The 283,956-nt window shown below is 49.0% G+C and overlaps 7 protein-coding genes and 2 long non-coding RNA genes across 43 annotated transcripts in view; 4 read left to right on the plus strand and 5 right to left on the minus strand.

Moving 5' to 3' along the window:
• Positions 1–6,162: 6,162 nt before the first annotated feature.
• PFKFB3 (6-phosphofructo-2-kinase/fructose-2,6-biphosphatase 3) lies at positions 6,163–68,665 on the minus strand. 3 transcript variants are annotated; one of them, XM_045530787.1, is made up of 16 exons: positions 56,720–56,755; positions 56,180–56,288; positions 23,027–23,152; positions 22,117–22,213; positions 21,418–21,484; positions 20,893–20,967; positions 20,549–20,605; positions 18,401–18,525; positions 17,747–17,954; positions 17,237–17,383; positions 17,002–17,106; positions 15,913–16,042; positions 15,406–15,468; positions 15,249–15,313; positions 13,349–13,522; positions 6,163–8,579 (listed from the first exon to the last, which is right to left on the minus strand). In XM_045530787.1, the coding sequence occupies exons 2-16, from the start codon at positions 56,223–56,225 to the stop codon at positions 8,517–8,519; spliced, it is 1,548 nt and encodes a 515-aa protein (XP_045386743.1). In that variant the 5' UTR covers positions 56,226–56,288; positions 56,720–56,755; the 3' UTR covers positions 6,163–8,516. The 3 variants fall into 3 exon arrangements, with proteins under 3 accessions (XP_045386743.1, XP_045386744.1, XP_045386741.1); XM_045530788.1 differs by lacking the exons at positions 56,180–56,288; positions 56,720–56,755 and adding an exon at positions 68,452–68,665; XM_045530785.1 differs by lacking the exons at positions 56,180–56,288; positions 56,720–56,755 and adding an exon at positions 29,204–29,408.
• On the minus strand, positions 49,356–52,741 carry LOC123623572. Its single transcript, XR_006729908.1, has 2 exons — positions 50,922–52,741; positions 49,356–49,625 (listed from the first exon to the last, which is right to left on the minus strand). It is a non-coding gene; the product is annotated as an uncharacterized LOC123623572 (long non-coding RNA).
• A 10,706-nt stretch (positions 68,666–79,371) lies between the features above and the next one.
• Positions 79,372–99,876, minus strand: RBM17 (RNA binding motif protein 17). 2 transcript variants are annotated; one of them, XM_045530790.1, is made up of 12 exons: positions 99,757–99,876; positions 93,041–93,181; positions 90,937–91,053; positions 89,649–89,815; positions 88,475–88,572; positions 87,068–87,124; positions 85,784–85,925; positions 83,797–83,948; positions 82,604–82,677; positions 82,034–82,132; positions 80,861–80,933; positions 79,372–80,738 (listed from the first exon to the last, which is right to left on the minus strand). In XM_045530790.1, exons 2-12 carry the CDS (start codon positions 93,161–93,163, stop codon positions 80,635–80,637), a joined length of 1,206 nt encoding a protein of 401 aa, XP_045386746.1. In that variant the 5' UTR covers positions 93,164–93,181; positions 99,757–99,876; the 3' UTR covers positions 79,372–80,634. The 2 variants fall into 2 exon arrangements, with proteins under 2 accessions (XP_045386746.1, XP_045386745.1); XM_045530789.1 differs by having other exon boundaries at positions 83,785–83,948.
• Positions 99,877–118,225: 18,349 nt separating this feature from the next.
• On the plus strand, positions 118,226–149,526 carry IL2RA (interleukin 2 receptor subunit alpha). 5 transcript variants are annotated; one of them, XR_006729736.1, is made up of 9 exons: positions 118,226–118,511; positions 136,687–136,878; positions 138,167–138,274; positions 140,357–140,572; positions 141,705–141,776; positions 142,091–142,162; positions 142,840–142,906; positions 143,315–143,718; positions 143,877–144,011. XR_006729736.1 is itself a non-coding variant. In XM_045529676.1 (8 exons), the coding sequence occupies exons 1-8, from the start codon at positions 118,448–118,450 to the stop codon at positions 147,642–147,644; spliced, it is 816 nt and encodes a 271-aa protein (XP_045385632.1). In that variant the 5' UTR covers positions 118,226–118,447; the 3' UTR covers positions 147,645–149,526. The 5 variants fall into 5 exon arrangements, 4 of the variants coding, with proteins under 4 accessions (XP_045385632.1, XP_045385633.1, XP_045385635.1 ...); XM_045529676.1 differs by lacking the exons at positions 143,315–143,718; positions 143,877–144,011 and adding an exon at positions 147,620–149,526; XM_045529677.1 differs by lacking the exons at positions 143,315–143,718; positions 143,877–144,011 and adding an exon at positions 144,027–145,533.
• Positions 118,482–143,061, minus strand: LOC123623029. Of its 16 annotated transcripts, XR_006729749.1 has the most exons (7): positions 139,652–143,061; positions 138,986–139,467; positions 133,085–134,072; positions 127,860–131,326; positions 127,448–127,524; positions 126,997–127,309; positions 125,825–126,429 (listed from the first exon to the last, which is right to left on the minus strand). It is a non-coding gene; the product is annotated as an uncharacterized LOC123623029 (long non-coding RNA). The 16 variants fall into 16 exon arrangements; XR_006729746.1 differs by adding an exon at positions 118,482–118,856 and having other exon boundaries at positions 125,511–126,429; positions 126,997–131,326; XR_006729752.1 differs by adding an exon at positions 125,410–125,656 and having other exon boundaries at positions 126,162–126,429; positions 126,997–131,326.
• Positions 149,527–161,293: 11,767 nt separating the features above from the next.
• Positions 161,294–182,097, plus strand: IL15RA (interleukin 15 receptor subunit alpha). Of its 3 annotated transcripts, XM_045529680.1 has the most exons (7): positions 161,300–161,424; positions 171,931–172,125; positions 173,775–173,873; positions 175,843–176,022; positions 176,853–176,885; positions 180,029–180,101; positions 181,279–182,097. In XM_045529680.1, the coding sequence occupies exons 1-7, from the start codon at positions 161,337–161,339 to the stop codon at positions 181,379–181,381; spliced, it is 771 nt and encodes a 256-aa protein (XP_045385636.1). In that variant the 5' UTR covers positions 161,300–161,336; the 3' UTR covers positions 181,382–182,097. The 3 variants fall into 3 exon arrangements, with proteins under 3 accessions (XP_045385637.1, XP_045385638.1, XP_045385636.1); XM_045529681.1 differs by lacking the exon at positions 173,775–173,873 and having other exon boundaries at positions 161,294–161,424; XM_045529682.1 differs by lacking the exons at positions 173,775–173,873; positions 175,843–176,022 and having other exon boundaries at positions 161,294–161,424.
• A 4,255-nt stretch (positions 182,098–186,352) lies between these two features.
• On the minus strand, positions 186,353–222,316 carry FBH1 (F-box DNA helicase 1). Of its 3 annotated transcripts, none has more exons than XM_045529674.1 (22): positions 222,292–222,316; positions 214,024–214,078; positions 209,901–210,056; positions 208,389–209,008; positions 205,527–205,657; positions 205,290–205,425; positions 203,807–203,997; positions 201,800–201,892; positions 201,361–201,452; positions 200,215–200,383; positions 199,349–199,571; positions 198,542–198,629; positions 198,374–198,460; positions 197,586–197,722; positions 194,393–194,492; positions 194,177–194,298; positions 192,453–192,528; positions 191,844–192,041; positions 191,183–191,308; positions 189,605–189,711; positions 187,262–187,423; positions 186,353–186,814 (listed from the first exon to the last, which is right to left on the minus strand). In XM_045529674.1, the coding sequence occupies exons 4-22, from the start codon at positions 208,941–208,943 to the stop codon at positions 186,644–186,646; spliced, it is 2,964 nt and encodes a 987-aa protein (XP_045385630.1). In that variant the 5' UTR covers positions 208,944–209,008; positions 209,901–210,056; positions 214,024–214,078; positions 222,292–222,316; the 3' UTR covers positions 186,353–186,643. The 3 variants fall into 3 exon arrangements, with proteins under 3 accessions (XP_045385630.1, XP_045385628.1, XP_045385629.1); XM_045529672.1 differs by having other exon boundaries at positions 213,901–214,078; positions 222,292–222,306; XM_045529673.1 differs by lacking the exon at positions 222,292–222,316 and having other exon boundaries at positions 187,292–187,423; positions 213,901–214,078.
• An 869-nt stretch (positions 222,317–223,185) lies between these two features.
• Positions 223,186–237,212, plus strand: ANKRD16 (ankyrin repeat domain 16). Of its 9 annotated transcripts, none has more exons than XM_045529684.1 (8): positions 223,186–223,246; positions 223,512–224,080; positions 225,322–225,542; positions 227,027–227,069; positions 230,033–230,141; positions 230,596–230,757; positions 231,611–231,689; positions 236,721–237,212. In XM_045529684.1, the coding sequence occupies exons 2-8, from the start codon at positions 223,767–223,769 to the stop codon at positions 237,137–237,139; spliced, it is 1,347 nt and encodes a 448-aa protein (XP_045385640.1). In that variant the 5' UTR covers positions 223,186–223,246; positions 223,512–223,766; the 3' UTR covers positions 237,140–237,212. The 9 variants fall into 9 exon arrangements, with proteins under 9 accessions (XP_045385640.1, XP_045385641.1, XP_045385649.1 ...); XM_045529685.1 differs by having other exon boundaries at positions 223,242–223,262; XM_045529688.1 differs by lacking the exon at positions 223,186–223,246 and adding an exon at positions 233,084–233,261 and having other exon boundaries at positions 223,346–224,080; positions 236,721–236,756.
• A 22,171-nt stretch (positions 237,213–259,383) lies between these two features.
• Positions 259,384–283,956, plus strand: part of GDI2 (GDP dissociation inhibitor 2) — a 26,515-nt gene continuing 1,942 nt past the window's right edge. The window contains exons 1-8 of the mRNA XM_045529698.1: positions 259,384–259,695; positions 268,051–268,158; positions 271,165–271,264; positions 272,114–272,248; positions 275,341–275,539; positions 277,065–277,196; positions 281,051–281,150; positions 283,021–283,192. Of these exons, the coding sequence (XP_045385654.1) occupies positions 259,651–259,695; positions 268,051–268,158; positions 271,165–271,264; positions 272,114–272,248; positions 275,341–275,539; positions 277,065–277,196; positions 281,051–281,150; positions 283,021–283,192 (991 nt within the window). The 5' untranslated portion in view covers positions 259,384–259,650. The remainder of the gene's footprint in view (positions 259,696–268,050; positions 268,159–271,164; positions 271,265–272,113; positions 272,249–275,340; positions 275,540–277,064; positions 277,197–281,050; positions 281,151–283,020; positions 283,193–283,956) is intronic.

Below are 283,956 nucleotides of genomic sequence, written 5' to 3' on the forward strand. Positions count from 1 at the left end.
ACCTCGGATAACAGGAACTCTGTAAATTACGATTGAATGAACAAACCTGATTGCACCCGGCTCTTCTCACGTCTGCATCACACCCTCTCTGAGTGACACGGGCAGCTCTAGTGTCCCCGTGTCTGTCCTCAGCTGCCCTGTTCCCCTTCTCGTCCCACCCTAATCCTTCTGAGCTGCGGATTTAAAAGACCCAGAATTACTTGTCCAGATTATAATCTGCTTGCAGGAGAACTAATTTATTCCTGTGTAACTAAGGCCACGTTCTTAACTGGGCTCAGGTGTGTCTTGTGGTCCACCCTGACCCTGAGCACCTGCTGAATCTGGGTCTTCCTGGGTCCTGTGCACTCACACTCTAAGTTCTGGCCAGAAGTGGAGTACGGTGAGTGTTTTTCTAAGAAGGAGTGAGCAGAAAATTGGTCCAGAAAGAGCATGGTCTCTCCAGAAATTCCACGAGGATCACACTCATATTCCTGCAGCCTGTGGTGGCTAAGCCACCTTGTAGACAGAGCTGGGTCTCCACGCCATTCGATGCCCAAACTGCTGAGCCGAGGCCACCCTCTCCCCTCAGCGGGCTGAGGAAAGACGCAGCTGACACGCTTAACCCCAAGCCCTGGAGGTTATAAAATGACAGAATAATAGTTTCCCTCAGACCTTCTTAGTCGAATTGGAAAAAGAGAACCGGCCCTAGTAGGAAACCGTCTCAGCCCCGGGGGGAGCATCGTAGCAAGTGGCTGCCTCCGCTGGCGGGATTCGGGGGACGGCACCCAGAGGCCAGCCTGCTCAGGGCCATGTCCCTGTTCCCTCCCAGAGGGAAGAAAGGGCGTCTCTGGGTGGTCACAGTGGGTTCCCTTTTCCTTTCTCATCCCTCCCTCTATACTTGTCATTCCTAACTTCTTCCAACAGTGCATTCTGGGATTTAATAACTAAGTCAAGAAAGTCTCGGGTTAAGTTTCCCTCAAATCTTGGAGCTGAACAAAAGGTTCTAAATTTGTTGTCCCGGGATGAGCTGCCTGGAACCAGCAGCGGCTGGAACCAGCAGACATCTGGTCTCAAGGTCACGGGCGCGTTCTGAGCCACGATCCACCCCAGAAAATCTGCTGCTAATTTGGATGCTGACAGATGTCTCCATGGCCCCAGGGACACACAAAAGCCTGTTTGCTAATTAATACTCCACTCAACTCCCGTTCCTGCGGTCTGGCACGACATCGGGTAGCGCCATCGTAGCTGCCATGTGGCTGAAAGCTCGGGCGGGCGGTCTGTGCCCCGGGAGTCGCCCCCCATCACGGCTGCGCTAAACCCAGCGGGGCCTTGAGTCCTCCCAGCACCGAGCACACGTGGTCAGATGAGTAACTACCCATCCAGCGCCCTCTGTGCCAGGAACTGCCAAGAGCGTTTCATTCATGAGATTTAGCCCTCGCCACAAGCCCGAAAAGCAATGACGGCGTTCCTTCACTTCCAAGGGGAATTTTTGTCTCCATTTAATACATCTGAAATAGGATTTTGTCTTGCATCGGATGTGCGTATGGCTTGTTTTGTTTTGCATGAATCTTAAAATAAAATGGTATGAACGTCCCCATTTTGTGAATGAGGGAACAAGTTAAAAACAAGTGAAATAGCTTGTTTCCGTCCACACATGTGGAACGTGGTGGGGCAGAGGGGTGAGCACGTCAATGGCGGAGTTACTCCGATGGCCCCAAGGAACTCAAAAGGGACAGCTTACCTGTGCCCCCTGCCAGCCCCGGGGTCGAGCATTTATGGACAATGCAACAGCACGAAATATTTTATATATAGGGGACACTTCACTGTGCCCACCCCCAGATTAGGTTTCTTTTCTAACCGTCCCCACCCAGCCTGCACCTAACTTTTCTCTCACCTTATACTTTGAATCCTACGAGGCTGATGATCCCTGGGTGAGAAAGGGGACGAGGCTTCTGCCAACTGCACCCGCGACATTAAATACATCCAAAGATGTCTCTCAGGGAACGTGCCAAGGGTCCTCTTTAGCCCCAAGCGGTGGACGGCGGGCTCAGGCAGGGGCAGTTTGGGGGCAGAGGTTGGCAGTGGGCGCAGCACTAGGCTGAATCTGCAGCCGGATCTGCCGACGGGCTGGATGGAGGATTTAAAAGTGAGACGTCCAAGAATATTCCTAAATTTCCAGCCACTTACTGAAATGGGGCTGACGGATTTGCATTGGGACTTGATTAATTTGTGTAGGAGACACACAAAACTCAGCTCAAAAAAAATGTAAGCATATATATATATATATTTAAAAAATACATTCTGGTGCTATTTTCTTCAAGCCCACTTAATTCTGAGTCTCCTTAATAGCAGTGTTTAGGCTTCCATAAAAGACAGGGGGTTTCTGCTCAATTTTTTTGCACACCCAAAACTGCTCAAAAAATAAAGACTATTCATTAAAAATACAAAAGGACAAAGAGAAGGAGTGTGTGCTTTAAGGTGGTCCAGATTGCTACACTAGAAACCTCCAAGGCAAGAAAGCAGCGTCTGACCCCCTGATGCAAGTGTGTGTGTGTCGTGCAGGCAGGGGTCTCTGGGAAAGAGAGACGAGATAGTAATCGGGTATAAATATAATTCATCTACAGTAATTATACACTCATGATGCCACCACCACAACCCAGGTGCTAAACATATCCATCACCTCCGGAAACGTCCTCTGTTCTTCTGTGTTGTGTCGTTTTGTGGTAAGAACAGTTACCTTGAGGTCTAACCTCTTAACATACTTTAGAGTGCACAATCCCGTGTTGTTAAACTAGGTGGGTGCTGTGTCAACAGCAAATCTCTAGGACTTTTTCATCCTGCATAACTGGAACTTTATATCCATTGAGCAAAAACTCCTGCATGTCCCCCTCCCGAGCCCCTGGCAGCCACTGTGCTGTCCTGAGACTGAGCATCTTAGATAACTCACACGCATGGGCACACTCCACCCCTTCTCTACTTACAACGGTCCGTCCGGGCCAGTGGTTCTGCACTGGGGTCTCGCAGAATCACACAGGGCCCTGCCACCCCACCCCCCAAAAGTATAGATGCCTCGAACGCCTGAATGATCGATCACAGCCTCCCGGACAGAGACCAGGATGTGCGCGTTTTGGAAAATCTCCCCAGGCAACCGTGATGAGCAGCCCTGATTAAGAACCGCTGAATCCGAACTGATGGGCTCTGATTTCTAACTGCTCACGCGTAATCCCACACGGCTGGGGCCCCAGCTAGGGGGGCAAAAGGCTGATGGGCCAGAACTGACACACCAGGCCCGTCCCCAAGCAAGGCCTGACCCACTGCGGGGTGAAGGCCAGTGTTCAAAAGGACAAAGCACGCCTCTCCGGGGCCAGATGATCCCCAGGGGCAGAAGTCGGGTGCCCTGTTGCCTGCGTGTTAAGCTTGGAAGGCTCTGAAGGAACAGCTGGGGAAAGCAGGGAGACCCCCATGTGGCAGTGGAGGGGTCCCCAGTGGAAACCGGCTGCCCCCACCCCAAACTGACTCAGCTGAGCGTCTCAGAAAGACCAGGCAGCGGGGAGGGGGGGGAGTGGCCACTGCACATACCCTTGTCTTTCCATGGCCCTCCTTTTGGTTTCAGAAACTCAATTAAAAATTGATGGCCGGGCGCGGTGGCTCACGCCTGTAATCCTAGCTCTGGGAGGCCGAGGCGGGTGGATCGCTCGAGGTCAGGAGTTCGAGACCAGCCTGAGCAAGAGTGAGACCCCGTCTCTACTAAAAAAAAAATAGAAAGAAATTATCTGGCCAACTAAAAATATATATACAAAAAATTAGCCGGGCATGGTGGCTCATGCCTGTAGTCCCAGCTACTCGGGAGGCTGAGGCAGTAGGATAGCTTAAGCCCAGGAGTCTGAGGTTGCTGTGAGCCAGGCTGATGCCACGGCACTCACTCTAGCCCGGGCAACAGAGCGAGACTCTGTCTCAAAAAAAAAAAAAAAAAAAAAAAAAAAAAAATTGATAACAGCAGACAATAAATGTATGGCTAATCAACGAACAACACATGGATACAGCGGACCCTTGAACAACACAGGCGAAGAGTTGATTAACACATATTTTGTATGTTATGTGTATCTTATTCTACTCTTACAAAAGGAAGCAAAAGAAAATGTTAAGCAAATCATAAGGAGGAGAAGACGAATTTGCTATTCATCGAGCGGAAGTGGATCCTAACAGAGGTCTCCATCCTTGTCATTGTCACGTTGAGGAGGAGGAGCAAGGGCAGGGGCGGGTCCTGCCATCTCCGGGGTGGCAGAGGAAAATCCACCTGCGAATGGACTCGTGCAATTCAAACCTGTGTTGTTCACGGGTCGACTGAACACAAATAATCCGAGTTTTACCTGAATTTGGGCCTCTCTCACGCCGCTCTGCAAACGCACTGGCGTCTACGCAGGAGCCCGCGTCTGCACTTTGCCAATCACTGTTTGCAGCTGGAGACTTTTATTCCGGTGCAGGTTTGGACCAGATGGAGCCGGCATCCAGCCTGGCCACCTCTTGGCACCTGCAGGCCTCAGGTGAGACCCGTAATCCCACACACCCGTCTTTAGTCTTGCAAAGGTTGCAAACTTCATCCAGGTGCCTACGAGAGTCTCAGTGTTTTTCTTATCACTCTAGGTGTGTTTTAAATTTATATTGTAATATAAATTTGGAAGGGTCAAATTTATTGCAAATGTTTTCGTAGCATAATGATTTCCTTTTGCTCATGGTGGTTTTTGATGGCCTTGAACATAAACATTTACATTGTGGAATCATGATAATTCCTTTGCATTTTTTTTTATTGCTTTTAAGCTTGGTCTTTTCCCATCTAAAAACTAGCTATCTGCCAATATCTTTCTCCTTTTTAACAGTCTGTTTTTTAAACACGTAGGTCTATGTGTGCGGTGGGATGCTATGATCTAATTAGCTTTTCCCCACCTAAACAGCTCACCAATCTCCCAGTTCTATTTATTAACTCGTTCTAAGTAAAAACAACCTCAGTGGTGCTGGTGGGAAGGTGGGAACCAGGCCGAGCGCAGAGTGAGCTGAGACCAAGCTGGGCTGACAGCTCCTGCCGGGCCCAGCCCTGGCCTAGACGGGAGCCCCTGGGGCCATGTCCCATTTTCCTGTGCAGTTAGCCTGCAAGCCTGCGTGTTCTGTCCCCTGCACCCAGCACGTAACACACAGTCACATGCAGCTCGGGGTGCACATTCACCAACACGCTCTGCCCTGTCCCGCCACGTCCCGGTCACAGCCCCGGAAGCCACCTCCAAAGGCAGGTGCCAAGTCGCCGACGCCAGTTCTCTTCCCAGTTGGGTTGGAAAAGGGAGGAAGACAGACGAACCTGGGAGCCAAGGCTGTTTCTGGAACACAGCCATGGGCTCTGCAGGACACCGCAGGACTGCTTTGGGCCCCCCGCAACGCCACGTCCCCGGCCTCGCCCTGCCCGATCTGCAGCCACAAAGACACCGAAGCTCCCACGTGACGTGACTGGCTCGACCCTTGACAACCCCTGAGTGGCAAAGAAGCCACAGCAGTTCAATCGGGTTTGTCCCCTGGGGAAGCTCGGAAGGGGACAGAAGAGGAAGGGGAGTGTGGGAAGCGATAGGAACCCAAAGGGAAGGATGCCACCGGGCAGCGGTGCCCGGGCTGTGAGGCTGCCACGTGCCACGCTGGTGTGAGAACTGCTGCTGTCCCCGAGGCCTGGGGAGGGGACGGACGGACGAGAACAAGGGGCCTGGCGTGCTGCACTGACCACCAGCAGACACGGCACGGTGCGTGTGTCAGACCCACAGAACGTACACCGCAAAGCGTGAGCCCCAGTGTAAACCGTGGACCCTCCTTCCTAACCCTGTGCCAGCAGGGGCCCAGCGGCCGTGACCCACGTGCCACACCCGTGGAGACTGACAGGAGAGACTGGCGTGTGCGGGGCCGGAGGGTGTGCAGCTCCCTGCCCTGCCTGCTGTCAGCCCGACCCACTCTGGGGAACGAAGTTTACGAACTAAACAAAACTCGAGGCAGCTCACACTTTCCCAAAGGCAGCGCCAGGCAGTCTGTGCTCGCAGGGCCTGTTTGAAGGAGGTGACACGGCGGCAGGTGGGCGGCGTGGCGGGTCCCTGACCGCAGGCGTCAGTTGAAGACCCGCCCCCGGAAAGGACGACAGGTGCGTGGCACTGGTGTATTTCAACCAGGCATTTTATTGGTCTGGCAACTGCAAAATATACAGATTTCCGAAAGGCGTCCCCTGTCTGACAGCTGACGTAGCTTCGTCCCAGGTCACTCAGACAAGTGTACGGAACACAGAGAAGAGGCAGGTCACACAGAGAAGGCCCCCAAAACCAAGGAACAACTAGGCCCGCCCTGTGCAGCTTTCTAGGTTTCAGGCTCCCTTATACATATTAAATAAATAAATAGCACATCTGCTATCAAAATAATAAAAAAATAAATTTCAAGTATTACAAATGAAAATGTCATTGGTGTGGTTCCAACAGTTTTTCTTCTCCCTCAGAACGAAGAGCTTTGCCCGCAGCCTCAGATAGGGATGAGGAGGGGTAAACCCACGCAAAAACAAATGGGCAAAGTCTGAAATATTGGTCCCAGTTTTTGGTTTTTTTTGGGGTGGGGAAGAACCTGCAGAAGCAAAAGTCCCGTGACTGCCGCCCATGCTCCCCTCAACCCGAGGCCACCCCCAAAGGCAGGTCACCGGCTTGCACGAGCAGCAGGGCTGTCCCTTCTCCAAGGTCTCCCCTCGATCTCACGTATCGAGTTTGCGCAGTCGGAGGGGCAGGACAGGCCTTCACCGAGCCCCCGCCTGTGCCGATGTTCAAAGAACAAGGCCGGAACGCGGGATGTGAGAAACCATCCTCACGCACAAAGCCGTAGGCCCCTCGCGTTGGGAAATATGACCAAGGTACACACACCCGTGCACACACCCGCCACACAGTCTGACGAGGCTAAGGACACGGCGGGAGGGGACGGATACACAAGCGTCCCCCAGGACAAGGCTGCCAATGAGAGGGGCTGGGCAGGGAGGGCTCCAGTGGTTCCCCATGGAAACCCCAAACGTGGCGTACAGTGTCTGCAGCACAACCTCTTCTCCTACCTAATCCCAACCAGGGAAATGTGTCCTTTCGAAGCTCCCCGACCCGCCCAGGACCCACCTCCTGCGCTGGGAGAAGGGGCTGGGGGCTCCCCAGCAGAAGGCAGGAAAGGAGAGTGACCTTTGGCACCAGCTTTGAGACATCCTGAAAAAGGGTCATTTGGACAAACTCTACTGTGAGTCTCCAAACTGTTTCCTCCGGGCACAAGACGCCCCCTCCTGCCCCAGGATCCGAGGCAGCGAGGAGAAATCAACAGGCAGAAACGACAGGTGATCAGAACCCACGTCCTGTAAGCTCCACTTTCAGCCGCCGCAAAAACGTCACAGATGCTGTGCAGGCGAGGCCAGGCCGACATTCCACTCTCCTGACCTCCCGGGGCACCCGGCACTGCGCCAGGCATGCGGCAGGCAGCCCCGGGACTGTCCTTGCTTGGGCGATTGTCCCCACCAGGAACACCCGGGCGACAAAGCCAGTCCTGCAGGAGGGAAGCCAGGCGTTCTCCTCCCTGTCGTCTGGCGGGGTCAGTCCTGCAAGGATCCGAGGATCGAGTGCTCCAAAACTCCCCCACGCGGGCACTCGGAGGCTCCGAGCCTCCAGGGCACGACACCCCCGACACCACTTCTGCTGTGACAAAGTGCAAACGCAGCAGCTCCAGGACAGCAAGACTCTCGGGCACCTCCAAGTCCAGGGAGAACAGAGCGGACCCCGGAGCTCCCTGGCAGAGGGAGGGAGGCCCCAGTTCCTGTATTTCAGCAAAACAGCTTCCTTCCGCCCCCGAAGCCAGCCCGTCCGTGAAACATCTTCTTTAGAGGCAGAACACAGGCCGGGACGGGCCGTGCATGTCCCGGAGGGCACGTTTCCGCTCAGCCCACGGACGGGGGAGTCTCAGCTCAGGGGCGTCTTGCAGAAGAGGCACCCACCCTGCGCCCGTCCAGGTCTGCTCCCCGCAAGGCATCTTCCCAGGCCAAGACGCCCACGAGCGCCATGTGAAAGCTCTTAGATGTCCCTTGCCCTGCGGTGGCTACCATCCGGCCGCTTTCAATTTTAGGATTCTGCTGCCAATGTCACCTCCCAGCTTGGACTGTGCCAGTCCACGATCATACACACAAAACAGCACAGCAGACGGGGCCCCTCCTCGGCCCGGAGTCTTCCCAAGCACCTCGGAGGGTCCCCAAGGCCAGACACCCCTGGGAGGACGAGGAGAGCAGAGGGCGAGGGGCCTGTGGCTCAAGGCAGGGAGCCAGGGACCCACGTGGCTTTCTGGGGTCTCAGCCGACCCGAGCCAGGCACGTTCTCTTCAGCCGCAGATCCCTCCCCCTCTCCTCCGCCCCACCCCGTTCCAGAAGTCCTTGGGGTCGTTCGGCCTGGGGTGGCTGGCAGGGCACAAGCTAAGCTGCAGAAACGGAGACAGAAGGCCGCGACGCGTCTGCGTCAGTGCTTCCTGGAGGAGTCGGTGCTGCTCCGGGAGCCTTTCACGTTCTGTCCTTTCACGTTCTGCGTTGGGGAGAAAAGAGGGAGGGGAGGGGTTAGGACCGGCAGCCGACTCCATCCCCAAAGCCAGACGCGCAGTCATGCAACGGACACTCCGTCCCTCCCTCCGCCCCAGACAAGAACACAACCGAGACAAGTGTCACCAGCCCTACAGGTGGGACAGTGGCCGGATGGGGCCCAGCACACGATGGAAGATGACCTCAGAGCCACAGAGAGGAGGGTCGGGCAGGGGACTGGAGCCCCCGTAGAGGACCCGGCAGCTCTGGTGGCATCAGAGCTGCTCAGGGGGGACGGTGGGCCGCTCGGTGCCCCCTGGGACTCAGGCATCCAGATTCCAGCAACACGGCTCAACAGGTGATGCGTGGGATGGCCGGACGCGGTGGGGAGACCGAGGCGGGAGCCAGGCAGAGGGGCTGTCACTAAGGCTCTGTCCCAGCTCTGATCGCAGCGGCCATAGGAGGAAGCCCCAGCCCTAAGGCACCGGCTGGTATCAAAACTCCCTTAAAAAAAAATTCTTAAATCAGCAGGGGACACAAGATTGCTGCCACCCCACAGCAGGGGTCTCTTTCCCCAAGCTCTTTACTCTATCTCTCAATTAAAAAACTGGACAATTTTTAAAAGTGTTCTCTACAGCCCTGCGTGTCTCCAAGACTGAAAGGGGCGGGGGGAGAGCACGGAGCCCACTCCCACCCTGCTTGGACCCCAGGGTCCTCGGCCAGCGCCCAGGTGGGGCGGGGCCCGGGAACCAGGTGATGGGCACCCACTGTGTGACGGGGGGGTCTCCCAGGAGCACCCTGGACCCTCACGCCTAGAGACAGCTGCAGCCAGGTCGCCGGGGCGGAGTGGGCTGCCCGTTCCCTCTCCAGCTGCCAGCTACAACTGCCGGCCACGCCGGGAGCCCACGGCTTCCGGTGCCCACAGACGATAGCGATGCAATGACACTGGAGGACCTCGAGGCCGGGTCCCGTCCCCGTCGTTCACACAGCTCAGGACACGTGGCGGTGAGAGGAGACAGACCAGCAAGCAGCTCACGCAGATGGCCCTGCACTGACACCCTCCACACCAAGACAACGAGCCACACACTGCACGACGGCGGTCGGCACATGGACCACGATGCCACGACCCGAGAGGCGCGGGAGGGGGCGGGCACATGCACTCGGGCATTTACCTTTCCAAGGTCAGTAGGGAGAAAACTTTGAGAAAATGTGACAGACAGTTCGTCTTTCAACCATAGTGGGGAGGAGGAAGAAACAGGTTGCAAAAGGAAAAAAAAAAATCTTTACTAGGATTTTCTTGCTCGTGTGCATTGGAAATTTAAAAATCAAGGCTGCACCATGAATGCCAGCTGGTCTCTCGACCTCAAGCAGCCGGCACAGCCCCCGGGAGGACGCCGCAAAGGACAGAGTCTGGGCTGACGTCCCTGTCCTACCAGGAAACCAAGATGGCCGGCATCACACCCCAGGGCGTCCCCCTCCCAGGTCTGAGAGCTCCAGCAACCAGGTGGCCGTGGTGTGGAAGGAGCAGGAGAGCCACATGCAGACCTGGCCCCAGGGAGCCCCGGAGTCCCCACCCCGGCCCAGGGCGCCGAGTCCCTCCCAGTGGTGACAGCAGCTGCTGTCTACCAGGCACTTACTGGGAGCGGCTATTTTGCTAAGTGATACATCATAGTCTCATTCATCAAACACCTTATCAAGTCATCATCTCCACTTTACAGATGACGAAGTTAAGGTCCTGGAATGGCTTAAACGTGCCCAGAGTTCCAAAGACGGAGGCCAACCCAAGACCCAACATTCGACCCCAGCTCAGTCTGACCTGAGTCATAAATTTTGGTCACGGCCCAGGCCAGCTCCTAGAATCAGACGTAGCTACACTCTCAGCCGCAGCCACACTCCCCGGCTGGCCGGGGCGCTGGGGCTCCGGGTGTGCTGGGTGGGTGGGACGTGCGTTTGCGGGGCTGGGGGTCTCGGGCCACAGGCGCCACTACAGGAGCCTCGGCGCCAGGCAAGCTCACCCGCAGCAGGGCAGGGGCACGTCCCCAGAGGGACCCTCCCAGCAGGGAGATGTCTTTCCTGGCAACGTCAGGCCGTGGGTCGGAAGGAACAGGATTCGCACGGCGGCAAAACCCGCGGGCTCCAAACCCAAAGGCTAGTTTCACACAGAAGAACCCTACCCCGGAAGCAGTCCAAGCTCTGGTTCAGGGGATGACGGACACCGGCCTGGCAGAGTGTGAGTCTCACTCTTTGAGGGGGGACGTTGATGGCCAGACCACCACTGAGTGAGCAAAGCCCTGGGAGGAGCCCTGCGAAGCCACCAGCACCTAAGCACAACGCAAACGCTCACTCCAGGCACCAGCCTCACTTGCCGGCTTCGCAGGGGTAACCTGGTGAGCGAACAATGACTAACAGGCAGCTGTGGCTTGACCAGTGGGGGGGGGTGACATTTTGGGGTGCTGTCATCAAAGCTCTGTGACAGCAGGCCTCGGCTCCTGCGGGTGGGGGCTCTAGGGCAACAGCCGGGGGCTGTGAGAGCCAATGCCAGACCGAGGCTTCCTGCAGAGGGCTTGGCCCAGGGAAGGGGAGACCACACAAGACTGACACGGAAGCCACACCAGCTCAGACACGGGACGGCCAGATCCACAGGACGGTCCCCACGTGGCACTCTCCAGAGCGCTCCGGCCTGGCCACCCTCCCACCAGGGCACTACGTCCTCAGACGTGGCTTTGCAGATGAGGCTCCGGGGAGCTTTCCTGCCCACGTGCATGGAAGCTCCCGGGAGAGGGTCTCCGAGGAATGGCAGCAGGCACGTCCCAGCCCGACACCCAGATCTGATGCCGAGAGGGCAGATGGGGACCCATGCCGAGCCCCAGCCCACGGCTGCTGCAAACGACTCCCCGGAGCCCCAAGCGGGACAGCTATGGGGTGACGGCGTTAGAACACGCTGAACATCAGCGGGGCCACTGTGACCTCCTGAGTCCTTTTCTAAAAAAGTCAAGTCCCTCTTCCTTCCTCCTCCTTCCCCCTGAGGACCTGAGACTTTACAAAAACCGTCCCTATCCCCAGTGTCTGAACAGGGGGAGACAAACGGGCAAGCGAGAAGCGGGGCGGGCAGCGGCCGCGTGCCGAGAGATACTTACAGGCAGGCCCGCCCTAGCAACGGCTGCGGGGAGGAAGCAGAGAGAAGTCAGTGGCAGGAGCCCGCCACGCCCCACGCCGGCCAGACAACGAGAGGACGGGGCCCTGCTGCCACACCCTCCACAGCGGAGCCCCGTGCGCTCCGGACGTCACCCTCCCCACCCCCGGCCCACGCTGCTCCCAGGAGCACAGCAGCAGCCTCTGAACTTCCAACTATGACCCACGTTGACACCAGGACAGAATGTCACAGAGACACCATTTCAGTCCTGCTCCATTTTCATAAAAAACCACCTCGGGTTGTTAGGCCTGAGAGGAGTATTTTCTGGAGGCCTCTGGGCCCTTCCGTCGTGGTGACACTAAGGGGCCGGGGCCGGGAGGTGAAGGACCCTGGCCATTGCGACATGGCTCAAGCTACACGCAAACCCGGCTAAGCGGTGACCTCTCACCTCATCTGCACGCCCTCCCACGCGCCCGACACGGACCTGCCCTGTGGGGGGGGGCGTCCCACAGGTGCAAACGCTGGGCCACCGTGCCCTCCCCACGTCACACTCCGGACACCTCCCAGTCCAGGCAGGCTCCGGGCAGAGGCAGGAAGGTGGGCGGTCGCGGAGGAAGGCCCGAGCTGGCACTGGCGTCGAGCGGCGAACAAACCCCAGGGAAGCTTGGCTGGGAGTGATTCGGGGGCCCAGGCCTGGGGCGGAGGTGGGGACACCTTGATGCTACTCGAATTTGGGCCCCGAAATTGCTACGCCTCACATGTTTGTGAGGGTTCCCGGCCGTCTCTGGGGAAAGACTGGTTTCCTGAAAACAATCCTAACGCCCGACGGCCGAAACCTCCCGGCCTTTGCCTCGGCGCTAAGGGGGTGCCGGAGCCTGAAACCACCTGCTGGGACCACGCGGCGTGTGACAGAGTGGCCGCCTTCTCTGTTCTAGAAATAGCAGTTCACGGCCCTGAGCGGGACCTGGACGTCTCACTAACTCTTCAGCTCTGCCCGGTTCTGCCCAGGGAAGCCTCGTCCCCGGAGAGGGGGTGAGCGCGGTCACAGCCGGCCCAGCCAGGAGAGACCCTGGTGACGTCCCTGCAGAGGGTGCTCCCTTCTCGTGCTCTCCCCCAACACATGCACACACGCACACACATGCACACACACCACAGACACACACATGTGCACAGACACACGGACACCCATGCATGCACGCTTACATACTACACGGACGCCACACATGCTCCCTCGCACACTGGATGCCCACACATGCTCACTCAGACACGCGGATGCCCACACATGCTCACTCAGACACGCGGACGCCCACACATGCACACTCAGACACGCGGACGCCCACGCGTGCTCACTCAGACACGTGGACGCCCACGTGTGCTCACTCAGACACGTGGACGCCCACACATGCACACTCAGACACGCGGACGCCCACGTGTGCTCACTCAGACACGCGGACGCCCACGCGTGCTCACTCAGACACGTGGACGCCCACGTGTGCTCACTCAGACATGTGGACGCCCACACATGCACACTCAGACACGCGGACGCCCACGCGTGCTCACTCAGACACGCATGCACACGCAGCCCCGGGCCTGAGGCCGTCGCCCCCGCCACCCCTGGCAGGAAGGAAAGGGGAGTCACTGACTTGTCCGGGCAGCTGGGTGGGCACCTCCGGGGGCAGGCAGCTGGGCAGGGCGGCCGAGGTGGAGGCCACGTGCTCCTCAAAGCTGTTGATGCGAGGCTTTTTGGTGGGCTCGGGGCTGGCTAGCGGGGTGACACTATTACGCCTCATGAGCGGGTTAGGTCCCTTCTTTGCATCCTAAGCGAGACAAAGACAAAAGAGAGAAGGCAACAGTTACCAGGAAGGGGAGGAAAATAAGCCAAAAAAAGGTCCTCTGCTCCTGGGTTTTAGGGATTCATCAAGATTGACCCAAGGTGAGCGGCCGGGACCAGGGCTGCCGCGGGTGCAGTGTGGCTGCCGCGGGTGTGATGTGGCTGCCGCGGGTATGATGTGGCTGCCGCGGGTATGATGTGGCTGCCGCGGGTGCAGTGTGGCTGCCGCGGGTATGATGTGGCTGCCGCGGGTGCAGTGTGGCTGCCGCGGGTATGATGTGGCTGCCGCGGGTGCAGTGTGGCTGCCGCGGGTGTGATGTGGCTGCCGCACATGCCATACAGCTGAGCGTGCAGTGACTCCCACTCAGCCAGAACGGGGGCGCATCCCTCCCGTGCCCCTTCCCCAGAGGACACCCACGTGGACGGACAAACGCAACGTGTGCAAGGCAGGGCGGGAAGTGACGGATGCTCATGGCAGAGAACGAGATCAGAGACGAGAGCCCTGCCTCCCGCCGCTGAGGGGGGCGTCGAGGGCGAGGCCTGGGTCTGAGGCTCTCGGACAGGGGGTGGGGGCAGGCCGGCGCCGACTCCCTTCCGCAGACGCCAAGCCAGGATCTGCAGTGCACGGACCCGTCCGTGCTCACGTAACGACACCCTGGCTGAGGATGGGACACGGAGCCTGCAAAACCTTCGTGGAGACCAAAGACACCGGGAAGCTGCAGGGGCAGAGTCTGCCAGCCAGGACCAGACGGACGCCAGCCTCCCGTGAGTGACGACGTCACGCGGTGCCAGCAGGGACGCTCTCCGGGCCCAAGCCCTGCGGGAGCAGCGGCTCCCTGGCCAAAGCTGTCCTCATATAGCTACAGGGAGCACGGCAGCCAGTGGCCCACGTGGAGAGCGGGCGTGACGGGTGGACAAGGAGGCTGGGACATCCTCCTCTTTCAGGTCAGCCCGCCAGCCAGGCTACTGCCCGCCAGACAACGCATGCCCGTTAACACCAAGATCCGATGGCCAAGTTCCTTGGGGACAGGGGAGTCACCTCTCTCGGGAACTCCATGGACAGAAAGTCACGCTCGGGGTACCAGCAAGGAAAGTGTGACTAGCACTGGCAAAGTGTCATGCTTTCATGGCCTGGACACAGTAATTCAAACCCACTTCACTCCACGCAGAAATCCAGTCTGCTACCACGGTAAAGGTCGGCCGGACCGAGCCCCAAATCTCAGGCCTCCCCAAGATGCAAAACAGCTATCGCCAGGCCTTGGGGCCCCCTGAGAACTCCCCACCCGCCAGCCCCGGCCTCGCTCTCCAGTCCGCTGCCTGGCTCCACGCCGCCGTGTGCCTGGTGATTCTGTACCTAAGTGCGTGCAGGTGGCGGGGCTGCTCTGCCGATCCCGTCTGAGCCAGTAACTCGGGACCTGGACAGCCGGACTTAGCTGCCTGGAAGGGAAGGCACAAGGACCGTGCTCCGGTTACGGCTGGAGGAAGGAAACGCAGCTTCCTCTTTCCCACTCACTTCTCGGGCCAAGCGGATGGGGCCAGGGGGAAGAGAGCACAGGAAGGGGAAAAAAAGCTTTATCCTAAGAAGCCACAGAAAGACGGCAGCCAGCCGGGCGCATCGTGACACACGGGTCGGCCCCTGCAGCCAACCAGCTGCGAGATGTCCCCGAGGGACAGACACCGGGATGGGACAGGGTGTCGGGGGCGGCACTCACCTCCGACCGCTCCCGGTGTGTGTTGACCGACTCCACGTTCAGGTAGATGGACTCCACGCGGCAACCTGGGGGCGCAGGTTGGGGGGGCTCCTGTTACAGGCTGACCCCGCCTGCAGCCACGGCCAGCGGGAGCTGCTGTCTGGGGGCCGCTACTCACCGTAGGCGACAGGCGTCAGCTTCAGGACGGTGTGAAGGGGGCACTTCAGGTAGGGCATCTCCTCTGAAAGAGACGCGGCCACGGTCACGCAGGGGCTTGAGCGGGGCAGGTGGGGAGGGACATCCGGGCCCACCGCAAGAGCTCCGGACGCCCGAGGGCCCGCGGGAGCCCTGCCTGGCAGGGGCGCCTGGCCCGGCACACGGGGGTCCCGCGTGGCAGGTGGTCCTGGGAAAAGACCCGAGCCACCGGGGCACCCACCCTCCCACAGCACGTTAGAGCAGAAACGGAACAGCTGTTCCCCAACAATCTCGGATTCGGCTGAGCCTCGGGCAGTCACAGGCCTCCCGTCCAATGGGACAGCTGGAGTTTTCCAGGCCGCTTGTTCCTTAGAGAGCTGAGGGGCAGGGCTGCCCCCACTGCAGGGACCCCACGGCGGGTCTGCAGCTGCCCCCTCAAGGGCCGTCGCCTTCCTCCCTCTTCCCTGCGGCCGCGGCCCGCCCCACGCACCTGCGCTCTTGTCCAGGAAGTAGGCCAGCAGGCAGCGCAGCACGGCCTGGTGGCAGATGACCAGCACGTTCTCCTGCCGCTCCAGCTCCATGATCACGGGCTCCAGGCGCTGGACCAGGTCCTGGTAGGACTGAGCACAGGGTGGGCCGCTGTGTGAGCGCAGGGGGGTCAGGGTAGGGGGCTCTGCCCGGGCCACAGCCCCCCAGGGGGCAGGCGGGAGAGCCCACCCGGAACCAGCCCATCGTCAGTCATCAAACACCAGGAGGTCTACAAGGGACACCGCCCAGCAGGAAGGACTGAGCCCTGGCGCCCCCTGCGACACGGACGAGCCCTGACATCTTTGTGCTGCGTGAAAGAAGCCGACACAAAAGGCCTCACAGGGCGTCTGGCCCCATTTACATGGAATGCCCAGAATAGGCAAATTCGCAGATGCAGGAAGCACATTCCCGGTCGCCGGGGCTGGGGCGGGAGTGGTGCCGGCCGGCAGGTGTGGGGTTCTCTCTGGAGTCGGGGAGACACCCTGGAGTCAGTGGTGATGGTTGCCCGGCACATTGCAAATACCCAAAACCACTGAACCATGTGCTTTAACACAGATGAAATGGTGACTAGTACGTTATGTGAGTTTCGTATCTATCATTGTGAAGGAGCAGGGCTTCCGCTTCTGCTCACGCCAGGCCCTTGGCCCCCTACACTGGGTCCCGGTGGGTGAGGCCAGAGGACAGCGGGCAGCCCACAGGGGGCCGGGGCTTCGAGGACACAGGCAGGGAGGACCCGCCAGTGACAACACACCCGGCCTGGCCACACCGCAGGCCCACGTGCCTGCCCACACTCTGCCCGTGGTCCGAGGCAGCTGCCCACTCGGCCCCCCACCAGGACTCTAGGCCCCCTCCCTGCAGCCTGGGGGGGCCCTCGCCTGCCGTGCGTCACTGTGCCCTGTCTCCTCTCTGCCCTGTGTCCTTCTACATGTCCCCTGACACGCCCACCTCTCCCTTTTGCTGGTGGGGAAACACGACCGGGCTTCCCGGGGGCTGTGCCCAGGTTCAGCGCAGGGAGAGCCCCCCGACCCGCCCGCAGGCGCCCCCCACTCACCTCCCCGGTGGGGTAGCGGTAGTAGTACTTGTCCTGCTCGCGCAGCGCGTACTCCTCGGGGTAGGTGTCCTTGATCTCCTCGTAGGTCAGCTCCTCGCAGACGCCCTGCGGGGACCCCGCCGGTCACTCGAGGGCATATGCACCACGGGGGCCGGTCCGAGGACTCTCAGGACAGGCCTGTGATGCCCGAGGGCGAGGCCGCCCCGCACGCCCGCCCCGGCCCCGCGGGACTCACGGCGTCGATCTCGTTGAGCGCCTTCCACTGCTCGTAGGGCAGCCGCAGGGCCTCCGCGGTCTGGATGGTGCTCTTCAGCTGGCTGGTCCACACCCGGAGCCCCTTCAGGTTCTGCTCCTCCACGAACTGGCTCAGGGCGCTGGCAAACTGGGAGCGCGGGACAGGCCTGACCCAGGGTCCCGGGGAGGACGGGGCCCAACCGCAGGCTCCCTCACCTCCTCCTGGAGGCCGGGGCAGGACCCACGCAGCCCACGAGGGACTGTGCTCTGTCCCGGGTAGTGGTGGGGTACCCGACAGCCACCCAGGACGGCTGGCCCACGGGACACACCCTCCCCACAGCCCGGGGGACTCGGCTCTTGTCTCAGCCCCTGCCGCAGCGCACACTCGCGCTCTCTCTCACACACACACACACACACACACACGTGAGTGCGCACACACACACCCCCTGCCCACCCCACGACTGCCCCACACACGGCGCGGCCTCCTCCCCCGCCCCTGCCCCTCGCCCACCTTCTTGCCCCTGCTGGACAGGCCCGAGTCGCCCCCGATCCTGCCCTGCAGGTTGTACTCGTTCTCGCCGTGCCGGCACAGGTAGATGGTGCGCGGCTGCACGTGGATGTTCATCAGGTAGTACACGATGCGGCTCTGGATGTGGTCCTGCACCCTGTTCACCAGGAACCTCCGGCCCACGTCGATCACCTTGATCAGCGACAGGTCCCTGCAGAGAAACGCCCCCGAGGACCCCCGATCAGACCTCCCCCAACGGCACGAGAACGGGACGATGAGAGAACCACGCAGCCGGACCACACGCGCCCCTGGGGCCCCACCGCGAGAGGCGAAGGGTGAGCGTGCCACGCTCCCCCAGCACGCGGCTGCTCTCGAAGCCAGCTGGTCTCCCAGAAGAGAAGAAGAAATGAAAATAAAGGAACTATCAACACATTGGTAGCAAGACTGGGCGCCACGGGACATCAGCTTCTGTCCTTCTGCAGAGCGTCAGAAATACTCGCACCGACTGTGGCTTGTCAACGAGGACTTTTGTTGAGTTAAAAGACATTTCCAAAGAGGAAACCATAAAGGTTTCCAGGAGCAAATGCTTCGTGGGAACATCAGGAAAATGTTAAAGGCCCCGACAGGTCACTCAGAGGGGGTGGCCCTGGGAGGTACCTGTCCCACTTGTCGGGGTCGAGGGGCTGGTAGCTGGCCTCGTAGCAGCCGATCCTCCTCATGAAGTCGTCCATGGCTTCTGCCGAGTTGCAGTCTTTGTAATCCGGGCTGGAGATTTTAACTTCCTGCAAAGCCACAAAGAGGCAGCTGATGAATCACGCTGGAAGGCTTTCTGCTTAGATTAAGCAGGATTTGGGGCTTTCAAAACGGGAAAGCACGAGGGCTCAGGATAAAGATTATCCTGCCCGGCATTTAAGGGAATAAAGAGACAGACCCTGGGGGAGGGGTCGTGGCCTGAGGTTACTCGGGGAGGATGCCCCGGGGGGGACAGAGGGTGGCCGACCAGAAGGGCAGAGACGGGGACCCACAAGGATTCCGGACAAACACCTCTGCATGGACCAGAGAGGCGGGACCAGTCTGGCGCCTGAGTCACCACCGGAGAACCTGACCCCTGACTCAGCCGAGCACTTGCAATGTCCCCGCACGGAGAGGACCTGCCTGTCAACTGCAGGGTGCACTTGGCAGCTGCTGGTGATGCCCCATCTCGCCTGGAGTCTCCTCCAGCCGCCCAGACGGCGGCAGCCCGGGCGCAACTGGTCTGTGGTTATCTCTCTAACTAGAGCCCTGCCCGCTCCTCCCGGGGCTCGTCCTCCTAGGTGGAGCCGAGCAGAAACCGCACTGGGGTCCGCAACACCCCGCAGACGTGCGGGAGTTCAGCAGGTTTTAACACCTGTTGCTCTTTCTCTCATCAGCAACCGCCACTACCTGGAAGCAGCCACTCTTCAAAGATCTGAGTCAGTGCGTCACGGGCACCGAGTTCCCGGAGGGGAAGATGACAAAGTACTGGGGACGGATGGTGGCGATGTCTGCCCAACCATGGCAACGTAACCCATGCCACCAAACCGCACACTTACAAATGCTGAAGATGGTCAGTTATGTATATTTTACTACAATAAAACAAAGTATCTAAGTTCACAAATTCCGGGGCCTAACCTGTAAAACTGCGTTGAGGTTTAACCAGAGAAAGAGATTTCTGGACGTGAGGGGTTGGGGCAAACGACTCTCTGTGTCAGTGGACTCCCAGACACGACAAACTCCTAGCTAAGCACATCGGTGACTCCTCACTGGGGCAAAACCTTCTCACAGCTACGCTCTGCTACCCACCAAGGGGAGCAAGGACGGCCACGCCAAGGAAACAGGGCAAAACCTTCTGTTTTGATGGCTGCAACTCTGTTTCCCCACACTCTGGGGCTCTTCCTTTGGACCCACTGAACAAATGTGAACTGACTTTTCACGGTTCAAACAGCCCTTCCTGAAACATGAATGTGTTTCTTAGAAATACTTGTCACTATTTCCACTGCCTTAGAGAAAATACGAGACGCCAGTGCACCCTTAGCGCCCCCTTTAAAGATGAGCGTCAGTGTGCAGGAGCACCACGGCGCTCGCCGAACAGGTGTTCAGAACCACGCTTCCTTGTGGACACATTGTATTCTCATCTGTTTAAGCTGGAGAGAAACTTATCTGCAACAGGAGAAGGTGATCTGTGGTTCAGTCTGCAGAACAACCGTCCCTGTTTATGACACGTTGCTATCAGGTGCTAACATGCAAGAATTAATCAAAGTTCACGGGCCAAGTTCCCTCGATTTACCCAGGCAAGCTGCCCACCCTGGCGCAGCCGTTCACTAGATGCACCAGCAGGAAGAGAGTTTCACGTCCCTCCTTCCTCCCACACTTGGGAACTTTGCAATCAGGTTGCCAAGTCCTGTAGACTCTCGCCAACACGCAAGCATCCTCACCCACCGGGCGTGACGGCAAGAGACCAGCCTGCTGTCCCGTCTGAGGGCGGGGGTGAGCGGCCCTGTGTCCAGACAGCTCCAACAACACCCGGCTGCCAAGTTCATGCCACCAGTGGATACTGCTCTGGGCCCAGCCAAGCCTGAGCACTGTTCCCAGAGACCCCAGGTAGAGCCAAGCCTGTCCCAGGACAAGCCTCAGGTTAAACACTGCCGTGCATGTCCCACCTCTGGACACTATCGACAGCCAGCTGGGGGCAGCTCGTTCTAACGGTTTAGTTACTTCTCTGAACCTGGCCTGGCCCCCACTTCCCGAGAAGCTGCCGCAGGAGCGTGGGGTTCCTGGCTGTCTTACCATGATGTTGGAGGCCACAACTGTGGGGTCGTCACACACAGACTCAATGAAAAAGGCCTGGAGGAAGCAAGACAGGAAAGTTAGAAAAGAACGAACCCCACAAAGGGCCAACTATGCCACGGGCCTGCTGTCCTTATCACGTGCAGGGAGGAAGGACGCCATCTGTCACCAACCCCCAGGGATGTTAAAGACCCACCTCCCCAGACCCACGAGTCCTGGTGCAAGGCCCTAATTTTAGGCCTCAAAACTCGGAGGTGAAGGACCAAGCAGGAATCAGGGAATCAGCTGGTCCCCCAGTGTCCTCTGTCCTGAGTTCTCTGGGGCAGGTGACAAGTGGGGCTCACCTTGAAGTCGTTTTCTTTGGCAAAATGAAGAATCATGTGTCTCCTCTCTCGAGTAGTATTGGTGGCATCGAAAACCTGACAGGGAGAGGGGAGAGCCAGAGAGAAGAAGCTAAGTTTGCATTTAACGATATTTACCAAAACCACCAGGGAAGCCAGACCTGTCATTTCCAGGAAGAAGCCCCAGAATGAGCTTTCGGGGGCGAGTGTGCTCACCCACGGGCGTCTCCAGGGGTGTGCCCACTGCCTACAGGACTCGGGGACGGCCCCGAAGACAGTACGGGGTAGCGGGGGCACATACAGAGGGCCCTGCCCGCCTTGGATGGGGGAGGGTCCCGAGTCCACCCTCAACAGCCGTCCTGAGTCACTGCCCAGCTCTGGCCCCTGCTTCCCTCCACCCTCAGGGCCAGAGGCACGTGTCCCTGTTCCAGGGCCCCTCGATGGCTCTTGGCACTGCCCAGGCCAGCAAGGCCACCACCCTCCTGCTATGGGACTGGAGACCGAGCTGGCTGCATCCCCCACACTTACCGCGATTTGTCCCCCTTCCTTTGCCAGGTAACTTTTGACATCTCTCAGGGCAGCTAAGGCACACTGCCTGAAGCACACAGAAAGAGAAACCGCACGTCAGCGGGGGCCCGTCCTCCGGGACACCCAAGCACCCCCGTCACGCGGTGCGACAGAGCCACTGGCCACGCTGTGTCCAAAGTGCTCCATGCCAGGCCGGGCTGGCCAGGCCTCCCCAGGCCCAGAGGCCCAGCATAGGTGGCTGCAGGCGCTACAGGAGATGGTGCTGGTACTGGGGAGCCCTCAGGGAGCCCAAAGCCACCTGCAAAGTCTCCCCACCCTGGCCTGGGGGTGGGGGCGCTGGCATCGGGGGCTTTGCCAGCCCCCCGGGTGACCAGAACGTGCAGCTGGGTCTAAACACTATCGCACAAGGGTTTCATGACCACCTTGTGCTCAACACCAAGCCCTTTTCAAACGTAAACAGACGCTTCTGAGGAAAAGGCCTTCGCCCACTCTCACTGAGAGGTGGTCACTGTAGAGCTGTCACCAGCTGAGCTGGACCATCGGGGGACAGGGCAAAGCAGCGAGTCTCAGGCCGAGAGACCCCTCCCCACGCTGGCCGGCTGTGACAGCCACCCCACGGCCCAGTGTTCTCCTGCTCTCGCGGAACTGGCGTGAACAAAGTCCACCCAGCCCAGAGGCCTCCGCGTGACTCGGCCTTACTTTCGCACTTTCATGGCCTCTTCGTTGTCGGGGCGAAAGAAGTTGTAGGAACTGTACTGCTTCACGGCCTCCCGGCGGTACTCACCCACATTGAACACTGCGGACGGGAAGAGGAGGGGGACAGCTGTGGATGGCCCGGCGGGGGACAGGGCCAACTCACAGTCCCAACCAAAGGAAGAGCCACCCGGCCAACCGACGCCGATTCCAGTAAGGTGAGGATGCCACAGGGAAGCCACAGTGTGGACTCTGGGGCGGCATCACCACCACCCCCGGATGCCGCAGAAGGGGACAGCCCAGCTCCCCCCAGGCCGAGCCACACGGCCCAACCAGTCTCCAACCCCAGTCTCACGGCATCCTAGACCAGAGACCGAGACTGTAGGAACGGGGTGGCCAGGGGTGTGTGGAAAACAGGGACAACCATCTCCACCAACAGCATCCGACAGTGAGTGGGGTCCCACGCCCTCTGCCTGCTCTACGGCAGGGGTCCTCCCGCAGTGGCCGGGGACCATGTGTCATAGTTCCTGGCTCTGCTCTGGGCACGGTGGGTGACAGCAAATATAAAATCTAGTTCCCATACTCAAGACGCGTCCCCCACGGTCAGGAAGACCAGGCAGAGATGCACAAGCGTGTCACCTGCCGGCACACCGAGGTCACCCCTGAGTGCGATGGGAATTTAAAGGAAAAGACTCCCACCGCGTGAGGTGGCCAGAGAAAGGATGTCACGGAGGAGGTGACATCTGAGTCGGGCAGGATTTAGGGGCATGAGGAGAATGGCCACTGGGGAAAACAAGAGAAAAGGCAGGGTGTGGAGAGTGTGGCAGGGACCTGGCTGGGTGGGAGGTGGCTGGTACGGACCCGCCCAGGAACGGTCACTAGGCATGGGCTGCCCCGGCCCTGGGACTCCCCTCACCCTTCGTGGGGACGCCGATCCAGTTGAGGTAGCGGGTCAGCTTCTTAGAGATGTAGGTCTTGCCGCGGGCGGGGAGCCCCACCATGACGATCACCGTGGGGGAGTTGGTCAGCTTCGGCCCACAGGCTGGGAAGAGCAACAGAGAAGAGCGTCACTCACCGCACGCCGAAGTCACCGGACAGTCCCACGCCCACAACAAACCCTGAAGGATTTCACCAAAGTTTTTATTTCATCCCCATCCCAAAGCCCTTGGCATTTGATCATCCCATGGACCACGGCCCCCTAGGGCCAGAGCCCCCCGTCACGCCTCGCCGTCAGGTTAACCCTGGCAAAGAAGTCCCAGCCCCAAATTCCCAACCTGACACCAGGGCCCTAAACCAGCAGGGACCCTGGTTGCCAACACCACAGTGGAAGGGGCTCGCCCCTGGGTGTGGGGAAGGGACTCCCGGCATGGGGGTGGGCGGCTGGCGGGGGAGAGGGGGGAGGTTAGACAGGGGCTGGGGGCCAAACTCCACACACAGGCCGGGGGCGCATGGGGGGGGACGTGGGAGCCGAGCCCAGCAGGCAAGACACAGAGAGAGACAGACGACCGTCACTTCCGAACCTCTGCACAGGGGTCTGGGTGGCCTTTTTTAAAAAAAAAAAAAATTGCTCCTACATCCTAGTGACAAGCCAGCTCCCCCGCATCCCAGTGACAACATCCTAGTGACAAGCCAGCTCGTGAGCCAGAGGCCACCTGCCCGCTCCAGCCCAGGCAGTGTCGCCCACACCCACTGGCCGCCACGGTCAGCACCATCCTCACTTCCAGGACACTGCGACCCTCTCAGCGGGCACAGGGAGGAGGCCAGAAAGGCCAGCAGGGGGTCAAAGTCCCCGGCTGGCATGCCATCGGCTTCCAGTAGCCCTGGGACAAACAGGTTCCTCGAAAACAGAAGCTTCTCGCTGCCCAGGGTGAGCCGGGGGCAAGGAGCACCCCAGTGGCCCCAATAAAGCACCAAGGGGCCTCTGTATGTCCCCAGCGCGTGCAGAGACAGCCTCCCATGTGTCCAGGGTCATCCTGGCAGCTGCGGTTGCCACATCAGGCAAGTGGCAGCGCCTGCTGACAGCTCCTCACTCGAGCTAGGAAACAACCCACCCACAGACCCTCCCCCAGGCCAGTTCCCCCACCCAACCCCAGCCCACCGTACTAGGCATCCCCCGCCACGGCGCACCCAGCCACGCAGAGCGGGGCGCACACGCACAGCTGCGCACGTGCACCCGGCACTGCTGCTGGCGCCGCGCCAAGGAGGCGGAGGCAGAAGCCGATTGATTTATCAAAGCGGGGATTATGTCCCTCCACTAACCGTAGGCACAAATCTGCTCTGGCAGGAGACGCTTTGGGAGGGAAAAAACAAAACAGCATAGACACAGCAGGGTAAACAGCCTGGGGCAAAAGTTCAAGCTGAATTTCAAACCCAAATAAACCACCGCGCGCCTTCCCCGCGCGCCTTCCCGCGCGCCTTCCCCCGCACACCGGAGCCTCTGCCTACACCCAGGTTTCTGGGCCCTGCGGTTCCGTCCCCCCACCCTGCGGTCCGTCCCCCCACCCTGCGGTTCCGTCCCCCTACCCTGCGGTCCGTTCCCCCACCCTGCGGTTCCGTCCCCCCACCCTGCGGGTCCGTCCCCCCACCCTGCGGTTCCGTCCCCCCACCCTGCGGGTCCGTCCCTCCACCCTGCGGTCCGTCCCCCCACCCTGCGGTCCGTCCCCCCACCCTGCGGTTCCGTCCCCCTACCCTGCGGTCCGTTCCCCCACCCTGCGGTTCTGTCCCCCCACCCTGCGGGTCCGTCCCCCCACCCTGCGGTTCCGTCCCTCCACCCTACGGTTCCGTCCCCCCACCCTGCGGGTCCGTCCCCCTACCCTGCGGTTCCGTCCCCCCACCCTGCGGTATGTCCCGCACCCTGCGGTTCCGTCCCCCCACCCTGCGGGTCCGTTCCCCCACCCTGCGGTTCCGTCCCCCCACCCTGCGGGTCCGTCCCCCTACCCTGCGGTTCCGTCCCCCCACCCTGCGGTATGTCCCCCACCCTGCGGTATGTCCCCCACCCTGCGGGTCCGTCCCTCCACCCTGCAGGTCTGTCCCCCCACCCTGCGGTTCCGTCCCCCCACCCTGCGGTCCGTCCCGCACCCTGCGGGTCTCGGGCAGATGAGGAAACCACAAACGCTTCTGACCAAATCCTGGAGTCTCATTCTCTTTCACCCTCCGCCCCTTTTCCAACCTGACAGCGCACCTCAAGTTTCTTCTTCTGGGACCCTCGGTCGTGCGCAGGAGGCCACAGGGAAGCCGGAAGGCCGCCTGGAGAGCACGCCAGCCTCCTCCCCGTCACAGCAGCCAAGACTGGCACCCCAGGTTCCACCTCCCGTTCCCATCCCTAGATTAAGTGCTAACCTCTCTGATAATGTGTGCCACATGGACAGATGCAGGCGCTCGGCGGCGGCCCGCGGCCCCCCACTGATGCCCAGAACCCGTCCCTGGGAAATAAACCACTGGGAAGACGCTTTGCCGTGGGTCCCGCGCCCCCTGCAAGTTTCTTCCTACCCGGAGGCTCTGCGAGATGCTAACCTCAGAGGAAGATGCTACATCATTTCTGTTCTTTTCTACAAGCCGGCGAGTCATGCTTCAATTACAAGTTCAAGAGGGAAAAATGGAAGGAGCTGTTTATAACGGACAGAGTGCTGTGGACCAAGAAGGGGCCGGCTCCGACTGCCTAAGGGAACAGAGGTTGTGCCCATCCACCTACAGTAACCACCCGGACCCACTCCCACCAGGCCAGGGCAAAATCAAAGCCGCACAGAACGCCTGCTCTGACCCTGCAATGCCACACAGCCACCCGAAGGAGGTCTCTGCGGAGAACAGGCTTCACGTGCCTGGCCCTGGGGAGACCGGGACCCAGCACAGAAGGCGATTCGGGACACGAGGCCGTCTACTGGGCACAAACTCTCTCCTGGCATCACAGACCGGCCCTCCCTCAAAGCCTGCTTAGGCAAGGTGGAGCACCAACATCTCAGCGAGCCTGCCTCTGTGGGGTGTGGAGAACGCGGGTGACCACACCTCTTTCAAAAGCGCCTCTGCACTACTCCCCGGTCACCATACACATGGTCACCACGTAGGTGCGTCACTTTGCATGACCATCTTAACTGATGTCCAAGTAATCTCACCTCTGAGTAATCCCACGCCTAAGAACAGCCCTCGCAACCCCGTGTGGTCTCAGCCAGCAACACCGAGGGACTAGGAGTTGCAGTGACCCAGTGACAATCTTGGGAGGCAATACGACAGCTCCATGGTGACGAGGAAGGGCCCAGAGCCATGCAAACAGCTCGAAGCCTGGCCTCACCACTTCCTGGGGCAATTCTGACTTGGTTCACCGTTCCCATATAGGTTTTTTGTTTTGGGGTTTTTTTTTTTTCCACAAAATCTCTCCTAAGTGATTCTAATGTGCAGCTGGGGCTGCAAATCGCTGCTGTAAACTGTAGGGGCCACCAAGGATATATTAGGGATTTCTCTAGAACATCCACCCACTGTCTTGTTTACATGAGAATACTACCAGTGGGTGCAACCCCTACCCAGATGAAAATCTTCCTGTCAGTATTTGAGTATCTAAACCCGGAGCAAAGACCAACTGGTAGTTTGTCTCATTCCACCATATTTAAGGGGAAAAAAAGTCTGGTGCTTTAAGAAGCCCTCTTTCTCCTTCCTGCTGTTCACAACAACCCCGGCACTGATCACTAGCAATGTCCCCTTCGCCCCCCTGACGACAACTATTTATTTAACACCTACCAAGTCCCAAGCACTGTCTTTGGGACTCACCAGTGCCATGGAGCAGACGGGACAGTAACCTACTTTACAGACAAAGAAACAGAGGTTCTGAGTGGACACATAACTCACTCAACTAAGCAGGGACTCGGACACAGAGGCTCTCGATTTTTAGTAATGACAAGGACAAAGGACAGGCAGCTCCTGAATGCCAAGAACTCACTTCCTGCCGATTCTGATGACAATTTCAGTAAGTCTCCCTGAATTATGGGTTGCATTTGAAGGAAGCTGCAGGTTCTGCAAGAAACATTTACATGTTGGTGCAGCAACAGGGCATCCACTCACGTGCTTGAGGGGCAGAAGGTATGCAACTGATTCTTGCTGCGGTTTCACTGTCTTGTCTATGAACAATAATGCCCACCGCCCGTGAGACCACTTGTAACGACGGTGACAGGTCTAGGAGAAAGAAAACCCATCCAGCGTTCCAAATGCCTTTAGAGAAGGGAGGGCAGGGTCTCAGGAAAGATGCCAAGAAATACCCTGTTTCCCCCATTCCAGTAAGAGACACATGTGACCACATAAACTGAGAAAGACACCGCCACTTGAAACAAGGACGCGTAATCCCAGGCTGCAGTTATTTTTACAAGAAGGAATGTGTCTGAGACTACACCCCGAGCCGCACACAGGGATTCCAAGAGTGGGCGGGATGAAAGACTTAATCCATCAGCTTCAGCCAGCAGCTCCCCCTTCCCCAACTCTGAATGGGTCTGACAGGGACTCCTGGGCAAATCTCTCCTCTGCGTGTGAGACATGCGGGCTGCCAGAGTCTAGGGGATCGGTATCTGACGCCTGGAGGAAGGACGTCTGGCTGCACGCTGGTGTCTCTCACAATTACTACTGAGCTCATGCCAACCAATCTCCATGCCATCAGACACTCGGGACACTTGCCAGCTGTCCCTGGGGGGACAAGTGTATGTAGATGCATGCAGTCACATGTACTTATGTCTATATATTATAGAACCAACCTGAATTTGTGTGACCAATTGCAGTTTACAAGGTGCTCTGTAGATAACATTTGTTTTATGCAAAACTCAAAAGCGGGGGTGGGTTGTTTGTGCATCTGGCCTTGGGCAAACCTCCCCAGGGGGGTAAAGGGCTGCGTTTCACACCACCCACAGGTTTTACACAAAGACAAGCAGTGGGTGCGTTTAGTAAGCACCTCAGGAAGGGCCAGGGAACAAGCAGCACACCTGCCAAGCCCCCAGCCCTGGGCTACCTTGCCAAGAAGGGGTCTCCCGAGAGCTTCCCCAGAACCCGCAGGCTCAGCAGAGTGGACCTGCAGACGTCCCGCCCAGGGCGCACGGCGGGAGGCCTCTGCCGCCTGCGGGGCAGGTCTGGGCGAGGCGAGTGATTCAGACCCGGCAAGGATCCAGGGAGCTGTCACGTCCCGAGGGGGCTGTCCTGAGAAACGTGGCAGCAGGAAGTCTTGCCAGCCGCCTGGCGCTCAAGTGCCCTCAGATGACCTGATGCCACGAGGTTTGCACTTGGATCCACGGTTATCTCTCGAGCTAGGTCCTGGCCAGGGCGAAATCCCACCAGGTAGCTGGCCCCTGTGCAGCCCATGGGCGCCCGGACCGTTACCTGGAGGGGCAGCGTCGCCTTCCTGCACTTTCACCTGGGTGGGGGCCGGGAGGGGCACTGCGCGCAAATTCCGAGCACCGGGAGTGTGTGCGCCCTGGGCGCGTGAGACGCCGCCAACCGTGCAGTCTCCAACCCACCGACCCTCCCCCAAACCCGGGGCAAAGATGTAGCTCCAGGTCGCTCTCCCGGCGCCCCCAGCGCGAGCACCCCGATGTCGCTGGGGGTCGGAGAGATGGGAGAGGGGAGATGGGACTAGGGAAAAGTTAAAAGAGAGCGGATAGAAATGGAGAGGAGAAACAGGAGAGAGAAATAGAAGAAAATATAACTACGTATCTAGAGAGAAGAGAGAGAAATGCGGAGGGAGGAAGAGGGGAGTACACGGGGGGCGAGAGAGGAGAAACACGCAGGAAGCAGGCAGGACCCTACCGAGGTGGGGAGAGGAAACGCGAGTACAGAGGGGGACGCAGGGACCGGGCGAACGCAAAGGGGGCCCGGGCCGCAGTCGGCCGCGGGGGCGGGACGGGGGCGGGGGTCGGGGGGCCCTCCTCCTCCCCACTCCCCCTCCCCGAGCGCGCGGTTTCCGGGCCGGCGGGCAGCGACAGCAGCCGGGTCACAGCGCCCCTGTCGCCCGTCCTGGGAGGCGCAGCCCGCGCCCCCGCCCGCCGGCCCGACCCGCACGGGCGCCTCCCGCAGCGGGGCGCGGCACAAAGGGCCCCACACAATGGCCCGGCCCGCGCGGCGCACTCACATCTGGGCAGCGAGGGCCGGTGGTCGACCGGCAGCCAGATCTTCTGCACCCGGCTCTGGGTCAGCTCCAGGGGCATCTTCGGGTCCCGGCGCGGGGCGGAGGGCGGCCCCGGAACAAAGGCGCGGAGGGGTGCGAGCGCCGGCGCGGCTCGGGGAGACGGGCGGGGCAGGGGTGTCGGTGCGCGCGGCCGGTGCGGGGTGCGCTGTGCGGGACGCGGGGCGCGGGGGGCGCTCGTGCACGGCGGGCACCCGGGATGCTCGGGCGCAGTGACAGCCGGCCCCGCCGCCGGCTCGCGCGTCTCCTCTCCAGCTCTGCTGGGCCGCCCGGCGCGGCGCCCGGCCTTTTAAGAGTGGCGGCGGCAGCCGGCGCGCGTCAGCCCGGGGCGGGCCGCATTCCCGGCCCCAGCCCCCTCCACGTGGGGCGGCGGCGCGCGGGCCTGCTGCTGGCGCCGTCTGCGGGCCACGGGCGGAAGCGCAGCCCTGGCCTCCGAGACGCCCAGCGCCGGGGCCACGGGTCCTAGCTCCGCTCCTCGCCCGGCTCGTGCCCTAAGGGCGCCGGCGCAGCTTCCCCGGATCGTCCCACTCCTCCATCCCAACTGCGCCGGAGGAGAGCGGCGGCGCGGCACCGTCCCGCGTAGTCCGCGGATCCCCGGCCAAACCCCCCGGGACGCTGGTTAAGATGCGCACGACGGTTCGCCCTTCCGGCAATGGGGCCCAGGCCTTGCGTTCCTGCCACGCGCTCCGGGGCAGCCAGAGGTGCTCCCCTACACCTGTGAGCCGGCGCGACACGACCCCCGCCCCCCGCCAGGAGGGGGCTTCCCTGGTCCTTCGACCTCACCCCACCCACGTTCCCGAATCCCTTAGCCCCCCGGGCTGTGCTGAGCGCTGCTCCCTTCGCCCACCCCTAGGCTGGACCGTGGGAGGCCCGTGGGGCTGGGCACGAGCAGGGGCCGGAAATCGGGGGCGGGGGGGGCAGCTGGCATCTCGGTTTTGCCACTCACGTGGACACCATTCAATAAGCCTCTTGTCTCTCCGGGTAGAAAAGTGAATAAAACTAGACCCCGTTCCGACCTGCAGTTCATTTCCTGACTATAAGCCCGGAATAACTACTGGGGGGCGGCACCCTGATCCTGCAAACCCCTAAGATTCATGCCATTCACCCTGTGCACCCCGCAGCCTCCCTAGTCCTTGTGTGCGCGCGCCCTCGCTCCTGCCCGGTGCCCAGCGTTGCAGCGGCCGCGGCCCGTGACCCGCGTTTTCGGGGAAGGTGTGGGGTGCTCCGGGGGCACGGGGACCCGACACCCGCGAGCTCGCAGCCGGCGAAGCCGCGGCCCGGCCTGGCACGGGCGCATGCTCGGCCCAGGCTGCGCTGCGACCGGAGGCACTAAGGCGGCGCTCGCGGAACCCACAGCGCGGCGAGCCCTGCGCCGAGGCAGCCACACGTCGCTCACGTCCCGCATGTTCGCCCAGGCGGCGGCCACGGCTGCTCCCGCCCCGCCCAGGGGCCGGGCGCCGAGCAGCGCCCACCTGGCCGGGCCCCCGAGGCCGCCCCGCCCCGGCGCTCCCTCCGGCAGCTTTGCTGACAGTCCGGTTTCTGCGCTCGGGCAGCCGTCCGGAAACCCGATGCGTTGCATTTGGACTTGTTTTTCTGCAGCGGGAGTGTATGTCAGAGGCGATACCCTAGCTCGCCCAAGGGAGAGTCCCAGTCCACTCCTGAAATAAGAGTGGGCTGGCCCCGAGAGGAAAACAGCAGCGCCCGCCCCACCACCGGGAGAGTTCCCGCCGGGGGGCTTGCGGGGTCGGGGCGTGGAGGCTGCGGGCCATGCGCGCAGAGAGCGGCTGCACCCCTGCAACGAGTGACGGTGCACCCGCGCGCCTGCTGCTTGCCCACCGGAGATTTTGCACACACCTGCAGGCCAGGCAAGGGGACCAGGTGGCATTCTTCTGCACCCCCCCACCCCAAGCTTGCAAACACGCGGTTGGTTTCAGCTCAGGGGGAGTCGGGGCGGGGGCTGCACCAGCAGAGCCCCATCTTTAATCTCTTGACCTAAGTAACGCGTCTGACCACGGCCAGCTCTCAGGGCACCAGGCAGTTGACCGGGCCCTTTTCCTGGGACTGGAGCGCAGAGACTGAGTTCTTTCTTCCTGGGTCTCCTGCACCGGATAGGCCGCAGGTGCAGGGAAGTTAATTCAATCCCCCTCCCGCTTCTGTGTCTAAGCGCAAAGTGGCAGTGCATAGGGGACAAGGACGAATTCGCACTGGACTTTTGTTTTAATGGCCAGCTAGAAATCTTGCGGCGTTTATAGCCCCAGGTAAACTCGGGTAGAATCCTCATGGGAGATAAAATTGCTTCATCACAAAATTGCTCAAGAACGACCCCACTGCAACTGTATTCCAAGAACGTGAGGTTCAGGGTTGACTGGTGCAGACGTGCTCTGAACTTTCCCCTAGTTCTGCTAATGGCCCGATCTTCACCCCAAATGTCCCCCACCAGGTCTTCACCAATTCCCCTGTCCCCAACCTGGATATCACGAACGCAGTCCTGAGAAAACGCTGCCAGGACGGTGAATATTGCCCTCCAACAGCGCCATTCTCACAGCGGGAAGGACGCCAAGCCTAGGGCACGTGCATGATTTGTCTCGGTTGAGTTGGACCGAGATCCTATTAAAGACAGGAGGCAACGTCAAGAGACTCTCTTGTTTTATGGGAAGGAGTAAAGGGAGTCGAGATGAGAGCGTCACTGGACCAGGTCAGAGGTCAAGAAAGAAAGCCAATTAGGAACAGGGTTTGCCTCCGTGGGGCTTTTTCCTCTACTTGGCACAGACAGCAGGTCCCCTCGGGGGTCTCATTACAGGCCCCCCACCCCCAGGGTGCTGAGTGGGGCCCTAACTAGAACAAGCAGGTAGCCATTCAGACCGTCTCACCCAGAACAACCGAGCGGTTTGGAAGGAGGGAGCTTGGAGAGAAAGACCTTCGCTGTGTACAATGAGATGATAATAGCAGGAAAGTTGTTAAGTTATTTAAACGGATCCTCTAACATTTATGAAGATCCTGCCAAGTGCCTGGTGGGAGCTCACAGGGGTGAATCACTGAGCTCGGTCCAGCCTCAGAGACAGGGCGGTGGGAGTGGTTTTTCCTGGGACCTTATTTCTTCCCCCTCCCCTGCACCCGCCAATGTCACGGAACCCTTACTAGTGCCCCCAAAGCAAGCCCCCTCCATGCTCCTGTGCCAGCCATAGCCAGGTTTAAACCTCAAACCACACTTGGACCCACCTCCTCCGGGAGGGAGAGAGAGAGCGAGGCGACAAGCTGGGGCAGGCTGTGAGCACTCAGAAGTCGCTAATTAGACTCCAAGTGTCATTATTTGCACCTGTGAAAAGTCGCATGTGTGCAAGGGAGAAATGAGACACCAAGTAAAACATGGAACCAAGTAAAACCCTCCCATCGCCACCCACCAAAGACAGGGCAGAGGGGAATATTTTGTTACATAGAACATGTGTAGCTCACGTATGAATGGGAACAGAAACTGAAGTTCACACGACGGGACATCAGGGACTTGAAAAACCAATGCATGACACGCACGGAGATGTTTATAGCAGCTTTATTCGTAATTATCAGAATATGGAAGCCATCAAGAGGCCTCTGGTAGGCGAAGGATAAACCGCGGTGCATCCAGACAACGGGATATATTAATAACTCGGCACTAAAAAGAAATGAGCTATGAAGCCATGAAAAGACATGGAAGAAACTTAACGCATATGACTAAATGAAAGATGCCGATCTGAAAAGGATTCCAACTATATGACATTCTGGAAATAGTGAAAAAAAAATCAGGGGTTGGGGGAGGGAGGGAGGGACAGGCAGAGCAGAGGGTTGCGGGGCTGTGAGGCTGCTGTGTGATGCTGGGGTGGTGGCTGCATGTCTTTATACACCTGTCCAAACCCACGGAATGCGCAACGCCAGGAATGCACCCTAGAGTGCCCTGTGGGCTCGGGGTGATGGTACCACATCAGTGTAGGTCCCTCTGTCACCATCTGATGGGTATGTGGATGGGGGAGGAGGCAGAGGGGGACTCTCTGTACTTTCCCCACAATTTTGCTGTGAACCTAAAATTGCTCTACAAAATAAGGCTTTTGAAAAACAATTCATTATTTTCTACAAATATCATATACTTTTTTTTGCCAGTCTAGTGGACTTAAACATCTCACTTAAGGGGGGGGTCAGGAGGGTCCCCTGCAGCCACAGCCTGGCTCTGGCTGTACCACTCAAAGTCCCAGCAAACCCTCCAGCGAGTTTCCCTTTCCTTCTGCCCAGTCCCGTCACTCCACCTCCGGGGGCCTTTCCTTTCTTGCAGGACACCCCTGAGCTCGAGGCCAGGTTCCCGAAGCTGCCTGGAGTAGCTCCACATCTAGCATCCCACAGGTGACAGCTTTGAGGGGACTTCACACTCCCTGTCAGCCTCCTCTCCCAACAGCAGGACAGAGAGTTGGGTTACAGAAGTTTTATATTATGGCTTCAAAATAGTCTGTGCATGCTAAAAATCAGGCACACTGTACTCTAGTTAACCCGTCTTGTACCCACTGCAATGTCCTGCTTTTCATATTTCAGTACAGCCACATAAGATGTAGCCATTGGAGGAAGCTGGGTGAAAGGTTCATGGGACTCCATGTACTATTTTGCAACTTCTTGTGAGTCCATAGTTATTTCAAAATAAAACGTTTTTTAAAAATCACTGATAGCTTGCTAAAGTGCTGGGGGAAATGCACAGATTGTGCAGACTCGGGCATGGAGCGGGGAGGGGCTGGGCAGAAAGGCAGTTGGGAGCTCTGTGGCGATTCGCGTGTGTCTTGCCAATGACACACGTAGACAAACAGAATTTGCACTAATCCTGCACCAGTGAGAAAACATAATCCAGCTCAGGCTGTATTTTCACTTGGGATGGCATACCGTTTCTTGGCTTTTCGTGGATTTGGGGGAGAATATCAATGAGTTTGTAAGTCGTTGTCACCAGTTTGCATGCTTAGAACAACACAAAGAGACAGTCACACAGAGTGCAGTCGGACTCGGAGAGGTTCATGCTGAGCCTGTCTTTCCCTGAGGTGGAAGGTGGCTGGAAGCGGGGTAACTACTTGGGCAGTGCACTGTCCTGCTACAGGAGCCAGCCTGCCCATCTTCCTGTGGTGCCCAGAGGCTACGAGATGTCACAGGCGATGGCTGTGTCTCAGCCACTGCAGGGAAGAAGCTGCAGGTGGAATCTTAATTATCTCGTGTCCCACCAGGGAAGGGAAGGAGACGATGGAATAGCTGTCATCGTGGCCTCATGCCAAGCCCCGTGCTATTACAAAGAAATAGCTCCCGTGCCCAAGGGCTTGTCGTTGAAGAGCACAGGAGAAAATGTCCACGTGTTAGAATAAAACCAGGGACCTAAGAGAGAGGTGTTAGGTGAGGTAAGAATATGCCAAGTGCAGGCTAAGGGCAAGCCTGTGTTAGGATGTTGCTTGCACGTAACTGGGAGCAGATCAACGGGGAATTTCACGTCCATACTGTTCTTCAGTTTTTTCCTACTGAGTCCGAGGACACACAGAACCAAAAGCCAAGATCCTCATTTCTTTCTATGTGCAGCAAGTATTCACTGACAGCCGGCTGTACCAGGGGCTAGAAAGCCAAGCAAGATAGGGTCCTTGCAGAATTAAGAATTCACTTTGGAATTTCATCGTGTCTCCCCAACACACACACACGCACACACTCACATGCATACATACACCGGCCTTTTTCCATAGAGTTGATAAAACTGAGGCCCAAAAATAGTAAATAAACTGCCCGTAATCACGTAGCTGATAAGCCTAGGAATAAAAAGCAACATCTTCAGAAAGTCTGGTATTCTCTCGTGTTTCTCCCAATTAAATCATTTTCCAACTATTAGTGCAATGTTCAATGTCCCTCCCAATGACAATGCTAACCACAACATTTGAGGTCCAGGTGTCTTAGGTGATGTTCTCTGAGTTACACAGTCTTCATTTATAACGTGCAAGTGAGAATCCTCTTAAGAAACTATCACAACATTCATAACTAAAACCTTACAAATGGCCCTACGATGTCAAGTGCTTCCGAACACAGGACGACAACGAACAGCCTCTCGAAGACACTCACGCACCTGCAAGCTTCAGCAGTCACCCCTGAGAGCCTCCCAGGTGTCTCCAACTACCGTGAGGTCAGTTTAACCCAAAATACTAATGACAGTTTTATAAAATGAAACTGAATTAGCATTTAAAAAGAAAAAAAAATGTGGAGGCAGCCTTGGGCTTTTTGTGTACTTTTCAAAGGTTTTAAGATGTCCTAATTTATTGGTCAAGCAAAGAGGAAGAAAAGAAATATAGTCATGAGTCACTTAACCATGTGTTCTGAGAAGTGCATCGTTAGGTGATTTTGTAATTGTGTGGCCACCAGAGTGCATTTGCACAACCTAGATGGCACAGTCTACTACGGTCCTAGGCTATATGGCGTCACTCCCGGGCCACAAAACCTGTAACCTGTACAGCATGTCACTGCACTGAACACGCTAGGCAACTGTCACACGGTGGCGAGTATCTGTGTGTCTAAACATATCTGAACTTAGAAAAGGCACAGTAAAAACGTGGCATAAAAGATTTAAAAAATGGTGCACCTGCACAGGGCACGTACCGTGAATGGCGCTTGCAGGACTGGAAGTCGCTCTGGGTAAGCCAGAGAGTGAGTGAATGTGAAGGCCTAGAACATTCCTGTACGCTACTGCAGACTTTATAAACACTGCACACCGAAGCTACTCTAAATTGATTCTTAAAATACAATAATTGCGCTATGACACCATGACGGCTCCATCACTAGGCAATAAGAATTCTTCAGCTCCATTATAATCTCTTGGGACCCCTCATTATATATGTGGTCTGTTGTTGACTAAAATGTCATTATGTGACGCACGACTGTACTCCTGTGTCTCCATCTTCGCTCAAATTATTAGATAAATCTCACACGTCTATTGTTAAGAAATGCATTTTTACAGAATGGCTGCCTCCTGCAGGTGTCTGCCAGAATGACATTTCCATTAGCTCAAGAGCAGCTCTGTCCTCGAAGAGCCACCAGAGAGAATGTACTATTTCCTAGTTGTGAAAAGAAACAGGTGAAACTAATTTCAGGCATAGATTTCGTTGAACCCAATATATCCCAGATATTACCACGTCAACACGCTGGGATGTAAAATATTATCCAGAGGTCTGACACTCCACTGTTGGTGCCACACCCCTGGAGGACGTGAGGGAGCCGGCCTCCCAGGGAGGCATCTGGGGGGAGGGCGCTCCCTGGCAGAGGACACAGGGGCGGAGGGCTGAGGTGGCACCCCGTGGCGCTCTGCAGACACTCAGGAGGGGACCAGTGGAAAGACAGGCTCGATCTCTGACAGAGTCAGGAAGTGCCGGCGGGCACAGAGGAGAATGCACAATGGAACAGAGAGTGTGGCTGCTGTTGAGAGCAGGCTATAGGCAGGCGATGATTTGGGGACCCTGATGTAGCCACAAGGTCAGGAACCGCCGGTCCCAGGGCATGAGGAAGAGGAGGGAAGCAGAGCTCCCGAGGCAGCACCCTGCCCAACTACCAGCTTTCAACTTCCCTTCTGCCCTCTCCCCCAAATGGCATTTATCCATCCTTACAAAACGAAAAGAGGAGGGTGAGCCAGAAGGCTTTGTTCTGGAAAATTCCTCTCAGAGGCTTGAAAACAAGAGGTGGAGCTAGGGTAGAAAAAGGGCAGGATGTCGGAAGCTGTGACCGTGCTGCCAAAGTGGGGAGGCCTCCCGGCCTGCAGGAAAATCATCCTCTGCCGTGAGAGTGAACGAGTGGAAAATTCACGGAGAAACTGATGTGTCCCACTGCCTTGGCTCTGCCAGAGCGGCCAGTGCAGTGACCCAGATTCCCCCTCCTCTGCTCCACCGAGCACCGCGGCCTCGAATCACCACCCGCCTCCTCCTGCAGAGGGAACTCTCTGGCGAGCCCACCTGAACGTCATGCTCTGACCCGCAGCTGGGGTCCCTGGAAGTACATCGCGTGTACGCACCACTCTCTTACCAGTTTGGCTGGTGACTCAGTCTCCCCAAGCTTGGCTCTCTGGGTGCATTGCCTATATCCAGCTTCTAAAGAGGAAGGCCTGAGGACGAGACACTGGGCCACAGTGGCCCCGTGCAGGTATGTAGAGTCAGTGCCCAGGAGGCGTGGCGAGGGGCCTGCCTTCTCTCTCACACACCCCGGTCTTGCTTCTTTTCATGGGAAGCCGTGGAAATACACCGTAGAACACAAGTGGCTTTGTTTCTTGCCAGACAGCATCTCAGTAATAGTGTCCTGTAGACCCATGAACAACGAGAGACTGAAGAAAAACTGAGACGTGTGGTGAGGCCCAGATAAACTGATGGACGCATGAGCCAGGCTGTCTGGTCTCCAAAGCTTATCCCGTGGGACCGGGAAGGCAGCAGAGAAGCAGTGTGGTGTGTGGATGGGGACGTGGCCTGGGTGTCAGGGGCCCCGACCCGGTCCGACCCTCTCCACACCTGTCCCTTATCTGCTGATGAGTGGCTGGGTGGTCTCTAAGCATCTCTTCATACTTCCCCAATCGGCCCCGTTGGTCTCAGTGAAATACAAATAGAAACTTGACAGTCATTACTAGACTACAGAACTTAGCAACAGGGACAGCTGTCCCTCTTTGAATCACCAGGGCCTACCACAGTGTCGGACACAGAGGAGGTGTTCAATGTGTGCTTGTTTGATGAATGGATGTTTGCATTTGCAGCAAGTCAGCTAAGCAACATGCAGTCCTGAGTAGAACAAGTCTTGACTCACACCATGGCCGGAAGCAGCTTCCATGAACCCCTCAGGGACTGCAGGGCTCCGAGGTGGACAGACAGCCAGCCCCTCGCTGGAAGGTGCTCTGCAAACGAGGGGGCTGGCAGGCCCGTCTACCCCGAAAGGGCCTTAGGAGGACTGAATTGGATGTAAAAGTGCTCTTGGAAAAACTGTGAACTATTCAACCAACCCATAGATGGGCATTTTTTCTAACTGTCCAGGCCCCTGGTGGGTGACTCAGATGTCTGAATAGAGTCCCGCTGACCGTGGCTGGCCTGTGATTTGGTCTCCACCCCTTGGCTTCCTCAGCAGGTCAGTGACGTCCCGCAACACACACACACAGGCACACACACAGACATGCACACACACACAGAGGCACACACACAGACATGTACAAACATGTGTGCACCCACAGACATGCATGCACACACAGTACAAGGCACACACACATGCACAGATGTGTGCACACACAGACATGCACACGGAGAGACATATGTGCACACACACATACACACACACACACACTCGAGGGTGGGGGGAAGAGTCAACCTCAAAACAACCGAGGCTCCTAACGCAGGACTGGGGAGAAGAGAAACTAGAACCAGGTCACGCTCTGCTGGGCCAGGAGGGGACAGGCTGTGTCGCAAGTCCAGCCGGTGCCCACAGTGGAGCAACGCTGGGGTGACAAACACCAGCCCCCTCCCTGCTCTGCTCCCCTCATACTTCTTCCTTCTCCCAGTGGAAAACATTCTAAAAATAGAGCCAAATCAAGCCAAAAAAAAAAAAAAAATGCTGGTTTTGGACGGCGGTGCCGACTACGTGTTGAGAAACCTGCCCCAGCCGTCTCAGTCGTGGTGTTCCAACTAGAGGATAGGACGGTCCGTGATGGCCGGCGGTGAGACCCGAGCAGGTTCAGTTCTGTGACTCCTTCTGAGGAGGACATTAACAAGCACATTCGCCTCCAGAGAAAGGCGACCAGGGTGTGGAGCCATGCGGAAGCCACCCTCGTGGGGACAGATAAAGAGCTGGACTGAGAAGAAGAACAAGAGCCGAGAGAGCAGTGACAGCCACCGGCTCATCCCGGGGAGCTCGCGCATCCTGTCATTCCAGGAACAGAAACCACAGGCTGGTCTGGACGTACGAGGAGACCGCTTCCTCGTACAGTGGACAAGTGGCACCAGAGAGACAGCAAAGGTCTGCCCCATCACGATTCCCGGCAACAGCCGGACGCCCACCTGTCCAGAACGTTCCAGAGGGGTTCTCACAACAGCTGCAAATCAAACTAGCTGGCCTCTGACTGGCCCCGCCCCTCGCACAGGCAAGACCCTATGATTCTGTAGGCCTAGGCCCCGTCCCGGCTCTGCCTCTCAGCAACTCTGTGACTGTGCACAAGACACTTGTCTGCACTTCAAGTTCAGGATGATCTCAGGGCCTCTCTTCTGTTTTAAAGTCTCCGAGTCAAGAACTGCTGTATGAAGAATCTGGGTATAAATCTGCTGACCTAGCATTTAGTCATACATTTGACCAATGTGCTTAGTCCAGTGGCAGGAGCTGTAGACTGGGCGAGACATTCATTCCTTGGTCTCACTCTGTTGCCCAGGCTGGAGCGCAGTGGTGTCATTATAGCTCACTGCAGCCTCGAACTCCTGGGCTCAAGCGATCCTCCTGCCTTGGCCTCCCCAAGTGCTGGGATTACAGGTGTCTTTATACAGTGATTAATTATGGGTATACATGAAAGTACTAAATAAGATTAAATAAATTTCAAGCATGTAGTGGCCAGACACCAAAGGCTACCACAGGAAAAATGTTTAAAGATACATTTGCTAAAAATACATTTATTGATCAAAAAATTGGAAATTGAAACAGACGTAATTTCTAGTTGGAGTGTGAACCCCATATCACGTACTTTGTGAATCCCTGCCACGGGGACTGCTCAAGTGAGACCCCATCTCTAAAATAAATAAATAAAATAAAGACAGGAATCACAGCAAACAGTGATGCTGCAATACAGGTTAATGAGAAGATGATGCGGATATGTCAAAAAAGACACAAGAGCCTGCTTTCATGGGTTCCCACTGGCCAAATCTGGTACAATCTGAGCAAGAAAATAAAGATAATCATGGCTTATAACCCAGAGAAACATCAGACCCCAGGGATCCATCCACATGTAGATAAAATGAATGAATGAATGAATGAATGAATGGGTGCGGGAGATGGGAAAGCTTTTCCTGAGAGTACAATGCCAACACACAGATGCAGGAGTGATATAATTTGTAAGTAACCATTGGGCAATCACCATAGGAATAATTGTTTCACACAAGAATCATCAAGTGGTGAATGTCTGATGAGAAACAAGATACCTGCTGAGTCTCGAAGTACCTCCCCCCCCCAAATACTTATCAATCAGAAAAGGAACAACTGTGATCTCACGGTAGAGCAACCTGGCAGATTCCATCCTTCAGCAGGTGGTCCAAGTTAACCTCCCCGGGCTCAAGGGCCCAGGACCACTTCTCAGGTGTTCCTGCCAGGCATCCAGAACCTGCATCTAACCACGAAGGGGCCACACACAGACCCACGCTGAGGGATATTCTAAAACACAAGTGGCCTGGGTCTCACACTTGCTCACCTGCGTCCACGGCAGCATATTCACAATAGCAGACAGGTGGGAGCAGCCCGGTGACCATCGACAGATCACCGGATAGGCAAAGTGTGGAATATAAAGACAATGAAGTAGCAGCCTAAAAAGGAACAAAGCCCTCCACGTGGTGCACGAGAGTCATCCTTGAGGATAATGTGGTAAGTGAAGGAGGCCAGACACAGCAAGACAGACACTGTGTGTTCCCCTTACACGAGGTCCCTAGAGTAGTTGGTCATAAAGACAGAAAGCGGAACCACGGCTGCCAGGGCTGGGGCAGGGGCAAATGAGGACTGGTTTAATGGGCTCAGAGTTTCAGTTTTACAAGATGAGAAAGTTCTGACATTGCACAACAACATGAACGTACTTCACACTTCTGAACTGTACACTTAAAAATGATCAAGGTGATAAATGTTCTGTTAGGCGTTCTTACCACAATTAAAAAAAAATTGATTGTTTTTAAAACATCAGTGCCAATAAATAAATAAATAATCAATCAGTGCCTATAACTTTTCAAAAACACCAAGGCCAGGAGAGGCAGGAGAGTGAGGACTAGTCTATATGAAGGGATCTGACCTCCCTGCAACCTGGGAGCCTGGATTAAACCCCGGGTCAGTCAAAACGTTGTTCTTGCTTTTGCTGTCAATAATTAACACTAATGGGAAAAGTGCTGAGACTTAAATAAGGTCTGCATATTAGATAATAGAACCGGATCAATGCCGATCTCCTGATTTTGTGGTCATTATACAGTCCTTGTTTTGAGGACAGCGTCTAACTCTCAAAAGTTCAGAAAAAATTTTGTATTTCTCTCTCTCTCTACACAAAGACACACACATATATCCATATGTAAATATATTCTCTCTCACTCTTTCTCTCTCTATGTAGATGACACAGAGACGTATGGGCAGGTGGGTGGATGGATGCGTAGACAGATAAAGAGACAGCTAGCTACACCGGGAGTGAGCCAGGGAAAGAGGGAAGAGAGAAAGGATGATGAAACTAATAGCGTAAAACGTTGGCACTTGCAGAATCGGGGTGAAGGTGCAACGGGAATGCTTTGCACTATTTTTGCAACTTTTCTTCAAGTCTGAAATTATTTCAAAACGAAAAGTTAAACCTCAAAAATGTTAAAGTTCATGCGGAGCATAAAATGGTCATAATTCTGCACATTCCCCTCAAAATTACCTCCTTCAGAGGTGCAAGTTGCATACATACATCTGATCAAAACATTTATGAATCTTGAATGAATGATGAATCAAGATGTTGCTGGTATTTCAAAAACCAATGCTTCAAGGTAAGGACAAACACATCTAATCTGACTTTCCATGTGCTGGCAACAGAAGGCCTGCCAGAGGTGAAACTGGTGTAATTGGTAGAGAAGTCGCCTAGAATAGCTGCCTGAAACTTCTCCCATCTCATCACTCACTATGGATTACACGGCATGCTATCAGTTATGCAGTTCACGTTACACTATTCAAACACCGAGATGCTGCTGGCAGTAGAGAAAGCAAGACCGGACAAAAAAGTGCTCCCTTTTCACTTTGACGCAACTTTCCGGAAGCCCGTGCAACACTTCCACATTCGTCTCACTCACCAGATTTAGTCGCGGCGCACCCCCCTCGCTGCAAACGGGGTAGCAAATGCCCAGGAATCTGCTACTACGGGGAGAACGCTAGCAGTCTGCCATAGCAGCCTTTGCCTGTAACACACTTTTCAACAAACGCCTTCTAAAGATAGTCTTTTATCATAAAAAGCGTGAGAAAAGACAAGCTCAAGTTGCTCTGAGCAGTATGGTCAAGGATACGCTTCCGACAGAACCAACGATATTTACACATTCACTGTCCAACCCACACGTACCATGCCATTCTTGAAATTATCTGTCAAAAATTCCCATTTCCCTACATAACTCAAGTAACCCAAATAGCACGTGTTAATTACAAAGCACAGACAGGTGAAGACGTGTTTCCCTTTACACAGAGCTGCTGTTCACCGCCCGGCCTGCAGCCTCTCCGTGCCGCTTCTGGGCTGACTGAACTTTGATTTAGCAGATGGGGGGAGGCGGAGACCCCCGATTTCGGAGGAAGGTGCTTTCCGTCCCATCCACAGGGATGAGTCGTGGCCGGACTCTCCCACTCCCCTTCGCTGGGCACGTGCCCGGACGTGGTCGTGGGCTCAGTTCCGTTCAGTGAAGGCACCATTGGTTTTGTATCCTGGTACAGCCAAAAATATTCTCTAACTGATGACTATATTATGGATATACAGATTTACAATTCCAATATGAACTTTAGAATATAAACAATATAATCAAAACCAAAATAGTTTTACTTCAAATCGGACACTACCCAAAACACCACCATTGAACCCCTTTATATCCTGGCCTCGATGCACCCCTGAAGCCAGAGGGGCGCCCGCAGCTCTCCTGGAGCCCCCGAGAAAACCGGGCAGGGCTCCCATTCTGCCCAACCAGCAAGACTTTACATGGCTGGGAGAGGGTCCTGAGTCCTTTAAAACTGGGAGCGGGGAGGAATATTGATCTAGAGCAAGCGGGTGGGGGTCTGAGCCCCACAGAGTGGCTTGTCTGGGCCTCTGGGTGGACCATGGGCACAGCACCCCAGATGGTAGGTGGCTGAGACCCCAGCGGAACCATCTGGAGACCCGGCCTCCCTGTGCCGCCACCCTCCCCTCGATGGCCTGTTTTTATGGCCTGCCCCCTCCATCCTCGTCAAACTTGTTTTCAGGAGAGGATCCGACCCTCACTCACTAGGCTCAGAGTGTCGCCCTGGTGGCACCTTAGGAGCAGGGTGGGGGAGGGGAGCTACCTGCAGAGGCCCAGCCCAAGGGGCCTGGAAGATGGATTACGGAGGACGCTCCAGTTCCTTCCGTAATCCTGCCCAAGCAAAGGAAGGATCAAAGGAGAGAACTAGAGTCCTTGTGGGCTGAGAGGGACGTGTCTCAAGGTCACAGGAAACCATCCATGCTCCAGCCACCTGAGTGCTGCTTCCCCCAGCACCCCCATGGAAGCAAGAACGTGGCCTCCTGGCTATTTATTTCAGGGTTTTTTGTGTCTGGGTTTCAGTGGATTGGGATCCAGGCTGGTTTGCTGAGTAGTCTGGGCGGAGAGAAGGAATGAATGAAGCCGACTACTAGACCCTACCACGGTCAAGGCCAGCGGTCTCAGAGACCAGCACCACGTAAGACTCACCCATCGCTAAACCGCCCCCCAGACCAGGAAATCAGAAAGGCTGGGACGGGGCTCAGGCTGTGACGTTCTAGAAGCTTCTCCAGTGACGCTCATGTCCGTGCCAGCCACGCTCCGGGCCGCCGCTGGGCCCGTGCTGCCTGACGGCAAGGATGTCACCCCTCATTGAGAAGCGAGGGACAGATGCACAGGAAGCAACCAGTGACCAAAACCCCTGTGGAGTGTGGAAACGTCCCGGAGAGAATTTGCGAGTGAAAAACAGAGTCTAGAGTAAGCCCAGGCCTGGAGCTGTCCTTCCTACGCGGCTTCTGACGCGATTCAGCAGCTTTGGGAGGTTTTTGTGTTTGTTTTGTCTTTGAGAAATGAAGAACTGAGTTGACTTTCTAAAAGAAAGCTGGATAAATTCTTAGGATACTAAACTACTAGGTAGTTTCCAGAGAAAATTCCCTGCAGCCAGACCCCCGGGAAGTCCCCCCAGGGGGCACAGAGGATGTGGCACTGAGGACTCCATCTCCTCGGGAGGGGGCTGGGGGAGTGTGTGTGTGTCTGTGTGTGCATGTGTGTACGTGTGAGTGTGCATGTGTGTGCGTGTCCGTGTGCTGTGCTCTGCAAGTCCAAGCCCTGCTGCACTTGGCCATGGCCACTTTCTGAACCTGAGGCAACAGGTGGGTCCGTGTGACTGACAGCCACCGTCCCCCCAGGCACCGCAGGGGAGCTGGGAGAGGCACTGCACCGTCTGGCCAAGGCTCAGCCCTCTGCCCTCCTGGCCTTGGCCGCAGGTGCTGGGACCAGACAGCAAACTTGACCCGCACTTGGGTGCTGTCCAGCTGAGACAGCGAGGCACAGGCGGTCCCACGTCCCTCCTCCACTGGCCCCCTGGCCCCACAATCCAGGCTCAGCCTGCTGTGGCAGAAACCTAGAGCAGGGACAGTGCCCAAGGGGCCCCTGCATGGCCCGGCCAACGCCCTGGCTCTAGCCCAGCTCTGCGCCATTGCTATGCTAGTCACTCTGCACTTGCAAGCAAAACCGGAGTGCTGGTGTGGAGACCTGGCCCGGGAGACCCTGGGGAAGAAAAGGGTCCCCCTGCGACTTGGGAAGCTCGTGCTTCTCCCAGCCACACAGCCGGGGAGTGAAAGGCTGCCCCACGCACTGGGCCTCTTCCCTCCCGGTCCTCACGCGGGCCAGCCTTAGCTGCCAGCGACTCGGTCACGATCACAGGCGATTCTGGCTCTGCTCTTCCCCACCTGCCCCCACTGCCACCCTCCCCGCACACGTAGCATAAATGTCATCATTTTGACCATTTTTAAGTGTACAGCTCAGTGGCATTAAGTACACTCACACTGTTGTGCAACCATCACCACCATCGTCACCAGAATGTGTCATCTTCCCCAAACGAAACTCTGTCCCTGTGAAACAAACTCTCCTGATCCCCCACCCCAGCCCCTGGCAACGCCCATTCTACTTTCTGTCCTGTGGGCTTGACTCTGGGGACCTCACAGGAGTGGAATCATCCAGCGTGTGTCCTTTTATGTCTGGCTTATTTCACTCAGCGTAATGTCCTCGAGGCTCATCCACGTTGCACCAGGTGTCAGAACTGACATCCTTCGTAAGGCTGAGTAACAGCCCGTGGTGTGGGCAGACCACGTTTGCTCATCCGTTCATCCCTCCACGGACACGTGGGTTGGCTGCCTCCTCCTTGTGGCTGTTGTGACTACAGCCGCGGTGACCATGAGTGTGCAAATATCTCTTCCAGCCTCTGTCTTCACTTCCCAACTCTACTCGTTTAAGGAATGCCAGCATCAGCCTCTGTCATGTGATCAGGACAGCCTCAGTTTTAGGGACACATTCTGCAATTCTGTTATTCCCCAGAGAAGTAATGCCCAGAGGAGAACATCTTAGTTAAGATCGTTAAAAGCAAAGCAAGCAGAATGCAAAATTGTACACATTGTATGTATGGTCAGCTCATATATTGGAAACAAACTAGAAGGAAACCAAAATGTTAACAATGGCCACTTCTGTTGTGGAATGACGGGTCATTTCTTTCTTTATATTTTCGTGTCCTACCTACCCTGAGCCTGTACTACCGTTACTGTTAGGAAAAAAAACAGTACTTTTTCCCTGTCAGTCTGATTGCTTCGGGCCTGTCTGTGGGACGTGGGGTTCGTGCTGACTTGCTAAGCAATTTCATTCATTCATGCATCCGTTCATTCATTCAAAATCATGCTAATTACGGACATTTTTAGAGCTGATTCCTCTGAATGGTTGAGTCGGCCACGACTATCACAGAGATCGATCTCGGTTTAAGGGATGCTCCCGGTCTCGAGCTAGTCACATGCTCGGGTGTCACTCAGGTGGCTCAGGGGTCATCTCGCCACTTATCACCCTGGAGCAAACACTGGGCTGAACCACCCCACCCTCCGCAGCCTCTGACGGAGTCGGGCTCGCAGGCGGGTCTGTCGTGCCTGCCTGCAGGTCCTGTCATCCTGGCATCTGCACGCCCCGGCAAGAGGTTCCCTGCCCACCTGGGCCCCTGTGGCCACAGTGCCTCGGCTCCCAGTGGAAAGCATGGCCCAGGACTCCGGTCGAGGGGAGGAGGGTTCTTTCTCCTCGGCCCCCGTTGCCTGCTGCACTCCTGGGCTCCACCCATCCTTGGACGACGCCATGGACGGCAACATCCCACAGTGGGGGAAAAGCCCTGCTGCTCCTCCCCGGAGAGAAACCAGACTGCCAGCGTTCAAATTCCAGCCTCCCCACTCCCTAGCTGTGTGACCTGGGACCAATAACCTAACCTCTCTCTGCCCCACTTTCTCCACCAGTAAAACAGGGAAGATAACAGAACTCGACAAGTTTTAGCTATTTTTATTTTCAGCCGATAAATGAATAACAGTTAGGTTTTATGGAATGTGCCAGGCATTGTGTTGAGCACTTTCAACAGACGGTCTCTGCTCTTTAGAACTCTGGGACCAGGTGGACGGCGTGCCACTCGAGAGATCAGAACGCAGTCTCAGAGAGATTAAATGACCTGCCCAAGGACGCTGCTGGTGGAGAGCTGCCGTGGTGATGAGGAGGAAACGGGCTGGGGTCTGGCTCCCAAGGCAGTTAGCGTCACAGGCAGTGACCGATCCCCCCACCCAAGCCCGTCACTGCTCAGCTGATTCACTTTCCAGAGCAGAAGGACGGGGGGACACGCTGGGGCAGAGGGGGCAGGCGGAAGCAGGACACGCCAAGGGCCCTTCTGCCCTCAAACCTTCCCCCCAGGCTGCACCTGGGACGGGGTGGCTCCAACAGCAACAAACCCTTCACCCCCCAGACAGGTGGACCGCAGGCACGGCACCACCCCTGCCCCAGGAGACAGTGACACCTGGCTGCATTCCGGAGTGATCTCCACACGCTGACCTGCGGGGCAGGAAGGGGACCCGCAGGGCAAGCCCTGTCCCCTCACCGTGGCCTGAGCTTCCCCAGCTCCAGGCTGGTTCCCTCCCTCCCCTGTCGTCACCTGAGTCCCCTCTCAGCCAGGCCTCCCGGGTCCCCAAGAGTTAAGGTGCACGTCCCTGCCGCTCTGCAACACCCCCCGCCCGGCCTTTTCTCCTGAGCACTTTCCACTATCGCACGTCCTCGTGTTTGGCTCATTACCTCGTTTATGGTCTTGTCTCCCCCGAGAGATGTTTCTGTGGGTGTCTGTCACTGGGGGTGTCCTGACACCCAGAGCCAGCCTGGCACACAGCAGGTGTGGCACAGACAGTGGACGAGTGAATGACGCCGTACACATCCGCACAGACCCACAGAGTCACACGCAGGCACAAAACAATCAGACATTAGACACACAGGGATCTGACCACATTCGGCTACCCCCATGACCTGGGAATCACTGGAGTTTAGATTCCTGAAGTTCCCTGTCGTCACCAAGGCTGGGACCAGGCCCACACGTGCAGCCACAGAGCTTCCGTGGGTGCCTTGGCCCTCCTGTGTCAGAGCTTCACACCAGCCCTGAGCCAGCACCCAGCCTTGCCATGTCCACACTCCCAATCCCCCTCACACACCCACGCCCACGTGTCCGCCCCCACGTGCCAACCACCCTATGTCCACCTCCATGAGCCAACCATACATCCGCCCTCACATACCACGTGTCCACCCCCACATGCCAACCGCCATATGTCCATCCTCACATGCCAACAATCCTATGTCCACCCCCACGTGCCCACCCCCACGTGCCCACTCTCCCAGGTGCCCACAGCTCTCAGCTGTAAACCCACTCCCGACAGTTCTCCATGCTCCAAAACTACCCCCACCCCATCCCTGCACCAAAAACCTCCCGTCAGCTCATGTCATCGAGCTCTGGCAAGCATGGGGACAGCGATCTGACAAGAGGAGACCACATGGAGACGTGAGCGGCTGTTCAGTCACCACGTAGCTTCTGAACCTCCATCCTGCCCACTATGAGGAAAATGAAAGCAGCCAGCCAAGCCCTACCCTGCCTGAGTTTACTGTAAAGCTAAGAAATGTGTCACACAGGAAACCGCTAGGGAACGATTAAGTGGCAAAACAGGGCATTGCGCCATCAGGAGAACCCAGCACCACGAGACCCGAGCGCCTGCCGGGCCTGGGAGGTCACCACCCTCCGCAGGGGCAGGCGTGTGCAGGCCTCGTCCGCGCCGGCCGTCCTCCGGAAAAGTGGATTCGGGAGGGGTAACCTGCTTGGGTCACTCACAAGTTGGTGGCAGCTAGGACTGGAACCCAGCGTTCTTGTCACTCGATTCATTTTTAATTCAACATAATATTGAAATGTACATACAACATGCACAGCTCCATAGTTCTCACAGGTGAGCACACCCGTGCGGCCCTCACCCGACTCAAGAGCTGGGGCCGCTACAGAAGCCACCAAGGGAACCAGTGTCCTGACTCCGGCCGTGGTCTCGTTTGTGACTTTGTGTCAGTGCTGCGGGGGCCGGCTGCACTCACTGCACACTCGGCCTGCCATGTTCCCCAGCGCTGCCTCTGTCGTGTTCTGTCGTGTTCCGCTGAGGCAACACTCCACCCTCTACTGACCCAGCTGACGGGACAGTGGGTTGTTTCCACTGTGGGGCTCCCACGAGCAGCGCTGCCGTGACCATTCTTCCACGTGCCTTCCGTGGACATGCTGGGTTCTCGTGTGTGCCCCCGTTTGGCTTTGGTAAATGCCCCCAAGCGGTTTCCCAGAGTGACGGAGGGTTCCCGTCACTCCGTGGCCTCACCAGCACGTGGTCTTTTCCTCGTCAGCCATTCTGGCTGCAACCGCTGTACGCTAGTATCTCACCGTGGCTCTCAGTTTTTATTTCTCAGTTGACTCAGGAGGCCGAATGTGCCATTGCCACTTGCGTATCCTTGTCTAGGAACATCATCAAATGCGGAGCAGTGTTTCCACGCTGAGCTGTTTTGGGTTCGCTGGGTTTGGGTTTTGTTTTGCTTTTTTCTTTCTCCACTGTGTCCCTTGGTGAGCTAGACAAACAGGAACAAAACAGTTTCCTGGACGAGAGCCCGGGTTCCTGTCGCTGTCATAGCATCTGCCAGCTGGGATTCGGGGCCAGGGAGTGACCAGCTGTGCCATCCATCAAACGGGATGACGATGATGACAGCAGCCGCGGTCCCTAAGCTGGCGTGAGTTCCTGCACACACACACATGCTGGGGTCTGTCCTCCGCACACCCTCAGTGCTCCGTAGGTCAGGATTTTCACCAACACCCTGCGTACCTGAAAGTGCCCCAAATCGCCATGATGGACAGGAGGGAAAGAGAGAGGGGATAGAGCAAGACTGAAAGACGAAATCTCACAATTTTCTGGTCATTGTCACCATTTAACTGCAACCTGGTATTTCTCCCTACTCCTGTGCACAGGAACCAAAGAGGTGGCAAAACTGGGGCTGGAGGGGGAAGCTGGGGACACCTTAATCTCCAGGGAAATGAAACAAAACAGAGCTACTCATGAGGCCCACGGTTCTCACACTAAAGGAACCCACCCAGAGCAGGGGCCCTGCGGCTCCTTGCCCCAAGGCTGGAACGCACCAGAAAGCCAATAGCCCAAGCCCTGAGCACCCACTCTCCTCTGGTGGGATGTGACAAGGACAGGCCTCATCCCGGGCCACCCAGACCCGGCCTGGCTTTCACTCCACTCTGCTGCGTCTCTGCGGTCAGGGGGTGTAAACACGCCAGCCTGGGAGCCTCAGGTCCCCCACCCCAGACCTCGAGCTGGACGCCGGTGTCCCCTGCCTGCCAGGCGTGACGTGGCCAGACAGGTGCAGAACGGAGCTTGTTGACTGTTTACTGAAGACTAAGAACTCCTACCCTGGATTAGGAAACTGGGTTATGTGGCTAGACAGGGAAAGGTCAGCGAGCTCTCAGCCCTGCTAGTAAACAGGCCGGGCGCACTGACTAGAGGGAACCAGCCCGTCTGTGTCAGGAGACCAGGGTGAGCCCCAGAGATCAGCTCCCTCACTCTGCAGATGGGGAAACTGAGGCTCGGAGAGGCTAACAGAGGAAGTGCAGGTTTTGGAGTAAGGTCCGCCTGGTAAGGGCAAATTACCCCTTTACTGGAACTTGCTTCTTCAAGCCTCTCCCATCCCCACATCTGGTTAGTCACCAAATCTGCACATAACCCCGTTACTGGAACTTGCTTCTTCGAGCCTCTCCCATCCCCACATCTGGTTAGTCACCAAATCTGCACATAACGTTTCGCACGGACGTAATCTCCGTGCTTTCGTGCCTGCTCTCTCCGTGCGGATTTAAACTCTGAGGGCCTCACCTGCCCAAGGTCACTGCTCCCCACCCCTTGCCCCAGCCTCCCCAGTTCCGGCCACTGTGCCGGCCACCAACACTCGTCTTCCTAAAACACCACGTTGGTTCTATTTGTCTCCTGTTCAGAAACTACCACTGGCTCCCTACTGCCTCTGAGACCAAGTTCAACCTCCCTGGTCTTCACTGAAGGTCCGCTGCCCCGACTGCCTCTCCACTTGATCTGCTTCTCCCCGAAACGTGCCTTCCTGCCACCCACCTCTGCAAGTCCGGAACACTCCGCCAGAAATCCTCTTCCTCTGTCTGCTCCCACCGTCCGCTGTGTCTACTAACGTCCCTCCCCTGCTGCTCCCGTAGCTTTATTTCCTGCACTACCTCCAGACTGTTGTCTGTGCCCTTTCCTGTGAGTGTATACAGGTGGTGCTTGTGTGTGTGCACATGCTTACGTGCGTGCATGTGCGTGTTCCCACCCACTCTCCCAGCCTCTTCAGAGCTCGAATCTCACTGCCTGCACCCAGCACAGCCCTAGCACCCCTCCTATAGGGAAGCGGGGCTATAAATACACGGCGGTGGGGGGGGTACACAAGGGCAGCGAACAGCGTGGACAGCGTCTCCGTGAGCGCTCGCTCCCTCCGGGCGGAAGTACAGCCTGTGCTCGGCACCGGGGGTGGGAGGACTCCAGATGCCACCTCGGCCCTTCATGTGCCGGACACAGGAACACAAGCAACGGTGGCACTGGGCTAGTTCCTGCCGTGGAAGCGTGTAAGGGCCGACAGAAGCACCAAGCGTGACGCTCCGACTCTGCCCATGAAGTCGGGGGAGGCTCCCGGAGGGCAGGGTGTGGGCTGAGTTGTGGGGCACAGTGAGGACGGGATGGAGAGAGGACACCCCAGGTCGGGGGACGTGCGGTAAGGCGTTAGACGCAAACGCGGATCTTGTGTAAGGGCCGCCGGGAAGACCTGCACCGCTGCGGCGGACGCCAGCTAGTGGGTGGCACTAAGAGGCTCAATGCGGATTTACAGTGGTGAAGACACAGATTAGTACAGAGTGGCCTGCTTTCAGAGACGGGACAGATGTTCCTAGCATTTGTCACAGGTGGAAGAGCTAGTTCTGCTCCCATTCTCAGAACCTCGGTCTTTAAGACCGACGCTTTTATCCTCTTCCCCCTGCCCACAAGGCAGACTCTGAAAGAACCCACCTGTGTCTCCCGGGCATGAAGGAGCCTGTTCCCACTGATGCCGGGGCTCGACACAGATCTGCGAACCTAGTGGTGGAACCGCGAGGCCTGCCCGGTGACAAGGCCACCAACAGGGCATTCAGATGTTCACCTGGGAGAAGACCTTCCACCTGGATGGCGGCGACACAGAAGCAGACGCCCACCGTCCCAGGTGGACGGCCAAGCCCTTCTACAGGATGTGTCAAACCAGGCCCGGCCAGTACACTTTAGGGTGAGGTGGGGGTTAGAAATTCTCTGGTGTTCTGGTACTTTCCCACGGCTGCCTCCCACTCCCATTCCACCGCAATGCCCCCATGGACATGATGTGCCCAACAAGAGCAAAGCCCGTGTGAGCTGACACGGACCCCATCATCACATGGGATAACGAGTAAGTCAGTGCACTTCTTTAGCCCAGGAAGGGATCAGAAGGGAAAAACCAAGGCCCTAAATGCTAGGACGCAGCGTGAGGGACGGGGAGGGTGGAACAACCACCTCAGCTGAGTCCACACCCAGAAGGTCGTGGACTCTGGAACCTGCTAGCCAAGAAATCTCTAGAAAGAACAGGCCCAACTTAAACCCAGAGGCTCTTGGCTCAAAACAGATGGGAAGGACAAGCCTTTCCCTCTCACTTCTCCCCCCACCTCTTTTGCCCTCACTGTGAAGACAGTTAATAATGACATTAAACATAAGTGGCCTAAACACTCTAATTAAAAGATATAGTCACCCTGGTCAAAAAGAAAAAGCCAGCCTGACTGTAAAAAATCCACTGTAAACATAAAAACACAGATAGGTTAGAAGTAAAAGGGCCAATCGTGGTGGCTCACGCCTGTAATCTTAGCACTTGGGGGAGGCCGATGAGGGCGGATCGTTTGAGCTCAGGAATTCAAGACCAGCCTGAGCAAGAGTGAAACGCCCGTCTCTACTAAAAAAAATAGAAAGAAATTAACTGGACAACTAAAAATATATAGAAAAAATTAGCCGGGCATGGTGGCACACACCTGTAGTCCCAGCTACTCGGGAGGCTGAGGCAAAAGGATTGCTTGAGCCCAGGAGTTGGAGGTTGCTGTGAGCTAGGCTGATGCCACGGCACTCTAGCCAGGGCAAAAGAGCGAGACTCTGTCTCAAAAAAAAAAAAAAAAGGAAGTAAAAGGATAGAAAAAACATACCTCACAAACACTAACCAACAGCACAATGAGAAACTGTATTAACAGGAAAGTAAACTATGGGACAAAGAACTCTTCCTGGGATAAAAAGGGACATTCCATAATGATGAATGGTCAATCCATCAAAAGATATAACACTTAATAAGCACAAGTAATTGAAATTATCTTTGTTACATTTCAGATTTATTATCATCATTTCTACTTGGGTTTTATTGAGGAAATGGTCCTGATGTTTATGTACTGATTCTCCCACGAGTGACGCTCCTCAGTCTTTATCTAGCTGGGACTACTGCCCCGTCGGGGTTGAGCTTGGATGCTCCTTCCGTTAACATTCTCAGACCCCCCGTGGGTAATAGGACCTCACCCTCACAGCACTTATCAGCCTGGTAAATGCACCTTTACTTATCTGTCTCCTCCACAGCCCAGGAACTCCCTAAGGCCAACAACTGTGCCACGTCCATCTCTGAATTCTTAGGCAGAACTGGACACACTGTAGATACTTATTTGAAGAATGAGAATTTAAGTCTCAAAAACTCAAACCCAGTAACTCTCATTGACTCTCAGAGCACAGGCAGCTATTATTCAAGGAGAAGAAACGGTGAGCACGAAGTCAGAGTTTGCCCCCATTTACCACTTACAGGCCCCATGATCTCAGACACACCACTTAACCACTCAGTGCCTCAGTTTCCTCATTTGGAACGCGATAAAAAATAGCCTCGTGGAGTTGCAGTTTTAAGTAACTGTGTTTAAATGCGCTTTCCCAAGGTTAGTTCATGCTGGAAGCAGTGGGCAGTCTATGACCCGGGTGACAGACTGCCCAGTCTGAGGCCAGGAAAGGCAGGCAGAGCACAAGTCTGCCCCGCACCGGCTCCTGACTCCCCACTTCCACTGCAGTGGCTGCAGAAGCCATCTGGACCAAGCAGCAAACCATCATGAGGAAGCTGACGCAGCCCTGATGGGAACAGCGCCTGGGACTTTCTCAGTCTCCAGGACAGCACTAGGGTGTTCCAGGAGACGTCAGAGCATCTGTCCCTGACACCCGGTGGTTTTCAGGTTTCCCTCGATGACTAAGAGTCCAAATGGAGTATTGTGGCAAAAGAGGGAAATCACCAACTGAGGCTTTCTGAGTCAGCCCTCCGACAACAGAACTGTGGGCTCCAGCCCAGACCTGTGGAACAAGAATTTGCACTTGAACTCGATCTCCAAACCATGCTCAGCATCCAAGCTCAAGAGGTGCTGGCTCCTCTCCCCACGGCCTGGAGCTGAGGTATCCAAACTTTTCGAATCACAAACTACTACCTTCAATAAGGTATCTATTTGTAAATTACATACATGTGCTACTGCACTGGTATACTACATACATGATAAACCTTACATAAAAATAGACCTTTTAAAAGAGGGGTTAAAAATAAAGAACAAAAACTATAATTTCCTCCAGGTACCCAAAGTGATCCCATAGGGTCTAGGGAGGACCCAAGGCACATACTGCCTTCCCAGCTGCCAGATTAGAGGAGTTCACTGGGATCTGGGATCTCCCTGGGTTTAGCCGAGAGCTCTCCTTTCTTCCCCCGGCCCAACCCAGCTCCTTGTGGTTCAGCTCAGCCAGGTCTCTCGTGGACCCACCTCCTACACCTCTCCACCCTCCACTTTTGCTCCTGGTCTTCCCATTTGCAACTCAATGGCCCCAAGGATTTTTGTGGCTAGAAGTTTCTAGTCCACTTTATTTAAATTTATGCATTCTATATTTCATTTGTTAGAGGAACAAGAAAGCATCAAGAAGGGGTGGGGGAAGGAGTGAGTCTGCAAGGTGATTTCTTCAATGTTCCAGCAGTAAGTAGTCTAATTTCCAGATTAGCAAACAATCCGATAAGTCACTCAAGATAAGGTGACTAGTCAAGCTAGAGGTTTTTAAATTGCTTCTAGGCACACCACCCTGACCTGAACCCTGCCATTTTGGGATTAAACATCTATTTTTGGGCCTCTGGTAAAGGGTCAACAAGGTTCTTTTGCTTAAAAGTAAAACCCTGGTCTCCTCATTAAAGAACCAGAGGGTGGGCCCCAGGCGTGCCCTCTCATCCCCACCTCCCACTCCACATGCAAAAAAGGGGCACAAAATGTTACTAATTTAAAGTAACTAGAAATACGGAATAGAAGTAAAGTCTTTCCAGAAAGCGAGTTCCACATACTCCCAGTCAATCCTCTCAGTATCCTAGACCCAGAACCTAAAAGAGATTGGGAAAGGTTTAAGGAAATGCACATCCAAGAAATAAAAACTTTATAAAAATGTAAAACTTGGGAGTCAGGCAGGAGCCAGCCCTTCCTCAGGCTTCTGATCCTCCCGGGATTTCACCCTGGGGCATAAACATTTGGAGGGTGCCAAATTTTTAGTGCCATAGACTCTGCCCATTTGTAAGCCTTCTACAGACGCCAGCAAACAGTACCCCTGAATTCTCAGACAGTACTGGGCAGGTTCTCCTCTTCCTCCCCGCCACCTCCACCAGTCCCCAGTGGCAAGTTCATCCCATCTCACCTGAGGATCACCCCCAGGGCCCAAGATCACAATCAAATATCCTGGGAAAACAGGTCTACTCTGCATTTATTGGTAATGCCCACCTCTTGCCCCTCCCCACAATTTCACAGTGGCCCAGTTCTGAGCGCCAGTATCCCTTTGCTCACTAAAATTAAGATCCCACCCTGCTTGCAGCCAGCAGAGACCCCATTACAATTCAAAAAAATAGAAAATATGCTCCCCCAAGATGCACTTGCCCCCGGAGCAGATCCACTGTGGCAAGGAAGTATGGGGGGGGGACCATGTTCAAGGACTTTTAGGGAGACACTAGGGACCACTTTGGGAGGCTGTCTTGGTGGACGGATGATGTGGAAGTTTCTTGGACAACAAGTCAGACCATGGAGACTGCCTAACCCCACCCCCACGGCCCCAGGCTGAAGCACACCTGCAAGAACAGTGAGCACATGGTGCTGCCCAGACCATCCTTGTATTTCTGGCCCGTTAAACTCATACACAAGTGAATGGTGGTAGTAACTGCACCACCTCACTACAGACTTGGCATCTGAAATATGACACTGGGGGCCACAGAGCTGAATCCGACCAGCACTGACACTTCCCTTCTGACTTACCAGGGCACTGTATCTGGTGCTGCCTGGAGGGCTGAAATGTACTCATCAAGGTCAAAGTTACTCCTCCAGTCCTCAATCCTTCCTGTGTGGGCCCCACTTGTAGCCTGGTCTAGACATAAGGGGTGGAAGGGGAAGGACTGTCAGATTTGAAAAAAAGGGCTAGGAGGAAGTGGCAAAGATGGGTGGCAGTGAGATACTATGACCACATGTGATAAACCCAAAGTCACAATTGTTCTTTTAACAAGTCCAAGGGCACCTGTAGGGACAATGGGTCAGACATATGCACTACTGAAGACCTGACTTGCTGGTGAGATGGGGGGGCCTCCTCCATCCCAGAGTAGTCCTGGTATCCTCCTCTGGCCAGGGGCAATGTCCCTCTTCACCTGAGGTAGACAGTCAGTGACAAAGCCAAACAGGGCTGGACACACCCTCTAGTCCAAAGCAAATGATCAACGCAGAAACCCTATATTACTTTGTGAATAATGATACTGTCATTATTCACAAAGTAACCCATTCCATTAAAATAGATGCACTGCCCACCTGTAATCCCAGTGCTTTGGGAGGCCAAGGTGGGAGGATTCCTTGAAGTCAGGAGTTTGAGACCAGCCTGGGCAACATGGCAAGATCCCTTTCCTACAAAAAAGCAGTATTTAAAAAAATTAGCTGGGCATGGGAGCTTGTACCTGTAGTTTCAGCTACTCAGGAGGCTGAGGCAGGAGTATTACTTGAGCCAAGGAATTCGAGATTACAGTGAGCTATTGATCCAGCCACTGCACACCATCCTGGGAAAGAATGATCAACTGCCTCTTTAAAAAAAAAAAAAAAAGGCATCAAAAAAAGGGAAGGGCTTTGGAGTCTGCTGGCAGGTGAGAATTTGCATCTTAGCTCCACCACTCTCTCACTAACATACGTAAACACTTAGCTGTACCTGACTTCTGGAGAGAACTCCATACACCTTACACGTTCACCTCTACCCCTTCTCCGTAATTAACCTGACTCTGCCTCCTGTGAAAGTCCCTTTTGTCCTGAGGCAGCAGGAGACCAGTTAACTTCTTGTTCACATGAGACAGACTCTGCAACACTTGCAGGTCAAGTGCCCTGTCAGTGCTTTGTTTGGATTAAACATCCCCAGTTCTCCAGCCATGCGTCCTGACTTATTTCACCAGCTAAGTCACTCTCCTCAAACTAACTCAGGCCCACTTAGGGAACAGTGGGACGTCGCCACAGACCCAGTGCTTTCTAGGACCTTGGGGAGGTCCGGACCACAAAGCAGGGCCAGCAGGGTCCCGAGTTCTCAGACGGCTCGTACTGGGGAGGCAGCTGTGCTTCGTCACCTGGGCGCCACCGCGGATTCGGGGCGCTGTTTACGTGGATGCCACGTAGAACACCGCGTCCAGGAGCCGCGGGGTTGGCACGCCGTTCTGCTTACTCCCAAAGCAAAGACAAAAACACGGCGTGCTCTTATGCAATCTCCCAAGTGCAACATATATTTTTGAAAGCGCTGCCCGTGTGTTTCCCCTTCTGCGGCTTGCGCGCCCGCCCGGCCCCACCCAACTCCGGTATCCGCCAAACACCTTCCCGCCTCATTTCCTCTGGCGTATTTACAAGGCACAGCCGCTCCCAGGCGTTCTCGGAAAACACCCTCGGCCAGGAAGGCGGCGGCGGCCCACGGGGGGCGGGCGGGGAAGGCTCGGGGGCCGAGCGCCGGGTCCACGCCGCGCGCACGAGCCGGGCAGGCCGCGCGGGGCAGGCTGGGGCAGCGCTGGGCACGCCGGGAGGGCGCGCGGCGGCACGTGAACGCGGCGTGCCCGGCGGCCTGGGCGGGGCGGGGTGCACGCTGACCGGCTCGTGCGCAGCGCGCCGCAGCCAATCCGCGTGGGTCTCCCCCCGGCCCCGCCCCCCCGGCCCCGCCCCCAAGTCCCGGGCTGACCTCTCCAGGATGCTCCGCGCCCGCAGAGTCAGGGAGCGGCCGCCGCTGGGCGGGTTGGGACGCCGGGGTTTGGGGGTGCGAGGGCGGGGCGCACCGTCCCCAGAGCTGGGCTCCCCGGAGCCCGTGTCCCTCCGGGCGCCTCCCTGAGCTCCCGGCTCCAGGAGGGACGGTCTGCAGAGGGTGGGCGGCCTGCCTTAAAACAATAATAACTTATCATTGTTATTCTTGTCATTAAAAAGGCACTGTGCACTCCTGTGCGGTGACTGGAAAGATGTCACATAAAACATTCCCGGCGGTATTTCCGTTCAGACCCTCCTGCCCGTGCAGATGTTCCCAAAGCCCCAGGAGCTCCCTCCGCGCTGTGCCCGCACGCACGGGGGCAGACGTTATCGTGAGGAGGTTTATTTTTATAATTAATACGGCCAGGAGCAAAGGAGATTCAAGATAAAGACGACATTCCTGGGGAAACACAGAGTAAACGGAAGCTAGGAATGTGGAATGGGGGAAGGAGAGGACAGGTGTTGGACTGGAATAAGAGCGATCAGGGTGAATTTATAATTTAAAAAATAACTGCTTCCTATCTCTGCACCGAAAAGGCCCTAGGAACAACGATATCCCGCTAGCAAGATGCACGCTCAAGCCCACATCCTGGCTTCTCACTACTGGTCCCCACTAAAAGGCACAAGGCTCCTTGGAGGAATGGCTAATGCCAAGCCTGGAACATCTGGGATGCCAGGAAGTAAGGAAGAGCTCAAAATGTATGGGGACCAGGCACAGTGGCTCACGCCTACAATCCCAGCACTTTCAGAGGCCAAGGAGGGAGGATCGCTTGAGGCCAGGGGTTTGAGACCACCCTTGGCAACATACCAAGACACTGTCTCTACAAAAAATTTTAAAAAATTAAAAATTGGCTGGGCCTAGTGGTGGGAGCCTATGATCCCAGCTTCTCAGAAGGCTCAGGCAGGCAGATCACTTGAGCCCAGAAGTTCTAGGCTGCAGTGAACTATGATCACATCACTGCACCCCAGTCTGAGTGACAGAGCAATTCCCCCTCTCTAAAATTAAAAAAGCAGTAGGGGTGTGTCGAAAGTACTCAGCAGCCTGCCTGAAAGGGCTGTCAGCCAAATTTGGAACAATTTGAGCATCAAATGCATAATGTCAGGAATAGATGATAACACATGCAATAATAGTTTTAAAAATCCCTGAGTCCATAATGATACTATTACTACTACTAACAATAATAATGAAATTAAAACAAGTAAAGGAGAGGAGGAGCAGGAAAGTGCTCCTTTACAAAAGAACGCCAACTAATAAATGTTGAAAGAATGACAAACGGCAAATTACCATTTCATAACCACTGCAGTAATTAGTGTTTCCGTCAAGCATCATCAACAGATGCTAAAACTATTGCATAAAAGATTATTCTGGGTATTTATCCAAAAGAATTGAAGGTCTGAAAAAGATACCTGCACATCCATGTTCATAGCTGCCAAGAGGTAAAGCAAGGTAAAGATGCTCTCTTACATTCATAACCACAGCACAACCATCACAATCAGCAAGTTAACTCCAATACTGTAGAGACTCCAAATGAACTTCGCCATTTGTCCCTGAAACCTCCAGTTTGCAATATGGGGTCACACCTTGCATTTATAGTCCTATCTCGTTAATCAGGGTATCTGCCTTTAAGGATCTATTAATTAATATGCCTTACTTGGTTTTTTGGAAAATAGACTCTCCAAATAATTTCATTTCTTGGTTAAGACTTAAATATAATTGGTAATAATAGAAACAAGAATTTAAAATCAAAAAGGGGATTTTCTTATGTTTTGATGAAGTGTGACAATCTATTTGCATTAAAGCTATTTTATAAGCCATGAAAATGTGTAGGTTTGGGAACTGCTGTGTTTTTTAACAAGTAGGTGGGGAAACTCCTCTTCATTCTAGCTTCCCGGACCTCAGGTGTAGAAAGTTTCAGTAACCATAATTCTTGGTTCATCTCATTCTCTCATCAGGGAGCCTTGCATGGGCCTCTTTTGTGTTTGTTTGTTTCAATAATATAACAGACAACTATGACTCCATCACCCAATTGGAATCTGACTTTCTGACACTAAGTTACTGTTCTCCCATCCTCTGTTCCTGCCCTCCTCCAAAGAGAAGTAACCATTACCCTGAATCTTGCAAAAAGTACATAGTTTTATTATATAGGTATCCCTAACAAGCATATTGTTTCATTTCAGTTCTTTTAATTTTATAAAAAAGTATCTTACTGTATCTATTGTTTTGGGATTTTTTTAGTCATCAACAATATTGAGAGTAGGTATCTGAGTGTAGCTATTTTTGACTGCTGTATAAATATTCCCCTGTGTGAAGATACCAAGAATTATTTATTCTCCTGTCCAAGTGCATTTGGGTTGCTTAAAGGTTTTTCTATGAGAGTGCCACAGTAAACATGACTGTGTGAACATCAGTTCCTCTCTGTGCCACAGCTAGGAGTGGCATTGCTGGTTTAGGATATGCGAATTTCAGCTTTACAAGGTCATGCCAAACTGTCTCCAAGGCAGTTGTTCGGATCTACACGCCCCCCAGCCATGTGTAAGGGACCTTTGTCATCCACGTTCTGTCTGACACTTAAAACTATGAGACTTCTTCATCTGTGCCAGCCACACAGGGGTGAAATGTGTCCCCCACTGTGGTCTCGATTTGCATATTCCTGATCACTAAAGAGGTCAAATTTCTTCATTTCCTTTTGTTACACACTGCCTGATTTTTAAAAGTTTTTACCAGTCCTTCAGTTATTTCTAATTGAAGCCAGAGAAAAGAACATAGCCAAGGAGAAACAAAGGACTGTTCACATGCACGGTAAAGTAGGTTCTTCCATAATATGGATTAGGATTCACTGTTATGCCATGTATTACTTATTATTCTTTCCAAAATGAATTCTTTAAAGTTTTACAAGGTTAAGAAATCAATTTCCTATAAAGCAGTAGTGACCTTTTGCTTCATTTGAGTGACTTTAAATGAAAAGGCTTTTCCAGAATCCAGGATGTGAACAAAACATGATTTTAGCTTGAAGTAGGTTCCCGTGTTCTCCATGTACATCCAGGGCACGGGAAACAATGTAACAATGGCAAATGTGGTTCTTGGTAGAGTGTGCGCTGACTCATTATTACAAAGGGATGACATTGGAGTTTAGATTGTTCACTAGAGAAACAAGCTATGTGCAGGTTGAGATTCCTTTGCAGTGACTATGGCAGCAAGTTGATAGTAAAATTCTGGTTTTGATTATCTATTAAGTCTGTTTGGCAAAACTGCTTTGAAAAACATCTTCTGTAGTTTCAAGCCAGTAGCCCAGGGCCATAAAATTAACTTTCTCCTTTCTTTTTATGTTCAAACACGAATGAGATTTTTAAACCCATTTCTCTAAGATGCGGCCGTCCAGCTGTCATCAAGCCTGGGGCACAAGGGTTGGCTGGAGATAGCGGTGACCTGACTTTTGAGGTTGAAACCAGGGGAGTGTGGGCAGAGCAGGAAGAGCTGGTCACCTGACTGGAGACTGACTGGGACAGCCGGTGGCTGGGCCGGGTCTATTCAGGAAGGCTTCCTGGAGGGGGTTTTATCCTTCCCCTCACAACGGAACACTTCACTCTTTGTGGAAACCGAGGAAAGGACAGAAATTTAGTTGGTAATTAGACCTGACTTACATGGAAATACTGGGAACGTGGCAAACCTTGTAAATGCTCCCGTCTAGCTTGGAGGATGTCATGCTCAGGGGCCACACGTAAGCCACACGGAAACGTTAGGAGTCCCTGGACATCAGCCGTGATCTGGAAAGCCCGATACTTCTTAACAGAGGTCTATCTGGTGGTTGACCCAGAGCACAGTGGACCATTCTGGAAGGCTGTCTGCTGAGTCCCCATCCTTTTGAACCATGGACAGACACAAAACTGCTCAGAGAAGTCACCCTGACCTCGTGGCTGCTCAGGTGTGCACAAAAGACGGACCCTGGAGGAAGCGGCTGCTGCTCTTGCAGCCCGGGCTCCGCCTGGCTCGCTGCCCCCAACCTGGGCCGTTCGGTGGGGCTCGCAGCATCCCCAGCTCAGAGAGAAGGCAGCTGTAGGAGGCACCGGTGATTCACTCTTTCTGCCACCCCACATCAAATCCATCAGCAGATCCTGCCTTCTCTGTCTCCTAAATATATTCAGATCCAGCCTCCTCCAACATCCCCCAATCTCAGCCTCTGTCACCACCCACCTGCACAAGGCCCAGAGACTCCCGCCCCGGCCTGCCTGCTTCACCTGGCACCCCCCAGTCTACTCTCAGGAGAGCAGCTGCCTACCGTGTAGATGTTTTATAACATCAAGTTAATTCAGGCTACACCTCCACTAAAACCCTCCAAGGGATTCCTGTGGCCAGTGGGGACCTGCACCGCCCTCACCTAGCCCACACTGACACCCACCACCCTCCGCTCCCAGGCTCCCTGCTGCAGCTTTGCAGGGCCCCACAAGTCCCCCCAGTGCTTGGCCCCAGCCACAGGGACTTTGCCGTGCACTTCCTCACCTGGAACGCTTGCCTGAGCTGTCAGCACGGTTCACTCCCTCCCTCCTGTGCGTTTCTGTCCAAATGTCCCCTGGCAGTGACCATCCTACATGCAGCAACAGCAGCCCTCCGCACCCCTGGCACCTTCCTCCTCCCTGCTTCCCCCTCTCCCGGCCCCCAGCACTCTGCCTGTCACTTGCTCAGCTGCTCGCCCTCTGTCCTCCGGGCAGAACGCAAGCTCCATGCCTGGGCCACTGGGCATGCGGTGAGTATTTGCAGGTGACTGCCCGGCTTGTGGAAGTGACTCAGGTGACATCACAGACAAGGGTCGGCTCCAGCAGGCAGGGCAGCCCATCTGGCTTCCAACTATGTCTCTTGCTTGTCTGCTAAATTTCCTCAGCTACCACCTCTATAGCCTCTGTTTATTAGTGTGCCCCAAATGTTCCTTTTGTGAATGTCCCAGAGAAATTTGGCCCTTGCGGGTGGCTGGTTACTGTGGTGCCCCTCGACTCTGACCCAGGCTCTTCTTGCCCCATGCCTGGCTCAGAGCCCCGCGGAGGGCCGTTGCCCCGCAGCAGTGCGCGAGAGGCCCCTGAGCAGAGCCTTGGCCTCGCTTGGGACCTAAATCTCACCCAGAGCCCTCCCTGGGGCAGCCTGGGAGGCGAGGTGTCCAGTCCCAGCCTCTGCAGTACGAGCCGTGCCCAGAACAGCAGGCTCAAAAATGTGGGTCGCCACCCATTAGTGGCCTTGAAATCAGTCTACTGGAACAGGACCAGAATCTTTTTCAATGAAATAGAATAGACTAGAAAACAAGAGTGTGCTGTGTCGCCTAAGGATAAGTATTGTGTCATGACACTTTTTGTCCGGGCATCAAGCCAGAATATTAAATAGAGTTCTGGGGCGTCAGTGAGTCCAATGTGCAGCCAGAAACAAAAGCCGCAGGGGGCTGGTTCTGTCCTTCCGAGAAACGAGGCTTCTCTGCCGCTGCTCTGAGCCAGCATCTGCCCGACAGCCCCAGGACCACGGCGCTGAGGGCCAGCCTTGCCTAGAGCGACTGCAGCAAACGAGTGTCACTCACACCCGGGCCACTCCTTCCTCACACTTCCCCCGGGTACCTTCCCCTCTTCCTGCTCGTCAAGCCACTGAGGGATTAAATCTTTCTCCACTCCTGTGACTGGACGAGCCTCTAACAGGACTTCCAGGATCCGATCACCAGGGGTCAGTATCCCGAGCAGACGGTCAAAACGCCAGTCCAGTTCCACTCTAAGAAAGAGCACACAGTTGTCACCTTCACAAGCACAGGTGGCACCTCAGCATCCCCCCATATCAGGGGACAGGTGCAAAAGCAAGGGGCCACTCCCTGTAGACAATGTGCTTAGTGTCCACCTGGCCGAGGACAGGGGCACGAGGAGGCCCTTTCCGACAAGTGAGTGTTGAAAGCCAGGCCCGGGGGAAGCGTGTTTGCAGAACTGCAATGTCAGAGCGCCTTCCGGAGTGTACGCGGGGGGGGGGGGGGGGGGGGGGGGGGGGGGGTGGCTGCTCGAGGAAGCCCCTTTGCTCCTCAGACGCCCTCGGCTGCCCCAGCTAGGACCTCCGACGCCCCCAGGGCCACGCCCCTGTGCACAGAGCCTGGACACAAGGTGCCACCAGGAGCCGAACAGACAGTGTGGGGGCCGCAGGGAGAGGGATGGTGTCCACAGATAGAGGCTGTCTCCTTCTGTCCCCTCTCCCTGTCCGACGCCCAGCAGGACAGCCTGGATCTACTCCCCTGCAGGTCATGAGATGATAAGCAAGTGTTGTGTTCTTTTATCATTTTCTGCATTTTGCAAGTTGCCTCCAATTAAACCTACAAAGAAAACACTGGGTCTTTTAACTTTTGCAATAAATTAACTAAATTGCTTCCTCTGGCCTTCTACAAGGTTCAGAGTCATTCTGCCCCGAAGTACGGCAGGAAGGATGTGCCACTAGGCAACTTGAAAGATTCTTTGCCCAGGAGCCACCTGAAGGAGCCGCAGACTGGTGATGAGGGTGGCTGACAGCAGAGACGGAGGGTGCCGGGCGGTCTCAGCAGGAGAGAAGGTACGAGGTGCAACCAGGAGCTTGGATCCCAGCACGGCCACTCTTTGGACGTAAACTCCAGTCCCTGAATCAAAGCCAAAGGAGCACATAGGCTGGAGAATTCAGGGTCGTGGCCTCTGCATTTGCTACTGGCCTGAAAACCTAGAGATTTGGGATGCACCAGGCGGACAAAGGTGTGGATGGAATCCCTTTTGCCGCCTGCAGCCAACTGAGCCAGGGAGCTTGGGAGGTGTGTGTGACAAGCATCGGAGCGATTAGGAAGCACCATTCTCAGAATTAGAGCTGGAGGGAATCTTCTTTGACAGATGGGTAAACTGAGGCCAAGTGATCTCCAGTGGCTTCCCAACTCTGCCCAACGCTTCCTCCAACCACCCCTGCGCTTACCTGCCTGAGCAGCTTCCAGAACTGTCTACAAACTGTCTTCAAGCACAACCACAGTGCTGTAGAATGTGGATGGTTGTCCACACCCCGTCTCCTGGAAGCCGTGGTGCTGGGGGCTGGGGAAGCGGCAGGTGGTATAAGGAGCCCTGAGACTCTGGCATTAGCCCTGGCACATCCCCAGGCAGAACATAGGGTGGAGTCGCGTCCTCACTGCAATGCCCCTCCCCCACCATTCCCAGGCTTCCCCAGTGACTTTGTGACTCCTTTCCCCCCTCCGCCCCCTTCATTGTATCCATGTCCACTGCATACAGGTATCTACGAGGACAGGCAGATACTGAGGCAGAGGCAGCGGGAAGGCCACTGTGTCTGTGCTGCCACTAAGCTGAAGGTGCAGACTCCATCCTGGGAAACTCCAGTGGCCTGGAAGGTTAAAGGACCCATTTGCAGGTCGCCGCAGGGGGCAGCGGAATGTGCTGTGTGCTTGGGAACTTGAGAGATCTCCAGCTCCCGGGGACACAGGAGCAGTTGGTGTTTTTAGCTCCGTTCAAGAAGAAACCAACTGAATGAGCCCCCGAGGGCGGAACGAACTGCAAGCAGACTGTGCTCATGCTTGCAGCGCCAGGTGCTGTTGTCCTTGACAATCTGACATTTGGTATTTCCAAAAAAATAAAGCACCAAAATTCTGGCCATAGTAAAAATCAGAAATGTGTTCATCTTCCTCACATGTACGGCTTGGTATTGTCTTTTTTGAAAAAATTACAGGTGGGGGGATGACGGTCATCTTTCAGTGTTTAGGGTTTATAATGATCTTTTTTTTTTTCAAAATATTAAGGGGGTACAAATGTTTTTGCTACATGGATTCATTGCATAATGCGGAAGTCAAGGCGTTTAGTGTGCCTGTCACCAGGACGGTGTTCACTGTATTAATATAACGATCTTATTTGAGCCCTGCAACTACCCGTGCCAGAAGAAAATGTGAGCTTGAGAAGGGCTTTAAAGAATGATCAGAAGCTTGCATGCGTGAGTGTGCGCGTGTGCACACCTGTGCGTGTGCGAGTGTAGCAGGCAGCACGGACGGCCCTCGGGTGGTCCGAGGAGGGAAGCCACAGGTGGAACCGCACACACAGGGGAGGTCCTAGGTGGCCACGGTGGGACACTGAGGAATACACCCGGCCACAGGGGAAAATGCACTTGCAGAAGTGATGGGGAAACGTCACAAGGGTGCAGCTCAATGACAAAAGGCTTGGAAAGACGCTTTCAGCAGAGAATTTGAGTGACAAGCTGCAGAGGGAAAATCTTGGGACCAAAGGGTCCGTGGTCTGACATGGGGCTGGCTCAGTCTGGTTGGCAGGTGCCCTCCCAAAGTAGACGTCCCCTGGGTCCCCTGTCCTGAGGGAGCATGCCACAGTGGAGGTCAGAGGCAGGCTCCAAAGTGGCCAGGGAGCCCAGTTCATGTCCCATCCTGTCCTGTCCTGTCCTGTCCTAGGGTGGTTCTGTTGGAAAGGCAGAGCACAGAGATCGGAGCCCTAGCTCTGGATAGCTCATGATTTGCTGAGACATGGAACCTCTGTAAGCCTCACTCTGTTTGTCTTTAAAATGGAACTATTGCTACCAGGCTCTTCAGAGGGCTGTCGTGAGGATAAACGGACACATGGGAAGCACTGTGCACGGTTCCTGGCACTCAGAGGGTGCCCAGGAAATGTTAATTTTGTTTCCTATTGTTATTATTAATACTAGTACTTTCAGCTGCTATTCTTGTCCCTTCTGAAGGTGGACGTGTAAGAATACTTGGAATGCCGTTGTCTGGAGACATTTTATAAGATTCTAGACCTGAAAGCGACCTCAAAATTACAGTCAAGACCCCAGTCTCGGAGCAGAGCCACACCTGGTCACCTGGAACCTTCAGGAAGTAGCATCTACAGAATGGGAGGATAGTATTTTCCTCTTCGTGCAGATTAAAAGACAACAAACAAGCCCAAAGCTTCACGTGGTTGGCAGTTTGCAAAGGTTTTGTCCTGTGTGGTCTAATAATTCACTAAAATGCCCTGTCATAAAGCAACATCTTCATACCCAAAAAGTACTCCAGCAGCCCAGTTATTTAATGCCTGGGTGCACGAGGTCACCCCCTGGGTGCTGGGACAAGTGAACAGATGTCTGTGCCTTCTAGGAGTTTGCCAACCAGAGACCACAGGCCCAGAAGTGGGCAGGAGCGATGAACTCCAGAGATAAATGACCGTTCGCACTGCAGTTAGTGGGGAGAGACCCTGAGAGGCTCCAGACACCCGAGAGAGATGAGGCGGCCACTTACACAGAAATGATGGCGACCCTGAGGACAGTGGCAGTGGGTCGGAACGCCACCAGCTGATGAGGGGGACAGAACTCATCACCCTGCTCTCTGACATCACCTTCCCCCAGGCCTCCCCGCGCCCTTCCCCGCCAGGCACCCACGCGGGCACCTTGGCACCCGCTGTTGGAGGGAGGAGGCCAGGACATCCTCCCGCGGCGGCGTCACCCTGACAACTCCTGCGAGCGGCGAGGCGGGTGGCGGGTGGGGAGGGCTGGGGCGCAGCGGGACGGCGGGCCGGGCTTCCTCTCTCGGCCGCAAGTGCCTGTGCACAGCCCGCGCCCCTCCCCAGCCAAACACAAAGTGCAGGAGTCGCCCAGGCCGGTGCGAAGTGAAATCGCGTCCCCACCCTCTGCGGCTCCCGCTCTGTCCCCGGCTCTGCGCCGAGGGTGGTCCCCGCTCCGGCCGCGGGGCGTCCCCCACCCGCCTGTGAGACGGGGCCTCCCTGGGCACCTGGGCCTCGCCGGCAGACCCCGCGCAGGGCAAAGGACAGGCCGGGGCGGGGGTCGCGCGCGGGGCTGCGCCTGCGGGGGGCCGGCGCCCTCCCCAGCTCGCTCCGCTTTCCTGGGCGCCCGCTCCGAACCCCGCACGGCCGTCGCCCCCCACGAGCTCGGCCCCTGAGCAAGAAGCCCAGGCCGGTGGTCGAACGACCTCCGGGGCTGGCGCACCAGCTGCGTCCTGCCCCGCGCCCGCCGGGACGGCCACGGGGACGGCCACCTGGCGCCTCCGGTTCCCGCCCCTGCTCGGGACTGGCCGGCAGCGGGATGCGAGGATTCGCCGAAAGTGCCGGACTCGCTCCCGCCGCCCTCCGCTGCCCGGGCTCCGGCACGAGTGGCGGCCGTGCGGTCGCCCGAGGGGACAGTGCGGGCCGGAGGGGACAGTGCGGGCCGAGGGGACAGTGCGGGCCGGAGGGGACAGTGCGGGCCGAGGGGACCGGCAGCGCGCGTCTCTCGGCCGCAGCCCGGGCGCGCGGGCGGGCGCGGGTCGTGACGGGGACCCTACCTTTCCTGAAGGGCATCGCGCCGGTGGCATCCCCGCGGGGCCGGCCCGCGACTCCCAGGCAGGCGACGTCCCAGCGACAGCCCGGCGGCTCGGGGCGCCTGCGGGCGGCGGGGCGGGCGAGGGAGGGAGAGCGACCGATTTGGCCGGAGCCCGGCGCGTCACCGCGCGGAGGAGGACCCGCGGCCAGGCAGGAAGCGCGGCCCGCGCGGTGCGCCCGGCGCCCTCGGGCCGTGGGGACGTCTGGGCGCAGCCGCCGCCCCGCCCGCCCCGCCCGCCCCGCAGGGGTGGCACAAAGTCCCCGAGTCCCGGGCGCCTCCTGCGCTTGCAGACGCCGCGGGGCGCAGGGAAGAAAACCACCTCCTTCTCTGCTCCTTCGGGCTGCCGGGGCCACCACCTCGGGAAGGGACCGGGGGATTCCAGCCCACTTTCGCCTTCATGTCCCCGGCGCGCTCACACGGCTGGTTGACGCGAATTGAAACTAAACGAGGGCTGGGGGAGCAACGCAGAAAGACGCGTCTCTAACGGCCGCCCGCCCGCCGCGCTGGCCAGACCGCGTCCCGTCCCGCCTGCTGCACCTGCCGCCAGGCGCTGTCACCGCCGACAAACTGCATTTGTTCACGAGAACTAGGAAGGCAGATATTTTTTTCAATTTTGGCCACTGCTGTTTATCCAGAGTCCAGAGCAGTCCCTCACACACAGCCCCCCAGAAAAACATCAAGGGAAATAGTAGTGTGACTTAAGCAACTGCGACCTAGGGAGGGAGCGGGAGGGTCCCCTCCTCATTATATTGCCTTGGCCAACGCCAACACCTGAGAAGACGCCTTTTATCTGGCGGGGCCCAGTGTCTCAGAGGCAGATCCTCTTTGGGTCTGTTAACAGTTAACTCCTGTGAAAAGTGCTGTTTGATTCTGCACTTTGCAAAAGATGATGTTAGCAACCATCTGGGAATCTCCTGGTATTTAACACACCAGTGCAAACAGCAACTGTAGCACTTTCTAGGTGGTGGGAAAAGGCATCCAGGTGAGCTGAAAAGTTGCAGCCGGTAGGTGTGGGGATTCTTATTTCTTGTCTTAATCGGAAACCGTTTCTTAGCCTGCTGTCATTTCTGAGTAATAGTCCAAACTGCTTCCCCCTCCTTGAAGGGAGAGGATGTGGGGGAGGAGGAAGTGGCTGCAGGGTCCCAAGGGCTGGCTTGGGAACCGGTGCTGGTGGAGCCTTCAGAACAGCCCTGCTCAGGGGCCCCGAGACCTCAGGGGAGCTGTGTCAGAAGAGCAGGAAGCTGGGGGACGGGGGTGGGGCGGGGTGGAGTGTGTGTGTGACCCAGACTCCATGTTGCCTGAGTGTCAGCACTCTCTGCCCTTCCCCTGCCATAACTATGTCAGGTGGCCGTGGATTTAGCTCCAGGGACTTTGTTGCTGCAGAGGGCACATTTTATCTCAAGCCAGCCGGTCCAGATAAAGAGGGCATCAGGCTGCCAGTGTCAGACGTGCCACTGGCACATGTGCCCTCGGAGGTGGAAGGGTCTTAGTCCTTCTGGTTGGCACCTTTGCTCCCGTGGACTTGTGTGTTCGCAGGGATAGTGGCTGTATGTTTGGTCTTTGATCCTGGCTTCTGGCCCAGAGGTTGTAAAACCCTTAGAATGTCCAGGGTGGTAAGAGTGTCATTCTAATGCTAACGAGAGGACTGGGGGCCCAGACAGCGTCAGGGTGGGGGCCAGTGGTGGTCGGAAGACCAAGGCAGAACTAGAGGGCAGGACCTAGAGCTCAAGCCCTGGCCTCCCAGAAGGCTAGAGGTTGAGTTAATCGCAGGTGGTGAGTGCTTACTCAGCTGTGCCTGTGTCTTCAAGCCTCCAGAAAAGCCCCAAATGACAAGGTTCCGAGAGCTTCCGGGCTGGTGAGCACCTGGAGGTGCTGGGAGGGTGGTGGTGCTCCTCGACCCCAGCCCTCACCTGTGCTACGCATCCTGCCAGCTGGCTGTTCTGAGCTGTACGATAAACCGGCACCAGTGAGCAAAGTGCCTTCCGGAGTTCTGAGCTGTTCTAGCAAATTGGTGAATGTGAAACTGGGGGTCCGGGGTTAGGGGAGTAGGAAGCCTCAACGTTGCAGCCAAGTGTGGGTACCCTCGGCACCCAACACTTTTGACTGGCATCAGAAGTCAGGGCAGTCCGGGGGGACTGACCGCTTGAACCCGGCCACTTAGTGTCAGAACTGAATTGCATTGTGGGCCACGCAGTTGTTGTGTGCAGAGCTGGAGAACGGGTTGTGAGTGTGGGAAAGCCCCACTCGCTTGGTGTCAGCAGCGCTGCAAGTGAAAGCAGGGCAGACTGATGTATGCTGATCTCTCTGCATTGAATCTGTTCAAATCCTGTGTAGAAAAAAGAGAACTTTGGAACTTGTTACTGTCCTGTTTCCTTTCTGTGTTCAGATAACAGCCCGGTCAGTTTTGCTGTTGCTTAATAATCCCTGGGAACATTTGGATTTGCTGAGCATCGGGGGCTGAAGGAGGAACGCGTCATAGCCGTGCTGGTTGGGAGAAATGGACAGGGATCGTGGACAGGGTCCCTCTGGTTTTCAGACCTGGAGAAAAGATTTGAAGCCATTTTAAGTTGAGAATATATTCCCAGGCCTGTCGACGACAGGAGTCACAGAACCAAGCATTTCTGTTCTGTCTGCCGGACTATTGATTTGAATATCGCTCTGCTCCTGAGGAGCTCTTGGCACATCAAAGTGTGTTTTAAAACTCGAACCTGATTGCTAGGATTCACGTGGAAACTACAAGGACTGCCTGGTCAGGCTCAATCTTCCTCATCCTCCTTCCTTCTGTCATCAATTTTACAATGTCATCAGCGTAATCTGAGAACCTGCTGTCCTTAGGACAAAGGTCTCAAGCCTGAGCAGAGGTCAGAACCCCCTCCTGGGTAAGCAGGTAGCTGGGCCTCCCCCAAGTCTCTGACTCAGTAAGTCAGGGGTGGGGGTGGGGGTGGTGGCTAAGCGTTTGCGTTTCTAGCATTCTCCAAGGCTCCCAGGTGACAACTGTGCTGCTCCATCTGCTACTTCTGGACCACACCTGAGAACCAAAGAGGAAAAGTGCAATTTACACCTGGAGTTGATGCAGGGTGGGGACTCCGCTGTGAGGTGGGGGCCCCTGCTAGGGAGTAGTGCCGGCTGCCTCTCTCCCTCTTACCCGGAAATAAGCAAAAGCTTTCCCAAGAGACTCCAGACGTTTCTTTCTACTTTCCTCTTACCAGACAGAATCACAGCGCTGAGGTGCCAGGGAAGTGGGAAATTCACGTTTTCTAGAGGAGGGGTGTGGAGGACAGGACGGGGCTGGGGGTGGCTGCCACCAGCTCAGGGAGGGCCACGGCACAGCTGGGGGTTTGGGGGGCTCACTTGGCCTTTCAGGACCCATCCAACGTGACCCATGGGTGGTGTATTTAAGGCGCTTCATATCCCCCCCTTCAAAACTTCCTCAAAGCCAATGTTTTAGATGAGCACCTAAGGGTTTTAAAACACTTTACTAAAATGAACTATTGCAGATCCCTGAGACTGACTGACGTTGGGAACTGTCATGCTGTCTTGCAGCCAGTCCAATGTCACAGCTTTGTGGTCTGACCGAGATGGCTCGGGGGTCGTCCCTGGCTGGGTGGATGGAGACGTGAGAACCGTAGAGTCACGGTGTGTGGCTGGACAGGACGAGTCTACGCACATTTCAAGGATCAGGAAAACTCTGAGCCAGTTAACCACTGAAGTTCTGTGTGGATGAGAGTGTTCGGTGGCTTCGTTAAAGGGTTCAAGATTTGAAATCTTTTGTTTCATTAATAATAAGGCTGTGAAGGCCAGAAAAAGGGGGGCAAAGTATCTTTTCTCTAAGCTCTGAATGTGTTTTTCACCTTAATCAGTTCACTAGCACCACTGTTTACATATTTGAGAACCATACTTATGTCCTTTTGAACAAGATTTTGGGATATCTAACACTTTTTTTAAAAAATTCTCATAGTGCCTAACAGTAAGCACTGAATGAATCCCTCTTCAATGGTTAACTGGTACAAAAATATATGATTTCCCTGCATATTTCTTACTCTGTGTAGGTAAGTAGAGAGATGGTATCTTTTAACAGTGGAAAAAGCAAGGTATATCACTATTCCTGCCTCACTCAATGTTTCCAAATTCACTTGTTTCGGAAGGAAGTTGGACAGCTCACTCGAGCCTCCTCTCCGCGTCACGCCCTGGGCAGATGAGAGTCCAACACAAACAGGCCCAACACGGGCCATCCAGGAGGGCAGCAGGGGTGGTGGCCGCGTGCACTTGGACACGTTATTTCCGTCTTTGGAAGCAAGCCCTGGGTCTGCCCGCGTGGCTGTCCCCAGCGGGAGGGGACACGCTCTGCAGAACCAGAGGCTGAGTGGGTGAGCAGTGGGAGGCCGGAGAGGACAAGTCAGCAGGCGGATTTATTTTTGTCAGGAAATATGCTTTGTCCAAACGCCTAGAGGAGAATGTGTTGCCTTCATTCCTGCACAGTCATTGTTATAAAATAATACAATTGGTGAGGTGGGCGAAGTGTGGAAATTATGCCCCGTGCTCCTTGCATTTGAGAGCTACAGGCAGCTATCAACCGTGAAGTCTAGAGGGGACCTGAGACTCTCTATTAAGGTGAATATTATTTATTTTCAGTTGCTTGGATGTTTTCTCAAGGTCAAGGATGGGACGCTCTGGTGAGAGGCCACCACGTGCTGCCTCTCGGAGCGTCTTACACTCGGGTAGGGAACACATGGTGGGGCAGAGACACAGAAGGGCAGGCTCAGGCCAAGGAGAATAGCCGTCTGGGGCCCTACCTGTCCTTTGCACAGTTCCGCCCCCCATGTCCCCAGATCTGCACCTGAGCTGACAGATCACAAAGCCTTTCCTCCCGAGAAGTCTCCAGGCCAAGGCGAGCTGAGTGAGATGCATTCCCTGTTCATCCCAGCAAGGGGAAGACAGAAATGTGGGGAACAGAGGAGGAGACCGTGGTCTTAGTGGCCAGGACACTCGTCTCTGCAAGAGCATCAGGAGTTTAACAGAGAAATGACCAAAGCGAGTCAGAGAACATGAGTCAGGGTGAAAGATGCTGACTCACAGACCAGGGTGCGATGAGAGCGACACGAAAGTGAGGAAATATTCCTCCTCCACTTCTTTTTTTAATCTCCTCAAATTCCTTTTTACCTTTTTTTTTTTTTTTTTTTTGGTGAATATGATGCCTTCACTAAAAAAGTCTTCCCTTTTGTTTTCTCTGTTAACGTCCAGGAATTATTAGATTGTTACTGAAGTACCAGCTCTTTTCGCAACTTTGGATGCTCAATAAATACCTCGCAGGAAGGGGCCGGGGAGAGAAGGCACCTGGAGGGGCCACACACGGGAGCCTGGGCCACCCCGTGTGCGGGTGTGTGGACGGGGGACTCTGGGCGGGACGGGGGGGCTGGGACCTGCCGTGCAGCTCTGCCCGACGGCAGCGTCACAGCATCAAAGCCGCCCGGGCTTCTAAAGTAGTGCAGAATTTCTTTCTTTCTTTTTTTTTTAAAGTCTGTTCAGGAATTCTTTAGCCATCTCTTATTCCTACACACACAGATCCCTTTTATAGAGAAAATAGGATCTAGACATTTAGAAAAATCATTTAACCAGCACAACTGCTTTTGGAGAGATTAAGAAACTACTTTCTATAAATGTCGTAGGAAAGTAAAAAAGGCCACACGCCTGTAGAAGGCAGTTGTATGAATCCAACTCGTTCTACATGTAGAATAGTTCTCGAATCTTCCCCTTCCTTATGCTTAAAAAAAAACAGGTTTAGGTTACTTTTTAAAAAGTTACACCTATTTTGTGAATGTCTAGCTGGTAACCAAAACAAAGGGGACCTAAGCAGAGCTTCACAGACGAGGGCCAGGTGGTGCTCTTCACTTAGTAAATCACATCGCTATCGAGGTAGCTGAGCACCGAGGAACGTGCTTTAGAAGGAACTTACTGATTTCCTCATATTGTCAATATATTCGTCGTTCTTCAAAAGATCTTAAAATATTTAAAATATATGGCTTTAAAAAAATAAAATAACATATGTAGCTCCTTCATTTAGATACATCTCTGAAGACCCTCAAGTCTCCGGTCCAGGACTCCGCCACCTCTGGGCTTTAGATGAGGGGCCAGCCCATGAGAGAGAAAAGACAGACCAATCTAGAAAGACATGGACTAATAAAAGCTCCAGAAAGAGAAACTGTCAAGGAAACATTACAAGAACAATTTCCAGAATCAGAGGATACGAATTTCTGGACTGCAAGTCCACCCCAAATGCCTGGCATGCTGGGCGAAAAGAGATTTACATCAAGACACATAATTGTGAGACTGCAGGACAGTGGTTCCAAAACCTTCCGGAAGGAGGGACAACAAGTCATAAAGGACACGGATTTTATCCACAGCGATGCAGGAAAATGATGATGTAGCAAGGCCTTCAAAATCCTGAGGGAAAATGGGTTTCGATCAAGAATTCCACACTTCCATCAATTAAGTATGATGACAGAATTGAGATATTTTCAGTCATGCGAGGCCTGAAAAAACATCATATCCCTCTCGTGCATGTATCTCAGGAAGCCATGGGAGGATAAGCTCCACCAAAACTAGAGAGGAAATCAAGTGATGAAGACATCGATTCAGCACAAAGGACAGAACATGGGGAGACAGAATTTTCACAATCCACCGACTTCCCAGAAGATGGAAGAGTTCAGCCTCCCAACACCTCTTCCTGCCCCTTTTTGTTCATTCAGCTTAGTCATAAGGCAACACTAAAGAACAAATCTCTGGTCAGTATTTACATGATTATGACATTAGGCATGTTGTTTTCAGCTGAGCCAGTTGTATACCATGATTAATTTTCATCATCATACAACCTCATGTGTTCCCTGGAATCGAGTCAGACAAGGTACGAATACCCAATTCCACCTTCCCGCTTGCACACAGGCTTCGAGAACCCTTCATCTCCCTGCTCCCGTACGGACCGAGGGTTCTCTGGGTCTGCACGGCGGCTGGACCAAGGCCTCCTTTCCTCCTCGTCCCGGGAATTACCTTCCTCTCCCCGGCGCTGGGTTCCTTGTTTCCCCGAGTCCCTGTCATCTTGTTCTAGATTCACTCCTTGAGTTTGTAGTGGGTGAATGAGTAAATGGGAATTAGGGAGGTGGAAACTAAGTACAGACTATTCTCTGAGACATCTGCTTAGGAGAAGGAAGAAGCCTTATAAGGATGTATTTAGGAATCCGGGGGCCGAGACCAGCAGCAATCCAAATAAAAAAGTTAAAAGCGGGTACTGCGGGGGCGGAACAGGGCAGGGGATGGCTGTTCCTCACCACAGGGCTGGCACGGCCACTCACCAGGCACAGACAACTGCGGGGAGAGAGACAGGAAGGGGACCATTCCCCAGGCCGAGGGGGAGAACAGGAGCGGAAACTACTGCCAGTGTTTCCACCTGCTGGAGCCTAAGGTGAAGGTGTGGCAGGAAAGATTTTTACACCCCAGAGAGGCTGGAACAGCCGAGGCGTTACCCTGGCAGACCAGAGTGCAGGGTGGCGGCAGGGAGACCCCCGGGCCTATTCCAGGGGGTCTGAAGTAAAAGAACCCCACTGGGTTAACACGAAAGAGGGAAAGGAGACAGAACCAACAGGTGCCATTACTGACTGGATCAGAACAGAAGGGAGGGATTGAGGATGATTCGTGGGTATCTGACTCAGATGACTGAACAACAGATGATGCTTTTCCTCCAAATGAGAGAATTTAGCCGGAGGGTTTGGAAGGGGAAAAAAAGAGTTAAGTTTGGGACATGTGTTTAAGGTACGAAGGGGACAGCCAGGTGGTGTCCAACAGGCAGTTGGATATAGAGCTGTGGTTTTGCAGTGAAGGCCAGCTGAGATTAAAGCATGTGCTGGTCATAGAAGAAACTCGAGGCCAGGAGAGTAGATAAAAATCACCTAGGGAGAGGGCTGAAGGGGAACGTTAGCAGGAACACATTCATCGGGTGTGGGCCTGTGTGATGGAGGGGGCCTGGTGGAAGTCAGTCTGATCCGCAGGCAAGGGCAGGCCTCGCTCCGTGAGCGTGGGCTGCAGGGAAAGGGGTGGGAAGGGAGGAGGTGGAGGCGGGTTTTTGTGGGGTTCTCTGGGGAGCCCGGCTGTGACAAGAAGAATCAGAGCACTGGGGAGTCGGGGAGTGAGCTAAAAATTCAAGGGTTTGACCCTTCTCCCCGCTCAAGGTGGGAGAGATTTGAGGGCATTTATATGCCAGCACAGGGAGAGTTTGAAAACATGGGACAGACAAAAGCAAAGTCTTATCCTGCAAGCCAGCAATCACACGCTTAAATATTTGCCCAGCACATGTGAAAACTTAGGTCCACAGAAAACCTGCACATGGGTGTTTATAGCAGCTTTGTTTGTAATTGCCAAGAACTGAAGTAGCCAACGTGTTCTTCAACGGGTGAATGAATAAACAAACGGTGGTGCATCCACACATGGAATACGAAGAACTGAGCTATCAGGCCACAGAAAGAAATGATGAATCTGAAATGCACATGCTCAGGTAAACACAAAGGTCTTACCTGGATGGTCCTCAGACTGCAAGTTGTTGCCCTGCAGCAGCGGGTGTCTGGGGCTTGGCCCGGGTCCCTTTCCTTTACCTTAATGGTGTTTGGTTGTTGTCTTAAAGCAAACCAGAATCGTTTAAGTAGAAGAGCAACACCTTAATTCCTTTCTTGCAAAACCACAACCTCCAGTCTCAACTCTTGCTAAGGCTGCAGCTGGGCCCTTTGGCTTTGATTTAATTAGGGCAAGTTTTCCCAAACCTGCAGAACTGTCAGTCTTGGGACTCTAATTCAACTTCGATTCCAAGTTGCAAGCAGAAAAAGCTTCTCTTAGCAAGGCTGTATTTTCTTCTTCACTGTGCTGGGAATGGCAGAGGGGGAAACCAGCTTCCTTAAGTCTCAGTATATTGTTCTTTTGCAGGACTTTGTAGCTGGCATTTACTGAACACTCGTGTGTCATTGCTTTCCACATAGGCTATGGTCTGTCCCCGCCGTCCCCACCAAATTCATGTTGCAATCCTAACCCCCAAGATGATGGTGTTAGGAGGTGGGGCCTTTGGGGAGGTGATGAGGTCATGAGGGTGGAGCCCTCATGAATTGGATTAGTGCCCTTATAAAAGAAGCCCAGAAACATTCCTCACCCTTCCCTCCATGTGAGGATGCAGGGGGAGAGGGCTGTCCATGAACCAGAAAGCAGGCCCCACCAGACACCAAATCTACCAGTGCCTTGACCTTGGACTTCCAGACTTCAGAACTGTTTCTTATGAGCCACCCACTTTACGGTTATCATGTTATGGCAACCTGAATGGACTAAGATATGATTTATTCAATCCTCCTCACAATCCTAAGCAGGTCTGATCACATTTCCATTTTCAGACGAGGCAACTGGCCAGATGGGAAGCAGCAGAGCCAGGGTCTGGATCCTCCCAGTGCGGGCTCAAGCCTACAGCCACCTGTTCTCTGTCCTTCAGCTCCACGTGGTCTGTATCCAAACCACAGCCACGGTTTGGTGAAACGTTTCACCACCAAATAACTAGGTTCCCCAATTTTTCAGCCTCGGGAAGCTGGTCCTTGTTAATCCTGTCCTACCTCCTCCATCTTTTAGGGTTTGTCATTTGCAGTTCCAGATAGCAATCTGTTTATCAGTCAGGGTTCTTCGTACAAATGAAAGAACTCACTCTGGGTTGCTTAAGCAGAAAAGGAATCTATCAAAAAAAAAAAAAAAAGACTGGGTAGGGAACAGAATTTCCAGACAGGTAGGGGCAAGCTTGGAGGTTTTATGTAAAGCAAGAAAGCTCCCAAACCACACCCCAACTGCCCCGCAGACGGTCCTGCCAGACACTACACACCAGCAGGGACAATGAGCTCTGTGCCACTGCTGCCCCCGATGCAGGACATCGTGCAGCCGGACCCTGACCAAAGAGGGAGGGCAGATTCTCCACAGAGCTTTCTCCCAAGCTGAAGTCCTGGTGTGATCAGAAGATCCCAGTGCAGGCCCCTGCCTGACCTACGAGACAGGCTGGGAAAGTAATAGTCTCTAACTCGGGGGGCAGGGCGGGGGCAGTGGGGAAAGCAGAAAATTCCCCGCACACAGGAAGGGTTTTCAAACAGATTGGCCACCAAGAAGGAAAATAGCTACTACATTGAACCTTGGCAGTGACACTGTAGCTTAAGCAATTTTTAATTTATACTGAAGTTAATTTTAATTTTAGTTAATATTGAAAATTATTTTCTCTCAAGCACTAACTTGCAGGAGATTTAGAACTTACTCCAATCTCAGAAATTCACTATAAATACAGCACTAAATGATTGGTATAGTTATGGATAACTTAAAAAATAATAAAGAGACTGGGGAGAAAGATATTCACTAAGTTGTGTCCATGCTAATGAAAATCAAAGTAGTATGAATGAACCACTTGCATTTCTCTGGTTCTTGATCATGAGAATGCCAGGAATAGCTACCTACATACAAATGAATAATAATGTTATTACAAACAGTAACAACAATAAATACAAGCATTAAGGGTGGGTTGCAGCAACACATGCCTTATTCACGTTAGAGTTTATACAAACTGAACCAGCCGTCATAATATTTAGCACAGCACATCTGGGTACCTGTCAGCTAAAATGTGTATCCACAGTAATAGTCATAAACCCAATTCCACAGGTAAAACTGTTTAAGTTTCAGAGCTGCTCTTAATTCTTACTGTCTTGTAAAATGTTAAGTAATTCTTTTACCTTATATTCTTTAACTGAAAATTATTTTATAGAACGTGCACTTTTATCACAAAACTCCAGTCTTAATTCAATTTTATTCAGTAAAATAATTCCACAAAAGATAAAATGTTATTCTTTTATTTATGTTAAATAAAAACATGAGAAAATCCTTTTTTAAAAAGGGTCAGAATATTCCTTATGTCTCCAAACTAAGTCCATGGATGCAAAGAAATGCTGAATTCTTCATATGCTTTCTGTTGTAATAACCAAAAGACACAACACAGGCTCGTGTTGCCACTTCAGAAAAGTCAAAACACGCGATATTCGGGAAAGCAAGGAACAGAACACAGGCATGAGTATTTTCTTGAAATACCTCCCGCCCTGGCAATGAACCTCAGTACCAAATATTTTTATGGTTTCTTTTTTGTGGTCCTGCTAAATTTTAAGTCGCATGTACTACTGCACTTCAATGGTACAATTTCTCACAGTTCCAGAATTATATTGGCAGTACAGTTTAAGAGGCTGACATGGTTGAATCTTATAAATTTTAAAATTACATACAGCAGAACTAACACTATCACAAATTTTGCCCGTAGCAACATGGCCCTAAGGAACTGCCATTTCCAAAACATAATTGGCCACACGTTACAATGCACCTGCTAGGTTCTGAATTAACTTGTCATTTCTGATCTACCATAAAGACTATGCTTGAGTCTCTGAAAACAAATGCTAGATTCATGATTTCTATTCCCACATACTCCATAAATCCATCACAGCCCATCTGCCGTCTGGCTTCATGGCAAATGATTCACCTGAACAGGTCACGTACGCTCACAGTTCTCCAACCTCAGGTCAGGTGGTGAGGAGTATTTTCTATGACTGGAGTCACTAAGAAAAATTTCTCTGTTAGAGAAAGCAGACGTGCTCACCTCTGGCACACTGCCAAGATGATTCTTTATTACAGAATTTATGAAACTACAGCTTCATGACTCGCAGGCTTTATTAAAGGGGGGGGAACAAAGGATAATTTAAGACAACCCCATGTCCCAAAACTCCCTAGACTTTTTTTTTAGTGCAAGAAATGCTGCATCATTGAAGCACTTGAGAATTACCATGAAATTCTAGCAAAAAGACAACCGAGTGGTAATAAAACAGAGAAAACAACCAGAGGCACACAGATTGTTGTTTGTTTTTTTTTTTAAGGATTTTTATACTATATTAAAAAACCACAAAATAAAAAAGGGTCCAATCAACATATATCTTAGAAGCCCCTCCAAGAGTCTCAGTACCCAGCGGCCACGGAGGCTGTGGCCTTTCTCCGCCTTCCCTCAGCCTGCAGCTCATTTAAGGATCACTGGAGATGACTCGTGCTCTAGTTCTCAAAATCAAACTTGTTCCGCCAAATCCAAGACCCTGAATTTATCCAAATTGTAGAAACATGCTTTTACCACCCGTCCACCAAAATACCTCCCATTCAGATCAACAACAGCTGAAAGGCAAACAAAAAGACAGCCAGTTAATACAGCATCCTAAGTACACAGTAACTTTAATGATGAAGAGTAGGTCGCAAATTCAGCTTTTTATCAGTTAGTACTTCGCGGTCCAACTTACCTTTAATCGCTGACTCCACTCTCTCAAATTCTAAAAATATCCGCACAGCTTCATCGTCTGGGGCCCCGGGAATCTGAACAGAAATCAGAAATAAAAGCATGATGAGCAAGGTCACCGTCTGAGACATCCTGAAAGTGAGTTTTCTCTTTTAAACGATCGGTGCCAGAGTGAATATTCTAATTACCATCACATAGTAGTCAAAAGAAGCAAGTATAATCTGTTCACCATCAAAAACGTACTAAGCGCCCACTGATGACAGGCACTGCATTAGGTGGGGGGCACACGGAGCTGAGTGAGGCAACTCTGACCTCGTGAAGGCCCCGCGCCAGTGGGCACGTAAACAGCTCCGCAGCTGACTGTCATCACCCAGCAACGTGACAGACAGGAGCAGAAACGGGAGAACTCTGAGACAAAGGACGGGCACTCTCATTGCCTTCCACATCAGGTCTGAACTGCGCCCAGCCTCGCCCAGTCTCTCAGCCCTCACAGTAAAGCCCCACCCACGCCAGCGCAACTGCTGACCCGCCCCCCGCCCGCCATTCCATCTGGGCAGCCCTGGTCCTGTCTCCCAGAAGCTGTCACCCCAATCCCAACACCCTTCCCTGCCCGCTCAACCCCACCTATTCATTTCAAAGTGCAGCTCACATCTGCTGTTACTCACAAAGCCTTCTCTGTTTTGTGCTGACCTAGTTCTTCTCTCAACTCCTGAACTTATAGTCAATACTACCAAGCCTAGCATTGAATATCCTCTAGTTATTTCACGTGTTCCTTTTGTGTTTTTTCAGCGGAACATGTCACTGAGAGCAAAGAACATGTTTCTGGTCTCCCCAGTGCTCTCAGCACATGCGAGACACTAGATAAACACCTGAAAATGACTGAAACCAAAAGTGTGTCTAAGTGACTAAACCACTGGCCACACTGTAATCAATGTCTTCAACGACCACACCAATCTTCATTCATAAAACATTTACATTTCTTCACCAAATAAAGCTTTAAGTCATTTTTATGTTTAAAACTATTATAATCGAGCAAGAGAAGTATAACTAACCAATATGCCACCTTCTGCAGTAAGACAATATATTACTTGAAGCACACCCTGAGTCCCAGCTGTAGAAAATGTTTTGTAATCTGCCAGTTACAACTTGGGTTACAAATACCAAAGAAAACTCTTACTTCAAATATCACACATTTTCCAACTTTGCCGTATTTTTCACATTCTTCCTTGGTTTCAACTTCCAAGTCTTCATCCACCTCTCCTGCACCAACCATGTTCTATAAACAAACAAACAAACAAACAAAAATAAATTCTGGTACCAAGTATAATTTACAGACGGATATAAGACTTTCTTTCATAATAGCAAATGTTCTCAATCCCAAGTGATACAATGGGAAATTTCATCCCTAAATATCCAAAAGTTGGTATTTCTTAAAACACTGAAACATACAATAAGCTTTGTAAAGAGTTAGAAAAGCATCTATGGAAACACCAGAATGTATAAACTAAGCCGAAGTTCTAGCAGTTTGAAATATTTTAAAGTAACTACTCACTGCATGTAGCAAAGAAACTTATACAGTAGTGAAAAAGGAATCTAAAATCAGGTTTATATGGGATCTGCCAAAAGGTATTAGTTGCAAGAGTATCCTTCTCAGTATGTGTAGGGGAAGGCATGCAGGGGTAGGGTAGGTTGGGGTGACACACAAACATCAAGACAAGCAGACAGGCTGTCTCCTGTTGCTTCTTACCCTCAATAGGACCACTTTAGTAGGACACTTCAGTATTTCAGTTAATGGATTTGAATCCGACTTCTTAGTTGCATCTGTATAAAAATATGCCATCATATGTGTTAAAGAACAAATCCTACTTAATAACTGATTTAATTTCAATAGCAATCTCCATGTACATCCTAGAGTCATCTATAAGCATCTACACAATCAGTCTCTGAGCAAAAATGCAGCCTTATGTGCAATGAAAGCATCTGACAGCTCTGGTGTATGTTTTCACAATAATATTGGCAAGTCTTCAGCTTCTGCCATTACTTGCAATTTCTGCTCATTTCACTTCATAAAGACTCTTACAGGTGAGTCTTGACTTGGAACTACAGTCCAAGGTCACTAGCCCAGAGTACTAAGCAGTCCATTACCTAGCCACTGGCTAAGTTCTTGGGGATGACCACTGGATTTTGGTAGTAACCTGTCAAGCTAACTGGCTGCTTACTAAGCTGGGCACCAATAGAGCTGCCAGAAAAAGTTTCTTCTTTCTCTAGGAAAGGGAGCTCAGCTAAGCTGACTCAAAATCAATGCAATTTTCCTGCTTAAAATGCTAATATAGGTTTGTCTCAGTCCTATATACCCTCAGTACAGCACAGATTCTAAAAATTAAATGGAAATAAAACACCAACTAGGCATCATCCACCACTAGACTGCAAAATAACACTAGATCTCAAAGAGCAATCTGTAAGACAATTAGAAACCACACCTATAATGAAAGGGCAGAGGAGAGGGGAAAAGGCAGGGAAGACCCCTAGGATGGAGACACAGCAGGTATAACCATTGATACGCTGTACAGGGCTCTGTCCTTCATGCTATAAAAACACAACCATTGTTTTATCAGGTTAACAACGTTCTCTGCATAGCCAAAGTAGGCATGCAATTATTTTCCTGAGGACTGTTCATTTTCTGCCCAAGTCTCATCATTTTTTCCTCCCATGGGCCTTCATCTTTGTACTCTGTTCTGAAAAAACAGAGACAAGTCCTGGGATTCTTGGTATCACAAAACAGAAGTGGCAGAGCGCTGTGACCAGGAAGGACCATGTTCTAGCAAAAAGGGGGCCAGCAATACCCTCCCCACCCCCACCCCCTCCCAGCCCCACAAACCCTCCCCCCTCCCCCCACCCCCCACCGTCCCCACGCCGCACCGCACTTCCCTGGGGAGTCACCTTTCTCCGTCGCATCACCCACGATGATCTTGCCGCCGCGCTTGCTGGTCTTCTCCACCGACAGGGCAGTGCTCAGGCCCTGCTCGTGCTTCCCCAGGCCCTGGCCCTCCCGGAAGCCATACTTCTGCATGATCTTATGTGCCACAGTGCCCCTGGGTGGGAGGAAAGGACTCTAAGCCTTGACAGCATCACGAGAGAGGGGCTGGAGTTGACCCACAACACTCTCCCACGAGGGCTCCGGAAGTCACACGTAACTAACAGTGGGCCACTAGGTGGAAGAAGTACACAAAGCTAACGAATGAAACCCATAGGCTGTTACCTTCGAGGGGAAATGCTAGTTTCCCCAGCACCCCGTCAGAAAACCCTGTACTTCCTGTGTGCTGCGGGCCCACACAGCTACGTAGCTGATGACCTCAGTCTACTATAAAGTTGCCTGTCAAAAACAAGCAGGAAGTTTCCCATAATGAAGATGATGCTACTATATTTTCCTAAATCACACAGTAGCATTTCCAGTGACAGACCGTAGGAAAGGACCTTAGAGATCATCTATTTGACAGATGGGACATAATGAAACCGAGGCCAGGTTAGCTGACGAGCTTCAGGCTGACTAGACGCAAAGCAGGACTCACACTTGGAAACTATCCTCACAGGTGCTGATGGCAGAACTGACACCAAGCCGACTGCCCTCCGCCCACTGCCCGCTCTGGGCCAGCCCGGGCCTCCCCGCTGCACTGTGACGCCCCAGCGACCACCGCGACCCAGGGCTTCGACCAGAACTGCGCCTGCATTACTTCATGTAATGAATTCCCTTAAAATTTTCTCTTGAACAAGTTATTCTAGGGCTAAAAAGACTGAAAACTGATTAACCGTACTACCTTGCATCTTTTTCAAACTTGAGTTAAAGATTTAATTCCTGTTTAAAAGGAAATTCAGCCAAGAAGTCAATTTTTATCCTAAGCAGGGGAAAAAACAAAACAAAAAGCCAGCTTCACGTCCTTCCAACCCTCCAGCTCACATTCTAAGGCGGCAACGCCCAATAAAACGCTCTGCAACAATGGAGATATCCTGTATCTGCACTGTCCCATGCCGTCACCGTTTACATGTGGTTACTGAGCCCTTGAAGGAGACTAGTGTGACTGAGGAAGCAGACTTTAAGTTTTATTCTAAATTAACTTACCATCCAACTGTAGGGAAGGAAGCAGTTACCACATAGAACCACCCAGGTCTGGGAGCCAGTCTAGGAACACCAGGGGAGTCAGAAACTCAGAATCCTACCGTTGTGCTCAAGCCCAGCCACTCGCTCCCACTCTGACCAGCCACCACCCCGAGGGCTGCGAGAACCGAAGCAGACGCACACGGGCCAGGGGCACAGCGTGACCCCGCACTGGACTGTCTCTGGCCCCTTCACGGTGTCCAAGCAAGCACCACGGAACATTCCCCTAACCAAAATGCATGCTGAATTCAGTAGGGTTTAAAAAAATCCACAAGCCCCACCTCAACATCAACCTTAATCTTGACTTTATGTGTTAGCAAACAAATCTCTAATTATAGTTAAACGACCAAGAGTGTGTAGACCAAAGGTATAGAGCCATGACCTTAAAGCAAATGACCCATTTTATCAGGAAAAAAAGATATCACTTACCCTTTGTAGATAGCCTAAGTCAACTCTAATTCATGTGAGCTATTTTCAAATTTATTGAAAATAAATATAAATAATTATCAGATTCTGTTCCTATCTAGAGAAATAACACTCAACATCACAATCAGTCAAAACTTACATTAGAAGACTTTCTGTTTGTACAAACCACACCTTCATGTTGCAACACACTCCACTTGACTTGCAGTGGGCGTTGTGTGACCGCACATACCAAGTGTCCCCCTATAAACCCGGATGTCCTCATGTTCAAACAAGCTGCATCTACAGAAAGGGCTACCAACACCTCACACTGTTCCTCAGGCTCTCAGACAAGAACACCTAAATCGTTACCCCATGTTAGCAAGGAAGGAGTTGCTAGGCCCGGTTGGAGATCTCGGTCTGTCCTGCTCCTCGTACGCTGGGGGAGGAATAGCAGCTTTGGAAGACTGTGATCGAGGTCTTGAGTCCTCTTCATAAGGGAAATCTCGAGGTACTGTTGGAGAAAATAAAGTAGGCTCACCAAAATGCTGCAGAAAACATTTTGAACCTGCACTTGTATCAATTACTTATCTTGAACTAATTTAACCCATACTTTTGGCTTACTGCAAGGAGTGAGAAAAAAATATAACAATTTTACAGCCATAGAGGTAGAAAACTACTTTCCTGATTCTAACTTTGTTATTTATATCTCCTCCAATGTCCTTTTTACATCTTACTAAAATGTTATTTACCCTTTAAAATCCTCTTAAATGATAATTGTTGCTGGAACCCTTAAGATTTTCTGTATGTTCCAAGGAGATATAATCTCTCTTTTGATTCCCACAGCATCTTGGGTACATGTGACAAGACTCTGACGTCACCGTCTCAGTAACCTCACAAACCATAAAGGTCTTTGAGGTTAGGGGCCACATACCAGAGCAGTGGCTTCAACCGTCACTACACATGAGACTCAACAGGCAGCTTTAAAACTACCCAGGTGCCGGGCCCCACTCCCAGAGACTGCTTTCAATTAGGGTCTACTGTTTGCCAGTTCTTTTCACACAATAGGTATTTAACAATATTTTAAACATTACCTTCTTTAAAAAGATAACATGAACAATGCAACAGGTATTGAAAAGTGCTATAAATGATTAAACGTTCTGGGGATGGTTTAGGTATGGCCCAGCCCAGAGCACGGGATCTCAACGGGAGAAGGAACAGGGCAGGCGGACGTACTGAAATGGACACATGCACTGTAACAGAAACGAAGGGAAGAAAAACCTAAGGAAGGTACTGCCACCTTGGGGAAGGTCAGGAATACAACAGCCTCTAAACCTGAGTAAAAAAATTACAAATGACCTACTGCTGTTTTAACTTAACTGTAAACAAATACAAAACATTGAAGAAACAAAACAAACTGCATGAAAAAGAGACGGGTCCACTGTGCAGAAAGACAAGCTCAGATCCTGGCACAGGAAGGTCCCAGCAGGAGAGCAGAGGGGCAGCAGCCTGCTCCTGGCAGTGCCGGGAGTGGCAGCCAGAGGACAGACTTCCAGGCCACGTCCCTCTAAACTCAGGAGACCTGGGGCGCCAGCTAGGATTCCCCACTACTCGGTTAAAGCCTCTCAGTTAAAGCCTCCTAACAGCTCTACTTACACTCTTTGTCTTTCTCCACCAGAGAAGTAGGTGGGGCGATAGCAGCTCCGCCCATACCTGCAAAAACATGAAGCAGGGAAAGGTTTCGATGCCAGACTCCCACGGCCTGCCACACGCACCATTCGTCACATCACCCACCCCCCGAGAAAAACTGAAACAGGGAAGACCTGCTACTTCATCCCTCCTGCTAACACATAAACAATTACATATCTGAAGCTGGGTTTAAAAATGTAGAAAACTGGCAACACCCAGACAAAATTGTTTTTTTCATAAAAGTCATTCAAGAGCCCCAGAATACAGTTAACAAATACATTTTAACAAACCCAAAGGACTGGCAGTTACTTCAAACTATTTACTGAGAGCATGTTAGCCCTCAGGCACTTTCACATGCGTGATGAGGGGAACAGGGCCAGCTCCGGGCTGCAAGCCCCCAGCACACAGCAGGTGCCTTTGCCAGGGCACAGGCCACTGGAACTAACACCCATTTGGCAGTGTGGGTCCCTCTGGCTGCTGAAGAACCTGCCATGGGTTGCCACTATTCCGGTTAGTGTTTCCTACCCAGAAAACGGCGACCACCACCCAAAACCATGAGCGAGATCGTTTCTATTTGCTATCAGACAATCGGAAGGAGAACTCGAGTGGAGACTGTAAGGAATTTTTCATTAGGTATGAACCCTAACGTGTGTATTATAGCTTAATCACCAAAGAAATAATAAAAAAATAATAAAACGTAAATTTAAAGAATTGATTATAAAATGTTTCTTTACAAAAGAAATTGTTCTAAAGCCAGTGTCCCTGCATTATTATGAACAAGACCAGACAACATGAAATATTAAGGACAAATATGAACCTGAGTAAAACCTTCATATATTTCTTTTGAAATATCTCCTTGATCATTTTATTAACATTGTAACTAAGACCTAGAGTGATTACTGAGTCTGAAACATAGAATAATTCTAATTAGCATAAAAAATTCAGGATGATTACTGGAAATCTACTACCAATCAGGTTAAAATAGGAACATCAACCTGTTAACTGCGGTATAAACAATGGATATACTGCCGCTACTTCCTAATGTTACCTACAAGGTCAGTCAAACAGAAAGTCTTTTCATTAGAGGCCACACAGCCCTCAGAAAAGCTGCAGGTAAGGCAAAGTGCCAGAATAGATTTTAAGCTATTCTGAAAAGTATCTAATAAATAAATGCTAGAAAGTGGTTGTGAAGCTCAAAGGAGAGTGAAGACGGGTGAAAACAACATATATTAAAACTGTTATGCAAATGTGGATTGTTGGGATTCAGAGAGAAAATTACCCAAATCAACACCAAATGACATATTTATCAAACTGAAATGACAAGCCAATAGCAGCGGTGACCATGTTGGAAACGTATTCACGTTCCTGCCTTACTTCTTTTCCTTCTCTCTCGCTCATAATCTTCATCTTCGTCAGAATCTGGATCTGGTCGTCTTGAAAACCCGCTGCCTTCGTGTCTGTCCTTACGCCGCCTGTGAGAACAAAGAACACAGGTGTTCAGCACAGACGAACCAACTTAGAGATGTGAGCCTGGGTGGCACCTCGACTTCCTCTTGGCCAGAAAATACCCAAATCCTCTTTCACAATACACTGCTAGCTGGTGGGAGGGAAACTGGCTAAAGACTCAAGTAGCAAAAGTATGTCAAGTGACAAAAATTCAAAAGATAAACTGAACCAATTTAATAGGTATATGAGTGTAACCAGCAAGAAGAAAGTTTCCTTGACATTTACCTCTTTTGATTTTCAAGCAGATCAACACAGTAACAGTTTAATAATTTCAGTTCTCTGGAATACTCTTTCACTCATGAAATGATTCAATAAATGGGAACCAGTATATTTTAATACATGTTAATTATTTAATATTAAAAATTAAATATTTTACAAAGAAATAAAAATAAATTCTGTTACCCATACTTTTCAAAAACATAAATAAAAGCTGTATATAAGCTTTTAAAAAAATTCTACCTGACTCAAAAATAGTAAAGTTAGAAATAACATTTTAAGTATCTTCAATAGTTGTGATTCTACAGATTGAGTATCCCTTATCCAAAATGCTTGGAACCAAAAGTGTTTTGGACTTGTTTGGATTTTGGAATACTTGAATTGTACTTACCAGTTCAGCATCTCTAATCTGAAAATCTGAAATCTGAGATGCTCCAATGAGCGTTTCCTTTGAGCATGTCAGCGTTCAGAAAAATCTTGGATTTTCGAGCACTTCAGATTTTAGATTTCAGATTTTCAAATTGGAGCACTCAACCTATAGTAGAATCACAGCATACAAAACACATCTCCAATACCAGGTTTTTATGTTATTTTTCTAACAACTCACCCAAAATATATACTCTGGTTTTCATAATCCATAGATGAAGTTTGCTAACATGCTGGGATTAACAACCACAAATTTTAAAAACAATTCGATTCCTTTTCTGACTGTTCAAATTAGCCCTCACAACTAACTTCAGCATTACAGACAGCACAAAAGTTCATTCATTAATATTCCAATGAACATTCAACTGCAAAATATCCCCAAATCTAAAGGAAGCCTTACTTTTCCCTTTCTTCTATTTCCTTTTGTCTTTCTAGCTCCCGCTGTCTCTGTCGTTCCTCTCTTTGGCGCTTCACTACTTTCTCATAATCGTTAGGAAACATAGGATCATATTCGTCAGCTAAGGGAATCAGAACTTCCCCTGCAGAAAACCCACTGGGAACAGGATCCTGAGGAAGGTAAAAACACCAGAGTGAGAGTTGTCTTCGCATCTTACAAGTTTGCTCATACAATAAAGGTCAAAGGATATGAGAGACAAAAGGGGCCTTGAAGTCTACCTGCCCCACCCACCCCACTGTCTTACAGCCATCACCAACAGAAACTTAAGACACTAGTAGTCTGAAGCAAAAAAATTCGTTTATAGTAAAACACTGAATACTTCTGTTTTACATATCTCTATGAAAATTTAAAAAGCAAAATAATTGATGAACAACAAAATCATTCCTGTAGTCATTATTTAATAGAACAACTTCAGATTCTGATTACATGGAGAAAACAATATATTATGATTTTAGAAAGCATCTTCTTGTTCTTTTAGAATCCTCTGGAACATACATCACTTCCTAGGTAGGCCACACTTCAGGGACTGAGTTTGACACAGGTGGATGTAATTCCCTTCCAGCATCATAATCATTTTTAAGGTCCACTAAGATCAGGCTCAGATGGTGACATCTGTGTTTTTTCTTCTACACATTCAGAAACTTGGACTACTCTTCCAGAGAAAAGAGGTAATGTAACAAAGAAATTAGAAAAACAAGAGACAGAGTATAGCCTACTAGGAACAGTTTTGGTGGTTTTTTTTTTTAATTCCTTTCTCTATTTTAATCCACAATAAAATAACAAGTATTAACATTGTTTATGACAGCAGAAATTAGAAACAACTTGTATCTTCAGCGTTAAAGGAATTAAATAAATTGCAGTACAACCATAAAGGGAATACAGTGAAGCCATTAAAATGACCATACAGTCCTGGGTTTTGACTTAGACAGTCACAATATATTAAGTGGGGGAAGCAAGTTAGAGAACAGAAGGTAGAGGGGGCAGAGTGGGAAGGTATTACAGAACATAAAGTTTTAATTTCTGGAGGGTAGGACTGAAGGTCATTTGTTTTTCCTTTTGCATAATATCTTTAGTTCCTGATTTTTCTATTAACATAACAAACTTTTATTTTAAACAGATAAATGTATTAAAATTGGTAAAACAAAAGTAAAAATTAAGTTGGAAGCCTAGATTTCAAAGGCCCATTGAGTGACGCATAGACAGCAGCATCAAAGGTAGGGGGCGGGCTCACCTTCAGCCCAGCGGCCACGTGCGGCGGTGTGTCCACAATCTGCCGGTCGTCTGAGGAGCCGCCTCGCTTCAGGTCAATGACTGGGGCGAGAACTGTACTTTGCTTTGTCCTTTGGCTCTAAAATCATCAAAACCAAGAAAAATGTATTGAAGTTTCAAATTAAAATTCTTTGCAACAAAGATTTTTTTCTGTCTCTGCAATAAACCTTCCATGGGGGTCCTGGAACCAATCCTGTGCATAGACCAAGGAATGACTGTACAATCTTAAAATAGACAAACGGAGCCACAGCTCCATCTTTCAGCTACAGGTAAAATTGTCTCTACCAAATATCTTTATAGGTTTGGTTAGGCCAATCTAGTACTCCAAGTACTTAAGCAGCCTAAGAGAATGAACGCAATGTATCTTCGTTTCCCTTCAAGAAAGAAAACAATGCTAACTGTATGTAGCAGTTAAGTTAGACATACAGAAGGAGGTCCTAAAGTGGGTCTGTGAGAGCATAGATTGCATATAAAAACACAATTTCTTGCTCTTTAGCAACTAATTCTACTTTTCCTGTGAGTAAAACAATGGTATAAAAAAAATCAATGTGATTGATAAATTAATTATATAACTTTTAATGCATTTATTTTTTGAAGAAATTTTCTTAATTGTATTTTACGTATGTTAGTTTTAAGCCTATAGTTTATAAATATGCACTGGCTAGACACAGAAAGTGATGGAGGAGTACACTGACCAGAAGAAACAAATTAGGATTTTTAAAAATTGGCTGTTAGTAAGCCATAAAGCTGACAGTTTTTAAGTTAGTAATAAATTATCCCAAGCAGTTTTTAATACTGTACATCTCTCTACATACCTTCTGCTGACTTCTGCTTTTCTATTTTGCTATCTTCCATTGAATTAAGATTATCCATTAACGATGTCTACTCAAAGTCTAATTGAGTTTATAATAACTTAAATATTAGAATTGTTTGGTAAAGCTAGTCATTTCAGAAAAGAGAAAAGGGTTCAGGAATAATCAAATATAAGAAATGGTATTGGCATTAGAATATAATGCCTTAATTATACACTCTACATGCAAAGCTAAAGTTACATAAAATCTACATATATTTTTAAAATTAATTTTAAAAAAATCAAAGAGAAAAACAAGATTTGTTTTGCTGGCCTTCCTTTTATTTGGGATGAAAGCTTGTTTTAAAAAGACAAAATTCTGTCTATTTAAAAAGAACTGCTAGCACCAAAAAAAGTTAAATCTGGTAATGATGAATTAAAAAAAGAAAACCTAAACAAAACTGACAAAATGAACGCAAATTTTAAGACAGTGTTGCTTTATCTGTAGGTAACCTAATCCTAAAAACCCTCTACTATATTGAACAATCAAATGTAAATGCCTCCACATAAGTATCTATTGATGATGGAGTAAAAGAAAAACAATTAAAACTTTAAAAAAACTGTTTTATTATGCAAAATTTCAAACATAAAATTAAAGAGAAAAGACTAATGAATTAGTAAGTCTCTAGTACCCAGTTTCAACAATTATCAACGCGTGGTCAACTCTGTTCAACCCTACCCTCTCCTGCCAGGGACTGGATTATTTTGAAATAAATTCCAGAAGTTAAATCATTTTATCAGTAAATGTTTCACTATGTATCTCCAAAGCAGTTTTTCTCAGCCTGTTTTCATCATTGCCTCCTGCATCAAAGAGCTTTTTAATACATTTTTCTCCACCCATAGAGCACCACAGACACACCGTATATCTGTTTAGGTATGACATTTCTATTAATATCTGTGCTTTACACATAAAATGAGCAAGATTTTTTCACTCCTGAAGGACCAATATTCACCCCAGTGGGGGGATGTAGCCTCTGTTAAGAATGCATGCTCTAAACATGCCACTGAGAGCACTTTTTCCTCATCACTATCCCATGAAATATCCCCATTCCTAGCAGCAGCACAGTGACCTCACACTCTTCATTCCTCTCCCCCATAAATGTGTAACACTCTCCACCCAAGAAACAGGCAGAGGAGCAACCTACAACCAAGTTACCTGCAGCCTACCAAGGAGCCCACTCTGCAGGGTCCTGCCATCCCCCCAGGTTGCCTTTACCTTGGCTTGCGTGAGAGCTGCCTTCTTCACCTGGAGCTGAGACTGCAGGAGTTTGAAGTTTTTGGACCAGCCTTCTGTTTTCGAGTCGCTGGTCTCCACTCCCAGGTCATCGTACAGGGACATCTTTTTTTCAGTTTAATGCTGGAAGGAAAGGGAGGAGATTAAAGAATGCAAAATACAGTAACGATTTCAAAGTTTTTCACGTTAAAGTGAAATTTTAGCAGTAAAGGTCTAGGACCCTTCAGCAACACAGGCAAGACCTCTGCTATCAACAAGGCAGGGATCTAATATATGAAGCTACAGCCATGTATTATTTTAAACATAAACCTCTAGAATTAATTTTTCCACCTATAAGGTCATGTGGTCAAACGACTCATGAGTGAAAGCCTTTGGTTCTACAGCATATAATGAAGTAAGATGGGGATTCGGGCATTATATACATATATCCAATTTTTTAAAAATTCTATTCATCTCAATGGCAAAAAGTAGAAGACTCACAAAAACATCAATTACCAGGTTGATTTAACACAATTAGCTACCCTTTTATAAAGAAAAAATTTAAACATACTCCTAGAAAAAAGAAAAAAAATGACAGAAATGATCTCACAGATGCTGTAATTTTCTAAATCATGATTGTTAAGCAGGGAGAAGACAGGTTATACCTTAAATACTATGACTTTTTCATACCCCATCAAGTGGAAATTTGTAATCTTTAATGACAGTGATTACAAAGAAGCAATCGACAACCTACATGTGAGCAACACAATATCCTTGCAGAGCAGAGGAATGAATACATAGTAACAACAGCAAGAGTTAAGCCTGCTAAGCCTTGCCGCCCTGGCTTGACGTTACATGCAGCAACTGCAGTACATACCATTATAGCCTAGCACTTCACAGATGAGGACACTGGGGCTTAAGGGGTTAATAGGCCCGCGCGGTCCCAGTGGGAGGCCTCTTCCAACCCAGGTAGGCTAACAACTGGGCCCTTGCTAGTAAATTCCAACTGCCACTTTCAAAAAAACTCTCAACATTCTGAGACCCACTCATAAGGCCCACTTCTTAAAATAAGAAATAAATCTCTCACAGACAGAAAGAGAAAAAAATTTAAATTGAAATCCAAAAATTGCAGATAAACACTCAGCAACATAGCTCCCAATTTATGGACACATTCTAAAAAGTCTGTCAGTCCCCAGGGGCCCATGAAGCATTTTCCCATAGAAACTGAGTTATACACAGCCTGCTTTGCTTGTGTTCTGTGACTCAGAGGAAGAGAAGGGGAAAGAGAAAGGAAAGAAAATATTGACCACTCTTCTTTCCCTCAGCTCTGACTCAAGGCAAACATTTCTCTTTGGAATATTCTAACTTCTCAGCCCGCCATTACCTGCCACCCCACCTCCTTAGCTGGCCTTGGTTCCACACTGTGGCGGAGCGAGGACAGAGAGTGGATACTAACTTTTATTCCCCTGGACGAGCTGCTCTGGTCTTACGTACAATTAACTCCCTGCCTCAAGTCAGCGCCCCACAAAACTGTTGCCACTTTTCAGTTTCTTCCATGCCTTCAGACATGAACCCTCAGATTACTTAAAACCTCTCCATTTTGATTTTTAATGAAAGGTCCCCCCAAGGCAATGGAAAAGCAGGGCTTATAAAAGCTCAGGTCTGGGTATCGGTGGCTGACTGCTCCAACCACTCACATAAACACGAACACAGGGATGCCTATGATCCTCCTCCCCACCAAGGCTTCTCTAACAACTCACCAGCTCAGGTGGCAGCAGCGTGTCCAGCAGGGCAGGCCCACTGCCCTCAGCGCCACAGTTTAAGTGGTACGTACAGGAATCTGGTGATGCCTTGTGACATTAGATTAAGGCACTGAGGCCAAATTAAGAAAAAGTAATGATCTCCATTTTTTACGTGTCTGAAATACAACCATGCCTTCAAAGTTTTAGCAGGTCCACTTCAGAACCTAGTTTAATCCACTCCACTGTAAACTCCACGAAAGCCTCAATCCAGTTAGTCCTGCTCTTTCCCCAGACTAAAATCACTGTCTGACCCACGGCCAAACAGGAAATGCGGCCACACATGCAGTTTATGCTCTACTTACAAAGCCCTCCCAAGCCATCTTTTAAAAAATTTCTGGCTAACAATTACTTTGGCCAGAAGGAAGACCACTGCACCAAATGGGTCCTGAGGCTTTGGCGCACTCCTCTCCTTGCTCACCTGGAATTTACAGCTCACTGCTCACATGTAGACATGCATCCTTAAGCTCTAACCTGGAAAACCAAGCAGAGCAACAGCAAAGAACAACAATGCTGAGGGTCCAGCTTAGGACCGTGGTTCCCAAAAAGCTACTTCGGAAATGACCACACAGCTTTCATCTCACTTGATCTTTTGAGCCGCCTTCCCTCAGTTGGTCACCAAACCAAAGCCTAGAAACAACAGGTTCTTCTGTTCTTTCTTCATTTTTACAAGGGCAGGGGAAGACTGATACATTCTGAAGAACAAATATAAACAAAGACACTTTCTGGGAAATCACAAACAGAGAGACAAATCAAATTTGTTTGCAACCCAAACTGAACTCCACTTTAGATATTTACTTTTCTCAGTACAGGTTGAATATCCTTGATCTGAAAACCCAAAATCCTTCAAAATCCAAAACTTGCTGAGCCATCTCGACATGACACCACAAACAGAAAACTCACACCTGACCTTGTGTGAAAGGCTGCAGTCAAAACTTTTTCCATGCACAAAATTATTAAAAATATTGTATAAAATTATCTTCAGGCTATGGGTATAAGGTGAACATAAATGAATGTCATGTTTACACTTGGGTCTCATCCCCAAAATATGTGTATGCAAATATTCCAAAAATCTAAAAAACAAACAAACAAAATACCCAAATCCAAAACACTTCAGTTCCAAACATTTCAGGTAAGAAATACTCAACCTGTATCACTTCATAAGAAATTTTAGAACTTCATCAAACATGTTTGCAAATATGCTAATGCCAATGGAAACAGGTTAACCAAATGCCCACTAAAATAAGAGGGGAAGGATTAACTTATTCATTTTTGCATCTCCAATTTCTGGCACAGAGCAAGCACTTAATAAGCACTTATTAAAATATTAACAGTGAAGGAAGTCTATGTAGCCACATGAATCAGCAGTGAAGCTACGCAGGGTCCACAGGTTCAGCAGGGAGGTAAAGAACAGGCTAAAGGTTCTAGAGACGGGTGATGGGTGCACGAGGTGAGTGCACTTAATGCCACAGAACTGTACACTTACAAATGTGCTAAAATGGCAAGTTTTTTGCATATTCCACCACAATTTTTAAAAAACTTAAACAATAACAGGCAGAGGTAGCACTGGGGTGTGGGGATGAGGTACCCAACACTATCTAACACCAGTATATCTCCCTCTCCAGAAGCGTCAACTCTGATAGAAATATTGTTCTACATTTTGAGGTTAATTATCAAGCAGTATAGATCTCAGCTGCCAACACAGCTCCTCCACCTAAGAATATTTAACAAAAATTTCAACACTGAATTAATGAGGTTTTAGGAGACCACACATCTCCTAGGATTCCACTTCCATTTAAGATGGTTTGGAGACAATTCCATTTGATTTGCCTCGTTCTGCAAGCTTCAGAAACCATTATGCAGCAGAATCTTATGTTTGTTTAAAGTTCCTAGTTTTCTCTTTTTAAACCTTCAAAAACACTTTAAATATTAGAAACTGATGCCACTTACCAGCAACTGCTAGTTTTCTGTAACACAGAGCTTATAAAATCAAATCTCTACATCACAGTGAATGCAGAAGTGCTTTATTCGTTTTTTTTCCATTTTCACTGAACTTTAAGTTCAAAGAAATGGATTAATCTTAGTAAGACACACTATCCTTATCCATCCACGCACCTGTGGCCTGCTCTTATTTAATTATCATAATGTTTCAATCACCTGTGAATTCACCATCCAAAACAAAAGATCTAGACAAGAAATAACACTCAACTATATGGCTCCAACCCATTCATATAATTTTCCCTGAATGCTGTTCTTATTATTTCCTTGCTTTTATCCTTTTATATAGTTTTATTTACCTAGTTGTAGTGCATTTGCTCCTTAAAAAGAGGTTATTTTTTATTTTAGCATTTATGAATACACAATAGCTTATTCACTAATGCTCCCCACTGCAACCACTGAAATGTTAACAAGTAAATTAACACAAACTTAACCTAATTAATGTTGAGATATCACTTAGATGTCATGAGTCTGGTGGCAGGTTATAAAAAGCAGCACTTTCTAACATTTGGATAGACTAGAAAAAGCCAGGAACAGATGTAAATACAAACAAACCACTGGTTTTTACAACATCTTTAAAATATTTGCTATTTACTTCCTTTTTGTGGCAACACCACCTTTTGATCAACCCATCTTTCCTATATGCTTTATTCTTAAGAAGAAACATGGTTCTGCCAGAAGAAAGAATGGTGACTTTTCAAGATTCCACCGAAGCCAGAAAGTGTTTTTTTAAACGTGCGACTGGCAGGAAAAAGAACAAGGAGCAAGTCTCTCAGAAGCATCCCACCTACTTCTCTTTCAAGTGCATCTTAGAAGCCTTTAGTGACTGCTACCCCCACATAAAACCAACAGCTTCCAACTTGTTTCCCCTGACATACTCAGATCATAGCAACTTTTACATGTTACTCTGCCTATGGGGTTTCACATTTGTCTCTTACTATACCATAAGCCCCCTACAAGTAGGGGCTGTTTTTGTTTTCGTCTTTCTATCTTTAGCTTAGCATCAAGTGCTCTATTAATATTTTTGAAATGTATTAGTGAATGGATGGAAATGTTAGTGCACCTATTTAAATCACATTATGAAACAGTAAGATCTGCAGATCTGCTTTTTAAGGACATAACTTACAATAAGTGGAATTTAAGTACGGCAAAATTTAAATTGTATACCATAATTCATGGAAGAAAAACTGCTACCACCATGCAACCAATAATGATTCAAGGTCTGAGTTCTAAGCACCTAAAGCAGCAGAGTTGGTAGGAAAAAAAACCTTTGTAATCACTAAGCAGATATTTACGCATCATAAAACAAGGCCTGCCTCTGTGAAGCCTAAAGAATATGGCAACTATACACAGAAAGGAACACGAAATAGGAGCAGTGGTGGCGCAATGTGATGTCTACAAAAAATATGGCTATAAAAGGCATCTACCTCATGTATATGATTCTACAATGACTCTCTAAAAAATTTTTTTTTAAATTTTTCCAATACCTCCACCTCTGACACCCTTGCCACAATTTAGTATTTCCATTCATTCTCATACTCTGCTATTACCAAAACACCATAGGCCAGAGTGTACTGCAAACAAAGTCTGCTAGAGTCACCAGGAATTTGGGTAACAGAACATCCTTCACTATCTACTATTATAAGCCCAGAGGGACTACGAGCCTGGGATCCTCTGTTCTCTTCGGGGGTGGGGGGGAGGAGGTGTTTGAAAAATCCACGCAGAGAATAGAAAGGTAATTTAAAACAAATCAAGCAAAAAGAAATCCACTTTAAATAATGTTTGGGAGTGTCCAACAGTTCTCTCAAAATTCTCCACAAAGGCTATTTTTGGTTCCACAGAATTCTACAATCTCACCACCCACTCTCTCTGTTCTAAGCTGCACAGCATGTGGCCCCTTGCTTAATAAACTCTAAAAATAAAAAGCTCCCGGTGTTACTAATTGGTTACCCATATTCCCTGAAAGTCGTCCTTATGCTCAAAATGTCTTTGGTCTTTACCCACCAAAAACGTGGAAACGGAGTTGCATCTTCCTTTGGGAACCCCACCTGTTGCGGGGAGACGGTCCTCACCTCCCCATCTGCGCAAAGGCGGAATCCTGCCCGGATCCAGAATACCCCGAATTCCACCCACGCGCCTGGCTCTGGCAACGAGCCCCCAGGGCCTCCGCGACCCGGCCTGACTAGTGCCCCCTCTTTAATCCTGTCTCGCTGCTTTACCTGCTGTTCGCAGAACACACGACCGGGCTTCACTTTCGCCCTGACTTCCTCCGCAGGGAACCTTGCCCCGACCTCGCTCGTCTGACTTAGCACCTCCAAGACTCGGCATAAGCGTCACCTCCTCCTTGAGGCCTTTCTGGGCCCCACTCCAGTCCCTCTGACCAGCCCTGGCCGGGATTTTCACCAAACTCCCCGAGAGCCGGGGCAGGACCTCACTCGACTCGCATCCTCTGTCCACACCACGCCGTCCGGGCAAGAGATGAAGATCGAAACCGCTCGGGGCACGGACGTGAGCGCTAAAACGCCGCTCTGAAGCGACCGGGGCCGAGGCGAAGCCAGGCCCGACGGCCCTGCCCGCGCAGGCGAGCGCCCGTCCGAGACGCCGACTTCCGGGACCCCCGCCCCGAGGCCCGGGAAGGGGACGGGCAGCCGCGCGGGGCCACGTCGAGCACCCCCGGGATGCCGGGTCCGGTCACGGGCAGGTTCGCCAGGACGTGCTCCCCGAGAAGAAAGAAACGCCCTTTAGTCCCGCAGAGCGAGGTGGCGGCGGCGGCGGCCGGGAGCTGCGGGCCGGACCGCGCCGGAGACGAGCGCCCGCCGGCCGGGCCCCCGCCCCTCGCTCGCGGCGCGGCCTGAAGCCGCGGCCTCGCGTCCAGCGCCGCCCGGGGAGGCCCCCGCCCGGGGCCGCAGGGGCGCGACTTACCCAGCCCGCCCGGCCGACTCTGCCCATGGGCCGCAGCGGCGGCGGCGGCGGCAGCGCGGAGCCGGGCCGCACTCCGCGACACCCGCCGGCGGCCGGAGTCCGCACGGCGCTTGGCGGCGCGGGGTCAGGAGCGCGGGCTGCCGGGAGCGCGCGTCTGCGCCTGAGCTTGCCCCTGCGCCTGCGCCTGAGCCGGCTTCTGCCGCTGAGTGTGTCTGCGCCGCGGGCGTCTCGCCGCACCGCCCCCTGTCGGCCGGAGGACCGCACTGCACACTCCCCTCTGGCGGCGTCCTCTCCGTCCACCAGGAGGTGTCGCCCTGGCTCACCTTTCCGAAATTCCATAAGTTTGGGGCGGGTGGCAGCGACCCCAAGTGGTGAGAAGGAGAAATAGCCCGAGGCTGCACTTTCCAAGGAGGGAAAGAGGGAGGGGACCCCTCCCCCGGCCCCTGGTTCTCATTCGTTCAAAACCAGTCATTTATAAGCAAAAAGCTGAAAATAAATCTCTAGGAGCGACATGCTGCAAAAGAATGACAATGAGCACTGAATTAAGCGTAAGACTACGGAAACAGATGCCGAGATTAGGGCTACAGAAAACATAACAACAGAGTGAAATGTTCGAAAAAGTTACAAAACAGAAAGCATAACAAAACAATATGCCAGAACTAAGACCAAATATCTCACATGAATAAATGTAAACAGCGTAATCTTACCTGCAACCTCAGAGTGGCACACAAACCATCATGCAACTCTGCGTTGTATATGAGAACGTACTTAAATAAAGTGATTCTGAAAATTTGAAAATACAAGACTGGAAAAGAGATGCCAGGAATATGCAAATATAAAGAAATCAGGGATTGCGGAAAAACTTAGGCAAGGTTGTTTTCAGAGCAAAAAGCATTAAATAAGATTTAAGAGGAGCATTTTATAATCATAAGAGGTACAATTTACACTAAAGAAAAAATAGGAAAATCTGTACATCAAATAACATAATCCTGTCAACAGTCATAAATATTACGTTTATTTTATTATTCATAGCAAACATTAGAGGAGTGAATGAATAGACGGAAATAATTGGTACAATCCTTGCCAGATTAAAGGCACAAAGAGTAAGGTCTGTTCTAGACCCACAAACAATTACTATGATAGATCTAACATATCAAACTCAGTACCTTGAAACAGACATTATATTTTTAAGTGTCTATGGAATATTTACAATTAGCCATATTTTAGGCCACAAAGAAAAACCTTAATATATTCCAGTAAATAGAACCATATGGATATTATCTTATCACAATTCAATAAAACTAGAAATTAATAACCAAACAGAAAATAAAACAATTCCACCCCTTGGAAAATTTTTTTCTCTGTTTTTAGCCCCAATATAGACACATGGACATCCTTGGAAAATTTTAAATGCTTAAATAACATTTGGATTGAAAAGGAAAACAAAACCAAAATAAGATAGTACCTAGAAAATGACATATCAGAACCCATGGGATTTAGCTAAAACAGTACCAAGAGGAGAATTCATGGTTTTCAATTTTCATATTAATTTAAAAGTTAGAATAAACTAAATGAAGTAAGCACCTGTGCAAAAAGGTAGCAATAGGGCAAAATGAAATTTTGAAAAGCAGAAGGAAGTGATCAAGAAAAAAGCCAAAAATAATGGTGTGTACACGGAAAAAGGATGAAGAGCAAAGATAGAAGGTCTAGACTGGGTCTCTCCCACCCCCTGATCAAAGCACAGGCGAGTGTGCAAAGACCCTGACTCTGAGTCCCTCAGGGACTCCCTCCAAGCTGCACCTACTGTCCACCAACCCTCCCTAATCTGCTCGACACCTGCACTTTGCAGTCCGTTTAGAACCACTCCCCTTCTCCTCTTTTGGCTGGAGTTTTGTGCATTCGTTCCCAAATCCTTCAATCACACATTCACAGACAACGTTTTGGTTTACAGACCATAGATGCAATCACATTCCCATTGTTTGGGAATTTTCTAGTTAATCTCCGGAGAGGAAATCTTACTTCCCTCATGTCCTAGTACGTAAGAAGCATCACTCTTGCCTCTGCTTCCCGTCAACAGTAATGAATATTACCTTTATTTTATAAACCAAGAATCCGAAACTGATATGATGGAGGAATACAGCCCAGGCCATGCAACTATTAGGCAACATAATGGTGGGGGTCCGGCACAGAGACAAGAAAGGGGCATGCGGGGTAGTGAAGCCTGGATAAACAGATCGTAGGATCCTCTCTATCCTGGCTCAGCAGCTGGAGGGAGGCAGGCAGGAAGCACATGGTAGAATGAATGAAAAAGTGGAAATTAGCAGGGCAGATGTTCCAGAAAGAAATAACACATTCAGGCTGGCAGGAGAAGGCTGGCTGAAATTCCACAGCACACAGAAGGACAGCGACTAGAAGGTGGGCAGGACAGGTAGAATAAAGGCGTGGGGGCCTGGAAGGAAAACAAGCTACTTAAGATGACAATTTGATTAAAATTAAAATTTGATCAAAAATGGGTATTTCCAAGGATTCTGTGTGCAGTGACACTTTTGATACACCACAGAGAATGTTCTTGTCTCCTCTCGTATATCTCTAAGCAGTTTTGTCCATTATCCTGAAATTTTTTTTAGGTTTTTTCCCCTCTACATTTTTTTCTTTCCATTAAATAAATCATTCTCTGCAGTTATTCTTGCTCTGTAATGTTCATAATGGCAAAAATTTAGAAACAAATTAATGAGCAAACAATAATGGCTTAGTGAAATTCAATTATGTTGGGAGACAATCATATGGCAAGATGTCATTTTGTTTTAAAAATACATAAATATAGACAGAGAAAGCATCTAAAACATATTTGCCAGTATATTCATTTTCTCTAAATAGGTGGGATTACATGGGTTCTTTATTTAAATTTTTTGCTTATTTTTTTTTATTTTTCAGTAATATGCTTGCCTTGCTTTCATAATAAAATAAAGGAAATGATCAATTTTTAAAGCCTGTAGAATTTTCTGAAGTTTTCAGAAAGTTTTCATTCACCTTCCACCAATTGACATCTGTTCTGGTTATTTGACAAGATGTTCATAAATTTTTAAATTGCATTGATTGATTGAACACTAATCTTTTCAATAAGAAATTTACCTTTTTAAAAACGTAATTTTGTGGATGCTTTATGGCTTTCATGTGGATATTTTTTAAATGCCACGCTTACATGTCTACATACCTAAAATGGTCAATAAAATGATAAAATGCCTTTATCCTTTTCCAGCTGTGAGGTTCCCACTCTCAGGCAGTGAGACCAAGAGCTGAATCTGTGAGTGACGTCTCCTCGGGGACTGGGGTCCTGTTCACGGTGCCCCTTAGTGCCATCCCAGAGAACGTGGGCAGATGAGCAAGCCTTGCTCCAACGCTTTGATCAGTACAGCTTTGAGTGGCAACCTTAATGTGGTCCCCACACTGCAACCAGGCCATCAAAGCAGGATCGTTGGCTTACGTGGCACGATCGGGAAATGAGTTTATCTGTGATCTGAGGGTTTCGAGGGATTAGTAAACCTTTCAAGTTACGCCCCCTCCCTCTGTGGAGCAAGTGTCATCAAGCGCGGTGACACCAGCCCAGCACAGGGGTAGAACATCCCTGGGATGGATGGGAGGGGAGAACTGCCACCAACCGTGTGCTAGGGATTTTAACATAGAGCATCTCATTTATCCCAATCACTCAATCAGACGGGGGTTATTATGCCCATTTTTCAGAACAGGAAACCGAGGCTGGGAGAGGTTAGGGAATTTGCTCAAGTCACACAACTGGGAAATGACTGAGCTGTGATGAGAACCAGTCTGTCCGACTGAGGTTAGTGTGCTGTTTAGTATGATAAGCTGCCTGGTGAAGAGAAGGTGATTTCATTAATGAGCAGGACAGAGAAGCTCCCACTAGGGGTGTCCCGGGCACTGCAGAGTTTAGGCCCCGAGGTCCCGTTGGAACTCGCCCCTAGTCCCACTCTGAAAACTGCCATGTATCCATCACTTCCTATGCATTGGGATGGGGAGTGAGTGATTCAGGTATTCTATCTAATTTACTCCTCCTGAGGGCTCTATGTAGTACAACAGATTAGAGAAGTTATTTGCCCGAGGTCATAAATACCCGAACCCTCTGAAACTGTTCCCTTCTCCGCCAGTGAAACACGGGCAGAGCCCCTGCTCACTGCCACACACCGTCTCTATGCAGGGAAATAGATTTATAAGTCCAAGATAACATTTTTATTTCTAAAAACATTCCAGTATGACTTAAATGTCTGGGATGATTCCCTAGATTTTTTGAATTCCATCTTGCAATTTCTGAGTCCAGTTTCTTACAAACTCCTTCTAGATCAGCCTAATAGTTCACAGATTAAGAACTCTATCTGGCGTTGACCATCACAACCAGGGCTTAGCAAGCCCTTGAGTTTTAAAAGGGAAAACTTGAGTTGGCACCGCTCTTTGTCTTCTCAGCAGTACAGGTAGGATAAGAAACAGAAGCGCGAACTCGGTCTTTAACCAGAATATGTCCCCAACTCTGGACTATGGGGAAGGGTTGCCAAACGCAGGGAAAGAAAGTCAGGGCAGGAAAACACTCGCTGCAGCTGAGCACCTTTGACACCGGAACGGCACAGCCCTCCGAAGTGCAGCAAAGGCTTGAGCACAGCCAAGCAGTTGCTAACGGAGAGAAATAAAGGCAGAAGAACAGATTCCACACACCTGCTCCGTGTGTCCAAGAATTTCTGCTACTCCGGGCCACCCGCCCCCAGCAGGACATTCCCTACCCAAGCCTCCTGCACGTTTAGGAAGAACTTGACTCATTGAAATTTTCATACAAATGAAAAAAATGTACCCAACAAAGATCAACACAAAGTTAGACCAAGAAGAAAAGAAAAAAAAAAAGAAGAAAGTAAAACAGCATAAGAAGAGATCCTGATGGTCAGAGAAATCCCACGTCCGAGTACGTTGTCATGATTTTTTTTAATGTAATGATGCAGTGGCCTCTATAAATTAAGAGCTCAAAGCACAGATTTAAGGGGAGATATGATGGAAAAAGGAGGTGAGCCGTGGGCTGACTGCACTCAGCAAATTAGAACAGAGGTCAAAGTGGAAGTAGCACATCAGATAAGACGTGCTGAGAAGAGAACCAAGATGGAGGACAGGACTGACACAAAAGAGCAAACTCAAAAGGACAAGGACAGAGTTACAATTTAGAAAACGTTCTAGGTGAGTCGGGCACTGGCTCCTGTAAGGTGTCATGTGTCTGAGAAGTCCAGGGAAGTCCTAACTAAGAGGACAACGGGATTGCACGGCCGGCGCCATACTTGGGAACTGGCTCATTCCCCACTGTGGCTCCTTGGCCTGTGGGGTGAGGGCATCACAGTGGCAAAGACCCAAAGGAAGATTCTGAAGCTTCCTCCTCCTCCAAAATCAAGGTAGAAAATTAAAGACAATCTCATGTAGGGGAGAAGGAAGACTTCTGCTTCTCCCCCGGAAGGCTTGCTGAAAGATCAACTCACAACAGGGCAGATTAGTAAGAGAAAGAGATTACACATTTATTTACCATGTGCATGGGGAGAATCACTGAGTGACTACCCAATACCCCAGTGGGGGCCAGAAGTTTAGGTACCCTTATTTTAGATGGGAGGGAGAGATGAGGAGTATAGGTGATTCTGCTTAGGGACAATAAATCATTGCTGGGGAGGATGAATGAGTAGGGGAAACAGACTGACTTGTAAAGGAGTCTCTTTGGAAATTAAATTCACCTGAGAGACAGGTATTATATTTAAAATGATTTGGGCCAGGTGTGGTTAAATTCTCAATCTTCTTTCCTACAATTTAGTGAGATAACTGGGAGGGGAAAGAAAGACCATTGTTCTTTTTGATGGGTCCATCTGGTTTTATACAGATAAATGGAAAGCCCTTTCCAACACCTGTTGATCTCTAAGGGACTTTAATTCAAAATACTCTATATCAAGGAGTCACATTTTGGGGTGAAATTTCCTGAGCTCCTTCAATCACACCCCAAGGGCTGGCCAGGGCAGCAAAGATTAGCACCATATTTAAGGATCTCAAGTAGGAGTTGGCTAATATTTGAGGCTTTGTGGACCACACAGTCTCTGTTGCATCCATTCAACTTTGCAGCAGCAGCACAAAAGCAGCTATAGACAATCTGTAGATGATTGAACATTTCTGAGTTTGAATAAAACTTTACTTGCAGACACTGAAATTTGTCTTTCCAAATAATTTTTACATATCACAAAATATTATTCTTTTGAATTTTTACCAACCATTTGAAACTGTAAAAACCATTCTTAGCTTGAAGGCTGCACAAAAATAGGAGGTGAGCGATATTTGGCCCATGGGCCATAGTTTATGAACCCCTGATCTGAAGGATGCAGGGCTGGTGGTCCCCACGATATGTCCCTTAAATTCACCAGTCGGACCTTGGAAGACGCCAGACAGATTCTGAAAAATGACAGTTAGACTACCAAAAAGTCAACCAAGCAGAAGCCCTAATTGCAGTTACCATAGCAGATATGAGATTTTTGCTAGAGCAGATTAACAAATAGGCTTGGGTACATAATGTGTGAAATTATGATTTGGCTGAGTTTTTTTTTTTTTTTAATCAGAAAAGAGAATCAGAAATAGTTGCAAGAGGCAACAGTAGGCACTTGGCGTTTTGCCCTAGGGCCATGCTACCTCTCCTATCCTTCTTGGTAATGCAGAAGAGAACTGGACGGTTCAGGTGTCCTGCTGAACGTCAGTTTGATATTTGCTAAACAAGCCAGATGGACAAGAAGCAGCTAACCTGCTGGAAGTCTTTGTAAGACACATAAGCCACAGAGAGTGGGGGAGAAACACTAAAAATATTCCTGACCCTGCCACAAATGTAAAAATATTAGCGGTCCAGTGGTCAGGGGTGTTGTCAACAGAAAAGAACCCAAACTCTGTAAAAGAAATTTAAAGAGGTTTGTTCTGAGTCAAACATGTGTGACCATGGCCCAGAGAGCCATACCCAGTGAGCTCCAATCAGAGCTCATCTGCCTCAACCAATCAGTTCACTGATTGGTTTGGGTGTATTAACCAATCAGAATTCAGCTGTATTGACCAATCAGAACTAAGTGAGTTTCAATCATTGATTTGCACAATTGGTGAGTTCTGAAAGTCCCAAAGTTAAACAGAGGTGTGGATTTTCAGGGGTCTCAGAGTACTTGTGTGACCTCTAGTCATGGGACATTGCTCCCAGATTCATGTTTCCTGATTTTCCCAGACAACATTCACTTCTGGGAAAGTCAGGGAATGAATCTGGGAGCAAAGTCCCATGAAGATAACGTATGTATAAGAGGTGGGCAGAGCTGGAATATGAATGAAATTTTTAAAACCGAAATCTGATAAACTTTAAGAAAGCAGGTGCTAACAGAAGGCAGACTGTCTGCAGGGAGTTTCCGAAAGGCAGCCCAAACAGCAAGGCTTAGCTGTCCAAGGGAGGGCGTGTCCCACCTGTGCAAGGTGAGTCGTGTAGGGTCCGCTCCAGGTAACCTGGCCCCTGCCCGGCCCCACTTTCTTCTCCTGGCTTCTGTGAACAAATGTGAGCCTGAAAGAGCCAGTCCTTCAAGACGGATCCCAAGCTGCTCATTGGGCCTAAATAGCGACATGGCTTGCTGCTCCCTCACTTGGCCCTGGCTCCACCCAACGTCGCCTCCCCTCAGGGGCTTTTCCTGACTTCTTCACCTGAATGAGTCCCACACCTGGCGGAATTTACTACCTGCGTTAGTTATTTTTCTTTGCAACACCTGTCACCGTGGCATGTTACATTGTTTGCTTGTCTGTCTTTCTCACCAGAAGCGCCGTACTGACATCGAGGATACAGTCTGTTTTGTTCTCACTGTGATGCAGAACTTACATGCCTAGCACATAGTAGGTACTCAAAAAACAGCCATAGTCACAGAGCACCAAAAATGAGCTCAGCCCAAAATGAGGAATTCTCTTTTTTTGTATAAAACAGACAAGTGGCCAACGTGGGGAAATTTGGGTCATAACAGGAGAGAGATGGGATCATCAGAAAAAGACAGGTGAGAATACTAGAAATCCCTCCCATTTCCACCATGGATGAAATTCACGTAGTCTCAGCCCAGCTCAATCTCTTATCTGTCAAACAAGAAACTGCATCTTTGGCAGAGGGCAGGGGTGGGGAAAAATGAGGTTACTCGAACAAAAAGTTTTGAACTTCTCAGAAAAAATGAATTTCGTCAATTCTGGGTATTGTTAATACCCGCTCTGGCCACGATTGATGAAACAGATATTTGAATTCCATGAATTTAACCACTTGCTAATGTCACTTCTGGGCTCTTCAGACGTCCTGGCAGGTGGCTGGCTCCTTGGTTCTGTCTGAACCCTCCAGATGTCGTGTGAGAAAAGTTTGCCTGTTATGAAATAATCTTCTGGCGTCATTACCCAGGAAGTCCGTGTTTTGTTTTTGTTTTTGTTTTGTTTTGTTTTCTCAAGCTCTGACAGCAGAAGTTTCTGGGGGGGAGAAATGGGGCAGAAGCCGTCGGTTTTTATGGAGAGGGGCAAAGTTGCTCAGAACCTAAAATAAGTGAGATATTCTATTCCCTCCTCACCTTCCTTGTCCACATGCTCAGAAGACAAGGCTGCTCAGCTCGATCCCCGGGGGCCACAAAAAGGCAAGTCCAGAGCCCAAGAGAACACACTGTGTCCCTAAAAGAAAGATTTACACCAGCAGGCCGGTTGCAGGCGGTTCCTGGGACTAACGGTTGAGATGGGGAGCAGTCCTGCCCACTGACGCCAAAGGTTTCAATCAAGCCCTCTGTCATATATTGCGTAACTGTGGACTCTGGACTCAAAAACATGCCAGAATTGAGTGATTTTTCCTCAAACCCAAGTCCACAAAGGCAAAGCCTGATGAAACACAGTTAACGCTAATGTGCCAATTAACCGTGTTTCCCAAAACCAGACCTCTGACAGGGGTCTCCCTACAATCACTCATTCATCCCCTAATTACTGAGTGCCCTTTATGTGCCAGGAACTGCGCTCAGTGCCAGGCATGAAAGGTGACGTAGAGGCGTGTCCATCCTGTAAAGATGCACAGAGTCGAGTTGGGGTGGTTGGAGGTGTCCCCAGAGAACTAACGCACTCATAAATTGGCAACTGCCCTGAGAGCGATGGGGTAGTGGCGTGCTTAAGGCTTGGATAGACCCGGGGCCCTGGCCGTGGCACCACCCTAGGGAACTGCGGGAGTGTGAGCATTTCCCAACCGCGGGGAGACACAATGTCTTCGTTTGTAAAATGGACATGGTGTTGGTGCCGCTGCCCATCAGACTGCTGCGAGAAGGCAGGGACATGATGCCTATGAAACGCTCAGCCCGGGGCCCGCCATGAGGGCAGTGCTTACCCAGTGCTGGTGATTATTTTCAATATTGCTGCCATGTGGGGGAGGTAACAGCTCAGCGGAGCGGGAACACTTCCAGACGGAGGGATGTGGTGAGACTTCCTTTCTCAGGTAAACTTTGAGCTGGGTCTTAAAGAGCAGGTGAGCTTGGGGCTTATGAATTTAGCAGAGAGAACTCAGAAACGAGGAGGCCATGTCAGGAGAACAGTGAAAAGTTGATGATTTTTGTTTTGTTTTGTTGGTGGTTTGGGGTCTTTTGCAGCAAAGACAGCATGGAGGGAAATCGCGGAGAACTGATATTGGAGAGACAGGCTAGGGCGGGTTATGAAGGATTTGGAATATCAGGCTAAGGAATTGGGGCTTAATTTCAAAGACATTATGGACACTCCTAAAACTTAAGTTTCAGATAAGGGAGGGGGGGAAATCGTGTTCTTCAGGAAGATTAAACTGGAAGCAGGGGGTGAGAATAGCGGAGGAGTGGGGAGACGCATTTGAGTTAGGGAAGCCAGCCAGAAAGCTCTGCAGGTGCCCAGACAAAAAGTGGCACAGGCACCTCTCACCTCCCTGCAAACACCCACAGCCCGCCGAGCTCGGACAGAGACCGGTATCCTTGCCCTGAGCTGCCCTCGGTCACCTCTCAGTGCTGGCCTGAGAGAGAAACTGTAGCATCCATCCCTGAACCAGGACCGTGATGAAGAGACGAGGGTGCTTCTGCAGATATCTATCCATCCAGCAAACACATGCTACACTCAAATGCAAAAGGGGGCACAGGAATCTGACCTCTTGACAATATCTGTGGGCTCCAACAGGCCCCAACAAGTGTTATGTTGCCATAAGCCACGCAGTAAGAGCAAAGTCGACGTTCAGTTGTTAGGGACGGCGGGCTCAGTGCATGATTCATCTAAAGCAACTGTTCTTTATGGGTGCGGCAACTCACAGGTCAGAGAGCTCCCTGGGAGCTAGACGGTGGAGGAGAGGAGGGTTATTTGATTCATAGGGGCCTTCGGTTTTCCACAGGACCCCTCTGCCCCGTCTAGTAAAACCTGGTGGAAGTGACAAACTGCAGAAATTCAGCGCAGTGCCGCAATAACAGGATGCACCTGTAGATTTCGTAGAATTAGCAGCAACATTCTCTCAACACCGGTTTGAGAGAAATAGGCCTGTTTGTGCAGTGCCAACTGGGGCAGAATCTGCAGCGTTCTCACGTGCCTGCCAACGACGAGAAGTGCCAGTAACGGTGGCACCATCCGCTCATCTGCCATCCACTGAACACACAAGGATCGAAGACCCGCATGCTCTAGGCGTATTTGCTCTTCTCAGGATTACCAGTTTGACAGATGTGTGTGCAATGAATTGGGGCTTTTCTGCCCCTGCCCCCCAACTCCCACGGTTAGATCACGGGCTCTTTGGGGGCAGCATCCCTTTCTTCATTTATTTTTGCATCTCCCAGGCCCTGGGCGGAGCATCCTGTTCCTAGATCCTAGGAATTCACTGAGTTGAATTATACTAAAGGATGCAGCCCAGAGTGCATGAACTATGTAAAAAGTTAACTGTGGGACCTCAAATGGACATTTCAGCTCCACGTCTAAGACATAAAGGACAGAAGGGCCTGGGGGGAAATGACCTCTTACTAAACCTAACAAGAATGTCAAATATGTCAACAGCAGCTCTCTGCAACCACCCTGGTCCATCCACTGCCACCCTCCAAGAAAGCCGAGGGTTCTCTCCCTTCGGATTCTGGCTCTGAGACCACAGCTCAGCACGCCGCTCTTCTAGAGGAAAGAGAGTGTGAGATGAGAGAGCGAGGCTGCTTTCATGTGGTGTCGCGGGTACTGCAGGGCAGGCTGCTCGCTGAAAGGATCCCTGTGGAAATGATCGGCCACCTCCCTTTCCCGGGCCCATCCTTTTCCTCTTTGAGCAGACTGCGAGCAAAGTGTCTTCCCTTCTCGGCTCTGCCCCAGATCCTAGTATAATCCTTCGAGTAACTGCAGGTGCCAGTCAACACTGGTGCACGGTTTGCATGACAGAGTGGAATTCTTTCATCTCAGTTTCACCTTGTCTTTGCTTTGCACTTCCCTGGTGAAGATGCAAGTAAATGATGAGCGGCCAGGAGGACGGGACAGCAGCAGGAGAGAAAAAGGAGGAACCACGCGGTCCCTCTCATCCCGCTCACAGAGGAAACCGCGCTCTGTGTTTGAGCACATGCCCCAAGCTCTTTCAACTCCAAAATGTGTGAACAAAAAATGGGAATGATACTCAAGATTTTTATGGGATGTTGGGGGAAAAGGTTAATATTGCAAAGCAAAATTGAAAACTATTATCTTCAGAGGATTTTTAAAATTTTCTTTTGAGCTCTTGCTTATTTCTCCAGAGTTGTTCTGATCTTCTCACTCTGTCCCTTGTCCGGCCAGCATTCCTCTTTCTCTATAGAGCAAGTGTTCTTGCCCTTGGCACCTCTGGCCTGCATTGTCACACCCACCGAGCCAAGCAGGGCTTGGAGAACTAGGGTTTTAATACCTGAAAACGTTCATAGGGGGACCGGGCAGAGAGCTCATCTGAGCAATCTCTAGTCCCCAGTGTGACACTGTCCCCAGTAGCCATGAGAGAGCAAGCTATCTGCCCTTCCCCAGCCAGACCCCTCGTTCCTCTCTGTGGTCACCTCTCTCCTCACCTCCCTCCTCCGTATCCCGCCCTCCTCCCTGCCTTTCACTTCTGCATTCAAGCATTGGCGACCATTCCTTTCATAGGCGTGTCTGCCCCACGCAGGCCTAGGACGCCATTGAAAGGACCGCGGATGAGCCACGAGGGGAGGAGGGAAAGTGAAAGCAGGTGTCTGATTTCTCACCACCTTTCCCGTCTTCTCCTTTATGTCCCCCCAATCTAGACTCTAACACGCGGAAACGGTTTCTGTTGCAAGCAAGCTAACTGTTCATTCGTTTGGTGGGGGGAGAGATTGGGGAGCCCAGGCTTAGGGCAGGCTGGATGATAAATGCTGTCTTCAAGGACCGCCCAACACTGTGGGAACGAGAGAACAACCCAAGTGAACGACTAACTCCCACCCGTAAATGGCCCCACCTCTATGCCGTCCCCGAACCTCAGCTGCTCGCACCTGGATTTCACCGAGCCATTGGACTGACTCAAATCAGTGAAGTTTTGCCCTGGCAAAGCTCACAATCTGTTCTCCCCCTCTTGCCTGCAGTCAGGTATTAAAAACTGCAATTTTGGCCAAGCGCAGTGGCTCATGCCTATAATCCTAGCACTCTGGGAGGCCGAGGCAGGAGGATTGTGTGAGGTCAGGAGTTTGAGACCAGCCTGAGCAAGAGCGAGACCCCATCTCTACTATAAATAGAAAGAAATTAATCAAACAACTAAAAATAGAAAAAATTAGCCGGGCACAGTGCTGCGCGCCTGTAGTCCCAGCTACCCAGGAGGCTGAGGCAGAAGGATTGCTTGAGCCCAGGAGTTTGAGGTTGCTGTGAGCTAGGCTGACGCCACGGCACTCTAGCCCAGGCAAGAGAATGAGAGTCTGTCTCAAACAAACAAACAAACAAAACCCTGCAATTTTGTTTTACAAGATAATTCTGCCATCAGGCCTCCTTGTTGTTCCAATTTGCATCACTGCACTTGGGTCCTTCTCATTTCGTGCCTGGAGAGCATCTCAGCATCTCTGTGCCACGATCTCCCTGCACCTTTACCTGCCCCGCACACCACACCTGGTCCGGTTAATTATGGCACCACGTGGACTAAGGCCTGCCTTGTTTAGGCATCTTCGGTGGGTGAAGTCCCAACATCTTATTCTGTCTTTTGAGGTCCACCCCACTCCGAATCTGGCTGACATTTCTACCCTCAGCTTCTACTGTCTGTGTGCCAACTCCACTCCCAGTCAGCCGTGGACCACGCCTGACCACTCAGGACCCACCTACCAAGGCCACCTCCATCCTTCAGGGACCACACGCAGCCCTTTCCTGACCACGTCAGCTCAGTAACTTTTCCCTTCTCTAGACTTCAGTTGCTCTTCTCGTCAGATCATTAGCATCCGCCACCCTGTAGAAAGAAAATGACCCCACTCTGAAGGTAAGGCATTCTGGGTCAGAAATCTGTTATCTGATGTGATGAGCAATTTCTTCTGGGAAGTACCACGTGTTTCTGGTAACAGAGTTGAGCAATTTCCTGATAAAGTGAGTCTCAGCTTACGCAGTTGACCATCCATCCCCTGGATGAACTTAGTTACCTTTAAGCAAATGTTCCTTTCTTGACTAACCTACCAACATTATCCAGTTAACTTTGCTTCCTAAAAAAATCTCTCTACCAGGCAAGAAACCTTTGAACTGGACTTATTGGAACTTGTCTCCTTGCAACAGGTTTAGAAACAAAACTTTGAATTTGTCTCACAAAGAATTTGTCTGAGATTGTTTTAAGATATGATAAGGATAATTTTATGTGCATACATCTTAACACGTAGCAGTTAGACAATTATATGTGTTACACACTGTGTTAAGGTGACCGGAGTTCACAGATACCCTGGACACAGGCCTGTCCTCCAGAGGTCCACGAGTGGGCAACTTTAACTGAGATCCTTAGACCCCAAAGTTCAAAGTGCCCATGACACTCCTGAAACTTCCTACAGAAACTTCCCCAGTAAGGGTATGTGCTGATGTGCATTGTTTCCAAGAGAAGAAACCAAAGATTCTATCAGGTTCTCCAAAGGGTTCTTAATCCCAAAAAGCTTAACAGCAACTAGAAGAAAAGACGTATAAACAGAGGATTGCAATGCAGCAATGGCAAGTGCTCTGATAGGGTCCAAAGGATTAGCAAAGGCCTCCCGGAGGAGGTGGCACTTAGGTGTCTTTCCATGTTAATTGTAGACTCAGTAAGGGCAGAAGCTTTGATATGGATAGCCTCAGTATGTGATTACGTGCAATTAGATACAATTCAAGACAAGATGGATCCACCTTTTTCTCCTCCTCTCCCTCCCCCTCATGTCCCTGCGTAATGCAGTAAACATCAGCTGGAAATCTCAAGGTGAGTAAACTACAGCAGTGTTCATCTGCAGTGCAGACCAGCAGAGATGAGAGTTGGTGAGGCACAGGAGGACTGGTCAAGTCAATCTACTAGGGATAGTGGAAGCCAAATTTCCCACTGTCAAAAGAGGAAGTTACAAATAAAGAAAAAAGAAAAAATGAAAAATTCAACCCTACGGTGTTAGATTGGAATCGGGGTGTTGGGATGTATCAGTGTGAGTTAGTGGTCTTCTATATGTATAGGTGAGTATAGAAATGAATGATTTTCTCCCATTCTGTAGGTTGTCTATTTGCTCTATTGATTGTGTCCTTCGCTGTGCAAAAGCTTTTTAATTTGATCATGTTCCATTTATTTAGTTTTGTTGTTGCTGTGATTGCTTTTGGGATCTTCTTTGCCTAGGCCAATATCTGTAAGAGTTTTTCCAACATTTTTTTCTAGAATTCCCATAGTTTCCTGCCTTGGGTTTAAGCCTGTTATTGATTGTGAATTAATTTTTGTGAGTAGTGAGAGGTGTGGATCTTGTTTCAGTCTTCTACATGTGGCTATCCAATTTTCCCAGCACCATTTATTGAATAGGGATTCTTTACCCCAGTGTATGTTTTTGTCTGCTTTGTCAAAGATCAGATGGCAATATGAGGATGGTTTCATATCTGGTTTCTCTGTTCTGATCCATATATATATATATATCTCTGTTTTTGTGCCAGTACCATGCTGTTCTGGTTACTATAAACATGTCATATAGCTTGAAGTGTGGTAAAGTGATGCCTCCCAATTTGTTCTTATAATTATTTCAGGTTGTATTGGCTATTTGGGGTCTTTTCTGGTTCCATATGAAGTCTAGAACTATTTTTTTCTAGATCTGTGAAAAATGACACTGGTATTTTAATGAGGATTGCATTGAATCTGTAAATCACTTTGGATAATATAGGCATTTTAACAATGTTGATTTTGCTGATCCATGAGCATGATGTGTTTTTCCATTTGTTTACATACTCTGCAATTTCTTTCCTCAGTGTTTTGTAGATTTCTCTATAGAGGTCTTTCCCTCCTTAGTTAAATATATTCCTAGGTATTTTATTTTCTTTGTTGCTATTGTGAAAGGTGTTGCATCTTTGATTTGATTCTCAGCTTGACTGTTGTTGGTATAAATGAATGCTACTAATTTGTATACACTGATTTTGTAACCTGAGACTTTGCTGAAGTTTTTTTTTTATCAATTCCAGGAGTCTCTTGGTTGAATCTTTGGGGTTTTCCAGATATATAGTCAGCAAAGAGCAATAGTTTGACCTCTTCTTTCCGTATTTGGATACCTTTGATTTCCTTGCCTTGTCTAATTTCTCTTGCTAGGACTTCCAGCACTATGTTGAATAGAAGTGGTGATAGAGGGCAACCTTGTCTGGTTCCAGTTCTAAGCAGGAATGCTTTCAATTCTTCCCCGTTCCTCCAAACAGAAAATAAGCAAGGAAACAATGGACTTAAACAGAACTCTGGTACAATTGGGCCTAACAGACATTTACAGAACATTTGGCCCCAAAACTACTGAATATATATTCTATTCATCAGCTCATGAAACATTCTCTAAGATTGATCACATCCTAGGCCAAAACATGTCTCAGCAGATTTTTAAAAAATAGAAATTATACCATGTATCTTCTCAGACCACAGTGGAATAAAATTAGAAATCAATTCCAACAGAAACACTCATCTCTACAAAGTCATGGAAACTAAACAATCTTTTGCTAAATAATGGTTGGGTCAAGGAGGAGATAAAGAGGGAAATCAAAAGATTCTTCAAACTACATGATAATGGGGACATAAGTTATCAAATTCTGTGGGATACAGCAAAAGCAGTCCTGAGAGGAAAACTCATAGCCATAAATGCCCACATCCAAAAGACAGAAAGGTCACTAATCAACAATCTAATGAATAAACTCAAGGAACTGGAAAAGGAAGAGCAAACCAATCCCAAACTCAGAAGAAGAAAAGAAATAACTAAGATCAGAGTAGAACTAAATGAAATCAAGAATAAAAGAATTGTACAGAAGATTAATGAAAAAAAGTTGGTTCTTTGAAAAGATAAACAAAATTTATGGGCCTCTTGCTAGATTAATCAGAAACAGAGAAGAAAGGACTCTAATAAGCTCAGTCAGAAATGAAAAAGGAGAAATCACAACTGATATCACAGAAATACAAAACATCATCTCTGAATACTACAAAAATCTGTATGCTCATAAACTTGAAAATGTGGACGGACTGAACAATTTCTTGGAAACACACAACCTCCCTAGGCTCAATCAGGAAGAAATAGAACTCCTGAACAGACCAATATCAAGCACCAAAATTGAAGCAGCAACAAAAAATCTTCCAACAAAAGTCCCAGACCAGATGGTTTCACACCCAAATTTTATCAAACTTACAAAGAACTGGCACCTATACTGCAGAAATTATTTCATACCAATGAGAAGGAAAAAATCCTCCCCACTCATTCTACAAAGCCAATATCATCTTAATACCAAAGCCAGGAAAGAACACAACAAGAAATGAAAACTACAGAACAATATCCCTTATGAATATTGATACAAAAATTCTCAATAAAATCTTAGCAAACCAAATTCAGCTGCACATCAAAAAAATAATTCACCATGACCAAGTGGGCTTCATCCCAGAGTTGCAAGGATGGTTCAACATACTCAAATCTGTAAACGTAATTTACCACATAAATAGAAGCAAAAACAAAGACCCATATAATTCTCTAAATACACAAAGAAAAAGCATTTGACAAAATTCAGCACCCTCTTATGATAAGAACGCTTAGGCATAGATGGGACACACCTTAAAATTTTAAAAGCCATATATGACAAACCCACAGCCAATGTCATATTTGTATTATTCTTCCAACTTTTCTGTAAGTTTGTTTCAAACTTATATGATGGTAACTGTAGCTATTAAAAACCCTCAGTTTAATAGCTGGGACAGACCCTGGGAATAATATGAATTGCTTCACCCACACAGTTGGAAATGTTCCTAGCAAGGAGGTTATACCTGCTCTGGAATCTTAAAAGAGAATCTTTTCACATTTTCACATGTTGATCCCAGAAAGGGATCAGTTCACTATTTTTCTCTGAGAACTCTGGTACTTAGTCTGAAAACCACTCTGAGTTCCTTTTCAGAACTCCAGATCTCTTTTTAGACATAGGTAGTTGCCTTTCTGAGAGCATGTATTCCATTTTGGAACCATGCATTCCTTTGCTTGCCCGGATGGTCTTCCTTTAGTCAATATCTTTGCTTGCTTTCTAATATTTTTTAAATTGTGCTTTCCTATAACTACATGATTGCTGACAGACACAGATTTCTAGGTAGCAAAACACAGTCAACCATGTCATGAAAATCAGAAGAGAGCTCTGATAAATAAATAGGGAAGATTGAATTTTACAAAAAAAAAAAAAAAAAAAAGTCCAAAGTTTAAAACCAAAGCACACTTTTAGCATGACCTTTTAAGGGAAAGACAAATCTAAAAGCAAAACATCTTATAAAATGACAATGCTCTTTCAGGAACCTAGGATCCCATGGTGAAATGATTATGGCTAGTACTGGTTATAAATCTTAGGAGATTATTCATGAATTCTGAGTATCAGTTCACTGCTTATTTCTTGATTATCTGAATATTGGCACCTGCCCCTCCGCGGTCTTGGAATGACTTTGCTCCCCCAGCCCATGTGGCCCCCGCTGACTCCCCAGGGAGCTGCAAAGCTGGGGGAAGACTCAGTTTACAAAATACTAGATGAGACCACTGCCAAGAAGTGCTTGTTCACCCCTCCTTCAACGGTAGGGGAATCTCCCTTTCCTTTTATGAGTGAAGCTGAAGAAAGGATTCATAAATGAAGCTCAATCCTCCTCACCAACCCCAGCCCACACCTCCCAGCAATTCAACTTGAGAAAAAAAAAAAAAAGACCTGGTTTGAAAAATTACCGCAAACTATATTGTCATCAAAAAAACACTTCCTATATTTGAGATCAGAGAAGAGAGTGAGAGGCACAATTTCCTGGCTGAACACACCAGTCTAATACTCAAAGAGAGCAACTCCTGACTCTCATAGAGACCGCATGGACCCACAGGGATGACGGCACAAGGGGATTGAGCCTTCTATCCCACATCCTCCCGGCACGATGCAGAAAAGAGGCTGACAGGAAAGCCGGCCTTCTGCGGAAATATATCTCCTTTGGCTGCCCGAGCTGATCCCAAGTGCCAGGAAGATGGAGCCACACTTGCTGGTGTGGGGAGTGATCACATTCATCATGGTACCTGGCAGCAAGGCAGGTAAGAGTCCATGGGTGCCTCTGGAATTCTTGGAATTCTGCTCTCCCCAGCCAAAGAACCAGAGGGTCACCCAAGTAGACAGTTCCAAGAAGGGAGCTGGATTTTGGGTTCCACTCTTGCCCTGACCTACAGGGGCCTCATGTCAGGCCTCGGTGCCCCAATCGGTATAGACGGCTTGGGATGCTGTTGGGTTCTCTTCTCTCTCACAGGCCTTGACAGTTAGGTCTGGATGGATAAAGTGGCATGATATTTGGGGGTTAACTGGACACCGACGAGTAGATTCCTCAAGAAATTTTCTTTTATTCTCCTGTGACTTTCCTCTTCCGTAGCACCCTCTTCCCCCAGCTGTAAGATAAAAAGCTGTCAGGAATCTAACTCCGGGTTAATTTGGCTGAGATGTTGGTAACTCATATATGAAAACACTGGGATAATTTAAGATCTCAGAAAAGTTTAGCTTCAGGGATGTATACTTCACTCTGACTGCCTCAGAAAATAAGGCTGAGGAAGCTCCTTATAAGTGCAACTTTGTAGAAATTTCAGGAAATGTAAGCATACTCACTTTTAGAACATTACTTTTCCTATGTTCCTATGCATATGTATGATGTATATGAATGTGTATATGTGTGTATATGCAAATTTTGAATTTCATTCATCCTTTCAAATGGGTTTTCTCAAAGATTTTTTTTTTAAAGTAATAAAAAACCACCAACTTCTACCTCAAACCACCCTTCCTAATTGAGTGTGAATTTTCTAATAATATCTTCCCTTGCTTACCCGGGAGGACAGATAAGATATGAAAGTCTATAATTTCTTTTTTTTTTTTTTTTGAAAGTCTATAATTTTCAAGAAATACAATGCTAACTGGCTGCAGAAAAAAATATGTTAAGAAGTGAAATATCATGATGCATTTAAGAAGTCTGTTTGCTAGTCTGTGGGAAGTGGCCAAGTTGTGTTGGGCTATGTGCCGGCCTGGGTGTGGGAATGCCTTCACTTTGGAGCTGAAGTGAGAATGATTTGAGGAAGTTCTGTAATGTGATTTCTGCTTCAGTGGGGTCTTTGCTGAGTCAGTCCAAGCCAGAAAAGCAAAATCTTTAAAAGTCATCATGTCCTATCTCTGGGGAACACATTCAAGTAAATGTGTATTATTTCCAGCTATGGGTGACTTATGTGAGAATCTGAATGGTCTTGGTAGCAGCGGGGTGAGTGGAGTACTGTGGAGACTCTTTCCTTCACTCAATTCTCCAAAAATCTATCTAATACCTCTTATACCCCTTTTCAACACTATAGAGAACAGAAAAATGAACAGGACATAGTCCCGATCCTTAGGGGATTTGTAACCTAGGGAGGAGGAGAAAGGCATGGCCGTAATAACAGTGATACAAGTCAGAATGGGATAAGGTCTGAGGGACCATGGGGCTGTCAGGGTTGGCTTCATGAAGGTGGGGCGACAACAGACCCCTGAGGGACCGCACATTTATCTCCACGAGTGGAGTCTCCGGACAGAAAGGGCCGTACGAGCATAGACACAGCAGCCTCAGGGGACAGCAAGTGGCCCGAGGTGGCTCCTGCACTAGACGGCCATGTGGGGAGATTGGGGTTGAGACTGGGAAGTTAGAAAGAGGTCAAATGAATGGTCCGAGGCCTCAGACAACAAGTTAAAAGTTGTTAACTTCAGTTGGTAGGCAATACTAGAAAAATGTTTAAATGACCATGTATAGAGTACCTTCTTTTGCCTGACATACGTCATATTGTAATCTTCGCAACCACTCTGCAATGCGGATGTCATGAACCCCTCAGAGCAGAACCCCAGACTCCGAATCTTGCAGGCAGGGGCAGAGCCAGGGCTCAGACCGGTCTCCCGGGCTTGTTCTCTTTCTGTTCCCTGAAAACAGGGTCACAGCTCTATGGAGACGACTCTGGCACAGGGTGGAGACAGGCCAGGTGCACCAAGATGGGTCATGAGGCTCTTAAAATAGTCCAACCAAGACGCAAATGAGCACCCAGTGGCCAAAAAGAATGCCAGGGACTGAGTTTCCGGGATCAGCAGCTGGCCCAGGAACCAGTCCAGGGCAAGGGACCGTCTCATCTCAGACTTTTTCTTCCAAAGGGAACCCAGTCCTAAAATAAACAAGCTTTTTTTACTCCTCAGGGGTAAGAGCTCTCTAATGAAATCAGACTTTCAACAGATGCAATTTCTAGCTGATTCATAAGGCAGATTTTCATTCTGAAAATTTCCAAAGCCACCATTTAACAGGGTGATGGGTTATGGGGGATGGATTAGTCAACTCGGGCGTCGTGAGTCTCCGTATTACTGGGCCCTGGGATGTGGTCAGAAAGAGAATTCTCCTGGTGTTGCCAAAACGGCACGTTATTGAAGGCACTTTTCTCAGAAGGGTGGAAATTCTGAGAGTTTCTATGTCCCTTGATGGTCTTTCTTTCATTCTAGGAATTCTGTGATCAGATCTGTATCCTCTAGACTCAAAAATTTAAAAAGAAAACAACATAGTGCAGGAACCCACTGTGATGAAATGTTTGTCTAACTATCCCTTCTTGTAAAGACAACTGCCCACACTGGAATTTCACATCTTCACCTTGTCCTTTGTTTTTTAGAGGAACCTAAGAAATATCATTCACCTTTGTCATTACAACACAAAAGCTTTACTCTTTTGATTTCTCTAGATTCCAAACTATCCTTACCACTGCTACCTTGTTCATCTTCCCTACGTACCTTGGAGCCATGGGGCTTTGGTATGCATTGGGACACCTGGTAAAATAGTCACCGCTTTCCTTAAAGCAGCGTGTCTTCAATAGGCAGTTGGATATATCACCTGTGCCTGTGCCTCATTTTAGCTTTGAGAATTGAAAAAGAATTGACTTCATAATTCTGTACCCAAAGCATGGGCTTCATTTATGCGTCAGAGATGCTAATAAAAAAACAGCTGATGGGCTCCACAACTCCAAGAGTAGTCCTAGACTTTTTTTTTTTCCAGCCAAATCCTTGGGTATTCTGAACACTTCTGTGTGACTTTTGGTTGAAGCCATTCCTCTGATAGCTATAGGGACCATCGAGGTAGGCTCTGCCTCAACACAGCAGCCACTCGGGCTAACTCCCTGCTCCTTTCCTTGCTCCGTGGTGAGTGGACACTTTACGAAAAAGCAGAGAATTCACCTGAGGTCAGTGGGGAATAGAATTAGGAGGAAAATGAACCTTGCAAGAAGCGGATAGTGGACCCAGGCACCTCCTAGCGACATTGTTGGAGGATGAAAGAGAAGGCAGGTCAAGGGCACGACTTTTGACAGATTTCTCTCTGTAAAATGAGAACACTGACCCAGAGATCTTGAAACTCCCTTCCAGTCCCATCCCCCTATGTCAAGGATTCTGAAAAGGAAATAAAATAAGCTCTGCTTAAAAGGCATTTTCAAGCAGGGGAATTTTTGGATGAAAAAGTTTCCCAACCGTGAAGACATACCTACAGGGTCAGGGTTGAGCAACCTTTGCATGTGTCAACAGACCAAGCCTAACTTCTGGCTGTAGGTTATTTCCAGCTCTTAAAAGGTACTGCACTGCGCTGGAGTGTGACCTGCCTCTTGTGTAACTGCCACCGTTGTGGGTGTCAAGCAAAAACACCACTACCCGTTGATGAGGCTTTCTGCTGTTTGCTTGTGCAGGGAGTTTTTGCCCTCAAACAATACCCTTGTTTCCCTCAGGAGAAGTTTTACACGGGCAGGAGCCTGTTTCTCTTCTCCTTATCCCAGGCCATTCCCAGAGAGAAAAGAAAAGAAGATCTTAATCCAATTGGTTGCTTCCAAAAGTTAAAAGCCCTTCTTCCCTGAAAGAGTTCAAAGAGAGGGTCGACTAGAATCCAAGCCTCTTAAATTTCAGCCCAGAATTCCCTGCACATCCTTACGTTGATTCCCAGTGATAGTCTTTCATCCTTCCGTCACCCATTAGGATCACAGGGATGAAAAAGCGTCCAGTGCTTGTCCTCCAACTGCTCGTGGTTTAACGGTGGAGACGAAACATCTGTGGTGAGATTCCCATCTGGAAGCCTCCCAAGAGAAGCCAGGAGTCTCTGGCCATGAGTCAACATCCCATCCCTGAACCCCCCGCCAAGCTTTCAAGTAGATCACTCAGTCAGGGGAAAACAATTATAGAATCATCTCTACAAATTTTAGGTATTTTCCATCCTAAGATTACTCAGATAGTTTTGGCTATTGGATCAATTTCACAGTGACTCTGGGATTTGCCTCCCTCGGTAAGAGAACACGATTCCCACTGGGAAATATATTTAGAGTAACGGTTCAACGCCAGCTGTGCATCAGAATGTGCACCTGGGAGGCTTCCAAAAGCGACGTCCAAGACTGACTGAGACCAATCAAGCTAGTCTCTCTGGGGAACAGAACCAAACACAATAACTTCTTTTTTAAGTTCCTCAAATGATTCAAGATTCAGTTAGGATTGAAAAATCACCAGTTTAGAGAGACAGAACAATGATGCCCGTGGTTGGTCTGAGTCCATTATTTTACTTCTACTGACCAAGAGTAGTTGCACAAGAGCAGCACTGCTCAAACCTTAATGCACTGACAGATCACCTGGGAATTTTGTTACAAACAAGATCTTGATTCTGGTGCAAACAGGTCCCCCCATGAGGCCTGTGTTGTTGGTGCATGGATCCCCGTTTTGAATGGCTGGGCTGTCACGTGAGAGAAGAAATATGCATTGCTTCTACCCACACAGAACTTGGGATTAAAATGGGGAAAACGATCTGGAAAAAATCAAATACAGGGTGTCACAAAAGTCTCCATGCAAAGGAAAAATTTAGTAAAATTTTGTAATGAATGTTTTGTAAATAAAGGTACCTTTAGCTACACTTTCCCATTTTCCCTATGTACGGCAACTTTTGCGACACCCGTTGTTACAAAGTACATACAGCAAAGGCTGACAGATGCCATAAGTGAGCAGAACAGGGACCGTTAGAAAAGCCCTTTTGGAGAGGGTGGGCCTGGAACGTGCTGGCTCAGAACGGTGCTCCTGAACATCAGGATGGGGCCCGGAGGATGGTATTTTCTAATGATTTTGCTACAGCTGTATACACAAGCCATGCTCCATGAGCAGCAAACTGAAGACTGAGGAGGTTAGCAGGACAACTAAAGAGCCATATTGAGCCATATTCCAATATACGTGCATTTTTTGGTGTATGTGCTGAGCAAAATGAGGCTCCAGTGGCCAGTGATTCTCCCATAAAAACCAATGCTTTTGTTCAGACAAAAAGAATTCAAATGCTCCTCAGCTCACTTCAAATCTCCAGTGTCTACAGGTGTTGCTGGTCTCTGGTAGTTTCCTTGATACCATGGAATATTGATTAGCATCATCAGGGCCACATGACACCACCAGATAATGACCAAAGAAGTCCTGGGTCTTATTTCCCTACATCCAGATTTCTTGCCTGACCCAGCCCCAGCCACCTGCAAACCACAAGGCTAGCACCCCTGGGGCTCTCTCCCGACAGCCACTCCTGCACCCCGACTCCCACGCCACCAACTCCCGGGGGCTTTTGGCCAGCAGCCCAGCAGCTGTGCCTGCGGCTCTCACCCCAGTGCATCCTGCGGACGGGGGTGGGGGGGGGTCCAGCTGGCAGAGAACTCTAAGGCACCAAAGTGTGGGTGGAATGGGCGGAGGGTGACCGGAAGGTCACCGTGCTGGGAGGAAGAGGGACGAGAGGGGAAGGGCAAGATACCGATCACGAGCGTTGGCGTCCTGTGCCAGCCGGGAGGAAGGTGTGGCCAGCTGAGCTTGCTGCCTGCCGCCTCCCTTTTTCCAAGCCTCCCCCCCACCTCCTGCTGGACGCAGTGAAAGAACGAGCCCGCGCGATTGAGCTAGCAGTAATTGGGTTTTTCCCAGTAGAATATAGAGCAGCATGTTTTAAAGGATAATGATTGGTTCCTTTACCCTGAAGAGCATGGAGAACAGACCAGTCTCCAACAGCCCCTAGCCTCCCACAGCGAGGGAGGGAGGAGCAGGGAGCACAGCTGTGGCCCCGGGAGCACAGCTGGTCCCGGCACCGATGCTGACACCTTGAGGCGTATGTGCTTTAAGCCTGTTCTAGCCAACGTCTTGCACGCTCCCGAGAGCAGCAGGAGCTGATACGCATTGCCTACGTGCCTTCGGGTGTCATGTTAAGCCGCAGCATTACTCCGGTTAATGCTCAAAACAAGCAGGTCTTATTATCACCCCCATTTTACACCTGGCAAACCGAAGCCTCAGAGGTTAAAGGACTTTTCCAACACAGCACAGCGCTCAGGAGCCAGGCTGTGAGCCAGACGGGCCCGTCCCGGAGCCTGCGCTTTGCTGCTGCTCTGACGGCCGCTAACGGTCGCCACCGTGTGCACCGCGTTCACGGGAAGCTGATCTTTGCTTTCCACGGAGCCGAAGTCAGCGTGCTCTGCGGCTCGCCTCGCTGCCCCCGTGCCCACGGAGCCCGGACCGCGGCTGCCGTAGGACACCCCCAGCCCCTGCCCGCCATGCAGCTGGGCTGTCTTCCCTGCACTGGACGGCGCTTCAGAGAAAGCAGCGCAGTCTGCCCCGGCAGCCACAAAACAGAGGAAATTCTGAGCACCCCGGGCATGAGTCACCACACCACATTCAGGAATTGCCAACTCTGCCCACGGAATCACCCACTCTTTTCTGTTTGGGACTAAAATAGATACCTCCTTCAGAAGCCCGCTGCTTTTTGTACTCTCAGCAATAAAAAACAACGGCAAGGATAGGTGTGTGCCTGTAAGCGTGGGGAGGGAGGTAGTTTTCTCTCCTGTGAGGTTTTTCAGAGTGAAAATATTGCTGCACCAGTCGCAGCCACGGACGGGTCGGGGTGAGCAGGTGGAAGAGGGGAGCCACGGGGGTCATTCAGGAAACGTTTATTGAGCAACTACTACACGTCAGACACAGGGTTGGAGACACAGAATTGAATCAGATCCAGTCCTTAACTTCCCGGAACTCACCACTCCTGCTGGGCAACTGGGACAAAGCTTGGTGCTGAGACACACGTCTAAAGAAAGAGTCCGTTGAACACACAGATGGACGTTCGTTGTTCCCACACGACCCGGCACATGTGAGGTCAGGCACCGCCTCTCGTTTACAGCAACAACTGGAGCAGAAAGCAGAGTGAAGAGCATTGTTTTGTCATCCTTAACTGTGACAATTATTAAAATCAGACACCACTAATTTTGAATTTAGAATAATATACACAGAAGATGGGACGTTTTGTCTTGCTCAAGAAATTCCTTTACAGAGAAAACGGGAGCATTTCAAGTGGGAGTATTTAAATTCCTTTAATAACAAGTGGTTTGATCGCGCCTCCTGCCCCCAAGTATCTTAGACGCACCCTTTATACCAGGGCTGCCCCGCTGCGTGGGAACCATTCCCCAATCCTAGACGTCCACGACCTTCCCAAGAAAGGAAGGAAGGCAGGGAGGGAGGAAGAAACCTCATCCGTCCAGTTTACATTATTATGGTCTTTTCTAAAGCTAAGCAGTTGTGCTTCTTTAAAAAAAAAAAAATTCGTATCTGTACGTATTTTTTTCCCCATGAAAATGAGCCCGTTGAAGCAAATTGGCTCATCTTCTCAGAAAAAGATCCGTTTATCGTGTTACCAAGTAAAGGGCATAGGACTCATTTCTGAAAGTTTTGTTTGAAGTCCCCAGAGTGTAAGCTGATGTCAGCCTCTTCCTGCCCCGGCGCTCCGAGAGTTTCCCGGGAGTTTTGGGGCTGAGGCCGGGCGGCGTGCGTGACATCTTGCAGGCTGCGGGCAGGGCTGGGTGGCTTCCCCAGCGCTGACGCCAGGCAGAGCCTGCAACCCAGCTGAGCACCGGTGTGGCATCTGCTTCCGGCCGTTGTGGTAGTGACATCTCTGTTCAGAACCTGATTTAGAACAGAAAGAACCTTTGTGACAAGAAAACTCCTCATTTTAAGTTGAAAGCAAAACAAACAATTACAAAAAGGAAAAAAGCCTTTTTAGAATAAAAGCGCAGTTTCCCCAGACACCCGGAGACCGCGGGGCGAGTGGTTCAGCCTGATGTTCTTCCCTGGTCGCCTGTGTCACTTCTGGCTTTCACTGCTCACCGCCTGTCACCACCCAGAGCCCCGGTTTCACTTTCCCTCCCCCAGGTGTCCCGGGTCCCACTGCTCGGGGTGGGTTTTCGGGGGTGAGGGCGGAGGGACTGTGGGCACCCGCCCCCTGCCGGGCGGTCACATGGCTTCCCAGCCATCCAGGCCCCAAGAGGCAGCTCTGCCCCTGTGGTCCCACGGAGTCCCCACGACAACCTAGGAGACAGACTGTTGTCACCAATCCCATCTTACAGATGAGGAAACTGAGGCTGTGAAGTGGTAATTCACTCGCCCAGGAAAGCGAAGGGCTGGACCACCTGACCAGAAGCCGTGCACTCATGGCTGTGGGTGGGAAGCAAGCTGTCAACATGTGTCACTCACCGCCTGGGCTTCTTAGGCAAGGCCTCGATCTCTCTTTTTAAGCCACTCTTTGAGCCATCCCCGAGTTACTCTCCCTTGGGCTGACTCCTGGGCTTCCCTCGGGTGCTGTAGCTTGAGACACCCCTGGGGTGACACACCAGCCTTCGCCAGCCTCTCATTTCCCTCACACTCGTCCTGCGTGCTTGGCGTGGCACAGGCCTCCCTCCTGGCCTCCACCGCGTCAGGGCTGCGCACGGCACCAGGCAGGGCTGGAAATGCGGCCAGTGCGGGAGCTGTTCCTTGGGTCAGTTGTGTCCACACGGCCCAGTGACCCCTTATGTTAAGCAGGGAAAGGCAGGGAGAAGGTTATGTTAAGATTACAGGTTAGATGGTGCCAAAACCCCGTCCCTGTGCAAGATCTCCGTGGACGGGCCGAGCAGGGCAGCAGCCCAAGCACCCAGAACCCCGGAACCTCAGTGAACGTGTCCCGCTCGTGGTGGCTGGCAGCCCGCGGTTCGCATTTGGATTCTCCAGGGAAGGGTTTGAGCCCTGTCAAAAATGCACAGTGGGTACAACTCGCATCTTGCTTAAAGCTGAGTGTGAATTCTCGAGGGTGGGAAGGAAAAGGAGTACAAGAGGCACTGTGGGTGCGGGTGAGGATAGGGCAGAGCCGGCCACTGGGGGTCCCGGGCAGGGGCGCAGGTCTGGACACGTGGCTTAACGCGCTGGACACAGTTAGGGCTGCTGCCAACGTGCCCAGCCCCTCCTGGCGCCCACTTCGCGTCATTGCTCCCCAGGGTCGCCATCCTTTCCGATGACTTTTTCTCTTTCCTTCTTTCCTATTTCCCTTCTGGTCTTGAGTTTCTGCTTGGCGTTGTACTTACTTATCTGGTCTTTCTTTAAAAATCTCAGGGGAAATTCCGTCGAGTTGAAAATCTCCTCGGCTCCATGGCCCAATTTCTCAGAAGTCTCTCTCTCCTTGCAGAAGACGGTGGGTGGGATTCACCAGTTGAGCGTATTTCTGCTAAAAATAGGACTCTGTCCCAAGAAATTGGTTTCAAAAATTTGAGGGAGAGCTGCTTTTAGATTTCAGAGAATGAAAAAGAATCTATTTCTACACTCCCCTCCCCTTTTTCTAAATCTGATAACCCTTTAATTTTAATCAGGGTGACAGTCTGTGGTGAGCTTGTGGTTAACTCTTTAGTGCACCGAAGCTTGTCAGTGACTGAGAAGAGTCCTGGGGTGAGGAAATAACCAGCCCCCCACGCTCCATTTACCTAAGCGTTTGAGATCCCAAAACGTGGCAGTTTAGAGACAGCTGTGTGGAGGGACATTTGTGGGTCCTGCCTCCCTTTCCCTTCGAAGTCAAGAGAAAATAATTAGATCCCCCAACCCCCTAATCCCACTTTTCTGGTAGCGAGTGTTGAGGGAGGCACAGTTCTCCAAATGGGTCCTACCCCGTGAGTCACTCGTTCTCGGTTGTGGAAACTTTGACTGTTTCACCCAGCCAGGCCCCCAAAAGCGCGGGTCAGATAACAAGCAACTCACAGATGGTCAGTGCCGATTACTACAGAAATGTGCCCGGTTCCCTTGGGATGGGCTCCCTCTGCTGCCCCGGGGAATCGGGTGGCTTTTCTTTGATGACAGCAACTTCCCTTACACCCCTCAGTGGCAGGCATTGTGCTTCTGCCACGTTTCCCTGGGCATGTATGCTCGCTCAGTGGAAGAGCTGGGGTGGATATTTGTTTGCATGAATACATTATGGCGTCAGCCTCGCCGCTGCCCAAACACCGAGTCGTCACGCAGCGCCCACTGCGGCCCATTCAAAGGGTGCTGCGCAGCCAGACCGGGCTCCTGCACAGCTCCTGGGTGCTGCTCCAGCCAGACAGCGGGTAAGAGCAGGTGGCAGGGACAGTACCCATACTGCCAGGGATATTTTGCACGATCCCATTTTTTTGTTCTGGTCCTGTGCAAGTATTAAATTTTATATCACTGTAATTATGCCATTTTCAACATCTTCTTACCGCCTTCTCTGGGAAGATGCTGTAGCCTTAATCGTGTCGTTGAATTCAGCTGCTGAGGACTGAGATGAGATGGAGACAGTTGACTTGATAACTAAAATTGGGAGTCAGACTTTCCCGCGGAGGATGCGCCGCCAAGTTGGCGGAGAGGGAGTTTTCTTCCTCTGTGCAATTTCCGTAGCCACAAACTGAAGGAAAAAACCCTGAACTCCTTACTCCCTGCAGAAGAAGACTTAGGAAGCATTAGTTATCGGAGGATTTGGCAGGTTGGCAGGAAAAAGCCATTTGCTCTGTAAATATTTTTAAATTGTTAAAAAGCACAAAGATGAATGTGGCTGTCATGTCCCTGCCATCAGCATTCAGTAAGCGTTTACAGTTTACCCTGGTGGCTTCGTGTCCTTTATTGCTTAGTTTTAATACATGCTACAGATACAGCGACGTTCCCTCTGGATCCAACCTAATCCATTCTTCCCCTCTCGTAAACTTGGGATGTGTCTTCTAATGCAATATACACTACTGGTTTGTGTTTTAAATTTTAAATATATATAAATACATAATATGCTTCCTTTCACAATTTGCTCTTTTCACTCAACACTGTGTTGTTGAGATTTATTCTTGGTACTTGTTTATTCTTTTTAACTCCTGTATATTATTACATTGTATCATGATAGATGGACAGTTAGAGTGTCTCTAATTGTTCCCTGTTACAAGCAATGCTGTAAGAAATAGCCTTGAACACGTGCACATGTGCAAGAATATCTCTGGGGAACATACCTAGAAGTGAGATTGCTGATCCTAGAACAGAGACAGCTTCAATTTTACTGCAATATTTTTCGATTTCTCTTTGAAGTAGCTATGCTAATTTACACCCTTCATCAGCAATTTATGAGATTTCATTGCTGATCCTAGAACAGAGACAGCTTCAATTTTACTGCAATATTTTTCAATTTCTCTTTGAAGTAGCTATGCTAATTTACACCCTTCATCAGCAATTTATGAGATTTCCCAAATTCCTCACCATCGCTTAGCATCGAGAAATCTTGACATCCTTGCCAATCTGATGAAATGAAATGAAGTATCATTACTATCTTAAGTTTCAGTGAGTACAGGGGATATTGGGCATGCTTCCACCTGTTTATTGGTCTCTGTGGCCTGCTTGTTCATGTCCTTTGTTTCTGTTTTTCTATGGGGTTTTTTGCTTTTTACTTATTGACTGGTATGAGTTCTTTATGTATGATGGATAACAAGCCTTTGGATAATTGTTTGTAGATTCCTAGGTTTTCTAAGTACACATCGTTATTTACAAATGACATTTTCATTTCTTCTTATCCATTCCTTCTTCCTCTTATTTCTTTTACTTGTTTCATTGCATTAACTAGGATGCTCAATATGGTGTTGAATAAAAGTAGGGATCGTATATACTTCTGCCATTAAATAGAAGGCTTTTAAGGTATCCTGTAAGTGTTGTTTGCTGTAAGTTTTCAGTGTCTACCTTTTAATCATTAAGGGTGTTCATTGCTATTTTTACTATCTTTAAAGTTTTTTTTTCTTTTAGTCATTAATGGGTATTATTTTAATCATCATTGGATATTCTTTTTCTTCTATTAAAATGATCATATGATTCCCTCCCCCCTCTTTAAACAGTAAAAGTAGTGAATTACATCAAGATACTGTCTAATGTTAAACCATTTGTTATTGCTGGGATAAATTCTAATTGGTCAGAATGGGTTTTTTTCTTAACACATTGCTAGAATCTGGTGCAAACATTTTATTCAGGATTCTTACATCTATTTTCATAGGTGAGACTGCCATATAAAATTCCTTTTTCTACAGTCCAGCACAGGTTCAATAGAAAGATGAAACTAACCCCATACAAGGAATCAGGAAGATTTGCCCCTTTTTTTTTTTATTATTCTCTGAAATAGTTTGTATAAAATAGATGGTGTTTCGGTAAAACTTTGTGTTCTTTTGTGGGTTGATTTCTTTAAATTATTGATTTAATTTCTTTAATGGTTAAAGTTCTATTCTTCTTCTTGAATCAATTTGTTCTTCTTGAATCTAGTTTTTTACCTATCCATCTATAGTTTTACAGTTTCCCATTTCAAATTTGTCCAAACATTTTCATAGTAGCCTGTTGTTCTCTTTTAGGTTTCTACTGTATCTGTAGTCGTACCTCCGTTTTCTTTGTAACATCGTCTTCCCCAAGAGCTCCGAAGCCAGGCTGCCGGGGAGAGAATCCCAGCTCCGGGACTGTGGGTCCCCCAGCTGTGTGCCCTGGATAAGTGATCTCAGGCAACCTAACAAATCACTCTCTGCCTCAATGTCCACATCTGTAAAATGGCAATAATAATCTTAACTTCATAGTGTTGCTGTCAGAATTAAATTAGTTAATATATGTAAAGGGCTTAGAACAGCCCTTGGGACATGGTAAAAACTCCAAGGTCAGGGCTCAGGGAAACTCCCACACTGTTTCCTTCTTAACATGTTTTTGGTCACGGATGCCTTTGAGGATCCTATGAAAGCTATCATCCTCCTAATCCCAGTCTAATCATGAGAAAAACATTAGAAAAATTCCAATCCCATAGGGAGGCATCCTACAAAAATATCTGACCAGTGTTCCTCAAAACTGGCAAGGTCATCAGGAACAAGGAAAGTGAGACATTGTCACAGCCAAGGGGAGCCTCAGGACATGTGACAACTAAATGACAAGTGCCATCCTGGGTGGGATTTTGGAACAGAAAAAGACATTAGGGGAAGACTGTATGCTACCACCAAAACTATTCTTCCCAAAGAGTAGATCTGAGTGTAGCATCCCATGGTTTGCCGCCATTTTCCCATCACAACCTCTGGGAATGGCTTCTCCCAGGACAAGGTCCTTGACCAAGTCTTTCTTCGTCGGAGCCAGAGACTGCCGTCCTTTGGTGCTAGAATGGAAAAGCTCTCCTTGTTGTCTGAGCTGCTCAGAGACGCTCTTGAGATGATGCTCTAGAGACACCTTGATGTCATATTAAGCCTTTTTTGTTTTTATTTTCTTATTCATTCCTTTAACATTTAGATTAAGAGTTTGAATCAGTCGTTATAATCTGCTCATGGTGCACTGGCCTCATCCTGCCTCTCGTATTGTTATTTTCCTTCTCTTTAGTCTTTATCTAGATTTCCATTTTCCTACCCCATATATACCCACTCCTCTGCCCCTGAATCGCCTTCAACTCCTCTCCTACCTAAATGTCCCTTATGTGCTTGGGGAAAGAGTTGATTCTGCTGTCATTGGCATGGTTTTCCATAGTTGTTCATTATATCAATTCTGTTCATTGTGTTTATTACATTTTGCTTATTCTTACTGATTTATTTGGTCTGCTTGATCTATCCGTCACAAAGGAAGATGTGGTTACAATTTTTCAGTATGATAGTAGATTTGTAAATTTACCCTTGTTTTGTCAATATTTGCTTTGTATATTTTGAAACAATGTTATTGAGTGCATCCAAGTATAGAATTTTTATGTTTTCCTAGAGAATTGAATCTTTAACAATATATACTCACTTCTGGATTTCTGTTAATGGTTTTGCCTTGAAATCTGATATTAATATAAATTTCTTTTGGGTTGTAATTACACATTCTTTTAGTCTCAAACATTAGGCGCCTTAATGCTTTAAATGTATGTCTTATAAACATCATCTAACTATACATCTTTAAAATACAGTTCAACATTCTTTTTTCTTTAACTGCAGAGTTAGTGTGTTCACATTGGTAATTACTACTGATATATACATATATTCATAATATATATATTACTACTGATATTGGGAATTATTACTGATGTATTTTGATGATTTCCACTCACTTTGTTTTTTATTTTTAATCTTCTCTTTCTATGCATTTTTCTCCCTTCTCTTGACTTAAATAAATTTTTATCCTATTTTATTTCTTTTTTGCATTAGTTTGCAAGCTATTCACTTTACTCTTTCATGCTAGATGTAATTTTCAACATTTTAACAAGAACCTGGACTTCACCAAGTCCAGATTTAATCAGTATCCTCCCTCTCCTCTCAGATAACAAACAGCCACAGCATGCATCGCCTCCACGAACCTTTTCTACACACTTCTCACACTTCTGTCCTCTTCTTCCTTGCTTCTTCCTGCATGTTTAGGTTTGGTCTTTGAAAGAGTTTCCTGAAAGTAAAAGTGAGATCTTTTAAAAAGGCAGAAGGGAGGGCAGCAATAGTAGGCTTTCATGTAACTCCTGTCCTACTGCCCGGAGCTGTGTGGTTTGGACAACTTACCTAAACTCTCTGAACCACAGTCTCTTGCTGTGTAAAGCAGGGGTGACAATATCTACCTTTCAGAGCTGTCACTGAAGGTGATATACACCAAGCAGCAGCACGCAGGCAGGTCTCAGACATCGTTGTTATTATTACACAAATAACCCCCGACGAGGGCCTGAGCGCTCTGACTTCTTCAAAGATAATCATCTGAACCAAACCACAACATCACACAACACCTTCCATCACCCGGATAGTTTAGACACAGCTCTGCCTCTCGGTGAGCGAGAACCTTCAAGGGATGGGTGAAAAGCACAGTCTCTCCTGAAGATTATGATTCTGTGAGATGTAAAAACAGAACTGGGAGGCAGAGGACCTGGCTCGAGTCCAAGACTCACTGTGAACTCGTGGAATAATCCCAGCCTCAGTTTCCTTATCTGTAAAACGTGGAGGTTGATCTACAGGGTCGTGGAGGTCTCTTCCAGTTCTCAGAGTCTATGATACTATTGAAAGGAATAGTCAACGTGTCCTATGGTGTTTTCTTTTGCACCAAAAACACTCACCTTCTGTAGGGCCCAAACAGCTGGTGTGGGTTTCCCAAGGAGGGAGGGGACAACTTGTGACATTAGGCATGTCCGTGGAGTTCCTGTTGGATCTGACACAGAAGAGGAACCGCCGCAGGGCAAGAACCAGACCATTTCCTCACCAGGTGACCCGCGGCCCCGAGACACTGCTCCGTCCTCTGTAAAGCGTAGTCACTCGCCGTCTAGGCGCTTTCTGTGCTCTCTGAGTTGTTCTAATCTTCACCTTCCATCTCTGCTGGATGGAGAGAGATGCAGCGTGAAGATGAGCGTTTGCTCGGTGCTGGCTGAGCGATGGTTAAAACAACCCGGCCTTGATTTGCCCACAGAGCGAAGAATCTCATCTCAGACTCAGTCCACATCCTTTTGAAGCCCCTTCCTTTCCTTTGTCTTTCGTGCCGCTCACACAGGCAGCAAGAGCCAGACGAGCCAACCATCAGAGAAACAACAACATCAAAAATCACCTGACTCACAAACACTCCTGCCCCCCTCCCCTTCCCTCCAGCGAGTGGGGCTTTTGCGGCAGCCCGGCAGACGCTGGGCAAAGCGTCCAGGCACCTGCCGTCTGCTCCCTGCTGGTCCTGCGCTGGAGGCTCGCGGGGCCTCAGGAAGGGGGTGGCATCAATACATGAGTGGATTAATGAAATGTGGCGCATGTATACCATGGAGCACTACCCAGCCATTTAAAAAAAATGGTGAACTAACACCTTTCGTGACAACCTGAATGGAACTGGAGACCCGTAAGTGAAGCATTGCAAGAATGGAAAAACCAAAACCACATGAAACTCCCTTCTAGACGAGAACCAATAGATCAACACTCAGGTGCACACACAGTAGTAAAATGCAACGGAAATCGAGCAGGTGGGAAGGGGGAGGAGGGGTCAGGTGAATTCACACCTAACGGGTACAATGCACAGTATCTGGGGGACGGGCACACTTATAACTTTGTCTCGATTGGTACAAAAGCAATTCATGTAACTGAAACATTCGTGTCCCCGTGATATTCTGAAATTTAAAAAAAGATCACGTTTATGTAAACACAGTGAGATCTCTTTTATAATTCCTTATTCAAGAGCATGTCCCTGGTCTCAGGCAGCATAGCGTGCCAGTCTGTTTTGTAATAAACATTCAATAATTGCAGAATTAACCCCGACGACACTCCCTTTCACCACCATCTAGCCACAGCGTTTGGACCAGCCCAAGAGCTCTGGCCCACAGGAACTTCCTACCAGGTTTAACTCATTTAAAAAAAAAAGAAAGGGGGAGGACAGAGGGGAGGCGTCGACCAGGACTTCGCTCCCTCTGGATTCTGCGACTGCAAGTGTGGTCTGTTAGGTCTTGTCCGAAATAGCCTGAGCCTCCACACCTGTCCCGTCAGATCCTGCCTGCAGGGCCTCAGCGATGCACGTCCACACTGCCGTGGACAACCCCAGCATCACCCCCGTGTCTGCAGAGCAGCCAACTTGGACGTCGTTCCTCTGCGTGGTGTCGGGTTCAACGACCGTCTGCCCAGGCTCCTTGTGGTGTTGGTATTTCTGGGTAACTTGAGAGACACAAAACTATCTCAGGGCAAAATCCACTTGGGTTCTATATCTCCTTCTAAAAACGCAGGGGTGAAAAATACAGGCACAGCTTTCATACTGTGGAGTTTACACTGTGGAGTGGGGTTGAGGGCACCGGGCAAAACCGAATAAAGGGGGGGTCCTGATTCCACATCGGGCGAAGCCCCACCATCCTGCCTATACCGCTCTCGGTCTCCGTGTTGTGTCCCCGGCTCTTGTCAGGGAGAGGAGCCCACTGCGCCCACTCAGCCTGCTTTTGTTTAGTCCCTACTTGGTGAGAGATGGGTGGGCCAAGCTGTCCAAGTTCTCCCACCTTCAGTTCTTGGTGGGGTCAGGAGAGTCCTGAGGCGCTGTTTGGGGTGGCCTGCAGGATGACAAGGTGCTGGGCAGAGTCTGAGCACACAGAGAAGCTTCACCCAGCCCGGGTGATTAATAAGCAACCGGCCGGCCAACAGCAATGAGTACAGTGACCAGCCCTGCCCAGGCTCCATGGGTGTTTCGGTGGCTGGAGAGGCTCCCTGCCCCCTCAGCCACCTCCTTTATCCAGCCTGGGGCATTTTCCCAAAGATCTAATCTCTGGAAGCATAAAAAACTTGTTGCAAAGTATGCAATGGAATTATTTTTCTGATTAGACCAGTTCCATTTTTCCCCCTCTATATTTGGACATTTGGCAGCTGGTTCTGGCATCGTTAGTGGGATACCAGTGTCTGTGTTTTGGGTCAAGAGAGAATAAGGTCTTCAAGGCACAAGAATGTATTCGGCAAACTCAGAGGTGGGAAAGTGGGTGGGAAACACACGTTTCCTACTTGCCAGATGTTGAGCACCACGTTATATACATTTCTCAAAAAAATGGCACAATCATTAATCATAGAAGGTCTGACAATCCTTACTTCCTGAAAAGTATTTTGCAGACACATTTTGTCCCTCAATTAAATCTACACGTATTTCTTTCCTTCCTTTCCTCACATTCCTTGGCCCTCCTCTCTCTATAGTTGCTTGACATGAGGCACCTTCAGAATAAAACTTCATTGATTTCTACTCATTTAGTTTGAAAAATATTGTATTTTAGAGAGGCATTTGGTTGAAGAGAACTTTTGAGCCAGCTCTGATGCACAGGTTTCTAAACAACAATGGTAGCAGCCTTCATTCCTTTCTAGGAAAAAGTGGGATCTATATAAATCTTTTAAATAAAGTGGAGAAATATGTGCTTAAATCACTCCATGGTTAAATGTGTGAGTGTTTGCCCGCGGCCTCCGGAACTGCTAAGATGCTTCTTTCTCTTTGCAGAGCTCTGTGACGATGACCCGCCAGAGATCACACACGCCACCTTCAAAGCCTTGGCCTACAGGAGGGGAACCATGTTAAACTGTGAATGCAGGAGAGGTTACCGCAGGATAAAAAACGGGTCACCCTACATACTTTGCACAGGAAACTCCAGCCACTCTTCCTGGGACAACAAATGCCAGTGCATGAGCACTAGTAAGTGTTTCCTGAAGGGAACCTCAGCGAAGAGGGAGCCCAAGCCCAGCTTTTGTTCCCTCCGCCCTATAGACAAATGGGCCAGCCCAATCCACAGGATAACTCCTTTGAGGGGTCCCTGGAGTATTTATTCGCTAAACAAATACGAGCACCTACTAGTTCAAGAACCGCGCTATGCACCAGCGATCCAATAGGCTCAGCCTCTGAGTACTTATATTTGAGGCAGAGGGCAGACATTACACTAATAATTCCTAAGCAATTAAAACATAATTCTAGCTCACAACAATGTGGATGTATTTAATGCCCCTGAGCTTTACACTTAAAAATGGTTAAACTTTTTGTTACGTATATTTTATCAAAATTTTGAAAGAAATAAATACAAAAAATATGAACAGGCAGAATACAAGCCTATTATAGAGAATATTAAAAATCATAACAATCCCAATGGGGCATCTCTGCCTCTCCATTAGGAGGAATTAATTGATCTGATACCGTAACTTTGCCATTGAATTTTCTTTTTTTAATCCTGAAAGCTCTCTCACACATTTCCCCATTTCCCACGGGGTCTCTCATCCACTCTGTGATAGTAGAATGTGGTCAATCGTGGTGGGTTCATTTGCCTTTTTATTGCTGAGCCCTGGGAGCTCAGGGAGCCTCAGTGTCCTTTGTCCCACCCAAAACACGTGTGGACCGCGGAATTCCAAGATCCATGCTCTGCTGAAGCATGTCGCTGGCTTTCTTCCCAGTACACCCCTCCCTCATCCCGACCTGGAAGTCTATCCCCACCTCACTGGGGCTATCATACTCTCAACTCCTTTGCCAGCGTTGCTTGAAGATCGCATCTCCCCAACTTCACGCGTTCTGAGCTGCTCCAGGGGAGCAGAGGACACAGTGAGTTGTGGGGTCAGACCACGTCTAATTGCCAACACGCATCCCCACGCTCAATGCTGACAGAACTAATGGCAACAAAGGATCCCATTTTGGTGAGATACGCATATGCACAGAAAATTTTCATCTTCTTTGAAAGAAATCTTTCGTTTCTTTCAGAAAGGAGTTGCAGGCATTGTCGTGATACATGTGAATAGCGGGAGGCCGGTGCCAGGCGGGGCGTGGGCAGCCCCACCCGAGGGAGGGAGTGTGCTCGGGGTTCATCTCTGTGGCCCCAGCACCCAGACATCACGGGGCGCTTTGTGGGCACTGGAGACAGAATCTTCTCCAGTGAATGAGCAGTGTTTTCCACTTTAACCATTTGTGAGGTTATTTGCTTCATTTCCCTCATATTTTCTAGCCTCTAGGCACACAAGAGGAGTTACCCGTCAACCTGAAGTGCAGAAAGAAAGAAAAGTCACAGACATGCAAAGTCAAGTGCAGCCTGTGGACCAAGTGAGCCTTCCAGGTAAGAGATGCACCTGAACCCCCCGTCCGCCAGCTGACTCAAGGAGCTGGCTCTCCGCTTGCGTGTAGGTGACGTGTGCCCTAGTGGAGGAGGGTCTGTCCCACCACCCAAAAGCACGCACATTCTGTTCCCTTCTTCCCAGGGCACCGTGTGAATGAGAACTAGCGCACAGCGTTTGCAGGCTGTTTGCTCAGCACCACAAACCACTCTTACAGCCGCCAGCCAGGGTCTGGGCTTGCTTCCCGGGTTGGGGGCTGGCCGCGTGGACGCCGACTCAATTCAACTCAAAAGCGTGTGCTGGGACTGACTACATGCCTGACCCTGCCGACAGAGGGTATTACACAAACACCAGTGTGACAACAGCCCCTGCCCTCAGGGAAACGCTGTGTTTTCCCCCTAAGTACAAGACAGTGAACTGCAGGCAGAACTATTTCCTTCGCAGTGTTTCTCGCAGGGCAGGGCTGGGCAACGTGACAGCCACACGGCTGAGCCTCCCAGGCAATGCGCTGGGGACAAGCGAGCCCCGTGCCTGCCTCTCCCCTGCCTGCGGCATCCCAAGTGAGTCACGCCTACGCTGGGTCACAACGTGGAGAAAAAGCAGAGCCCGCCAGGAAACACGGAGCTTTCTGAGGACCTGCTGACTTCTGAGCCCCCAGTGGTCCTAGGCTGACTTTGTAACCTCACAAAGAGCTTCATTGTACAGGGTCTCACCTGAGCCTCACCAGCGACAGGGCCAGGCAGCGAGGAGTGAAGCTGAAAGACGGCCAAGCTCCTACGATAGGATGAGATCAGACCTTGATCTCCTGGAGTCGAGGGGCATCTTTCTACTGATAACTTATTTCAGACTGGCTTACACTGATCCACAGCTTCCATTACATTTCTTAAAGCCGCTCCAGGGGCATTACTGCAACAGGATGTTTTCGCCCCTTTGGCTCCAGCTCTGTCCTAGAACGGTGTTTCCAAACCCATGTCGTGGCTCGTTTTGTTCTACTTTCTCCACTGCCCTCCACCACTGTCGGAAGGTTTCCGAGAGAACAGCGTGTGTTGTCCTGACCCAGGAGGTCGCCGGCGGGTTCCGGCTGAGGCTGCCTCACAGCCTGTCTCAGTCCGGTGTTTTCATTTGAAAGACGCAAACCCCATTCAGACAGGTCCAGACAGTTATGGCTAGTTTGGGTGTCACACAGCAGTTCGTTCTGAAATGAAAACACAAGTTCGGTCACGATGTGCAAGGTGCCAGCTTGGGGCAGGGCCACTGGGCGCCCGGCTGGGGCAGAGGGCTCGGCAGGACACGGAACTCGGAGGCTGGAGGGTCTGGCGGGTCAGGGCACGTGTGCAGCTTCACAGGCTGGGGTGAGAGGGCACATGCCGTACGGCTACCTGTGTCCAGGCTGCGTGGGGGACTCTGAGGTTGGATCAGAACAGGACACGATCTCGGAGGTCAGAAGTCCATCGGGCGTGGGCTGCACTCGGGCAAGCGGAAAGTTACTGGGCTTGGGAAATCTTTAGAGGTCTTGGCAGAGCTCGTGGGGACAAGCTGCAGATCACGCTCCGTTTCTCTGAGATACCCTCAGCCCTTCCCGCCCCTCCTGTGGCTTCTCCCCTGCCCCTTGCCCCATCCTCCTGCCATGGCCCCCAGTTGGCCACCAGCTGCCACCAGAGAATGTGCCCCTCACCTCTCCAGTGGAGATCCAAGGTGACCTTCACGCTTCACTGGCACAGATTGGCGTGAGCCTGTCCTAATGCCTCAGCCAAGACCACCCTTCCCACCTCCGTCCACTTATCCAAACCTCGCTGTCCTCAGGGGCCAGCCCTGTGCGCCCCTGCAAGCGTCTGCTCCTCAGCGACACGTATCTTCCTCGCCTAATCGACTGTCCCCCCGCCTGCAGGAGGGACGGGTCTTTGTGCCTCCATACAGGGCCTAGCCGAGTTCCTGGCACACAGACATCCCCCGCTCGTGCTGGCTGATTGAAAGAATGAATTCGCAAAAGGATAAGAACCGAGGTCCAGGCTCTAGCAAGAGGCAGGCTGGACTGGCGCGAGGCCTCTCCAGCCGGCCTCCGGAATTCTCTTCCCCTCTCCTAGGTCACTGCACGGAGCCTCCGCGGTGGGAACATGAGGCTGCAAGGAGAATGTACCTCTTCGTGGTGGGGCAGACGGTTCACTACCAGTGCGTCCAGGGGTACAGGGCTCTGCAGAGAGGCCCTGCCCGGAGCGTCTGTGAGATGACAGGCGGGAAGACGAGGTGGACCCGGCCTGGGCTCACGTGCATGGATGAAACGGAGCCCAGTCCGCTTCCAGGTAGGGCAGCCCCGCCTGCTACGTGACCCTGGACGAACCACTCCTTCTCCCTGGGCCTCCATTTTTTTCTCATGCTAAAAACAATAGACCAGATGACTCTGGGGCCCCCACAACTGAGGTCCTCCTGTACCCTGGGTGGGGGGAGGGGGCTGGAGGTGGAGGAGGAGGAAGGGCCTCCCCAGGGCTCCGCAGGACCCCACGTGCTGCCTCTCCCGGCTGAGTCCTGAGACTCCACCTCTTCCCCGCGCCACCGAGACTGCCCTGGGACTGCCCTGGTTCGAAGGGAAAGTCCGGCATCCACCCACGCGTTTCTTCCCTCTGCGGGTGGCCGTGTATAGCCACGATTGTGCAACGCTCCCTGCTCCTTCCCCCGTGTAACTCTCCGTCTGAACTTGGACCTAAGTGCAAAAGTGCAGAGAAGGGACTTATTCAAGAGCACATGCATGTGCACGCACGCGCACACACACACACACACACACACACACACGCACACGCACATGCACACGCAGCCACCTACACCGAGGTGCTGCCTTCACTCTGAAATCTTAGTGGTATTTCCACAATGGAAAGTTCCTTGCGTCAGCCAGGGAGTGTTCCTGGTTCCTTGCTCACCCGCATTCCTCATGCCCGTGTGTTCCTCTCTGGGACGCCTCTGCTGTCCCTCACTCCTCCTACCTCAGGCCACCCCAACAGCCAGCGCACCCCACGGCCGGGGCACCCTGGCACTCCCTGGTCACAGGCTTTCGGGGCCGGGTGGAGCAGGGTCGGAGGGGAGCCTGTGGCCCCGAGAAGCCGTCCCTCTGTGTGTCTCTACTCCCTCTGTGTGGCTGTGGCCCGTCTCCGAGTTGCAGGGCTGAGTAGGAAGCCCGCGGAGCAAGCGTTGCTCAGAGTTGCACGGACAGCCAGGATCGGGGTTAGATTCCCTCTCACCCGCCCTGCTGAGGTCACTTCAGCACTTCCCAGGGGCCCTGGGGTGGAACCGGGTGATGTGGCGTCCCCAGAGATGTGCCCACAACAGGGTGGTGCCTCGGCCTCAGCAAGTGCTGCGGGGCCGCTGCCAAGGGCAGGTGGGCAGGGGTGAGGCTCTGTCTCCTGTCTTTAGCTCTCAAGCATCACTTACTCTCCCCTCCAGGTGAAGAGCCGTCTCAGGCAAGCCCCAGTGACCTTCCTAGGAGGGAGACATCCTGTCCCTTCACAACGACAGGTACGGGAGCTCAGCCGCCGATGCCCGATAGTCACCAGAGGCAGCTCTGGGCCAACGGGCAGAGGTGGCCGCAGTGCGGGGAGGGGAAGCCCCCCAGCAGCCCCCTCCTCCAGAGCAGGGACAGGGTCTCAGCGACCTGCACGCCCCAAAGAGGAAACACAGGACCCAGGAGGGTCTCCAGGCGGAGGGGGGGAACACCTGCCTCCCTTCCTCCCCCCAGCCTCCGAGCTCCCAATCCGGGGAGAAGCCCTGGCTCCCGCCACCTCCTGCCCCGCAGTGACGGTAGCCGAGCGCCTCCCCTCTCCCTTGCCCAGATTATCAGGAGCGCACGGAAGCCGCCGCGACCACGGGGACATTCACATTTACGACACAGTACCAGGTGGCAGGTGGGTGCTTTCCCTGTGGACAAAATGCACACTGTGCTGAGACGTGGGCAGGGTGGCTGGCTGGTTGGTTGGAAGGACCCCGTGTCACCCTGCAGAATGTTGACAAGTCCCAGAGACTAATCCAGGCGCTCACACGCCCCAGCCCCCGGGTCAGTTACAGGGAGGCCGGGCCAGCCCCACCTGCTCCTCCCGAGCCGGTCCAGAGGGCCAGCACCCCACTGCCTCTCTCCGGAGGGGGGGGACCGTGTAGCCAGGCGGACAGAGGACAGGCTTCTAGAAACACTGGGCTGTCTCCTGGTGGGGAGGCTTTGAGGCTGCCTGTGCCTGAACACACAGACAAACAGCTGCCCCCGGACCCCAGCCAGGCAGCATCTAGAAACCATGAACACTTCCCAGAGACGCTAATGTGTTTATTGTCTATCTCCATGTTTCAACACTTCTTCCCCCAGGCGCCGGCCTTGCTCTCGGCCTCCTTAAATGAGGCCCGGCCTGTGAACCTCTCTGAAGCGCCTGCCCTGCCCTCCTAGAAACCCTCTGGGGAGGGACCTGTTCTGAGAAGGGGAGTAGACAATGCCCGTCCCCCTTGGGGACAGTCTCTACCTGCCCTGGGGCCCCGGCTCCTGCTGCCCCAACGTCACCCCCAGGGCCCCTTTGCTGACCGACCTCTCTGTTGACAGTGGCCGGCTGTGTCCTCCTGCTGTTCACCATCCTCCTGCTGAGTGGGCTCACCTTGCAGCAGAGATGGTGAGTCCAACCTTACCAAGGAGGTGCATCACGGAAGGGCGGAGCAGGGTGGCCACAGTGGCTCAAATCTGGAATCTCAGGGAGGATGGCTTGAGGCCAGGAGTTCAAGATCAGCCTGGGCAATATAGCAAGATCCCATCTTTACAAAAAAAAATTTTTTTTTAATTAGCTCAGTGTAGTGGCATGCACCTGTCGTCCCAGCCACTTGGGAGGCTGAGGCAGGAGGATCACTTGAGCCCAGGAGGCTGAGGCTGCAATTAGCTGTGATCCGGCCACTGCACTCCAGCCTGGGTGACAGCGAGATCCTGTCTCTAAAAAGCAGAGGGGGCCAAGCAGAGGGCAGAGCACAGACCTGTGCCCAGCCCGGCCCCATCCTCTCGCTGACCGCTCAGTGTGGGGCATGCACAGGGAGAAGCCGCTCCTGCCTTCCCAAAGCGTCTATCTGAAAGAATTAAAGCCCCGGGGAAATGGGAGAGCAAAGGAAACTAATGTTCGCCGAGCGCCCACTGCACACCAGGCCCGATGCTTACCTTGAGCACATTGTCGCAGCCTATCGTCCCAGAAACCTTTGGAATAGCGAATGGCCCAGAGAGATTCAGTAGCTTGAACAAGATTGCAGAGCACGGGCCAACCCTGCAGCCTGAATCCTACGGCCCGGGCTCTCCCTACCCAACCTCCTCCAGGAGGGAAACCAGGGCCGTGTCTACACTGAGCTTTGCCTGCCCGTCGCTCCCCGCCCAGCTCTGGGATGAGGACTGTGCTAACGACCCTGAACCGATCACTACGCACTGTGTGTCTCAAAACGTCACTAGGTACCCCACATATGTGGACAAAACTATGAGTCAACTTTTTAAAACGATTGAAAACACAATCACCTGGGGAGCTTATTAAAGCACAGGTTGCTGCCCCACCCCCAGAGCTTCTGATTTGGTGGACTTGGCAGGGGGCTGAGAATTTGCATTTCTAACAGATTCCCGGGTGATACTGATGCTGCTTTTCCAGGGAACACACTCCGAGAACCGCTGCCCTAGGCTAACAGTGTTGAGAATCATGAGAGTGAAATCATTTCACAAAAAAGGCAAGTTTTACTGAAAAAAAGCCAATTTCTCCCTCCCTCTAGGGAGTAAACTACAGAGACCCACTATGTCTCTCTCCTGACGGTCCACAGCTCATCCCCCACCCGATGTCACCTCCTCAGCAAGACCCTGGGAAGACAGAGACCCACCCCCACAAAACCAAAGCTCTTAGATCCTGCTGTTGGCCCAGCCAGAGAGAAGACAACCCAGATCTCTTCCCTTCTCGTAATGACTGTCAGGCCTACAATATACTCCTAATGTTCCTCACCTGCTTTATTAGAAAGTGCCAACTATTGCAATGCAAATGATAAGCCCTGCAGGGCTCCTGAAGCAGGAATTACTCGTATACCTGACTGTCCACCGGTGCCTGTAAGGCGTTAGCTGATGGGCGAGGTGTCACTTTAGCCTCACATGGGATGAAGTATGCAAAATGCTTGACGCATCACAGGTGCCCAGTCCTCGTGGGGCCTCTCCTTCCTCCGGCTGAAGACCTCACAAGACTTAATACGCAGCAAGGATTGTTCCTTCGGTAGCTTGAAGAGCAAAAGCCTTCGGACACAGAGGACGAGGCTATCGGAGAGTGGCAATGGCTCAGTGTTTATGGTGTGAAACAGAGAACTACGTTCCCACAAGGTCTCCCAGAATTATGATCGTGGGGGGGGCTCAAACATAAATCTTGAAATGACCCCTCTCGTCAATGAGTTTGTCCCAAATCCTCCTTCCTAGAATCTAATACCATCTCGTGGTGCCCTCTTGTGGCTGCAGAAATCCTACATTTGAATTACCAAAAGATAAGCACATCCTAGCCAGAGAGAGTTTTGTTTGGGGGTTTTGTGTGCGTGTTGTTTTTTGTTTTGTTTTGTTTTGTTTTGTGGGGAATGACTAGGAGCCAATGCTGTGCCACGACAGACTCATACTGGCCATTGAGAGCGAACGGTCAGAGTTTCAGGAATTTTGCAAACTGATTTTTTAAGCACAGCCATTATTAAAAATTAAAGTACCTAAACTGACAATGCAATAAAGTACATGAAAAGCAAGGGCCATAAATACTAAAAACTAAGCACTTCCTAATTATTTTGCTACGTTTTGCTGCTATCTCAGTTCTCAGGGTTATTTCGATCTGTCGTGTGCGTGGTGGAAATCCCATTGATGACGGCCACCACGCATCCCTCCCCGGCTTAGTGTTCAGCGGTGTCATGTCGGTATCTGGAACCTGGGCTGGTGGGAGAATGGACCACGGAAATAGGCATCTGCAGAGAGCTGCTTGTTAATCGTTACCAGCACACCTTGCTGCAGGGCAGCGCCGAAGCAGACGTTCCCGTGGGCGAAGGAAGGACGGGGAAGGGTCTAAGAGCACACTGCCCAGTGCAGCGGCCACGAGCCGCCCGTGGCTGTTGAAGTAGCAACTTAAATAAATGAAATACAACTAAAGGTTCAGTTCTCTGGTCGCATAGCCACATGTGACCACCTTACCAGAAACCACAGGTACAAAAATGTCCACCATCTCAGAAAGTTCTGTAGAAACTAGGCATTTCAGTTCATGCAAATCACTTAGCACATCAGCTGCTATTATTATTCCTGTCCCACAGCTATTGTCTTCCATAGAGTTTTTAAAAACTTTATAGACCATTTTCTAAGTGCCAGGCACTGTGCCAGGTGCCCAGAGATGAACACGTCATGGTCCTGCTCTCAGCAGCCCGCAGGCTAGTGGCAGAGAAGAGAAAAAAATTCTAATTTTAAATAAAATTTGTTAAAGCCTAAGACTGAGGTGTGAGAAGAGCAAAGAGAGAGGACCCGGCGTGGGGGTTCAGAGGCAGCCTTAGAGTCGATGGTGCCTGAGTGTGTGAGGCCAGGTGGAGGAAGGTACCGGGAGTGACGTGGCATGATCACCTGTGTTTGGAAGAGGCCAAGCAGTTCTGAACAACTGAGTGTGAAGTGCCCAGGGGCAATGGTGACCCCGATGCCATGCCGTAGTCACAGAAGATCTGGAAGATTGGGCCAGGCTGGGGAGTTGGACCTTGTCCTGAGGGCCACTGAGAACCCCAGAACACTTTCCTTAGGAGGCAGATGGTGGCGCAGCCACTCGAATGGTTGGGCTACAGCGTCGAGCCCGGGTGTAAACTGGGTAATAGTGGTGGGAGTCTGACCGCATTACGATGGAACAAATCCACAGAGGAGACCATGAAAGCTTGAAGGAGGTCAGGGCATGTAAGTTAAAAAGGAGAAAAAGAATCAAGAAATACGTAAAGGAGGTCAAATTGGCAAGATTTGTTGGCCGAGCAGAAGTGAGGGTTAAGGAAGACGGGTGAGTCAGGGATGACTCTGATACCAAAGGGGTGACTGAGACAAGAGTCCCAATCACTCCAGGTTTGTTAAGCCAGCTTCAGGGCACGTCTGGGAAAAACCCAAGCCACAGAAGCAGGGTTTTCTTTTGTGTTTTCTTTTTTGGGGTTTTTTTCTTTCTTTCTTTTGAAGAGATTTTTAGGAGGTTCAGCACTTACAGGTTTCCTGAAAGGGGGAAGGCAGGTGGAAAGAGGGTCTCTTCTTTGTCCTGCACCTGGGAAGATAAGCTTGTAATCATCAGTGTGGAATCAAACAGACTTCAGGTTTAGGAGCTAGCCTTGGATTCCACACCTAAATTCCCTGTCTGTGGGAGGATGTGCGTCTAGAGAGGTTTCCAGCCAGGAAAGGGTTTACCTGTGAACGATCTGTGGAGGCAGCAGCGGTGCCTGAGGACTTTCGCCTGGTGGGGGCAGGGGTCTGGCTAACGTAGAAGCTTTGGCACAAGGTTGTGAAGTAACAGATACTCATCTGGAAGAGGCTGTTGCTGTGACTCAGCCTCCAGGCTTAACTTTCCCTTTGGCACAAGGAGTGTAGTGGTCCTGAGATTTTCATTTCCTTTTACAATTCCCAGGTGTCCCTTGTGTTGATAGTGGGACCCTGTAATCACTGTGTCCTAGAATAAATTTAAAGTGAGGCTCTCAGCCTGGTGCAGTGGCTCATGCCTGTAATCCTAGCACTCTGGGAGGCCGAGGCAGGAGGATCGCTTGAGCTCAGGAGTTCAAGACCAGCCTAAGCAAGAGCGAGATCCCGTCCCTACTAAAAATAGAAAAATTAGCCGGGCATGGTGATGCACACCTGTAGTCCCAGCTACTTAGGAGGCTGAGGCAGGAGGATTGATTAAGTCCAAGAATTTGAGGTTGCTGTGAGCTAGGCTGACGCCACTGCATTTAAGCGTGGGTGACAGAGTGAGACTCTGCCTGAAAAGTAAATAAATAAGTAAAGCGAGGATCTCAAGCAATACACCCTGTTGGGGATGAGCCACAGCAGAGCCTGTCCTATAGTTCACTGCCCACCCCTGACCGCCTTGGGGCCTGCAGGGAGGTGGGAGGGCTTCCTTGGGCTGAGAACCACAGACCTGCGGCTGGGCTTGGGCGGCCAGTCTTGGCCTCTGGAGGGACCCAGAGACCTTGTGGTCAGATTTCAGCATGTGGGAAGGTACCAGTAGCCTGGGGTGGAATTAAGAATTAGCAGATCATCTGGGACTAAAGTTGAGTGCTCTGCTCGTGTTGATTTAGGTGGGGACCGTATTTTTCTTGGTGTGGTATTACACTTGGTGTTGTTATGTCACCCACAGGAGGAAGAGTAGAAGAACGATCTAGAAAACCAAGAGAACAAGAACTTCCCGCTAAGAAGCCAAGAACAGCCAACCCACAGAAGTCACGAAGCACAAGCAAAATCAATGAAGTTCAACACTCGCCCGAGAGGCATCTCTGTGACCTCGTGGGTTTTGGAATGCTCTGATGTGACATCACAGGACGCCGGGCAACGGCAGCCCCATCACTAAGCCACCTCTGCGCTATCACAGAGTGAGCTCCACCAGCTTCTAAACGCAGTTCCAAGGTCTTTGAAGGAAAAGGGAGAAACAGTCAGGACTCTGCCTTATTGTCATGTAGATGTGTGCATGAAAGCTTGAATGGCACGGAACTCTCCACACTTTATGCAGTATAAAGAAAGGTAGCTTTATATTAATTTCATCCCAACTTCCCCATGTAGGAATCCCAAGTGAAGCCCCAGCACTAATGTAAACAGACGCCCGCGAGTGCACACTCACTCCCTACCTTACGGAACCGGCCTCGTCCAGGTGGAGCCTCTCCCAGCCCACGGCCGACAGCCCACTCTCCTGATCACATTGCTCAACGCACCTCCTGCGAGAACTCCGGGCTGGTAACTAGATATCTTTCCGTCTTTGGCTCAATCCTCCAAGCCAGCCTTCTCTACTGAGCTTCCAGTTTTGAATTTCCGAGGAGGAACAGAGGCCACGGCAGAATGAGCTGTGGGTGACACCAAAACGGGACAGCCAAGCCCTTGAGTCGATGTTGGGAACAGAAGGATAAACTAGGTCCTGGGTGACGACTTTCACTTAATCAGAAAGGTTTACCTGTACATTACCGATAGGCCTCTGTAAGAGTTCGTTTCTTGGATTGCTGTAAATGATGCTCTCAATTCGGCCTGCACTGATTTGATGTTTACAGGTAGACACACGATGTGCAAATGTGTGCATGTCCCAGTTAAGTGCCTAAAAACACTGAAAACGAATTCATACAGTCAATGTTTCTGGAAGAAAGGAAAGAAAGAAGACGGAAGTGAAGAGGGAGGCTGGAGGGAGGTCACACTGATAGGATGTCACCTTGGAAAGGGGCACAGACCAGTCGTGCTCCAGCCGTACCAAAGGCTCAGCAAGTCGGAATCGCCCGGGAGCCTTGTTAAATCCTGACTGCTGGGCCCGCCAGAGTCTGAGCGCGCAGGTGTGGGAAGGAGCCAGAGAACCCACATTTCTAGCAAGTTCCCAGATGATGCTGATGGTGCTGTCGCAAGCGTCCTACTTTGGGAACGGCTGTGTTGTGGCTCTGTGCACCCGCCCCCCCTCAGCTCCCGCTGAAAACTCAGCATCACGAGCGGCGACTGAGGTGCACGTCCTTGTTCGACATTCCGCGTAGGAGCTCCCCTCCCAAACCAGTTACCTCAGATGTTCCAGTTTAACAACATCACGTGCTGAAGGAGATGGACACGCAGTTTAAACTATCAGCCGGTGTTCATTTCTGCAAGCGCAGGAAAGTGTTAGGAGAAATCACGGGCAGTTTTTAGCAGGGTCAAGATTCAGAGGAAAGAGCCACTTTCTGTCTTTTCTGTGGCCAAATGAGTACAAACCATACTTCCCCGACCCCCTCGAGCACATGTTTTCTGAATAAAGTTGAGAAGAATCTCAGACCAGAAAAAATATATATTTTTAATTCTTCCTTGAGTAACATGGAATTGAATTATCATTACTCACTTTGGGTGGGTGGGGGGTTTAAGAGATCACATTTGTTTTTTCATGATAATACTAAGATATTATTTACCTTTTTCTCTCTCCTTCTCTCTCAAGTGTATGGTGGAATTTTCCAGAAGCTATTTGATACCTGATATCATCACTCTGTGGTTAACATATAACGAATTTATGACGATTGTTTATAACAGGATTAATAAATGATATTTTTTAAATTTCTTGGCTTTAATTTCTAAATATGGTAAATACTGCTAGATATTATCTACATAAACAAAAGCCCTTTGGGATCCTCCACAGCTTTTAACAGTTTTAATCATTTTTAATAACGTAAAGTGGTCCCGACACCTGGCCAGTTAGCACAACAGTAGCAATATCCGAATTTGTCATTTCAGAAATGCAGATCAAAGCCACGATTAGATATCATTTCATACGCTCTGAGATGACCTTAAGAAACGCTCACGCATTGTTGGTGGGAATGTAAAATGGCGCCCCCGTTATGCAAAACAGAGATCGGCAGCTCCTCAAAAAGATAAACATCAAGGTGCCATGTGACGCAGCAATTCTGCTCCTAGGTGTATGTAGATGAAACAGATGGCCACGCAGAACCTTGAACACAGGTTTGTAACCGCATTGTTTGCAATTGCCAAAAGGCAGAAACAACCCAAATATTCATCAACAAGTGAACGGACACGCAACTGCGGCGTATTCACACAGGCAGGTGTTGACCGTGGGAAGAAATGAAGCCCTGGTGCGTGCTACAACGTGGAGACGCCTCAGAAACATCATGCTAAGTGGGAGGGGCCAGGCACCAAGGGTCATGCATTGTGTGGTTTCTTTCATGTGAAATATCTTGAATAGGCTACTGCACAGACACAGAAAGCAGATTAGTGGCTGCCAGGGTACCGGGTGTTTTTCTGCGGTGATAAAGTATTGAAACGAGAGGGGTGGTAGTTATGCAAGGTTGTGTATGCACTAAAAGCCACTCAACTGTATACTTTATAGTGGTTAATTGTACGTTATATGAATTCATCTCAATTTAAAAAAAAAAAAAGAGATCCTGAGACCAAAATATTTGAATATTGCTGGGCTCCTTCGTGATTCTCAGAGAAGGGTCCTCAGCCCACAGTGGAGGGTCGGGAGGACCCTCCTGAAGTTTCTACAGTGACCGACTTACTGCTATTCTATTAATAGTAAGCAAGTTATTAAGAGATGCTGAACTTTTATTCTCAAAAGCTAAAGTTAGCATATTCCTAAGGTTCACTGAAGACTCGAATTCAGTGTTCTATTGAGAACAGAAACTTGGCACAGCTTCCAGGAAACACGCCGTTTCTGGTACGTTCCCAGAGCCCTCTCGAGCTGGTTCTGGGTTTTAACTGCTGCAATTCTTTCAGCTAAATCGTGAATTACTGTCAGTGCCTTTCAGACGAGGGCTGTGTTTGTTTGCTGGCCCCCAACGTGCCATCCTCATAATCAATTCAGTTTGCTGTGGGTTGAAAACTCAGATAAACTAAAAAATCAACAACTCTCCATAGATCCGTGGGAGAAGTGAGATCACAGGGCAAACTGCCCTGCGGGAAGTGGAGTGACAGACAGGTGTACACAGACAGATCACAAGTTCATGGAACAGAGGCCAGGAGCAAAACCCGCCTCTGGAGCCAGTCGCGGGCAGGAGAACATAGACTAACCAACAGAGACGGGGTCCCCACAGGTTCCTGAGTCTTACCTCCGGGAGCTCACCAAGGACCTCTCAGGGAAGACAGAGAAATCCCCTAGTGCTTTCAGCAGGGGGAGGAAAAAAGAAACGATTTTGAGATCTGCCAAGAGCACTCTGTTCTTGTGAGCGAGGCCTGCCCTCAGGGGAGAGTATTTGTCTAACTAGCTGGATTTTACCTGCGGCGCCTGCCCAGCTGGGGAGGGAGGCTCCCAGCTTCCCCCTGCCGCTGCCGTCCACGCGGACAGACCAGGGGCAACTCTAGCCCCTCTGCCCTTCTCCGTGGGAGGGGCTGAGAAGCACTTGCGAAGGTCACATTGGAAGACTGAGCCCTAATCACAGGACTACAGAGTGTTTCCCTACAACATCGGTAGGGAAGAGATTGGGGTCACCACGCCCTGGCCAAGGCCTGCCTGGGATTGCCAGCGACAGCCAGAAGTTAGGAGGGGCAGGACAGGGTCTTCCCCTCAGCCTTCAGAGAGAGGGTGGTCCTGCCGACACCCTGATTTCAGACTTCCAGCTTCCAGAACCTCGAGAGGACACATTTCTCTTGCGTTAGGCCACCCAGTTTGTGGCACTTTGTGACAGCAGCCCTAGGAGACAAATACAGAATTTTTTTGGGCTGAAGAAAAATGGTACAAGTTGAAAAACTAGAGCTTTACAAAGGAAGAAAGAGCATAAGAAATGGTAACTCCATGGGTAAAATTATGAAATTTTTTCCTTGTCACTTAAATATCTTTAAAAGATACTTTACTACTTAAGCAAAAATAATCCCAAGGTAGGAAGGAAGTGTAACGTAAGTACATATGTTACGTGCAGCAACATATGTTACTGTAGAAATAGAAATAAAATTTGTGATGATAATAAGATAAAAGCCAGGAGGGGAGAAATGGAAGCCTCCTATTTTAGGGTGTGTGTACGGTATGTGCACTGTTATCATATCACTTGAAGGTGGATAGTAATGAGTTAAAGATGTATACTAAAAACCTAAAGCAACCAGTAAAACAACACAACAAAAAGGTTTAGTAGTCAACCGACGAAAGGCAGTAAAATGGAATAAAAAATATGTGATCCAATAGAAGGTAGACAAGGACAGAAAAGGGAACAAGGAACAGATGGGATACATTGTTTAAAAAATAGACCTGGCCGGGTATGGTGGCTCACACCTGTAATCCTAGCTCTCTGGAAGGCCGAGGCGGCCTGATTATTTGAGCTCAGGAGTTCGAGACCAGCCTGAGCAAGAGCGAGACTCCCATCTCTACTAAAAAAATAGAAAGAAATGATCTGGACAACTAAAAAAATATATATATATAAAATTAGCCGGACATGGTGGTGCATGCCTGTAGTCCCAGGTACTCAGGAGGCTGAGGCAGGAGGATCGTGTGAGCCCAGGAGTTTGAGGTTGCTGTGAGCTAGGCTGACGCCACGGCACTCTAGCCCGGGCAACAGAGGGAGACTCTGTCTCAAATAAATAAATAAATAAATAAATAAATAAAATTAATTAATTAATTCTTTTTAACACATTGTTTATGACACAGCTGGAGAAATTATTTGGGGAAAAAAAACAGAGACAGAAATTATTCTAACCCAGGAGATAAATAAAATGGTTTTAAGTTCATGAAAAGTTTATGTTTCAACTCAAAAATTTAAAAATGCTTACATTAAAAAAATTGTAACATCTATAAAGCATTACACCTTGTAGACAGTTCATTCTTAACATTTTAGATCGACCCTTTTGAAAAAGCTAATGGGTGCTGTGAGTCCTCTCCGCAGAAAAGAGCATATATGCAAAAGCTTCTTGTAAAATGTTTTAATAGGTCATTGGCCACCTACTGTGATTGGTCATATTTTTAAATTCATGAACCATGAGCTCAGAGAAGTGGAGAGTAGAATTACCAGGGGCCAAGGGACAAGGAAGGAATGAAGCAGAGATGTTGGTCAAGGGATACAAAATTTCAGTTACACAGGAGGATTGAGTTCAAGGAATCTATCCTACAACACGGTGACTATAGTTACTAACAACGTATTATATTCTTGAAAATTGCTGAGGGTAGATTTTAAGCATTCTCACCACAAAAAGAAAAGCATGTGAAATAATATGAATATTAATTAGCTCAATTTAGCCATTCTACAATGTATACATAATTCAAAGCAACATGTTGTGCACAATAAATAGATACAATTTTTATTTGTCAGTTTAAAAAAAATAATGGGGGAGTTTGGGGGTGGACAAAAAAATTAAAATAAACAGATAAATAATAATGAAAATAAAATCCAGTAAAATTTATGAACCAAACATTTCAGTAAAGTAAATGTTTCTAATTTCTAACATGGTAGAGGAATAGAAATGCTTCTACTATCTGCCCGGATTAAAAGATTATTATACATTATTAACAGATGTTGCAAAGACTACAGATTGACTTTGTATGACTTGTACAGTATTTCGATATTTTTCCTAAAATGATCAACACTATTTGCGAACCAGGAGATTTCTCACAAGGACCTATATTTCCAAAGTCTCTTCATAAACTAAAAATCTTGCCGTAGCATAACTGCCCCTGCTCCCTCACACTCTCCGGGGTGCAGCCCAACCCCTCTGGGGACAGACCCCCGCCCTCACAGGCCGGCCCCTGAAGGCATTTGGGTGTAAGATTCCCAGATACATCTTGGGTTGACATTTTTTTAAACCCTAAGTTTCTTTCACTTTCTCCCTTTGTTTTATCCTGAGATTATTAAGAGATGAACCGAAGAACAAAGGTGAAGGCAGGAGGCTCCTTAGAGATTTTCGTCCGCTCCCCAGCTCTCCTTACCAGGGCAGAGGACGAGGACGGAAGAGGAGTTGGACGGTACCCTGTGAGGTGCACAAAGAGCTGGGTGGGGAGAGGTATGCAGGGCAGGTGAGGCAGCAGGGGTGCTCCTGGTGGACTGGCAGACCAGGAGGGGACACAAAGCCACTTCACCCTGGGGCGTTGGTTTGCTCTGTGGTGTCACCATCTTAGCTGGGTGAGGTCTTGCCATGGGAAGAGCACTGGTCCCAGCCGTTGGGACATCCAGGAAGGGTGGAGCTCTCTCCTCGCCATCTGCCCCCAAGGCCCCCGCCTTCTCTCTGGCGTCCTGCCTGGACAGATGGCTCTGTTTAGAATAACAGATAGTATTTCTCTGAACACCTTCAACCCCTCACTTGAACTTAACATTCTTAACATTTTCAGCTGACGACTGTGTCCACGATCATCTTAGGTGGTTTACAAAGGGCAGCATATTACGTATTCTCTATTGTGTATTACATCAATACTTACTGGGAGTTTACTCCATGTTAGGCACTGTTCAACTGTTTTTATTAACTCATTTGATCCTCACAGACACCCTATGGTGCAGGTCCCCACTTCACAGATGAGGAAATTAAGGCACAGAGAAGTTAGTAACTTGCCCAAAGGAACCCATCTGGAGATAGACATATGCAGACAGATATATAGCTGTATATGCACACACAGGCATATAGCATATATAAATATGAAAACCTTTCTACCTCATAATTGTCACAATAGGTCATGCTCAAAAGCAGATATTCACTGGGCATGGTGGCTCATGCCTGTAGTCTCAGCTACATGGGAGGCCGAGCAGGAGGATCACTTGAGCCCAGGAGTTCGAGTCTGCAGTAAGCTATGATTGGGCCACTGCACTCCAGCCTGGGCAACAGAGTGAGACCCTGTCTCTAAAAAAAAAAAAGTTTTGTTTTTTTTTTAAACAGATATTCACAGGGCTCCTGCCTGAGAGGTGCGAGATATTATAGAAATAACAGGTAGAAAAGAAAGAGAAGCTTCTGACAAGTGAGTGGTAGATACAATTCAGTTGTTCTTGAAGAATCGAAGAGTTCGAGAATTATGCAAAGCTGCTGTTTTCTCCATGTGGTTTCTAGCATTGTCCTCTCACTTCTAGCCAATAAAATACGAAACTGGAGCGACTATGCTTTCAAAGTCAATTAAAAAGTAAAATTTCAAAACAACTTTAAGTTCAAAAACAATAAAACTTGAACACAGTTGTTAAACTCACTCTACTCTGACATGTTCAAATATTTAAAATTCAAAAGCCTTTTCATAACTTAATTTTTCCAGCTGCAAAAGTGATTAATAATGGTGATGAGGCTCCAAATTCATATAATTGGGTGAGTTCTTAGAAATGGATTGTGTGGGGGATGGGCATACTTGGAACTCTGACTTGGGTGGTACAAAGGCAACATGTGTAACCCAAATGGTCAAACCCCCATAATATTCTGAAATTTAAAAAAATTAAAAACAGAAAAAATAGAAAAAAAAAAGAAAGAAAGAAATGGATTGGTCTCTTGGGAATTTTTGCTTCCAAAGACTCATCACAGGGAAAAAGTTGAAGGGTAATTCCCAACCCCCCCTCCCCACCCACCCACGCACACACAGCAGGCAAGTTTTTGTGTTCTAGAATTTGAGGTTTTCTCACCCCAGGGATGCAGTTCACAGATTGTTTATTTGTTTGGTGTTGATTTGTTTATTTGAATGCAGGTTGCCAAGGAGGCTGACCCAAATATGAGGTTTTTGGAGGAAATCCCAGGCTAATTGGGATGATCTGCCTAGATTGTCTGTGAAGACGAAATGAGGTGCAAAACGTTTCTGGAAAGGGGGTAGACTGCCTCGGAAGGAGACAGGTGGCTGTGCCGAGGCCAGAGGAAGAGGTGGGGCTGGTTAAGGATCATCTCAGCAGCGAGCAAGATGACCCCCTAGGGCCCAGGCCACCTCCTCTACTTGCCCTGGGTCCTGGGTCCTGGTGCAGCCTCCAGGCAGGGAAGAGAACCATTTGCCACCGCAGGGGTGGGGGGAAGAATAGTGTCAGATTTTTGTTGATTTTGACAAGTGGAAGCTCAGATCTATACATGATATGATTTACAAAAATGAGGAAGTGTGATGTTTTTATACCTAAGTCTTAAAAAGCAATTCCTTCCTGTACATCCAACATTTTTTTCCACTTGTACCCAAAACGCCTTGTGCGAGTGGACTCATTTTCTTTCATCTTCTCCACCTTATTTTAGGTGCAGTGAGGCAGCTAGATCCCCTTATCTGGACCACTGCAGGTTCTATCTCGCCTCAGTTCCAAAATCAGTAGCTCCCAAGGCCAAGTGTGCTACCTCCCGTGGGGTACGCACCAGCATCGTCATCCCCAGACTGAGAATCAGCTGTGCCTGGCTCCTCTGAGGCCCCCCAGGTCTTCTTGCTGGCCTTCAGGAATCTTAGAATTCTCACCCCACCCAGCCATCCCACCCCTGGGAACATGCCCGAGAGTACTGAAAATGTGTGTCCAAACCGAAGCTTGTGTGTGGTGTGTATAGCAGTATTATTCATAATAGCCAGAGAGTGGAAACAACCCAAATATCCACCAACTGGTGCATGAATAGACAAATTGTGGGACACTCACTCAGTGGAATTTTATTCAGTCATCAAGAGGAATGAAGCCCTGACACGTGCTATGACACAGATGAATCTTGAAAACATTATACCACCCGGAAAAGGCCAGAGACTAAAGGACATCGTGTGTGAGTCCACGTGCATAAAATGCTCAGCGCAGGCAAATCCATGCAGATGTGAAGTAGGTCAGAGGTTACCAGGGGCCGGTGGGGCGGGGAGGGAGGTTGGGAGCGACGGCTAACAGGTACTAGGTGTCTTTTGGGGGTGATGGAAATATTCTGGAATGAGCTAGTGGGGATGGTTACACCACTGAATATGCTCAAAAACAGAGTTGCTCACTTTTAAATGATGAATTGTGTGTCATATGAATTATATCTCAATTTAAAAATTTAGATCATGTGTGGTGGCCCACACCTGTAATCCCAATACTTTGGCAGGCAAAGGTAGGAGAATTGCTTGAGGCCAAGAGTTGGAGGCCAGCCTGGGCAACATAGCAAGAGCCCATCTCTTTAAAAAAGAGAGAGAGGGAGAGATCCATTTGTTTTGAGCTACAGCTGTCTGGCTGTCTCATTCCCCTTCTTGGTGGCCCAATCTGACATCTCTGACCCTTGGCCTGGCCCCTCCCCAGCTCTGAGGATCCTCTGTCTACACGCTGCCCACGACCGCCTGTGCTGAAGACCCTGCTACCAGGCCTTTTCTTTCCTGTCCGCAGAGCCTGGTTCTCAAGCCCAGCTCTGCTCTGAGTGCCGACTGCTGAGCAAATGCCCATCTCTGTACAGGTTCCCCAAGAGGAGCCCCCAAACAGACTCTCAGCTGGGTCTCCCCTGAACAATGGACATTCTGCCTAAGGACGCCAGCTGTCTGGAGGGCCACTCACTTCCTCTGGTCTGAGAAAATAGATGTTGGACTTTGTTCTCAAAAATAAAGACACCATATTATTATGGGTTGAAATGTGTCCATCCAAAAATATATGTTGAAGTCCTCACCCCTCCCCAGCCCTCAGAATGTGACCTTATTTGGAAAGAGAGTCTTTACAGAGGTAATCAAGTTAAAATCAGGTCATTAGAATGAGCCCTAATCCAATACAACTGTTGTCGTTGTAAGCAGAGGACATCTGGACACAAACAGGCACAGAGGGAGAACTTGCGGAGAGACACAGGGAGGAGACAGCCGAGTGGCTGGAGTGCCGCACCTGCAGGCTAAGGAATGCCAAGGATTCCGGCAAAGGTCAGACACTGGAAGAGGCCAAGAAGGCTGCTCCCCTAGAGACGTCAGAGGAGGAAACATGGCCCTGCTGACAGCTTGATTTCAGGCTTCCAGAGCTATGGGAAGACATATCTCTGAAGTTTTAAGCCAGGCAGTTTTTGGTACTTTTGTTAGGGCAGCCCTAGGAAACAAACACACCTGCACGGCAGATTCGTACGTTCCAAAAGGATACACTGATATACTCACAGAAAGGAACGAACTGTCTATACATGCAACAGCTTGAATGAATCTCTTACACTAAGGGAAAAAGCTGACCTCCAAAGGCTGTATACTGAATGATTTCATTATATAACATTCTTGAAATGACAAAATTGCAGTTGAAGTGCACATCAGTGGTTTCCAGGACTTTGGGAGAGGGGGAAGGGGCAGACAAGTGAGGCTATAAAAGGGCAACGTTACTCAGATCTTCTAGGAGTTGTTAAAAGGACATCATGGGGGATATTTGTGTGACAACTGTTCTGTATCTTGACTGTAGAGGTGCCACACCCTTCTATACATATGACAAAATTACATAGAACCAAACACACACCCACACACATATGAATGCACATAAAACTGGCGAAATTTAAATGTCTAAGGATTGCATTAATATCAACGCTTGCATGGGTGTGTGCAGAAAAGATCTATCACAGCTGAAGGGGGCTGGGAGGGCCTTTTTGCCCTTGGGGATGCTGAATTAGCTGTGTGTTGTGCGCCTGTGTTTGGACCACGACCCATCACATGATGTCAGGTGTGGGATTTTCCATTTGTGCTCAAAAAGTTTCAGATTTTGGAGCATTTCAGGTTTCAGATTTTTGAGTTAAGGATGCTCAGTTAGGACCTGTATCGTGCTATTCATATGAATTTTTGAAGATGTAAAACCATATTGTCTATTGTGCATGGATATATACATGGAAAAAAAGCCTAAAAATGCATGAGAATAAGTACCACTTTCAAGAAAGATAATCTGTGAGAGGATGGAAGAGAAGAGAAGAGAAAAATGCAGGAATACAAAGGGGCTTTTATCTGTAATGTTTTCTTTCTCCTGAAAATTGTCTGAAGAAAATATTTAGCAAATGTATTAAGATTTGATAAGACTAGGTGGCAGACATAGGGACATCCACTGTATTTACCACAATACTTTGAAGCGTGTTTGAAATATTTCATAACACATATATATGTAATGAGAAAGAGTTCTTTTAAAGATATCAAATGAACAAATCTCTTTTCAAATTTTAAAATTCATTTCTGGCCCAGAATGCAGTAAAATGAGTCCTCTAACACAATGTTAGCGAGAGGGTTTGTTGGTACAAGACTTTTGACAAGCAAGCTGGCAATATTTGTGTAAAAGAAAACAGTCTTTAAAAATATTCCCTACCAGTTGACTCAATAGTTCCAATGTAAAAAGTCTATTTCTAAATGATCTTAAATTCACAAGATGCATTTTGTAGAAATATATTTATTACAATGTTATTTTAAATATTGAAATAATTAGGAGGAATATTAAACTATGATGATTTGCTGCCATTAAAAATGTTTACAAAGAGTTTGAAACAATAGGGAAATCTCTACTTTATAAATGTTCATAGAGTGTTATATTTTATACATGTCAGCATGCATTCAATAAACCCTGAATATATTTGATGATACTATAGAATATTGTTAATTTTTTATTTGACCTGATCATCTCAAAATACATGCCTAAGTATTTAGCGAGGCAATGAAATGTCATCTGGGAATTTCCCAGCTGGGGAAGGATTGCTGCATAGGAGAAAGAGTGGGCTTCATGTGGTCACTGCTGGGCAGTGGGTACATGGCGTTCATTATTTTTTATACCTTTGATATTTGGAAATGTCCATAATGAAAGAAGCTCTCCTAAGTCTGAAACGCACAAAATGTTGGCATTGAGGATATTTACAGTTTGGGACCAAGTGTGATTTCCAGCCCTCCGGATTCCCTTATTAAGCATGCTGTACATGTACGTCAATTTTAGACTTTTTAGGAAAAGAGGAGCAAGTGCAGTCACGCGGGGCTTCACGATGCGGCTGTGCTGTGCCGCGTCCTAGCGCGCGCTTAACCCAGACGGTGCGGCCTGCTCGCTCCAGGCCACACACCTGCACGGCACGTTCCTGCACCGATGGGGCAGGTGGGACACAGGGGTAAGTATTTGTGCGTCTAAACGTTTCTAAACACAGAAAAGGTACAGTGAAAACACCCTTCACCACCATATGGAACCACCGTGGGATATGCTGTGCATTGACCGAAAGGCGGTTATGCCGCAGCGAGACTGCATGGGAACCAATTTCATCTTTTCTTTTCCCATTGTATGTGGGGGAGAGATAATAACTTACATTCACACATCACTAAATTCCTTCAAAGACAGTTTGCAAGTTTTATCTCACTGTGAGATTTTAAGAAGCAACAGACTGAAGCGCAGGGAGATCTCGTTTTGCCGAAGCCCCGGCCCAAACCACGGTTTCTGGCTGCGCGTCAGGGAGCCCGCCCAGGGCAGAGCCGGTCTGGAGCTTCAGAACTTTGACTTGAGACCCCAAAAAAGAAAAAACCCACCGGCCAGCGAGGGGGGTGGCAGCTGGGAGGACTTGTCCGGGGAAATGAAATGAGGGGCGGGGAGGAACAACTGGGGTCCTGTCCTCCTCCCGCCGGCTCCGCCCCGTCCCTTCAAACGTCTGGCACTGTCTCGGGAGGACAGCGGCAGGGTGGCCAACCTGCGGCCTCTGGTTTTACGTTATTTTTTAAGCACCAAATGAGGCAAGAAAAGCTTCATCTTTCCGTGCTGCACCCCTTTTAATAAAAGGATTTGTTCTGTAAAATTTGGATTCAGCCAAAAGGCCGCACTTGAGGACCTAGAAGGTCACTTAGGGACCCTAAGGCCGCGGGTCCCCACCCCTGTCGGGAATTAGGCAGAGCGGCGGGGCTGGAGCACGCGGGGTCGCCGGCACCGCGGAGCGAACAGGTGTCCGGCTGCGCTCCTGCCCTGGCCCGAGGGCGCCGCGCAGGTGACCGGGCGGGAGGTCCGCCAGCCGTACCGCGGCGACACCTCCGTGGTCACCCACCCACCCTGGCCGCTGACAGCCGAGCGCAGGGCCACGGGAGGGAAACTCGGGAAGCTGAAGTCGGAGTTACCGGAGGACACCAGCAGGGGAGGTGACAAGCGAGTGGGGCGAATCCGGTAGGAAGGCGGAGTATGGGGTGTCCGGGAAAGAGTGCGCTCCCACGGCTTTGCCCCCTCCCTCTGCAGGGGGGACAGTAGACCGAACGGACGTTGGGGGTCCCGGGGGACGAGGAGGAGGAGGTAGAGGAGGGGAGGATCCGGGCTTGCGCTGCTGAAGTCCCGGGGTCCCCGCTGAGCGCGCCCGGCGGCGCTACGGGGACAGGGGCGGCGGCGCGGGGGCCGCGACGGCCGCCGGGGCTCCTTCCCCCTCAGGGGTGGGGATGCTGAGTCACGGATCTGTCACCGCTCCGCACCTCTCCGCAGCCTTCCCGGGACTAAAGCAAAAGCGAAAGCGGATGCGCCTGGCGGGCGGCCGGCCCGGGAGCAGCGCTCGCCACATCCCCCGGGCCTCGGTGTCGCACGCGAGGCGGCCCGGGGCGTGCGGCGGGCACTGCGGGGCGCGCGGCTATGCCCTGGCTGCTGCCCCGCGGCTGCCCGGCCCAGGCGCTCCCCGCGCTGCTGCTGCTGCTGCTGCTCCGGCCGCCGGCGACGTGGGGTAGGGAGCGGCGTGCGCCCGGGCGGGGCGGCGGGAGGGGGCCGGGGCGTCGCGGGTGACCGCACCGAGCGCCGCACCTCCGCGCCGGGCTGGGAGTCCGTCCCCTCGGGGACGCGGTGCGCGCCCGCTCGGGCCGGGGAGGGAGCGGGGGACACGTGCCGGGGGACACATGCGGGGAGCCGGGGCCGGGGCGGGAGAGCTCCGCAGCCTGCGCCCGGCTCAGCCACCGGAGGCAGCGTGGCGGCCGGCGCGGGCTCCCCAGCCGGGGGAGGACAGAGGCTCGGACAAGCCCGGCTTGGCAAGGGCGCGCGGACTGGAGGTGCGATGGGAGGTGCGCGCGCGCTTCTCCGAGCCCACCAGGACGCCGGTGCTCGTGTCGCGCGGCGCGTGAACTAGGAGGGTTCCTGGGAAGACCACCCCTCTGGACCCTCAGGCAAAAAAAGTTAATTATGTAAGTGGGTGGCTGGAAGGATGGGATAGGGACTGCGTCCCTGGAGAGGAAAACCGCGTAGGGCAAGTTGCATACCTGGGACGTGGAAACTCCCGATCCTCTGGCGAGCAGGAGGCTGGCAGAGGGCGCGGGACGCAGGGGCAGCCTGGAGTCCACTCTCCCAGGAAGTGGGGAAGGAAATCTGGTGATCGCTGGGTGCATTCCAGAAGGACATAGGTCGTGTAGATCTAATCTCCACAGGGAGACTCCCAGGACTTTGTCCCGGGAGCCAGAGGAAGGGGGAGAAAAGGGAGATGGGTCTGGCTGTGTCCTTGTTGGTGCTTCTTAATCTTTTTACAGTCAAGGAGCTCTTTGAGGGTCTGATGAAAGCTATGAACCCTCTCCCCAGAAAAAGTCATGAATCCACATACTTACAAAATGCACACATGAGTTTGGGCTCTCCACGGGCTCTCCACGAGAGAGGGTTAGCATGATCTCTGTGCGTTTTTAGGCAAGACCCCCCAATAATTTACATCCAGTTGGGCCAGTCTGCCCAGGACGCGGCCAGAGCCACAGTTGCTGCTGCCTGCCTTGGTCTGAACTTTCTGGATCTGTAGGGTGTCGTGAAGTTTCGTTTTCATGAGCCTGTGACGCTTGGATTTTCCCCACATCTGAGAAGCTGGGTTATGTGGGTGACCTGGTCATTTCCTCCCATCTGACTAGCCAGTGACATGCATGACCCCGGGAGGAGATGCCAGGTCCACTGCACAACGTGAAAGTGACATGCGGTTGTAGTCAGAGCCCAGCAAGGATGAGGCGTCTGCCTCACAGCTGAGGAGGAGCCAGAGGGGAGGGCTCTGAAGTTCACCAGCTACACCCAGCCTTGCTCTTTGACCGTGCAGAGGTGCCATTGGGCAGCTCCCTATGTTTATTTTCGTTATTGTTTTGCTAACAGTCTTATTGAAATATAATTGACAGACAATAAGCTGCATGTATTTGAATTGTACAAGGTGCTAAGTTTAGAGGTAAATGCATGCACCTGTGAAACCATCTTATGTAAAAGGCCTGAATTGGAGGGAAATTCACATTTTCAGCACTCTGGAGGCTTTGCCCAAACCTTTTATTTTTTATTTCAAATCAATTGTATCTAGTTATTACTGCTTTTGTGCTGCTACTGATAGCAAAAAAAAAAAAAAAAAACAGAGTGATAAAAACTTAAATGTATAAAATAAGGGATTTACTGAAATCAACCTAAATGTTTAACACTGGAGGATTTCATAAATAAAATGGAATTGCTCTCAAGTAGTATGCATCATTTTTTACTTGAAGATCCAGAATTGAATAGGAAGATAGCATGTGTCAGGCACATGTGTGCATGTATGCAGTTGTCTGCCTTTTCTTATTTTTCTGCCATAATTTGAATTATTTTTGAATAAGAGAAGTAAATAAGTAAAGCTACAAAAGAGATATCACAATAGTGATCTAGAATTTTGGACTTTTTTCCAATTCATCTTTAATTAATTATAGGTGATCTCCTTGTTTGGCAGCGTTTTCATGATAACATAAATTTTGCAAATTGCTGAAAATAAAGTTTTATAAAGCCACTACATGTAACATTTGTGCATACTGTACCAACACTTTATAATCCTTTACAACTTTTTAAATAATTCTTTATTGTTAGAGCTGTGGTGAGGCTTTTCTTACCTCCTGATTGTTGGATATTTAGTTTGTTTGAAAATGTTTGATGTATTGAACAGCACAAAGTAGGAATAACTGGAAGAAACTGAGCCATACAGAGGGAAAAAAAAACAAACAAGGAGTAACCCCTCAAGATCCAAAAAATAGCTGAAATGTTTCTGGGAATATTCTTTTTCAATCAAATCATCATTTCAACTAACTCGTTTCAGGCTACATCACGTTTGCCAAGTTGATCTTATCAAACAGTACTTAGCTCAATGAATAAATATATAAAACCCCTCAGTATATACTCTAGGAGTCACGTCAGTGTGGCTCACTGCACACGGTGGATGTGATGTGAATGCTTCTCCTTGGAAAAGCCGATTCCCTTCCGTGTAGTGGGTTTCTGTGCAGGGACAGAGCGGCATGGTGGGAAGGTCGTTCTTGTGAAGAGTGTGGAAAACAAGCTGTAGCTGGGATCCTCTTGCAGTGGTTCCGGTGAGTGAGGATGACACCCTGGGCCCAGGCAGTGTTAACACAGGAGACAGGAGGGGCCAGGTTTCCTCTTGAGTCTGGAAGGTATAGAATGTAGTTCATTCTTTTCCTTTCATTTGCTCTTCAACCTACAGCCCCTCCACTCTTGCAAGCCTCCAAAACTCATCATTCACGGGTTCAAACTGTGACGGAATTCATGCAGCACGCAAGAGGTGGGTTGGGAAGCTCAGTTGAGCCTGAGAGACAAAGAAAGGAATTGGTGAGTTTTGGATAATGATCTGGGTACAGTCTGTACTGACAGTGAGCTGCAAAAGGAAGTGTGTTGTCAGCTTGGCTGGCATTTCAGCTAGGAAAATAAGGAAGGAGAATGGATCGCTGTGAGTGCAGAGGGCTTTGTCCTTTTGGGGCATCCACTTCACAGTGAGCTTCTTGGGGACAGGAACCACATGTGGCACTCGTTAGTGTCCCACCGCCCCTGGCAGGTGGCAGGCATTGGAATGGTAGGATAGGGGAAAGGAATGTTGGAATGAATCCTCACTTAAAGGACAGGAGGGGCTTCTGAACTCTGGATATGAGACTAGGCCAAGGTTCCTTACTCATATTAGACTCTGTAAATCAACCTGGTAGATAAGGAAGTTGAATTCACAGGTTCTGGGAAGCAGGAGGAGGTGTGGCCCCACACACTATTTTGATGACTTCACATGATTGTTAGGACTTGTTGTACATGTTTTTTGGCTACTTAAGAGTTTTGAAAATCCCAGAGCCTTCAGTTTACTCTAATTTCCATTACTTCATCATTTCAGTATATGTTTTCATAAGCCACTAACTTCAGAAAAAATACCTATTGTATACCGAGTTCAGAAACATGACAGTGCCAGAGAACTATGAAGTATTTGCACTGTCTGCAAGGGGGTTATGATACCGTAAACAAGGTGACGCTTGTAGTGAACACCCAGGGAACAATGTTGTGAGAGAGTATATAGAAATTATAATTGAAGTATCAGAAGAGGTGATTAAGGCATGTGGAAGTGAAAGGTTATTGCTACAATTAGACATATTGTCTCCAGTGTAGTTCTGAGGCAATCCAGCTTTGCAAAGTGAGTAACTGGCCACCATTTGGCTGGTTGAGTTGGCTACAGTGTATCCATATCCTTTTATAGTCAAATGTCAATTGTTTGTGGGTTTCTCTTAACTTTGAGGACAGTTCCCAATGGAATGACCACTGGTAGACTTCTATCAGCAAAATGACAGAATAGATACTAAAAACCCTCCTGCTACAAAACACCCAGAAATGATGACTAATAGAGCACGAATGTCTTTTTAAATCCATGGGTGACAGAAGATAATCAACTGTTTAAAGCTATTTAAAAATAATTAACAATGTGTCGTGGGATGTATAATTTATGTAGAAGCAAAATGTATGGCAATAATAGTGCAAAGGCTAGGAAGAGAGAAATGGAAATCTATTGTTTTAGGTCTTATACTGTATGTGTAAAGTAGTATAATATCACTTGAAGGAAAACTGTAAAGATATATAATATAAGTCTTAAAGCAACCCCTAAAATTATACAACAATGGGTTATAGTTAATAAGCCAACTAAGGAGATAAAATGAAATCATAAATTAGCAAGGTCACAGAATACATGGTTGAATATACAAAAAAAAAAAATCAGTATACAGAATACTAGCAACAAACCATAGGGAACTGGAATACAAACAATACCATTTGCATTGGCATCAAAACATATTAACTCCTTAGGGATACATCTGACAAAAGAAGTACGAGGCTGCCACACTGACATTATACCACATTTTCTGAGAGAAATTACAGAAGATAAACAAATCAAGAGAGATACTGTGTTTGTGGGTATTGACAAGACTCAGTATGATTGTCAGTTTTTCCTCAAACTGATCTGTAGATTTAATGCAATGGCAATCAAAATTTGGGCAGGCTTTTTTGTTTTTGTAATTTTATAAAAATTAAGATACTGATTCTAAAATTCAGTAAAGGACCTCAAAGCGCAAACTCAGCTTTTAAAATGATACAAAGTAGGAGGACTTACACTACCTGACTTGCAGTTACTGTGAAGCTGCAGTAATCAAGACAGCATGGCACTGGTGTCAAGACAAGCAAATAGGTCAATGGCATCTAACGGCGAGCGCAGACGTAATATACGCACACACACTTGGTCCTACGCAAATACCACTGGCGGTCTACCACTGCTGGAAGATGGGAGGAAACTTTTCCCCAACAAATCCTGCTAAAGATACAAGGGAGAGGTTGGCTCCTTCCCTGCAGGGAAGGAGCAAAATAACTGAAAGCTCCAACTTCACAAGACCCGCCTGAGACTCAGGACGATGGGCAACTGTCCTTCCCCCCAGCCCCACCAGACAAGCAGGCGCCAAGTACCCAGCACGGCCGTCTGTGGACGAGGGTGGGATGGGGCAGGGGTGAGTGTGGAGAGATAACCCTCTGTGGTTTAGGCACGTAGAGGACAGAGGATGAGGGTGGATCAGAACTTTGAAGAAAACCCTCTGAGACGCAGCCATAGATAACCCCAGAAGAATTCCAAGCCGGTGGTGCTGGCAGGTAACCATAGCAACAGCAGAATCCAAGCCCATCTCCACAACTGCCTGGATTGACTCCATCCCCCACACTGTCAGCCTAGCCCAGGACATGGCCCCGTTGGAATGGGGAGTGGCGGTGACAGCCATTGGACAACAAATGCCTGGGACGGGAAATGAACAGGGGACCGCCACTCTGACAGCAGAGAAGTTTCTGGGACAGGGCTTGAACTGGAAGAACAATCTGGAATTTGAAATTTCTCCCCCACCATCCCATATCAAAGGGACAGGCACAGCCCACGCCTGAGTGGAAGGAACCCTGGTATAGGATCCTTCAGCTTCAGAGGCAAGAGCAGAGTTCACAGAATTCTAATGAGGATATGCTGGTGACATTTGGGACATTTTTCACAGGGACGTAGGTGTAGTGTCTTTTGTGAATTACTCATTGTGTCCTTTGCCTGTTTATGCCATGAGGGTTTGTGTCTTTGTGTTAATTTTATGAGAGTTCTTTACATAGTAAAAATCTCAATGCTTTGACATTTGTGGCAAATGTTTTCTTTGAGTTGATTGTCTTTTAATTCTTTCATTACATTTAACTCATTCATTGAAGTGTTTACGACATCACGTTTTTCCCTTTGTGGTTTTTGATTTTGTTATTTTGCTGAGGAAATCTTCGCCCGCCTTAAATTATTCCTGAGAGATGTCTGCTGTGTGTTCCACGAAAGGACAGGCTCATCTTCTACAGCCTTCCGCGGGGCCTTCTGTAGAGCTGGTGGGCATTCTTGGCCTTTTGGTCAAAGAGGAGACACTTGTCCCCAAGAAGGCTTGGAGGTACCATTTTAGAGTTAGGAGGGAAATGCTGAGAGATGAATAGCTAGTACTTAGGAAACTGTACCAGTACTAGGTTCTCGAAAAAAAATTAATCATGTAATTAAGCATCGAATTGTGCTGTAAAACCAAATGCAAGAGGGGAGCGGGGAGACGGAAGAATGCCTGAGGCCTGGAGCCACAAGGGTGGGAGGGCTGCGGAGAGGGGTGGCCCAGGTAGGACACGGGTGGTGGCCGTGAGGAGGGGAGAAGGAAAGGCGACGGCGGCAGGTGCGGGAACCCACGGAACACAGGAAGAGCCAAGGTGCCGGTGGTTCGCACGGCGGAGCAGGAAGGAGGAGAAAGGCTCCTTCTGCAGCCTCTGACTGTCTCGGCCCAGGGGAAGTAGGTTTCACAGCACGGACTCCGCACCATTTGACATCCCTGGGTCTCAGGCGGTTGGTGGGTGATCCTGGCTGTGACCCCGAGTTTCTCTCCCGCATTCTCGTTCCCTCCAGCCCTCGGGCAGCCTGGCGCTGAGTGTCCTTCCTTCAGATTCCAAAAGTGGCTGGTCGGTAGTGATGACAGTGATGATGGTGGTCACTCCTCACATTCGAGTCGCAGGTGACAAAGCACATGTCACACTCGGTGGCCCTGGGGGCCAGCTCCCTGTCTACTACACTGTCCCGTCTTCCACCCCTCGAGACTTCACTCTTCTATTCAAGACGCAGAGGGCACTGGTCGATGTGTGTGCAGGTGGGCCCGGTAACCTGTCAGGTCTCGTGTTCTTCAATTCTGGGTATTTATGGAGCCCAGATAAGGGCGTTGTGTCTGGCCATGGCCCCTCTCTCGGCTGTGAACTAATCTCTGTCTACCATTTGTTGGATGCAAGAGGGAGAGGCATGGGCGGAGGCTGGCCTCGTTCGCGACCGTATCTGACAGCCCCCTTGGGCTCACTTTCCCGCTGGCAATCAGAAGAGACCAGGACAGACACTCCCCCGCAAACACGGGACAGGACTGAAATGCTCTTAATCTCTGGCTGGGGTCCCTGTCACCTTACAGCCCGTGGCCTGTCCCTCCCTCCATCAGCTTCTTCCTGTCCCTCTGCCTGGAATGTTCTCTTCCTGCCCCTCCCTTCTCCGTTGGGCTAACTCTTGCCCATCCTGGTGCTTTCCCAGGGGCACCAACAATTGTACCCGAATAACAATACCTGTCATCCCCAGCAGAGCCGGGCGGGGTCCGTCTGGCTCATCCACTCCATCCTGTGCACTGGGTCCCAGGAGCGAAGCACTGCAGAACGTGCCGAATGACCAGCAGAACTTACAGCAACATCAGCCTTCAGGAAAAGGATGTTTTGTGTTGAATAAGGTGTCCTTGCAACCACAGAGAAATGGACTAGTCTTGCGAGAAACTGTATGCACAGTGTTTGGGGTGAGGAAGGGGTTCGTAGACACCTTGCCCTTCCCGGGTCTCAGAATAACTCGTGCCAGGGGCCGTCGGTCCTCTGGAGGCCGAGAGCTGGTCTGTGAGCTCACAGGATCTCTCCCGGCCCAAGATGACAGCGTTAAAGAACAGGCTCTGATGAGGAAGCACCCGGTCGACACCCTCCTACCAAGTAAAATCCAGTCTTTCTCTCGCTTGCTTCCCTGGGGACCTCACGTCTCCCTTATTCTCTGGAGTCACTGCTCAGCGGCCCGGTGGAGACTGTCAGCCACCAATGATGTCACAGCACCCAGAGAAGTCCAAAGGCCCAAGGTCGATTCGGGCTGCCTCAGAAGGAAGAAACATTTTATCACAGAGCAGAGTCTCATATTAATGTTGTTGTGGGACTTTCCGGTCTGCTGCCAGATGTTTCTGGAGTTGGTTGGAGTTGCTTTTTGTGGTCATACCTCTCACCCCAGCCAGCGCTCCATCCCTAAGTACTTCCCGGCCGTGTTAACATCTGAGAGAGCACCGCAGATGCAGGTGTGAGATTTGGGTAGCATGGCGCTAAGCCTGCGGTGCCCGCGGGATGAACACGTACACACATGCACACACACCCAGGGACGTACGTTTCTGAAACAGAAGGGGGAGGGAAATTAGATCCAGTTAAAAATGATTAGGATACAGATTCAGATGAGCATATCAAGAACCCACACAAAAAATCCTCATGGATGGAACCAGTACCACCACCTGAAAAGGCTATGTACATGTTGTTATTAAGAACTTTAAAAGAAATTTTAAATGAGTGCTAAAAAGTCACTTGCCATGAGCCTGCACCTGTAAATTCCATAGAGCAGAAATTCTCAAAATGCAATTCCTAGACCAGTGGCGTTGATACAAGAAGGTGGACCCCAAAGCTGGGGTCCGTTCGAAGACTAAGTGGGTTCTTGGCTTCCAGCAGGAGAGAATTCCAGGGCGAGCCGACAGAGTGAAGCAGAAGTGAGTTTATTGAAGTAAGGAAAGGAACAAGAGGAGGCTGCCCCACAGATAGGCCAGCAGCTGTCTCTCAGAGAGACAGACAGTAGCGCCCTGTGAGTTTCCGGGGTCTTATTTTATACCTTCTACTTAATTTTATCTTAAGGAGAGGGAGGATTATTCATAAGATTTCTGGGAAAGGGGTGGGCAGTTCCCAGAACTGAGGGGTCCTCCTCTTTCTGGACCACGTAGGGAAACTGAAAGCATTCAGCACAATGTCCATGCTGGGCTGGAAGGGGTCCCCGCTGGGTCTCGCTTCCTCCGTGTCACGTGCCCACCCAGACTGCCTGCCCCACGGACTTTGGGCTCTGGCACCAGGCACAGAAAGAACAGCTCCTACTGACCCTGCAACCAGCTGCCAGCTGCGGGGGGCCCTCTGCTGCTCTCAGATTCTCGGGGTCAGAGTCCTGAACGATGCACAGCTGCAAAGTGTCTTCCCACAAATCGGTGGCCAGTTACGACGGGAAAAACGGTAACAGCTGGCAAACACCACCTTGGCCAGGTGATCAAAGTTAGCATCACCGATCTTGGGACAAACGGACGCCATGTGTCTCCTGACACAATTCGACGAGCAGGACACCCCGTCACATCTGTGGAATTCCTGCCAGAAACAGATGTAATATATGAAGAAGAGTAGCATAAACCCGTGTGCAGACCAGCTTAAGAAACAGAATATTAAAAAAACTATCAAAACCATTTTAAATAGGTACCCTATTAAATTGCACCCTTAAAAATCTGAAGTAGGAAAAGACACTTGGTGAAAAGGTATCCATTCTCTCGGCTGCCCCGGCCCCAGGGCTGTGGGCGGCTTGTGTCTCCTTTCAGAGATTTATGCAGAGACAAAAAAATTACGTATACGTAGGGTGTTTCCTTTTTCCGCAGACAGTAGCATATAACACACAGTGTTCTGTTCCTTTTCTTTTTAACTTAACACTGTATCCTGGAGGTCTCTCCACTTCAGTGCACCAAGAGCTCTCTTAGTCTGTTGTGAAAAGCTAAGTCATCCTTCGCTGTGCGGCTGTGCTGTGATTGACTTAATTAGTCTCCTCCTGATGATGGGCAAGGTTATTTACAGACACCAGCTATTGTAATCGATAGCTGTGTGTGCACTCTCTGCACGAATAGGCCGGTATATCTGTAAGATACATTCTTAGAGGTGGAATTGCTGGGTGGAAGGGCACATTGTAACAGCGATCCCTACCTATGCGGATGTATCTGTGAGATAAATTGCCAGAAATAGACGTGTGGGGTCAGAAAGCATGTTCATCTGTAGTCTTTAGAGAGATCGTAAATATAGCTCACTGGGGCTGTATAAGCAATATGAAAGTGCCTTTTTGACCTACAAGGAATATTGCTCAACGCTCAGTTCTTTTCCAACTTGGCAGCTGAAAGGGCTGTCTCAGGTAGCTTTAGTTTGCATTTCTTCCATTGTGAATGAGATTGAGCATCGTTTCCTACATTTAAGAGCCATCTCTATTTCCTTTTCTGTGACCTGCCTGTGTGCACCTTTTTCTGGTTTTCCCATGGGATTTGGTGGTCGTTTCATTGATTTTCGAGAGCTTTTAACATATGAGAGGAATTTGCCCTATATGGTATGGGATGCTGTTTATTTTTCACTGGATCTTTCTGGGCCATGGGCTCCCTTCCTGAACGTCTTCCACACGCTTGGCACTTGGGGCTTGGGATGCTAAGGGGCCCCTGGGAGGAGCCGGCCCCAGTCCTAACGTTGCTGACCGCTCCCTGCACACCCCCAGAAAACGCCTGTTCACAGCGGCAGTCATTTGATCCCTCCCCTCCCTCCACTTTTTTTTTTTTTTTTTGAGACAGAGTCTCGCTCTGTTGCCCGGGATAGAGTGAGTTCCGTGGCATCAGCCTAGCTCACAGCAACCTCAAACTCCTGGGCTTCAGCGATCCTCCTGCCTCAGCCTCCCGAGTAGCTGGGACTACAGGCATGCGCCACCATGCCCGGCTAATTTTTTCTATATATATTTTTAGTTGGCCAGATAATTTCTTTCTATTTTTAGTAGAGACGGGGTCTTGCTCTTGCTCAGGCTGTCCTCCCTCCACTTTTGCAGGCATCACCTGTCCTACCCCCACGTCTGTGCAACATGCAGACATCCGTGTCAAGAGCTACAGTGTGAACTCCAGGGAGCGGTATGTGTGTATCTCAGGTTTCAAGCGCAGAGCCGGCACGTCCAGCCTGACCGAGTGCGTGTTGAACAAGACCACCAACACCGCCCATTGGACGACTCCCAATCTTGAGTGCATCAGTAAGTAGCCAGCCCCTCCCTGCGCCCACCCCTGCCAGGGCTGCAGGGACGGCACAGCCGGGCTTGGGGGCCCCAGAGATCTGTACAGAGGTCCAAGGCCAGATACACCAGTGGGCCCCTAAACAACACCTGCTGGTGTTGGAAATACGTGTGTTAGTGTCCCACAGTTCTGGGCTCACATCCTGGCTCTGCCAGCTACATCCTCGAGGCCTTGGGCAAGGCCCTTCCTTGACCTCTTGGAACTCTGGTTCGTCATCTAGAAAATGGTCTTGATGCCAACACTGTGGGCTGGGGGAGGATTAAGTGAAGCCTGGTAAACATTAACCATTATTACCATCGATGCTTAGTTTTGAGATTATGGTGACAAGACAGACGAGGCAGCATAGTGAGACCCCATCTCTGTAAAAATAAAATGAAATAAAATAACTGGGCGTGGTGGCACGCACCTGTAGTCCCAGTCACTTGGGAGGCTGAGACAGGGGGATGGCTTGAGCCCGGGATTCAAGGCTGCAGTGAGCTATGATCGCACCACTGCACTCCAGCCTGGGTGACAGAGTGAGACCCTGTCTCAAAAAAAAAATTATGGTAACAGGAGGATTTGGCTAGGACCAGAGTGTGTGCTCGAGGGCATGCCTGCGTCCCAGAGAGCTTTCCGGCTTCCTCGCCGGGAGGCAGATGCAGGCACGCTGTGTGGTGTCCGGCAAGGAGGAGGGCGGCAGCAAGAATTGACTCTTCTATTTAACCCTCTGCAGCCGGATAAACATCCCAGAGGAAGCCAAACACTGTCAGGGTCAGGGCCATTCAGTGCAGTTTCCAGGAACCCTCAAGCCCTCTCCTGCTCCCCTCTTCCTTCCTCTAGAAAAATAAAGATTAACCCACAGTCATCATCTGCCCACTGCCCGGGGGCTGAGCCACGGCACACTCGCCCCCTCCAGCTGTCAGCTCCCCCTTGTCCCTGTCCTGCTCCCTGGATGGGTCACACAGACCCAGAGGGGAGGCAGGGAGGAAGCCCTCCCACTTGGGCTGGGGACGCAGCGCCCAGGCGTGGGGGTAAGTGAAGGGGGAGTTGGCGCGGCCGCGCGCAGCATCCGTGGGAGCCGGGGGTGTCTCCCTGCACCCAGGCCTGGGACTCACTCCACTGCAGGGACAGCTATGTCTCCTCAAAGCTCTGCGGGCTGCAGGCTCTGAATAGGGCCAGGAGGGAGGAGGAATCTTCAGGTTTCCTCTAGTCCTAAGGCTGCCCCCACCTTCTGACCACTGCAAACTCCCTTCATTTTTTTCCCCAACCTCTTGTGCTTTGAGAGATTTTTTTTCTGCTAAACATGCAGAATCTATTGAGTAATCATTCACCTTTCCATGAGAAACCAGTATTATAAAATTGGGTTGATATCATTTCAGCTAAAAACAAAAGAAATTTGATGTTTAACTTGCATGGTCTTTTTGGAAACGCTAGAAAAATAGTTTGCAGTCTGCCTTGGCATTCAGGCTGGGAAACATTCATCGTTCATTTCCCACACTTCCAACCTGTCCTTGGAAGCCGAGTCTCTGCGCTGTAGATGTCTTGACGTGTTCTATGTGTGTCCAGTTCTGAAGCCACTCCGGGTTCCACGCTTAGGGTGGTAAATGCCGTGTGGTTATCCTCTCTCTAGGAGACCCCTCCCTGACTCACCAAAGGCCAGTGCCGTTCTCCACAGCAACAACGGCAAGGGTGACCCCACAGCCAGAGAGCCCCTCCCCTTCTGGAAAAGGTAGGAATGTTGGAAACTTTCTGAGGACTCCTATTCGAATCCTCCCACCACCCGGGCCATCCCCCCGCAATCCCGCAGCTTCACAGACCACCGCCCATGTGCCACTGTGGGGTTAGGCAGTAGCACAAACATTTTTATTAAAGTCAAGGATCAGAATTTCCAGTGGCTTAATTTTCTTTTTGAAATCAAAGTTGCGTGATATCCAGGCTGCATATGTACAGGACGAATAGTGGTTTGATGTGTCAGGTCATATTTAGCTGTAGGCTCTTATGCTATTCAAGAACCAGAGTGGTCTGAGCTTTGACCTGACTTGCGTATTAGCCCACCACAGTTTCACTGGTGCTGGCAGAAAAGACGACACTGCCAGGCGGGAGACCAGCAAGCAAGAGCTTCTGCATGTTTGCAGCGTTTCCCTCGTCCCCTCGACAGATACCCGTCGCTCAGCGGGCTGCACTGCGGGAGAGGGAGCCCAGGCTCCGGGAACCCGGGTGTTTTATCCTGGGCAGTAAACACGCCTGCTCTTTGCTGCAGAGGAGACGTTGTCTCCCTTCCAAGGCACCTGCTATAGAAGCATCCAGAGAAATGCTGGACCTCACATTCCCTAAAGCCCTCAGCCCCTCTGCAAGATGTGCAGAATGTGAGAGGCCCGTGCGGAGTTGTCCCCAAGTCCCACACACTAGCAAATTCGTGGTGACTGCCCTGTCCTAGAAGCATCATATGCCACTGCCGATGATCTGTAGTTTGACAGTCTTGGGTAATCTTCCAGCCTGATTTTCTCAGCACTTTCTCAATGTTAAGAAAATTTGAAATGTGGGATGCTAACTATCCTGAGATAACATGCCCTGCATCCCATGATACTTTGTTCCATGTTTAGCTTTCAGTTTCATGCCACGTCACCCGGTCCGTGGCTCTCCCTGGCCTGGGTCTCCTCCAGCCCTCTAGGCACAGGCATCATTCTGCCAGTGCAGCCCCCTATCCGGAGCGTCAGTTCTTGGTCTGGGATGTGCACTGACATCAGTGTGGACATCCAGCTGGCCTGGGGGGCTGGCTGGGAATCGGGGGCTCTCACAGCCCCCCAGGTGGCTCTAAGGTGGCTGAGGACTGCACTTGAGGGGGGAAGGAGAGGCTGAGCAGAGGTGTCCCCTAGAGAGTGAGCTGCCTCCCTGCAGACGGGGGAAGAGGAGGGTGCTGGCTCCATTTAAACCTGGGGCAATGCCCACATTGGCCACACCCGCCACACCCAGCTCACCCAACAGATGGGAACCATTGGGCAGACTCTCCCAGCCCCACCTCTGTGTCCTGAATGCGTGGTCAGGTGTCCAGCACTGAGACAAAGCTGCTGTCAAGAGCTCAGGCGCGAGACAGCAGGGGCTGCCACGACCACGTGACACTCTGTCTGACCTCACGTTCCCTAAATTCTGTGTCTGCCACAATACAAACAAGACCCATTTCTCGTGGAAAGAGAATCGAGAACGGTTGTGCCACAGCTTACAGTCCAGGGGCGGCCACCTGCCAGGGAGGGACGAGGAAGACACAGCAGCCCTTCCTGAGACTGGAGCTAAGTCAGGGGACTGTCCTCAAATACACCCCATCTCAGGTTTCAAAAATGCGCCAACATGTAAAATACAGACAGCACCCCGGCCGTGGCTGGCAGACGCAGCTCCCTGCGTGATCCGGGCTGAGTCGTTCGTGTTTGACGTGCCTTCTCCAGTAAACAAGCCCGAGCTACTCAGATCTCTGGGGTCTTCTCTTCACATGTGCCCCGAGAATCCCGTGTTCCCTGGGGTCATCGCCAGTGCCGTGGCCTCTCCAGGTGGACGGATACGTCCCTCTCATGAGGAAGCAGCTTGCTGGAGAGGGCTGGCCAGGGTGGGCTCCCCGGAGCTGCTCCTCAGTGTCCCCTGCAGGAGCTGAGCAGGGACAAGTCTAAATATTCATGTTCTCCCCATCTTGGAATTTCCTACCGCAGCTTCATCTCCCAGGCCAGACACCACCGTGGCCACAGAGACAGCTATGGCACCGCGCCGCCCCTCCAATCCACCCTCCGCAGGACCCACAGCCCCGGGCAGGCGGGAGTCCGCCCAGGCCCCCTCTCGGACCACAGCCAGGACCTGGGAAGGCACGTCTTCCGCCTCCCTCCAGCCGCCAGGTCAGCGCTCGCTCCGCACCAGGGGAGGCCGGGCCGCAGGTGCTGCTTCTGGGATCTGGGCTGAGCTCTGGCACCAGACGACTGCACAGCTTTATGGTGCCAACCCCACGCTGGGGCTGACCTTGCCCCCGCCTCCTGGCCTGGCTTGGTCCAGCGGGGATAGCTAGAACGCAAAGCCCACTCCCCAGAGGTGACTCGGCAGCCTTCTGCCTATGCCAAGACCCTGAGCCGCATCTGCTCCCTCCCATGGTGGCAGTGAACAGAAGCTCCCTGCAGCCTGGAGCCGAGATCCGGGGGCAGAGAAGCTGTTGTCATCTGGACCTTCTCTAGGGCATATGGGAATCTGGTTTTTTTTAGAAACATAGTGTCACTCTGTCGCCCAGGCTAGAGTGCAGTGGCATCATTGTAGCCCACTGTGACCTCAAACTCCCGGGCTCAAGTGGTCCTCTTGCCTCAGCCTCCTGAGTAGCTGGGACTACAGCCATGCACCACCATGCCCGGCTAATTTTTCTATTTTTAGTGGAGATGGGGTCTTGCTCTTGCTCAGGCTGGTCTCAAACTCCTGGCCTCAAGCGATCCTCCCACCTGGGCCTCCCAGAGTGCTGGGATTACACGTGTGAGCCACCCTGCCACCCCGATTCTTAAGTGTGGCCCAGATCCTCAGTGAGTCACCTGCCTGTTCTTTGCTAAGACGAGTGTGCTTATGCCAGCTGCCAATGTCCCACGGTGCCGAGATGGGAACCAAGTTGTCCACGTTTCTCTGTCTTCATGAGAAACTGTGCCTTTGGGACCCAGCCGTGACCCAGCTCACTGTCCTCTCTCCTCTGCAGGTGCTAATCCCTTCAGCTCCAGAGATGTCACCGGTAAGTATTTCCCTTGGTCCAGCGTGTTTGTGATCAGTGTGACCTCTGTCCCCGGATTTAATTCAACAGGAAACGGTAAATAGTAGCTGCTCACATACGGCACGCGTGAGCCAATGATTAAGTGAATGGGAAGGCTCGAATGTTTTAATAAATATTTAAGAAATGTAGTTCATAGTTTCATCGCCGTTAATATCTCCTGGCTCACTTGGCAGCCCTTTCTATCGATAACTTTATACAATTATTCCAATATCTGATCTCTCATCCCTGTCCTTGAAGACTCCTGGTTGTAGAATAAGAGGTCAGGATGCAGCATTTGCACCACCATGCTCGTGTGCTACCCCAGGAGGGAGGAGTTTGTTGTTCAGAACGGTACCACGCCCCTAGCCTTCCGTCTCTGAGATAAACTTACTGCAGTCGACGTGCTCAGCCTTTGACGGGAGCTACCACTACGGCGCATCCGCCAGCCGTCATTGCACGTACACTGGGTTCCCGTTCTGTGCCAGGTGTGGTCCTGAGCTGATAAGAAACGAGTGTCGGTCATTAAAATGCAAATGTCACTTTAAATTTACTTCAACGTGTGGAACGGTAAAGGCTTACTTGGATCCAGTGAGTACTTAGTGAGTATCTACTCCAAACCCAGCACTGCCGACGTGCTTCACGCGATAAGAATTCGTGCTTCACGCGATAAGAATTAGGAAAGAAACCACTGCCCGGGGTGATGAGTGGGCACTTTCCCGTCAAGACCGCCTTGGCCACAAGCACTCCGGTCACATCCTGCCGGAGCTATGACCCTGGTTGGCCGGGGTAGTGCTAAGGGGTGACTGTTCTCTGCACATTCCCCAGAGGACACTTTCGTCATCTCTGCCACACACTGGCCACTGGCTGTCCCCGCTGCCCTCTCGGTGCCGGACCTGTCTGCCCTGCAGGCTGAGCGGGGCAGCCCTGGCCTCCCTGGCCTCCCTCAGGGAATAATCGATCCCCCCCAACCTTCCTCCCCTCTCCTCATCTCACCAAATCTCTTCCTCTGCTTTTCCTCTAATCTGCACACCCGCAAGAAACACAAAAGGGTGCAGAACTGGGCAGGACCTTTTAATTCACGGTCTGGTGACTCTGGTTTCAATTCCTTTCTAAATTTGCGGGGTATGGTTGAGAGAGGCCAGGGGCCTGGAGGTGAAGGCTCTGAATGCAACTGTTTTGCCCTTGACAGAGGAGCCAGCCCTCTTCCCTCTCCAGTTTGACTCTGCAGATTTTATTCTTATTTAAAAAGAAACAGGAAGCAGCGTTGTGAAAGGAGAACCACGGTTTACAGAAACTTGCCTTTTCCTGCCAGGCCCTCCAGCCGATGTCTCCACGTGGTTTACCGTAGGGTACATCTCTGCTGGGAAAAAATGCTTTTCTTAGTCCTATGATCATGAGTGTTAGGTCTGAAGACAATATTTTTCATTAATTTCTCATGTTTTCTGTTACTTCTCTGGTAACAACTTTGCTTATTTTTGTTTACTTATCTACAAGTTGTTATGTTTTGCTTTGTTTCTATTTTATTATTTCTCCTAATTACAGTGTGATTGCAAAACTATGAGGAAAAAACCAGAAACATTTTTTAAATTGAAAATAAAGATTATCTTCATGTATTCTATAGAGACACACACTGTTCTATACCATAATAGGCAGAGGAAGAGAATTGGTGAGATTGAGAAGAGGGGAGGAAGGGGAGGGAGGAAAGTGAAAGTAATAATATATATATTTCTTAAAAAGAAAATAAAGATTATCTATCATCACACCACTACTTAACACTTTGCTATATATTCCTCTAGACTTTTCTGTGCATGTGGCCATGCACACAGTTTCTTGGAGATTATTTTGGGTTCGTTTGTATCTCAACCACCTTTTTCCACCTGCAATATTGTAGACTTCTTTCCACGTTAATAAATGTAGATCTCTTTCATAATTTTTAATAGTTGAATAGTATCCCATTGTATGGATATATACCACATTTTATTTAACTGATTTGATAAGAGATTTAGATTAACATCCTGAAAATTATCGTAAACAATACTTGAGTGGATACCCCTGTATATATTTCTCTATTCCATGGGAATAAATTCCTGGTGGAATTGGAGGGTCAAAGGGCATGGGCTTTTGTTACGTGTTGCAAACTGCCCTTGGGAGAGGCGGCACCAATCCACGCCCCCACCCCCCCACCTCCTCCTCGCACCCAGCTGTTTCCAGCAGCTTGTGTTGGAAGGCCGAGCCCGGGGACATTTATCCTGGTGTATGTATGAGGCGTGGACTGGCAGTCGTGCAGGTGAAGGTCCCCAAAGCCCACGGCCCATGAGACGTGTGTGGCCCGTGGTCCTCAGGGAAGCTGCTGCCGCTCCGGATGTCAGCGCTGTCGTCTTGCACGTAAGGCAGCCGGGTGATTTTTTCAGGGAGGTTTCACAGTAGGCAAATTGGCCAAAGCTGCAAGCGCTTTTAACAGCAGTTCTGTTCCCCTGCCCTGGGGCTAAGCCCCCTTGCTCACAGGTGTCTTCCTGTCCCGTCTGACACATCTCAGGTGTGGCCAGCAGGGCCCCAGTGCTCCAGGCCGCTTCTTTCAACAGGGTCAGAACAGTCCTAGCTCCTTACCTTCCGCTCCTCTTGTCTGCAACGCCTCTCTCAGAACACCTTTTCTGCTCTTCCTCTGCCATAAAATGTTGCAAATAAAAAGAATTGATGGTGAAACTGGAAAGAAATGGCACTGCATGCTACTGTTTCTGTATCTGTGACGTTGGAGAAAAGGGGGACACTGTGCCGGGGACAGTGCAGGAGGAGCGTGTCCTTGCCTGTCTCCTCCCTCCTCCTCCGCAGCCCCTCACCCCGGCTGTGACTGTCAGGCTCTTGCTGTCCCCTCCTGACCTGCCCAGCCCCTGCTCCGTCACTCCAGGCCCTTTGCCCGGTAGGGTGAGGACGAGGAGCAGGTGAGGGGTGACCTGGGTGGGGACGGTTGTGGCTGGAACTGTCGGCAGGAAAGGGGGCGCATATTTTTGCCCAGACGTAGGACAGAGGGAGTAGCGTGGCCTCCAGGACACCCAGTGTGAAGGATTTTCCGGTTCGCAGGGGGGAGCGTGCTCCTGGGACTCTCCGTGTGCTCTGTTCTCTTGCAGTGACCATCTCCTCCTCCGCCGTTGTGCTGTGTGTGCTGGGCGTGGCCCTGCTGGCCTGTTGCCTCAAATCAAGGTGAGTAGCACGGGAGACTCACGCTGGCCAGATCCGTCCTTCCCTGCGGGGAAAGAGCCACATCGTGATGATCCCGATGCCCCCTCGGGAAGGATCCCTTTCCTGGCGGTGGACTCTCATGCACCCCTTCCGTATGGGCTGAGCGGGGCTGGGCCGGCCTGGAGCCCCTCCCTGCCCGTCCCCGCCGCAGAGCCGTCAGCAACGGGGCAGCAAGAGCCGGACTCACGATCCCAAGGTCCGGTCCACCAAGGGCCAGTTCAGAAGGAAAGAAGGCGCCAAATGGCCACGTCAATGAATGTGCGATTGCATCTGTTCTCCCTGTGATATAGTCATGAATATTCTTCTTAAACATACTCATTAAATATGGATATGCTTTCTTAGAAATATACTCATTCGTGGCAGCCTTAATTTTGTATTTCCAGTCATTGAAATTCTGCATCTCAGCAGTGGGGCCAAGATTGTTTCTGCCACTGGCTGACATTTTAGTTTTTATTTTTTAAATGTTTTACATTTTAGGCATTTTCATCATTCTTTGATTAAAACCCAAAGTGGCATATTAGCTTTAATTTTATATTCCTATCAATTCAGAACGCCAGGCTAGAGTGCAGTGGCGTCATCACAGCTCACTGCAGACTCAAACTCCTGGGCTCAAGTGATCCTCCTGCCTCAGCCTCTCCAGCAGCTGAGACTACAGGTGCCATCATGCCTGGCTAATTTTTCTATTTTTAGTAGAGATGGGGTCTCGCTCTTGCTCAGGCTGGTCTTGAACTCCTGAGCTCATTTGATCTTCCCACCTCGGCCTCCCAGAGTGCTGGGATTACAGGCCTGAGCCACCACGCCTGGCCTTACTCTTTTTTTATTCCTGCCATTGGAGTGTGTTTGTGGCAGAGGGTAGGCAAAGCTGAGGCGGGGTGGGTTGTTGCAGCAGCATGGGTAAATCTTTGGTGGACGATGAAGTTGAAAATACCCAAACAGGATTTAAAGTACTCTGTAAATGTAGGCGGTGTAGGCTCTCTCCACGTCTGAAGACTGAGCATTTCATGACTCTCGCGGGCAGGGCCTCTGTCGGCTAACATCATCCACCCAGTGCTGTGCGTACGCGTTTGATAGGAAGTATCTGCTGATTTGAGGGCAACCCTCTCCTCTTTTCAAAACCTGTGAATCATCTACTTTGCAGGCAAACTTCCCGGCCGAACAATGTTGAGATGGAAACCATGGAAGCTCAGCCGATGACCAGCAACAGAGAGGAAGACACGGAAACCGGCCCACACCACCTCTGAATCCCGGGCGAGACCAGCCCGGCCACACCTGCAGGGAAGAGCCACTCCGCTTTAGCTGCAGAGGACTGAGGAGACTCGCAGGGCGGTGGGCACAGGAGCAAGCCCACCAGGATAACCAAACGCCCCTGGTGTGCTCCCACCAACTGTGCCTGGCCCGCATGTCCCCAGGATGAGCCAGAAGGTTCTCCAGCGTGGGGATGGATGCCACCCGCCCGCCTACCCACCTGCCCACCACAGGGGCCGGCTTCCCCAAGTCTGAGCAGCTGAAGCCCCCCCCCCCCCCCGCCCCGGGAGAGGCCGAAGGATTCTGGGCAGGGCATTTATTTCACTGGAACACGTATTCAGGACAGCTCATTAGCTTGGCTGTGTGTTCCAGCCCTCATCCCGACTTGCAGTTTACAGAGAAGAGTAAAAAACTTAGGCTCTCAGCTACGAGGCTCCTCCCGGCTTGGGAGGCGTCTACAGGGGAGACTCCAGCGTTCAAGCTCCCACGACACTGTGTGCTGCCCCAGTGTGCCCACGGGGGGCCCAGAGAGGAGGAAGCGACACTGGGCCTGGTGAATCCTCTTGATTGAAGGGTCAGAAAGCACAAAACAGAACTCACTGACACTTTTATGTATGTGCAATTATATTTATACTTGTCTGTTGTATCTACATAGTGTGTATGATTTGCATTTTGAGATTGTGCCTTGTAAAAATAAAATATCTATTTTCAATATTTAAGAAATGCACTGAGAGAATCACCAAGGAGAAATGTTCCACAAAGGAATAAAGAGGAGAAAGAACGGGGAGGCAGAGTCCGGAGGGACCGGGCTCAGGTTTTCTTCCTGCAGGATCACGGTTTGGGGGAATGTCCGACCGTCTCCGTGTGAGAAGCAACGTGATCTGTTCTACGCCGTGGCGAGTTTTGGCCCAGCTATGCTTGGTGCACACACTGTCTCTTCCCTGCCTCTGCGCTCTTCTCTTTTTCTTTCTTTGCTGTTTTTGACATTTATTTCTAAAACCCGAGGCCTAATGCTGCCTCCTCAGTTTATCGATGAGAAAGTTGAAACCTGGAGAAGTTGACCTGCCCACAGCCACGCAGCCCAGTCAATGCAGAGTTGGATCAGAACTCGGGGCACAGGCAGGGGTAGGAGGGGAGCCATCCTGACTGTGCCCAACTGCCCCTCGTGCAGCTGGGGGCAGGGGAGCCCCTGCAAGCACCTGGGAGAGGGGGGCACAGGCACAGCGCCCAATTCCCGTGCTGCCCGACGCTCTCAAAGTGCCATTTCTCACTGTCTCTGCCTGTCGTCAATTTAGATGGTCTCATCAAAACCACAGGAAGCTGCTTGGGCTTCCTCAGAGCATGGTGGTCTTAGGCTGCCAGAGTGACTGACAGAGAGTAGGGGCCGCCAGGCCTCTGAAAGCCTAGGCTGGACACTGGCACACGTCACTCCTGGTGCATCCTGTCGGTAGGAGCAAGTCACAAGACCAGTGCAGATTCAAGGTTGGGGGTACGACAGAAGGGAGGGAAGGAACCAACGGAAGCTGTTTTTGGTGACCGTCTACCATACTTGTCAGGGCCACTGGGGAAGTGTCACTTACCTTCGGCCGTCAGTAAATGCCAGTAAACACTGGATGGATGAATAGAGGGACCTGGGGCTCAGTGTCTGCAGGTGCTGGGAAGAGTCTATCCGTTTAGTTTTTATTTTGAAATAGAAAAAGTACACAGAGCTCCAACGGGTTTGAAAGTTCCGCAGCTGCTAAGCTCTCGGCCCAGATGTCTTCCCTGGCCCACGCATCTAAGTAACACACATTCCCCTTCCCTCCCTTCCTGCCCTCACGACCCTCGCCAGGAAGAGAACGATGCTTCACCTTTTTAATTTCGCCTTGATTTTCCTTGATGGAGAAATAAGACTCTTTCCTCTTTTTAGACCCTCCTCTGGACGTTAGGAAGTAGGAGAACAGGGCCTAGAAGACACATTTGAGGACCTCTCCACGTTTCCGACCGCCACGATGTCTTCCCCGGGCACCTTTTCAGGCTGTTTCTGGGGGCTCTGGTTTACGCTCTCCTCCCCCAAGTGCTTGTCTGTAAGCCCACCCATTCTGGTCTTCTCGTTCTTAGCCATCCAGGACACAACACGCCCCTCTCCAGCTTGGAGGCCCCCGTTGTGCTGGAGCGGCTGCCTCACTGCCCCCCAGCACACAGGGCGACATCCGCTCTCCCTGCTCCCAGCAGGGCATGGGCACCTGGCCGGGGCTTGGCCGTCGGGGCCTCACCCAGGACTAGAAGCTGCTGGACACGGAACAATGAAGCTCAAGTTCACAGAGCAGAGCCCAGCAAGGCCTCGGAGGCATCAAAACGAGACTGCTTTGGTTCCCACCCATTTTCCGCACCTCGTCCTCCAATTTCCTGTGATTCTCCGAGCCCCTGATATCCTTCCGATACATTTTCTTTTTCTCTTTATAACAGATTTTGTTTCCGTTGCTTGTCCCTGAAGAGTTCCTAGTGATGTGGCATGTGGTACCGGCAGCGGGTACTGCGAATTCGAAGCAGCAGGGAGGTGAGGACTGTCTGCGACCGGCACCTGCCTGAGCGGGTGGGAGGGAGCGATGCTCTGCTGCTGTCGGTGGGGCTGCAGCCCATCTGTCACCCTTCTCACAGAGCCATGAGGTGACACGAGACACTGGCGCATGTCTAGACACCCTCTCTCTAGACACTGGCGATGCTGACACTGAAGACCTGGCACTTGTCCCCAGGGAGCCACAGCCTGGCCCAAAGAACAAACATAAACGACACCCTAGACCAAGTTAGGGGACAAGAGACGCCACGCGGCACAAACACACAGACCCCTAAAGCTGGCAATCGCTGAAAGGCCCAGATGCTGAGGAGTGCGGGTCGGGAGCTGGGAGGACGGTGGAATTTAAATAAAGGTGCAGGAACCTTCTAAACAGAGAGAGATGCAGGCAAAGGTGCAATGGGAGAGCAAGGGCAAGTTCTGGGAAGCAGGAGCGAAGCGGCTGGGGCAGGTGGAGTAGGACAGGGAGCCTCACGCTGGTCTTCCCGGCCCTGCGCCGGCGGTTCTGGGAGGAGGACGGCTCGGTAACTCGGGTTAAACAAAACCGAAAGCAGCTCAAAGGCTTACGAGAACTGATGCAACAGCAAAGCCCTGGGAACCCGGCTCCACCCAGCCACGCCCCCCGGTCCCCGCCTTCCTCGGGAACACAGAGCTGCTCTCTGGGGCTGTTTCCTCACTTTCCTGGGCAGACGGCCAAAGGCCGATCACGAAGGTGTGTGCTCTTCAGGTTTGAGGAACTCCACGGCCAGGACATCCGGAAGCTTTCTATGCTTCAGTTCCAGGTGACTGTTGAAGAATTCTAATTCCAGCCCTCACACAGCGGTAGCGCAGACACCACGGGTTTGGGGACTGACCTTGAGTTTTCGTCCACACTCTACTCCGTGTGACAGTGAGAGCACTCTGGTCCCGGCCCAGTGGCTCTTGGAGAGCCTGTTCCCCCACCGGTGAAAGGTGGCTGCCATCGGCCTCCCAGGTTCCACGTGAGGACAAAATGACACCGTGTGCACGAAAGCCTGGTGCTGTCCACCCGCTTGGCGGGAAGCACTTAATAAACACCGGCTTCCTTTCTTCAACGAGATGATCACACACTGGACGACCACACTGGCGCCGGCCGCTTCCTTCTCAAGTGAATCCCACCCTTTCAGGATTTATTCCTTCACACAGCCGTGTGCACCAAGGGAAGCTGACCTCAGCCCGAGCTCCAGAAAAGAGGATCGCGATGATTTCAGGCCACCCTCCTTGCCACGATTGGCTCAGGGCTGGGCAGGTGGCCCCATTCTGACCGAGGTGTGAGGTCGGCTGGGGAAGCATCTGGGAAAGGTTTTCTTGCCGAGAGACCCGGAAGATAAGCGTCCCCCACCCCACCCTCATACTGCCACGTCTGAACGCCACACGAGGCCGGCCTGGGGTGAAGCTGACACACCGGAGGCAACAGGCAGAGGTCAGAGCACCTGGGCTCCCTGAAACAGCGCCGGGCGGGAAAGGAGCCCCGGCAATCGCCCCCTCGGGACTCCCCGGCGGAATCAGAACGTTTTATGTTCAACACCCTCGAGAGTTCTGCTTTGGGGTGATAGAAAGTGTGATGTCGTAAGACCCTCAACTGTGCAGCTGGTTGAGCTGAGGCAGGACTGAAAATTCCATCTCTAGCGAGTTCCCAGGTGCTGCTGCTGCTGCTCCTCTGGGACCCCACTGAGCCCAGCTCCTGTCTGCGCCTGGCCCTCCCACACCAGCCCCCGCGGGAGCCTCGGTCCAGCCCATCCGCTGCCATTTCCTGCCGAGATGACCATCGCTAAAAACAACCCCAAACGGTAACTGGGATGATCTTAAAATGAGGACCCGATGTCAGAAGATGGTGGACTCTGCCTGGCTCGGCTCAGAGACCGACGTGGTGAATCCTCTGGGTGACGCCGTGTGGACCCCTCGCCCGGCCATAGGCATTCTGAAACCGCTGAAGGGCAAAACTGTCACATGCCAGGTCGTGGGCATCTATGGGATGCATTTTCAAGGCTGGTTTCTGTAAAAATGGGTAACTTTCATTACAACATCCTCCCAGCACCCCGAGCCCAGCGAGCCTGGCACCAGCTTCCCTGGCCTCCCCGGCAACCTCCCCTCCGCAGGGGTGGCCGCCGCCACCTTCCCGCTTGGCAGGACAAGTCCGGCCACTGTCACTCTGCACTTGTCTTCTTATGTGGTACGTGGCCTCCCTATTTAAATGTGTGCCCCATGATGACAAAGGCACACGCGTGTGACTCCCCACGGCACCGAAGCCTCATCTTTGACGTGCCAACCACTGAACGTCTCGGACTCCGCCTGGCCTATCACGCGAACCGTGGCCGAGCCGCCGGAGGGAGCACACGAGAAACAGACGGAGTTGGAGAAGGGTCGAGAACAGTGCCGGAGCCAGACGCCACGCTGCGTTACGCCAGTGCTACAATGCCTGTTTAATTGAAACCTTGTAATAAAAGTTTAAATACATAAAATGTTTTTTATCAAAAGAGCATCTCCCACTTGCCCAGCCTGATGCGCGGGGACGGGCGGGTGGGAACCGGCCGTGTGTGGGGCACAGAGGTGGCAGGTCCAACCCCGGCGGGTTTCTTCCTCCTCCGCGGACGCTCTGTGGGTGGACTCGGAGTCTGGGTGGCGGGCACCCCCCCCCACGGCTCTCTTCAGCACGCAGGGTGCAGGGCAGCTCCGCGCCTCGGCCTCAGAAGACGAGGAAGAGCAGGGCCTCGTGCCTGGGCAGCGCGAGGTTCTCCACGGTGCGCTCCATGGCGCGCACCTGCTCGGGGGAGGCCGTCAGGAAGGCCAGCGGCCCGATGCGCTGCTCCGCGCACGAGTGGCAGAGGTAGCCGCCCTTGTTTTCCTTCCTGTTGCTCTGCAGGGACGGAGAAGACAGACAGGTGAGGGGAACAACCAAAGCACAGGATTTTCCACCAAAAAGCACAGAATTATCGTCGTAGCCACCCAGCGACAATGCGTAAGGATTCCGGTGTCTGATTTGCACACAAGTGCAAACCCTCGGCAGTAGCACTTCCCGCAGCGCTGTCTTCTCAGGCGGACTCGACTCTACCAACTTCCCTTCGAGCAGGAACCACAAGTCACCCAGTCGAGATGAAGAACCAGGGGAAACTGAACTGGGCCCTGCAGGGAAGCAGCCCTCCTCTTGTGGGCGGCCACGACCACCTCCAGACCGCGGGCTCCGGCACGTCCAGGCAGCGTCACCTGTCCTGTCCCGGCCCACGGGCAGACCTCACACCCCTCATGGCCGACGTGGGAGAAGCCCCTGATCTCCCTCCCCCCCAGCACAGAGGCACCCGCTCACGAGCGACTCCATCCTGCCGAGCCCACGTACGTAGGTGATGGGCGGCTTCTTCATGGTGAGGACAGTGTCCACGGGGATGGCGTTGTTGCACTGGCCCACGCAGCAGCGAACCACCCCCGTCTTCAGCACGTTGCTTGTCAGCTCTGCCTGCAAGAAGTACTCCTGAGGAGGAGAGAGCAAGAGAGAGAGTGAGTGATAGCAGTACCTCTGTTACACTCTACTTGGAAACTCCGACAGCTGAGGAGCTGTGCACACACTTTAGACGCACCCTAAGGCCCAGAAAAATGCTGGCTGCCCCGTCCTCCCTTCCTTCCGCCAGCACCCAGACAAAACGCCAGTGACCCCCTAGGCTGGAAACCACAGGACGGGGTGGTTGGCTTCGCCGCCGCCCCGAGGGCTCCAGCTCGTGCTGGGACAGCAGCAGGCCCACGCCATGTGCTGCCCGCGAATTATAAGTTCGCGTTTTCTGGATCACGCCTGGCTGCGGATCTAACTTTCCTACAATCTGTGTCCCACGTTTTATTTAGTCTGCTCCCTGGCAGGACCTGCCTCCCTGCTACAGAAAACAGAAAATATACAGTTCCAACCGAGTACTGACAACTAGCAGTATAAAAATCCTTTTTTAAATAAAAGTATAGATTTTGTTGAAGTCCCTCTGTCATCTCCATTTCAGTGTCACGAACCTGGGGCGGTGGGCGAGCACTTTTCACCTAGTTCACCGCTCTCGATGGCTACAGGACCTCAGTCATCTTGCCCTTTCACCTCTTACCCATCCAGTCCCTTGGTGCGGGTACTCAGGTAGTTTCCAGACTATTTCCAACAATACGATGAACATCCTTGTATGTGTTTCCCTGACCGCTGCACCTGTTTCTCCAGGGATGGAGCTTTCCAACGCTTTGGACCCACTGACCACTACAATTCCACGCACATGTGCACACGTGTAAGAAACAGAAATAAAAGTTTCGCAAAATACTATTCAACTGTACATGCAATGCACTCTGATTTCTTTTAGATTTTATGCCATTTTCTTTTGACCTTGTGGAGCCTGGAGAGGTAAATCTGACTGCACCGAGCCGTCACACCCAATGGGACAGGATACCGGCTAACAGTGACTTAACCTATGAAAACACCCTCTGAGGGCCAGTTACTGCTGTTGTGCCAGTGTTACTGATAAAGACGCCCCGGGACGGGCTGACCACCGAGGCACAGAGCGGGTGAGCCACATGCCCCAGGTCACACAGGGGAAGGAGTGAACGTGAACCAGTCCTGACCAGGCCTGCACCCTTCCCAGTGAGCAGCCACAGAACAGCCCGGATTTAGAGATTAAGAAAAGTCACACGTTTCTCCAAACTAGAGGTCAGCAGGCTGTAAGGCCACACCCAGACCAGGGCCTACTTTTGTAAATAAAGTTTTACTGGAACACAGCCACGCTCGTGTGTTAACAGACCGTCTACCGCTGCTCCTGCACCACGAGGCAGAGCTGAGCAGCTGCAACAGAGATCACACGCCCTGCAAAGCCTAAAATAGTTACTTTTTGGCCCTTTAAAGTTTCCAGATAACCTATGTGCCACTAAAGATGCAACCAAAGTAAAGGGGCTTTTCTGGACACGGTGGCTCACACCTGTAATCCTAGCACTCTGGGGGGCCGAGGCGGGAAGACAGTTTGAAGCCAGGGGTTCGAGGCTGCAGTGAGCTAGGATCACAAAACCGCACTCCAGCCCGAGTGACAGAGCGAGACTCTATCCCCTCAAGCCCCCCGAAAAAGGTCTGTTCTGGTTTTCAACAGGGTTGGAAGACTACATGGTTTATACTCCAGCGGTGAAAGGCAAAAAACAGACAAAAGTGAGTTAAGAGAGTGGGGAGAAGGTGTTTTGGGGGAGCAGTAGTGAGTGAGCGAGTGCTGACTAGCTCACTCTTCTGCGTCTCGGCCAGTGACAAAGGCCGGGAGCCTGAACACGTATCCTCCCCTGGCCTGGATGTGTGTTCTGGGTAGCCCGTTGGTGGCGGCTGCAGCAGCCGTTTCCAAAGGGACGAGGAGAAGTCTGGATGCAGAAAACATTCTTGCCATTTTTTCCCTGAGAGTGTCGAGAATTGATGGAGAAAGGAAAAAACTAAGAAATGTATGAACACCGCTGATATTTTAAACAGAACTTCTTAGACTGAATTAGGAAAGAGCTTAGAAAAGAACGTTTCTGTTCCCGTGGTGACAACACTTCTTGCACCGTGATCCGCATCTGCATGCTCACGCAGCCCTTCCCTTCCAACCCGGGACCCTGGTCCCTCACGCAGACCAGACAAGACCCAGACGCTGCCAAAGGAGCCCATGCCACCCTGCCCGCTTACCCCAGCCAGAGTCAAGATGTTCTCCAGCGACTTCGTCATGATGAGGCGTTTCTTGGCACGAGTTACTGCGACATACAGTAGATTCCATTCGTCCTCAGAAAATGACTCTGAAGAAAGGGGGGAAAATCAACTCAAAAGCCGCTTACAAAAGCTTATGTTTTCACCTGAATGTTCACTACCCCTCGCCCATCCCCCCTCAAAAAAAACCACTGAAGGTTTGCTGCCTGTTTATATAAAATGGTCCTACGAAGGCCAACTCCAAAAACAAACCAAAACCTAGCAGACTGCTAGCACAAAATATAGGGTTTTATTTAGTCCTGCTCTGTAAATCCTAGGGTTGTTAATTGATTATCACACCTGTGACGTGCCAGGTGGATATTTACGTTCACTATCCCAGTCCTTCTTGCAACAAGCCTGTGAGACACATGGGGAAACTGAGGTTTAAAGAGGTGAAGTTGCTCGGACAAACAAGACCATGCGCGGCTCATCAAGGGCCGGGAGCTGGACCCAAGACTGCTTGTGTCTAAAGTCCACATTCTTTCCACTTCCTCAGGCTGCCTCTCTGCACAGAGTCCAATCTGGAAACACCTGACACGGTCCAGGACATGCACACGGACAAGTCTGCACAGCCCACGCCACACCTGTCATCCCGGTCACGACCCCCGCACAACAGCAGGGACCCGAGAGCAGTAGGTCTGCAGACACACCAATGGCCACTGAACCACACACTCCGAACGGGCTGGTGAGTGCTATGTAAATTACATCTCAATAGCGCTGTTGCCAAAAAAAAAAATCAAGTATGTAAACATGTAAACCAGCAGGAAAAAAAAAAGTGGTAGAAGAATAAAACATACTTCTCCCCCTCAACAAAAGCAGCTAGTATCTCCTGAGGGCCACGCCCTGCCCTCACCTCGCTCCAGCTCACGACTGCGCTCGCCAGAGATAAACCGCACTCAGTGTCTGTACTTCCAGCCCCCCAGTGTCTGCTATGCCCCAAATTTTGAACCCACAGTTAATAGCTTTTGTTTATTTGTTTGTTTGTAGGCAAATGTCAAATGGTTTTATTCTGAGATTTAAAACCAAAACAAAATGACTGATGCTTAGAGTTTAACAACTAACCTTGAGCATAAATTTACTAAAAAGCGGACAAACGATAAAGAGTGTTTACTGTTTTGCCTTTTATGATTTCCTGATCTCTTTAATAAAAAGGAGGGAAATTAATTAAAGAAAAAGCAGCTCCGTAAGTGGGTAACTGTATGTGTTAAAGCTTTCCTGGGCCGGGCGCCCGGCGTCTGACGGTGGAAACGCAGGGCCGAGGCACGGCAGACGGGCCACTGCCCACGAACTCAGCAGCCAGGCAGCCCCGACAGCCGTACCCGGGGGAAGTTTGCTGCTTCTAAAAACCACAGTATAGGCATGAAAAGGTTAAGACCAGGAGGTGTTTTCGTTTCTCTTTTTTCTAGGAGGGCCCTACGGGAGGCCACAGCACCCAACAAAACTCAAGGCAGTCAAAGGGAGGCGTCCCCGTCAAGGCCTTACTGCTGAGGCCAGAGCATCCCGGGGGACCGGGCTCCTTACCGACGCGGAAGTGGGGAAGCTGGGGCAGGTTATGCCGGGCACAAGGCACTTTCACGAAATCATCCAAAACATGCACAGTGTCAAACTCCAAGCCTTTGGCTTTGTGCACGGTGCCCAGAATGTATTCTAGAACAAACACACGGCATGTGGTTAGACGGGGGCTTCGCAGGGAAAGAAACAAAAGAACAATAACAAAAAAAATACAGTACGTGTCCTATTTGACCCTTAAAATTCTAACTAAATTTTCTTGCCTATGTGCATTTTTGTGGGGACAGGGGGACAAAGGAAGCCACAGTCGAAAGGAAAAGGAAAGGACGGGAAATAGAAAATCAGTTGCAGGAGTCTGTCCCTCTCAGAATCACATTCCAGAGGCCAAAGGGACTTTACGCACATCCCATATTTTACATGTGCAGGGGACAGAGGGGACAGAGGGCTGCGTGCCTTGCCCAGAGTTACACGTGGCAGAGTTGGGACGAGAGAAGCCCACCCTACGGGCTTGGAAGTAAAACAGCATAAAGGGCCCCTGAGTAAGAACGAGAACGCTGCTCCCCTTTCTCTTGAACGACGAGGCATCCCTGCCCACAGGTAGCTCACGCAGGTAAGAAACATCGGCCACCTGCGCCTCTCCTGGTGGGAAGGTAAAACCAGCCGGTCCCCTCACCTGCGAAGTCCAGGTCTTCGATGTGGCACTTTTCTATCCTTTCCACCAGCTCCGGGATCCTGATGTTGTACTTCTCCACCACCGCGATCTTCGCCTCCAGCTCCTTGTCCTCGGCCGCGGTCACGTACCTCTTGAAGCCGCTGAAGCCTTCTTTGTGCACCCACCTTCTGATAAATTTGTCTTTGATGACGAGGTTTCCTGCGGGGCACACACCACAGGTCAACGCGACAGGGGCGACACGCCCAGAGGTTCTCGATCCCCACCTACTGCACGGGGACTGGACATGGCGCAGTGAACGGGAGAAAAGCCCTACGGAAGCGCCAGGCGCTATCACCTGGGCCCCCACGGAAGGGCCAGTGTGGGAAGCTGCCAGGCGAGAGAGGCGGGAGACGGCCTGTGACCAGTGTGGGAAAGAGACGGGGGCTCCTGGGGGAGGGACGGGGACCCTGTTCCTGCCTCGGCAGACCGGAGGCCTCAGGCACCCCACCCTTCGTGGGAAAAGCGACCGCCTGCGCCCCTCTCCAGAAGGAGAGTGAGAAGCCTGACCCGGGGCCGCCCTGCCCTCTCCCGCCCGACACCTGACGCGCCCCACGGCCAGCGGGTACTCGCCTTTCCTCCGTTCCTCCTCTGGCTGAAAGAGGATCCAGATATCGATGATTCTGTCCAATCCAAATGATTTGATCCCCTGAAAAAGATTTTTGGTGGGATCTTTGGTTTTTTGTTATTTTCTTATTTTGCGGTCACTGTTTTAACAAAACAAAATATGCCAAATGTAGGGATGGGATTTTTGGAATGAGATGGTTTCTTGGAAGTGAATCTCAAACTGCACCCAAGCATCAACTAGAGAACCCTCTCGGCCGGACTGCTCTCTATGATAGGTCAGCTCCCGCAGGGGCAGCCGGACCTCGCCCAGCAGGCCCAGTGCAGACGAGGAAGCACCTGCGGAGCACCAGGCCCAGCACGGGAGACACGTGACAAGGACTGCTGTCCCCTGAGGATGGACACGTAAAACCGACATAAAACAGAGAGCAAGGCCGGGCGCGGTGGCTCACGCCTGAAATCCTAGCACTCTGGGAGGCTGAGGCAGGAGCATCGCTTGAGGTCAGGAGTTTGAGACCAGCCTGAGCAAGAGTGGAGACCCCGTCTCTACTAAAAATAGAAAAATTAGCCGAGTGTGGTGGTGCCTGTAGTCCCAGCTACTCGGGAGGCTGAGGCAGGAGGATCACTTGAGCCCAGGAGTTTGAGGTTGCTGTGAGCTATGATGCCACTCTAGCTAGGGTGACACAGCAAGACTGTCTCAAAAAAATTTGATTAAAAAAAAAAGGAAACATGACAGTATCCATTATAATTTACAACCAGATGTGTGATCACGTGTCATGACACACACTACAGGCAACAGGTGGATACTAAAACTATTATTCTCTTACAGTAATGAAAATCGCTAAATTACGCTATATCCACTAGATAAAACATTGTAAGTTCATTAAACTAGCAATGAAAGAATATGCTTATGTGCTGAGTGAAAATAGCATACATTTTTACATACACTATAATTTGTAATTACGCAAAAATACACATCTATAAGGTTAAGACAAAAATAATTAGCAAAAATGAGAATTGTCATATGAAATACAGGGATCATGTGATTTTTTTTACTTTCCAAAATTTCTGTAACATGATTATATAATTTTTATAAATAAAAAACTCAAAACACATTTTGATTACGATTCACTATTGTATTTACTGAGCGCCTAACACACAGTACACCCTGGAGAATATTTTTCCCATAAATGAGTATCTTTTGGTGGTGTAACTTTGTTTCACAGTTTAAAATGCGTCGAGGTACCCTGTAATCCTCCTAGCTCCCCGTGAGACAGGCGAAGGAGAACCACCACCTTTGTCTTAGAGGTGGAGAGAAGGAGGCACACACAAGTTGTGACTTGCCTCGGGCCACATGAAGCTAGTGACAGAGCCAGACCTAGAACCCCGGTCTTAACTCTGTGTGTGGTCGGCCCAGCTGTCCTGACACCAAGGGACAACACACAACCAGAAAAGCCTGCAGCCTCATTTGCAATGCCAAGGTGAGAAGGACGCTCATTTTTTAAAGAGTGGAGGAAAGGGCCTCAGTCCTCACTGGGTCTGCTCCATGGGGAGGTTCCACTAGCAGAAAAGAACGGCAGGGCAGAGACTCCAGTCGTGGCACGGCCCGACCAACAGAGTGAAAGCCCCACACGTTCTTGCATAATAACCTCAGACGAGTTGGACATGTTCACTGGGTATGTTCATCTGCCAAGTTTCCGCGCATGAAGCCGTCAACAGAAACCCCCTCTCACCCCAATCAGATGTATCCTTGAAGGTACTTCTCCCTCGGTCACTCGCACAGCCTCATCGAACACGTTGGCGTTGGTCCGGGACAGCAGGGCCACCTGCCCCTTTGCGTCCCCTTGGATGCCACCTTTGGGGAGAGAGCACAAACTGTACGGCAAATCAAAATAAAGAGCAAAACTAATTTTTGTGACAAATGAGAAAGGAGTAACTGAAAGCCTTACTCTGATGGTTTCCTCCAACCAGAGTCTTTTTCCTGACTCTCTTGCAAACGTCCAAGATAGTGGCTCCCACGTAAGCTATCTCCACACCAAATCTGAAACTCTGTCGGAAAACAACAAAACAAAGGGAGTCAGCAACCGCCCTGACGTCCGCTGCACACTGTCACTGCCAAGGCCTGGCCTTGCCAAACCCGGCACACGACTCCGACTCACCCGACACGGAAAGGGAATTTGGTGTGTTTACTTTCAAGATCCTTCACCGCCTGGACAGGCTTCATTTTCCATTATCCCCCAATACCAATAGTGAACTTTTCTTTTAAGCAAATCTATCCTTTTTTCCAAATCAAATCTAGTGAAGTTTAAATTATACAAAGTGTTAAGAGAGGGCAGGGAGGGTTCTCCCCTTACCTTTGAGACCCCTTACATTAACTTGACAATCGCCGTCCGCACCCACCAGCCACGAGCAGAATCAGTGCGACCCGGCCCTCCCTACACGGCCCCTGCCCTGCTCATGCTGGTTTCTCTGCCTAGAACTCCTTTTCTTCCATCAAAATCATTTCCTACTCTCCAAAACTCGGCCCCAGGCCCTACACTTCCTTGACCATCCGGCTGGAAAGATACTGTTCTTCCCCAGCTGGTGGTATTTACTGCCTGTTTCTATGCATTCACAACTTCAGGCAATGAAGTTTTATGTGCTTTGGCAAAGAGCAATAATACAGCCAAAGGGAAATCAGACTTTTAACAAACAGTACTCTGTTGCTATAAAACTCTTCTGAATGAACCGTAACCCACATTATAAATATCCTCGAGTCCATGCTGAGATAGATGAATGCCTGACTAAATCAATGGGAGAGAAGAGACAAATCTCCTCCACTAAAGAATTCCAAAGAAGTTATGAAGATTCTCCAACACGTGCTCCATGACCGTGGACTGAGACAGGGACTTCCTACAGAGCACACAGCGTGCAAAGCAGGGGCCTGGCGAAGCCTGCTCCAGCCAGGTGGTCAGGTTCAACACTGACAGTCATGAACTGCACTGACAGTATACACCCTGGGTATCACGTGATGAAAATGGCACCTCCCCTCGGTGGTTTTCCTCTCGGAACCCTAGTCCAACCATGAGAAAAAACATAAGACAAATTCCAGCACAGGGGCATCCTACAAAACAAAGACTTGACTAGTGCTCCTCAAAACTGTTAGGGTCATCAAAAACAAGCAGAGTCTAAGAAACTGTCACAGCCAAGAAGAACCTAAGGAGACGTGACTAAATGTAACCTGGTATACAGATGGGATCCCGGAGTAGCACAAGACATTATTTAAAAACTAGGCCAGGCACGGTGGCTCACGCCTGTAATCCTAGGACTCTGGGAGGCCGAGGCGGGTGGATTGCTCAAGGTCAGGAGTTCGAGACCAGCCTGAGCAAGAGTGAGACCCCGTCTCTACTAAAAATAAAAAGAAATTATCTGGCCAACTAAAATATATACATAAAAAATTAGCCGGGCATGGTGGCGCATGCCTGTAGTCCCAGCTACTCGGGAGGCTGAGGCAGTAGGATTGCTTAAGCCCAGGAGTTTGAGGTTGCTGTGAGCTAGGCTGACGCCACGGCACTCACTCTAGCCAGGGCAACAAAGTGACACTCTGTCTCAAAAAAAAAAAAAAAAACTAGGCCAGACGTGGTGGCTCACGCCTATAATCCAGGCACTTTGGGAGGCTGAGGCAGGAGAATTGCTTGAGGCCAGGAGTTTGAGACCACCCTGAGCAACATAGCAAGACCCTGTCTCTACAAAAAAATAATAAAACATTAGCCGGGCATGGTGGTGCCTGCCTATAGTTCCAGCTACTTGGGAGGCTGAGGCAGGAGGATCGCTTGAGCCCAGGAATTCGAGGCTGCGGTGAGCTATGATCATGCACCACTGCACTCCAGCCTGGGCAACTGAGCAAGATCCTATCTCCAAAAAACAAAAATAAATAAAATCAAAACTTAGGAAATATGAATGAATCTTGAACTTTAGTTTATAATAATGTATCATTACTGGTTCATTATTTGTGGCAAGTGTTCCACATTAATATAAGACGCTAGTAACAAGGGAAACTGAGGGCAAGGTATACTGGAACTCTCTTTGCAATTTTCCCATAAATCTTACTGTTCTAAAAAAAATACTGTCTATTAAAAGAACAAAACTACTCTGAGCTGAAGCCATTGTAAACCACCACAGCAGATGGACAATGGAAGAGTCACAGAGGAGTCTACAGAACTTTCAGCAAAACATAGTACAGTTTATACTTTAATAAAAGTGACACCACTCATATCCTCTAACTAGAAATGAGTTTTTAAAAGTAGCGGTTCTCAAACTTCTAGCCTTAGGACACTTCACACTTAAAAATTACCGAGGCCTCCAAAGAGCTTTTACTTATGTGAGCTCTACCTATCTATCTGTCTACATTTATCATATTAGAAACTTTAATTCATTTAAAAATAAAAATAAGCCTCTTACATGATAGCATAAAGCATGCATTTTTTGAAACAAACATAACTACAGTTCCCAGAACAAAAAAAATTTAACAAGCGTGGCGGCACCGTTTTTCCTCTTTGCACGTCTCTTTAATGCCTGGCTCAGCGGACAACGGCTGGCCTCCTGCGCTGACATCTGCATTAGGTCTGCCGAGACCTGCTGTCTTGGCTGAGGCGTACGAGGAAAACGCAGCCTCACGCAGATGTGCTGCTGCAAAGGGAGGAGTGTCTAATGTCCTTTTCGCAGTTGTCATGCTCACCGTGGTGGATCTGAGTTTGCCAAAACTTTAATTTGACTCGGAAGCAAAAATGCTACCTTTGACAACAAACACTGTCAGTTATTTTCCCAGAAGTCACAGCTTGTTTCATTCGTCTTTGACAAAATGCCAGATACCCAAGTCGGAACAACCGGCGCTGGTCTGTCAGTTGTCCTTTTGAGCACAAGTGGTGCAAGACGGCAGCAGCCAGCTCAGCTCGCAGCTCTTCCCCTGACAACTGTCGTGCAGCAACTGCCACGGGAACAGCCTGGCTGTGCAGACCCCTGAGAACCACACTCTGGGAACCCCTGCTTGGGAGGGAGGATTTGCTGCAGCCTGTGAGCCGAGCGGGATGCCTCTCTCGGTGTGTAGTGCGTAAAAATGCGGGGTACGTAACGCTTGTGCTCAGACGCGGCGAGCGCGCTTACCTGCGTGAGATAGAAGACGTGGGTGTGGGGGACCGTGAACAGAGCGTTGACCGCACCACGGAAGGTATAGATCTGCTGGTGCGGGTCCCCTACAAAGATTTTCCCACACGGCTGGGACAGAACTATGTTCATGATGGCTGCAAGCAACAAGAGGGACAGTGAGAAACCTCGAGGCCTCCAACTCACCCGGCAAACAGAGAAGGATGAAAATGCTTTCACAAAATAAGCTAGGGAACGCGGACAACAGAGCTGCCTTTTTCTTGCAGGATACGCACATGCAGTCAAAAGAAGCAATTTTATAACGGACAAAAGAAACGGTTTTCGGTCCTAGAAATACAGATTATTTCTAGTTATTCAATATAAGAAATTACATAGGCAAATACGAAATGAGGCAAATTGTCTAACATTGTAACATAACACCCCAAAATGACCGCCAAAGTCACATTCATAATAACTGTTCTCCATGAGCCACTCGAGAAACAGGAGAGATTTTTCACTCTAAATTGGCTCTTTTCCCAGGGAGCATGAGCCCAGGTCCCCGTCATCCTGTGACCCCCACTAAGTTCATGTTTTAAGAACCACCCGAGCGAAACACGTGGAGGAAGATAAATGTGCTGTGGTGGGGGAGGGACGACTGCTGAAATCTTAAGTCACATAAGGAGGATCATTTGCTCCTCTTCTTCATCACAAATAAGAATCATCAACTCATGGCACACACGAGTCCTCTTACGTAATCACGAGGCTGTTTCTAGCATCTGAGACTACGGGTGTCCAGAACAGTTTATCACCTGGGGTGCAGTCCTGGGCCTCATCCACAAAGATGGCGTCGTACGAGGCCAGCAGAGGCTTGCTCAGCTGCCAGAGCTTCAGGTAGCCTGAAAGAAGGGAGTGGTGAGAGTCACACCGCGCAGGCAGGCAGTTCCACATAACAGACCCACCGTCCAGAGCTTGCCTACCGTCATGAGTCATCTGGTATGCCTCTTCCGTGCACTCCCCCAGCTTCCGCATGTTGTCCCAGAGGCGGCTGGCTTCCAGGACACCGTTCTAGAAAGCAAGGGACACGGTAACCCATGGTTTGCATCCCTGGGAAAGGCAGCACCCTGCAGTCACGCTTCCACCCCCAGACAGCAGTGGGGGCAAAGGTGCCACCACAGAAGGGTGAGCGGCGCCTGCCCGGCCTCCGGAGGCTCGGTGACGCCTTTGCCCGCCGCAGAGGGGCTCAAGGGCCGCGATGAGGAAGTGGCTGGGGCCACGCCAAGCCCCAACTCTGGATGAACCAGAAAAGGCTGGACTGTTTGTCTAGATTCAAGACTGATACTTAACTCATAAAAAGAATGGCAAAGGATTGAAAAAGACTTGATAAAAATAAGAAATAGCTTTTCCACTAGTAAAATCTATTCTACAGAACCAATAACCAAACGAATGAGCAAAGAGATTCCCAGTCTCAAGATAAGATCAGATTCTAGGTCCAGAAGCCCCAGCGTCAAGCTCTCCTTAGCCCTGGGCGGCCGTGTCCTGTCCTGTCTCCTGCGAAACGGGAAAACTATTGTGAGGATTAAGCGAGAGGCCCCCGGTGCTCCTCACAGGAGAAAACACCAGACGACTGGCAGCTACCACTGCGGGCTACGGCCTCACCCTGCCACCCTCCACTTCCTGCGAGCTGCTCTGCAGAAATGACAGAAATAACATGTGCCACGCCAGCCCATGCCTGGGAAACCCTCCCGTCCCCAGGTCCCTGACGCGTGAGATGCTGGGATGCTCACCAGTTTCTCACTCTGCTCCACCATGACTCTCTGTCCCTGGCTGTTCTTACACCAGATAGGCACGTGGTCGATGGTCAGCTCCTCGTCGGCCGAGGCGAAGAAGTTCTCTAAAGTCTTACACACGAGCTTGGCCCGTATGAATCCACCCTTCCCTTCGGCAAGGACGGAATTGACCATGAAGGGTGTCAACTTGAAGAGATTCAACTTCTTCTTCGACTGGTACCTGTAACGCACATCCCACAGGAACAGAGTTTGCCCTTCCTGGTCTGGTGGTGTTTACTAGCTGCCCCGTTCTCTCCAGCGACATCACAAGGTCACTCCAGGTGTCACGTCAGCCGACACAGAATTTTTAAAAGCCAGAGAGGTTCTGCAAGGTCCATATCTGATCTGAAATGGCTTATGCTGGGCTTTCAGGAACTCACATGGAACAACCCAGAAGAGCAATCAGCTCGTGGCAGATACCACTATTCCAAGGGGTGGGCCGGGTCCAAGAGGCCCCCGAGGGGACACTCAAAGTTTCTTGAAGTTTCCACACCCAGGAAACGTGGGGCAAGGGCTCCTCCGCTGAGTCTCCGCCCACCCCAGCCCCCTCCCGAGGACAGCCAAAAACTGATCAGGACTTGTGAGAGCCCAACTGTACACAAGGCGTTTTGACCTCTGTGCCTCAATTCCAAAAAAATGAGAACGCCCCTCTCAGCAAGAGACTGTTACATATAAAAAACATGTCTTACAGGCTAAAAGTACAAATCGCTAAATCCGTAAGTGGAGATAACAGCATTACGCTTCCTCAGGCTGCTGCGGTGTAAGCTCACACGTGACCACAGCGATTGTCACGGGAAGAGCAGCAGGACGAGGGCGACACTCACTTGCGCCCGACGTGCCCGTAGGCCATGGAGTGGAAGGTCTTGCAGGTGACGTTGCTGGGGAAGACGCGCTCGGCCTGCTTGGCGATGCTCTTGTTGAACGTCACGTACAGGAACCTGCTCTGAGACCACTTCTCCGCATACTTGACCAGGGTCGAGGTCTTCCCGGTGCCTGGGGAAGCCGAGAGGAAAGAGGTGACCCTCTGATGGGGCAAAACGTGCCGAAGGACCCGCTAATCAGGTCCAGGCTTGTCCCAAAAGGCCAGCAGATTCGAAGCCAGGATCTCGGCCCTGGCAGTTTCCGGCCAAGTGACAAAGAGCCCCTGACCCACCGAGCTTCGGTTTGCTCCTCAGCGATACGTGGGTGACATGGTAGGGTTTGTGAGGACACTGGTGACCATGGGGGGAGGGGAGTGAGAAGAAGGAATGTCTCTGCAGAGACCTGGATCCAGCTTTGAATTCTCCACCACTATGTGCTTATTTAACCTGGCGTGAGTCTCTCTGGGTCTCAATTTCTTTATCTACAAAATAAGCATAACTAACCAAGCTCACAGAATGTTGTGAGGATCAGCGCCACGCCAGGCACACTGCGGGCATTTGATAAATGCTGTCAGCAGGACACTTAGCCCAGAAAGCAGCAGGATGGGATTCCAGGTTTTAAAAAAATAGCATGAGCAAAGGTTGTGACAAGAGCAAAGGTTGTGACAGGAGACTGTTAAGTGGCTCGGCTTGGCTGACTAGTCAGGATAACACAGGAGACACATTTAGGAACACAGGTTAGGACAAACGGAGGGCAGGCCTTCGAGACGTCACCCCACACAGTGAGCGAGCGACTAAAACCCTCTGAGCTGGAGACCACCACGGCCCCCCTCTCCAGGGCAATCCGTGACTGAGCACGCACGACGGTGACGACGATGATGGGCTGGACTGATCCCAGTGGCGTCTACCCCACAGCTGACCCCTGTGACCCCCTGCCCCAACAGGAGTTCCAGTGCGGACATTCACTAGAGGTGAGAGAAAGCAAGTGTCCTGAGCCCACGGCGTCCGAGCTTGTCTGACCGAGGTGAGTACTCTGGCCGGTGGCGGGAAGGGGACATGGTGAGAAAAGGCAGAAAACGACCACGTCCTGAGCCTGATGCGCTCCCTTACCTGCAAATGCCATAATCTTGACCACCTGGAGAGGTTCCATCTTATGGTTCAGAATCAGCTGTTGTTCGTGTGTAAGCTGGATGGTTTTCTTGCTATAATCATTACGGAAGGGAAATTAGAAAAATAGAAAAGGATTGACAAGCCCAGGGGACAGACTGCCCCAAAACCAAACAAACTGGGTAAACAAAAGGTGACCCACAAAACGCCTCCCCCTTAGGGGGATAAAAACACTCCAAAACTAGATTACAATGCTGGTTACACAACTCAGTGAATTTACTAAAAAAAAAATGACTGAATTTTACTCTTAAAATAGGCGCATTTCACATAATGCACCATAGGCCTCCACACAGTTGTTCGAGTGAAGCAAAACACCTCCCTCGCTAAGGACGGGAAGAGTCAAGCGGAGGAGAAGACACAGCCAATTCATCCATATCCTCACCCTGGCCAGACGGATGGCTCCTCCTTAACTTTGGTGGCCTGCGTGCAGGAATTCTCCTGAAGATATAGGCAATAGAAAATGTTGTAGTGAATCCTAATAGGAAAGAAATTAGATTTAGAGAGTTTCAAATTCAAGTCACAATCTGTATCTCATTTTTCCTCAGATGCGTTTATACTCCTTACCAGTCCTAAAAAGAAAACACTACCATCATTTTATTTTAAAAAGGGGGAAAAAAAGAATTGAAATGTATCTACAGCTGACGAAGCACTCTGAGGACACAGCCTGGGAACAGCGCCCTGTTTCTGCACATAACGCCACAAGGAGGACGAGACCAGAACAGGAGCTCGGCTGTGCCCTTAACAAACAAATAATCAAAAACGCAGTAAGAAAGAACCAGTGGGCAACAATGTAAACTCTGCTCCTAGCGATGAGACTCTTGTTTGGACAGTATTTAACGACACTTGCTGATAAACGTAACTTGAGCACCTTCCTGAGCCTCAGTGGCTCTGCAGAGCTCTGTTTCTCTGCCACGGAGGACACAGTGACAACCTGGCCATCTGTAAGCCAGGAAGCTGGTTCCTAACCAGGAGCAGAATCTGCCAGCACCTTGATCTTGCACGTCCAGCCTCCGGAATTGTGAGAAAGTAAACGTCTGCTGGTTAAGCCCGCCGGGCTGTGGGACCCCGTACGGCAGCCCCCGCAGCCCACGGCACGTGCCTCCTGCTCCTCATCTACGTCCACGAAAGCATGCAGGTAATCTGCAGGTTCAGATCTGTACGTAAGGACGTTATTCATCATTTCTGCACTTGTCTTGTGCAAATCATGCCACACTGCTCCTTGCTTCAATGCCATGGACAAGGACAGCATAAGCCACAGGTGACAAACTGCAACACAACTCAGAAATAGAGCAAGCGCTCGGACACTTCTGGGGAATCACGTTCCCTCCTCGTCCCTCACCAAGAATGATGGCACCACGCCTCCAAGGCCACCAACCACGTTACCCTGGGGGCTCACTAATTCCAGGGGCCACTGTCTCTCCCTGGAGATGGAGAGCCCCCTCTGGCTTCTCCTGCTCCTCTAGGACTGGCCGCATGACCGAGCTGCCTGCCCTCGCACTCCGGATCAGGGCTCGGGCCCCTCCCCAATACCCAGCACGCTTTAGATTTTATTCCAACCTCCAACCGTGGCCCTGCCCACCTCTCGGGATCCTGTCCTGGCCTCCCACTCTTGCCACACTGGACTTTTTCTCTTCCCTACATGTCCCAGATTCATTCCATCTTTGGGCCCTCGAATTCTCTATTCCTTCTCCTGAGACTCTTTCCCCCAGTCTCAAAGCAGCGGCTCTCGACACTCAGATCGGATGTGACGCTTCTCCCACCCAGCGCAGGCAGCTGACCCTACCCCATCCTGTCCTTTTCCCTGCAGTGCCTCACACTCACCAAAACGTTCCTGCTTCACACGTTTACTCACGTGTTCCCCGCCTGCCTTTTTCACAGTGGACTTGCTCGTGCCTGGATGCCTGCTGGACACGCAGCAGGTGCCCGGTGTTTGCCAGATACACACCCCTCCGCTCACTCGGCGCACGGCCCAGGAACACCCTCGAGGCGCTGGCACCGGAACCCGCACGCTATGGCCTCTCACAGGACTTTCTCACAACCCTTACAGCCCACCCCAAAAGTGAGACGTGGAGGAAGCAGATTCTAACGTTCTCCCGGGACACCGTGGCCGGGTGAATAAAGAAGGCTTCCCCCAGCGAGGGGCTTCACCTAAGGCTTCGATACCTGCGAACGTAAAAACTGCCCCAGGGACACCATACAAGCACACAGTGGCAATGTGTCCCCACGAAGCGCTGTTCCCTGCACTCCACACCAACCTCCTGCCCTTCACCTGTAGGGGAGCCTGGGGTCCACCAGGCGAGTGTCACAGCTCGCTGGAGGCTGGGCCTGTGCCGCGCCTATGACTCTCTCACGCTGTCACAGGGTTCCCTGTCCTCCTCCCGGGGGTTACCTATTGCTGATGTTGATGCCCTTCTCCCGCATGGCGTAGAGAAGCACAGCTATGCAGTACAGCGTCTCGGTGACGTCGGGCATGGTCACCGTGGAGCCAGGTCTCCGGAGGCAGAAGAGCAGCTGCTGGATGTCGTTCACGCTGCCGGAGAGGAGAACCACGGCCGCCACCAGGGCCCAGACGTTGATGCCCTGCAAGCCCCGTGCGCCAGGAGGGAAGAGAGACCCAAATACAGGCCGCAGTTAACACGAGTCACAGCAGAAAGCAGCCAGGAAAGCCAGACTTGGGGTCTAGGTGCCATCTACAGATTGAACTGAAGCCGAACTTCCTAAGTGACGTGTGGGACACAGCGGAATCTCTCCTGGACTCCTTCTTCCCGTCACTTTTGGACGTGGGATCTTAGTTTTCTTTAACTAAATAACATTTATAAAGGATCTAACGTAGGATCTTGCACAGAGACGTGTTCCCTCTCGCCTCCCAGCCCTCCTCTCCCGGTCAGCGTCAGCTCCCAGCCCACGCGTGCTCCATGGGGTCAGAACAAGACACTGCAGAGCCCACGTGGAGGATGAAGATGGAGGGACAGAGAAGACAGTTCTTCAGGGGACATCAAGACCGACAACTCCCTAGCATTATAATATTCATTTGCTACTACTATTAATAATTATTAAGTTAAATATTAAATACATTCTTGAAAGTTTATTTTGTGAAGACAGCATACTCAGCTTAGTAATGTCTAAGTAAATGTTCACTGCCCAAGAAACAGGCGAGAGTGGACAAAGATCTTTATCATTCTCACGTTGCCACGCGTGTGCCTGTTAAAGAACACATCCCACGGCAGGACAGTCCCACGGCAGGACAGTCCCACGGCCTGCTCACTACAACCACCCTGTGGGAGAAAACTCACTCCACCACCACAGCAAGCATTTCATGCGAGAGAGCAACGCAGACCCCTGGGTTTCCCACCCTCTGTGGCCTGCGGGGTACAAGCGGGGGTTGCACGCAGCTTCCGGGATAAAATCCAGAACCCAGAACTGGATAAGGAACAACAGGACTGAGACTCGGGATGCTGAGGGCTCCCTCCAGCTTCTCATCAGCTCACTGTGTGTCTGCAGCAAGACCCTTCATTTCTCTGTCCCTTTCAAATAACCACTGTCGTCAACGATGGAATGGCTGTCTCATTAAGAAATCCTATTATTCAAAGTGTTCAGAGGCTAAAGGACCACCTTTCAGAAACATTTCAGAGACGATTCTTCAACAGGATGGGAAATCAGATTAAATTTTTTAAAAAAATTCCTTCTAAATCTAATAATCCATAATTATATGGCCTTTTATTTCATTTCTCCAATGACAAGACTAATGCTTCAAAGTGTTCAGAGATTAAAGGTTTGGAACATAAAGCAGCCCCAGCTGAATCTAATCACCAATACCCTCTTTCCCTGCGAAAAAGGACGCCGCCGCCTCCTCCCGCAGCCCCTCAACGTACCCCAGCGGCAGCGAAGAGGTCGGGCAGGTGCTGCCGCACGCAGGCCTCCGCCTCGGGAAGCAGGGGGTGGTCCCTCAGGCTCCACAGCACCCTCTCCGGGTCTACACTCGGGGAGCACTTAGTGGTGGCTGTGTATCTGTAAAACATTCACGGGGAGTCCGTGAGGAAGACCACAAGCACCGACGCACGGGCAGGGACTGCGAAAGCCGCCTTCCCTGCGGGAGAAGGGCAGCTCACCGGATGAGGTTCAGCACACACAGGTCCGACTCCTTTTCTATGCCGCAGCTCAACAGGATGCCGTCCACTTTGCTCACGGCTTGCTCTTCGTTCATCAGGTATCGGTGATACAGCTTCTTCCAAGGAATGAACTACATAGTTTAAGAAATCCAAAATAACACGCAGGCAATGGCTGTTAGAAAGCAGAGCCACCAACACACAGATAACCTTCTGACAACTGAAAAGCAATTATAGCTCACGATTCAAAAGCTGTGCAAATCAGGTAGAAATATAATGCAAATTTTGGTTGGAAACCAGGAGAACTGGGTCTTGGCCCTGGTTCTAACACTAACTTGCTATAGAATTTGGGAAAAGCTAGTGCAGTTTCCCGGTCTGAAATATCGGCACACTGGTAACTCAGAGTTTCAATGAGAATAAAATAATATGAGAGCTGTGGCTACACTAACATCAGACAAAACAGATTGTAAGGCAAACACTGCTACAGAGACAAAGGACAATACATAATGATAAAAGGGTCAGTTCACCAAGGCGATACAACAATTATAAAAACATATGCACCAAATTTCAGAGCTCCTAAATATATGAAGCAAATATTGACAGAACTGAGGGAGAAATAGGTAGCAACACAATAACAGCAGGAGACTTCAACACCCCAATTTCCATAACGGATGGAACAACCAGACAGAGGATGAACAAGGAAACAGGACTTGAGGAATGCCATAGACTAACTGGATCTAACATACACACGGAGCATTCCACCCAACAACTAAAGAATATACATTCTTTCAGCGCACATGAAACTGTCACCAAGATAGATCATGTTAGGCCACAAAACAAGTCTTACAAATTTAAAAAGACTGAGGTTATACAAAATGTCTTTTCCAATCACTATGGAGTGAAACTAAAAATCAATAGAAGGAAAACTGGGAAATCCACAGAGACATTGGAATTTAACAAACACTCAACACTTAAAACAGCCAATGGGGGGGGTCAAAGAAAAACATCACAAGGAAAATTAGAAAATGCCTTGAGACGAATGAAAACGAAAACACCACATATGGACACTCGTGGGATGCAGGAATGCAGTGCACATAAATGCTCACATTGGAAAAGAAGATCCAAAATCAACAACCTAACTTTACATCTCAAGAAACTAGAAAAAAAAAAACAAAGCCCAAAGTTAGCAGAAGAAAGGAAATAATCAAGATTAGAGCAGAAATAAATCAAATATAGAATTAAAAACAGGAAAAAAGATAAACAAAACCAAGAGCTGGTTTTTGAAAAACTAAAATCAACAAACCCTTAGCTAGACTAAGAAAAAGTGAGAGAAGACTCGAGTAACTATAATCAGAAATAAAACATGGGACATCGCAACTGATGGCACAGAAATAAAGGACTATGAGACCATGAACAAATTGGACAATGTAGACGACATGGAAAAATTCCTAGAAACACAACCTCCTAAGACTGAATCGTGAAGAAGGAAAATCTGAACAGACCAGTAACAAGTACAGAGATTGAATCAGTAACCAAAACCTCCCAACAAGGAAAATCTGAGGGCCAGGTGGCATCATGGAAGAATTCTACTGATCATTTAAAGAAGAATTAACACCAACAGTCCTCTTCCAACGCTGAGGGGGAAGGAACACTTCCAAACTCATTCTACCTCGTGAGCATTACCCTGACGCCAAAGCCAAAGATGCAATAAGAAAAGATTACGAGAGCTACGACAGACTACTGAAAATACACACATCGCGTCCTGAGTGAGGACAGAAACGGCACTATTCCAGCATCTCAGGACGTTAGTGCAAGTGGGGACACAGTCCCAAAGAACCGCTCAAGCAGATTGAAGGAAATTCTCCCTTATTCCCTCCTGTGACCATTCAGTTCACCCCACAGCGACCTCAATTCAGTGGCACAAACACTGTGTCACACACCAGGTTCACATCCAAAGGCAGAAGGACATTTCTTGGAAACTAGGAGGAGCTGGGAGCCCAAGCACAGAATGGAGCCAGAGTGACAGGAGGTTTCCTCCAAAATCCTTTGTGCTGAGAAGAAAAGCGTATGAAGTCTTGAGATCTCCACTTGCACTCTACCCCTCAATTTCTGAACTTCAATACCGTGGCAGGGAGATTTCTCGGACTTATTCCCAGTGGCTCGTCTGAGGGATACTGAGGTTACGCAAAACGTGCTCACAGCCCTCAGGTTCACCTGGGACTCTGAGCCTGGGACAGGAAGAAGCATAGTTACACAACACAGGAGCAGGCAGGGGGTCCGCACGGTGACAAAAGGTACTTCCACGTGACACTCATTTATTAATCACCTACTATGTGTAAAAAGTCACATGGCACCATGAAGAATGCAGAGACAAATAGGGCAACTGGCCTTCAACAAACAGAATAAACAGCTTACATTACTGGCCTCTATCCATGAGCGAATAATTTAAAGTGGGGAGGAAAATAGTAACAAAGTATGTGATGAATCCTCTAAGAGAGCTGTAAATTGCTATTGTAGCACAAAGAGGAGAACCGGATTAACTTCAATGGGCTGAAATAGGAAGGAACAGTAAGTAAGGGCAAAGCCTTCAAGACCGGGTCAGGTGTCTCATGGATGTGTGGGGCCCTCCAGGTGGGGTGGGGGATTAGAGCAATCACAGCGGGCAGACAGGACACAGGGAGGCCGTGATGAGGCTGGACAACAGGGTGGCGCAGACATGAGGCCGGGAACATCTCTAAGCAGCTGGGACGTTATTCTGAAGGCAGGCGGAAACCACCGTTTCCGAACAGACCCTCGGGTCAGAAGTGTGCATGAATTTACGTGCTTTCAGGGACGGCATCCTTGGCCTCCGGGCACTGCACTCACCAGCGGGTCGTGGATGATCTCCCTCCACAGGTGGCACACCAGGCTCAGGTTCCAGTAGAGGTCCTCCACCGGCAGGAAGGCGAAGACATGCCTCAGGACCTCGCTGGGCAGGCTGCAGATGTGGCTCGGCACTTCCTGGCCGGGCAAGGTCCCGAGAAGCCCATAGTACTCGTCAGGCTCAGGATCGGGACCAACGTCCCCTGCGTCCCCTGCGTCCCCTGCGTCCTGGTGGGTTTCTCCAGGCGCTGCAGAGAGCCGTGGTGCACAGGCCTCCACCGCCTGCCCCGCCTCCCTAGGGCTCGTGCACGGCAGGGCTGGATGATGCCGCGGGGTTTTCTTAGAAACCCCATCCCACTGGCCGGCCCCTGCGGCCTGACTGCCGTCAACCTCAAAGGACCGAGACCGCTTCCTGGTGGGCAGGGGAGACCCTGACGCGCCCAGCCTCGCTTCCCCATCGCACCCCTGGGGCGGGGCACAACTGCTCTCTGCGGGAAAGATCATGTCGCCCTCCGAGTCCTGACAGCTGTCCTGGCCAACAGAGTTGCTTCTGGCCATGTCATTGGTGCGCGGCTGCCGGCCAGCTAGCAAGAACTCAGGGTTGTGTCTTTGACATCCTCGACCTGTCGAGAGAACCCAAAAAGAAGGGAAGAGAAGTGAGCAATAACGGCCCACCTGCCGTGGACCCAAATAAGACAAACTAATTTACACTTATCTTAGCATCAGCGTACAACTAAGTTTCAGACGGCCTCATACAACTGGCTGTGGCAGTTCCCCAAAGTGAGAAACACACATATTAGTTAGACTAGTTAATAGTTGAGTTGGATTCTGAAATTAGATATATCAGAAGGAAATAAGGCAATCCAGATGACACACCAGGCATTAACTAAACTAGGAATCCGTGGGGAACGTAGAGGGAGAATAAGAAACTCAAACTGCTAGGAGCGGGACGCTCACGTGTTGACGGGACCTACGTGGTGATGGCGAGTGTGACCTTGAGTCCATCACTGCATCTCGGGTTCCTAAGAATGGGTGTGACATGACGGAAAACGACCATGTCCAAGAAGAGTGACTTGATGACACACGTCCCAACTGATTTGGAAGAGAGAAAACCCGAGTCCCAGAGAAGGGTTCCTGCAGTGGTCAGGGTACTAGGTGACAAACAGCTCAGGAAAAGTCATCACAGGTGGACTTAGTGACGAACTGGACCAAGACAACCAATGAAGAGTCCTAGACTGGAGTGACGGTGATACTGACCTATGTCTTCTACCATTTTGTAATTACACAAGCTAACGAGACTCTGTCTACCGCATTTTCCCAGGGCTTTTACCAGCCACTGTGACTGGATAGAATTTTCATGGAAAACTCACAAATAACGAAAAAAGTGTCAAACTATTGCAACAGGACTACAAGATCACAGCAGCAGCATTTACAAATGCTTTTAAACTGGGAGACAGTCAAAGGCCACATACACTACAGATTTTGAAATGCAAGATGCTTTTTTGGAAGACATACCCCTACTCCCTCTTTTCGTTCTGGGTTTAGGATAGAGTCCATGGTTCGGGTCTCTGCTTGTCCATCTTTGACCAAAGGGCTGGGTCGCACACAAATGACTCAGAGCCAAATCCTGGCAGTCGAGGGCTGTAAGATGCTTCCGCTTAAATGGTCTCACTGTTTTGTACCGACAGGCAGAAGAAATAGGACACTCGTCAGTGATCACCAATTCTACAAGCTAGCCAGCAAATTACTCTCAACTTTCTGTATAGTGAGCAATGATTTTGTGGATCACCCCAGCCAGCCCTTTCCCTCCCCCCATAAGCCCGCCAACTTTTAGTCATTTCACAGTTTCTGGGCATTTCTTCCTTAGAATTTAAGAACAAATCCTAAAATGACATTTTAAGATCCTCAAATGACTTTTTTTTAACTTATACTTTCTAGAAGTCTTGATCATGAAATGCTCATTCAAAAAGAAGCTGCCACTAGTGGATAAATTGTGATTTGGCATCTTTCCCTTAACTTTGTTCAGACCATTTATGCTCTTATCATAACCACAAATATTTAAGAGTTAGCTATCGTTTTTTTAAAAAGAACAATAAAAAACTTGTGTAACTTTTTTTTTGTCAAATGGTTAAGGGTTTTTTTCTTACATTGCTGTAAAAAACACATAACATAAAAAGAGTTGGCTCACAATCCCCCTGCACATACCAGCTCCCCCAAGTCTCAGAAGCAAAACGCAGTGATGATGGAATAGGCTATAAATTCCTTGCGAGAAGGACCACACTGTATAGTCCCAGCCCCCGGGTGTCTCAGTATCCAGAACTGACTTAAAAGGAAAAGAGCAAACCCTCCACCCTCCCCACCTCACAGCAAGTGGAAGAGAATCAAATGACTTTTCAGAACCTTCAGCAGAGGAAATTTCATATCCTCCCTTAACAACATATTATAGCAGCAATTGTACCTAGAACTATTTTAAGAATACTAAAATATTTAGTTGTGTCTTACTTCTTTTCTTTCTTTTTTTTGGGGGGGGAGACAGGGTCTTACTCTGTTGCCTGGGCTACGGCACAGTGGCATCATCACAGCTCACTCCAACCTCTAACTCCTGGGCTCAAGCGATCCTCCTGCCTCAGCCTCCCGAGTAGCTGGTGGTGTGCACCAGCACGCCCAGCTAATTTTTCTATTGTTTGTAGAGACAGGGTCTCACTATATTGCTTAGGCTGGTCCGGAACTCCTGGCCTCAAGTGATCTTCCCACCTTGGCCTCCCAAAGTGCTGGGATTACAGGCGTGAGCCACCATGCCTGGCCCCCGGCTCATTTTCTGTCAGATAATTCTCTTTCAAACCAAGATTCTTCATGCTTCTGTACCTGCTAGTGCATGTGAAATCTAGCCACCTCCTTATGGTGTCAAAGATTAAAATATAATAGATATGCTTTTTAAAAAAAAAATTATAAAAGTTGCCGTTTATAGGAGATGGTCAAGAGAGAATAAAACCAGTTCCTGCCAGCACCCTGTTTTTACAAGTCCTAAAAATACTCAAGTAAACTGCAGTATCAAATGTTGGAATTGCACTTAACATTTCCTTTAAGCTTGAAAACATATAAAACCAAGACACAAGTGAACAGAACTGACATAGTTTACATTTTCTATCATTATTCCTGCCCAGCCTCCAGCTTCTTTAGAAATCGCCCTTCCAAATTTCAGTCAATTCTTTCAAGGTTTACTAAAAGTTTAAAAAAAAACCAAAAACCTATATTTTAAGACTTTCCAAAAAATAATTTTATACACAGAAATAGTTCTGAAAGCCCCTTTAAGAGGATGCTGGAGACTTTCAGCTACCTGAACGTGGAAGGTGCAGTGCGACACCTGTTAGGCCCTGGCAGCAGCATTTCGGAAAGCGCTCGCTCTAAGCCTCGCGGCACGGCACCGTGTGCACCTGCCCGAACTGGGCGTGGCCCTCAGCGGGCCACTTGGACGCTCTATTACTTCAGGTCACCTCACTTCTGTAAGTCTAAGAGGTGTCATCAGGATTAAATGAGAAAACATACCCAAAAATGTTTGTCAAACTATAAAGCCCTATGCAAACACTCTTATCTGCTTCCTCTATTTAGCAAGGCTCCTCCGACTGTTCATAACTTGCATAAAACATTGAAAAAGAGCTTTCAGATTATAAAGATGCCATCTAATGGCAAGACAGGAAGTACGAAAGCAGCCCAATTACAGCCAATTCTGTGTTATCAGAAATACCTTTAAAAAATAACAAGTAACATGTCTCAACTACTTATTATAAACAGAAAATCAAATAGTCCCTCTGCTGTAATGATTTTGCAATGTTGTACGGCAGTTTCTCTACACTAAATACCAACAGTCTTATTCACACAGAGGCAAAATGTTGAGCCTAAGAATTATTGATTTATAGAAATGCCCCACATATTTTTAGAGACAGATATGATTTCAGAAGTCTTGCAAGGCTTTGCTCTAAAGGAAAATGTAAACGTGTTAGTTCACATATCAAAAGCTGCCTCGCCTCAGAGGGCATCTCAATGGTCAGTAGCAGCTGCTTTCCCAGGCCACACTGCAATCCACACTGCAATCCAGGCCTATGGCTCTCACCTTTTTTGAAAGACAAAGCAGGTCTTGCCTAGAGTCACGGGATGCCGGAGCTGATCAACAAAGACAAGCCACTGGAGATGAGAGCTGATCATAAGATATGCTGCCCAAGCCGGGCCCAGACGGAACCATGCGGTTAAAGTAAATAGCATAAAAGACAGCTCATGTTGACTTCTAAAATCTATGTTCTAATACACAATAACCAGAGCCACAATGTCTCTGTTTTTGCTAAAGTGATAGCCTTATCATAAAACTTAAGAGTTTGCGCTAAGAAGATTTTATAACTCATTGTTCACCTAGTTAGAGTTAGTTGAAGGATCTGTAGTAGCCTTTTAGAAGACTTTGACCCTAAACCAACCTATTACTATGTAAATCCGGTTACCCTTGGCAACCAAAAACCCGTAACTGCTCTATCAGTATCTGTGTAAAACTTCAGTCTGGGTTGCGTTTCTGCAGGAAGAAATGTAACCTTCCGGCCACCCTGCTTTATCTATCTTCATAAATCTTTACTTTATAAACTATATCTTTGGCTCTGTGTATTATTTTTATTTCTGTTTACTACTATTTTTTCATCCTTTGTCCCCTGTCTGAGGGACCCAAACTTTTGCGGGGAGCGTAGCTAATTCCCCGCAGCAAAATACGAATGTAAAGTTTTTCTACATTAAAAAAAATTTGAAAATTTTCTATATTGGGGAAAAAAACGTAAGCTTAAAGTCTGACTGTTCTCTTCTAAAAAATAAGGCATGATGTCAGGCGTGGTGGCTCACACCTGTAATCCCAGCACTTTGGGAGGCCAAGGTGGGAAACAAGATCAGCCTGGCCAACATAGCAAGATCCTGTCTCTAGGGTAAGTTTAGAACAAAATTAGCTGAGCGTGGTGGTGCGCACCTGTAGTCCCAGCTACTCAGGAGGCAGGAGGATTGCTTGAGCCCAGGAGTTTTGGGCTGCAGTGAACTCTGTGAGCTACGATCACACCACTGCACCCCAGCCTGGAAGACAGAGCAAGTCTCTGTCTCTAAAATAAAAATTTTTTAAAGTTAAAAATAAGACATGAAATTTTAGTTTCTGTTCAAAATGCTTCATATTACACATGTCACTCAATTACTATTTTGCCTGAATGGGGACCTCTGGTCATACTGGCAAAAGACATAAGGTCCAGCTACAATGGGACATCCAGAATACAGATAAATCCTAGGTTGGGTGCTCCACACACGCTTGGCTTAACTACCGGAGCAGCTGCAGGACTCCAGCCAACAAACCCAAAGACCCTATCAACCCAAGATAGCAGACTGGTATCTGCTTTGCTCTCCCTTCAAATCTTCCCAATTGCTTCAGAGCTGGCAAGTACAACATCTATAATTAGAACTGGAGATGTCAGAGAAAAGTTACCAATAGAGAATGTCTCACTTAAACAGGAGGTGAACGTCTACTGCCAAACTGGCCAGGAAGAGGGAAGGCTTTCATGAACAAAATCACCAAGGAGCAAGATAAACATCAAACCACTCAAATTTATATTATGGGATCCAGGACCTTGAGGCCGGCTGCAGGCTGCTCGGCTGAAGGGTGCGTCAGGTCACAGAGGATTCTGAAAGTGAACAGAGACACACAACCAATTAGAATGCCAGGCTCAGTCGAGGGTTCTGATGCCCATCCAAGTCTGACATACTCCTAAATTTGGACATAGTTTTACAGAAGCAGCTGCCAAATGTGTACAAGATTTACTCATAGATGCACGATGAACCCTGGAACTTTTTCTGTAAGTGTATAAGAATGGCTTTATCCCAGCCTTCCCCAGCCAACTGCAGGGAGTGGTGCCCTAATACAAAACACTCAGGTATTGATGACCGTCAACTAGGTAGAGATGTCTTAATCACACACCTAAGAGTCAAAGATGGTGTAAGGGTGCCCCAAAATAAGGAACAAGTCCACCTTATTCACGCCTGTACCCTCTGCACATACCACTGTGCCTGACACATAGCACATGGCATGGACTGAATGTTTGTGTCCCTAAAAATTCATAAATTCAAAATCCTCCCCGCCTAAGGTGATGGTATTAGGAGGTAGGGAACTTGGGAGGTGATTAGGTCACGAGGGTGGAGCCCCCAAATGGGATTAGTACCCTTATAAAAGAGGCCCCAGAGAGCTCCCTCACCCCTCCTGCCACATAAGGACATAGGGAAAAGGCACCATTTGTGAACCAGGAGGTAGGCTCTCACCACACACTGACTCTGCCGGCACCTTGCTGTTGGACTTCCCGCCTCCAGAACTGAGAGATGGGATTTCTGTTGGTTACGGCATTTTGTTACAGCAGCCCAAATAAACTAAGACAGCACGTGCTCCGTGAATACTGAAGAAGGGAACAAGGCTGACAAGGACAGCAGGTGGAGGTGTCAGGTTGGGAAGCACAGGACCTATGCCCTGGATCACCAGGAACGTGCTGCAGACCTACTCTCATGCGGAACTTGGAAAGGGCAGACCCAAAGGGAGACCTCCCCAAAAACACCACGCCAGACAAGAGAACATCAAAATTGTTCAGCCCTGGGCAGGTGCAGTGGTTCATACCTATAATCCCATCATTTGGGGAGGACAAGACAGGAGGAATTCAAGACCAGCCTGAGCAACATAGTGGGACCTCATCTCTACAAAAAATTTAAAAATTAGCCAGGCATGGTGGCATGTGCTTGTAGTCCCAGCCACTCGGGAGGCTGAGGCAGGAGGATCACTTGAGCCCAGGAGTTCAAAGCTGCAGTGAACTATGGTTGGGCCACTGCACTCCAGCCAGGACAACACAGCGAAACTGTCTCCAAAAAAAAAAAAAAAAAAAAGTTCAACCCCGAAAGGCACTATTTTGCAAAAGTAGGTAATATGGACAGATTTTTATTTATGTATTTATGTCATAATATACATCTGAATCTAAAATGCTTTTTGAAAAGATTAAATGTTTGCCGAAATCTAACAGCACAGGAGTAAAAGGAAGAGCTAATGGGAGTGTTGGAACATAATATTCTGCTTCCAGAGAGTTCTGGTATATTCCAGTGTGTTCTGGCAAGAAGCCATGGAAGGAGCTAAGGTTAACCCCTGGGAGGTGGGCGCCTAGAAGGGAAGATCTGGCTTTTGCCCACTCATGTAAGTTGTCTATATCTGTGGTCCCCAACTCTGGGTACCGCTCCGTGGCCTGTTAGGAAACAGGCTGCCCATCGCTGTCTGAGCTCCGCACCCCATCCCGCAATCCACGACAGCCCCGGTCTGTGGAAAAACTGTCTTCCATGAAACCAGTCCCTGGTGCCAAAAAGGCTGGGGACTGCTGGTCTGTTTTATGCACTTGGAATGGTGTTACCTGAGCCACGACTTGGCTGGGAGGTAGAGCTGGCACATTTATTGGATTTACATATCAAAAATAACTTTTCTAACTTGAGCTAGAGGTCAGGAAAGCTAAACTGTATTTCAGGTCTCCAGGAAATAAGGAAGGGCCGTGACGCATTGTACTGGGAGCCAGGAGCCCTGTGTCCACCTCCTCCAGTTACACGAGTCACTTAATGTCCCCTCCAAACCCACAGAGGCTGCGTGGTGCATCAGAAGGCCTCCCACACTTGGCAGGTGTGCCCACCACCAGAGCCCTGAGTCCCTCACCTATAAAAATGAGGATTATCATAACCTGCCATACTGAATTCATGGAATGCCACAATATATATTAAGTACTCACGACACCCGGGTTGAAGGTGACAACACCTGTCTCTACACCTACGTCATACCTAGCAACGGAAATGTCAGAAGAATTCTGTGAATACCACATCTCAGTGTCTCCTAAAAGGCACCATCAGTTTTATTTTAATAGCATGAATGTTCTTGCTAAATGGTTTAAAAAAAAAAACAACACTACCCTGAAATTCTAATCACCCTTCTATTCTTAATATGCCTTTTTAAAAAGCAGTTCAAACGTAACTTTATCTAAATAAAGATGCTCAAATACAACCTTTTCCATAAAACCGTTCTTCCCTGAGTCACCCAAACCTAACAGAATTCCTCCCTCTGTACACAGCAAGTACATTTCACACCTCTCTTAAAGGGCATTTATTGTTAGAAGCCATGTGTGACTCTTCGGAGAGCGAAGTTAAAGGGTGCACGACGTGACGAACACACACAGGGAAGCCGTGTCTAAACCAGGGGTTCTCGGGTACGGAGAGATCAGAACCGCTGGCGGGGCTTGCCAAACCGGATGAGGCCCCCAGAGATGCTCCAGCTGATCCCCTCCCAACCACACTGGGTATCTGTACCCCTCCTTGACTCTCTAACATAGTGACTAATATAAATGTGTCATAGCCGTCAGGTGTCAGGCCAGGAAACCACTGAGAATGTACAGAAACCATTCTGTCAAACAGAAGTTGCTCAGGCTCAAGTGAGCCCATTCACACACTGCCTTTTCTGTAACGGCTTTCTTGTGGTGTGACTTCTCTGTGTCCCCCACTCCTGGGGTCGCCCTTTCCAGGACTCACATATCTCTGCTAAGCTGCAGCTCTCAGCCCACGCTCAGCAGACGGGCACCCCAGCTTCCTGGTCCTTGCTGACTTCAAAGTGGTCATCACCTGGAGTGTGGCCCTTCACCAATCCCCACATCTCCTCCCCCTGACAACGGTCTGTTGCATCCCAGCCCACTCCACTCCTCTGACGGAGATGAGACCAGCCCCCCGAGCTACAGTCCTCACTAAAGCTCCACCACTGGGCATCAAAAGGCAAGAAGCGCGTCTCCCCAGCTCATCCTTCAAAGTGCTCGGCACATCGTTTCACAAACAACAGATGTCCAAATGCTTGAAGGAGGAGTACGCAGCTATGATTCCTCCATTACACTTTCATTTGCCTGGCTTCATTTTTCTCATCTTCTTTATTGGAAAACAACTTACAAAACAAGTCAGAGAAAGTAAAACTGAGTGCTTCAGATTTTGTTGCAAAGACTTGTTCCTCTTCTCCCGGAGCACACGGCCAGTCTACACTGCCCAGTGCTGTGAGCACTTAGACATCGCCTTACGACTGGGCCTTTGCCAGCAGAGTGCAAATAAAAGCGGTGTGTGCCTCCTCCAGGGTTTCCTCCACTCTTCTTCTCTTCCAGCTAACTGGGAAGCTGATTCCCAGGACATCTTGAAGCCACGTGTTCAAAATGGAAGAGCCTCTAGCAGCCTGAGTCTTCCAATTAGTGCTTTAAAGACAGCCCCCCCAACCCTGCACATATATAGACACACACACACCCATACACATACATACACACACACACACAAGCTCTAACCACCACCACCACCTGGCACCTCTGCAGACTGTCATGGGATTGAGAAATAAACTTCTACTGAGGCTACTACATGTTTGGATCTATTTATTACTGCAGCAAAGCTTACCATAACCATTCTAGGATCATTTGAAATTGATCCCAAATAATTCTCTTTCTTCCCCTTCCTTTATTAATCAGAATTCATATCAAAAAGTCCTCTCGAACTCATAGGTTACAGACCTTAAATGAGTAAGAGGAAGACACTAAGTATCTAGAATTCCTAGAAGGAAAGAATATTAAATAATTGCTTTAAAAAAAAAAACAAAGTCAAACTAACTCTCTAGTACAAAGTACCTGACTAGAGAAACTGCTCACAACACCACACCTACTTTAACGAAGGCCCACAGAGGGCAGCTTTGCTAACCTGGGTGGTTTACTGAGTCACCTGCCCTCCCCCTGGTCGTTTCCCCACAGGCCTCCACTGTCTCCTGTCCCTGGGGGCAGGCTCTGTAAGAGCAGCAAGTGGACCCTTGGCCTCCGGCGTCTCCCGTGAAGGCGACAGTGCACAGTGACAGAGCCCGTTTTCACAGGGATTCCGCTGTTTGAGAGGTCCAGTCACAGCCCGGGAAGCCCAAGAGCAAAACCTCAACAGTTAACTGTGTTCTCTCTCAACTCCAGCACTGTAAAAAGAACAAGCTAGGAAGCACTTCACAGGAATAAAACCACCCCGTCATTGAGATACTCGTAACAATTCTTTGTAGGAGTATGTATTTAACGTGTCTTGCACAAATTGTTTTTAATATACTTTCATGTTGTCATTTTATACTATCCCATTAATAACAATTATTTGTATAAGTACGTATTTAACACATCTTCCACCCTAGACTGAAAGATCTATGGTCTAGGGGGGAGCAAGGAGCTTACCCCCAGCATATATTGCTGCGTGAGTAACTGCTGATTAAACGAACAAATGTGCAACTGCAGCACTTCCTTCTAAGTTCAGGCTGTCTCCCTTGGCTTTGAAGCTCTAAACTGTCTTATAGCTCCTAAGTGCTCTACAGCACCTGCAGTTCTTTCCCTTCTCTGTCTGTCTGTCTGTCTCTCTCTCTATATATATATATATTTTTTTTTTTTTTTTTTTTGAGTCAGAGTCTTGCTCTGTCACCCTGGGTAAAGTGCAGTGGCATCATGGTAGCTCACTGTAACCTCAAACTCCTGGGTTTAAGCGACCCTCCTGCCTTAGTCTGCCAAGTAGCTGGGACTACAGGCATGCGCCACCATGCCCAGCTAATTTTTCTATTTTTAGTAGAGATGGGATCTCGCTTTCGTTCAGGCTGGTCTCGAACTCCTGAGCTCAGGTGATCCACTCGCCTCAGCCTCTCAGAGTGCTGGGATTACAGGCATGAGCCACCGCACACAGCCTCTTTCCTGTATTCTCATTTGATCCTCACAGCAACCCTATGATTCTGCCATGATTAAACTGGGGCTCACAGAAGACTCGCCTGAAGTCACAACATAGCTCATCTGTGATGGTGCCCACTCCAGGACTTAGTTCTCTGACTCCCCAAGTCCAGTGGGCTTCCTACTGTAACATCCTTTCTTCTATAGCTGGAAGCTTTAAAGCAGCTTCTAAAAACCTTGTTTATCACTTTTTTTAATCATTGTAAAATATCAGAACCAAAGAAATTTATTAACAAGTATTTAGAAAACATAAGGAACATATCACTAAATACTGTAGACTCAAAATGGAAAAACTTCAAAATATTTTGCTCCCATAAGCTCTAAAAGAAACAAATGCAGAAAGAAAACACTACCGTTCTAGCTCCTTCCTGGGTATGCACTCTTGACCAAGAGCCAGGTCCCTCCCGGCCACCACATCCTGCTTCTCTGAAAACCCAAAAGGGCCAAGTCAGCAGGCTCAATCTCCCCCAGGTCCTCTGACACCCTGAAATACCTACTATTCCCTTGGAGACAGCACTCATTTATGACAGCAAGCAAAAATGAGGTAGGGCTTTTCACATTATGTTTCTAAAAGGAAAGGAAGGAATGTTAGAAAAAGGAAAAAAAAACCACTATTTACTGTCTAGAATACATTTTTATGTATTTAAAAGCCTTTTTCTATACTCAATTTATTCCACAACCACTTTTAAGTATCTACTATGTCCCAGATTCATTATAAACTCCATGAGGGCTTTCTCTTGTGGTATCCTTGGTGCTAAATGCTATTTTAGACATTGACAATACAAAAATGAACTACCCTACCCATAAGGCAGATACCAAAACAAACACACGTTACTAAACATAAGGCAATATATAAGTGCTACATAAATACATGCATGAAGTGCTACAGCAGTAAAGAAAAGCAGACAGACCTAGAAAAGTTGAAATGGCTTTATGAAGAGTTGAGCCTTGAAGGATTAGTGAGATTCAGTAAGACAGAAGAAACAGTATGTGCAAAAATACAGAGGTATGACAACGCACTGGTGTAGCAGAAAAGTTGGGTTTCACTGATGGGGAAATGACAGGAGACAAGGCTGGAAAAGGGAACTGGAGCCACAGACTACAAAGGTCCTTAAATAAAATGCTAAAAAAAACTGGACTTCATTGTGCAGGCAATTCTGGGCATCACCCAGTTTTTAAGCAGGCTCATTACATAATCAAATTTACACTTCAGAGCAGTGACTCCGGAGGTATGCCGGAGGATGCACAGACACGGAGATTGTCAGGAAACCAAGTCAGAAAGCCACTGGAACAGCCCACGTGAGAGCTGTCAAAGACCTGAGAGCAGCAGAAACTGGGCAGACTGGGTAGGCGACTACCAACAAGGTTTTTCTGACAAGACTGGAAGAGCAAGATAAAAGAGAAAGAGTTGCAAAGATAACTGACATTTCTAGCAGAACATTAAGAGAGACGATAATGTCATTAACCATGGTAAAGAGTAAAGGAGAAAGGGGTTTTGTTTTAATTACTTTTTCCTGGAGTGAGGGGGAAGGCCTAAAGTTTCAGTTTGCAAAATAATTTTTGTTTTGATTTTCAGTTACCTGTGGAATACCACGTTAAGTTCCAGGGGTACTTTGAAATATGAGACTGGTCTTCAAAAGGCACAGGGATGACAGCTGAAGATAAGAGATTTGAGATGCTTAGGTGATAAATTTCTAGGAGTAGGTCACTTCATAGCCACAAGAGCAAAGACAGAATCCAAATTCAGTTTCCAAATAAAATCAGCCTAGGAAGGATAGAGGGATATGATAAAGAGACAGAAGATGATGGCAACAAATCCGAAATTAGAATTCTAAGTCTAATACCAGTAGTTCGGTGTCCACACACACAAATCACACAACACGTCAAATGATCACTACACCAATGAGTATGGCTGAATGCTCCGTAACCATGAAATATGTAAGAAAAAGGCAAGACAGCCAGGTAGCAAATCACATCGATAACGACTACATGGGAAGTTAGTAAAGGCCAGACCACAAACTCCAAAAGCCTGCACAAAAGAAATGGGCAGCCCAACCAGAAAAACAGCGAGACCCCAGAAATAGCTCTATCCGTCAGCTTACTGTGTAGATCCCACCCCTCTAAACTGTGCTTCTGTTCCAGAAAATCACAAGGGCTGAGGGACAGATTCATATACATTATCATCCAGCTATCCAAAGGAGATACAGACCAAAATAAGTACATAAAGAAGACAGGAGAGATAGAATTGGATTTAGAACACCAATTAAGTAACCAATTATTCTGGACTCAAATATTCCAGTCTATTGTGAACCCATGTGTCCCAATTATGTTTAAAGTAACAGGGAAACAGGAGACGTAATGCAAGAGAAAATGTCGTTTGTAATTGGGTTGGAGGAGAGCAGAGAGAAGACAGTATGAAGCTACGAGATGCCTCAACTTCCAGTTCATACTGACTCCAACACTGCTCTGCAGTTCTAAACTTTTGTGCATTTCAAAGTGCTTTTATATCTTCTTCTTTCTTTTCTGAATGACAAGAGACAATGCAACAACAATGCCGGCAAAGCTGATACCTGGACCTAGTCCTGTTTCTAGTGACTACCCACATAAGCAAGTTCCCTTAACCAAATTGAATCTGCTCATGAGTAAAATGGGCTTCTTTTCATGGGCTCATACCAGAGATCTTTTTTTATTCTGTCTCCGCTTATTTTAGCACAGTGTCAGGCACTAGCAGACACTTCAATAGATCCTACCGTCCTTCCAGAAGACTTTATAACCTATATACTTCCGTGGGAAAATCACTAACTTCATTAGGCCTCGATTTCCCTACCTGTAAAACCACAGTGATGCCTTACAGGGTTGTTTGCAGATTAAAGTGCTTTGTAAACCTCAGAGTACAATGTAAAATGTAAACGGTAATTGCTTTTAGGCTTGGCAAATAACAGCGACTCCCATTTTACCCCTAAAGGAACTGCAGACAGCAAGAGTTTAAATGATTAGCACCTACTAAGGTCGGGTAAGGAACCCAACGCCCACCCTAACCTCTTCCACCACCCATACAGCTTGCTCAGATCTCCACGTACCCTCCAAAAGTTCCAGGCCTTCCCACACCACCTTAGTCTCCTATGTTCAGGTAAGACAGAAGGAGGCTGCAAAGGAAAGCGGGGCAAGGGGCAGCATGAAATGACTCGCCCAAGGTCAAACGTCGGAGCGGACAGGAAAGCCTGGCTTGCCCGCAACGGAGGCCGCGTCCCCCGGGCATCCTCCTACGGCCCCCTGAGCAACGACGAGCTGCCCGTCCTGGGCCTCGGGGAGCAGCGCGGGGCCGCGCCCGGCTCCAGCTTGGCGGGCACCCCGGCCTGCCCGCTTACCCCGCCGCGCCCCGCACCTGCCCGCGGACGGCCGGGCCCACCCCCACGCTCGGCCCCGCGCCCAGGGCCCCACCCCCGCGCCGGGACCCCCGCGCAGGACCCCGGAAGGCTGAGTTTCCCACGCGGCGGCGCCCGGCCCGCGCTCCCTGCCACGTCTGCAGCCTCACGCACTACGGCATTCCGCACCCAGGCCCCAGCCGCCGCCGCCGCCGCCAGGCCCGCGCCGCCGGCCGCCCAGCCCAGCGTCCCCCGGCAGCCAGCTCCTCCTCGCCCGGACCGCGAGCCCGAGACGGCCGCCGACTTCCTCCGCGAGCTCCGCCCCGCCGTAGGCCCGGGAAGCGCCCGCCGCCGGAACGGACGGACGGACGGCGCAGCCAGTCGGGACCTACGACCGGAGGGGGCGTGCTGACGGACGGCCCCCGCGACCAATCGGAACGCACTATGGGAGGGGGCGCGGCCACTTCTACCGAGCCACGCCCCATCTGCGCTTCCGTTCGAGCCGAGGTGGCGAGAGAAAGTTTCCCAGAGTTCCTCCGAGCTGCCCGGGCGCCCGCGGGGCTGCGGCGGCCGAGGGGCGGGGACGGGGCGGCCGCGGGCCGGGTGACGGCGGGTACTGGGTGGCGGGTGACCGGGTGAGAGGGGCGGAGACGGCGCGACTGCGAACCGGGTGAGGGGGTGACCAGGTGAGGGGGGGAAGACTGGCCGGCCGCGGGCCAGGCGAGGGAGGACTCAGGGACGGGGCGGGCACGGGGCGGCCGCGGGTCGGGTGAGAGAGAGAACTGGGTGAGGGGCGGGCACGGGCACGCTGGGCGGCCTCCAGCCACCCCTTCCCGGGCGTAACGCGGACCCAGGCCCGGCGCGCCCCTTCCAGGCCCCTCCGGCCCACTTCAGGGCCGGGCGGTGGAACAGCGCGCCCCCCGTGTTGTTTTCAGCCCCGAACCACGCCAGTGCCCTGCCCTGCTCCCGGAGCCGTGGTCTCCGCGTAGACGGCCCAGCGCCCCTGGGAAGGCGCCCCTGCGGCGCGCTCGCCCCCGACTGCCCCGTTCCCTGAGGAGTCCCCTCCCCACGCTGGGGCCCGGGCGCCCGGGGAAGGGTCACGTGCGGGAAGCGGAAGCCGGGCTCGCTCTGGGCTTCTCCCAGCCGGACCGCCCGGGTCCCTCCCACCCGCTGCCAGCCTGGCCACGTTGATGGCCCCGCCCGGGGACCCGCGGCGCCTCTGCAGGCTGGTGCAGGAGGGCCGGCTGCGCGCCCTGCAGGAGGAGCTGCAGGCGGCCGGTGGCTGCCCGGAGATGGCCGGGGACACCCTGCTGCACTGCGCCGCCCGCCACGGGCGCCGGGACATCCTGGCCTATCTGGCCGAGGCCTGGGGCATGGACGTGGAGGCTGCCAACCGAGACTACAAGCGGCCTCTGCATGAAGCTGCCTCCATGGGCCACCAGGACTGCGTGCGCTACCTGCTGGGCCGAGGGGCGGTTGTCGACTGCCTGAAGAAGGCCGACTGGTAGGTGGCGGGGTCCAGAAAGACACCTGGCCTCCCCACTCCCTGCAGAATCGTAGGTACAATATTTCTGTGTACTTTGTCCGTCCCCTTGGACACCATAGCTTTTCTCAGCAACTAGTTCTCGCCCCAGGCCTGCTCCGTGGCAGAGTCGTCCTACCTTCCCCTACTGTAGCGCGGATAATCTCCGTTGTACTTTGTTTCTGCTCTTGTGGGTTAACTGGTCCAGGTAGTTACTTCCCTTTGTGTAGAATATAATCAACGCATTGTGTGTACTACATATAGCCCTGGGATGCAACGTTCTGGGGACTTTTACTAGTGTACCAGTTGTATTGTTTTAATTGGCATTGCTGCAATCAATATCCTTACTCAGATTTCATCAGTTATGCGTTTGTGTGTGTAGAGCACTACGAGATTTTATCACCCAGGTGTAGCCTTGCATAGCCACCACCACAATCAAGATGCTTTACTGGGCCATCACAGGAACCAGGTACATTTTGTTTTTTAGATTAACATTGTTTTTATTTTTTTATTTTTTTAGAGACAGGGTCTTGCTCTATCTCCTAAGCTGAAGTGCCGTAGTGAATCATAGCTCACTGCAGCCTCGAACTCCTGGGCTTAGGTGATCCTCCGCCTCAGCTTCCTAAGTAGCTAGGACTACAGGTGTGCACCACCACGCCTGGCTAATTTTTATTTTTTTTCGGGATGGGATCTTGGTATGTTGCCCAGGCTGGTCTCCATCTTCTGGCCTCAATTCATCCTACTGCCTAAGCCTCCCAAAGTGCTAGGATTATAGATGTGAGCCCTAGCCTTGGCATTGTTTTTAGTACTCACTGTGTCGGGTTCCTTAGAGGTTGTGAACCTTTTAAGGTTCAGGAACATACCGAAGTACATCTTCCCCACTTGGTCGGGGATATAGACCTAGTAGTTTTGAGAGTTGTCTGTGGTTTTTATTATCTGTGCTCCAGTTCACTGCTATCTGTGAAGTGGTTCATAAGCAGCTTGGCCTCCCAGCAACCCCCTTTGTGGAGGTGCACATTCATCACAATCATTTTCCTGTTGTTATTTCTCCCAGGGTCCTCACAGCAGGCACAGAAGTGGCCAGTCAAAGCTCCGGCTTCCCAGACCCCTGAATCCTCTAGGTTTTCCATCTGTGCCAAAGATACGTGTTTTCAGAAGACCTGGCCCCTCACTTTTCATGTCCCAGCTGCTTCCATCTGACAGCTTGTCCTGGTTGGCCTTAGGACTCCTCTGATGATGGCCTGCACAAGGAAGAATCTCGAGGTGATCCAGGACCTTGTGGAACATGGCGCCAGTCCTCTCCTGAAGAACAAAGATGGCTGGAACAGTTTCCACATTGCCAGTCGAGAGGGTGACCCTCTGATCCTCCAGTATTTGCTCACTGTTTGCCCGGATGCCTGGAAGACAGAGAGCAAAATTAGAAGAACTCCTCTGCACACCGCAGGTACAAACTACAGCTCTGCTGGCATGCAGGTACACATGTGCAGCCTGCTTCACCCAGCACTGCCGAAACCTCTTCTTGTTCAAGTCACCCGCAGGGGAGCAGAGGTCAGGGAAATAAGAGCATTTTGGGGCCTTTTACCGTAGTTGTTTTCTGAAGCTAATGTAACTTGGCTACCATGCTCTTCTGGTATTAGTTCACTTTTCATGTCTATCTGTCTTATCCACCCTAGTTAGTTAACTTGTAAGCTGGGTCTGTTCCTTATAAAGTTCCTTGGGCAAGGAAATTAGTCTCTCTGATTGGCAAAATAATGGTGGTGATGATGCCCATGTCACAGCGTTATTTTGGGGTTTAAAGAGCATGATACATGTAAATCCCTCAGATGATGCTTGGCACATAGTAAGCACAAAGTAACTGGTTGCTGCTATTTACTTTATCATTTCCACATTGTCATTACTAGAGGCAGGAGGAAAAGAGACTATATTTTCTCATGTCCTTAGTAAGGCCTACTGCAGTGCTATACATTTAAATAGATAGTTATTAAATACCTGGGCTCAATTGTATTTGACTTACGTAGGGATAATGTCAAATATAAATTTGGGGTACAGTTTTCATTATTTGGAGTAGTCATCCTTAACTCTGAATTATCTATTTATAGATTATTTTAAATTAGTAAAAAATAAAATTGCTGTGATGTCAGAAGTGGATATTAAGGAGCCCAAGAATCCAGATCAAGAAATTTAGAAAATAATTTTTAGCCTTCTAGGTAACACACTGAATTAGGATACGGGGCTTTTAGTTTCTATAAAAATCAAGACCTGTTATATCATGTAGTCTAGGAAATATGCATGCAATCATTCTCTGGCCATAGTTGGCAGTTAAGGACGAAGGAAACCTTTTTAAAACTTAGCAAGTTAGTAGAAAAACTTTTCTCCAGCTTGTGAATTATTTGACCAGCTTCCTGGAGAAACAATTAGCACCCTATCATTCACCCAAAATAGTGGAGGACAGATAGTCAAAATCTTTGTTATTGAATATAGTTACTTTTAGTAGGAGAATTAAATTAGCAGCACACCTTGCTGCTAATTCACACATAGGTTGAGTGGACTCACTTCCACTATAGCTTTCAGCACATCGTTATCCACCCTGGTCTCAGGTCACCCACATGGCTCATTTCCAAGATTAAAATCACCAGAACAGAACATCTCAAATCATCAACATGCTATGTGTTCATTAGCCACATCCTGCCCAAACACTTTGTTGATATTTTGAGCTATCTGCGCTGCATTGGTTCTATAACAGAACTCATATTAAAAAATAACTCGAATTCTTGACTTATGCATAGTTTCTCAAAAAAAAAATTTGAAAGATAATCACACGCCAAACTGTGCATTTGCAAGTCTGAAGATGTAGCTTCACAATAAACATTTTCTAAATTTCTTGATCTGTGCACCAAAAAGCTCTAACTCTCAACTCTCTTCTCCTAGCAATGCACGGCCACTTAGAGGCAGTAAAGGTGCTTCTTAAGAGGTAAGAACGATACAACAAATTGGGGGAAATATTTGATATTTATGACAATTACTACCTCATAATTATGATAATTGAGTTAATACCAGTGCTAGGTAAAGAGCTCAGACACACTGTTAAGAAAGAAACTACAACCTGAGCAAGAGTGAGACCCTGTTTCTACTAAAAATAGAAAGAAATTAGCTGGACAACTAAGAACGTATAGAAAAAATTAGCTGGGCATGGTGGCACATGCCTGTAGTCCCACCTACTCGGGAGGCTGAGGCAGAAGGAGTGCTTAAGCCCAGGAGTTTGAGGTTGCTGTGAGCTAGGCCAACACCACGACACTCTAGCCCTGGCAACAGAGCGAGACTGTCTCTAAAAAAAAAAAAAAACTAAACTGTCAAAAGAAAAATGAGGCCAGACATAGTAGTTCATGCCTGTAATCCTCCACTTTGGGAGGCCGAGGCAGGAGGATTGCTTGAGGCCAGGAGTTTGAGACCAGCCTGGGCAATGTAGCAAGACCCCATCTCTAAAAAATTTAAAAATTTAGCCAGGTATGGCATGGTGGCACACACCTATAGTCCTATGTATTTGGAAGGCTGAGGAAGGAGGATTACTTAAGCCCAGGGGTTCAAGGTTGCAGTGAGCTATGATTGTGCCACTGCACTCCAGCCTGGGCACAGAGTAAGACCCTGTGTCTTAAAAAAATATATACACACATACACACAGATACATAGATAAATAAAACAAAAATAGCTAACCAAATGCATGGGAAAAAGATGTTTTTGATGGCAAAATTATCCATTTCTCTATTTATTCAACAAATATTTATACATTCAGTGTCTCACATAAACTTACCCCTGCCACTTATACAGGGGCTACAACAGAAATGACGGCAGATGTGGTTGCTGCCCTCCTGGAACTCACAGACTGGCAGGGAAGACAGGTTGTGAACAAGTCCTGTTACTCTGATGAGCATTACGGGAATTGCAGGATTCCTACAAAGTACTTAACAGCAAGACCCAACTTGGCCTAGGAGTAAAGAATCTCAGCGCCAGCCATTTTTCATCTGTGACCTGAAGAAAAGATAGAAATTAGCAGAGAGTGAAAGGCAAGGGAGCATTCCAGACAGAGGTAACGGCATCTGTGGATGTTCTGAGCCAGGGAAAGGCGTAGTACATGTTGAGACACTGAAAGACGTCTAGAACGTGCTGAAGCCTGAACAGTGCAAGGGAGGACAGACACTGTCAACCATGTCAAGGATTTCAGATTTTATTCTAAGTATTTAAGAAGTTGCGGAAGCCAGGCACAGTGATATGCACCTATAGCCCCAGCTACCTGGCAGACCAGGGCAGAAGGATCACTTGAGCCCAGAAGTTCTCGGCCAGCCTGGGCAACATAGCAAGACCCTATCTCTAAATAACAATTGAGGGGGGGACAAAGAATCCACTGAAGGGTTTTAAGCAGAGGGATCATAAGAAATTTGCAGTTTTCAAAGATCCTCAATCCTGTGGTTGCAAAATAGAGAGTGGGTTGGCAGGAGGCTGGAGGGTGCTGCATGAAACGGGGAGAGAGATAATGGTGGCTCAACTAGGGAAATGACTGCAGGGAGGAAGAGAAAGATTGGGGAGGTTTAAGGAGCAGAGTCCACAGGACCAGGTGACTAAGCCTCACCCAGGCGATAAAGGGGCTGGGGGAGTCAGGATGTCTTGCAGGTGTCTAGCACCTGGGTGGCAGGGCTGGTGCCACTCACTGAGGTGTCTAACAGTGGAGGAGCAGGTTTTGCGGGAGAAGACGATCATGTCACTTCTGAACACACTGAGTTTCATGTGCCCGTGGGATATCCAAGCAAAGGCGGCAAGCAGCCAGGCAGACGCAGGTGGGCCGAGGGACAAATGTGGGACCATCACCTTGGAGATGGTGATTGAAGCCAGAAGAGTGGACAGGGTTGCCTGAGGAGACAACATGCCAGAAGAGAAGAGCACTTAGCACTATGCCCTGACAGCGTTGCCATGTGCAGGGCTTGCCTGCCACAAATGGGAACATGCTTGGTTGCCTGCAGATTTATAGATACTCTTTCCTTCATTCATTCAAGAAATGTTTTTCAAGCACTTCCTGTGTGTTAGGTTCTGGGTGATAAACAGTCCTTTCTGTAATGGAGCCTATAGGCTGGTGTGAGAGACAAGTAAATACCATGTAATTACAAACTGGCAATGCTACAGAGGAAAAGTACGAGATGCTGTGAGAGCAAAGGTCCTCGTGTAGATGGGGGGATGAGGAAAGCCTCTGGGGAGGTCCCATCTACGGTGCAAGTGAGAGTGAGCTGGAGAAGAGTGGGCGGTGCTGCTCCTGCAGAGGCGGGAAAGGGCTCCGCACCCAGTGCCCAGGGAAGAGCAAGGCCAGCCCAGGCAGGAGACCTAGAGAGGGAAGCAGGTGCCATGTTATTCTGGCCCTTGGAGGTCATGCTGATACTGGGGGTTTTGTCCTTTGTGCAGGGTAGGGGGCAGTTTTAAGGCTTTTTCCACTTGGAGTGTGGCAAGAGGACAGTGGTTGCTGTGGAGAACAGCTCAGCAAGGCAGGAGTTGAGGCAAGACGCAGGTGGGGAGGCCATTGCCAATTGACTCGGTCTTAAGGGGTAAAAGTGGAGTGGAAAGAAGGAGATAGAGGTCTTAAATATTTTGACTGTAGAATTGAGAGGTGGGGGATCAGTTGGGTATGAAGAATAAGGGGAAGGTGGTGGCAAGGCTGACTTCAAGGCTTCTGGCATGATAAGCTGGTGAGAGGAAGGTGCCGTCAAACGGGATGGAGAAAGTTAAAGGAGCAGCAGGTTTGCCGGGGAAGATCATTGTGCTCTGTGAGCACTCCAGACTGTCCCAGGTCATTTGTCGGCATACAGTCTACTTGCAGGTCATCAAGTGTCACCTATCGCTTGGGTTTGAGGTGGTGAATTTTCTCAGCTCTCTTACTTGGGGTTTTGGCTCTAGGTGCCAATATGATCCTGACTGCAAAGACAACTGTGGCGTTACCCCCTTTATGGACGCGATTCAGTGTGGTCACATCGACGTGGCCAGGCTGCTCATGGAAAAACACAAGGTATAAATGGTTTTGTTTGATTCCTTTGGCTCTTCCTACACATTTTAGATGATAGGATAAGCAGAGTACATTGTTATTTAGATGGTGGGTTCAGATCCCAGTTCTGCCGACCTCCCCCGTGACCTCTTTAAACATCCGTGTTCCAATCTGTAAAACACGGACAAATTTAATTTTAGAAGGTTCCCACCAGAATTAAATAATGCTCATAAAGCAGTTAGCAAAATAAGTATTGAATAAACAGTAGCCATTTGGTAGCAGTAACAACAAACTATCTCTGCTGGCTGCTTTTGGCACTATAGCCTGGAGCGCTGAATCTTAACCATTTTTTTGGTTAGAGAATCCTTTGAGAAGCAGACAAAAGCTACCTCCAAGTTTTGCCTAAATATCAATAGGTGCCCAGACCCAGGTTTCTCTGCTTCTCGACTTCTTTGCTCCTCTCTCCTCTGTCCATCAGGTTTGCCTTTCAGCCGAGGACAGGCTGGGCGCCCAGGCTCTGCACAGGGCAGCAGTCACAGGGCAGGATGAAGCCATCCGATTCTTGGTCTCTGAACTCGGTGTGGATGTAGATGTGAGAGCAGCATCAACCCACCTCACAGCGCTTCATTACGCAGCGAAGGTTTGTTTTCCTCATGACAGCATCCCTACTCCACTGATGGATACCTCCATAGCCCTGGGTTCTTTGGATCTGTTTCTGTGGAAGAAATTGCCCATGATGTACTCCTGAAATATTCATGATTCTGAAGTCCTTTATCTCTTTAAATAGAAACCTGACATTATTTTGTTTCTAGGCAAAAACTGAAAAAAAAAAGCCTTTCACTCCATACAATGCCTGGGCTTTATGCCTCCTCTCCCCCCAGTTTTTTGTTTTCATGAATAATGCTATTTGAAGCCATAAATATCTATCGTATGAAATTCCTAGCTCTCTCTTTAATACTGGATTTCAGAAGTTAATATCTTTTTAACTGGGGCTAAGGAATTGCATTTACCAGGCTCTCTACTGTATAAAATATTGAAGACAAGTAAAAATTTTTCACTAGAAAAGTCACCATTTTAAATGTTGGAGTCTTTTGTGTATTATCTTTAACATTTTTATGAGAGATTATTATCTATTCTAGTTTATCTTTGCCCTAAAAATTTTAGCAAAGAGTATATTTGCTTGGGAAGTTTTGGAATTATGGATTCTGTATGAATTACAAGATTTATACTACTTACACTAATGGAAACCCAAATCATTGGGTCAATAATTTTGCCCACAGAGTCAATCATCTATATGCTAATCATTAAATGTCACCAGAATATGTAGTGACATACTAGAATTTGAGAGTGACATGATGTCTTCCTTTAGATAGGAAAATTCAGTTTTAACACTTGACTATTTTAGAAAAAGCACCCAATATGCATTAGAGTTTGTGTTTAAGGGTTTCCTTTTGTCTTCATCCCAGTGATAATGAATTTATTTCAACACTCAGGAAGGACATACAAGCACAATTCAAACTCTCTTGTCCTTGGGTGCTGACATCAGCTCTAAAGATGAAAGAAATCGATCGGGTATGACTGATCTCTACATATGCCTTGAAAATAATAAATTGAATTTAAATAATACATATGCTTTTATACTTACAACATTGGTTTTAATATTATTCTTCTAATAGCTCAGCAACTTTTCCTTAAAATAGCTTTTGCTCTGTTTGCAAAGCCATAGAGCTGTTGTTGTTACCATGACAGTGGTGTTGACTGCTACTCATTATTGCTTTTATAGCTACTGTTGTTGTTATTTTAAACCATAACAATGTTTGTGTCATAAAAGCACTTGCTAATCCATTATCACACCTGCTATCCAGGTATTATATAGATTTTTCACAGGTCATCTGTCTTTGGGGTATATTTAGAAACTATGTTCACTATAATTGTTTAAATTGAGGGATCAGAAGTATATTCTTGGCCGGGCGCGGTGGCTCACGCCTGTAATCCTAGCACTCTGGGAGGCCAAGGCAGGTGGATCACTCGAGGTCAGGAGTTCAAGACCAGCCTGAGCAAGAGCGAGACCCCATCTCTACTAAAAATAGAAAGAAATTATCTGGCCAACTAAAATATATATAGAAAAAATTAGCCGGGCATGGTGGCGCATGCCTGTAGTAGTCCCAGCTACTCAGGAGGCTGAGGCAGGAGGATTGCTTGAGCCCAGGAGTTTGAGGTTGCTATGAGCTAGGCTGACGCCACAGCACTCACTCTAGCCCGGGCAACAAAGTGAGACTCTGTCTCAAAAAAAAAAAAAAAAAAGTATATTCTCAGAGCTAATTCTTTAGGCTTGGACTTCAGAATAAACCCTTAGGAGGGTTAACCATCTTGCAAGGGTTCAGTAGGATCTTTAACATGTTTCAAAGACTGGCAGATAACTAACTGCTGACTCTGGGTCTGGAAAGGGCAGCCACCAAGCCCAGGAGGGGACGCAGACTCTCCCAAGGCAGGGTAGCAGACCAGCGATGCTCTCGGACTCTCGGTGATGATTTCTACACCCAGAATGCGAAGCTTGGTCAACAGTTTTTCTTTTTGTCACTTCATTCTTATTCATGGTGATATTTTTACTTACAAAATGAATTCAACAAAACTTTGAGAAAGTTTTCTGTACCATTTAAAATGTGTTTCTGTGGCACTGAGGAGTGAGTATAAGGACGTCACCTGTTTCTCATTAACTTGCTCTGTTGCTTTAGACAGTTTCTTAAATCCTCCCTAATAGTATTGTTATCTTTAATACTATTTTCAACCCAATCAGGTTAAAAAGAAATATTTTGACCCAGTATTAGCAAAGTCATAGGGATGGATTATGAGAGTATAAAATCTGTATAATTGAATCAATATTGCTACTGGGCACAGTCGACTCCCGAGGTCAGTATTGCTCCAGGGATCACGCACTGAGTCTGTGTGGTTTTTGTCACCCTCAGCCCTGCATCTGGCCTGTGCGGGTCAGCACGTGGCCTGTGCCGAGTTTCTCCTGCAGTCAGGCCTGAAGGATTCCGAAGACTTGACGGGTAGCCTGGCTCAGCAGCTCATAGGGGGAACAGCTCCAGCCACAACGCGATGACACATGGACGTTTCTGAAAGGAGGCAGTAAAGTACAGGGTAATTTGTGTCCCACTTCTTAAATCATGCACAGATTCAGTGAAACCAGTCGGTAGCCACTTTCCATCTCCTCCTCCCTCCTGCCCTCCTCCTGCACAGCCTCCCCCTGCTGAGGATTCCCTGATGCTCAGGAAGCTGGGTTCCTTGCCCCCAACCAGCACCCTGTGGAGTCCTGAGCACAGTCATAATCTTTCCATAGTCCATATCTCACTTTTTATACTCCTAAAGTGGAATTAGATGTTTATGAGATCAGTCTCTGGAATCCTTAGATGCATGAATATAATATAGTCTATATACTTTTATAAATATATGAAATGTTTTATAATATTATATGGTAAAGCAATGATAATATTAAAAATGTAACATAAATTGCTATTAGTTTGAGCCATAAAACATAATTGGCCTGTTTATTTTCTTCCTTCATGGCTTCTACTTGGTCATTACAGCGGACCAACTTTTGGTTCATAGCCAGGAAGGAAATGCTTATAATCTGTTTACACAGACATTTACAGGGATTAGTGAAAATTTTTATATATTCTAAGCATTGCTAGTTAAGCTATAAAGTTTTAATCTTGAGGGTTTTTGTTTTAGCAGATAAGTTCTGTATTGGCACCCTTTCATTCTTACGTATTAAATGTAACTAAGCTATTTCCAAAACTTTTCTCTCAGCCTGAGTTAAAGAATGGAGTTTTTGTTCTCAAAACCTACAGGTTACATTTCCTGCCCTGTCCCATTCACCCACCAAAGCCTCTGACTATTAAGGAATGAAGCACTCAACATTACAACTTTAAAAAATATTGTAGCCTCTTAAACAGATCAATGATAGGATGAGTCCTCAAGCATTTGGACTATTTTTTCCTGGCTTTTTTCCTTTTCTTTCTTTTTCTTTTTTGATCATTTTCTCTGAATTGCTAAGAGTAATTATTAATCCAAATCTGTCTTTTGAAACATTGCATGCATCAATCACAAGCAAGATTTAATCTCCTTGTTCATTGTGACCCAGCAAGTACTTGCTACACACCCACCTTATTCTCAGCGTTGTGCTCAGCCTGGTAAGGAGCAAGAATTTCCAGTTCCTCTTAATTATTCCCAGACGCTGGCAGATTCCTATCCCTAACCACCAAATAAAGGTTCTGATAGAAACACCCTCACACACTCTCTCTGTCTGCACTGATTTGAAATTCGGTTATCATTTTCCTGTTGCTTCAGAGATACCTTTGCATCGATGCCCTTGGGTCTGAGGCTGATCTGTTGTGTGGATATTTCATATGTGCCCGTGGGGCCTTCTCCCCCCTCAGCACACACAGATAGCGGCTTATTTGCAGCCGCTACATGCGCGGTCAGTTCCCATTCGTAGCTTCGCTTGAAAATAGCTATGATCTATCATATATTACAAAAAAAATTAACTTATACAAGAAATTATTTACAAAACAAAATGGAAAAAGAATTACAATATGGAAAAGAAATGGCAAAACTCAGGCTAAAGAAATGGGAGCACAGGAGTGGGAAGAGGAAGGGCAGGCGCTGAGTTTAACTTAAGCTGGGGCGTTGCTGGAACTTACCAGCAGATGGCAGACCAGAGAAATGTCCCTTTGATTCTCCCAGATTTGTTTTTAAAGCTTATTATAAAATGTAGAAAATATAGAAAGTAATAAAAGAGAAAACAAAAGTAACCTACAGTTCTACCACCCAGAGAGAACTACTCTTATTTCCTTCTGTCTTTTTAAATGCATGTAGTTGAAATGATGCTGTAGATGCAATTTTTTCCCTGACTTTATATTACAGGCAAATCCTAATGCCCTTAAAAACTTTGTAAACTTTGTTTTTAATGGCTGGCTGATGCTCCACCATATTAGTGTCCATACTGATTCTTTTATGTTGCCATTTTGGTTTTCTTTTTAAGATGTAGACAGGATCATCAGTCAACTTTGACTGGAAGCAAGGGTGACAGGTTAGGGATTTAAAAAAAGGCTATTGGATTTGATCGCCAGAAGTTCAGGGCTAAGCAAGCAGAAGACAGCAGGGCCTTGAGCAAGCCTGTGCTCCTGTGGATGTGTTGTGTGGTGAAGGAAAGGACAGAGAGAAGGTAGTTTGACAGGAGAGTGGGTGTTTTCAGAGAGGGTAAGATATCATGGCTTGTTTACAGACAGCAGGAAGGATCCATGGTGGGGAGGGAGCAGCAGTGAGGGCTCCCTGTAGGGCCAGGCCCTTCCAGGGGTCTGGGAAATGGAGTCAGAAGCCCTCGGGGAGGCTCAGCCCCGCATGAGGAAGGAGTGTGTCCCTCTGAGAGGCTTTAAGAAAGGAAGCAAGGCTGCGTGAAGATAGGGGGAAAGTCTGAGGCAGAGCCCACATTCATGCCTTGCTGAGTGTCAGTACCTTGAGGGGGCTGGGGGTCATGGAATATGTGTCTTAAATTCCCTACAATAATGAATAGTGTGGATTTGACAATCTTTACACTTTTTAAAATTGCATTCTTGGCCGGGTGCAGTGGCTCACCCCTGTAATCCTAGCACTCTGGGAGGCTGAGGAGGGAGGATCGCTTGAGCTCAGGAGTTCCAGACCAGCCTGAGCAAGAGCAAGACCCCATCTCTACTAAAAACAGAAAAATTAGCCAGGCCTCGTGGCGCATGTGGACAACCACATGCCAAGCAGGGGCCAGCCCTCACTGCTACCTTGTTTCTTTTGTCAATAAAAGTCACATCCCTCTCTCTAATTGGCAGAATGCAATTTTATTTGTTTATTTATTTTTGAGACAGAGTCTCGCTCTGTTGCCCGGGGTAGAGTGCAGTGGCATCATTGTAGTTCACAGCAACCTCAAACTCCTGGGCTCAAGCGATCCTCCTGCCTCAGCTTCCCAAGTAGCTGAGACTACAGGTGCACACCATCACACTCGGCCAATTTTTTTCTATTAGTAGAGATGGGGTCTCATTCTTGCTCAGGCTGGTCTGGAACTCCTGAGCTTAAGCAATCGTCCCGCCTCAGCCTCCCAGAGTGCTAGGATTATAGGCGTGAGCCTCTGGGCCAGGCTCTTGCAACATTTTTAGCTTAACAGTGGATCTTAGAAATTGTTTCTCATTAGTTCTTATAGGTCTACCTCATTGTTTTTAACATTGCAAAGTATTATGTTCTTTCTAACATCCCATCCTTCCAATGCACTATAATTTATCTAAGCTGATTCCAATTTATGGCCATTTTAGGATGCTTCTAGGGTTTTTAAAGTTATTGATGTAAACAGTGGTGCAGTAAGCGTGTATCTTTGTGTCCTCCTGTGATGAGAAGATAAACTCCTAGAAGCAGATTAAAGGATCTGTGCATTTTTTTACGTTACTGTCTTGGTTACAGTGCAGGTAGCAGAGAACAGCATGCATTCCAGCTAGCTTAAGTAGGAGATTTGTTATAGGATACTGGTAGGCAGAATTGTTTGGAAGGCTCAAGAGCAGATCTCGTTTGAACCTCCAGAGATGACTTCAAGAGCAATACTGCAGACCTGGGCCTCAAAAAGAACTGCCTTTTCATTGGGGAAAAATCCTTGCCAGCCTGGGAAGCCAAAACAATCAGGAAGATTCCACTTTCATGACAGCCTTTGCCAGTGGAAGAGGCAGAATTCCGGCTTCTGCTTCTGCTTTGCAAAACTCAAGAAGAATCCAACTCACATCCAGAAATCTAGCTCTGAGGGTGCCTGGGAAATGCAGCTGGAAACTTCCCTACTTCTGCAGTGCGGGAATCACAGGAGGAGGTTGGAATGGATCTTGAATGCCACAGACGTCACCACATTGGCTGTTGCCAGGATTCCTTCCCAGGCCTGTGTGTGTGAAAGTGTGGGATTCCTCCACGCCATCACCAAAACTGCGTGTTGCCACACTTCTAATGTCCGCTAACTTGATATAATACCTCATTGTCTCAGTTTGGCATTTCTTTAATTATGAATCAAATCGAAGATTTCTAAGTTTGTTTATTGGTCATTATATTTCTTTTTCCTATTTTTATCTGTACCGGTTAGCTGTAACTAAGTGACAAACCACCCCAGAACTCAGTGGCTTCAAACAGAAGCCTGTGGGTCACCTGGGTGATTTTCCTGCTCTGGGCTGAACACAGGTGCTCAGCTCGTTCACTCCTGCGTCTGCCATCAACTGGTGGGTCTCTAGAGCTGGCTGGTGTAGGATGGCCTTGGCTGGACAGGGCTGGCTCCGCCCCAGTGATCTCTCTTCCTCCATCGGGCTAGCCAGACTCATTTTCATGACAGTGGCAGAGATTCAAGAGAGGAGAGAGCTGGGCACGATGGCTCACACCGGTAATTCCAGCATTTTAGGAGGTTGAAGCGGGAGGATTACTTAAGGCCAGGAGTTCTAGACCAACTGGGCAACAAACTGAAACCTCGAGACCTCATCTCTACAATAAAAAATAAAAAAAATTAGGTTGGGCAAGGTGGCTCACACCTGTAATCCTAGAACTCTGGGAGGCCAAGCTCAGGAGGACTGCCTGAGCTCAGGAGTTCAAGAGCAGCCTGAACAAAAGTGAGACCCCCGTCTCTACTTAAAATAGAGAAAACTAGCCAGGTGTGGTGGTGCGCACCTAGTCCCAGCTACTGGGGTGGCTGAGGCAGGAGAATTGCTTGAGTCCAGGAGTTTGAGGTTGCTGTGAGCTAGGCTGATGCCACGGCACTGTAGCCTGGCTGACAGAGTGAGACTCTGTCTCAAAAACAAAGCAAAAAAAGATTATCCAGGCATGGTGGTGCACCTGTATTCCCAGGTACTTGGGAGGCTGAGACAGGAGGATCTCTTGAGCCCAAGAACTTGAGGTTGCAGTGAGCTATGATGATGCCACTGCACTCTGGCCTTGGCGACAGACCCAGACCCTGTATCAAAAAAGAGCAGAGGAGAGACTCCAGTGCTTTTTCTAATCTCTGCTCTGTGTAGATGCTTCCATCCCATTTGCCCAAGCAAGTCACATGGCCATGCCCAGAATCAGTGTGCGTGGGGAGGGGGTACCCAGAGGCCTGGACACAGGCCATTGATTGAGGCCATTAATCAAACCAACTCTTGCATTATCTTTTGACCATTGTTCTGTTGATTTGTAAGAGTCCTTTTTTATATTGAGTTAATTAGCTCTAAACATAATTTCACATAGTGATGGTAAAATTTTTGGTATACATTTATAAGTGGAAAAAAACAGACAACAGTATAGCAGAAATTCCCTCTATTTATCCTTTTTTAAAAACTCTTGAATAGATATGGACATACACCAAGGCTAACTAAAATGATGGGAGTTGAATGGCACAGATTCCTTGGATGTGGTAGGGTATTTCTATTTTGATTATAATGTGTGTTAACTTTAAAGCAACTCTGAGTTCTAGAGATTTCATCTGTGCCAGCCAACCATACACATATTATTTTTCCCAATTTTACTGAAAATCCGCAATCAACTAAGATGGAAATGAGTATAAAAGACCTAGGAACAAAGTCCAACTTGTGGATCATCCTGCCTCTTAGGTACACAGCTCTGGATCTAGTGTATCCTTCCCTCTCTTCCAGCTGATACAGACTTAGATAATTCAGTTTTGCAATTTAATATTAGATTAAGGCTGGGCTCAGTGGCTCACACCTATAATCCCAGCACTTTGGGAGGCCGAAGCAGGAGGATCACTTGAGGCCAGGAATTGAAGGTTACAGTGAGCTATGATTGCACCACTGCACTCCAGCCTAGGTTGACAAAGCAAGAGCCTGTCTTTAAAAAATAAAAATGTTAGATTGAAACAAAAATCAGTAAGAGAATTCTGCAGGTAAAGAAGAACATACTCCAAAAAGCAAAAGAAAATATATTTTCTCAAAATCCCCCACTTCCCTGACCTTATATACATGCAAACATGCCCACACAGACACGGGGAGGAAGGATCAATACAAATATTTCACACATAATTATTCCTTCTCTGAGCTTCTATAGCACTCTGTTCATAGCCCCTTTGTGGCCCACGGTATCTAGGCTATAAATTCTGCTGCTGTGACTAAGGCCCAAAACAACAGTAGCATAAACCAGAGTGTGTTTTCTCTTCCGCATGAGAGTCTGGGCGCACCCAGCACAGGTTGGTTGGGCACACCCTGGGTGCCGGGCTGGGCTCCTGCTGGTGGTTCTGCATCTGAGTGTGTCGCTCTCTCCTGCCCGTTCCAAGACCTCCCGGCCTACGGAGGGAGACGGGCACAGGGGAGGTTGTGCTCTCCGCCTTTTTAGGTGTTTATGGTTATTTAGAAACAGGGTCTCTGTTGTCTGGCGGCTTCAGTGACTCACGTGGCTTCTCCCCAGGGTCTCTGCATGTGGGCTGGTGTGAGCTGAGAGAGCATGAGTGCCAGGCAAGGCCTAGCTTTGAAAGCCACACAGCGTCACCTCCCCACATCCTTTTGTCAAGGCAGCCCAAACTGTCTCCCCCAAGTTCAAGGGGAGGGAGATAGAGATGGAGCGTTGTGACAACATTCTGGAAGAACATGGGAACCAGAAATAGTATGAGAACACATTTTGCCACGTTTCTGTTGCCTGAATTACTGAGATGGCCTCCTCACTGGCCTTGCTATTTCCACTTTTGTATTTTCCCTCATGCGATTCTCACAGAGCAGCCTGGAAAAGTGCTTAACAGGTCAGATGTGTCCCCCTGGCTTGGACTCCTTCACTTGGGGTAGAATCTGGCCCCACCAGCCCCAGCGGGCCCAGGCCCGGGGCAGCCCAGCCCCACCACGCCTCCCTCACTTCCCTCGCTGCAGACACCCTCCCTCCGGCTGCTCCCAGGGCACAGCCTCCTTTCAGTTCCTCAAACAAAACACCCAATTTCCTCCCACCTTAGTGCCTTCCTGGAAATTTCTTTTCTCAGTTTGTCGTGTGGTTGGTTGACTCTTGTTCATCCTTTGGGTCCCAGCATGAATGTCACTCCCCCAGTCCCAACCTAAAAGTGCTTCCTGAAATCCTGTCACTGTGACAACGTGGATGAACTGGGAAGATGTTATTTAGGTGGAGTGGGCCGGGCACAGAAAGACAAATACTGCATGATCTCACTCACATGTGAAATCTTAGAAAAGTCAAACCCACGGAAGCAGGGAGTAGAGGGAGGCTGCCAGGGGCTCGGGGCAGGAGGCACGGGTAGATGTTGGTCAAAGGACATGAACTTTCAGATACACAAGATGAGCAGGTCCCAGAGGTCTCCTGCACAGCCTAGAGCCTGTAGTTAACATGGTGTTGTACACTTTAAAATTTGCTAAGATGGGGCCGGGCACCGTGGCTCACGCCTGTAATCCTAGCACTCTGGGAGGCCGAGATGGGAAGATCCTTTGAGCCCAGGAGTTGGAGACCAGCCTGAGCAAGAGCAAGACCCCGTCTCTACTAAAAATAGAAAGAAATTATGTGGACAGCTAAAAATATATATAGAAAACATTAGCCGGGCATGGTGGCGCATGCCTATAGTCCCAGCTACTCGGGAGGCTGAGGCAGGAGGATCGCTGGAGCCCAGGAGTTTGAGGTTGCTGTGAGCCAGGCTAACGCCATGGCACTCTAGCCTGGGCAACAGAGTGAGACTCTGTCTCAAAAAAAAAAAAAAATAGAAGGAGGGACCTGGGTTATCGTAAAAGCAAAACTGAGGCGTTAAGTTCCTTGTAGGTAATAAGTGTTTTATTCTTTTGTGAGAAAATATGTCTTATGTTAAGAAATTAAATGCTGGGAGGCCAAGGCGGGCGGATCGTGTGAGCTCAGGAGTTCGAGACCAGCCTCAGCAAGAGCGAGACCCCGTCTCTACTAAAAATAGAAAGAAATTAGCCAAACAACTAAAATATATACAAAAAAATTAGCCGGGCATGGTGGCGCATGCCTGTAGTCCCAGCTACTCGGGAGGCTGAGGCAGAAGGATCACCTGAGCCCAGGAGTTTGAGGTTGCCGTGAGCTAGGCTGACGCCACGGCACTCTAGCCAGGGGAACAGAGTGAGACTCTGTCTCAAAAAAAAAAAAAAAAAAAAGAAATTAAATGCTTCATATATTTAGAAAATCAAGAAAGGATACTAAATATTCTTTTAGTATTTATTAAAATGCTTATAAGACATTAAAAACATACATCAGATTGCTAAAAATTGAAATTCAAGTCATTAAGTTTAATATGAATAAAGAGGAACTGTGGAAATTTTTTTTAAAAATAACAGCTTGATTGAGATGTAATCCACATACCATATAATCCACCCATTCAGAGTACACAAGTCAGTGGTCGTTAGCATATTCAGATACATGCAAATGTTCACCGCAGTCAATTTTAGAACATCTTCATCACCTCAGAACACCCGCACCCCTAGTTATCACACCCTCTGCTGCGCCCTCTCCCACTCCCCAGCCACTAACTTATTTTTTGTTTCTATAGATTTGCCTATTCTGGGCATTTCATATAAATGGAATCATATAACGTGGTCTTTTGAGTCTAGCTTCTTTAATTTAGTACAAAGTTTTCAAGGTCCACCCACGTTACAGCATGTCAGTGCTTCATCGCACGGACAGACCACATTTTGTTTATCCACTCCCCAGTCAGCAGACGTTTAGTTTGTTTTCATCTTTAGGTTATTATGATTAATGCTGCTGTAAGCATCCTTTTACAAGTTTTTGTGTGCACATATGTTTACATTTCGCTTGGAATGATATATATACACATATATATGTATATAGACACAGGAGTGGAATTGCCGGGTCCTCTGGCAACTCTATATAGAAGTAACTCCAATGTATTAGTCGAACCATTTGAGGAACTGCCAGGCTATTTTCCAAAGCAGCTGCACCATTTTACATTCCCTTCAGCAGTGCATGAGGGTTCCGATTCCTCCACATCCTCACCAACACTTGTTATCTGACTTTTTGGTTGTACCCACCCTAGTGGGTGTGAAGTAGTATCTCACTGTGGTTCTGACTTGCATTTCCCTAATGATGTTTTTTTTTTTTTTTTTTTTTTTTTTTGAGACAGAGTGTCACTTTGTTGCCCGGGCTAGAGTGAGTGCCGTGGCGTCAGCCTCGCTCACAGCAACCTCAAACTCCTGGGCTTAAGCGATCCTACTGCCTCAGCCTCCCGAGTAGCTGGGACTACAGGCATGTGCCACCATGCCCGGCTAATTTTTTTTTTTCTATATATATTTTTAGTTGTCCAGATAGTTTATTTCTATTTTTAGTAGAGACGGGGTCTCGCTCAGGCTGGTCTCGAACTCCTGACCTCGAGCGATCCACCCGCCTCGGCCTCCCAGAGGGCTAGGATTACAGGCGTGAGCCACCGCGCCCGGCCTCCCTAATGATGTTGAGCATCTTTTCATGTGCCTATGGGCCAGTTATATATCTTGCCTGGAGAAATACCTATTCAAATCCTTTGCCCATTTTTTAATTGGCTTATCTTCTTTTAATTAATTAATTAATTTTTATTATGTTTTTTTCTTTTTTGAGACAAGGTCTCACCCTGTCACCCAAGCTGAAGTGTAGTGGTGTCATCAGCTCACTGCAACCTCAAACTTCTGGGCTCAAGCCATCCTCCTACTTCAGCCTCCCGAGTAGCTGGGACTACAGGTGCCAAACACCATGTCTGGCTAATTTTTCTATTTTTTGTAGAGATGGGGTCTCGCTGTGTTGCTCAGGCTGGTCTTGAACTCCTGGGCTCAAGCGATCCTCTTGCCTTGGCCTCCCACAGTGCTGGGATTACAGGGGTGAACCACCGTGCCTGGCCTGGGTTGCCTTTTTAATACTGAATCATAAGCCTTTTGGGAGCTTTTCCTCCTTCCTTCCTTCCTTTCTTCTTTCTTGTATTTTCTTGTATTCTCGCTAAAAGAGCACTGGATAAGATCACTAAAGTACAGTCCCTGAGCTCAAAGGTTTCACAGTGCAGTGGAGGAGATAAACACAAGAGAAGCAACAAGTCGTGTGAGGAATGGGGGTTCTCAGAGGGCTTCACAGACGATGACATTGCCAGCTGGGGAAGAGCATCCAACTCGTGCCGGGACCTCAGGGACAGCTCACGCTTAATTTGGTTCTCCAGTGTACATGCACAGGACAGTGAAGGAAATGCCTTCAATGCGTTTCTGCCCTTGGAGTCATCGTTATGTCAACTCAAGGGGTAAGTATTATGATTAAGCCGTTTGCTAAATAAAGCTGTTAAATGGCAGCTTCTGGTAAATGCAAACTAGCAGTCACATTTGGTGATTCAGGGTTACAGGAACATCCACCCCATGAAAATATATCCAAATCCCTTTTCTCTCTTATTTTTACTCTGTTGAGGGAAGGATAATACCTCTGAAAACTGTTTTATTTGTAGGGATCAGTTTATTGAACATTGGACTTAGAGTTTAAAACACCGTAACTCATAAGCCTGAGTCCCCGTCCTGCCACTAACCAGCTGTTTACCCTGGCCCAATCCCAATCTCTGAGTCAATTTCCTTATGCGCACAATGGATTTAGCAATACCTGCCTTCAGTAGCAATTACAAGGATTAAATGAACCAGCATATGTTAAATACCTAGCTAGTGCCTGGCCAAAGAGAATAATACCTCAAAACGGCAGTTTAAGTGTGTGTCACAGGACCCTGACGGGACGGCACACCGGGGCACAGGACAGGTGGCGCTGGGTCAGGGAAGGAGCCACAAGGAGCCTGGTGTTTATTAAAGGCATCAGGCTGGGGGCCTTCCACCGAGCAAGGAAATGCCAGAAATGAAGGGGGAAATAAAGGGGCAAGGGGGCTGAGGACAGGACGGCCTGAGGTCACAGGCCCGGACAGTGTCCCCTCAGGGGCAGCCGTGGGCTGAAGCCTCTCTGTGCTGAAGTTCTGCCTTGTCTAACTCTTCCACCTTGCGGGTTATGAGGAGAGCCTTGGACAAGGCGCGTAGGCACAAATGCCCAGTGCATCTGAACGTGGCCCAAAGCCTCCCGTTTGCCCGCTTTCTGCTGTAGGCGGACACTTGCCCACAGGCCCTCAGCATGACAGGAGGTGCTCTGAGAAGCAGAAGTTCCCCTTCCTGCCTTGCAGTGCCAGCAAAGCAAAGCTCGCTTCCCAACCGCTGTATCCACACAACAATGGCGCCTCTGTTCCTGTCCAGTGAGCTTGTTGCCTCCAGGGAGGCTGCCCAGGCCAGAGTCGTCAGGCGGGGAACACGCAGTTCTCTGATGATCGCCCTTTATCCTGGCCTCTAAATCAAAGCCGCAGACACGCTGACAGGGACTGCAGCAAACACAGCCAGTGCTGTGGGGTCTGACCCTGAAATGGAGACCCACCTCCGCAGAGGGAAGCGTGTGCTGCCGGCCGGCCGCGCCTTCAGAGGAAACAGGAGCTTCGGGTCCCTGCACACAGCTGCACTTGCCTCCGTAGCTCAGACGAAATACATGGCCAGGGAAAGTCTGAGTCACCCAGAAAGGCATTCCTGATCCCAGAGAAGGAGCGGATCACCCCTCCTCTGTCCTGCCTTTTCATGTGCTTTGTACAGCTTATGCACAACATCGTATGTGTCTTTGTTTTTTCTGGAGGTGAAATTCACACGACGTAAAATGAACCATTTAAAGTGAACAATGCAGTGGCATTTAGCACATCCACAGTGTTCTGCAGCCACCACCGTTATCTAGCTCCAGAATAGTCTCATCACCTGAATGTGGCCCATACCTGTGAGCATCCTCCTTCCTCCCCTCCCCCAACCCCTGGCAAGCCTGGTCTGCTTCCTGTCCCTGTGGATTTACACATTCTGGACATTTCATATCAATGGAAGCACCTAATATGTGACCTTTTGTGGCTGGCTTCCTTCACTCGTTTTAATGTTTTCAAGGTTCATCCGTGTTGCAGCAGGGACCATTACTTTATTCCCTCTTATGGCTGATAATATTTTATTTTATGGATAGACCACAATGTGTTTATCTGTTCATCTGCTAATGAATATTTGGGTTATTTCCATTTTGGTGCTGTCAACAGTGTTGCTGTGACCATTGGTATACAGTATCTGTTGAGTCCCTGCTTTCAGTTATGTGGCTACATACCTAGGAGTGGAACTGCTGCATCATACGGTCATTCTGTGTTTAACTTTTTGAGGAACCACCACACTGTTTTCCACAGCAACTGCACCATTTTACATTTGCACCAGAAATGCACATTATCAGTCTCCGATTAGGTTTGCATAATTCCTAGATTGGGAGTCTCCTGCGGTCGCCCTCCCTGGCTACCTGAAGGTGGTCCCTGCTTTTGCAGCAGATCCTTGAAGGGCTGTTCACCCATTCACCCACGTGTGCTTGCTGAGTGCCCGGGGTGGGCCCGCACAGGGGCGGTGTGAGGGAGGCTGGGATGCCAGCTACCTTAGTTGGCTGTAAATGTCCTCCGCTGTAAGTGACCTCAGAGCTCAGAGCCCAGTCCTTCCCTCTGCAGAGAACAAAATGTGACTCTCATGCTGTCTTGGTTGTCACGGGGGCTGCCCCTAGGATAAAGGCAGGTCCCCTCTGGCTTCCAGATAGCGAGGAGAATGCAGGGACACCGGAATTCTTTTCTCAGAGTTTAATCTCTTTGATTTAAGGCATTGATCCCTATCAAAATGTCAACGCCTAAGGAAAGGCTTCACCTCTCTGGACTGTCACATTCTAAAATGAAAGGAGGATCCAGGTGGACACAGATTCGTGGCTAGGGCAGCTCTTTCAGAGATTGCTTTTCCCTTTCATCTGATGCCATCAGCACAAACGTGGGGGTGAAGCACTCAGAAATCGCCGTGCTCCACGCCCCAGGCTTGCTGTCTCATAGTCCCTTGACCTCCCCTGCTCTTCCCTCCCGGCAGCTGCAATTCCGGCTTCCTTGGCCTCTGCGCACCTGCCCTCCCAGCACCTCGGCCCCACAGCACCTTTGGCCCTGACTCTGGATTTGCGTGGTGTGGTCGGGGATCACCCTGGTCCCACCAGTTCTCAGGGCACAGGCTCAGGCGGTGCCATCGTTGCTACGGGGCGGGGGGGCGGGGGCAGGAGGGGAGGAAGAGTGAGCCGGGAGTCCTGAAGTCCCTGCTTGGTCGGCACACGTGTAACCAGACCCTGGTGGAGGGTGGAGTGCCTCGAGAGAGAGCTGGCACTGAGCGCTGTTCGGTTAGGGTTTTGGTGTTCATTTAATTTGCTTTTGAATCCTGTCATGTTACATTTGTCATATCGGCCTCCAGGCTACGTGCACTGACAGGGCAGCCCTGTTTTGAACTGCTGACATGGGTCAAAAACCGCACCTGGGGGGCTCTGCAAGCCCTTCCTGGGCAGGTCCACCCCCGCTCCTTTCCACTTAACAATGAGCTGGTATTCGTTCCTCAGCCAGCATTTATTACAGCGGCCTGGGCCTGTGGGGAATGCGGTCCTGAAGCAGGATGCTGACCTCAGGGAGCAGCAGACCATCTGGAGAAACAGAACGGACACACGGCCACGCCATGAGGCAGGTCGCTGGCACTTCCAAAGTCACCGTCCACCACAGGGAGGCCGGGCTCATCCGAGACCGGTGGGGCATTGGCTTGCCTGCCTGGTAGCGCTCTCCTGCCCCGTTAGTGTGCCGGTGGCCTCTCCCCCTTCCAAACCGGTGGCTGAGGAGGAGCTGGGCCTGACCCCACGCAGCTGGCTGGAGCCTTTCCCGCTGGGGCAGAGGCAGGACGAAGTCTGGTTTCTCCAGTGGGGGGGCCCTGAGGGTGCTGTGCTGCTCCAGCGGGGCTTTGCTTACAGGAGCCAGGAGGCCCCCCGCCCCAGGATGGGGTGGTGGCTATCGGGGTGTCTTGCACCCCATGCCTGAAAGGCAGGGCGAGGATGCAGGGGTGTAGTGGGGAGAAGGCCAAGGAGGCGTCTGGCCAGCCCCACGGGAGCTGGGGACAGCGACAGGAGTCCTGCAGAGCAGGAGGGGCAGAGCCCCAGGACTTTGTACTTCTGGGACCATCAGTTACTGCTGTGGCCTGGGAAAGCCACAGCCCTGGGCCAGCGCCCCTCTGCAGCTGAAGGTCTGCCAGGCGCACCCCAGCCTCTGGGCGCCAAGTCACTTCTGCGTGGCACATCCTAGCACCCAGCATGGTCCCCTTTCCCTGAGCTGTTTTGAACTGCCTTTGTTCACACAAGAGTCCTGACCGCTTGAAGGGCAGATCGCTCCTTCTGGGTGGAAGTGGTCGTGGTGCTCTGTGCTGGCCCTCGCTGAGACGCACAAGAAAGAAGTGCTCCGAAAGGAGAGGAAATGCAAACCACGCCGGAGCTTCTGGAGCCCTAGCCTGGACACGGGTCTCCGGGTGCAAAGAGCTTCTGACCGTCAAGTTCGGGAAGGACTGGGTTATAAGTGGCACAAGGTCACCCTTCCATTAAATATGTTCCTCATCTACCTAGAGGGTCAGAAAACTGGGAAAAATAATTTTTCTCCTTAATGTCTTCTCCTTCATATGATGTGGGACGTGTTTGTCTTCTTCCAGTCATTCGGGAAGCAGTGCCTGGAGGCTGCCTTCCCCACGCACCTGCCCACCCCGTACCTGCCCACCCCCACGGTGCTTCGCAGCCTCAGCCGCGGCCAGCTCTCCCCGGCGGGCGCTTGGCTGTTGCGGTTGCTGTTCTTTGTTTGCTGCCCCTGTCTGTGCCAGATCGCCCTCTGCTTTTCTCTTAGGACTCCCGTCTTTGGATTGAGGGTCCACCCTAACTCTAGGATGATCTCATCCTGAGATGCTCAGCTTAATCACACCTGCAAAGACCCTTTTGCAAAGAAGGTCACCTTCACAGATTCCAAGGGTTAGGACACAGGGCTTTGGGGGTCACCACTCAACCCACTACACGCTCCTGGGGAGGAAGCCCACCCTTGTCCTGACATAGACGCAATGCTTTGCCAGAAAGGTGTGGGTTTCTGTTTTATTTGGGTGTCTACAGTGAGTGTCTCCAAATTGTTTTCCACCTTATATCTTAATAATGTTTTGGGGCTGGGCACAGTGGCCCATGCTTGTAATCCCAGCACTTTGGGAGGCCATGGGGGAGGATCGCTTGAGGCCAGGAGTTCAAGACCAGCCTGGGCAACATAGTGAGACCTGTTTCTACAAAAAAATTTAAAAATTAGCCAGGCATGGTGGTGTGTGTCTGAAGTCCCCCCTATTCAGGAGGTGGAAGCAGGGGGATTGCTTCAGTTTGAGGTTACAGTGGGCTACGATTGTGCCACTGCACTCCAGCCTAGGTGACAGAGTGAGACCCCATCTCTAAAATAATAATAGTAATTTTGAATATGTACTATAACCAAAACATCAGTAGTGTGCTTAATCCTAGAATGCTATGCAACTGTTAAAAGGAATGAGAAGTATACGTGGAGAAATGAAACTGCCTATAAATTATATTAAATGAAAAAAGGAAGGAGCAGCATAATGTTAAGTACCTTGGCCACTATGTTGTCATGCACGTATGTACATACGAATTTTGGCTGGACACGTGTAGAATATTTCTGGGGGAGAGGGACTGGAGGTCCGGGTAGAAGGAACACATCCTGGTTCTCACTGTAGAGTCTTAAGTATTGTTGGACTTAAAAAAAAAACTATGTTATTTTTAAAACAAAAAAATTAGGTAATAAAAATATATAATCTTGACAACAATGTAAGTTTTCTAACATTTAGAAACGCTGGAGTCTAAGTCAGAGGAGTTCTCTGCCGCCCACCAGGCTGAGTCGCAGAGTTCATCGGGTGGTTTCATGTATCCCATAAAGGGAGGGGAAAGTTCTTAGGCAACAGAGGATGCCCAGGTGCTCCCCACAGAAGAACAAATGCCGGCTGACCTCACCGCGCAGGAAGCTGGCCAACACGCAGGTCCCCAGAGAGTTTTTCCCAGGGTCGCAGGGGCAGGGGGAATTGGATGCTGAGCCGAAGGAAGGACTAACACAAGCCCCTCAAACCACATCGCAGGACACTTTGCTGGCACCCTGAGGATTTTTCAGCAGTGGGGTGAGCAAAACCCTAGAAAAACAGAGCCCCGAGAAACCCACCTGTTGCTGGGACTGGGAACACGGAGTTGTCTCAGATGGAAGGTAGGGACGCTCACGGCACATGCGGTGGAAATTCCTAATGATGTCACATTTGCAAACAGCACGCCTTTGCAGGCCAGCAGTCTGGAAAGTGTCAAAGGTGGTATAGATGGTGGGGCCCATGGGAGGAAAGGCCCAAGGAAAAGAGGCAGAAAGAAGGCAAGGAAAATAGGGAGCATAGTGAACAAGAGAAGTTGTGGGAGAGGGAAGGAGCGAGGATCTGCCTTAATGATCCAGGACAATCTGGGTGGCCCACTGACCTTCTGCTAATCTCCTGGCCATCTGCTCCTGCCCGTACTGCTGCTCAAATGCTCGTGTGAAAAATAAAGTATTGCTTAATTATTATAAAAGACATGCTGTCCAAGAAAGCCTTAGGCATTGAGGGCACAGAAGTGAATGCACACACTTAACTTGTATGTTTCCTGCTTTCTTGCTGTGCCAACCAGTAACATAACAGGTCAAGCACACAAGCCAGCCAGGCCACGCCTGTCAGCAGAGTCTCCCCCAAAACAAAGAGAAAGCGCATTGGTGGCTTTTCAGTGTGAAGAGTGTCTCTGAAGTCACAGGGCTGAACGCCAGAGAAATGCTCTGGGTCTAATTTACCACCTTCAAAACATAAAGCACAACATGCAGCGTTGATGGGATCCTACCAGCAGAGAAATTTCATCTGACTAACTGAGAGATGACAGTTAACGGCACAGGTTATTTTAACTTTCTTAGCCACAGGTTTCAGTGCATAAAATGGGGAGATTAAATGGCATCTCGAAGTTCCTTTCCACTCTCATTCCACAGCCCAGCGGTTCTAACTCATCTGAGGATTGTGGAGTGGAGAGGTGACCTGCTCGGCAGCCACGTCAGGGACTGTCCGTCTCATGGCAACACAGCAGCACGAGGATCACTCAGGTGAGTGTGGAAAAGGCCAGGATGGAATGGCCACGGCTTGGTCCACAGGTTTACGTAATAGGCTTCCAAGCGCTTCCAAGTCTCGATCTGGAAGTTGTTTTCATTTCCAAGAAAGAGGGGAGGTCTCTTGTTTTTGGTGCTCACTCGAGAAGCCGGGTGTGCCCCTCTGGCCACAGACAGCAGAGGAGCCAGGGAGGCCCATCCACTGCCAGGATCCCAGGACGTGCTCGGGGTGCTTCTACCGCTGCGTTTGACTCTCCTCCCTGTCTGCTGTGTTTTCCCTCTGTGTCTGGAGCTCTGGGACCCAGGCCTTTCTGGCTCAGCCTCTCCACGCCCACAGCCGCCTTTTGGGGGCTGCCCCTGGCCCACACCTTCAGCCAGCTCCGCCTCCACCCCAGCTCACGTCTGGCCCTCAGGGGTAGCCACTCCCGGCGACCCCTGGTCTTTTCTGGGGTCCTGCAGCTCCAGTGAGTTCGCTTCTTAGTACCCCGCCTCTGTGGCCAGTTACAGCTGACCCTCTGCTTTCTATCTTTCAAGACCCCATCAACTTCTTCCCACTGCTGAATCTCCTTTTCCATTCTCTTTGAACTTGTGGGTTAATTTTTTTTTAATTCCTTTAATGCCATTTCAGCAGACTTTTGGGACAAAATCAAGATAAAGGCAGGTGTTCAATCTGCAAAATGCCATCTCAAGTTCAGTCTTTTGTTACTATTGTTTTCTCACCCATGTACCCACCCTCTTATTTAATCAATGCCTTCACAGTTCAGTTTTACTCATATATTGAAACACAAGTATATTTTGAACAATGTATGCAACACGTATGTGTTTTTAAATTTGACAACCATATAGTAAATAAATCTCATTCTGCCTCCTACTTGTCTCTACAACTGTTTTCCAGCTTTGTCTGCATTGCTACTTTGGAGTTTAGTCCTTCTGATTGCTGCAGTACAATTTAATGAACATTTTAGCAAGTCTTCTTATGTAACAAAATTTCTTTTAGATATCTACTCAGGAATAGAATGCTGGGACATAGGATTGACACATTTACTAAATATTACCAGATGTTTTTTCCAAAACAGCTATAGCAATGCAAACCTCTCAGACACCCCCTTTTTTTTTCTTTTTTTTTGAGACAGAGTCTCGCTTTGTTGCCCAGGCTAGAGTGAGTGCCGTGGCGTCAGCCTAGCTCACAGCAACCTCAAACTCCTGGGCTTAAGCGATCCCCCTGCCTCAGCCTCCCGAGTAGCTGGGACTACAGGCATGCACCACCATGCCTGGCTAATTTTTTCTATATATATATTTTTAGTTGGCCAGATAATTTATTTCTATTTTTAGTAGAGACGAGGTCTCACTCTTGCTCAGGCTGGTCTCTAACTCCTGACCTCAAGCGATCCACCCACCTTGGCCTCCCAGAGTGCTAGGATTACAGGAGAGAGCCCCCGCGCCCGGCCTTCTCAGAGCCCTTAACATGTTCATTGGTATTGGGGCTCTTCCAGGGGAGGATATATTAAAAAATATGCAAACTTGTCCGACCTTGGAACTCTTTCCTTCAAAGCATCTTGAGGCTTTAGTGCCTCACAAAGATACTGATGTAGATTAAGCAGGAATGGAAAAGCAACACACCACTCGGGAGATGAGGAAAGATTGGTTTCTGTGAACCCAGTTTATTTTTAACCTAACAGAGTCGTTCTATATAATCGTCACCACAGAGTGAATCCTTATTTCCTGACTAATGCAAAAACTTACCTTTCTATTATCTGGGAAAAGGCAAAATGTCCTTTCCAATACTTTGTTATCTATTTCTAGTAGGAGTCAAGACTAACCATGGGATTTTTTTCCAGGGCCCTGGGCAAGTGAGATTCAGTGGTCAAAATTGTGACAATTCCAGTAAAACAGGGGCATCTGTTCAACAATCATTGATAAGAAAACCAGGACTAACATTCAGTTCTGACAAGCAGATAAGAACATGGTGGTATAAAACAGATTGATTTAAAAACTTTTAAATAAAAAATAGTAATTAGATATTGGCCAGGCATGGTGGTTCATATCAGTAATCCCAATAATTTGTTTTTTAGAGATAGGGTCTTTCTCTGTCACCCAGGCTGGAGTGCAGTGGTGCAATCACAGCTCACTGCAGCCTCAAACTCCTGGGCTCAAGCAATCCTTCTGCCTCAGCCTCCCAAGTAGCTGGGACTACAGGCATGCGCCACCACGCCCGGCTAATTTTTTGTTTCTGTTGTTAGTTGACTGGCTAATTTTTTCTATTTTTAGTAGAGATGGGGTCTCACTCTTGCTCAGACTGGTCTCGAACTCCTGAGCTTAAATGATCCACCTGCTTCGGCCTCCCAGAGTGCTAGGATTACAGCAAAATCACTTTAAATAAACAAGGAATATTCAAGTGCACAATCTTAAAGTGACCTAAGAAACATTAAAGTTTAGGCAGCTTAGAGGTCATTCTAGTCTTTAGGATGGTACAAAGAAATGAAATGGTCAGTTGTTATCGCTTTTCCACGACAGCTGCGCTACTTCCTCACGACTCCTCCACGCTTAGGTGCTAGAGTGAGACGCAGCTTTGTGAAGAGCAAAGGGATGTAGGACATGCCTGCACTGTGCTTACCGGGCTTGTGGGAATCAGGACACCTGTAACCTGCTCTGCCACTGCACACGAGCCCTGCCCAGTGCCACCAGCTCCTAGTCATCATATACAAAGTGCCCCACAGAGCTGCTACTAGTCACACACTTGCAAGCGATTTCTTTTCTTTCTTTCTTTTTTTTTTTTTTGAGACAGAGTCTCACTCTGTTGCTCAGGCTAGAGTGCCGTGGCATCAGCCTAGCTCACAGCAACCTCAAACTCCTGGGCTCAAGCGATCCTCCTGCCTCAGCCTCCCAAGTAGCTGGGACTACAGGCATGTGCCACCATGCCCGGCTATTTTTTTCTATATATATTTTTAGTTGGCCAGATAATTTCTTTCCATTTTTAGTAGAGACGGGGTCTCGCTCTTGCTCAGGCTGGTCTCAAACTCCTGAGCTCAAAGGATCCACCCGCCTCGGCCTCCCAGAGTGCTAGGATTACAGGCGTGAGCCACCGCGCCTGGCCTGCAAGTGATTTCTGTTGGTGTTTCATTTCCTGTTTCCAGGTCTGTCACCAATCTGGGTGCTGATTTCATTTTGCTGTGTGCAAAAATTCAATAAAAGTTGTGACCTCTGACAAGCCACTGGACATGATCTTTGATATTCAGTTTCTTCCCGGAAGTTGTCTTTTTCTGTAAGTCTTTTTTTTTTTTTTTTTTTTTGAGACAGAATCTTGCTTTGTTACCCTGGGTAGAGTGTAGTGGCGTCATCATAACTCACTGCAACCTCAGACTCCTGGGTTCAAGCGATCCTCCTGCCTCAGCCTCCCCAGTAGCTGGGACTACAGGCATGTGCCACCACACTCAGCAGCTAATTTTTCTATTTTTGGTAGAGACGGGGTCTCACTTTTGCTCAGGCTGGTCTCCAACTCCTGAGCTCAAACGATCCTCCCACCTTGGCCTGCGAGAGTGCTAGGATTACAGGCGTGAGCCACTGCACCCAGGCTTCTTTAAGTTTTAGGAATATTGTGAACTCATTCCTTTGGCCATTCATATGATTTCTTAATCTTCTAGGTAGTCATTGGCCCCTTTGGGATGATGGATCTTCTCTCTGAAAAAAGGCACATGTGCATTCTATTCTGCATACAATCCTGAGGGGTCACGACCACTTAGAGGCCATCCTAATTATCCCCGGGTTAGAAGCCCCTGTATTAAATACTTATTTAGTGCCTACTCTGAACTAGATGGTGAGGAAAAATAGGTGAATAGTGTAGAGTTCAACCCTTGAGCGGAACACAACTCAGTAAGACTGCAGAGCAGTAAACACCCAGTGACAGCCCAGGCGCTGTGCGCTGAGAGAAGGGTAACAGAGAGTACTGTGGGGACCCAGCGTGGAGGAACTTCGTCCAGACTGGGGAATTAAGGAAAGATCGCTGGAAATGTGACATCTGCACTGAGACTTTAAGCGAGGCCAAGTAGGAGGATGGCAGGGACTCCAGGCAGAGTGAAGGAAATGTTCAGATAGGACAGAGCATGGGGAGCATGTGGGGTGCAGCGTGCCAGTCGCCTGCCTGGTAGCTTTCAGCTCCACTCCTGAAATGGAGCCATTTCCTCTGCATTGTAGGGACTGACGCCTGCAAATCACGTTTCCCAGATCCCGTTGCCAACTGGCTTCTGGCCAGGCACTGCCAGGGGAAAGCACTGGGGAAGATTGGAGGAAGGAGAAGCCATGTCTCCTGCTTTGGTGGCACTGCCACTAGTGGCAGCAGCCGACAGTGAGTGGGGCCCGCTGGGTTCCAGCAAAAATGTGGCAGTGGTCACTTCAGCAGCTTCAGAGACAGGGGCTCTGCAGTGGCAGTAGTGGTGGTGGCCAACACTTTGAGCTCCATCAGCCACAGCAGCACATTGGGTAACACCACTGCCAGGCATTGGGTAACACCACTGCCAGGCATTGGGTAATACCAGCTTCCGTCTAGCTCCAGCCTAGAGTTTCAGGCAGTTCCGGATCTCTGGGCAGGTAACCTTATCTTTCTACCCCTCCAGCTCTTACAACCATTTTGAGATCAATTCCCTGTATTATATTGTCTCTGTTTAAAATACCTAGAGTGGTTTCTGTCTTTCTGACTGGATGCTGACCGATACAGCAACCCAATCAGAAAATATGACGAGGAGCCAGATGTGGTGGCACGTGCCTATAATCTCAGCTACTCAGGAGGCTGTGGTGGGAGGGTCTCCTGAGGCCAGGAATTCAAGTCCAGCCCGGACAATATAGCAATAGCAAGACCCCATCTCTTAAAAAGAAAGGAAGAAAATATAATGAAGGGTGGAGGAGGGTTGTGGTGAGAGATTTGGTAGAATAGGTAGTAATTCAGAGCCAGACCATTCAAGCTCATGTTAGGAAATGACCAGGTGTTTGGACTTTATCCTAAGAGCAACAGAGACCCATGAAAGATCTTAAAGACAAGATCATCTTGATCACTTTTTTTGTTTTGTTTTGTTTTTGTCTTTGAGACAAGTTCTCACCCTGTTACGCTTGTTGGAATTCAGTGACGCCATCATAACGGACTACAGTCTCAAACTCCTGCAGTGGGCTCAAGGGATCCTCCTGCCTCAGCCTCCCAAGTAGCTGGGACTACAGGCACATACTACCATGTGCAGCTAATTTTCAAATTTTTTTTTTGTAGAGTCGAGGTCTCACTATGTTGCCCAGGCTGGTCTCGAACCCCTGGGCTCAAGTGATCCTCCCACCTTGATTTTATAGTCCAAGATCACTTGGACAATAATACAGAGAAGAGTTTTGGGCCACTTGAACTGAAGACCAGGTGTGCAATTAGGAAGATGTGTTGCAGTGACCTAGGAGAGAACTTGGCGGTCTATACTAGGGTGGTGGTGGTGAGAGAAGGGACTTTTGAGGTGGAATAGCCAGAATTTAATGGGGTATTGTGGCAGATTAAAGATGGCTGCAGATTCACGGATACTCTTCCTGTGGAGAGATACATTCTATAGCTTCCCTGTCCGAGTGTGGGTGTGCTCTGTAACTGTGCTGACAAACAGAATAAGGTAGAAGTGACACCGTGCCAGTTTCTGGGCCCAGGCCTTAAGAGATGGGCATTTCTTGTTTCTTGGAACATGTACTCTGGGAATGCGACAGTTGTGAGAAGCACAAGGCAAGTAGAAAGGCCACACGTACACAGCCGCTCTGGTTGGCAGCCCCAGCTAAACTCCCAGCCAGTGGCCAGCCTCACCTGTTGGCCAGTAAGTTTTGGGGTGGTTTGTTATACAGCAGCAGAAAACCAGAACAGACATGGAAGGAGAGAAAGAAGGCAGAATCAAGGATGATGGCTGTAATAGTTCGAGCAGAGATAGAGACCAGGAGCAGATGAACAGTCTGGGGTGGGCGATGGATGTGGGTAAATGACCTGTAGTAACCTAGGAAATATACATTTTTGTAACTATATTAGAATTTTTTTCTAGATATCCCTTTATGTTTTCTCTACAGCATTAGCTATCCATATTTTAAACACATTTACATTTTGTGGATCCCTCTCTCAAAGACCCTTTAAATTATTAGTTTTGGTTTCCTTTCCTAGAAGAAAAGCTGTGCTTCTCAAAAGTATCGAGAGGAATTGGTTGCGATTTCATCACATTTAGTCCTTGTTGATCCAGGGCTCCACTTCCAGGTCTCCTATTCAAATGATTACTCATCCCCTACCAGGTGTTCAGCACTGTTCTGGGTGTCGGGGCATATCTGTAGACAAGACAGATAATATCCTGCCCTGCTGGAGTTTGTGTTTCAATTTGGCAGGCAAACAAAGACTGGGGAAGAAAACAGTTACCAATTTGATAAAAACAGGGAAAGAAATAAGTGAGGTGCTGACAAAGAATGATGATTGAGGGGAACCTGCTATAGATGAAGTGGTCAGGGAAGATTTTTAAGCTGAAAGCTAAGGAAGTGGGCTGGGCGAGGGGGCTCTCTCCTGTAATCCTAGCACTCTGGGAGGCTGAGGCAGGAGGATCGCTTGAGGTCAGGAGTTCGAGACCAGCCTGAGCAAGAGCAAGACCCCGTCTCTACTAAAAATAGAAAGAAATGATCTGGACAGCTAAAATTATATATATAGAAAAAAAATTAACCGGGCATGGTGGCGCATGCCTGTAGTCCCCGCTACTCGGGAGACTGAGGCAGAAGGATTGCTTAAGCCCAGGAGTTTGAGGTTGCTGTGAGCTTGACGCCATGGCACTCTAGCCCGGGCAACAGAGCAAGACTCTGTCTCAAAAAAAAAAAAAAAAAGCTAAGGAAGTGGAAAGAGCTAGCTGGGTGAGGAGGGGGGTTGGGGAAGGGAGGTTTGGTAGCTGTGGGACCAAGAATTGTGCAAAGGCCCTTTGGTGGTTAAAAGTTTGACCAGATTCTAGGAACCGAAAGACAAGTGTGTTTGGAGTTTAATGACCATGGAGCCAAGCAGCAGTATAAGATAAATTTGGAGAGATATGCAGAGGCTAGATTAAGCAATACCTTGTAGGTCATAGTAAGGGATCTGCATTTTATTTAAATGCAAAAGATATGCAGAAGCAGGAACATGATCTGATTCACATTTTTAGAAGATAATGGCCAGAGCAGATAGGAGGGGAGTGAGAAGAGAGGTGGGGAAATCTGCTGAGAAACTTGCAGTGGTCCAGGGGTGAGACAGGAGGCCAGCACCGGGGGTTCACTCTGTTTCTTTTCCTTAGACTAATCTCTTCCTTTGGAAAGTGCAGATGTAAGCTTACCTGCAGCCTTCTGATTTCAAGACTGTTCTTTTTTTAAACACCAAAGGAGGCAAGAAAAGCATCTTTCTCTGCTGCACCCCTTTTAATGGATTTGTTCAGTCAAAAGGCCACACTTAAGGACCCAAAAGGCCACTTAATTAAGGACCTTAAGGCTGCAGGTCCCCTACCCTTGGAAGTACCCAAATAAGACTCCCATGGACTCCAGTTTTGTGTAAAAATTTGAAATACTTTCAAGATTAATGGTGTTTTCTACTTGTCTTCACCAACCAACCTGACCAACCTACTTCCCCTAAACCTAAGGTTTCACTCTAACAGGAACTGCTACCTGTGGCACGCAATCCACTGAACCAATTAGTGGCTTACAAGCCTCACCATAAACAGTTTGTTGTCTACAAGTTCCTTGGCAACTGGAATGGGTGGGGGTGGAAGATCCAAGAACAGGTACAGAATTTTGGATGGACTCAGCCTGTTGAAGATTATTCTAGGGTTTTTTTGTTTTTTTGGTGGTGGTGGTGGTTTTTCTTTTCTGTCCTCCTGCAAGGGCACAGGACCTGTACTACCAACAAAACTAACCTTCAGTGTAAGAGATTCTCATCCTTAAATTCCCTCACCTCAGTGCCTTTGTTTCTCAGTAGCTCTGTGTATTGATGAAATATCCTTCACTTAAAACATGATAACAATTCAGCTGATACCCGTAAAAGCCTCTTCAACATTCAGAGGCTGATGGCAATCTGTGAAAAAGGCTCTTTATTGTTACTGCTAGTTTTTAAAAAAATGGGTATTTCAAATTGGTTCAAATATATGAGTCCTGACTCCTTGAACACAGCGTTAACAGCAGGATCTACAGGCAGTATCTGCTTAGCCAACAGAAAAGTCCGTTACATCCACTGTTATATAATCAGTTCAATAGTCTGGTAAATTTCGTATTAATTCATTTGGCCACGAATGTATGTAAATCCTATTAAGGTTATATGTAACTTTAAACTTTCTTCTGCGCCCCGCCCCCCATTGTCTAATGTAAGATACTTTCTTAAACTCTTTATGGGGTGAAGAAACATTGTAAAACAACTGTTACATTCTTTCTTCAATCTAAATGACTTAAATAAAGGGGAAGAAATTCTGTCGACCAAAATAAGCTCCGAGTAGCTGTTATCCAGCTACATAGGAGAGTAGATCTTGAAGGAAAATACCAAGTCGTCATTGTCTGCTGAGTATGCAGATCTGTCACACGCTGAAAACACCAGTTTTCCAAGTGCCAACGCCTTTAGGACGATCACTCTAGAAGGCCTGCACATGTCTGCCTCTATGGGTTGAGAACACAGCTCCTGCTTACATCCGTGTCCTCGCCAAAGTTGGGCATTCCGGAGAGAATCCCAGGAAAAGGTTTCTGGGGGGAGAGGGCCGGAAGGCAAACAGGAACAGTTTCTCCTGTGCTCATGGCCTAAACTTTTTCATGTATGTTAAGGGTTACTTTTTAAAAGGAGGCTGGCTTTTTCTTTTCCCCAATTTCCTAAGGCGCCCACGCCGCCAGCAGGGATGGCCCAGGGCGGGAAATACGATGAGACGCGGGCGACCCCCGCACTGTCCCGGCCCGCATCCCTCGCCCACGTGGCCGCCGCACGCTGCGGACGGCGCGCACCCGCTCGAAGTCCAAGGGCGGCGGGCAGGCTCGGGGACCTTGGACCGAGGGAGCTTCCGCCCCAGAGGCGCCAGTCAGGAGCGCCGCGGCCGTGCCGCAACCCACAGTGCGCACGCCGCCGCCCTGACCACGTGGCAAAACCCTGGAGCGGAACCGGAAGGCAAGATGGCGACGCCCCCGCACTCCTCTCGCGAGAGGCGGGAAAGGAGAAAGGTGGGGCGAGCGACGCGGACGTGCCCAATGAGAGGGCCGCGAGCGCTTCATTGACGGCCCCTGCGGCGCCCCTGCAGGCCCCGCCCCGGCTGCGGAGGCTCGGTCGCCGCCCGCCGCGCTCTTCTCTTCCCGTCTGAGGTGGCGGCCGGCCTCGCCTCCGCGTCAGCTCCATTTTGCCTCTCCTTTCTGCCTGTCCTCGCGGGCGCCGAGAGCGGCCGGAGCGCCTCCCCGCCTCCCGAGCGTGGCCGCAGAGCCGCTGCGCCTTCGCCGTCCCCGGGCCCTGGGTCCTCGCGCGGCCGCGCCATGAATGAGGAGTACGACGTGATCGTGCTGGGCACCGGCCTGACGGTGAGCGGCGGGCGCGGGCGCGGGCGCGGGGCCGGGGCGCGCGGATTGCGGCTGCTCGCGGGCCCGTCGCCGTCGGCCCGGGCTACGGGCGCGGGGGCGCGGGGCGGGCCGACCCCGGGAGTGCGGGGACGGAGCAGGAAGTGGAAACGCGCTGCTGGCGCGCGAGGGCCGGCCGGGAGCGGGTGGGAGCGAGGGCCTCGCCTCCGCGGAAACGCGCCGGAGGGGAAGCCGGTCGGGCCGGCGCCCCTTCGCCGCCCTTTCGGGCCGGTGACCTCCGGACCGGGGGCGGAGCGGCCCCGGGCGGAGCGGGAGGGCGGAGGCTCAGCCCCAGCCTTGGCTGCCCGAGCCGGGCGCGAGGTTTCGTGGCAAGTCGCTGCATAACCGCTGCTATGTAACTGCCAGAGTTTGATTAACTTAAAGCGTGGGAGAAAAGGAGAACATTTTTTTTTCATCCTCTTCCCTTTTCCACATAAGCATTGTTGACTCTTTTAAGCCTTGCTCCCTTCCCACTTATGGAGCATCTGTAGAATTGGAAATGTTTTCTCCAAACTTGTCCGTCAGATGCTTTCGCGCCTGACCTTTGTCGTCTCCTTTTGTTTGGTGTGATCCCTGCCTCCGTGGTCTCTTCCGGATGCTTCCCCTAAGAAATGGATTGGTGATGGATTGCGAGAGGCCAAGGTCTCTGTACTTCGAAGCTCTCTTAGGGGAGTTAGTATATGTGCTGCCGAAGCGAGCACGCGGGGGGTTAGAAGATAACAGCATGAGCATTGCATTGTAATGCATGAGTGCAGGGTTTACCTAATACCGTGGTATGTTTATTTTCCTGGGTACCTCTCTGCTCAGAGATAATCTGCGAATATTGCAGGCAGGTTTCGTGTCTTGTACTTTTTCAGTTCTTGCTTTCTTAAGAAAATGAGGACATTCATCTTGCAAAAGAATTCAATTTGGAGAGAGAACCATTTTAACTATCAATTTTTTTTTTGGAAATTTAGATATCTGACCTTGGGCTACTTCATCATAAGAAGATGAGCACTGATGTAAATCTTACGTATCCCATATACTCTAACCTCAAATTCCTGAGTCATTTAATGTAAACCACCACTTCAAATTTGTGGAAATTTATTATCTCTCAGGATCATATTAATTTTTTTTAGGTAACATCCCCAAGTAACTCTTCTAGATTTCTCTAGACAAGAGAAAGCCTTTGAACTTTCATCGGACTTTTAAAAATTTTTTTTCAAATTTGGCTAATTTTTAAGGAAAAGTTTGTTAAGAATTAGAATGGTGATTTCTGGCCTGTCATTTTTCTCTTTATAGTGATATATATTCATTTCTGAATACTTCATTATGTTTGACCAGTCCAGAAATAGACATGTGACTGTCTAGGAAACAGGACCAAATAGATGTGATTACTTACGTAGAAAGCCATTTAATCATTTTGAATGTGAGGGATTCGGTTGGGTGTTTTTTTTTAATGGTGAGTTGGAAGACTGTTGGATGCCTAAATGAATACACCCTATCCACTGCAGGTTTTTTTTGTTTTTTTTTTTTAAGTGCCTAATTGGGATTCCAAGCTGAGCTTAGTAGTTTGTGGTGGATTTTGCCCATTGGAATGGGTACTGTTGCTGCCAGCATGTTGGAAGAGCCAGTTAGTTCCACTGCTTTTCTATGGTTATTGCTGGTCTTTCAGATTTGCTCATGATTAAGGTCAGTTGAGCATGGACAAGTGAGTGCAAATCCATCCTCTTGCAGGTTTTCACATGCCCAGTCCAGAAGCATCACTTTGTATCAAAGATGGCTCAGTGTTATTGTATAATGTCACAATTAAGATAACACATTTTGTTTAAATTTTCATTTGGATTGTGAACTTTTTTAGGAGTGGTAGATGCACGCTTAACTAGAAATCAGGGCAATGTCTGCTGTCACGTTGTAGCTGTGAAAACTTCAATCCTTATGAGCTTTCCTAAGATTGTTTTGTGACATGTTCTTTGCGAATTATATCAATTAAGGGCGATCACATTGTTACTGTCGTTGAGAAGAGTAGTGATGACAGGATGATTTTGATAATGAGAAATGTTATATCCTCATTTTTAGCGATACCAGGACTTAGATGGTTGAAAATTAAATAAAGAGAAAACCAAAGGTAACCTTCAAATTAGAATTAACTTGGAGGATCTGGAGTTAATTTTCATAATTTTTAGTTTATAAATACTTAACACCTGGGATTTAAGAATTTAAAGGCAAGTACTTTTAGTGCTAGGAACTTGTTATTTTTAAAGAAGGTGTAAAGAAGTGTTGGGAGTTTTCTGTGTTGCTATGTATCATTTAAAATAGTCTCGTATTGATCTATAAACATTGATAATACTAATAAGACATAAAACTATTTGGCATAAACTGGAGTAAAATCTTCATTCTTTGTCTAGGATAAATGGAGTATTCTATATAGTTGAATTTTCTAAAGAATTGAGGGTTATCCCTTTAAAGAACCACAGCTTTTGAATCACAACTTCTTTAACAAACTAAGGGACATAATTTACTTCCAAACATTTCACATCAGGAAGATTAAGTATTGTTTTGTGCTATAACGTAACGCATCCATTAAGGCCTGGTGAGCTTTGTCTTGCCTGCCTTCAAATACTATCTGACTGCCCTGCTTTTGAGTTCTTCAGTTTACTTTCCGTTTTTTTGTGTGTGTTTCTGTTTCTTGCTGTTAGGCTTGTAACTTTTACTTTTCTATACCTTCAACATGTATAGGCAGCCTTTCACCACATAATTTTTTATTTTTTATTTTTTGAGACAGAGTCTTGCCCTGTTGCCCCAGCTAGAGTGCCGTGGCGTCAGCCTAGCTCACGGCAACCTCAAACTCCTGGGCTCAAGCGATCCCCCTGCCTCAGCCTCCCAAGTAGCTGGGACTACAGGCGTGTGCCAGGATGCCTGGCTAGTTTTTCTCTAATTTTAGTAGAGACAGGATCTTGCTCTTGCTCTTACTCTTGCTCAGGCTGGTCTCCAACTCCTGAGCTCAAGCAATCCTCCTACCTTGGCTTCCCAGAGCGCTAGTATTATAGGCATGAACCACTGTACCAGGCCAACACATAATTTGCTCGTAATTCACCATGGGCTTGGAAATAAATTCATGAATCTTGTTAGAAATAATAGATTAAAAGAATAAGTACAGCTATTTGTGCTTCCCAGAGGTTAGTTTTCTGGTTTGTTTTTCTTCTATACAGTAAGGAATTATGAATAGAAACATATATTTAGTGATATTTAACCAGATTATTCTCAGCATTAAATATTTAAAAATTGTTTTATATCCCAGACATACCTTTCCCCATTTCTCTTTATTAACATTTTGTATATACTCTATGCCCAGATATGATTGATAAATTTTGTTAGTGTATTAATGACTTCCATGTTTTAAAGTGATGTTTAAAGTATTATGTTTATGTTACTACACATTTTATTTCTTTAGCAGTGTAGAAGCAATCTTTTGTAGGTGGGTTCAGAACAATCAGTGAACCTGCAGATTTTTGATTAGCTTTAGTTAGCTTTTGTAACATTTGCTCCAGGTGATGCCTTTGAAGCTAGTTACTGTCGGCTCTTTGGACTCAGCTGCATCTTTACGTTTTGGGCCCTTATTTTAGGCGTTAGCCTTCAGTGCTTGCTTTAAGGCCACTCTCCAGTGGATCATGCTTATTTGCAGCGGGGTGTGAGAAGTTATATATAGAAGCTGTGCAGCACTCAAAGTTGCTTGCTGAGATTTTGCTTCCAAAAGTTGAACCCTGAAGTCTACTTTTGTTAGCTGGGAATGTGAATGGTCTTCCTCTGTTATGTCATAACCTATTTTTAAGAGAATAAATGTTACTCTACTTTCACATACTATGTTGAATTATATGTTATGTATGTTAGTGCTGCTTTAGTTTTTTTGAACAAATAAATTATTTTAGATAATATTAGGGTTGATTTTTGTAGTTGTAAGATACCTTCAGTTGTGTTTATTAAGACATGATTAACACATTAACTACCATGTGAGTTGTATTTAACTCATTAGTTTTGAGCCCAGGGCCTCGTGAAGCAAAATGAGGGCAAAACTCCCTTCAGTTGGTTCGTGAAAATCTTGCTGATGTTCTTATTGTTACAATTAATATTGACAATTTGATTCTAAAAACATGTATTAAATGAATAGAAGTCAGTAAATGTCATTTTTCTGTTTATGTTTACCTTTAAATTACACTTAAGCCTATCAAGAAACGTACTTTACCCTTATGAACCATTTTTCAGGTATTTGCATTACTTTTTACAATATTACTTTTTAAGTTTTTATATTGTTTTTTTATTGAAAAACAAAACAATAAAAAACAAATTTTTCATTAAATTAGAAAGGATTGTTTTGTTTTCAAAGTTTTTGCTCTGTTTTCATAATAAAACACCGTGGCCCCAAGGAAAAAAAAATTTTTTTTTTCTAGTGTGTCAGTCAATGTATTAAAGTGAAAAGGCAAGCTACAGAAGGGAAGAAAATTGCTGTACCTATAACTAATAAAAGACATATATCCAGAATATGTAAATAACTTTTATTGAGGGGTAAGAAAAGAGACAGCCCACTTTAAAAATGGGCAAAAAATTTGAATATTTATCAAAAGAAGATACCCTAATCATCAATAAACTATTAAAAAGTGCTCAACCTCCTTAATTATCAGGAAATACAAGTTAAATTACCTCTTAACTAGAATGGCTAAAATTAAAAAGACAACAGTGTAAGTGTTGGTTAAGGATTTGAAACAATGGGGACTTTGCAGACAAAAGTGTAAATTGGTACAACCAATTTGGAAAGCTGTTTGGCAGTATCTGTTCAAGTTGAACATACTCTTACTTTTCTTGATATACATTTAATGGAAATGCTTTTTTTTTTTGAGACAGCTCTCATGCCCTGGCTGGAGTGCAGTGGTTTGTCTTAGCTCACTGTAACCTCAAACTCCTGGGCTCAAGTGATCCTCCTGCCTTGGCCTCCCAGAGTGCTAGGATTACAGGCCTGAGCCACTGAGCCCAGCCTGGAAATGCATTCTTAAAAGACACATGTGGAAATGTTCACAGAGCATTATTTGTAATAGCCAAAAACTGGAAATTATCCAAATGTCCACCGATTGTAGCAGGAAGTGAATTATGGTATATCCTTGTGATATGTTCATTCAGTGAATCCTCTACACCTGAGGTCCCCACACCCCGGGCTGTAGCCCTGTGCGGTCTGTGGCCTGTTAAGAAATGGGCCGCGCATCAGCACCTGAGCTCCGCACGCTCCTCCTCCTGTCCTTGGAAAACTTGTCTTCCATGAAACCGGTCCCTGGTGCCAAAAAGATTGGGGGCCGCTGCTGCTGTACGGGTTTGTTGCCCAAAGTGGTCCATAGATCACCTGCATCTGCAACACCTGAGAACTTGTCAGAAATACAGAAGCTTAGGCCCCAGCCCACACAGCACACAGAATCAGAATCTGCAGTTTAACCTGATCCCCAGGTGGTTGGTTCTTCTGTATGATAAAATGGGTGCTCACCACTTGAGTAGCAGGCCTGGAATTGGTCCTGGACCATCAGCAGAGGCGGCATCACCTGGCAACTTGTTAGAAATGCAAATTCTCAGGCCCTACCCAGATCTGCTGACTCAGAAGCTCTGGAGGTGGGGCCGGGCGCTCTGTTTGGTCAAGCCCTTCAGGTGGTGTGGGTACTATCTGAAGTTGGAGAATCTGCTTAGAATTCACATTCTGGTTTTTTTTTTTCTTGAACCTAACTACTCAACATGGTAATAATTTACATTTCTAATAAGTTCACAGGTGATGCCAAATCAGGAACCTGACTTCGAGATTGCCAGCTTGCGGGGTTAGGCACGCTTTCTGTAAAGGTCCAGTTAGATAGTAAATATTGTAGGTTAACGCAGGCCGTGTGGTCTCTGTCACGGCTACCCGACTCTGCTGAGGTGCTGTGAAGACACCGTAGACAGTATGTACAGGAACGGCAGGGTGTATTTACCAGCAAAACTTTGTTTATAAAAATAATAAACATAGTCTGCAGGTTGGCTTTGGTGGGGACCCCTGCTCTACAGCAATGAGAGGAAATAAATTAGACCACACACAAAACATGAATGAATCTTTGAAACATGTTAAATAAAAGATGTCAGGTACAAAAAGTAAATAGCACGGGATTCCATTTTTACGGAGTTGGGAAGCAGGCAGAGCAGATCTTTGCTGTCAGAGTCAGGGGTGCTGGGTGGGGGTGACAGGACGAGGGTGTGAGGGCCTCTATAGTGCCCAGGAAGTTTTGTTTCTTGAGCCAAATAAAAAATGATGCACACTCCTATAGTACAACTTGAACCTCATGTTAAGTAATTTAAAACATTTAGAAAATACTAAATGAATAGATACACTACAGAAGAAAAGTTGAAATGTACATGAATTTTAAAAATAAAGGTTTCAAATTCAAATAGACATCTAGAGAATTTGATTTTCTTCGCTGATATCTAGGGTCCTTTGGATAAATTTGAGAAGCACTAAGGATTTATAAAGATATATGGAATTTCCTTTGTCTTTTTATAATAAATAAAGCACTGATCACCAAACCACTGGTATAACAGTTTTCAGTGGTGGTCATTTATAACTCTGATTGGCAATTTATTGGTGGTTATCCTGGATGGTTTGTTTAGGGCTCTAGTTCTCAAACTTTTTGGTCTCAGGATGTGTTTATAGTCTGAAAGATTGAGGACCCTCAAGAGCTTTTGTTGATAAGGGTTATAGCTATCAATATTTACCACATTAGAAATCAACAGAATTAAAATTTTAATCCACTTAAAAATAAACCCATTACATGGTAACGTGAATAACCTTTTTATTAAATATAACTATTAATATTTTCAAATTGGACAAGAATATCACTGTTTTACATTTTCTGCAAGTCCTTTAATGTCTGGCTTAGTAAAGGTGGTTTTTATATCTGCTGCTGTGTTTTGTCTGTTGTGATATATTGTCTTGGCTGAAGTATACGAAGAAAATCAGGCCTCATACAGATTGTGATTGGAAAAGAGAGGAGTGTTTTAATAGTCTTTCAGACTGTTGTTGTATTCTTTGATTTACACAAAAGCACAAGTGGTAGTTTTTTAAAAGATTAATTGCAATATGAATTCTGAAATTTACATCAATGAATGTTTCATATTGTGATACATTAAAATCCATTGATATGGCTTGTTCTTTGAATTCCTTTATCCCTCTGCGTGATTTTGTAAATTCATTCACCTGTCATTTAGAAAATACTTTTTTACTCTGAGTAAAGCAGGTCTGAATATTGACACATTTCATTTTACGATATAAGAAATCATGTTTGTTAATACTGTCACTGATAACTTCTGAAAAATTCTTTACGTTTTAAAAGGGACCTGACATGCTCTTGGTAATAGATGTGAATTTTCCAAAATTCTAATTTTTGTTCAAAATTTTGACTTTTATTGGCAACAAATAATGTCAGTTATTTTCCTTGTGTTCATTTTTGAGGAAATGTCTGTCAGGTAACCATAGTTTGTTGGTCATTTGTTCTTTCAAATGAACATGATGATCCATGAAAAAAGTGTCTAGTTCAGCTTACAAATGGTGGCACACAAAAGGTTTGTCTGTGTGCACCCCATTTTGTTACACAGAATATTCAAAATGTATTGAAGGGAATATGTTTAGAAAGTTAATTCTCTAATTTTTTTTTTTTTTTTTTTTTTTGAGATAGGGTCTTGTTCTGTTACCAGGGCTCCAGTGCAGTGGTGTCGTCATAGCTCACTGCAACCTCAGACTCCTGGGCTCAAGTGATCCTCCTGCCTCAGCCTCCCGAGTAGCTGGGACTAAATGCATGCCACCACGCCTGGCTAATTTTTGTATTTTTTTGTACAGACAGTCTTGCTATGTTGCTTAGACTGGTCTCAAACTCCTGACCTCAAGTGATCCTCCTGCCTTGGCCTCCTAAAGTGCTGGGATTACAAGCATGAGTCCGTCCTAAAGTTGATTTTTAATGCTTTATTAAGGACATTTTCTAGTGAGTGCCTGGTGGTGAAGAATGTAATGATTGCTAGTAGAGTTTAGAGCCCTGTCTTAATTTGTGTTATCTACCATTGATTTTGCGTAATCAATGCAAATGTCAACACAGTAAAAAAGGTGGCTTATGTCCACAGACTACAGCACTTTGCACCTTAGTTGCTGTAGGGCTTTCTCCACAAATTATGTTATATGTTGCAGGAATGTAAGTGTTCATCACTAAGAGAATGTGTAAAGAAAAAGATCAGTTTTAAGAATGCTGTAGCACTTGCTTTCTTTTGAAGATATTTCTGCTTTTCTTGTAGGAATGCATCCTGTCAGGTATAATGTCAGTGAATGGCAAGAAAGTTCTGCACATGGATCAGAACCCGTATTATGGAGGAGAGAGTGCCTCTATAACACCACTGGAAGATGTAAGTATTAGTAAAATGCAGTATGCCTTGCATACTCTGGAGTATTTTACTTGTGAATCTGCACCTTACTCCTTAGAGATGGTTTTAATTTTGTTAAGTAGACTATCTAGAGCACCATTGCTTTTCAGGAAGTTCTGTTGATGGTTTGGGACTTGTAGAAATTAAATTATGACTTTTGTTGCTGTTTGGAGCATTATCTATTATCTCAGTTAATAGAGGATAGAACCAGAAAAGGGGATCACTGAAGATGGCAGAATGTACGTGGTACGAGGCCAGTAATTTCCACGTGGTCTTGTTTAGTCTCTCAGTCACTCAAAGACATACTTTTATCCCTGTTTTTCAGATTTCAGAATAGTCCTTGTGGGGTTAAAATTGCAGAGATGGGTTGTGGACCTAGGTTATGTGACTCCAAAGCTTAGTTCTTTTGTTATACTGCCCTGTTTCCTACTTTTTTTTTTTTTTTTTTTGAGACAGGATCTCACTGTGTTCCCTGGGGCTAGAATGCAGTAGTGGCATCATCATAGCTGGCTGTAACCTCAGACTCCTGGGCTGAAGTGATCATCCAGCCTCAGCTTCCCCAGTAGCTGGGACTACAGGTGGCACTACCATGGCTGGCTACTTTTTCTATTTTTTGTAGACATGGGGTCTCACTCCTACTCGGACTGATCTTGAACTCCTGGCCTCAAGCGATCCTCCTGCCTCAGCTTCCCTGAGTGCTGGGATTACAGGCGTGAGCCACCGAGCCTGGCCCTGTTTTCTGCTTTTTAAAAACATGGGCAGGGGAAGCATTTCCACAGTGTGGAAAATTTTTTTATTTTACTAAATTTATTTATTGAACATCCACATGTATGGATATGAGTTGTACTGTGTTTTATGGAAGATGGATATCAGTGAATTTTATATAATCAGTAACTTGTTAGACTTAATGCTTCATCAAACAGGTTTTTTTCTGTATTCGGGAATACAGAAAAGTTGGAAGAATGATACCATTGCATCAAAAACCTGTCATCTGAATCCAGTTAATGTTTTGCTATATGTTTCATGTCTCTCTTTTTTTGTTGATTCTGGTTTTTAACCATTGAAAGTAATATAGACATCATGATAACTTGACTTAAATAGTTTAGTATTCATCTGTTAAGAATAACATTCTAACTGACATTATAACACCATTATCATATTTAAGAAAATTAACAGTAATATCCAGACATATTCAGATTTCCCAGTGATCCCAAGAATGTATCATACAGCTGTGTGGCACTCTTTAATTAATTAATTAATTAATTTATTTTTGAGACAGAGTCTCACTTTGTTGCCCTGGCTAGAGTGAGTGCCATGGCATCAGCCTAGCTCACAGGAACCTCAAACTCCTGGGCTTAAGCGATCCTACTGCCTCAGCCTCCTGAGTAGCTGGGACTACAGCCATGCGCCACCATGCCTGGCTAATTTTTTCTATATATATATTTTAGTTGTCCAGATAATTTTTATTTCTATTTTTAGTAGAGACGGGGTCTCACTCAGGCTGGTCTCGAACTCCTGACCTTGAGCGATCCACCCGCCTCGGCCTCCCAGAGGGCTAGGATTACAGGCGTGAGCCACTGCCCCCGGCCTACTCTTTTGTTTTTTAAACCAGGATTAACTGAAGGTTCAAGTATTATTGCATTTGGTATTGTTTCCTTTTTATTCTCTCAACCTATAAAAGTCTCCCCACTTCTTTTTTCTTTTTTTATTCCGAGAAGTTGAGCCTAGTTTATAAGACATCATTGTCGAGTGCTTCAGATTGCGGCACAGTTAGGAGGCGCATGATGTCAGGTTACCCCGCCATTCATGGTGCTAAGTTGGACCCCTCGGTGCGGGCGCTGAGTCAGATCTCTGCGCTGGCAGTAAGCTGTGTTGTGATAGGCTGGCTCCGTCCTCCCACACTGAGTACATTTATTGGCTGGTATTCAAAAGATGAGCAAGTTTCTTCTTTTCTTTCTTTCTTTTTTTTTTTTTTTGGTGCATATATTAACTCACAAATTTTTAGTAACTAAGTTTCTACCAACTTGCCATATTCTGTTCTACCTTAGCAATAGGATTCATGAGATTAAGTGAATATTCTTTAAACTATAAGCTTTCTTTTATCTGAGCTGCTTCTCAGTTCATGTAAATTACAAATTAAGTGTTCTTACCACAAAACAAACACAAAAGAACACAAAAAAATTGCTGGGAGTGATGATTAGTAATTTGCAGTGATGTCATTGTGGGTGGATGCCTATGTCCAAACTCATCAAAATGTATGTATGCATGAAATATGCAGTTTTTTTAGTATCAGTTATATCTCAATAAAGAACTGGAACTAACTTTAATTGCCTTTTCTGACTTGAAGAATCTAAAATTTATTTTTAACTCCTTATATAAGTACAGAAGCAAAATTAAGCCTTTGTTAGCTTTTTATTTGGGAGAGAATGAGTTTAAATGATTTCTGCAGATAATAAGGGAGGTTTCTGCAGAACTAGTATGTCATTGACAAATAGTTTTGTATTTTCTGCTAGTAAGAAAACAAATTAAAAACTCACTTCTGTAATATTTATTTTAGCATTCGTGAATTTAGTAATATACTTAATTTAATATGTATTAGAACCTTGCTAAAAATTTTATCTGATAAAAAATGAAATGCCCTCATACTTTCCATACTTACATAGTTTTGCTTAGGTTCCCCCCCCCCCAAGAGAAATGGTTTTGCTCTGTTACCTAGGCTGGAGTGCAGTGGTGCAATTATGGCTCACTGCATCGTTGCACTCGTGGGCTCAAGTGATCCTCCTGCCACAGCCTCCCCAATAGCTAGCTGGGACTATAGGTGTGCGCTGCCACCCTAGGCTAATTTTTTGTAGAGATGGGGTCTTGCTGTGTTGCCCAGGCTGGTGTGCTTAGTTATTATAAATAACTAAACTTAATCAAACATAGTTGCATATTATAACGAAAAATTAAATTTTGTGACATTGTGGATATTTTTTGTTTTGCTTTTAGTTATACAAAAGATTTAAATTACCAGGACCACCACCAGCATCAATGGGGAGAGGAAGAGACTGGAATGTTGATTTGATTCCCAAATTCCTTATGGCTAATGGTAAAGAATTCTAACTTAAATTTATGATGAATTTATGATGGCACTTTGAATCCAATTTGAACATCAGACCTAACTTTTGACAGAATATTATTCTGGGTATGGGGAACTAGATTTTGTTGAATGGCAACAGTATGATGAGTCAAATGGTAAAAGGGTGTGACTTATTAGTAATTGGTTCTAGAGAAACGAAATTACGATGTGGCCCATTATGTACCAAAATTGTAAACATTTGTAATGGACTTCCTTCTTGATACTTCCATGACAATGTTAGATAACTGGGCTTTCAGAAACAGAGTCATTTTAATGTTTTTCTAGTTTGTAGGCTTTTAAAATTATATTTTCGTATTAATTTTCACTATTTTAGAGGAGCTAAATCTCTTTTTAAATTGATGTGATGTTAGTACCTTTTTCTGAAATGATATTGAAAATTGAAAAATTCAATTTTTGGTTCTATTTGTGTTACATAAAATATGTGTTACCCTCCTCTCCCCCCTTTTTTTGGAGATAGTGTCTTACTCTGTCACCTCAGCTAGAGTGCAGTGGCGTCATCATAGCTCACTGCAACCTCAAAACTCCTGGGCTTAAGCAATCCTTCTGCGTCAGCCTCCCCAGCATATGGGATTAGAGGTGCAAGCCACCACACCTGGCTAATTTTTTCTATTTTTAGTAGAGACGGGGGTCTCGCTCTTGCTCAGGCTGGTCTCGAACTCCTGACCTCAAGCAATCCTCCCACCTTGGCCTCCCAGAGTGCTAGGATTACAGGCGTGAGCCACCGTGCCCGGCCTATTTCTGCTAATTTTTAATGCTAGTAAGACTTAAGTTAAAGTTTGAATTATGTGACTTTTCTAGGTCAGCTGGTTAAGATGCTGCTTTATACAGAGGTCACCCGCTATCTGGATTTCAAAGTGATTGAAGGGAGCTTTGTCTATAAGGGTGGAAAAATCTACAAGGTTCCTTCTACTGAAGCAGAAGCTCTGGCATCTAGTAAGTAATTCCATTTCATTTTCTCAGAATAATGGATTTTATAGTGAAAAGAATCTTAGGGATTCATCCATCCAGTGCACAGATATTTATGTGCCAGACACTGTTCTAGGCAGTTGGGAAGACATCAGTGAACAAAAGGTTCAAAAACCTCTGCCCTGAGGAATTTAAATGATCATCTGTAGACCATGTAGCCCGTTGCTGGTGCATCTGAGCTCTTTTCATAGTCATTCATAATAGCTGCGCTTTTCTTGAGTGTTTCCTATCTGTTTAGCCTCTGTTCTAAACACTTCATGTCTTTTTCTTATTTGACTTTTAAAACACCTCTGTGAGGTAGGGTTTCTATTTATGGGTGAGGAAACTCAGACCTACAGTCCAATAGATAATAAGTAGCAGGGTCAGAATTGAAACACTGATAGTGTCGCTTCGGAGCCCTTCTGTTACTAAGCTGAGCCCTCTGCTCTATTGTCCAACCTGTCAAAAGAAAGGAGAAGTACTCCGTTCTGGTGAAGCTCATCTTCTAGTTCAGGGGTCCCCAACATATGGTGAGTTGTATAATTATTTCATTATATATTATAGCGTAATAATAGAAATAAAGTGCACGATAAATTTAATGTGCTTGAATCATCCTCCCTCCCCAGTCCGTGGAAAATTGTCTTCCATGAAAATGGTCCTTGCTGCCAGAAAGGTCGGGGACCGCTGTTGGTACTATTGTCATTCCCCAACATCTCTGATTTTAGGAATTCCCAGTGAGTTTGGAGTAATTTTATTCTCTGCCCCAAATTATTTTCTCTCCTCTCACGAAAGATTCCTGTTAGCATTTCCTATTCTGGTGTCTTCTCTTAAATAGCAAACACCCTTAGAAAAGACCTTCTGTTCTTCCAGGTGTTTTAGTTGTACAGAGTGGTTTGAGGAAGGATAAATCTGTGTAAGTGAAAGGTGGATGAGTTTTGTAGATGGTGGTGCTCTAGGAGTTGAGAGGAGGGAAGGGTTTAGACTGGGAGAATAGGAAAACTGCTGATAAATTGTCTCATAATTATTTTGGCATCAGTGTTGAAAAGTTTTCTGATCTCTAAACCCAGTTTGAATTATCTTGGCAATTTCTCTAACTTCATTTATTTACTTATTAGGGGAGAAAATATTGGGTATAAAGTGTTCAAAGACATGATGGCCAGAAGGTAAAAAATACACCACACAGAATCGTGGCTAGGTCGAGAGTGACAGTTGGGAAAACAAAGGAATGGTTCCTCATTCAGTTGGAGCAGTTATTAGTGTGATCATCCGTTTGAAATTATTTTAAGTATTTTAAATGACTGTGAAAATTTAATCCAAATAAAGTGTCTTCATAGGAGTTTAAGAGTTTAAATAGAATTCTTTTAAATAAGGTTTGTGTGTGTGTTTTATTTTTATTTTTATTATTCTTTCATGGAGCTCTTGTCTATGTTATTAAAACTTCAGTTACCTCCTTTGTTTAACAGAAATTACCTTTTGACAGTTTTATTTTTCCCTTTTTGATTTAATTTTTTCAAATATAAACAACATTTACATGGCTTGAAAGTCAAAAGGTGTATTTATAGTCTTGGTCTCATTCTTATCTTTCTACTCCAATCTTTCTGCTCCGATGGGTAATTTTCTGGTTTATCCTTCTTTTGTTTCTTTTTGAAAAATAAATATGTATTTTTAAGGTTAGGTTTATTGAGGTATAATTTACATACGGTAGAATTCACCTGCTTTAGGGTACAGTTTCATGAATATTTGTTTATTGATTGATTGATTGAGACAGAGTCTCACTCTCTTGCCCGGGCTAGAGTGCCCTGGTGTCAGCCTAGCTCACAGCAACCTCAAACTCCTGGGCTCAAGCGATCCTCCTGCCTCAGCCTCCGGGGTAGCTGGGACTATAGGCATGTGCCACCATGCCTGTCTAATTTTTTAGTTGTCTATGTAATCTCTATTTTTTTTTTTTTAGTAGAGATGGGATCTTGCTCTTGCTCAGGCTGGTCTCGAACTCCTGACCTTGAGCTATCCTTCGGCCTTGGCCTCCTAGAGTGCTAGGATTACAGGCGTGAGCCACTGCACCTGGCTCATGGCAGATTTTTATTTCGATTAAAAAAAAAGTTAGGAGATACTCTAAAATAAACTGTTGGTAGTAGCTTTAGTTTCCACTGGAGTTTGTATGAGGTTTAGTGCATCAGTGTGATTCATGTTTCCCTTTGCCTGTCTGATCTAAAGTTTGGTGCTGGTGTGGTGATAGGATATTTCTCTTCAGCCCTGTGCCTTTGCCTTGTGTGTCTTCTGTCCATTTAAAAAGCTGGCTTGTAAGTATTATTTTTAAAAAATTCAGTGGAGTTAGTTATTAACAGGCTCATGGTTTCAATTTTCCGTTTTGTTTGTTTGAACTATAAAATAGTCTTGGAAATAATACTAAACCTATCGAAATATTAAGCTGCCAATAGAAACACTTGAGAGTTTGTTAAAACTGGAGTTTTTTACAGTAAGTAGCTGTACAGTTTAGGAAAGGGGGGGATGAGAGATGAAGTCAAAACTTTCTCCTTGAGTGGCCACTGGTCTTCCTGCCGGTCGCGTCCTCCTGGTGGGAATGCAGACCAGTGGGAGGAGCTGGGAATTTGTAAAGTGAGTTCATAGCTTCTCTTCATCTGCTTTTTAGTGGAAAAAGCAGTGAATTGATTATCTAGGCCTTCCTTCAGGTAAGTGACTAGCAGCAGCATCAACATCTCAATTTAGCTGATGTAGACTTGAGTGTAGACCAGCTGGATGCCTCCAAGGATACATTTCAAAGTCGTATTTACTTTGTACCTAGTAAGAGACATAATTTGGCTTACAGTTTAATTAATTATTGGTTATAATTACTTGTAGTTGTGTGGTAAAATTGAAGACTTTATAACTGACTTGTTTTAGTTGTGTTATTTTATTTTAAAATGTTGTGAAACTGAAAGCCATGGAGTCCAAATTCCCATATCTTGAATGGCGCCGTGGATTCCTCAGTGGAAAACATGGCATGTTTAAACTTTCCTCTCACACCTTCTTTTCTTCAGTGTCCTATTGTGAATGTGCACTTTTGGAAAATTGTTTTTTAGGCTTAATGGGACTGTTTGAAAAACGCCGCTTCAGGAAATTTCTAGTGTATATTGCCAACTTTGATGAAAAAGATACCAGAACTTTTGAGGGCATTGATCCCAAGAAGACCACAATGCGCGATGTGTATAAGAAATTTGACTTGGGCCAAGATGTTATAGATTTTACTGGTCATGCTCTTGCACTTTACAGAACGGATGAGTAAGTATTTTGGTTTTTAGGTTTGTATTTTTCTTGGAACACTCACTGAATTTCCCAATTCTCTCCCAAGTGGAAATTCTAACAAAACACATACTAGGTCATTAAATAGGAAATCTCCAATTTGGAATCAGAAGTTTAGTTTATTATATCTCAAACAAGCAGTACAGTTAATCAAAGTATGTGCCTAACCTGTCGACACAGGGTTGCCATCTTAAAGGTAGCTTGTGTATGCCAGCAGCAAAGCAGCCTTGAGAGCAAGTGGCGGTGAAATTGCGAAAGGCGTTTTCCACAGCTCATTCAGAATTGAATATTTTTCCTTGCAAGAAGTGTTCCAAAGCCTGGAAGAAGTGGTAGTCAGTTGGTGCAAGATCTGGTGAATACGGTGGATGACAGAGTTTCCAAGTCCAGCCTCTGTAGTTTGAGCAGCGTTGTTTGTGCGACATGTGGTCGAACGTTGTCTTGCAAGAGGATTGGCCTGTTTCTATTGACCAGTCTCAGCTGCTTCATTGCAAGCATCCTCATCATTTCATCCAGTTGGTTGCAGTAGACAGCTGCTGTCATCGACTGACTGGTTCCATGAAGCTGTACTGGATAATACCAGTGCTGGACCACCAAATAGACCCCGTTCGCCTTTTTTGATGAATATTTGGTTTTGGACTGTGTTTTGGCACTCCATCTTTATCCAACCATTGTGCTGAATGCTTGCAATTGTCAAAAAGAGTCTATTTTTCATCACATGTAACAATACAGTGTAGAAATGGTTCACCTTTTTGTCGTGACAGCAAAGAAAGGCAAGCTTTGACACGATTTCTCTTCTGACGCTCGTTTAATTCATCCAGCTTCTTTACCTTGCCCATTTCTTTCAAATGGTCCAGTATTGTTGGAATAGTAACGTCAGACCTTGCTGCTAATTCACACATAGGTTGAGATGTATTTGCTCCCACCACAGCTTTCAGCTCATCATTATCCACCTTGGCGTCAGGTCACCCACATGGCTTATTTTCAGAATTAAAATAACCAGAAGGAACTTCTCAAACCATCGATGTACGTACGTTCTTTTGCCACATCCTTCCCAAACACTTTGATGGTATTTCGAGCTGTCTGCACTGTGTTGGTTCCGCGATGGAACTCATATTCAAAAATAACATGAATTTTTGACTTACCTGGGGTTTCACAAAAATTGCTCTAAAAAAAAAATGTGAAAGATAATCACAAGCCAAAATATGCGCTTGAAAGACCGTGGATGTACCTTTACAATAGGGGAAAAAACAGTTAAGTGTCAAAGTGAAATGTTAGATCAGCTGCCAAACTTGGTACTTAAAGAAATCGGACATTTCATACCCAGTGACCCAATATATAGCCGTGTTAATACTGTGAAAGAAAAGGTTCTAGTTGCAAATTAGTGTTAGAACTTTTTAAGTGAAATATGAAGGTAGTAGGTTGAAATCACTTCAGAAAAATTTTAAACTGAACACCGAGAATGAAAACTAAAGCCCTTTTCTAATATTCATTTCCTTTTCTCCAGCTACTTAGATCAACCATGTTGTGAAACCATTAATAGAATTAAACTTTACAGTGAGTCTTTGGCAAGATACGGCAAAAGCCCGTACCTTTATCCACTCTATGGCCTTGGAGAACTGCCACAGGGATTTGCAAGGTAAGAGCCTGTGTTAGCCCATTAGCTGGGACCTCACTCTTCCTGAATGTGTACACAAGATCTCGTTAGAATACAACATAGTATATACACAAGATATCGTTTGAGTAATGAGACGAGATATGTCTATGAGTAATGAGATGCTTTTTGTTGAAATAAAATTTACATGCAGTGAAAAGCCTAGATCTTCTTTTTTTTAAAAAAAATTCCATTTGACACGTGTATAGACTTGTGCAACTAAAACCCCAGTTAAGATACAGAACATTTTCTTTACCCCAGAAAGTTCTCTTGTGTTACCTCATAAACAGTACTGCCCCCAGCAATTAGATTTGTGATTTTTATCACCATAGATTACTTTTGCTTGTTCTTGAATTTCATATACAAGGAGTAATACAATATGTGCTCATTTGTGTCTGACTTTTGCATAAATATTTTTGAGATTCATCTATGTTATTGCATGTTCTGGTAGTTTGGGTTTTTTTTTTTTAAATCATTGAATAGGGTTCCATTATATGAATTATATGAATATCCAACATTCTCCTATTGGTGGACATCTAGGCTGTTTTCAGTTTTTGGCTATTGTGTATGAAGCTGCTGTGAAATTTTTGTGTGCAAGCCTCTCTGTGGATATAGGTTTTCATTTCTTCTGGGTGAATATTGGGAGTGAAATTGCTGACTGATTTGACAAAGTGTATGTTTAACTTCATAAGAAATTGCTGAACAGTTTTCCAGAGGGGTTGTGTCATGGTGCATACGCTCAGTAATGTATGAGAGTTTAGCTGTGCGTCCTTATGTAGTACACGAGTATACTGTTTTCTCTCACTGCAGCTTTCAGTTGTGTTTTGCAAGGAATTTGACAATCTCAAATGAGTTGTTGAATTTATTGATATAATCTTCCTTTATTTTCCTTTTGGTATGTGTAGGCTCTGTAGTGATATTCTTATCTTCATTTTTGTGATTGGTAATTTATATTTTCTCTTCATAGGATTGCATCAGTTTTATGTATCATTTCAAAGTATTGAATTTTTAGCTTTGTTTTTGGTCGTAGCTTCTGTTATTGGTTTGTGTTCTCAATTTCTTCCTTCTATTTGGGTTTAATTTGATTTTCTTCTATTTAGCCTTTTAAGGTTGAATCAGATAATTGATTTTACTCTTGTCTGATGTAAATTTAAAGGTTTTATTTCCCTCTAAATCTGTTCTTTCTAGTATGTTGCCACTATCTTTCCTCTAAGTATGTTAATTCCTAAACATTTGGAGAGGTTTATAAATATCTTATTGTTACTGATATCTAATTTAATTTTATTGTGGTCAGAAAACAAACTTGTAAAATTTCGATCCTTGAAGTTAATTGAGGCATTTTTTTATGGCTGAATATGTGATCTATCTTAGTAAACAATGCCCTTGAAAAGAATGTGTGTTCAGCATCTGTATTTTGCCTCTCTGTACTTTATAAATCCCACACCTTCATATTTTATAACCCCCCACAATACAATGTTACAGTTTTTTGCATTAAGCAATCAGTTTTTTTTAAGCAATCGGTTTTAAAAAATAAATAGAAAGGTAAAAGTAATTATATTGATCCACATATTTACTATTTTTGTTCCTTTTCATTCCTTCTCATACATAAATCCTTGTTTCCACTTGTGTAGTTTCTCTTTAGCTTTTCTTTGACATTCTTACATAGGCCTACTCGTGTTAATTCTCTCAGTTTTATCTGAAAATGTGTCACCGTCATTTTTGTAGGATGTTTTGATGACTCAGGTTGTTTTCATTCAGCACATTAAGGCTGTTGTTCCCTCTCGGTGGCCTTGGTTTTGAATGAGGAGTTAGTTGTAATTGGTGTCATTTCTTGTCCTGTGTATGAAATGTGTTTTCCTCTTCTGGCTGTTTTCAGACTTTCAAGATTGTCTTTGGTTTTTGGTAGTCTCACTGGGGTTTTCCTGGGTGGTTTTGCCAGGATGATATTGCCTTGGAACTACTTGGATGTTTAATGTTTTTATATCAAATTGGGAATTTTAAAATCATTATTTCTTCAGGTATTCTGTCCTGTTTTCTCTCTGCCCTCCTTGTGAAACAACCACTTGTATGTTAGATGCCTGCTATTACTCCTTAGGTCACCGAGGTTCTGCTCATTTGTTTTTCTTTTGTCATTTTTCTCCATGTTTTGTGTTGAATAATGCCTGTTCATGTGTCTTCAAGTTCCCTGACCTCTTTTATTTTTTATTTATTTATTTTCTTTGAGACAGAGTCTCACTCTGTTGCCTGGGCTAGAGTGCCGTGGCATCAGCCTAGCTCACAGCAACACCAAACTGGACTCAGGCAATCCTCCTGCCTCAGCCTCCTGAGTAGCTGGGACTGCTGGTGTGCACCATCACACCTAGCTAATTTTTTCTGTTTTTAGTTGCCCAGCTAATTTTTTTATTGTTTTATTTTTTTATTTTTTTGTATAGACGGGGTCTTGTTCTTTCTCAAGCTAGTCTCGAACTCCTGAGCTCAAGCAATCCTCCTGCCTCCAAGCCTCCCAGAGTGCCAGGATTATAGGTGTGAGTCACCATTCCCAGCCAAGTTCCCTGACTTCCTTTCCTGCTATCTTCAATAGGCTATTAATGCCATTCAGTGATTTTTAATTTTTATATTGTACTTTCTAGATGTAAAATTTCCATTTGTTTTTAATGTAGTTCTCATTTTTATGAGCTCCTCTATTTACTCATTTTGATTCTTCAGAATGTATTTATAACCAAATATTTATCCTTGATCTTCGAACCAAGGGTATTTGTTCTTGAACATATCCTTAAACAAGGATGACAATATCCTTGAACATATTTATAATAGCTGCCCTTAAAGTCTCCTGCATATTTAAACATCTGGGCATCTGTTTCTGTTGACTGCTTTTTCTGTTTACTTTGGATCACATTTTTCTGTTTCTTCATATGTCTAGAATTTTGGATCATACACTGGACATACGGACTGGTATTTTGTAGAGATGCTGATTTTTTTCCTCTGAAGAGTTGATTTTTCTAGTAGGCGGTTAAATTATTGGCTATTCATCTTGAACTTGTGGAGACTGAACTTTACACTTTATTAAGGTCATTCTTTTTTAGTTTTGCCTTTTGTCTTTTTTTAAATTGGGGTAACCAAGTTCCACTAATGTGGCAGTTTTAAAATTCAAACTTGTTTTCCTTCTGGCCAGCATCTGTAACCTCTGCTCAGCTCTTTTAGCCGTTAGCTATTGCTTTTTGATGGATTCCTGGATCCTCCCTCATCCATGAGTACTTTTGGGGAATTTAAAGAGATTTTCTCATAGATTTGTTGACTCCTCCTTTTGTGGCTCTGTCCCCCACTGATTTTATCCCCTTTAGCAGCCTCAAATTCTGTCCCACACACCTCGCATCGGCAAGATGCAGACTTCCTGCTCATGCTCTCACCACCTGGTGTCGCGAGGACTAAGTAGGTAATTCCCTTGGGAAAGCGCATGAGCCACAGAAAGATCTCACCTGGTTCGTTCCTTTCGAGAGTCTCTCCAGTTTCTGCCTGTGTTGTTGGGCGTTCTCCAGTGTTTCCTGGTAATTGTTCTTGGTTTTAAGTCCATAGTTTATTTATATGCAGGAGGATTAGATAGTATAGCTATTTCCCCCATTACTGAGCAGTGAATACTCAGTGTTCGTAACTGGAACTGAGCCATCAATTTGTTTTTGACTCTGTTTTATAATTCATGCTTTAATTACTTTTAAGCTAACATGTTTTTAGAAGGAAATTGAGCAAATATATATTGCCTGTAACTCATTAAGAGCTAAGGAAGGAGACTTTAGTAGTTGAAACAATTATGGATTATTAATTGAGATTTAAAAATTTTCTAGGCTAAGTGCTATTTATGGAGGTACCTACATGCTGAATAAACCAATTGAGGAAATCATTGTGCAGAATGGAAAAGTGATCGGTGTAAAATCTGAGGGAGAGGTAAGTAGCTCTTACAACTTAAAACATAATGTGTTCTTAGGAAGAAAATTGTATTATCTAAATACTTTGGTGCAGACACTGGTTCCAAACTCTCTCTGATTTCTTGATGGTAAGTTGGTATTCGTCACGGCCAAGGATGGCTGCAGTTGCTGTGTAACACGCCTGGGGTGGCGAGTCCCCTGCTGGGGCTGTTAGCTTTCTGTGTTGTATCTCCTAAAATGTTGTTTAACTGGGTCTTTATACTTTGAGCAGATGTTGTAGGCAGCTTCTTTATAACCCCCTTTTCATCTTGATTCTGTCATAGGGTGATTGGTTAATCTGCTTTAAATGAAGTTAGGAACCACAAAAGAAATCAGATTTTGTTTGACATATTCATTACAAGATTTTGTTAATGCCAGTTGAATTCTCAGGTATATCAGCAAAAATAGTCAGCACCATTTTACCATCCGGGTCCGAAGGACTTCACCCCAGCCACCTTTTTTAATATGGTCATGTGTCGCTTAATGATGGGGATGTATTCTGAGAAATGCATCCCTGGGTGGCTTTGTTGCGTGAACATCAGAATGCAGGGACGCAAACCTGGATGGCGCGGCCCGCGGCGCTCTAGAGCGTGTGGCACCGCCCGCTGCTTCCGGGCTCCACGCCTGTGCAGCGTGGCACTGCGCCACACACTGCAGGCCATTATGACACGATGTGAGTGTGTGTCCAAACTTAGAAAAGCTACAGTAAAGTTACGGTATAAAAGATGAAAAAATAATACACCTTTACAGGGCACTTGCCATGAATGGAGCTGGGACATACGACTAGAAGTTGCTCTGGGTGGGTCAGTGAGCGAGTGGTGAGTGAATGTGAAGGCCCGGGATGTTACTGTATGCTGCTGTAGACTTTGTAAATACTGTAAACTTAGGATACACTAAATTTGTGAAAATAAAATTTTTCTTCTATAACAAATTAACCATAGCTTACTGCAACTTTTTTTTTTTTTTTTAAAGAGACAGGGCCTTGCTGTCACCCAGGCTGGATTGCAGTGGCACGATCATAGATCACTGCAGCCTCTAATTCCTGGGCTAAAGCCATCCTTCCACCTCAGACTCCTGAGTAGCTTGGACTACAAGCGTGTGCTGTCATACCTTGCTAATTTTTTTATCTTTTGTAGAGACAGGGGTCTCACTGTGTTGCCCAGGCTGACCTTGGACTCCTGGCCTTTAAGTGATCCTCCTCCCTCACCTTGCAGAGTAGCTAGGACTATGTAGTCGTATGCCACTGTGCCCCACTATGCACAAAATTTTAAAATTTCATGTAGTCCAATTTGTCTGTTTTTTTTTTTTCTTTTGTTGCCTGTGTCTTTGGTGTCATATCTAAGGAATCCCTGCCAAATCCAGTGTCAGGAAGCTTTTGCCCTGTTTTCTTCTAAGAGTTTTATAGTTTGGGGTATTATATTTAGGTCTTTGGTCCATTCTAAGTTAATTTTTGTGAACGGTGTTAGGCAAGGCCCAACTTCCTTCTTTTCCATGCGGATATGGTTTTCCCAGGACCATTTTTGAAAAGACTGTTCTTCTCCCATCGCATGGTCTTGGCGTTTGGCCTTGGGAGCGAGGGTGTATTTCTGGGCTGTCTCTCCTGTTGCGATATTCCCCGCGCCCACCCTCGGGCCCGCGCCGCGCGGTTGAAGCAAGCGAGTTCCCTGTGTTTCCTGTTCTTTTCTCAGGATTGTTTTGGCTGTTCCTGAATTCAATCCCGCGAGATCCAAGGTTAATTTTAGGATGGGTTTTTGACATCTCACAATATTAAGTCTTCTAATCATTGAACATGGGTTGTTTCCACTTATTTAAGTCAGCTTTGTAAAGTCTTTTTCCGTGTTTTGTGGCAGATTGCTCGCTGTAAGCAGCTCATCTGTGACCCCAGCTACGTGAAAGACCGGGTGGAGAAGGTGGGCCAGGTGATCCGAGTCATCTGCGTCCTCAGCCACCCCATCAAGAACACCAACGACGCCAACTCCTGCCAGATCATCATTCCACAGAACCAGGTCAATCGAAAGTCAGGTGAGTTTTGAAGAGCAGATGTTTGTAGGATTTTGTCAGATATGATTTGCTTTGTGTTTTATCCCAAATTCTGAGTTTTATTTGCTGTGTAATATAGTGAAGAGACTTCAGTTTACATATGGGAAATAAAGCGCCATCCTGTTAGCGCCTGCTGCCCTGCAGCAAGTGTGGAGGTGACAGCTCAGAGTGGGAGGCCTGCCCCGCACTCGAGCCTGTCACCTGGAGGAGTTTTCTCATCTCAGTGGGGCGGGCGGACTGGACTGGGTGTTGCCGACTCTCCCGGCTCCCGCGGACGCAGGTGCCTGTGGGTTAGTGTGGGGGCGGCGCCGACTCCGCTCTGTTTCCGAGGTGATGCCACGGCTGCTGCTCCCTCGTTATTTGCAAACTTAATGCTGACACTTGAGTCCAGCAGTGTGCAGAGAACAGCTTTCGTTTCTGTGATTAAGATCAGGATGTGGCTCTAAAATTGCAATTCCTAGTTTATTTGCTTTAACAAGTTGTTTTCAACTACTAGATGTTCCCATCTTCCTTTCAGCTAGAAGCCTTAAATCATCTATTTATGTAAAATTCCACTTAAAAGGTCATCAGGTTTTAACGGGACAGGTAAGGGCTACTTACCTGTGTTATCATTTTTTTCCATAGAAGAAATCACATCACGAAAGATTACCGGTAGAACAAAGGGACTGGGACTTAATCTTTCAAGGGTTCCCAAGCAGGTCCCAGGTCTGTGAAAATCTAAAAAAGAATCGAGGGGTCCCCATGGG

The sequence above is a fragment of the Lemur catta genome, chromosome 18 (assembly GCF_020740605.2).
Source record: "Lemur catta isolate mLemCat1 chromosome 18, mLemCat1.pri, whole genome shotgun sequence".
Lineage (NCBI taxonomy): Eukaryota > Metazoa > Chordata > Mammalia > Primates > Lemuridae > Lemur > Lemur catta.

Bases quoted from the DNA above. Each gene is read 5' to 3' on its own strand.
- PFKFB3 (XM_045530785.1), bottom strand. From the start codon at position 29,279: ATGCCCCTGGAGCTGACCCAGAGCCGGGTGCAGAAGATCTGGCTGCCG. The intron at 20,606-20,892 runs GTGAGCCCCACT...TGCTTCCTCCAG, and splicing joins CCAAAGAAAACGACTTCAAG to GCCTTTTTCATTGAGTCTGT. The intron at 16,043-17,001 runs GTGAGTGGGGGG...CCCTGTGCTCAG, and splicing joins ACCGCTACCCCACCGGGGAG to TCCTACCAGGACCTGGTCCA.
- RBM17 (XM_045530789.1), bottom strand. From the start codon at position 93,163: ATGTCCCTGTACGATGACCTGGGAGTGGAGACCAGCGACTCGAAAACA. The intron at 91,054-93,040 runs GTAAAGGCAACC...TGATGATTTTAG, and splicing joins CAGCTCTCACGCAAGCCAAG to AGCCAAAGGACAAAGCAAAG. The intron at 88,573-89,648 runs GTAAGGCTTCCT...TTGTTCTCACAG, and splicing joins GAAATAGAAGAAAGGGAAAA to GCGGCGTAAGGACAGACACG.
- IL2RA (XM_045529675.1), top strand. From the start codon at position 118,448: ATGGAGCCACACTTGCTGGTGTGGGGAGTGATCACATTCATCATGGTA. The intron at 140,573-141,704 runs GTAGGGCAGCCC...TCTCCCCTCCAG, and splicing joins GGAGCCCAGTCCGCTTCCAG to GTGAAGAGCCGTCTCAGGCA. The intron at 142,163-142,839 runs GTGGGTGCTTTC...CTCTGTTGACAG, and splicing joins GACACAGTACCAGGTGGCAG to TGGCCGGCTGTGTCCTCCTG.
- IL15RA (XM_045529680.1), top strand. From the start codon at position 161,337: ATGCCCTGGCTGCTGCCCCGCGGCTGCCCGGCCCAGGCGCTCCCCGCG. The intron at 161,425-171,930 runs GTAGGGAGCGGC...CCACTTTTGCAG, and splicing joins CCGGCCGCCGGCGACGTGGG to GCATCACCTGTCCTACCCCC. The intron at 176,886-180,028 runs GTAAGTATTTCC...GTTCTCTTGCAG, and splicing joins CAGCTCCAGAGATGTCACCG to TGACCATCTCCTCCTCCGCC.
- FBH1 (XM_045529672.1), bottom strand. The intron at 198,630-199,348 runs GTGAGCATCCCA...CTTGCTTTCTAG, and splicing joins TGGAGCAGAGTGAGAAACTG to AACGGTGTCCTGGAAGCCAG. The intron at 186,815-187,261 runs GTGAGCGGGTGC...CCGTCCCTGCAG, and splicing joins TCGGCAGGATGGAGTCGCTC to AGCAACAGGAAGGAAAACAA.
- ANKRD16 (XM_045529684.1), top strand. From the start codon at position 223,767: ATGGCCCCGCCCGGGGACCCGCGGCGCCTCTGCAGGCTGGTGCAGGAG. The intron at 225,543-227,026 runs GTACAAACTACA...CTCTTCTCCTAG, and splicing joins AACTCCTCTGCACACCGCAG to CAATGCACGGCCACTTAGAG. The intron at 227,070-230,032 runs GTAAGAACGATA...TTTTGGCTCTAG, and splicing joins GTAAAGGTGCTTCTTAAGAG to GTGCCAATATGATCCTGACT.